At 38.9% G+C, this 288,358-nt stretch overlaps 1 protein-coding gene across 1 annotated transcript; it reads right to left on the bottom strand.

Annotated features, from left to right (window-relative positions):
- Window positions 1-113,076: 113,076 nt before the first annotated feature.
- On the bottom strand, window positions 113,077-231,556 carry LOC149229119 (single-stranded DNA-binding protein WHY1, chloroplastic-like). The gene is made up of 9 exons (XM_089378475.1): window positions 231,237-231,556; window positions 230,922-231,034; window positions 194,209-194,303; window positions 193,855-193,947; window positions 193,400-193,494; window positions 191,240-191,313; window positions 113,958-114,046; window positions 113,729-113,846; window positions 113,077-113,640 (listed from the first exon to the last, which is right to left on the bottom strand). The coding sequence occupies exons 1-9, from the start codon at window positions 231,323-231,325 to the stop codon at window positions 113,627-113,629; spliced, it is 780 nt and encodes a 259-aa protein (XP_089234601.1). The 5' UTR covers window positions 231,326-231,556; the 3' UTR covers window positions 113,077-113,626.
- Between the last annotated feature and the right edge of the window lie 56,802 nt (window positions 231,557-288,358).

Raw genomic sequence — 288,358 nt, 5'->3', positions numbered from 1 at the left:
TGACCTGCTTTATTGCAAATGAAACATCGTCACCCTTAAATCCAGCCTTTCTTTTCGATTTAGACCCAGAATTATTTCTTTTCTTAGCATGAGAAGAAAAAGCAGCAGGAGGACCTTTAGGCAAGGGCATTTCCTGCTCTTCTACCCTTGTTTGTTCTTGAATGCATCTAGCCATTAATTCCTCGAAACTAGGAATTACATTATTGTTTAGAAGAGTAGTCCTGAACACATACCATTCAGATGGTAATCCTCCGAGAGTTGTGAGTGTCATTTCTCTGTCAGTAATGGTTTCCCCAATAGATAGGAGATCGTTCTTGATCTCGGTGATTCTTAAGAAGTATGCTTGCATACTTTCATCTTTACCCTTCTTGATTTCCCTCAACTTATTTCTAAGAAACAAAACTTGATTTGCATCATTAACTTTAAATAAACTCACCAGTCTGTCATAGATTTCCTTGGAGGTGTCTAGATGAGAGATGTAGGCCACCAAGCGCTTGTCGATAGAGTCCCGGATGATCTTCTTTGTTTTGACTTCTCCATTTTTCCATTTGTTCCAGGAAACAGCAGATGCATTTGATGAAGGCTCAACAATATTGCCTCTTACATGGTCCATCACTCCTTGATCTTCAAGGGTTAGATCGATAGACATCTTCCATCCGTGATAGTCAGCTTTCTCACGGAGCTTGTCTTCGGCAGGAAAGAGTGTTAAGGACCCCATAGTTCTTTTAGGATAGCCTTGCCAATCTTCTCTTCAATGATTGCTCTTACTCTTGCTCGGGCTTAGTCTTCACCTCAGCTCTGATAACATGTTAAGTTATGGTATGTTCTATGCTTATAACAGTTTACTTCTTTTTCTTATTATATTCCACCAATTAGCAATCACATGTACATAAAGTAAAGTGCAGATAGAACATTAAACGATCGACAGAAAACAAGCCAAGACAAGAGACACAAGATGTGGCGGCTAGCCAGGGACAAACCCCACAATGTGAGTGGAAACCCTTTGATCAAATCTTCTTTTATCTTCAATAATTCAGCAGAGAGAAATAGTACAATAAATCTGATTCATATCAGCAGTAGCAAACCCTAGATCAGTAGCATCAGCATTAGCGGCTTCATTATCAAACTAGGGCAGACCATATCTCACAAACCGACATTCGGATTGACTTCATTCCACCACCAAAAGTTTCGGCTTCCAGAGGAGGTTCAAATGAACCTATAGGGCAGTTCAAATGAGGAGATCTTCTAGGCCACGCAAGTCAATCTTTACTTCTGCAGTTGCAGCTTCAGTTTCAGCAGTTTCCGGCTTCAAACTAGGGCAGTCGATATCTTGCAAACCGTTCGTCGGATTGACTTCATTCCACCACCAAAAGTTGTGGCTTTCAAAGGAGGTTCAGATGAACCTACAGTGTAGTTCCAAAGAGGAGATCTTCTAGGCCATGCAAGTCAATCTTTACTTCTGCAGTTGCAGCTTCAGTTTCAGCAGTTTTCGGCTTCAAACTAGGGCAGTCGATATCTTGCAAACTGTTCGTCGGATTGACTTCATTCCACCACAAAAAGTTGCGGCTTTCAAAGGAGGTTCAGATGAACCTACAACACAGTTCCAAAGAGGAGATATTCTAGGCCACGCAAGTCAATCTTTACTTCTGCAGTTGCAGCTTCAGTTTCAGCAGTTTCCGGCTTCAAACTAGGGCAGTCAATATCTTGCAAACGGTTCGTCGGATTGACTTCATTCCACCACCAAAAGTTGTGGCTTTCAAAGGAGGTTCAGATGAACCTACAACGCAGTTCCAAAGAGGAGATCTCCTAGGCCACGCAAGTCAATCTTTACTTCTGCAGTTGCAGCTTCAAATTCAACAACTTCCAGCTTCACATGTGTGAGAGAGAGAGACCCATTTCAGCGCAGTAGAGAAGAGACTCATATCTACGCAGTAGAGAGAGAGAGATGTGATGAGATGATTGAGTCCAAATGAAGAAAAGTCCTCTTATATTTATACACAACGTTGGTGGGTGAATAGATGTGACTGTTGGGCTTCTGAGCCTACATGAGTTGTAGGTCGGCTTGATAATAATTCCATAATCAAAATAAATTCATATCTCCATGAATACTTATCGGAATTGGATGATCTTTATATCAATCCTACACCTCTCGACGAGAGGAATCTAATAAAAATATTATTAGCCATGAATAAGATGACCCACATGAAGTTTTGCCGTGGTTTCCAATTTTAACATAAAGGATAACGCCACTTTAGTGCAGAATCGAATGAAACAACAAGCATATCAACATCGCAGTGAAAGAAGTTTTGATGTAGGCGATTGGTTATTTTTACGACTACATCTCAAGCAAGCTATTTATGAGAAGGAAATGTTGGCAATATTACATGCACTTAATAAATGGCGACATTACTGTTAGTGTCAGTCTTTCCAGCCTTCCTACAGTGATCAAATATGCTCTTACAAAGTGGTCTCAGAGTTTCCAAGTCAAATTTTGTCATTTCAGTGAGTCTTCAAGCAAAATTTGGTCACTAGGCATTAGGTCTAGGGTTTGCCCAAATGTCAGTCCATGTCATCATTCAGCTGAGTCTATCACCATTCATAGGGTTTCCATTATCATGTCAGTGTCGAATGAGTCATTTTACACCTTATTCATGCTTCAGTTGCGCCTAGGCAAGCTCATTTCCCTCTCCTAGGGTTTTGAAGCCAATTTCTCTTGGACGGTCAAATCATCGGCAAAAATTGTTTCCAGATGTTCATACACCTTCCCCTATCCTTCATGTACCTTATCAAACACTTCCCATCCCTTAGATCCGCCAAATTCCTCATTTTTGCACAAACCCTAGTTTCTAGCTACAACCTGGCAATTTTCTAGGTTTGGCCTGTGTTTTGCCCTTTTGGACCCCTTCCCCTCACTCAATCTCTGAGATTCCACTTTCTCCTACTTCCTAACATCCCTCCCTACTTCCAAATATTTCCCCAAGAATTTAGAAGCCCCCTATCCCCTTCATTTCGCTCCATTTCGACAAAATTCCTTGATTCACACATCAGGACAAGTCACACTCAAATGATGTTCCAGAGCAATAAAAGATGAATTTTGGAAAAATGAGAGAGGTTTCTGTCCAAAACATGCCAAAGAAGAAAAAACTCCTTCAATTTTTTCACAGGTGTTGTGGTTTGAGAGAAATGTCAAGAATTCTGTTGCCTCAGGAGAATCAAAGACACCTCTGAAGTGACCTTGGGAAAATCAAGTTTTCTCCTATCTTGGTTGGTCAAATGATTTTCTTGATGGGTAAAATGATAACTAGACACAAATATCTTTCCAATGAGCTATCATGAGCTCAATTTGGGGTTGAGGAAGGCATTCAAAAGTTGACTGCAACAACACTCTTCCTTGAGGCAGCCTTATTTGGCACATTTTGACCAGTCTTGGGAGATTTGATTTTTGACAGGTCAAATCAACTCCAAATTGAAAAATTAAAGTTGGGTTGGAAATTAAACTCAAATACCTTTCCAACGAGCTATCTTGCGCCCCATTACGACACTGGGAAGGCCTCCAAAAGCCTCCTGAAAAAGCGCGACCCGTTGGGAGGTGCGCGACCCGTTGAGAGCCCTCCTGCAGTGTAAAAAATCAACGTGCGCGACCCGTTGGGAGGGGCGCGACCCATTGAGGATTTCTCCACAACAACTTGCCAGTGAGCTGCCAAGTGACCACAGACTTGCTCAATCTTCCTCCAAATCATCAAATTTGTTTGAGGTAGGCCTTCTACACTTCAGTTAGTGGTTTGTCATGATTGATGGCTCTCGTGTGCAAAAGTTGAATTGGGCAAGTGGATGAAATTTTAAATGGCTCCTCAAACATGTCAGACACTGAAACATATGAGCAGAGTGATGACCATTCATCATCTTCAGAGGTTCAGGTACAGAGGAGGCCACATAGAGGTGGAAAAGGTGGCCATCACAGGAGAGAGGAGCCTACTTCTTTGGCAGATCTACAAGCTTGTCCTTTGGCAGTTTCTTGCTTTCAGTACATGTCCTGTTATGAGTTCTTTGTCTTGCACTTGCATGAAGGACATGTCAACCTTGTCGGGGTGGATTTCACTTTGACACCCGAGGTGATTGCATAGGCTACAGGGATTCCAAATGTTGGGGAGATATGAGAAAGTCCTTGATGAGCTATGGAGGATTCGAGGAGACCGAATCTTGAAAAGAAGGAGGCCCGGTGACCTATTGCCTGCTGACCGGGAGTCATTGCTCATTCAGGAGAATGCTCACTTGGAGAGACTTTTGGCTAAGGCCAACCAAGAGAAAAAGCTGCTAAGGAACATGAAGAATCACTATTGGGCGAGGATGCATGTTTGCAAGGCAAAAATGAAAATGTTCCAAAGGAGGTTGACCGAGGCACTAAAACGGAGAAAAAGGCCAAATCCACTCTGTATCTTGGCTGAGGCATCCCTCAAGGATCATGGCACTCATTAGCATCAGCTACAGCACAAATCCCAAAAAATTTTGAGAATTTTGGGTAATTTTGGTATTTTTGGGAAATTTACAGGTTTTGGCTTCTCAACGGGTCTCACCCCCGATGAGACCCTTTATCATCGTAGCTCCGTTTTGCAAAAACTCAACATTTTTGGATTTTTCATGCAAAGTTACACATGCCTATGGATGCACTTGAGTTTTTATGGAGTTTTGGGCCTCCAAAAGGTCAAAATACAGCCAAATTTTGACTTTCTGCCCCTTTTTTGAGCTGCAGAAGTAGTCTTGGGAGAATTGACTTTTGACTGGGCAAATGACCTCCAAATCCAAAAATTCCGGTTGATTTGGAAAGTAGATTCAGAGACCTTTCCAACGAGCTATCCTGCACCTCATTCTGACAATGGGAAGGCCTCCAAACAGGGCTCCAAAGTGCGCAACCCGTTGAGGAAGATGTGCGCGACCCGTTGAGGAAACTTTGCCAGATTTGACCAGTTCAGCGCAGAAAACGCAGTTTGGCTCCAGTTTGACTTTTTGAGGTGGATGGTGGTCCTCTTGGATGTAATTGTGACACTTTTTGGATACTTTTACTCTTGTTTAACTCTTCTAGAAGATTCTCTCATGTAAAGGGTAAAAATTGAATGTATGAACTGGTTTCCAAGTTTATAGAGGCAAGTTGTTTTGACTGCCTATTTTCTAGTGCTTAGTTTAGAAGTGGTTCAAACAGCTCCTAGGATAGTGATCTCGACCCATGGAGGCAGGGAAAGATGTTAGATCATGTATATTATGTACTTTCTTGCTCATTTTCATGGTTGGACTCTTGAGGGAGGAGCTATCATTGTATATTTCACTTGTATCTCTGCAATTTTTGGCTAAGGAAGACCAGGGTTTTGCAGTCATCTTTGGGATTCTTGTGGACTCATGTGTTGATGGTGTGTTTCTTCATGTCATTGTAAGCTTTTTTATGTGATTCATTTCCTTTCTATACTGCTGCATATTAAACGAATGAAGTGATAAAGTTAGAATTCATGCTAGCCATGCTCTGCTTTTAAATTTGTTTAATTTCTATGTTTTCTGCTGTCTAAAGAGAATTCAAATCCATTGTTTGCTCTCTTTAGCCCTCTCATCTTTCTTCTAAATCATCCCTTTCAGCTAAAGACATCAATACAGGTTCCTACCTTGCCCCAAAGACCCCCCTGCAGAAACTGTGTCCAATCCCCGCACCCTAAATTGCAGTTCCTCAATTTGCCACCAAAAACCCAAAAACCCCCAAATCAACCTTCAAATCAGTTTACTAGCCTAATATCAGTGTTACCGTGTTGGTCATCTCATCCCATTGAAGATCTACCGAGATTGACCGGAGAGAGCCTTCTCCTGCCCCGTAGGGCTAGCTACGAGGCTGAATGGTTTGATGTAGCTTTGAGGTTTGCCTTTTCAGCCTGAGGTGAAATTTCAAGTGCTAACACTTACCTAATGGGAAGACACTTCAAGGTAAAAATGAATCATGATAGTCTTAAATACTTTTTAGAACAAAGATTATCTTTAGAAGAACAGAACAAATGGGTCACAAATGTGTTGGGTTATGAATTTGAAATCATCTACAAAAAAGGGAAGAAAAATGTTGTTGCAGATGCACTCTCAAGAAAAGATGAGGATGTGGAAGCATTGTTTTGTGCTATTTCTATTATCCAACTAGATTGGATAAATGAAGCAAGGGATGAATGGAAGAAGGACGAATAAGTGTGGCCACTCATTCAAAAGTTGCAGAAGATCCCAGTTCAAACAATATTTCCAGAACTTGACGAGGAAGAAAAATCATATTGGAACCTAGAGCAGTCACAGAAACAAGAACCCGACAGCTACGAAATCGATTAATTTCCTAGTATCTCATCAAGTGGAAGAACTTACCTGCTAAAGATTCCACATGGGAGGACAAGAATTTTATACAAAAGCATCAAGAACTACTCAAGTGTTGAGTACAACACTTTTTGAAGGAGAGGGCATGTTAGGTCCCTATACTACTAGTGTAACCCCTTATTGTTATTAGTACAACCCCCTTATTATATTGTTGTGCCCATGTAGTCCCCATATTGTTATTATTGTGCCCCATAGAAGCCCACTATTGTTATTATTGTTATGTCGGCTCTGATTATATTATGACCCCTTAGACTCCTATATATAGAAAGGAGGTCTTGTCATTTGTATCATCTAAGAATTGTTCATTTGTGTAATGTAAAGGAGGTTGCCCCCACGAAGAGGCTTATTTCTAAGGCGTTGATCTATCTTTTCTATCTTTTTGTGAGCTGGTTTCATAATAGAAGACAAATAATCATTTGATAGGTGAATAATAATTAGTTAACTGCAACATTATTTTAAAATTTCGCTTGGTTTCAGAGTGGATTTGAAGGTAGAAGGAGGACCTATGCAATGCACAAGAGTGAAATTTTAAGGGTTTTTGAACCCAATTTATATTCTCCAGATTTATTTGGGCTTCACTATTTTTTTTTCCATATTTTCAAAGATGGTTGTAGTAGGTTTGAGAGATCATGACATATTGGATGAAGTCTCCAACTTTGGCATTTGGAAAGCCAAAATTTCTTTTCTATTGGGTGAATATGGATTTAAGGAGCATGCGAAGAATGTTATAACCGTATTGACAGATCCACATTAGTTGGACACCTGTAAAAGGGAGATTTTCAAAGCTAAGAGGATTATCCTTGATGGAGTCAAGGACCATATAGTCCCTCATATTATAGAGAAGGACACAAAAGAAGGATATGTGGAATGAAATTGTAAATCTATACCAAAATCATGCAGGAAATAGGAAACTGATTCTCATAGAGAAGTTGGGGATTATTTAGATGTAGAAGGGTGAAGGCATGGTTTCCTATCTTACTGGAGTTCGACTTGCCAGGGATGAGTTAGCTGCAGTAGGAGATAAGCCAAGTGATGGTGAGATGGTGCGAGTAGCCCTGGATGGGTTCTCTAGGAAGTGGTATGTCTTTGCCGAAGTTATTAATCGATGAAACCAATTGTTGAGTTAGGATCGCTTATGGAGTTATTTCAATCAGGAAGAGCTTAGAATCAACTTGGGAAGTGGTAGTAGTAGCAACAACAAAAAAAACTCTGAAGGTTGAGAAGGAATAGGAAAACGTAGCCCTAACAGGAAAAGGGAAGGAAAAGAAGGGATCTAGCAAGGGATCAAGTCCAAAAGGAGAGAAACTAAGAGGGACATTTTTGTTGAAGAATGTAACTAGGTTCAGTCCTCATAAATTGTATTTGAGTCAAAATATAATATATTTGTCAAAAGAAAAGAAAAAGATTTTTTATTATTATTGAATTGACTTGTTAATGCATGGGTTTCATGGTTGGTTCAAGCCTCCATTGTAGGCTTTAGGATTGTTTATTTCGGTCAAATTCAATTTTTTGATTAGTCAAATACTTCTCCATCAAGTCTCCTTCTGTCAGCTTCAAATAGATCATCATCAAGTCATCTACATTCAAGTGAAATCATCTCGGCCTTACCTTAAATGAACACACAATTGTTCATGAAGTCATTTCATCTTATTTCAAGAAGAAACCACTATAAATACAAGCCTAAGGTTTTCGCTCAAATAACAAGTTCAGATAAGGAATTTCAGAGAAAAAGTTTCAGTGTCATTACAGGAGCTCGGATAAGGTACAAAAATGATTTCGGTATTATGCCAACCAGAGTTCGGTGCTATTATAGATTCGGTGCTTCCACAGTTCAGTGCTACCACAATAACCAAAGTTCGATAATCACAGTTTGAAGCTACCACAGCGAGAAGGGTTTCAATATCTCACAGTTTCAGTGTCATTATAGTTTGATGGTACCACATTAAGAAGGGTTTGGTGCTTCACAGTTTCAATGCCATTACAATTTGGTGTTACCACAGTGAGAAAGTCTCTATACTACCACCATGAAAAAGGTCGTGGTGAAACTAAAATGATGAGGTCTCGTTATAATTACAGTGATAATATCTCAGTGTTATTATAATGATGAGATCTCAGTGCTATTATGAGGTCTCGGTGCATCACAGTGACAAGAATTCAATGCTAACGTAGTGACATGGATTTTGGAATGCAAACACAGTGAAAGGAAGAACAAACAAGGATGACTTGATGGAGGTAGTCTCAAGTCTAAGTTGTAAGGGTCTCAGTCACCTCATCTTGAATCTACTGAAGGAAGAATTTTGACTGGGTTTTCCCCTAGAGTGGGGTTATGCCTTGACATCTTGCCTACATCTTGTGCTCTGTTCTATTCATTGCTTGGCATTAGTCTTGATGATAAGAAAAGATAATTTGAAAGAAAAAATAATAATAATGAAAAAAATCACAAGATAATGTCATAATAAGATGAATCATTTAACTGCCACTCTTTGGATTTCTCAACATGGTATCAGAACTATGGTCATGGTAAAAGGCAATTTGAAAACCACTTATACATCTTTGAAGTATTCTCAGTGATGTCACAATAATGAATTTCGGTATACTTTGGTAAGATAAGGTTAGATCAGTTTCAGAAAGAAGAATTCGTGAAAATACATTGACAAGATCTCATAAGTGTGGTAAGGACACTACAGGTGTTAGTTCAGTATAAAAATCATAGTGAGACAGTTCAGAGAATGAGTGATCAAGTTTGGTGCAATACAAGTTTAGTGCATCCTCAGAAAACCAGTTTAGTAGAAAGGTCAATATAATTCAGAGAGGAGTTTTGGTAATATCAAGTGACAGACTACAAAGGAGTCAAATTCGGATCAACTTCAGTGATGACTATGTGTGATGTCAGTGCAAAATAGTGTAAATCACAGTCACAGTCATAAAGGAGAACTCGGTCTCTGTGATATATGGTCAAAGAACTAATATGTATAAAAGAAATGAAGCATTGCTATGTGTAAGATCAAAATAGTGAAAAAGAATACTTTATCTTCCACTAGTTAAAGAAATGGAATTTGGTACAGTTTCCTGTGGAGATCTATCAAGTACAAGAACAGGGTGCCAACTCAAGGAAATCAAGTAAGTATTTAACAAGTTGCAATTGCAACATATCTAATGAGCTATTAAATCAAAGGTATGTAAACACAAAGTACATTTATGAGATTTTAGATTTCTATTATCTCTAATGATCCTTGTTTATAACTAGTACTCTCTAGATAACATATGAGAACCTTAATCTTCTTAGTCTAGGATTTATAATTAATATAGGATTCCATGTAAAAGTCCATGATTGAAAGAAGGAATAAATTTTCATAGGATTCCATCCTCCATGGTTATGTATGAAATCTAAATTGAAAAATTAAAAGCACGTTCTTGGTATCACATGTTTTTCTTGTAAGTATGTATTATAGGTATAATATATCATGGATTAGTACAAAGAAGACACTTCAAGGAATCCTTCAAAGTTTTTTTAAGGAACATCTCCAAGTATGTCTTAAACTATACACCTTATAAATTCTCTTAAAAGTACATTCATCTTATTTTTGTAATTTGCATTACATTACTAACATTTTTATGTCTATTTGTTTCAAATCATAATGATTCTTGTTTTGGGTGATTCATCACTTGATAAATCTACCCTCCTCATATTCTTAATTGATTTTATAGAACCCTAGACAGGTTCTCTGGAAAACCCTAACCTAAGGGTATGATAACGATAATGTTTGAAACCCTAAAACTTCTTAGGGTTATTGGGAAATGTTATTTGAAGTTTTTGTTGATGATGTCATGTTTGGGGTTTTGGTATGATCATGAAAACCCTAACTTGTTAGGGTTGAAATGGTGTTGTCTGAAATCTCGAACCTTTGAAGTTTTGATATAGTAGGGTTTGCTTTGCTATGTTATGAAACCTTAGATCTTTAGGGTTTGGATGGGCCTAAAAGAAAAACCCTTTTTATGTATTTAAAGATCTTAGGAATGAAACCCTAAGTATATATTTATATATGTGTGTCCATTTGGTCGAAACCCTAGCTTGGTCTAGATCGACATATGTCTAATATGTTAATATTGCCTAACATATGTTATGTTAATGATTAAGGATGAATTCCTAGATATGTGTGTTGACCTAATTATTGATGGTCATAAGTCTTAGGGTATAATATAAGTCCTTATCTGAGTTTGATGATGTTGTTTGGGAAATCTATGGTTTTGCAACTAAACCCTAGTAGTAGTTAAATTCTCTAGTATGTGAATATCTAGAATCTATGAATTTATATAGTGATTGTTAATATTGTGTAAATGAAAAATCTTGAGTGTACATCAAACACTAGTAGAAGTTATTCATGTTGTTAAGTTGTGATTTATTTTTATTGTTATAGATCATGTATGAAATATAAGGTTTACATGAAATCCTTATGAGAAGTCTAACATATGAATTCTGAGAGTTTCTTTGTAGATCTATATTTTAATTGTTTTTAGGGCTTGCTATATGTTGTAGTAGGGTATGTCATACCTTTGAAAGAAACATTGAGAACCTAGATGTAATGAAAGTTGTTATGAAATAAGCCTTGATGAAGTACTCTAGGGTTTGTAACAAAGTCCCTAGCAAGATGTTGAAGAGTATGTGTCTCTTGTTTTGGTATCTAATATATATTAAGTTAAAATGCTTCTGTGATACTAATATGGCTAACTTCATGATTCTATATATTTGGTTGCACTTAGTATCTAAGTTGTGCAGGTACACAATCTTCAATATGGTGAAGATATTCGTAAAATAAAGTTGATGTGATAGCATGATGTGAATAATGATGGTAATGATAACTATGATGAGATATTTGGAAGCCATGAAAGATTATTCAATGTCAAAAAGAAGAAGCTGATCTCCCTGAGTTAAGAGGAAGCCTGGATAGAAGAAATCTCCATTAGTTAAGAGGGAGCCTGGATAGAGGAAATCTCCTTGGTTGAGAGGGAGAGCATAGTTTTGATTGGAGAATGAATTTTAAAGGATATGTTATTGCATGTGAAGTAGGAAAGGAAAGTGTATTATTAAGGAATCTTCTATCAAAGATTCGGTTGATAGTCCTATTGTGTTGAGAAGCAATATCTGTTGTCTAGAAAAACCCGCAGGTTTGTATTTAATTATGTACATGTGAATCTATATTATTGATTGGGGTTGTGTTTGTATAGGTAAATCTCTTGAATGTTTTGATAGCATGCTGGTTATTGACCAGTTTGATCGGGATAGATTTGTTGTCCTTGATCTGCTGGATCAAGGATTGTTGAGGCTTTGTGAGTGAAGTATTGCCTGGGAGGAGATTTGACCAGCATTATGTGTTGATGTCTAGTTCCCGAAGTTGGAAAGGTGGTGTTTTTCATAGATATCTGACCTCGGATACACACCTGGATCCCTAGGTTGATGGTTAGCCAGTAAGCCTGATGGTACCTAGGGAGGTTAAAAGCGTGAGTCCATATTAGTCCCACAGAGATAGATTGCATTGGCCAGGAATCTAGTCCATGGAATTGTGGTGCCTAAATTATTGAGAGACCAATGGATATATTACCCTGGTCAAGAATCTAGTCCATGGAATTGTGGTGCCTAAACTTCTTCATAGATTATGTGTTTTGATATCTTCCATGTACCTATTTGATTATATGTAAATATGAATACCTCCCTAGTTCAGAGGGAGTGTTGAAGAATGTAACTAGGTTCAGTCTTCATAAATTGTATTTGAGTCAAAATATAATGTATTTTTCAAAAGAAAAGAAAAAATATTTTTTACTATTATTGAATTGACTTGTTAAATCATGGATTTTAGGCTTGGGTCAATTTTTAAAGGTCAAGCCTCCGTTGTAGGCTTTAGGATTGTTTATTTGGGTCAAAATCAATTTGTTGATTGGTCAAAGACTCCTCCATCAAGTCTCCTTTCGTCAGCTTCAAATAGATCATCATCAAGTCGACTACATTCAAGTGAACTCATGTTAGCCTAACCTTAAATGAAGACACAACTGCCCATGAAGTCATGTCGGCCTATTTCAAGAAGAAACCACTAGAAATACAAACCTAAGGTTTTCGCCCAAACAATAAGTTCGGATAAGGCATTTCAAAGAAAAGGTTTTGGTGTCATTACAAGAGATTGGATAAGGTACAAAGATGATTTCAATGCTCTATGCCAACCACAATTTAGTGCTATTACATATTCGGTTCTCCCACAATTCGGTGCTACCATGGTAACCAAAGTTCTATAATCACAGTTCAAAGCTACCACACTAAGAAGGGTTTGAAGGTCTCACAGTTTTGGTGTCATTATAGTTTGATGCTACCATAGTAAGAAGGGTTTGGTGCCTCACAGTTTCGGTGCCATTACAGTTCAATGTTACCACAGTGAAAAAGTCTCTATACTACCATAGAGAAAAAGATCTCGGTGCAACTAAACTAATGAGGTATCGTTATAATTACAGTGATAAGATCTCAGTGTTATTACAATGATAAGATCTTGGTGCTATTACGAGGTCTCGGTGCATCATCGTGACAAGAAATCAATGCTAACATAGTGACATGGATTTTGGAATGCAAACGTAGTTAAAGGAAGAACAAACAAGGATGACTTGATGGAGGTAGTCTCGAGTGTAAGTTGTAAGGGTCTTGGTCGTCTAACCTTGAATCTACTAAAGGAAGCATTTTGATTGGGTTTTTCCCTAGAGTGGGGTTATGCCTTGACAACATGCCTACATCTTGTGTTCTCTTCTATTTGTTGCTTAGCATTAGCCTTGATGATAAGAAAAGACAATTCGAAAGAATAAATAATAAGAATGAAAAACATCACAAGATAATGTCATAATAAGAGAAATCGTTTAACTTCCACTCTTTGGATTTCTCAACACTTTCAAAGATAAAGTGTTGTGGATGTCATGAGTTTGACCACTATGTTAGTGATTGTCCACAAAGGAAGAAGAAGGGAAAGAAGCAAGAAACAACTTCAGCTAGTGTAGACGAGCTCTCTAGCATGATGGATCAGGAATTTGCATTGATCACTTTCCTATCTAGGTCAACTTCACAGGGTGTTTGGTATATAGAAAATGGAGCATCATTCCACATGATAGGAGTTAGAGAGTACTTCTCCAACTATAAGGAGGATATCAGATCCAGATGGGGAACAAATCCAAGTACAACCTAGTTGTAAGAGGGACTTTTCTATTTTAGAGTAAGAATGGCAAGCCAATTCCTATTCATGACGTGTTACATGTGTCAAGCTTGGGGATGAACTTGATATCCATATCTATACTTTAGGATAAAGGGTATGTTGTTATATTTAGAGGGACGGAGGTGATATTGAAGCACAAATATTGGAGGTCACCTATGGATTAGAGTTAGGAGCGACCGATTGTATAGGTTGCAGATGGACACTCCTAAGGCATTGGTTAGCAGTAGTAATACAAGGGATCAGGGGGAGAGATGGCATAGGAGAATGGGGCATATACATCATGGAACACTGAGATGTATTTGTGAGACAATGACAGTTGTTCCAGAGGTGAGCACAGAGCATGATGCCATTTGCATAAGGTGTGCGTTGGGGAAGTTTACAATAGAAACTTTTCAAGGAGTGACAAAAAATCACAGGGGATAATTGACTTAATGCATTGAGATATATGCGGATCCATGTCTATGAAATATCTGAGGTGATATGAGTGCTTTGCAACATTTATCGATGATTTCTCTAGGAAGACCTGAATCTACTTCTTCAATACCAAGGATGAAGTCTTCAGTCGCTTTTAGGAGTTTAAGGCTCTAGTGGAGAGTGTGACAAACAAAAGGATTTGGACTCTTCAGTTAAAAAATGGAGGTGAGTACACTAGAAAGGAATTCCAGGAGTTTTGTACCTAGGAAAGAATCACGAGAGAGTGTATGGTTCCTTACAACCTGCAGCGGAATGTGGTTACTGAGAGGAATAACTACTCTATTTCAAAGGTAGTGAGAGTGATGTTGTATGACTGGGACATCCAATGCTATTTATGGGTAGAGGCATCTAGTATGACACTTTATATACAAAAAAAGGTCCCACATAGAGCACTTGGTAAGATGACACCTAAGGAGGTATTCACAAGAAAGAAGCCATATGTCAGTCATTTTAGGGTATTTTGCAACCTAGCATATTGTCATCTTCCAGGAGACAGACATTCTAAGTTAGATTAGACTACTGAGCAAGGTTACCTCATTGGTTATAACTAAACCTCCAAGGCTTATTAGATATTTATTCTAGGGATGGGGCTGATAATTGTTAGGAGAGATGTCAAGTTCATAGAAGAAAAGGCATACAAGAGGTCTAGTAATTTTCTAGCGATTGATGATCCAAGTGAGCAACCAACAGAAGCTCCTAGAGTTGAGCAACAATATTAGGGGAAATAGAGCACACCCATGATCACTAATTGGAGGAAGATAGATGCATCTAGGGAGAAGGGTGTGGACCCCACTTTGTAAAGGCAATTGATAGGCCTCTCATTTATTTGGTCAACACTAGGCCAGAAATATCCTATGCAGTGAACTCTCTCAGTCAGTTCATGGTGGAGCCAAAGAGACTGCATTGGACAACAACTAAACATGTTTTGAGTTATTTGCGTGACACTATCGAGTATGGTATCATATATGCTCAAGGTGATGGTGTCAGGTTGGTTGGATATACTAATGCAAACTAGGAAGGTAATACAGTGGACCAAAAAAGCACTCCAGGATGCTACTTTTACATGGGATCAGGAGTTATTTCTTGGTACAATAGGAAGTAGAAGTTCGTGGCACTAAGTCTTGTAGAGGAAGAGTACTTAGTAACAAGCATGGCTACATGAAAGGCTATATGGATTTGAAAGTTGCTAGTAGCCATATTTGGTGAGGGATTGGGATGACAGTGATACACTGCAACAATCAAAGTTACATCAAGTTGTTAGAGAATCCAATGTTTTTGACAACATGTCCAAGCATATGGACATCAGATACCACAACATCAGGGATTGTGTGTAGTGCAAGATTGTTCAGCTACAATATATACCCACAGACGAGTAGGGATCATATATACTGATGAAGGATTTGGGGAAGGTGATATTCATCTTCTTTAGAGACAAGATGGGTGTTATGTAGAACACCTCCCTCACTAATAAGAATCATTAGTTATGTAGCTCAGACAAGTGTTCTAGTCTCAGATGGTATCTATGAGGCTAACAAACACATTTTATCCAATACCGAGAAATATTTCTAAGGAAAATGCCTTGATTAGAATTAATTAGCCAATTTATTAATTTTCGTAAGTCTAAATTAGGGAACGACTTAATTAATCATAGTTAATTGAGGTAAATCAATTTTCCTCGAATGACTTATAGAAAAGTCATTTGATGGGGTCAATATGATCTTATACATCGATTAAGATTAGATCATGGCCATTGATTCATAAACGAGAGATTATAAGAGGAAATCGATGGGCATTTGGAGAACACATGGAGACACATATTTATAGTGATAGCAAGGGCGCATATTAACGCAAGGGTATCAACAGATTGAGATAAATAACGTTTGGAGACAATAAATCTAGAGGATTTTATCACAATGATTTCTTGAGTTATTTAGAGATCAATTTTTTTATAGAGAGAGGTCGATTTTCCAGTGGCACAAGTTTCTCGAGATAGGAGTGAAGATTTCTCAAGAGAGGATGAATTGTTGAAGGAGGGGGGTAGATTTCTAGAATGATAGATTTGCATAGGAAATTCAAGACTGCCAACTGAAATCGAAATTTAGTGGAGGCGAAGTTCATTTCCTCAGCAATGCAAGTTTGCTAGAGAAGAGAATGAGCTAGGGCTACATGTGTGACTAGTTTAGGAGCCAGAGGGAGGTCAAATTGATAATAGGAGGCCAAAGTGCTTCTAGGAGGGTAGATAGACTTGCAAAAGTGACAAGATTAATTTTTCTATAGGTTTTATAATTTATGACAAACAATTGTAATTTGTCCGTCACAGAATTTGCTAAAGAATTAATAAAATTACTCATCTGCGGAACTGGATTTCTCCACACTGGGGTTTTTCGAGGGACATTTGTATAAAAATATTGGTGTTCATTATTTGTGTGTGTATGAAATAATTTTCTCAGTTCTTGTGGTTCATTTATTTTATGTGCAGTTGCAATAGTGTTTTCCACAATTAATTGTAGAAGACAAATAATTAATCGATAGGTGAATGATAACCAATTAACTGCAACAATATTTTAAAATTTCACACATCTAATCACAACCTTCTTACATATCTTGAGATTGTCTGCAAATTTCTCGACTATAGATCTATCTATGTAAGAGTTGATGGGTATCCGATTTGATTTAATGATTGCCTGGAATTTCTCATTCTTTAGCTAGGAAGAGTTGAACTTTAAGGAGCTATGCAATTTTTGACTTCCTCGTTTTAGTTCCATGAAAATTGGATAATGGTCTAATTCCTATCCATATCCAACCCATTGTTGAACAAGGCTTATATTTTCCAATAGCCCTTCTGCAATTAGGAAGCTATCAAGCCTTTTGGCTACTCTCTCTTCTCCACTTCTTTTGTTCCTCCATGTGGATTTTGGGCTCATCATGTCTATAACTCAAAATTTATAATCCATTAACTGATCAAAGAAGTAGTCCATTAGGGTATATCTTCTTGCATGGGGTGCCCAAACTTCTGTATGTCCCAATCAAAATTCAAGTCCCCTCCTAAGCCTACATTTTCCTTTGAGATAAACCATTTCTATAATAATGAGTCCTAGAAGACAATTATATCATTATATGAACCATAAATTTTCACCACCAGAATTGGAAATCCTAATTCTTCAAGAAAAAATTTCGCGCCTAGCTTAAAATCAACTATGCAGACAATCCTACTGATCTTTCGTTGACATATAGACCTATGAATTTCCACCCAATAAACATGACTTCAATAAATTTAGCAATTTTGTCCCCTCCCCCAAGCATTTATTGAAGAAGGAGTATGCCTAGATTGTTTAGCTCCACAATCCTTTAAAGAGTTGGTTTCTTTGAAGGTCTAGTCAAACCCCTGCAATTGAAAGATTGTATTTTCATGGGATTACCCCACCCAAGGCTCTCGCTTCTCTAAGTGCCCCATAAATGGTTGTTTTTCTTCATGTTTCAATAACCTTTGTTACTTTCTCTTTGATTTCCAGATGTGTGATTTTTCCCCCTTCCTTTGCCATCTTCCAAAGTCTTTTGAGCTCTCCCTAACCCTCCATTTATAATGTCTCCCCCTACTATAACAATTATTGACCTTAAGATATAAGCCACTTTGGAGTCTTCTAAGCCTATTGAAATTTCTCCTTTAGTAGAGACAATGGAGAGTGGGATGCTCAGATTACTCATGGGACATGGGCATTATGCCACAACAAGTTCTGAAAATTGTCGTGAAGCTAGGGGAGTCGATGCATATGAAACCATATCCTCATTGTCTAAAATAGAATTTGGTACTTTTGGCAAGGGAATTAAGAGATTAGGAGTAGAGAAGGTACTCTTTGTAGGGGATTTTGAATGCTCTCTTAGTTCCATATGATCCTCTTTGTTTTGATTCTGAAAGCATTCTTCTTCTTTTTGGTCATCCATCTTCTTTTTACCTTTCTCACTATCTGACTTATTGAGACTGTACCCCGTGGGATTGTCATAATTTTTGTCCTTCATTCCTCGAGCTCCTTGGTCCCAAGCATTTGATGAAGTAAAAAAGGAGGGAGGAATTCTAACATCTAGAATGGCCATTCTCTTTGGAGGAATATTTCTTTTATTTGTGAAGGCCATATGACAAATCTTCACAAGATTCCCATGCTGGTGGTAGGCTACGAAATCTGAATGACAGGCCTTCATAATCCAAAATTTTCTATGCTTCCAAATGAGTTTCCTTGCTATCATGGCCTTCACTATACCCTCATGGAGATCAATTTTCACCAGCACACATGCCATTGCTATGTTACCAAATTCTCATAATGATATATCGACTTTGAAAAATGTCCCAAGCATATTTCCCAACTCACGAAGCATTCCTTCCATCTATAATCTCATTGGAAGACCTGGCATATGAACCCAAACAGGGCACAAGTCTATCCTCTCCCTACTAGCATTGAAGAGAGGTTTCCATTTTTTACAGAGGACTGGGGAGGCATCAATGCTCCAATTTCTTTTCTGGACCTAGTTGGCATATTTTGTTGTGTCAAACCTGAAGACAAATCAACCTCGCACTAGTAAGATGGCCTAAGGAAGTGTGTCGATAGGCGAGGTTTCCAATTTTCCCCCACCTAAAACTTTAGGGTTTGAATTTTTAAATTCCTACCTCTATACCCATCTACCACTACTAGATTTTTTATTTGTATAACCTAATCCATTTCCACATCTTCTCCTAGCAACATTTTAGGGAGAACCCCATTGGATTTTACACAATTTTTCTTTTGTCTTTTTTTTCCTATGCTTCTTCCTGCTCCTGACACTTAATCCCTTCTAAACACCTCTTTTCTTTGAGACCCATTAGAGATGCCATCTTCTTTGTTTACATCTCATTGATTGTTCTGAATGTCTATAATCAATAGCGGGCCTATGAATATGATACTACAGGTTCCTTCTACTGGTAGTTTGACCTTCAAATCTATATTGTAACCTTCCAACTATACCCCACCTCCGTGTTTTTCTTCCATACTAGGGTTTTGACATATCACAACTAGTTCTGAGTTTATTGTGCCCCATATACCTTTCAACAATGATATTTAGTTTGTTGCATTTTCTCCTTTGAGGGATAAAGGGGGAGGAAAATGTTGATCCCTTTATGACACTCCTTTTAAAGACATTGACTCCCATGTCACCGAAAATATCCACCTTCTTCTACCTCCAACCATATATTATGACCTAGAGAAACAGAAAGGAATTCCATGCCAGATGGAGGCAAGACAATTGGAGAACCACCTCCAAGAGATGTTGATACCTTTTCCCTCCTTTGCTAAATAATCTAAATGGTTTCCAACCATATTTTCGCTTGTTGTCTCTACCCAAATATGTCTACCTTCATAGGGTCACTAGAATAATGCACCAGTTCTTCTTCTAAATCCACATAAACGCTCCTATAAAATCCATCAATTGGTTTTCAATTAGCCCAATTTTAGCCGAAATTAGACCTAATGCAAAGATACCCCTTTACATTGTGATGATATTTACAAAATAGTTTAATACAATTTGATAGCAATGCACTCACTTTCCCAAATATATGAGGCCCAAATTTATTTCCATCAACCCCATGATCAAGCTACAATCTCATGGATGGAATATTTTGAAATCCTTGTAATCATGAGTGAGGAATGGGGATTAAAATTTACACAATGACATTAAGCACTTTCCCTAAATTTGCAAGGAATACACAACTAGAATCACAACCATTTTTCGAGCCCCCAATTCCATATCTCGAGGGCTTAATGGTTTACATCCATATATCCTTATCCATGATTGAGGGCTAGAGGGGTTTTGGCTACCAGACCTCGGCGTGGCTTCTTTTCTTAGAGAAATAAACTCCTGATATGAAATCCTCGATATGACAAAAAAATTTCTTGCAAATGACTTTAATATTCCCATTTGCGGCAATAAACAAGTCCCAAAATTAGGGTCTCGTCACAAAGTAGCAATTTTGGCATAGAAGTACAAACTCGATGTGATATCAACATGTTGGAGTAGCCTCGAGATGATATCATGTATTGAAGTAGCCTCAATATGATATCAACTGATACATATCGAAACAATATAACAGTAACTATGGACCTCAATGGTATCTCGACTCGTTATGGTATTAGATTAGGGCAGTGTAAACTTGTTAAGAAATGAATCAACTAAGATGACACCGAGAAGCCGAGAGATGCTAAATTTTGACGAAAAAGTTGTTATCTATGCCCATGAGAACCCTTGGATTCTTTTAAGTTATGTTCTCAATGGATTTGTAGCAGGTAATCGACCATTATTATGATGGTATGCTCCACTGCTCTCCCATGCTTTTTATAAATCTTGCGAACAATCATTGGTTTCTCGAGGATAATCTAATGGTTTACTTTGGTTAAGACTAACTAATGATGATGTTCGCTCATGAAGTAGCCTAATATGCGATCATCATAAAAATTTCTTAGATCTGCAATAGTCTTACAAGGAAGGTGAAAAAACTCCATGCCATTACACTCCATGCACTCCTGGAAATCACTTTGAAAGTCTCTTTCAAAGTACCTTGGATCCATAACAATCTTATTTATCCCATACCATCTCCACCATTCCTGTAACCAAGTTGGTTGTAACAGTAACTATGTAATGAAAACAGGTTCAAATTTTAATAATGTATAATGTATTTCTGATCTTTCTTCTCTGCATAAGAGATCCCACAAGAGATCTTTATAGCCCTAGAAATTATAGACAGTGTCAGGAAATACAAGGCTCATATCCTTTTGTGGCCACATTATTCTTGCAAGATGTTTAGGATATTTTGTTCTATTGATAGTATAATATTTATGAAATGTTTTGGTTCTATTTCTTCCATCGTTCCATATTATACTAATATCATGAAAACTTTCCCTTAATGCTTTTTCTATAAGATCATAATACATCATTGAATTCTTATACACCATATCATGTATCTAATTGTTGGAGTTTGGGTAAATCTTTCTTTCTGGTACAAGGTGATGTAAGTCCTGATGAGGTTGTAGATTTGCATCCATAACATTGGTGTTTCTTAATTTCCAAGTGGGTTTCCATTTTTCAGCATAGATGGGCCATAAGGTGTTGTCTGGGATATTTTTGAGTTCTTTTTCTCGTGTTTTAGGGTCCCATTCAGTGACAATAACCATTAGATGATTTTATTTTTTCAGATACTCCCGACTCAAAAAATCTGGTAGACAGTTTCTTTCTCCCTTTATATGCTCGACATCAAAATCAAAATTTGCAAACAAAGCTTGCCATCTGGCAAACTTGGATTCTCCAGGATTTTTTATGTCTTTTGTTAACACTTTCTTTAAAGCAGAAGCATCAGTCCTGAGAAGAAACCTTTTATGTATGAGGTTGATGTCAAATTTGTCTATACAATTCCATGCAGCTTTTACCTCTTTTTCAATTGTAAAATAGTTTTGTTCTACTTGGTTCCATGTGCCTAAAGCAAACTGTATAACTTGTTCTTCTCCTTCTTTAGTTTTCTTGAGAATACCTCCCCATCCAATGTTGTTGGCATCACTTTCTACAATTTTTGGCAAATCCTCATCTGCAAGGTAGAGAATAGGTAAAGTTTTTACCTTAGATTTTATTTTTCTGATGGAATTGGTATGTTCTGAAGTCCAAGGCGTTGGATATTTTTTCAATCTTTGATTTGACAATTTTCTATCATGGGCACACCCTCCATAGAAATTGCTATCGTAGTTCAAACAACCTAGGAATCTCTGCAATTATTTTTATCTGTGATCATATCTGGAAATTTATTAGCAAATTCAAGTGCATGCTTTTGTAATTTGATTTGGCCATCCTCAATAGTATGTCCTAGGAATTTGATCTTTGTCTAAAACAATTCCATTTTCTTCTTGCTTAGTACGAGCCCACTTCTCTTGACTACCTGTGTAAAAATCTGTACATGTTTGAAATGTTCTTCTACATATTTAGAGAAGATTAACACATCATCAATATATACAATGAGCCAATCAAAGTATGGCTTGAAAACCTAGTCCATGACCTTTTGAAATTTGGATGGTGCATGTTTTAGGCCAAAGGGCATAACATTCCACTCATAATGACCAACAAGAATGCTAAAGGTAGTTTTGAATCTATCTTCTTCTTTTACCGCAACCTGCCAAAACCCAGATTTCATATCAAATTTGGAGAAAACTTTAGCTCCTGCTATTCGGCTTATTAGGCTTCCTTTGTGGGGAATAGGATATGTATCATCTGCTAGTACAAAATTTAGAGGTTTGTAATTTATGACTAATCTGGGAACACCTCTAATCTATTATGAGTGTTTATTTACATAGAACCTATAGCAGTTCCAGGGACTACTAGATTCTCTGATCAATCCTCTTTTTAAGAGATCTGAGATTTCTTTTTGGCACAAAGTTTTGTACTCACTGTTCATAGGTATGGCTCGGCTCTTGCATGATTTTCCATCATATTCTTGTTTGAACGACAATGAAACTCTATGTTGCTTTCTATGCTAGAAAGCATTTGGGTTTTCAGAACAACAATCCTTTTCTAATTGCTCTCTGAGCTCTGATATTTTTTGTTGTACCTTTGGGGACTGTAGCTATTCTTTTATTCTAAGAGAGGACTTGAAGTCTTTTAATTCTCCCAGTTTTCTTTCTGTTAGATTAAATTCCTGTATAGTCTGAACCATGGTGGATATTCTTAGTGTTTAAATAAAAGGCAATGTGATGGTTTGTAAGAAACCTTGTTATCAGGGACAAATATAAAATAACTAGTTTTTCCATCCTGTGATCTAGCCAATCCATGTGGTTCAACAGCAGCAAGAAAAATATTGCCTAAAATACAGTCAATTGGAATATTTCCAACTGTAAACTTCATTTCATACAATTTCTTGAAAAACAAAGATTTGCACTAGAGACTTCATATTGAAAATCCGGTGTACCTACCCCAGTGACTTGCCTATATGCAGGTGTCCAGTATTTGGCTGGGATCACTTTTTTTTTTAGAACATTTATGTCTACACCGGAATCTATTAATGTTCTGAGAGTGAAGTTTTCTCCTTGTATATTAACATTTAATAGTACATGGTGTTGTTGTTGCTGAATGGTCATGATCTTCATATTGCCAAACCCTATGCCACTATTTTGTATATCTTCAAAAATCTCGACATTAGGATTTTTTTTTGGTTCTTACCATTTTCCCTTTTCTATTTAAGATATTTTTTCTTTCAACTCAACTATTTCCTTTTTTAAATGATGAATGTCATGACTGACTTCTCCTAGAGTCAAAGACCTTGGTTTCGGATGATGTTGGTTTATTTGAAAATATTTTGTGTTTTTCTGATAAGAAGCGTCAACAAACAGTACTTTAGAAATATTACCTTTTGAGGTATTACCAAGATCTCTGTGTTTGATTTGTAAAAAAGTTTCTAGAATTTTTTCTTTCATTTCTCCTTCTACAAACATCTTGATGCCTGCCAGAAATTTTGATTCAACATCATCAATAGTGTAATCCATACACGCTTTCTCTTTGGCTAGTGCCTTTTCTATTTATGTTTCTGAGCTAAAGTTTGAGTCTATCTCGGAAGGGTTTCAGTTGCACTCATCAGTATCTGTGAAATTGCACTGTTGGGCATTCACCTATTCTTCACTATATTTAGACTCAAATAAACTCAAATCATATGATTGTGATGAACTGCAACAATTTTGCTTCATCAGGTGTACTTCTTCCTTGAAGTGGATTCTAGGTCTTCTAGAGGCATATTCTTGTGTCTTTTTTCCTCTATTTTCCCTTGACTCTCTTCCTTGAGGACATTTGTTTGCAGTATGTCCAGTCTATCCACATAACCAACAGGTAATCATATTTTTTCTTTGAGACTTAAGATGGATATCTTTGGGCTCATAATAGTGTGTTCTGGGCACTATTTTATATGATCCTTTCTTGTTCCTATTTGACTTATGAGGATGACTTTTAGTCGACTGTTTATGACCTTTCTTCCAGGATTTTCTATATTTTCTTCTTTGCGCAATTGGATCATCAATAATCAATCCATATTACTACATATGTATTTATTGTCAGGTAGTCTGGACATCTTTTGAAAGGACTTATTGACTTTCATGCTGGTGCAAATTCCTACCAAGGCTTTTGTTATGTTGCAATATATCTCTCCACATGTGTAGTTTTCAAAAGAAGTTTGGAACACTTCTTGTTGTTGGATGTATTCAACAAATTTGGAGGGTAATGCTGCTAAATATACTTGTTTCCATAGGTCATTCTAACTTTCTTTTACTTCGTAAATTCTTTGTGTCCAATCTTTGTGGAAATCTTCATATTGGGACATTTTCTTACATTTGAGATTCATCAAGATCATCTCATGTTTATTTGCAATTTCTATTGTTGCTCCATGCCAATGTTATAGGATAAAGGAGATTAATGCTCTAATCATATTATTTTGGGGGTCACCATTTTCATTGTGGATAACATCTCCAACTTCATCCTTAACAAATTCTGCTTCCATTTTTGCAAGTAATTTAGGGGAAGATTCTACTTCCCACCATCTCTGTAGGGTACCTGTAAAGCACTGGATGAGAGTTTTGCAGGATTCAATTTCAGATTTTCCTCTCATACACATAAGCTTATATTCAGTGTACATCTGGTCAATCATTTGCCTGATTTGACCAACACTCAAGCCATCAATATTCCATTCTTTATAAGATCTAGACTGAAAGGTATGAGTTTCTAGCATCTTTCCCTTGCCATTGAGGTCAGGAGCTGGATATCTAGTGAATTGGCTAGACAAAGGTTCATATATAGGAAAAAGATGTTGTCCTGAGGATCCTGGCTCTTCTTCTTTGGTCATGGTCCCTGTGAAAAGAGAATAGGATTCACTAAAAGATTCTTTGGTGCCAGTGTGTTGCTTTGGTTTTTCTTGAGGAAATAGGAATGGAAACCTTTCTACAGGTTTTGTGGCATGCTGAATGGGTACATGGTGGCTAAACAACATGGAGGTAGGGATATCCTTATCTTTGGGAGATATTACAAGTTGCTTAAATTTTTCAGATAGTTTACCCATAAGAGTCTGAGTTGATTCGAACTCATAATATACCTTTCTCTCCATGATTTCAATTTGTGTTGTTGATTCTCCGACAAAACCTTTTAATACAGAAACTAAAAAGTTGACATCATTCAAAGTTTTATTCACACTATGTACAATGATTGATAGTGAGTCAAAACATTCCTTTTGTTCAGAAGTTTCTACCATATTCATCTCTAGCCCATTAATTGTTGTATTTATCCAATTTATTTGTTCACTGGCCTTCTGGATCCTTCCATATATTCCTAGGGTTGAATCATGTTTTAATTCTAAAGGAATGGCCTTGGCTGAGTTTCTAGATTCTCCTAGCATGATTCCCTTGTATGGAGGGAATGTGGTATTTGTTTCTAACTTGCTTCCATCACAAGCCGTCGATATTTTTTTTGTGCAAATGAAGATTCTACGTCTGCCATATGTACTTCCGGTTGTTCCTTTAATTTCTTCCAGGCATAAAAAGAAATCCATGAGTTTGTTTCTTCCATGTACTTTTTCCATTCCAGAGAAAGAGCATATTTTTCATCAATATATGTGTTGAGACTAAATTCTTTAGATTCAGGATGTGTATAGAGATCCCAATTTAGCATGTTCTTCATCCAGTCTATATTAATATTTTGTTTGGGACACCCACCCATGAGGGAGAAGAATTTGTATATTTTTGGTATTGATGTCTTTTTGCAGTCTAATGGAATAGGATTTTGAAATCTTGAAGATGGAATGAGACTGTCTAGTCTTTCAAGATATCCCAAGCCATATTTTGGCATCCCATGTAGTCTCATCTTACTAAACATTTAAGTGAGACAAGGGTATTCATTCTCCAGAATGGGTAATTCATGAATCATTAGGACAATGTCATGAGGAAATGGAACGTCAGAGCATTTTGGATTTGGACATGAATTTGTAGTAAGAGTATAAGGGGCCTCTCCAGTCCTAGAATTATGATTTTTGTGGAGAACAAGATCTGCGAGAGATTGTAATCAAACTTCTGTTTGGCAGACATGACATTTTACTTCAAGAGTGGAAAAATGTAATAACTGAGCAAGTTCAAATAAATCAACATGTGAGCAGCTTATAGATGGAGTATTTACAGATGTGGAAGTAGATGGATGACATGAAATATGATCAAAGTTTATATGGTATTTTGTGGCTTGACAGGCTTCTTGTATTCTTTTGCAATCCAAAGTAGATCTTCTAGGGAAGACATAGTAGCTTTAGCTAGTCCTTCCTATATCTGAGCAATCGTGATACTTTGAACTTTGGGCGACTGAGGTAGATCTACTACCGAGTTTTCAGGAAAGTTGAGATCTTCCCATTTGATAGTCTGATGCTCAATTTTTTTATTGTAAGCATCAATGATTACCAAGGTGCTCGATTTTGACTCTTGGTTGTGTGTATGCAAAATGGTTGGATATAATGTGTTGGTGTGCCTAAAACATCCTCTAGTATGAATTACAATGTTTGTCCTTTTTCTTTTCATATCAAAACCACTAGTTTTGATTTGCAATTGGAGGATGTCCTTAATGTGTTCATCATACACATATACTGAGAAATTTGGGTGGCAATCAAACCATATAGGACCATTTGATAAAGGAGCCATGATACCACCAATTAATGAATCAATATATCTATTATGTGTGAGATCTCTGATAGTAGCCAACACATATGTATTAAGCCCTCTGTGGGTTAAAGAATTTATGCCCACCCAGATACAGCCAAGATGTAGATAAGAAGTACCATGTCTCTGAGCTTCTTTTTGAAGCTTTTTAGGATCTAGAAAGGAAATGGTTTGAATGGATTCAAAATTTTCTTGGATCTGAGAGACACATTCTTTAACAGTGACTCTAGTTATAGCTTTCAAATGAAACACAGATAAATCACCATAAACTTCTGATGGGCTTATGGAAGGGAGAGCCCATCGGCTGATGGCTGACTTTCTATTAACTCTATTTCTGCAGAGTTAATCATTGAAGATGATGCACTATGAAACATATTTTCCATATCAAAATTATTTTCTTGTGTTTCTTCTTTCTGAAGTTCTCTGAATGAAACAAATCTTCTTCATGGTTCCATGTTATCTTTTGAGAGAGTTTAAAAGATAAATACCTGTATGAACCAGACGTTACTGGCTCTGATACCAATTTGAAGTAGGGGGTTCCTCCAAAGGAGAAAATGAAGCTTGCAATACCTTTGGTCAATTTATATTTTACAAGGATTTCACATTCTAAATATTTAGCCCCATTGTGGTTTAAACCCTTTTCGGCTCCAAGAAATCTTGAACTTCAAATTTTACCTAATAACACATACTATCATTGTGCTCAGGGTTCCTAGGCTAAACTGAATTGTAATAGTTTTCACAGTCTTCTTTTTAACAAAACTCAAGATCTCTATATTTCCTCCTTCGATCTTGACTTGATTGCAACTATATTTTATTATTCAATAAAACTATCCTTTCCCTTCCTCTCCCTCATTTTCTCGCGTGTCTAGGATTTAGTAGGCACGTATAGGGTTATATGTCCTCATTTTGTCGTGGGTTAGGATTCTCTTTTCCCTACCATCTAGAAGGGAATGACCCTAGCTCCATGGATGACTCGTAGAAGGCCACCACTATGGCCACTAGATCAACTTTTATCATTTAGATTTGCGCATTGTTTCCTTCCACCACTTCACCATGGCTTGAAACTCGACTCCACTAGGAAAATAAACCTCAAGGAAATAGGCTCTTGGAAATTGTTTCCTACTATAATTTCCATCTCAACTTATATACATTTTTTTCTTCCACTTTTAACACCATGAGGTGGTCCTAACCGGCACACCCCCCCCCCCCCCCTTCCTCCACTAAAAGGGACATGTATGTAATGGAGTTTTCTAAATGCCAATTCAATGGCACTCAAAATGATGATTAAATGTGTGTGAATTTTGTTTTCTTGTAAACAATATTATGTATTACATAACTACTTTAAGTTCAACAACTTTGTAGTTTGGACTTGAAACCTTGATACGAAGACAATGTATACACAAATTAGTATGTGTCTATAAATATGGAAAGTTTATGCAAATAATGTGCAAAATTTAGAGATTTATGGTATTGTTGATTTAAGTTTCTTATAGAGGTGAAACTCACAAATATTTAAATGCCTTTGTACATATTCCATAGAAATGGAATTATGTGAAGGGTTTATTGTTGAGGAAAGGCATTCAAATTCCCTCCCCAAAATGAGAAAAAACTAAAATAGTAACAACTTTCACCAAAAAAAGTCTCTTTGCATTAACAATTTATATTTTCTAGTGATTCATGAAATCCCTAAACTTGAACCTAAGTTTGTATGTGGGGAATTTTTTATGGGAGAAATTTTTCGAGCTCACTATTTGTTTTTTGCCATTTTTTGAAAAAAATATTTGCCCATTTGGTTAAAAATTTGCCCTTTTATATACAAATATGACTACATTGATAATATTCGCCAAAAGTCAACTAGTTTTAGTAGTAAATTACATGATTTTTTTTAAATATCTACCTACATTCTATAGGTATGATTGTTCAAACTATAATAGTCGCCTAGAATACTATACATATGTAAATTATTTCAATCCTTAAAAATTACCCTACTTACATGGTGCCCTCAATTCCATTGTCATAAATGAGATATTAACAACAATTTCATTTCAAAAGTCACTCATAAAATACACTTTTGGATAAAGTTTTATTTAAACAAATATCTGTGTATCTTAACCTTGGATCAATTCCGATCACTCAAATAATCCATTTCTTTTACATTTCTATGATGTATTAGACAAAAAAAATTATACCCATAATAAACACATAATTTCATCCATTATAAAACATATGCAATGGAATTTACAATCCCGCCATAATTAAACAAATAATAAAAATTATTACAATTTTCAATCTTAAACATATATAAGAATTTCAATTTCAACTATAGAAATAGAATGTTGTATTTAATTGAATATGAACATGAAATTAATTGCACGGGGATGATTTTCTTTCAAGTCAAAGGAATCCTAACAAGATTGCCACCCTAAGACAAGGCCATGGGATGATACAAGTAGAAGGCCCTCTTTAAAATATCCCCTTTTAACCTCAATTGACATCCACATCTAAAAATATATATTAGGAAGAAAGGGAGAAGTGGATGATGATGAAGAATAGAAAAAAGGAACACATCTTCTGAAAGGAAAAAATATTTATTTAACTTAGTAATGTGACTCCATATAAAATCCTAAATTATTCATTTTGTAAATTCCTCATTTCTTCCTCCCCATTCCTTTCCACATGAATCTAATGCAAAATTATTTTCTAATTTTTTCCTTAATTCATATGTTACCTAAATGCATACCATCGTGCAAAATCTTATATTTCTAATTATGAAATTGATTTTTGTATCTTTCTTTCTATCACCCCATTTGTTCCCCTAGGTGCCTAATTCTTATTTATTACAATTTATTCATTTATAATCAAGCCTTTTATATATCTCCCTAACTCTTTGGATTATTTTGATTATTTTTCCAAGTTATATTACATTGAAGCTATGACACCAAACAATTTTACCAACATTTTTACATCTAGATTATGGGTTATGCAACCCAAGTTCTTAAGGCCAAATCATCTGAGATGTGCTCAATAATTGATAGGGAAATAAGAAAACATAGTGACAAATATTGAGAAAATAGTCAGGCACAAAGAAAATTCAAACTTTAAAACTTGCACAAAATTTTGTAGACTGGATGTCTAAAATTCTTACATTTTTTGAAACATAAACTTCTATTAAACACAAATTAGGAATTTTATCAAACTTATTATTCTTCAACCATACAAATTTGGTGAACAAAATGTACAATGAGCTACCAAAAGAAAATACATATTTATTTGATTTTTCTAGGCCATCCAACTAGGTAGGACTAAGGAATTTCCACCCATTGTTGGCATTATGATACATGTCTTGTCCTTGATGGCAACTCACTCAGATGAAAGTTCACAGTGCAGCAGGTCAACAGCAAAGGATTACAGATCATACTCCAAAGAATGAAGAAAGAGAGGTATACATTGGTTCACTTTTTCCAAGGCGCGTATACACGTGTTTAAAAGAACAAAAGTAGCGTATAACATATACATGCACTTTCACAGGAGGAAAAGTGTGTACATGTTGGAAAACCAAGTTTTTGGTCCAAGGTATTTGATCCAAGGTATTTTGGTCCAAGGTAATTGGTTTGAGGCATTTGGTCCAAGGTATTGACCCTAGGTATTGGGTCCAAGGTATTGGTCCTAAGTGGTTTTGGTCCAAGGTATTGAGAAAGGCCTAAGAGTATATAAAGAGGAGAATATCATTAGGCCAAAGTGTGCAAGTATTGAATATCTTCTGAAGTGCTAGATATATGCAGGTTATGAGCTTTTGATGCGTTGCTTGATATGATCTAAGGATGCACCCATGTGGTTGATGATGTTTGATGGATCGGGATCATAAAGTCTAAATGTATTATTATTATGTGGTTTGATCATGGATAGTCTAGATCTGAATACCGACACATGTTTTATTCTGTAAATGATATGATCTAGGTATGATTGAAGTCTGAAATATTTGTGAAGTTTTAAGTTAGCATTTGCAGATATGTATGTTGTTTCGCTTTGATAAAAGCGCGTATAAACTCTGGTTAGACACATCGAAGTAGCGTATACCTTATGAACTATGATGTTTAAATTTACAGTTGGTTCTGGTTATTGATGCAGAGTTCTGGGTTTTGCTTTATGTTCTAGTGACTGCATTCTAGTGACAATGTTCAGATTGATTGATTGTGATTTGCTTCAGCGATGATGGATGAGATCTGATGATGGATCAGGATCATAATGACTAATCATTATGTGATCTGATGGGCTATATCTGATTGCTAACACATGTTTTATCCTTTATATTTGATGATCTGGGTATGTCTGAAGTCGGGAAGTGCAGCGAAGTTATAAGTAAGTATTTGCAGATCTATACGCTGGTTCGCTTTGATGAAGTTGCGTATACACGCTGGTTCGACTGTTCCAAGTTGCGTATACACTCTGATGCATGATTTTTGAGGTTATAGCTGGTTCTAGATGATGATGCAGGGTTCTGGGTTCAGCACAGTGTTTTCGTGTCAGTGATCTGATTGTTCAGATTAACTGAATATTGGTTGATGCAGTTTAAGTTTAAAAGGCTTTGATGGGTCCAGTATGAAAATTTGATTAAACGTGGCCTTCAGCTTGTGGTGTTGTGATCCAGGAATATCCATTCTGAAAATTCATGAAACGTGGTCCCTGGTGGAAGAGTGGAGTTTTCTGTAGGCTAGCACCTACGTACTAGTAAACATATTGGCTAGTACAAGAGCTAGGGGGTTGTATCTCCCTTCCAGTAGAAGCTGGAAATGAGAGAAGGTTGTAATCTTCTGCAGGTAGAAGCCTGCATACTAGTATGAGTCTACACTAGTACAAGATTGTAAACAGATTTTTTTATTATTAAAATAAGACAGAGACGACAGCATCAGGTGGTTTTTAACCACATTGGGTTTCCACCTTAAATCTTGGTGTTTGTGTGTGTTGCTTATGTGTGATGCTTTATTCTGCTTTTACTGCATTGTCTAATAAATCTATGATATACTGGTTTAAGCTCAACACATGATAAACTGTTTAAATCACAAGTTCTCTGCATATACGCTGGTTCTTTAAGCACATTCACGTGTACATGCTAGTTCACTTCACTGAAGTAGCGTATATAAATCTATTTGGGAAATAAAATTATTGATCTGATAATATTGATTCACCCCCCTCTCAGTATTATTTCCAACACCCACCTATAGGTAAAATGATGTGGACACCACCAACAAGCTAGGCTACGATACTACCCAAGTGAAATAATAAAAAAAGCTCCCAATTCAAATTAAACAAGTCCAAACCAATCAAATTTCATTATTAAGTTTCTTAAGGATAGAGAATCTCTTAGGTACCCAAAATGCTTACCCCACACATCAGAAGGAGCACTTCCTCTTTACAACATAGTCCATCATAAGTCCCTCTCTCTAGTGCTTTTTAGTGTGCATAAAAAGTTGTACTATGATATCTCAAGAGTTCTGTTGAATTTACTTGGTTTCATGACTCTTTTACTAAGTCTAATAGTTCCTTTTCATGGCTAGTTTGTTCTATAATAGAATAACTATGCTTTTATGTAGTTCATCATCCCAAAAACTACTTTTTCATGTCTTCCTAATAGGTGTCTCCCTCACATTCAAATTTTTTCATGTGTGAATGATAGCAAGAGAATCCCAAAACAACTTCTTCCCAGCTCTAAGAATGTAGGGAAGGCAGATTGCAAATTTTTAGGAAGTGATAGCCTAAATCTAGGGTTTTATTTTCTACACTCCTATTAATCTATTTTAACTTGTAAACTAAGTTTTGAATAAGTGAAGATTCAAGGTAACATATGGTATGTTTTTTTAGGAATAAATCCCTCGAGACCCTCTCACCTTTCCCCTCATGTGGTACAATAGCCTCTTTAGGTGCTCTTGCTCCACTAGCCCTGGTGATTTTTTATTAATTGCATAAATAAAAATACTTATAATATTCAAGAGGTTCAAACCAGGATATTACATCCCATCCCTCTTGGAATAACACCATCCTCGATATTGTTACTACAACAATGTTTGTGTTTATTCTTCATTGTACCTATAATGTCATCCTCTTCATTTTCTTGGTACACATCATTCCAACATTTTCTCTATAACAATTATCAAAATAAACATGCATATCGCAGCCATTTCTATGCATAAAATATTTCATTAACATGAATTCCAAATTGTGAATTTCAATTCACAATTGAAACATGTATAACTCAATATAAAGTGTGTAATATAGTATAATACTTAGCTTTATTTCTCGGACACACCCAGTGCACTCATGATCCCAACTAACATGTAACATGAATCCCCCAAAACAAATTCATGCAAGTCTCATCTTCCTTGCAACAAAACACCCTCTAGGATCAAGCATCCCCTTCTCTACTACATAGTACCTCAAGTGATCCATCATTTGCAAAGACTTCCTTACATAATAAGCATACAAAGACTATAGTATTATAGCCAAGGTGGGTCTTTGGTTTGTTATAACATAGCATAACACATATTGATGGCAATCAAGGCATATCATAGGGTTTCAATGTCACTAGAATATCATCCTCTCCATGTTTTTTATCTTCAACAACCATCATTTGTCCTTCCTAGACATCTATCACCTCACATATATGATATACATCATAATAACTTCAATAAAAAAAAAAATTCAAACATGTTTCATACAAAAATTAGATTTCATGAGTATGAGTTTATTCTCATAATGTTTGGGTCTTACATGTGGTAGCACCTAGTGTTCATTATGTTCTTCCACTCATTTCCATATCCAAGACCATTCTACCTGCAATTTAAACTTTCAATCAACCAAAAAAATATGAGTATTCATGCATATGATCCTTTCATTATATATGAATTGTTCACTCAATTCACGCTTGTGTTGATTAAAATGTATCACAATTCTGTCTGAATCAAAAACTATAAGAGATGCCTCCCTAAAAGATTGCTCCATATTTTTTACCCAAAAAATTTGCACATGATTGCTCATAAGGGAAATAGTTAGAAAATTGTTTTAACACAAGAAGAGACTTGCTAAACCACACTATAAGAAAATACTTGTGATGTCAATTACTAGATATTGTGGGCACCCAAGAACCCAAGAATACAATATCTAGTGTTTCTTTAGTGTTGATCTAAGTTTTCAATATATGAACATGACAATTCAGTGTATGAGCATTAAAAAATAAATAAAACTCTAAAAAATCTTTTATTTGAAAATGAGTTCGTGCATAAATGCAAATATTTCATTGTTTTATAAAAGAGACACAAAGATGATTTTTTACAAACTTGAATGGTGAAGCTTTGAATGCATATAATAGATTTCCCAATATCTGACAACTTAGCAATGTAAACAATTTCCCACTATTTGGAAACTCTAAGGCTACTATGTGGGCATCATAACAATGCATATACTGCGCTAAACCTACATGAATAATTATTCCTACATAGGCATAATGCATTGATGTTTTTACTGAGTTTCAATTCAATATTCACTCATGATCATGACAATAACATGGGAATCCATTAACACTCTTATATTATAGCCTTATAAGAAACCAAGTTTCACTCAAGCACTCTATCAAACACTAGGTGTGAAACCTAATTAAATAAAAAATAAAAAAAAATTACAAGTATTATCTACCACTACAGGGTGCCAATTTCATTAGCTATTTTTGGAATGTATTACAACCTACCATATCACTTCTAGATTGTTGGAGAATCAAGTAGGGTAGCTAATTAAACAATTATCCTTTCCCTAATAATTTTTTGTGAACTTTAGTTAGCTTCTTATTGTTCCTTATTCTATTATTTTCATCAAACAATTGAAAAGAGCATAAACTATGAAGACCATAAAAGAATACAGACACAAAATATAGGCTCCAAGCCAGGGAAAAACCCCTCCAAAGGGGAAAACCCAAAAATAATCTCTTCTCTTCTCATAAAATGAGAAATCCAAGGCCCAAAGACCAAAGAAAAAACCTCCTCCAAGCACCAAGTCAACCCTTCAACAATTCCTTCTTGAAACAAGCTCAAGTAAACAAGGTCAACGAAAGTCAAACTTCAAAATTATGGTCAAAATAGAGTTTTGGCCCTCTATTTCAGACCTACAATTCTCAGCCTCCTAATAGCTACAAAAACCTTAGTTTAGCATGTGTGAGATAAGTCAAACCAAAAAAATCAGATCTTCCTTCTTATTTTTGACTTCCTCTTGTCTTCTTTCCCTTTGCTTTTCTTGCTTCCTTTTTCTTGCATGAGATTGAATTTCTGAAGTTCTTACAAATAATTTGAACTCTCTTTATTTATATACCCTTCTCATGAGGTCGAATAGGCCCCTCCTAGGCTAACTTTTCACTAGCAGGGCCAACTTGGCCCTGGGGGTCAAATTTGACTTTCTAGACACAAAAATAATGTGTTTTACATATTACAACTTGCCCAAATGGGTATTATACAAATGATAATGACTCTCTTGACTTGACAAACCCTAGAAGAATAAAATGTATGCTTGACCTAATTGACCAATTAAATGGAGCAAGAAAACCATGCTTGAAAATAATATTTTTCTTTCTTCTTTTGCTTATTACATAAGATATACATAATTTCATGAGTACAATGACAATTATGAAGACAAAATCTAGTTACATTTCCTAACACTCTCTTAACTAGGGAGGTATTCATAATTGTACAACAGGTACAAGGATTCTCTCAAACTGAAATATTCTCATAAGAAGAGTCAGATTGATAAGCCATTCTCAAGCATCAACATCATAAACAACATTGTCAACATAACAAGGCCTTTAACTAACAATCACTATCTATATCAAAGCATAATGTTGGGAGGCTTTATGTGAGATACAACGCTACCTCTTAAGGAACATACCCCATCCATATGTTCACTAGGTATGTCCTTTTAGTACTATTATTTTCTTGGATTTCCAATCCTCAAAGAATATTAGTCCTGTTCGACCATTATTTCCTTAGACACTTGTCCAATCCTCAAGAGTTTCGGTACACAATACTACGTCATATCTTGGATTTTCTATCTGCAAGGAGTATCAATATCAGATGCTTATCCAATCCTACATTCTCCTTCCTAGTGCCTTCACTAGACTTACAACTGTTAGTCCTAGTCTAGTGCATGACACATGGAGAATATGATGTCTAACATCACTCCCTCTTAATCAAATTTCCTTCTTGATTAGGGAATAAATAATTTATCCTTCATAAAAATTTAAGGAGACTTCTTAATCCCTCTCAAGCATAGAGGATATTCCTTACTTCCCTTCAATTGGGAAGTCATAACCATGTGTCTTTATCAATACATAAGCTACTATTTCTTCATAGATATCTTCAAGTAGTCGCAAGGCTCCTTCTTTTATTTTGTATCTCATCATATTGAGCTTTTATATTTCTAGATATAATGGAGCCAATCTGTGACAAGGTTCAAGCCATCAACCTTTTATATCACTTTCGTCTAGTAATCATCAACAAAGGCATTATATTGAGCCTATCAAAGTAGAGCTAGTCATAGCTCCCTCTAATCATGAAATTGATCTTCATTTTCATTGAAAAATAAACATCATGTTATCCTTTTGTATTGTTTCCTTTAAATCCCAAGATGATGTAGACATATTGACCATACAATCATCCAAAGATTACCAAATCCATCCACTCAATCCATGTACTCACTGAATTGAGTTCAAAACAAACATTTGTATATACACTTCCCTCAACTACCATTATGCATTTCTGCAACATTTTCCCAGGTAGAAAAACCATGTACCAACTAGATAACCAATACCAAAACATTAAGATTATGATTACCTCAACATAATGCCCTTTTTATTAATTGTTCTCTTCGATATCAACATACCTCCCTATCGTCTACTCTATATTGTACAAGGATCCTTCTCCATTCTTCCACTTTTAATAAAAGTGCCCATGGAAAGAACTAATCATCAAGCTACAATATCTTCTTCCTAGGAGTTGTCATCATCAACTCTCTTTCTTTCTTAAGGACACCATATTTGATGTTGATAAATCTAATCATGTCTAAGTCATACTATCTCGTGGAAGAGTCTTTATCCTTAGCCATTCCAAATCATACCAAAACTTCTTCTTACAAACATCAAGTAACCACATGGAAGACCTCTCATGCTCATGTTACTAAGCACATTCTTACAACCAACTCTTTTTGAAAAGTTCCTTTAGACATGAATTCTACCTTCTAGAGAAGAGTTACTAAAGACATGCATATCTTTAACCATCTAGACATCCTTCCTTTGAATGAGCTTGCTTATTTCCTTATCGAAGATAAGCTTCCCTTAAGAGGAGAAAGACTTCAATTCTACCTTTCAAATTGTAACTTGACCATCATCATCCCTTCATCCTTCAAGATAATGGTTTCCATACTTAAATGTCATAATTATTCTATCAAATATTAAATAACCTTACCTATATGATGTTTCTTATTGGAGGATCTTGATGATCCTTTTTGCAAGATCACTATCTCTAACATTATGTTAGAAAATAGTTGGATGAATTGTTATGCGCAAGATGCTCCAAATCTTCTCATTCTTGTCAGCTAAATGACTTATTACAAAGAAATTTGATCATGTAGACTCTAAAACTTCTACTATCATATGTTTCCTTCTATGATGCTATGCTTCCTTTCATGATGCCACAAAAATTATGTCTCTTCTAGAGAATGCAACAATGCATGCTACTCTAACTTCTACTTTTTAATAAAATAAATATAAAGTGCAAGTAAACCTGATAGATGTGGATCTCCCTCAATAGTATAGATCCTTGGTATCTTCAACTTTCTACTTCTTCTCAGTTTCTTCTTTTTCTTCAACTATGTGATCTCCACTCTTTTCCTTTCTTTTGTTGTTTTTCTTGTTTGGAAAATCCCTCTTAAAATTTGCATACTCATTGCTTCCAAAGCATTGTATCTTGGACATATCTAGTTTTCCTTTAGACTTTTTGAACTTTCCTTTCTTCTTCTTGGTTTTTACAACAAAAGCTTGAGACTTTTCATTTGATTCAGTGTCATCCTGTGCCTTTATCCTTGTTTCTTCCAAGATACATTGAGGCCATAGTTCATCAAAGGGACTAGTATCTTTTCTTGAGTCGACACTAGTTGCAAAATTGCTCCATTCAGGTGGCAAAGCATTTGGCACACATGTAGTCATCTTTGAATTGAAGATGAATTCACCAAGCCCTTGTAATCAATCCCTTAATTGTGAGATATTTATAAAATATGTGGACATATCTTCATTCTTTGACTTCCTTTTTTTATATAGTTGATTCCTCAAGGATATTTTCTGACTTGATGTACTTATACAATACAATTTCACCAACTTATCATAGATTGCTTTAGAGGTACTCAAATCAATAATAAAAGGAATGAGATGATCCTTTACAGATTCAATATGAATCCTTTGTGACCTCATTTCTCCTGTCTTGTATCTTGCTAATTCTTGAGTCTTCTCTTTGTCTGGTTGAGTAATTTCTCCAAGAACATATTCCATGACTTCATTTTCTATGAGCACCAAATTAATTCTCTTCTTCCACGCTAGGAAGTTTGTTGATCCAAGAAGTTTGTTTCTTTCCTTGCAAAACATAGTCATTTGATTTGTAGATTGAGACATGGAAGATATGGTACTTACTTGTCAAATGAGTTTCCTTTTAGATGAAGCCTTTAACTATTTTGAAGCCTTCAAGAACCTTCAAAATATTTCAAAGATGTCATTCAATAGAAAATAGCCTTCAAGAGAGATAAAAGTGTTGATTTTGTGTAGAATCGGATGTGATCTAGCTCCGAAATTTTGTGGAGGGGCTAGAACACATGAGATCTCCAAGACCCTGAAATAATTTGGTGAAATTCCACCAGGATTATATTTTATTAAAATAATTAATATTTTTAATGGGGTTCCTAAGTCTAAACTTAGGAAAATAAAAATATTAATGGGTATTAATGAAAATATGCGTGAGAAGCTTCTAGGAGATGAGGATCAAGTTTAATTTAATCTTATCCGTTGAGTAGAGACTTAATCTCAGCCATTGATTCATCAACAGGAAAAGCATAAATGGAGGCTTAGGATCAGTTGGAGAAGACACATAGGAGATTAAGGAAATCGATTTTCTGAGGTGAGAAGTTCTCAGGAGGGAAATCGATTGGGGAGATCTTGCAGCTGAGGGGCAATGATAGTTCGGGAATACAGATAAAGAGGTGGAGAGAGACTTGTGGAGGCAGCGCAATAGTCGGGAGAGCTGACACTGGGCCAGTCTAGGCCCACACAACCTTGACGCAGAGCCAAGAGAGTCAGTGTAGAGGAAGAGCTGCCTTCCACGCAGAAAGTCAGGGAGCTACCGAAAACTGACGGAACAACCGAGAAAGCTGACATAGTGGGAAGAATGGCTGACACAGAGCCTCAAAGAACCCCACGCAGTTACTATGAAGGGGCAGCGAAGTTGTAGCCGGGGCTAGCCAGTTTTTCTGCCAGATCAGCTGAATTTTGTCAGGTGAAGTGAGGTAAAACTCACTTAGGTTCTCCACCATTGTATTTCTTTGTCACTGGTTTTCCAGGAGGGCAACCAACATTTGTATTCAGAACTCCTGCTTAATAATAAAAAAACCTCAAAGCTATTGCACCAATTTTCTCACATTGGGTTTTTTTTCCAAGGACGTTTAGTCCAAAAATAAGTGTGTCCTTTGCATGATGTCTCATTTATTTTTTAGTTCTTGATCTATATATTGGTGTAGGCTGCAGTGTATTTGCATTTGTATTTTCTGAATATTTTCCGAAAATAACTTGTTAAATGAAGAAAACAAGTAGGTAATGTAAATCAGTTTACTGCAGTAGGATTTCTGGTTTATTACATTCAGAATTTTTCACATGGTATCAGAGCGATTACATATCAAGGAGGACTGAAGCCATCAATGAAAGGACAGAGGAGAATATGTGCTAAAGACAGTTGTCCCAAGAGACAACGTAGTTTTTAGCCGAGAGAGCAGAGGAGTGACGCAATCACCAAGGGAGGCTCACGTAGAGCCTACGTCAACCTGTTTATGTGACACTGTAGCTGCAAATGGAAACGCAGTGATTGTTGGGCCAATGTAAAGACTATTGAGTCTCATTTTTCTAGTTTTTGGGGCTAGAGGTGCAACACAAACATCATCTAGAGTTGCTGGTGGGTTTCTGATTTTGTTGGTGTAGAAAAATACCTAATGGGGCTGAAGCAAAGTAGGGGGAATCAATTCCTCAGAAGATTTCTTGCCAAGAAATCTAGATCCAGTGCTGAGCAGTAGCAAAGAGATATCAGAGAGGAGTGGTTCGACAGTTGTTGGCAGAAGGATTTCCGTGAAGGAAATCAAATTCAAGAGGGAGCTTGTTCCTTAGAGGATTTCTAGGGCCAAATAAATTCAAATCCGAGTTTTGTTGGGGCAAAAGCGAAAGAGGGACAACGAAACCAATTCGACATACATTTGGGAAGAGGTGGAAGTTAATGGACTAAGGGATCAGGATAGGTTGGATGGAGTATCCAACTTTGTCATCTGGAAGGTTGGGATCTTGGTAGTTTTGGACAAAAATCGCATCAAGGATTATGCCTTGAAGATGGTTGTTGCTCCGATTGATGTTGATCCTCTCAAGAAGTATGAGGAGGCTCAGGAAAAAGTTAAGTGCGTGACCTTGGATGGGGTCAAGGATCATGTGATCCCACATATTGTTGAGAAGGACACACCAAGGGAAATGTGGGAGGCCTTGACCACCTTGTACAATGGAACTTTTGTTCAACGGAATATGTTGCTTGAGAGTCAAGTGAGACAATATCAGATGAAAAAGGGAGAAGAAATCGAACCCTTCCTTCTTAGGTTGCAAGGGATCCGATACCAACTAACTTCCATAAGGTCTACATGAGATCTTGAATTCATGGTCAGGACTTCCCTGAATGCAGTCACTGAAGATTGGTAAACCTTGTCCAAAGCATCTTGGGTAGGGCTTCTCTCCCCAGTTGGGAGGAGATGTGGGCAACTCTTCAACAAGAAGAGTTCAAACAGTTGACCAAGGTGGGAAGCAGTGACAAAGGGATCAGGGCTAAGAAGGAGGAAGAGGAGGATGCAACTCTCACATCAACAGGACAACAAGCGCAGTAGAAGAGGAAAAAGAAAGATATATCCAAAGTCAAATGCTTCAGATGTTGTGAACTGGGTCATTTTGCCACTCAGTTCCCTTGGAAGAAGGGCAAGGAAGAAAAGTATGATTCAAATGCTTCTCCAACGCAAGCTGACAAAGAGGGAGATGATGATGATTGCACCATGAGTGCTCATGCACCTCTAGAGAAGAGATGGGGCGATATTGAGCTGTAGTCAGGAGGACTACACAAGGGGGAAGGATCCTTGAGGTGCCAAAACTCTTGGATCACATACGGCTACAGAAGCCCTTAATGATAGTAGTAGAATGACGGGATTCAGTTGGTGCGAAGGATGATGGAGCAACATTGGCAGAGCTAGAGTGATAAAGTCTGAAGCAACACATTAGAGTGTTGAAGCAGTGTAGGAAGCACTGATTTGAAAATGAGATCTTAGATTACTTTTTAAGGTATTACAAACTCATGTGCATGTATTTTCCTATATTACTTAGTGCAACAGATTGATAAGATTGTGAATCATATAGACAATTGAGTAGTTAGAGAAACATAATAGACAAACACACATAAACACAACAAGTTTAATATGGATTTCACCCAAAACTCTTGGATTATGTCTCCTGGTCCAGCCTTCAGTGGTGACCTATCTATTATGTCTTCAAGGGAAGAGTTTTACAAGATGTGAGCTCGAATTGAGTCTCAACACAATAGATACAAAACAGTAGGAGTTTTGCTTGAATCCCTCAAGCCTCTCTGAGTACACAGACTCTTTCTCTCACTCTCTATCTCTATCTTCTCTCTGTCTCAACACGGCTTGTCTCTGTCTCTGTCATTCTGTGGCTTTTAAGCCAATCGGCACTGTCTGTTTGTTTCCTCTTCTAGGTTCTCTGGATCCCGGCCTCTGTCCGCCCAAAACGCCCTCTGAGCGTTAGCAATCATTGCTAAACACCTTCAAGGATGGTGGCCACCTGTTCTGTAACAGAAGGGACCATCACGCCTTTGAAATCCCAAAAATGGTCGTTCTCTGTTTACACAAAGAAATACTCTAAAACACAGGAAAATCCGCCAATTTTCTGTTTATTGGACTTCAAAAATCATTAATTCCGCCCTATATTCCATCGGGTCCGCCTTTAATATGCTATCACAAGTCGCATAGGCACGGTTTCCTTTGTATTTTGGTTTATTGTTAAAAATCCCAAATACAAAGAAAATCCCGACAAAATGGCTCATATCGGACTTGAAATATTATCAACTCTGCCCTAGAACTCCATCGGGTCCGCCTTTATATCGCTATCGCATATCCACCATTGATCTTAGTGATCTTGATCCAACAATTGAGATTCATTTCAGGCAACTGAGGTGTACGGACCCGCCTGAAAAGGTGGTTTTCTCAAGCCACGTGTCGGTCAGTGGATGGGATCGGGCAGAGCCCATCCAATACCACTTACCACCTAAGGCCTGCCCGAAATCCCGCTCGTTAGGGAACTCAAATACGTTAAACTACATGTATAAACCTTTTGGGGTCCATTTTATTACTTTATTCACATTTCCTTTTTTTTCATTTATTTAACGAAAATGTGACTTTACATAGAAAGCCCCTTTTTCTGGAACCCAAAACATATTAAATTCCATTCATAACCCTATCGGGTCCGGCTATTGCAAGTATATTGGCCCTGCTCCTTTGTATTTCTATGATGTGAAAATGCGATGCGATATCTCGCAATCGCATATCGCATAGTCCTCGGGCCATTGGTAAGTGCTCCTTTGTATTCTGTCGATGCGATATTGCGAGTTAACCTGGGTCATCGATCTACGCGCTTGATCGACGGTCCTCGTTGACTTGCATTGATCGCTATCGCAACTATCATATGGCCGCCTCCGATAACCTCCGCTTGCCACCGCCGATTGCGATATGCCGATCGGATCTGGACCATTGATCGGCCAGATCCGACGGCTCCTATGCATCATTGTTCAAGCCCCCGATAACTCTGTTTTTGGCCATTTCTTCATGCTTTTCTCTCCCAATAGTGTTTTCTTCCTTTTGTAATGTTTTTCCTTATGCGATAGTTTCTTTTTATTTTGAAGAGTTAGAGGGTGTTTTGGATCCATTTTGGATCATGCCTTCCCACTGAAAAAGCTTTTGAACCACCAAAAGTTGGTTTTTAAGCATCGATCAAGTGAGGATATAGCTTCCCCACTTGTCCAATTTCTATCCATCGTGCACTGCTTGGTTTTGAACCTTTGAGTCCAATTCTGACGTACTCAAAATCCCCTCTGTGCTTAGTTCTCACCTTCCTGTCCAGAACTGTATCTTCCTGCAACTCATTGAGATATTCAGGCAACAGATCATCAATAGAAGGCAACTGACTTTGCTCTTCGGGATCTTCAATCAATGAAGGTTCATATAGTCTCAAGTTCTCTGCATTAATGACTGAATAGATATGCATATAAGCTGGAAAATCAAGGCGAAAAGCGTTTTCACCAATTTTCTCAAGTAACTTGAAAGGCCCATACCTTATTGTTTTCAGCGTCTTACCTTCACCTTGCATTCTATCTTTTTTGATGTACAGCCAGACTTGATCACCAACTTGGAAGCTATGCTCAATTCGATGCTTGTCATGCCTTGCCTTGTACTTGGCTTGGCTTCCTTCTAGTTGTTCCTGCACTGCCTGGTGAATTTCTTGGATCTGTTCAATGAACTTGGTTGCTTTGTCCACATCATTGTGTCCATCAACTGCTATGTCTTTTCGAAAGACAAAATCCAAGGGAGACTTTGGTGTAAAAACAAAACAAGTCTCAAAAGGAGATCTCTATGTAGAAGAGTGATTGGCACGTTGTAAGCATGTTACACATAACACAAATGTTCATCCCAAAGCTTGGGATGCTTGCTGCAATAGCCCCTGAGCAACTAGATCATTGTCCTATTGACTACCTCTGTTTGGCCATATGTTTGTGGATGAAAGGTTGTGCTCTTCTTCAATCTGGTGTCCATCAATTCCCACAAACTTGACCAAAACTTCCCAACAAATCGGGAATCTTGATCAGATACAATGGAAGTGGGTAACCCAAAATGAACCCATACATGCTGAAAGAACAACTTTGTTGTTTGTTCAGCTGTAATCTGCTTGTTACAAGGTATTAAAATACACATTTTGTTGAACCTGTCCACAATAACATATAAATAATCATGATCTTTTCTAGATTTTGGCAATCCCCCAACAAAGTCCATGGAAACACTTTCCCAAGAACGAGAAGGAACTGGTAGTGGAGTGTACAAGCCTAATTTTCTATTGTTGGGCTTGCTTTTAGCACACATGGTACACCCTTTAATATATCTAGACATTGTTTCATGCATTCTTGGCCAATAACAGAACCTTTATAGCTGTGCAACTGTTTTACTTACCCCAAAATGACTTGATATAAGAGAAGTATGTTCTTCTCGGATTATGTTAACTGTTTCAGTTTGTGGAATGCATAAATTTCCCAAATGATACAAGAGTTGGTCCTTAACATAATAATCCAATTCTTCTACTTGTTTGCCATGACTTAAAGTTGCATATACATCTTTAAAATCTATATCTTGAGCATATTGTTCAATGTAGCTTTCATGCGTTACTAAGTTATGCTTAAGTATAGTAGATGCATTTATGATTGGTCTGGATAACATATCTACAACCTTATTGTGTATGCCCTTCTTATATCTGATGACAAGATGAAACCGATGTAGAAAACCCATCCACCTATAGTGTCTTGATTACTGCAATTTAGTTTTTGAGTGCAAATACTGAAGTGGTTGATGATCTGTATGGATGATTGTTTCTTTGTCCATTAAGTAATGTTTCCACTTTTTCACACTCTGTACTAATGCATACAATTCTTTATCATATGTGGGATAATTAACTACTACAGAATTAAATGTCTCAGAATGATAGCATATGAGTTTACCGTGTTGCATCAACACTGCTCCCATGGCATAGTCACTGGCATCTGTTTCAATCTCAAATGGTCATTGAAGATTTGGCAGTGCTAACACTGGTGTTGTACTAATTTTTTCTTTTAAGGTGTTGAAGGCTTTCTGTTGTTTTCCTCCCCACTGAAACACTTTGTTCAATCATGTTAAATCATGTAAGGGAGCTGCAATCAAGGAAAAGTTAGCAATAAACTTTCTCCAATATTGTGTTTCTCCTAGGAAACTCCTAACTTCTGTAGCAGATTTGGGTTTAGGCCAGTTCACAATGGCTTCAACCTTAGAGGGATCTATCTTCAATTCACCAACCCCTACAATATGACCCAAATAATTCAAAGATGTTTTGCCAAATTCACATTTTGATAACTTAACATATAGATTTTCACTTTTCAAAACATCTAAAGTCTTCTTTACATGCTTCAAATGTTCTTCCCATGTTTTACTGAAAACAAGAATGTCATCTAAATATACAATTACAAAATCATCAATAAAGGTCTAAGTACATCATAACTCCCATGAAAGTGGCAGGAGCATTAGTTAAGCCAAAAGGCATAACCAGCCATTCATACAGCCCTTGCTTTGTTTTGAAAGTAGTCTTCCATGCATCTTGTTCTACTACTTTGACCTAATGATAGCCACTACGCAAGTCCAACTTGGAAAAGTAAACTACTTCTTTCAGCTGATCTAATAGATCATCAATGTGAGGAAGAGGATAACGATTCTTGATCGTTATTTTATTCAGTGCTATGTAATCAATGCACATCCTCCACGAACCATCTTTCTTTCTCACCAACAATATTGGAGATCGACATAATGATGTGCTTGGTCTTATGAACCCTTTATCGAGCAGCTCCTGTACCTGCTTCTTGATCTTTGCATTCTCTAAAGAGGATAACCTTTTATACTTGTGGCTGTGACTGTTGTTTCATCACCAAAGTCTAACCCCAAGTCGTTCTGAATAGCAGCGGCAGTCTTCTTCTTCTTACCACCGAACTTCTTAGGTTTCAGCTCTGGATGCAAAGACCAGCAATGTTCATCATCATGTCCATCCTTCTTGCAGTGAGTGCATGAAGGTTTTTCTTTCTGTACAGCATTTGTCTTCCTCTCCTTCCATATCTGCTTCTTCTTTTCCTTGTTCTTTCTTACAGAGGGCTTTGATGATCCCCCAATCTCTGGGTTCACATTCTTGCCTCTAGCCTCTAGATGTGTAGCCTGAACTGATACATCATCTAGGCAAGTGGGGTTAAACATGAGAATGGTGTGCCTCAAATAGCTATGTAGACCACCTATATACTTCAACAAAGTTTCAAGTGAGTCTAGAGATATGCCTAAGGTTAAAGCTCTTTTTCTAAATTCCTGGGTATAGCTTTGTACACTTTGGCCCTTTAATTGGTGAAGAGTTTGCAAACTCATCATCGTTTGTTGCATATAAGCTAGAGGATAGAACTATTTTTTAATGGCAGAAACAAATTCATTCCAAGTAGAAATAATTTTACCATGCTTCTTCAAATCAGCTTGTGTCCTGCCTTCCCACCACACTAGTGCAGTTCCTCCAAGGCGAAGGCTAGCCAGCTAAATTTTTCTCCTTTCTGAATCAATGTTCTACACCCTGGAATACACATCAATCTATCTAAGCCAGTTATCTAGGTTTTCTGCATTTAATTCTCCATCATAAATTGGCAAGTCAAACTTTACATCTAATTTAATCAAAGATGTTTTCTTATTTTTCTTTTCAAGGCTAGAAGGAGGTGTTAGTGGAGGAGATGATGGAGGAAGCTCTTCCCCTTTCCCTTTTCCCTCTAGATGGGCATCTAGAGAAGGTTCCTCTACTCCTTTGCCTTGTTTGGGTGTTGAGGTACTTTCACCTCGACCCTTCTTGAATTCTCGATACATCTCTTCCACCATGGCTCGCATGGCCATAAAGCTGTCCATGAACTGAGATTTTGATTCCAATGGGACTTCTCTGGCCATTCTCCTCTGAGAGTAGACTCTTCCAATCTCTGGATTAGCCTCAACAAGCTCTCCTTCTCCTAGTTTGAGCTTTGACCTAGTTAGCATTCAACAATCCAGCACAAGCTTGTCTAACCTTAGCAAACCTAAAGCTCTGATACCACTTGATCTGAAAATGAGATCTTAGATTACTTTTAAGGTATTACAGACTCATGTGCATGGATTTTCCTATATTACTTAGTGCAACAGATCAATAAGATTGCGAATAATATAGACAATTGAGCAGTTAGAGAAACATAATAGAAAAACACACATAAACACAACAAGTTTAATATGGAGTTCACCCAAAACTCTAGGGCTATGTCTCCTAGTCCAGCCTTCAGTGGTGACCTCTCTATTATGTCTTCAAGAGCATATTTTTACAAAATGTGAGCTCAAATTGAGTCTCAACACAACAAATAGAAAACAACAGGAGTTTTTCTTGAATCCCTCAAGCCTCTCTGAGTACACAAACTCTTTCTCTCACTCTCTGTCTTTGTCTTCTCTCTATCTCAGCACTTCTTGTCTCTGTCTCTGTCATTCTGTGGCTTTTAAGCCAATCGGCGTTGTCTGTTCGTTTCCTCTTTTGGGCTCTCTGGCTCCCGACCTTTGTCCGCTCAAATCCCCCTCTAAGCGTTAGCAACCATTGCTAAATGCCTTCAAGGACAGTGGCCACCTATTCTGTAATGAAAGGTACCATCGCGCCTTTGAAATTCCAAAAATGGTTGTTCTCTATTTACACAGAGAAATACTCTAAAACACAGGAAAATCCGCCAATCTGTCGTTTATCAGACTTCAAAAATCATTAATTCCACCCTATATTCCATCGGGTCCGCCTTTAAATTGCTATCGCAAGTCACATAGGTGCGGGTTCCTTTGTATTTGGGTTTATTGTTAAAAATCCCAAATACAAAGAAAATCCCGACAAAATGGCTCATATCAGACTTGAAATATTATCAATTCTACCCTAGAACTCCATTAGGTCCGCCTTTATATCGCTATCGCATATCCACCATTGATCTGAGTGATCTTGATCCAACGGTTGAGATTCATTTCGGGCAGCTGAGACGTACGGAGATTACCCGCCTGAAAATGAGGTTTTCTCAAGCCACATGTCGGCGAGTGGATGGGATCAGGCGAAGCCCATCCAATACCACTTACCGCCTAAGGCTCGCCCGAAATATCGCTCATTACGGAACTCAAATACGTTAAACTGCATGCATAAACTTTTTCGAGTCTGTTTTATTTCTTTATTTGCATTTCCTTTGTTTTTCGTTTATTTAACAAAAATGCGACTTTACATAGAAAAACCCTTTTTCCGAAACTCAAAACATATTAAATTCCATTCATAACCCCATCGAGTCTGGTTATCGCAAGTATATCGGCCCCACTCCTTTGTATTGCTCCAATGTGACATATCGCATAGTCCCCGAGCCATTGGTAAGTGCTCCTTTGTATTTTTCTGATGCGATATCGCGAGTTAACCTGGGCCATCAATCTGCGCACTTGATTGACGGTCCTTGTTGACTTGCACTAATCGTTATCACAATTGTCATGGCTGCCTCCGATAACCTCCACTTGCCACCGTCGATTGCGATATGCCGATCGGATCTAAACCATTGATTGGCCAGATCCAATGGCTCATGTGCATTGTTGTTCAAGCCCCCGATAACTCTGTTTTTGGCCATTTCTTCATGTTTTTCTCTCCTGATAGTGTTTTCCGCCTTTTGTAAGGTTTTTCCTTATGTGATAGTTTTTTTGTTTTTGAAGACTTGGAGGGTGTTTTGGATCCATTTTGGATCAGGCACAAAGCAAATACAACAGTAGCGTAGTAGCATCAAAGGGTCAGCACAGATTAGCAGCAGAGGTAGATTCAGCATCCAGGGACATCCCGACTAACCATCATGTCAGATTTTGGGTGGCTTTTTAGTTTCTTAATTCTCAACAACTGAGTTGCAATGCAGTAGTCAATAGTGGCAGTGATATGGGCAACATGACACAACATATTGAGAGGGAGATGCAGTACAGATGTAGCAGTGACAATGGAAGTGTCATGGGTAGCAGTACAAGTTGAAACAATGCAGTGGATGAGGGGAAGTAGGCCAAGCATCAGCAACGCAGAGGGCCGATGCAGTGGATTAGTGTGATACTTCTATTGGGAAATATTGCTAGAGCACATTCCTTGCTAAGATCGAGTGTTGATTTTGGGTAGCATCGGATGTGCTCTAGCTCCAAAATTTTGTGGAAGGGATAGAACACATGAGATATCCAAGACCCAAAAATCGTTCGGTGAAATTCCACCCGGATTGTATTTTATTAAAATAATTAATATTTTTAATGGGGTTCCTAAGTCTAAACTTAGGAAAATAAAAATATTAATGGGTATTAATGAAAATATGGGTGAGAAGCTTCTAAGATATGAGGATCAAGTCTAATTTAATCTTAGTTGTTAATTAGAGACTTAATCTCGGTCGTTGATTCATCAACAGGAGAAGTATAAATGGAGGCTTAGGGTCAGGTGCAAAAGACACACAAAGAGATGAGGAAATCAATTTTCTAAGGTAAGAAGTTCTCAGGAGGGAAATCGATTGGGGAGGTCTTGCAATTGAGGGGCAGTGATAGTTCGGGAATACAGATAGAGAGGTGAAGGGGGACTTGTGGAGACAGCACAGTAGCCAGGAGAGATGACGTCGGGCCAGTCTAGGCCCACACAGCCTTGATGCAGAGCCAGGAGGGCCAGTGCAGAGGAAGATATGCCTTCCAGGGAAAATTTTAAGAACCCCCTAAATTTATAAATATAATAAATGGGCGAATCTCCATGGTATATAGGAAAAATGGAAGGCGATTTTATCAATAATATAATATGTATATATAATTTTTTGGCGAATCTCTCACCAGGCATGGCAAATATTTTACTTAATTATAAAATCTTGTAAGATCTTGGTATTACCACGGGTTATCATAAACGTGGAGTTTAAAAATTACTATTAGTAATTTATAAAAATTAATAAAACTAATAGTTGATTTTTATTTTATTTTTTTATTTTAACCAAGCTAAAATGTTTAACATAAATTAAATTACAACATCCAATTTTACCCTTGATCCACTAGAGTGATCAAATATTTTTCACTCTATGCTAGTTTGCATATCACGATATTTGATACCTCTAGGGGGTTAGTAGATCCAAAGTAAAGATGGATATATGCTAGTTTAATTCCCCCATTTAAATAGGCTACATTCTAGGTGAATACCATGGGTCAATACCATGTGCGGCTACATTCCAGGTGAATACCATGGGTCAATACCATGTGCCATTTTGGTGAATACCATGGGTCAATACCATGTGCCATTTTTATTTTTATTAATATTAATATTAGGGTCAATAATGTTTTTTTCATGGTATTAATAACAATCTAGTCCATGGTATTTGGACCATAGTATTTTGCCCATAGGTTTCACCTAAATATAAAGCATTTTTTGAGTGTTCGTAAATATAATGTGACTTATGGAGTAAATATAAAAAAATGTTTTATTTGTTTACCATACCTGTCGTTTATTTATATTTTTATTAACTTACCATACCTCTTTTACAAATATGGTATTTGGCCCATGGGATTCACTTAAATAAAACCTCTTTGTTGAGCCTTCATAAATAGAAGGAGGGTTATGGACTAAATATAAAAATAGGTTTTATTTATTTACCATACGTCTAGTTTATTTATATTTTTATTTATTTACCATACCTTTTGAGTAAGTATAAAAAGACGTTTTATTTATTTACCATACCTCCACTTTACTTATATTTTTATTTTTTTACACCCTTGCATGTATATAAGGTGACTTATGGAGTAAATATAAAAAATGTTTTATTTATTTAACATACTTCTCATTTAATTATATTTTTATTAATTTATCATACCTATTTTATAAATATGGTATTTGGCCCATAGGATTCACTTAAATAAAACCTATTCTTGAAACTGGGCAAATGGATTCACTTAAATAAAACCTATTCTTGAAAATGGGCTAATGGAAGGTTGTAATTCCTAATTTCAAGGGCTAAATTTACCTTTTTTACCCTCTCCCTTAAAATAAGGTGGGCTATTTGAGGTGATTTGTAAAAATGTACTATGATACAAAATATTCGCCCACTAAAAATTTAAAACCCCTTAATTTCGCCAAAGGGCGAACATTCGCCCCTAAAATTTTCTATGATGCCTTCCACGCAAAAATTAAAAGAGCTGTCGGAACTACCAGGAAAGTAGACGCGGTGGGAAAAATGGCTAAAGTAGAGTTGGCGCAAAGCCTCAGAGAGCTCCACGAAGGCCCACGCAGCTACTGCGAAGGGGCAGCAAAGTTGTAGCCGAGGCTAGCCAGTTTTGCTGCCAAATCAACCAGATTCTATTCGATGAAGTGAGGTAAAACTCACTTAGGTTCTCTGCCATTGTATTTCTTTGTCACTAGTTTTCTGAGAGGCAAACCAACATTTGTATTCATAACTTCTTCTTAATAATAGAAAACCCTCAGAGCTGTTGCACCAATTTTCTCGCATTAGTTTTTTTCCGGGGACGTTTAGTCCAAAAATAAGTGTGTCCTTTGCATGATGTCTCATTTATTTTTTAGTTCTTGATCTGTATATTAGTGTAGGCTGCAGTGTATTTACATTTATATTTTCTGAATATTTTCCGAAAATAACTTGTTAAATGAAGAAAACAAGTAGGTAATGTAAATCAGTTTACTGCAGTCAGATTTTTGGTTTATTAGATTCAGAAAATTTCACAAAAAGTAGATATATTTTCTTAAGATGATGATGTTTTCAATGAGAGATTGATGTAGTAACCTTCCTTCTAGGTCAATATGTCTTCTTATGCCCTTCCTTGTTTCCTTAGAAATGATTCCCTTTGAAAAGAAACCTTCTCTTATTTCAATAAGATGATCTTCAAGTTTCCTTCTCTTCACCGTAGCTCTGATACCATGTTGGAGAATCAAGTAGGGAAAATAATTAAACAATTCTCCTTTCCTTGATAATTGCTTGTGAAATTTATTTATGTTCTTATTGTTATTTATTATATTCTTTTCATCAAACAAATATCAAGAGCATAAACCATGAAGATCATATGATCCATAAATTGTTGTGGATATTCCATTGGACAATTTCTCACAATAGATATGATAATATTATATTTAAAATCTGAGATTATACACTATTACAGTTTATTAAACTTTAAGATCTATGGATTTAACTATAATTAGTGCATGCATGCAAACATAAATTATGCAGAAAAGTAGAGAACCACAAAATAAGATCACACACATATAAGATGCAAGATATGATCTCTGGGAAACCCTTTCAGGAGAAAACTCAGTTGGAAGCTGAGGCCACTTTTCCCTCTTTCTTTGTTTGGAAATATAGATGCAGGTACAAAGAAGTAATGTCTATGGCCTGTGGGCTACTACAGTGTACAGATCCTCTCTGTGTGCTCTACCTCCTATCTCTTATGGCTATCTTTGCTCAACTATGGAACAAATTGCTCTCAAAAAGAATGGAATGTCTCTTCCTCCTAGTGGCCCAGTTATAACACAACCCAATAGCCTACTAGTGGTTAAGTTTGACTACATCAACTCTTAACTAGAGTTACAAAATAGAATCTTCTAGTCTTTTACATCACAAACATGTCGCTAGACCCTTTTCCATGAATAATGGGGGCTGACATGACATCCTCCTAAACTCTAGGTGTCAAAACAGGAAGGTCAACTTCTGAGTGGCATAACTTTTGCATACGGACTTCCATTGATGCACTTCTTTTGTTGTTGGAAAGGTCTCTATGTGTAGAATAACATGAAAAGGTTTTAGGCCCTGTTTCGCCAAACTGGGTCCCACTAGTAAAAAAGTCTCGTGAGATAATTCCGCCACTTTTTCCACTCCAAATGCATCAAAATGGATGACAAACAATATAAAGATCCAATTTGGATCATCATAAAAGACAATGGACACAAAATCTAGCCTCCAAGCCAGGAAAAAACCCCTCCAAAGGGGAAAACCTAGAAATAATCTCCTCTTCTTATAAAATGAGAAACCTAAGACCCAAAGACCAAAGCCAAGACCTCCTCCAAGCACCAAGTCAACACTTTATTGACGCAGGCATTGAGACACCTATGTCAACAAGGTCGAGACAACCCTGACCAAGGATCTTCACACAGGCCCAATTGTTTGGAGTAGTCATTATCGACGGGTTTAAAGGCTCTGTTGGCCTTTTGCTTCCTCCTCTTATCAAGGAGATACACCATGAAAGTATCCTAGAACTATGGTATAAATTATATTTTCCTAAGCTGAGTTAAATGATATCTAAATTTCTTGAGTTATGTTAATAGAATTCTAATGGAAAATATAAAAATGTTTAGTCAATACTATTCTACTACTAACTAAGTAAATTAGATTATGATATTTACAATACAATGATACAAAAAATAAGGCTAGAACTCAATGTAACTAGCGCAATGAAAAAATGTTATAATATAACAACTATTTTAAGAAGAGAAAAATCCAAAGAAAATTATTTCATCAACAAAGATAAAAATTAGTTCTCTTCTAAATGTAGTATGAAATATAATGAAAATTTGTAATCAAAACAAGTAGTTCACACTATTAACTAAACACAATGTAAAATAACTCTATTTGATTTTCAAATCATTAAGAAAAGACAAAAGTTAAATTAGTTATTCTACCTTACAATTACATCTTGGCCAAGACTTATAAGCGAGAGAGAAAATTAAACAATGAATGATACGTATTATAAATTCAGACTATCATTGGTGATAAACAAATCAAATCATATTATCATCAAATCAATACTTAACGGAATAGTATTCGTAACATTCACTGAAATATCTCTACTACAGACTTAAGAAAAACAATAGTAAAATTAACCATATACTATTCTAATTAATCCAACCATCAAAATCGAATTATTATTCTTATAGCACAAGTCACTGTAGACAAACAACTGAGAAATTAAGCAAATCTAAGTAGTAAAATTGAAATAACAGATAAATGAATAAAAACATTCGCTTGATAGTGCACAAAGTCAGCTTAACACATGGAAACACATTCCATAAACCACAAGGTATTTTGAAGTTTAAATTATGACTATGGAAGGAGTAAAACGCAACACATTGATGGAATCAAACCACATCAAAATGTTAGAACTATCATTCATTCCATAGTCAAGAAATAACACTTCTCTGTCAGAATAATGTCTCCTTCTCCTCCCTCGGGTTCCCCCTTTTCTTTTTACTTCAAAAATAATGGTTTATATAAGAGATTACAATATCAAAAATTCAAACTTTGAAATTGTATGATTACAAAAAATAATAAAATAATTTTCTGTTTGTTAGGCCAACTAGCCGATCTTACTAAAAATACTATTAAAGACAAATGAAAAGAGAACTTTCGGGGATATGTCTCGATTCAAACAGGTGTGTCCCACAGGTAGAGTGATAACAAATTTCATCAATGTTTTGTCTAGTGAAAATAATAACAAAACATTAAAAATAATATAAAGCAAATAAGGATGAATCCTTTTCCTTTCCTTTTTATTATTATATTTTCAAACTCTAATTTTACTTTATATAAGAAAAATTGAAATCAACAATAAAATATTACCTCAAGACCAATGTGAAAGAAATACCAACTTTAAAAAAATATATATATATTTAGTGCTTTTTGGTTCCTAAGAGACCATCAACATGAATTTGGTAGTCTTTACTATAATGTGAGTGTCTGGAACTTGAGAAATTTCAACAAACTATGTAGTTTTTAGCTTCTTAGCATTAATATGAGGATTACAAGCAACCCTCAACTTCTCATTTTCCTGGGTCAATTGTTCAATTTGACGAGTGAGTCGTGGAACTGCCACCAAGCACAGTTGGTGCCAATAAAGATCTAACAGCGACTGAGAAGCATCCTTCTGAGACTTATTCTTTGATTCTAGTGGATTTTTAGCATCATGGGGAGAACTTTGTTCCTAGTTAACTTCAGGTCAGAGGGGGTTTTTTCCTATTATGTAGTAGCATGATTTTTTTTTAATAATTTTTTCCTTCATATGATTATCGTTAACCCGACTTTTTGTGTATTGTGTTGTAGGGTCGGGATCGAAAGAGTTGACTTGAGGATTTTCCTTCTTAACTTCATGTTTACCCCATCGACTAGACACCTTTCGAACCATACCATCCTCCATAGTGGGATTAACATTCTAACTGCGACATAACCTTGGGGTTTCAGGTGCAGAAAAGTTATCTTCTTTTTTCCCCGAAGATACGGGTTGTGAAACTGACTCAAGGTCGCTAATATGGGTATCATCACCCTAGGGTTCATCAGGAATGTCATCAATTTCTACATTAGTGTCTGAAGACACCTAAGGGAAAGATTCCTCAGGTTGGGGTTTATCAAAAAAACCGTTCTTTGAAAGAAAAAAATGTCATTATAACCCTAGCTTACTAAGCTAAAACTTAACCAGAATTGCAATTAAACCATGATGAATCAGACAATGGTCATTTTTCCACTTCTGATATGTCGAAGTCATTTTAAATAGAAAAAAATACAAGAAATGTGGGAGATTCAGAGGGTAACCCATAAAAACCATTAACAATCTAACATGATACAAAAACACCAAACTATAGCAGCCTTCACACGTTATATACATTCTGATAAAAAGTAACATGTTTTTCCATTCAGTTTTCAAATGGGTAACTGAAATACCTTTATCATTGTAGGAGTATGTACTTTTAGCCAACAATTTCTTCCATGGAACCTTATTTATCCTCTTGGTCTTCGACCATTTCTCACCTTCGAGAGACAGACCGATGGCTTATGCAATGAATTCAAGGTCGACTGTGAACTGAATATCGCCAATTTTAAACCTACAACCATTGAAAGAAGCAGTGACAACCTTCGTTACTGCTTGGTTATGTCCTTGAAACAGTTTTAAAATTCAAACCAGCCAGTGGTCTGAAACAACTGTGTATAGTCATCATAGGCCTTTAACATGTAAATTTCCTAAGTCTCATATTGAACCACTCAAGACACAATGAAACAATACTAGGCATGCACATTCCAGGAGTACTGTAGGATTAATAAACTCTCAAGACACTCACTTTCTATCAAAAGAGACTACTAATATGACCAACGGAACATTCTTCGAAAATCCTAATCAGTTTAAGCAATGAATTGTGAGGTATAGTTGTGACAGGGTTTACAATCTAGATCGTCAAAAAATAACAAATGTACATGTCCATCTAAACCATGATCATGGCACTTCACATCACCTTGGTAATCCCATCCCCCATTCCTCATGATCAGGGCCTCATTCCAGAGGGTTTGAAATACATTTATATAGTTTAGGCTAAGGTTTTAACAATACATATTTCAAATAATAATCATGCAATAGGTGTTTAGTCATAGGTTTAAACAGTAACGATTAACACCATCAAAATGAGTTTGAAATAAGTAGGATAGGATTATGTAAATAGGTCCCAAAAGGGTATAAAAATAAATGTACGTGCAATTTGAACATAAAATAGGATAAAAGCCCAAAAAAAAAATTACAAATGATAAATAAATGGTTGTTACAAAAAAATTAAAATTATGTAATAGCTTCTAATACAATGTATCTTGTGTGAGTTCGAATGCACCAATGGTTATGACCTTGGGGTATGATTATCAATGTTAAGCAAGATAAAATCAAACAAAATCTAAGTTGAATATACAATGATAACTATTCTCAAGCGACCAGAAGGCATTAAAAATCAAAATCCTTATGAATCAAATCAAAAATTAAAAATAGCAAAGAGTGGGCATATATCATCACCAATGAATGACATGGGAGGGGTTGGCCTGCCAATAATTGACAGCTCAATGGGAAGGACCTTTTATCTCTACCTGCAATTAAAAAGAGAAGATCAGTTGATAATAATGTTAAGTGGTAGATATCGAGCAGGTATTCCTTTAGATGGGTCTGTAGACAAGAAAGAGCCAAAAATAGTTACAGGATCAATGAAACTAGTATATACATTTTCAGAGAGGAAGCTCAAAGTACAACAAATAATAAATAAGCAACTTTTAAAAAGAGACTAACTAAATATTTACTTCGATATCATCGGTATAGCCATTGCTTCCAACAGGCATCTATAGCCTCGTCAAGGTTACCATTTAACACGGATGCATCAATATCCCATATGTTTAGGGTTTTAGAGTGAGCAAGATTTCCATATACTTATTTATCATTATTGGTTTCCCTTTTATTTTTTTGAAATTACTAATTGAAACCTAATGTTTAGGCTTGGTGACATGTAATATAACACTTCCATTCACAAGACATAACAAATGTGAGCAGGTTGGCTCGTGATGAGACCCCCTGTCTTGTGATCAGATGACCACAAGCCACTATACTAGCTTGGTGACCATATACAACAATGTCACATCTGCTAAAATCCTATGATCATGGTCAACAAGCTCATGATGAGACTTCCTATCTTTCAATTAATAACTTTTAATATTTTTGAATTACACTCTGAAAAATTTTAAGATTTAATTTTTAGCAGGTGGAAAGAAACAAGCACTCCTTAAGAGCGGGATGGCATAAGAATTTTAAGTAACTAGTCTGATAAAAATATAACTACTGAAATAAATATGTTGGCTTTAAGACATTAACTTGCTGAGGAAAACAAAAAGAACAAGTTTCCTGTAACATATTTAAGCTACTTTGCTAATTAATAGATCGAAAAGGGACACTGAAGCAAATATTTCAATCAGTTAGCACAAATAATAATGTACAAATATTTTTTTTTTTTAAATTCATTTCAGACAGATTTAATGTGGAACGAAACATTCTGCAGCAATCAAGGCAAAACACTCAAACAAAAAGGAAGAAAATAAATCCAAAGGAAAATATATACAAGTATTGACAAGAGGGACTATGCAAAATACTTTTTCAAAAGAAAACCATTGACAAGAAGTGACTTACACTGTCCTTCCAAGTTTTATAGTCGAAATGTGCTGGGACCCAACTTTTTTGTAATAATTTAGGGTCCTAACCATAACTTCTGGAACTTTTTGTGCTCTCCTTTATCTTCGTGGGCTTTGTCCCGTTATAACACTATATCACCAACCTGAAAATCTCCCTTGGAGGAAGATTATTTATCAAACCAACGTTTTACGAGTTTTTGATGTTGGTCGAATTTAGTTTTGGCTTTAAGTCTATCTTCTTCCAACCCTAATAATTCGTTTATCCTATTTTCCATGTCTAAGGATTTTAGTTCCAGAACATTATGGGACAATTGCAGAGATGGAAAGAAAATATGAGGTGGCAAGATAACTTCTTTGCCTCAAACCAAAAAGAAAGGAGATTTTCCAATGGAAGATTTTGGAGTGACCCTATCAGCACACAATGCATAACATGTCAGATTCTCTGATTATTAGATACCGTATTTTTAAGGATTCAAAGCAATTTTTTATTAGATGACTTAGCTAAGCCATTACCTTTGGGATAGTAGTTTTCCAAGTACTTAATATTTATGCCTTTATCGACTGCATATGCATCCAAATCATGTGATGATGAATATGACGTGTTATCAAGGACTAGAGATTGAGGAATGCCAAAACGTGAAATGATATGAGTTTCAAGAAACTTTATCACCTGATTTTCATTTACCACATGAAGTGGCACTGCCTCTACTCACATTGTAAAGCAATTCATTGTTGTTATAATATACTTGTGTTGTTGTTAACATGGACTATGATATCTAAGCCCCATTGTTGAAAGGAAGTTTAAATGGAAACAAGTTGCAAAGGAAATAGAGGGTTACCCAATCTGCCAACATCTTTTTGGCATCCTTGACACTTTCTCTCTGAGGCATGGGAGTCCCTAAATAGGGTTGGCCAATAATAGCCCGCCCTTAATATTTTGTGAGTAGTAGTTTGACCACTAAACTGGCCATCTGCAAAACTTGAATGAATTTCATGAAGAACTTTAGATGCCTCTTTTTTCTCAAGGAAACGGAGCAACACTCCATCATAATTTTTCATAAAAAGAACATCACTGATAAACTGGTATGGAGCAAATTTTAGTCACAATGCACTTCTTTGGGCTGAATTTAAATGAGACGAGGTGGTGTTGGTTTTAAGATAAAATTCATGTCTGCATACCAAGGATTAGAATTATGATTAGTACATAAAACTTCATCCTGAATAAAAGAAACTTTATTGTCAAGAGGAGATTGATCATGAGTGATAAAATGACTATCAGTGGGAGGAACAGATTCAACAACCAACTTGCAAAGACCTTGACCTCTAACAATCTGTGCAGGTTTAATTTCAAGATCAAACTCTTGCAAGAATGTCATCCAATGTGCCCTTTTTCCCCAAGTTCCTTTTGGACAAATAGGTTCCTAACCACAAGGTAAGGTACAATTACTTTCTTCTTCAATTTTAATAGATAAAAACAAAAATATTTGACTGCTTTATAAACTGCGAAAGCTTGTTTTTCAACCGGTGCGTAATTTAATTCAGCTCCTTTAAATAAGAATCTCATAAATGCAACTGAGATTTCAACATTCTGGTTACCCTTCTGCATAAGAACAACAACATAAGTTGAATCTGGGGCAAAAGTGTATAAAAGAAACTCTTCAGAAAAATATGGGCTTATAAGAGCAGGGGCATCTACAATTGCTTGTTTTATAGTGTCAAAATATTACGTTTGAGGATCTCCCCACTTAAAGACAATAGTATTTTTTACCAGATCTTGAAGGGGTTTAACAATTTCTGAAAAAATTGGGATAAAATGTTTTACAAAGTTGATTTTACCCATAAAATATTGGGCTTCTTTCTTAAATTTGGAGGCAGTAAGGACTTAATTGTATGAATCCTTTCTGGGTCAATCATGATGTCGTCTTTAGACACTGTTATGAAACCAACTTACAAAAAGATAGAAAAGATAGATCAATGCCTTAGAATTCAGCCTCTTCGAGGGGGCAACCTCCTTTACATTACACAAATGAAAAATTATTGGATGATACAAATGAAAAAACATACTTTCTATATATAGGAGTCTAATGGGTCACAATATAACCAATCCGACCTAACAATAACAATATAAAGGCACAAAAATAAAAATAGTGGGATTCTATGGGGCATAATAATAACAATAAGGGATACAATGACAATAGTAATGGGAGAATCACTAGTATTATAGGGACCTAACATGCCCCTCTCCTTCAAAAAAGTGTTGTCCTCAACGCTTGATTAGTTCTGGATGCTTCTGTATGAAATTCTCATCTTCCCATGTGGAATCTTCAACGGGTAAGTTCTTCCACTTAATGAGATACTCTGAAATTGATCAATTTCGTAGTTTTCGAGTTCTTATTTCTTTGACTGCTTCAGGTTCCAATATGATTTTTCCTTCCTCATCAAGTTTTGGCAATATTGTTTGAACTGGAATCTTGTCACCTATAACCTTCTTTAAGCATGAAACATGGAAAACTGGGTGCACTCGGGAAGCTGCAGGAAGCTCCAACTTGTATGCCATAGTACCTATCTTTTATAACACCTTGTACGGACCATAATACTTTGGTGATAATTATTATCCTTCTTAGCTTGTTTGAGGGGAATTTGTTTATATGGTTGTAGCTGTAGGAATACCCAATCACCTATATCAAAACTTCTTTTGTTGCGATGTTGATCTACATGTTGTTTCATTCTATTCTGCACCAAGGTGAGGTTATCCTTTAAGAGTTGGAGAACTTGTTGTTGATGCTCGATGTGATCATCCACTGCTTGAACCTTAGAAATTTCTCTTAAATATGATGAGATGGATGGTGGATGATATCCATAAAGTGCCATAAATGGGGTCATTTTTGTTGCAGTATGGGGCAACCATTTGACCCATTGTGTCTATTTATTAGATACAAAGCAATGAAGATATCCTTCCAAACATTTGTTTATTATCTCAGTTTGCCCATCAAATTGAAGATGATAAGATGAGCTATGAGCTAACTGAGTACCAAGACAAGAAAATAATTATGTCCAAAAATTTCCAGCGAAAATGGGATCTCTGTCTCTTACAATAATCTTTGGGTTTCCATGTAGCTTTTGAATTGTTTCCATAAATGCAGTAGAAATTGTACTCGCTTTAAATGGATGAGATAATGCACAAAAGTGTGCATACTTGGTAATTTTGTCAACTACCACCATGATAACACTCTTTCCTTTGGACTTGGGTAAACCTGTGATAAAATCCATTGAAACCTCCTCCCAACGTTGGCTTGGAATCAATAAAGGTTGTAATAGTCCTCGGGTCTTAAGTGTTTCAACTTTATTTTGTTGGAAAACCAAACATTCCACCACAAACTTTTCAATATCTGATTTAAGGCCATCCCAAAAAAAAATCCTTCTTAACCCTGTGGTATGTTTTTAGAAATCCTGAGTGCCCTCCTAAGGGAGAGGTGTACAATTCCCTAAGAATCTTTTGTTTGAGTTGGTAATTCTTACATAGGTATAACCAATCCTTGTACCATAATGAATCATGTTTCCAGCTAAATGTATCAGATGTACTGGGATCTTGTCGTATCTTTTGAATGAGTTCCCACACTTCCTTGTCATTCTTCCATTCATCCCTTGCTTTGTTTACCCAATCTGGTTGCATAATAGAAATGGCGCAAAGAAATGCTTCCACATCCTCATCCTTTCTTGACAGTGCATCTGCCACAACATTTTGCTTCCCTTTTTTGTAGATGATTTCAAAGTCATATCCCAACATCTTTGTGACCCATTTTTGCTGCTCTTTTGAAGATAATCTTTGTTCTAAAAAGTATTTAAGACTATCATGATCTGTTTTTACCTTGAAGTGTCTTCCCATTAGGTAGGGTTGTCATTTCTTAAGTGCATGTAGTATTGCCAGCATTTCCTTCTCATAAATAGCTTTGTGTAAATACTTTCCTTTGATTGTACGACTTTCGAAAGCAATGGGTCTTTCATCTCGCATTAAAACAACACCAATTCCATTTCCTGAGGCATCACATTCCACAATAAAGGCTTTTGTGAAGTCCAGTGTAGCTAAGACTGGTGCTTGGCACATTGCCTCTTTAAGATGTTCAAAGGCCTTTGTTGCTTCCAGATTCCATGAGAATGCATCTTTCTTCAATAATGTTGTTAGAGGTGCTGCTATTCTCCCATAATTCTTAACAAACTTGCGATAATACCCTGTCAACCCGAGAAATCCTCATAGATGCTTTATGGATGTGGGGATTTTCCATTCCTTAATGGTTTTAATTTTGCTAGGGTCTACCTTAACACCTTCATGAGATACAATATGACCCAGTTATTCCACCTCTTGTACTCCAAAGAAACATTTGGAGCTTTTTGCATATAATTGTTCTCCTCCAATAGTTTGAGCACCATGTCAACATGTTGGACATGATCCTTCCAAGACTTGTTGTAGATTAGTATATCAAAAAAAATACTAACACAAATTTTCTAAGGAAGCGTTTGAAAATGGAATTCATCAAACCTTGAAATGTAGAAGGTGCATTAGTAAGGCCAAAAGGCATGACCAAAAATTCATAATGACCCTCATGAGTTCTAAATGTTGTTTTTGGAATGCCTTCAGTCTTCGTTCTGATTTCATGATATCTTGAACGAAGATCCAACTTAGTGAAGTAAATTGATCCATGCAATTCATCCAATAATTAATCAATGACAGGAATGGGAAATTTATCTTTAACAGTGAGCTTGTTGAGCTCCCTATAATCTGGACACATGCACCATGATCCATCCTTCTTGTGAACCAATACTACTAGAGCAAAGAAAGAACTTTGACTAGGTTGAATTATACCAGCCTCTAGCATTTCTGCAACGATACGTTCAATTTCACTCTTTTGGACATAGGGTTATATGTAAGGCCTAATGTTTGGAGGAACACTTCCTAGAATCAAATTGATGGCATGATCATGATCACGAATAAGTGGGAGGCCTTTGGGAGTCTCAAATACCTTGGAATGATTGTCCAGGGCTTTTTGGAGATCTGGATAAATGGATGATTTCGATGTGGGAACCTCTAGTGAACATAATTGTGCAATTGTGCCTCGTTTTTCTTTCTTTAGAAGCTTTGTCATTCTGTTAGAGTTGATTATCTTTCCTGGTTTCCCTGCAATACCCCTTAATTCAACTTCCTTTCCTTCTGTAGAGAATTTCATGAAAAGTTCTTGAAAATTAAAAGCTATTGTACCCAAGGATTGTAGCCATTGGACTCCTAGTACAACATCAGCACCACCCATTGGAATGGAAAGCTTTGGGCTATTCAATACATATTATCCCATGGATAGCTTTATATTATGGCACTTTCCTGAGCAATTTATGGTTCCTCCACTTGCAACCATCACTTGACACTCTGGTGCTGGATATAGGAAGAAATTCAATTCCTTGGCTATCTTATAATGAATAAAATTATGGGTACTTCCTGAATCAATCAACGCTATTACCTTTTTCTTCTTGATATGCCCTTCTATCTTGATAGTTTGAGGATTCATTTATTCTTTTTCTAGGGTTTGTTCCTGGTGTATATCCTCTTCTTTTGACGTTTCTTATTCATTTTCTTCCTCCTCTTCACAATCTATGTAAAATAATTTCTTCTCAGCACACTTATGACCTTTAGTGTATTTGTTATCACAACTGTAACAAAGCCCTTTAGCTCTTTTTTCTTGCAATTTTTGTGGTGTCAACCTTGTAGGTTGTGGATGGCTAGGGGTAGCAACACTTTCATCTTTATGATTGTGAGTGGTAGGCTTCCTTGTTGCCATAATTTTGCTTTCCATTTTTCTTTCCAACCTGAATGCCTTCTCCAATGAAATTGGTTCCCAAAGGCGAACCTCATGTTGGATGTTATCTTTTAAAGTCCCTATGAACACATCGGTCCTATGCTCCTCTGGAATATATTTTACCCTTATATTCAATTTTTGGAAGTCCTCAATGTGCTCCATCATTGAACCCTTTTGTTTGAGATTTATCAATTGGCTAAAAAAAGTGTTGCTTTTTGTATCCTCATAATGTGCTATCATTTCATCCATAAAAATATCCCAAGTGACAATTTGTTTATGAGAGCAAAGCCATCAATACCATACAAACTTATTTGGTTCCAAATATAAAGTTGCAACGTGTACCTTTTGTGTGTTTTTCACATTATGGAGATCAAAAAATTGCTCCATCTGTAGTATCCATGTTCCGGGATCCTTGCCATCAAACTTCCTCATATCAATCTTTGGAACATGGTGGTTCTTTGATCCAAAGTTACAGTCTATGAAATCATGATTAACATTTATTTTGTTCTCGACATGAGTTTCCTTTACTACCCTTTCGCCATTAGTAAGCATTTCTTGTAGAAACTTTGTCAAATCTGTCTTCAAATCTTCCATGCTTGTCTTCAAATCTGTCTTCAAATCGTCCATCTTAGCTTCCACGCTGTCCATCTTAGCTTCCACGCGCGGCAATCTTAGCTTCTTTGCCTTTCTTTAAACCATCCATCTTAGCTTCCACGCCTTTCTTTAAACCATCCATCTTAGCTTCCACGCCATACATCTTAGCTTCTACGTCTTTCTTTAAACCATCCATCTTAGATTTTGTTACTTTTTGTGCGAGTGACATTTGTTGCACTTGGTCTCGTAATTTTGATATATCATGTTGCATTTCTTCCTCTTCTTCATGAGTCATGCTAGAGCCTTCAGGTTGCTTACTAGGTGTTTCCATTTTCTTTCTTGGGGGCATAAATTACTGATAATAATTCTTCACTATGCCCTTTGAATTCCTTCAAACTAATTTTTCAAACCAAGATTATGCAAAAATAAAAATAAAAAAATTTAAAAAAAAAACTACACACCTTTTTTTTCACTTTGTAGGAGCTTGATATTGAATCTTATGTATTTCTGTAATTTTGGATCTCCAAGGTTTGAAATTTAGTCCTGCGGTAACCCTCTGATTAATATTTCTAAATCCACAAGTCTGATCAAGATTGGATTCTCCAATGAAGAGTTATGTCAAATCTCCCACAATGACCTGAGTATAGACTTGTTCAGTAGAGCGAATTTGTACGACGTGCCGCGGGTCATTGTTTCAACCTTAGGTTCTGAAAATGGTACCCAAAAAACTACAGTCTATCCTATTTCTGTAACTTCTTACGAAAATTCAATCTGATGCTCAGAGAGAAAGTTATGACGTTTTTGCCAAGGTGATCTGTTTGGAATGTAATTCGGGGGTCTGCAAAAACCCTAACTTCCTCATATTATATCTCCGAAAATATACCGATACAGGATCTGAAATTCGAAGCCAAGGTTTAGACTGATTTCTTCTCAAATGGGTTTTTTTTTAGCTCCTGAAACTTCATATAGAAAGCGTTATAGCGAACATTACACAATGACCTGTTTTAGATGAAGTTCTGGAGCTTGGAAAAACCCTAACTTACTCGGATCATATTGCTGAAAATATAGCGAGACAAGATATGAAATTTGGACCCGAGGTTTCAGCAAGATTTCATCTCAAATGGGTTTTTGTTTTCGCTTCTGAAACAGCAAAAAAAAAAAAAATTATAGCGAAAAAAAATTCCACGATGACCTGTTTGGAGTAGCAAAACCCTAGAATCCAAAGCTCTGATACCAAATGTTATGAGACCATCTCACAAAAAGATATAAAAGATAGATCAACGCCTTAGAATTCAGCCTCTTCGAGGGGGAAACCTCCTTTACATTACACAAATGAACAATTCTGGGATGACACAAATGACAGTTATGAACATTTTTGTTAAAAATATGAAATGTTATGAGGAATGGTGGAGGCTTCTTCTTTCCGGTTTGAGAATCATTAAGTGATTATTTCAGAATCCTAACATTTTCTATGATAGATTTATCATAAGCAGCAACATCCTTAAGAAGTGGAGTTTTTGAATGATTAATATGTTGTTGTACCTTTTTCTAAATAGTAGGGATTTTCCACAATTCGTACAAAGATATATTGGCTTTGATATTTTTAAGATCATCGATTAGGTCATATTCAATTTATGGGAGAGAAGTTTTTTAACATCGGAGACCTATTTTTCTGTGTATTTTGTCAATTGAGGTTGAGCCTGTTTTTCAACTTTGGATTTACTTCGTGTAAAGGAGAAGATAAAACTATAATCCTCGAAAATATTGAGCGAAAGGTCGAGAGGTTGAGGCTCATCCTGGTCTTCAGGATCAAATTCCTCCTCCTTTCCTTCATTTCTTTTAAGATTAGAATCATAATCAGATGTCAAGGCTTGAAGAATATTTTCCAACCCTTCAGTAGTTAAACCTTCATTTAAGGAAGGGGGCTTATTATTAGGTGGTCTCTTAAAAGTCTGTCTAAATTTTGACCTGTTGTTTGACCTTTCATGTTTTCCCTTTTTCATATCAATTACCTCATTTGACAATTTATTAATGACCTTTTGTAGACTTTCGAGATCTAGGGCAGATTGTTCTTTTTTTCTAGTACTCTGTTTGGAGCTCTATGCTTTCTTAATAGAAAAAGAAGTAGATTCATTTTATTTTTCCGAGGAAGGTTTGAGACTGATCATATCTTTTTCAACAGATAATGCGTCATCAAATGTGACCTGTAAAAAGGATTTTTGGGCCCTTTTAACCCACACAACAATATCATGGTGAAGAGCTTTGACATAATAGGAAATGATAATATTATGCAAGGATAGTGAATTTGTAGGAATTTTATTTTTCAAAGACAAAGATGTCACATTAAAATCCTTAACCTTTTCTTTAGGTTGCATTTTCATAGTAGAAAATTCATCCACTAGGACTTCGAGTGGTTTGTCATCTCCGAATTTCTCCATCAAACCAAGGAGTGGCCGAATCATTTTGGTCATTTTCATGATTTTCCCTATTGTCAGCCATTCTCGGAGAATCCTCAGATTCAAATGAGCTTACTTCACCAGAATCTCCAGATGATGAAGGTGAACTAGGAGGTGAAGGGGGGGAGTCAGATCCTCCTAGTAGGGTATGCTCACGATTTGGTATTTCAGATAAGTTTATGAATTTTCTAGTGAGGATGGCATGCAATCTATCATTTATTGATTCAATAGTTTGTGAATGAATAATAGGTGGTTGTATTACTGAAGTTTTTTCTACGTTGAAATCAAAAGGTGTGGCAAGACAAGGGGATAAGATCCTCTGTAAAGAAGTGTTTTGGTCAATTCTTTCCTACGTTCTGGAGATAACCTCACGAAACCTTTGCATGACCTGTTCAATATTAGTTTGGGAATATGAACTAGTTGGGGTATTTGATTCAGCGTTAGGTTCTTCAAATGTTGGCTGAGAATATTGAGAAGTCCCAGCATGGGGAGGGTTGGTGTGACTCCTAATGATGACTAGGGTTCTGACAATTTGACTGTTGCTACCTTTTTCCATATAGAGTTGATTTTTCCCTCCTTCTAGCGAGATTTTGTTCACAAGGGAATTGACACACCTATGTCAACAAGGGAGAGACAACCCAGACCAAGGCTCTTCACACAACCCTAGTTGTTTGGAGTAGTCATTCTCGACGGGTTTAACGAAAAGACAAAAGTTAAATTAGTAATTCTACCTTACAATTACAACTTGGTCAAGACTTATAAGCGAGAGAGAAAATTAAACAATGAATGATATGTATTAGAACATTCAAACTATCATTGTTGATAAACGAATCAAATCATATTATCATCAAATCAATATTGAATGAAATAATATTCATAACATTCACTAAAATATTTCTACTACAGATTCAAGAAAAACAACAGTAAAATTAAACAGATATTGTTCTAGCTAATCCAACCATAAAAGTCAAATTATTCTTCTCAGGGCATAAGCCACTGGAGACAGACAATTGATTAGTTAAGAAAATCTGAGTAATAAAATTGCAATAACAAATAAATGGATAAAAACATTCACTTGTTAGTGCATAAAGTCAGGGTAACAAATGATAATACATTCCATAAACCACAAGATATTATGAAGGTTAAATTATGACTATGGAAAGAGTAAAACACAACGCACTGATGGAATCAAACCACATCAAAATGTCAAAACTTTAATTCATTCCATAGTCAAGAATTAACACTTCTCTATCAGAATAATGTCTCCCTCTCTTCTCTTGGGTTCACCCTTTTATTTTTACTTCAAAAATAAGGGGTTTATATAGGAGATTACAATACCAAAAATTCAAACTTTGAAACAATATGATTAGAAAAAATAATAAAACAATTTTCTGTTTGTTAGGCCAGCTGGACGATCTTACTAAAGACACTATTAAATACAAATGACAAGAGAACATTTTGGGATATGTCCCGATTCAAACAGGTGCATCCCACAAGCAGAGTGATAGCATATTTCATTAATGATTTGACCTGTGATAATACATAACAAACCACTAAAAATAGTATAAAGAGAATAAGGCTATTACAAACTTATAAATTTTGCAAAATCCTTTTCCTTTCCTTTTTATTATTATCTATTCAAACTCTAATTTTACTTTATATAAGAAAAAATAAAATCAGCAATAAAATATTACCTCAAGACCAATATGAAAGAAATATCAACTTAAAAAAAAAAAAAAACTTTATTTAGTGCTTTTTGTTTCCTGAGAAGCAACAAACTTGAATTTGGAAGTCTTTACTATAATGTGAGTGTCTGGCCATTGAGAAATTTCAACAAACTGGGCAATTTCTGGCTTCTTAGCATTAATATAACAAATACAAGAAGCCCTCAACTACTCATTTTCCTAGGTCATGTTAGTCCCTTACAATTTCCTAGGTTGAGGAGGAGATCGAGAAGGGTAACCTCAAACCACTTCAGCTCAGTAGCTAGCCATACTGAGAAATAGAGGGATCTCTCAAAGTTTTTTATCAGTGAAATGACTTTAAAGAAATAATTTTTAGGCTAGTTATGTATGATTGTTTGTGCGTTGGTGAATTTTAGATTTTAGGGTTTGCTGGACTAGGGTTTGGAGCCAGTGATTAGGTTTAGACTTTACGAGTGCAGAAGCAAATATAGAAAGGAGCTAGGTATCAGAAGGCCATGGTGTACTTGAAATATTGTCAATGTAGTATAGAATTGAAATTTTAGAAGAGACTGATGAGCATAAGCAAGTATGAGTTCATTAGCTTTTAGAAGACATGAACACAACTATGAAAACCATATAAACAGAGCTTGAAATCAAGAATATTGTATATTTAACTACAAGGTATCCATAGAAAGAAGACAAAATATGTGGATAAAGATGATTTAACCATTAGAAAACAGATAGAAAGAAGAACAAACACCATGAACTCACTAGACTAGAGTTCCTTAAAAATAGCTGCAACTGTCTCTGTATTAGCTAAGAAGATCATTACATGCAAGCCTCCTCCACAAAAGTCCAACCCTTCTCTATGAAAGGGAAACGATACATATAGACTCACTTATACGACTTCCCCACCTTCAGGAGTCAAATTCATAGGTGGTGGAACTGACTCCAATATCCTCTCAACCAACAGGTGAGAGTGAGAAGGTGAAACTCAAACACTTCTTGGAGAGTTTGTTTAGGAGTTTGCTTCCTTAATGAGGCCTATTAAACATAAAAAAACAACCTATAATGTACATTTATTCATTCCTGCATCACCTAACCTTGAAACAAGTGCCATTACATAAATAGTTTTGACTTTGACTAAGTCAAACTGAAAACTAGAAATTTTACACTGTGAAATTTACAATTAAAACACATGAAATTGCAGAAGCACAGCTCCAATTTTGAGCTCACTTTCAAGTGCCTTACTGAGGTCCAAATGACGATCTGAGAGAATGGTCAACTATATTTTCAAGTCTATTTTCCATAACACTTTGAATTTTTTAAAATTACCCATGGGAAGGCCTTCAAAAATCCATTCTCCCAAGGTCTCTCTAGGAGTGCAGTACCTGTCAAAAAAGGGACCAGAAAGCTAGTTTTTGGCCACGTTTTTCCACTTTTCTCAAAATCTGAGCCTCCTCTGGAAGATTTGAGAAAATGGGATTTTAGAGGATGGAAAGAGATTTCCAAAAATGTAGATTTTTCCTGAAATGGATGCCTGAGGAAAAAGAACAGCGCCAAGGCACTGCGCTCCTGGAACTGCTGAATTTCTGAATTAGGCCTCAAAATTTGCAAAAACCAAAAATGCTCAAAATTGACCAAGAGCAGTAAAATGATGCATGTTAAGCCCTCATAGATGCTTCAGAAAGCATCTCCAAGTTTCCTTCATCTTTTTGGTCATTTTGGGCTTCTTTGAGCTTGTTCTCCAACTGCTTGACCTTGACATTACAAATCATGTTCTGAGCTTGGTAATGGTGTGCCATGTGCCTTAATAGGTGATTGTCTCTATTTTATTTCTCTAGAAGCTTCTCCAAGTGGTCATTGACCCTGTTTAGCCAGTACTCTTTGTCTTGACTGACCTCTAAAGCAATTATGTCCTCTAGGTCTAGCTCCTCATTCAGTAAGAGGTGTTTTTCTTCTTCTTGTAGTGCCTTCATAAGCCCTTTAGTTATTGGCCTTTTTCTCTTACCTTTTCTTTGTGTTCCTTAAGGCTCATTTGTCTCCATCACTACTTTTCCCTTTCCGGCTTGTTGCAATAGTTTGGTTTGCTCTTTCTCCATGATCAATTGTTTTGCCTTCAGTTGACTATTTTCCTGTTCTAGGAATGAGATGATGTATCTTGCTCTTTCCATGTTGACTGTGAGTTCCTTCATCTGATAATATTTGTCTTTGATCATATGTTGCATGCTAGAAGTCTCATCTTCTACCTCTAAGTCAACCAACTCAAACTCATGCTCAACCATGTCCTTATCTTGCACTGACGGTCCCTGTTTTGCTGATGTAGAAGGCTTGGCCCCTTTCTCACCATGAGAAGCAAACACAAGCCTCTTTACTCTTTTGTACATCATAGTCACCTCAAGTTTAGGTGCTTTAGGAACCTCCTTTTATTTTTTTGATAACCCTACTTCCATAGGCTATGTTGATGTGTCTTGGTGATGGCTTGATGAAGTAATCTCATTTCATTTTTGAAACCCTAGATGATAGGAAAGGGGAAAAACAGTGAGGGATGAGTGAAAAACGAAATGATGGGTAGGTGGTGGAAAAAATGGCAAGGGAAATTCTAGGAGGTGGATATGGATAGTGAGAAACTTATGAAAATGAAATGAGGTGAAATGAAGGAATGGAGTATTTGTAAAAAATGAAAAATGGAGTTTTTAGAAAAACTGTCCAAATTCTTTATGAATGAGCTAGGGTTCCACTTTTAGTGAAGTAACTTAATGTTTTGAGGTTGGTTCAGTGGTTCATATAGAATATTAAACATGTGTAGAGGTGTAGGAGGATATTTTACATGTTTAACATATGAAAACTAGACTAGCCATCATCAACCCTATCATCATTTCATGGAAAATTCACTAAAAACCCTAAATGAAGAAATCTTTGGCTTGAATTCATCTTGCAAAATAAAAATGTGAGTAAGATGGTGTACTTACTTGTGGATGAGCTTAGGATTGCAAGAAAATAGGTGAGAAAGCTTAAAAATTCAATTTGGGTGAGTTTCAGGCAAATTTGAGGTACTCTGGCCCAAGCGCAGCGCAGTGTTCCTGAGCGCAATGCCATCTTCCAAACCACTTTTGGAGGCCTTAAACAGCTCCAAATTGAGAACTTGATAACTCGTTGGAAAAATCTTGAAGTATGATATAAGATGGACTCATCAAGCATGTAATTTGGACACTCCATCAGGGAGAAAATTTGATTTTCCCAAGGTCACTCCAAAAACCCAAGGTGTCTTTGACAAAGAGTAGTGCCAATTTGCAGAGCACTTTTGGATGCCTTCCACTAATCCAAATAACAATATGAAGGTACCATTGGAAATATTAGGATGTCAGCTACACAATATAGTCCTTAAGAAATACCAAAACCTGCTCCAAACCTCTAAAAATTTGCCTTGAAGTCAAGTTGTCCAGAATTGCAGCAACTCTCTCGTAGCAAGTGTAGTTTGAGTGTTTCTTTCAAATCATAATACCTGTGCATAAACAGAAGGAGGTTTTTGTTCCTTGGCCTATCATTGACAAAATCTCTTTCACTTTTGTAAAATGCTTCTCCATTTGTTCATAAACATATTTTTAAGAAAAAATGTCCCTACGAGGAATGATGAGACGAGGTAGTGTACTAAAGCATTGTCTTATTTGAAATAAAACATTACCTTTACCTTTATTTTTCTTTCCCTAAGTTGCTAACTCCCTTTACCCGCTGAATTACATGATATACATGTTTTGTTTTGGAATATGGTTTCATGATGACACATGGAGCGAAACCCTATACCATGACCTAAATTGAGGAATTTAACCATTTCATGACCCAAGACACTTGAATGAAGATATGATACCTACAAGAAGACAATGAACATGATGAGTGATGAAGACCATGAGTAAGTGAAGGGAGCAACAGTGACCTAGACACAACAACCAGTGACCAAATTTTTATTTGAAGATCCACTGAAATGACAAAAAATTGACTTTAAACCCTAACAACACCTTGTAAGAGCATATTTGATCACTAATGACAAGCTGAACTGGCTGACAATAACAGGTCAATTGTTCAATTTGATGGTTGATTCTTGGAACTACAGCTAAGAACTGTTGGTGCTAATAAAGATCTAACAACGACTCATAAGCATATTTCTGAGACTTATTCTCTGATTCTGGTGGATTTTGAGCATCATGGGGAGAAATTTGTTCTTGTTTAACTTCAAGTTTAACCTTCTTCGGCTGAGTTTCTGCCAGCACTATAATATTTAGGTCAGAGGGGAGTTTTTTCCTGTTACGCAACAACTTGGAAATTTTTCTATTTAATAATTTGTCCTTCATATTATTATCATTATCTTGACTTTATGTGTATTGTGTTGTAAGGTCGAGATCAAAAGAGTCAACTTGAGGCTTTTCCTTCTTAACTGGAGGTTTACCCTATCGACCAGACACCTTTTGAACCATACCCTCCTTCACAGTGGGATGAACATTCTGACTGTGAGATAACCTTGGGGTTTTGGGTGCCAAAACCTTATCTTCATTTTTCCTTGAAGATACGGGTTGTGAAACTAACTGAGGTTCCTAATAGGGGTATCATCACCCAAAGGTCTGTCACGAACGTCATCAATTTCTACATCGGGGCCTGAAGAGATCTGGGGGTAGGATTCTCGAGGTTGGGGTTTATCAACAAAACCGTTATTTGAAAGAAAATACTCACATTGTAACCCTAGCTTACTTAGTTGAAACTTAACCAAAATTGAAATTAAACCATGATGAATGAGATAATGGTCGTTTTTCCGCTTCTGATATGTCGAAGCAATTTTAACCAGCGAAACATACAAGAAATGCGAGAGATTCAGAAGGTAACCCATAAAAACCATTAACAATCTAACATGATACAGAAACACCAAACTGTAGCAGCCTTCACATGTTATATACATTCTGATAAAAGTAACATGTTTTTCCATTTAGGTTTCAAATGGGTAACCAACATACCTTTAACGTTGTAGGAGTATGACCTTTTAGCCAATAATTTCTTCTAGGGAACCTTATTTATCCTCTTGGTCTTCAACCATTTCTCACTTTCGAGAGACAAACCAGTGGTTTCTGCAATGAAATCGAGGTCCACTGTAAACTGAACATCCCCAATTTTAACCCTATGGCCATTGAAAGTGTTGAAGAATCTAGGGCATCTAGGTTATGATGAGATTATTTTGATGATGATAACTCTTTGTGAGGTACTTTTTACTTTTTCTTATTAGCACAATCTTCTCTTATTATTATTAGTGTGTGTTCTCTTACTTCATCAAACAGATACCAAAAGAAAAGAGGCAAGAACACAAGATGTTGGCTCTCAACCAGGGAAAAACCTCTCTCTCCTAGAGAGGAAAACTCTTCTGCAAATTTATTTTATTGAAGCTTCAATTGACAAATTCCAAACCCTAGACCCTTGACAAGAAGATCCTCCAAGCACAAGTCAAGCATTTTTCCTTTGATCCAAGATCAATTCCTCTTGTTGTACCTTGACCTCTTCCTTCGTCCTTCTTCAACTGATAGCTTTACTGCAGAAACCCTAGTCATGCATAAACTAGGAGAGACATTCTTCCTTTCCTTCTTCACTTGAGGTGGAGCCTTCGTTGATTGGGGAGAAGCCCTTATTTCTAACTTATCTAAGCTCTTTTCCTTACTGCAATCACAGATCTGAGATGACAAAAGTATGATCTTCTTTCTTTCGCACGTGTGGGAGAATACCTTCATGGATTGATGATTTGCTTGCTCTTTTCCTTCGCTTTAGATGTCTCTTCCTTCTCTTGAGGAGGAGGCCTAATTAGTAGCCTTTTCCCACCCCAACCAAGCTTCTTCTTATGACTGTAGTAGTTGATCTAATATGGCAGCAGAATGAGCCCTTCCTCTTTGCACATGTGACAGAAATCTGTCTCAAGATCAGTCCTTCAACCATGGCTAGGATGCTCCTCCTTACTCACTGAAATAGAGACCCTTCTCTTGATTTTTCACACCTATTTCTAGCCCTCTTCTTCGTTGATTTCAGTGATCACTTTCTGCTTCTTTTGTGAGGTTGAGTTGTCCTATATATAGAAGTTGGTCCCTCCTATTTGGGTCGACTTGATCAAGTGACGTTGACTTAACCTTAAGATATCGAATTACTTCTTTTGTTGAGGCCGAAATAAGGAGGAGGCTTATGACTTTTCTTGGAGGTCATTCTTTGAATCTAATATATAGATTTACATGGGTGTGGAGCCTAATTATCTTCTTTATTCAAAGGTATCATTGCATTGGACCCCAGTTCATAATGGGGCGGCAAAGCCGCCTGTTATTTGTGTTGCAAGGGGGGTCCAAGGGGGAGACAATGATCTTTAGGAGCCCCCCCCACGAGGGATCGGGGGAAGCGCCCCTGAAGCTAAAAATAGATGTAAAATTGACTTGTAAAATGTTGTAATTTCGTAGTCAATCTGGGCCATTCATTAGGCGGAAATTTGATAGTAGACGTTATGTTTAATTTAGGGGTTTTTTTTCCCTTGAAGGCAACCCCTCACTATATATGAGGTAATTGTATTGCGGCTATGTAGATGTGTATTCTTAGTGAGAAAGAGAGAGGAGATTGTGTGAGAGCAAAGAGGGAATTACAATAGATCTTATGTAGGTTGTATCTCTTCATTATGCTAGATAATATAAAAGGAAGGACTGGATTTTTCTCCATGGACGTAGCCCAAATTGGGTGAAACACATGTATCTGTGTCTCTCTTGTATTATGTGTTTTCTGTGTTTATATTTCTGCAATATTTTATGTGTTCCATTGCTCTGCAATATATAATTTTCTAACAATCTTCAACTATTACATGGACTCTTTGATTATCATAGAAACACTTAAACATGTGCTTGACCTATCAAATGGACAAGAAATCCATTCTTGATAATTACAAAAACAATAATTCTTTTCTTTACAAGTACAAAGATCAAAATTACATTTATGAAGCCCGAACCTAGTTACACTTTCTTCAACACTCCCTCTTAACTGGGGAGGTATTCATAAATCATTACAAGGTGTTTGGAAATTTTCAAGCTGAAGAATTCACATAAGAGAAATGAGATTGGCAATCCATCTGTTATAGCATCATAGTAACCAACATTGTCTTCACAACAAGGCTTTGACTGACAACTCTATCTCTCATTATATCAGATCACAATGTTGGTGACTATAGACACCTTCATCATTGTCTCTCAAGGTACATACCCACCTGAGTGTTCACTGAGTATGAATTTCTAGGACTATTCTTGTCTTGGGTTCCCAACCTTCAAAGAATATCGGTCCTCTTGCCTACTCTTATCTTAGATGCCCAACACATCCTCAAAGAGCATCGAATTCTAGGTTATTACCCAATCCTCCATCCTTTCTTCCCAAGTGAAGACAAGAATGTTGTGTATATCTCTCCCTCTCAACTAGGGAAGATATGCCCATTCCTGTAAAGGAATGTACCCAAGTTCCCTCTGACCAGGGACTTGCCCAAAATCCCTCTTAATTAGGGACTCTTTTTTCATCAACAAATTCTTCTTCGCGTGTCCTTCAGTTGCTTGATCACTTTCTTTCCTTGATGTCATGAAATTCAGTCGAGCTTCTTATAGGGCATCAACCATCGATCACTTTCCTTCTTATTCTATCATGTCATTCTTTTCTTCATGGAAAGTGGCCTTCTTGATACAGATATGGAACCTTCATCATATGAATACTTCTTCATCATCATGTTTCTTTTAGGAATTTTCATCCACCACATGAATGCTAGTTGTACTTGCACTTACAACTCTTGTTCCAATAGCCTTGCATGAACCCATCCAGATATTATTCAAGAAAACTAAAGCATAACATTAAATAAAATAGTACCTTACAAGATGGATTTCCATAATGACATCTTGTTGGATTGAATTGTCATCATCCTGCATGTTCGCATCTCTAAGGCCTTTTCAGGTGTCAAGGGTCCTTTGATCTTTTTCTTCCTTTGTTATAATTCTCATGCCTTCTTTTAGGATGTCTCACCAAATTTGTTGGATGTTGATTCCTAGTGTCCATGGTGTCCTTTTATCCCTAATCTCTTTTTCTCATATTCTTCTTTATATGTTTCTTAGTCAACCACCTCATAGTCCATATGAGGTCATTTCTCATGTTGACCTTTATTAATGTGTGAACCATGCCTTCGTGCATATCTTCAATTAAAGAGATCTATCCTATTCTTGACCATGCTTTCAGAGAAATTCCTCATACTCATTAACACAAATGATGACATGAATTAATTGAAAAACATAGATGCATACCTCATCTTAGTTCTTTCCTTGATCATTTCAACTTCCTTTTGATAGTTTCCTTGATTGAGATTATCTCAATTCCTTTGCTCTGCTACATCTTTCTTTGCCTACATATCATCCTTTCTTGAATCCCCATAAGTGGAATTCCTATCGAGACATATGCTTCTCCTGAAAGTTATGAACCCTCTATTGAATATTTCACCAAAGGATCCTTGTAGTCTTCATCCTACAAATGTTCCTTCTTGTTGATGATAGTGGCCTTCTAAGATGATTCTTCCTCATTATGATCATTCCTTTATGCATTGATGAGGTCATTCAATGGCTACATCCTTCCTACATGAATATCTTTATCTGAGCTACCTTTGCATAATGCTCCTATATTCTTGAAGGTGTCATTCTTATAAATCATGCATTCTATCCTACTCCTACAAATTCCCATGATACCCAAAACTTTAAAGAGAACTTAGATGAAGAAGTTGATCTCAGCCATAGTAGATATCCAGAGGAGTTTCCTTCTTCTACTTCTTCTCTTCTTCTTTTACTTCTTGGGTAATGCGGGCTTCTTCTTGTTTCCTTTTATTATTGTCCTTCTTAAACTTAGGACAATCCCTTTTATAGTGTCCATATTCCTGGCAACCAAAGCATTGGACTTTTGACATATCTCTTTTACCCTTTCTCTGTGGACCAAACTTGCTATTTTTTCCTTTTCTCTTGGCCACAACAACAAATGCTTGCTCCTTTGATCCCAAATCATCTTTGGCTTTGAGTTGAGTTTCTTCAATTTTGCATAGAGAACAAAGTTCATTCAACGGGGTAGCTTCCTTCTTGGCATATATACTAGATGTGAAGTTGCCCCATTCCTTGGGTAATGCATTGAGCACTACTGTAGTCATTTCTCTGTCAGACATAACTTCTCCTAGTTCCTGTAGCTAGTCTCTCATCTCAAAGACCTTCATGAAGTAGGGAGATATTCCTTCTTCTTTGGATATCTTCATTTTATATAATTCATTATGTAGGAATTTATAGGGTAAGTTCCTCATATAGAACACCAAAGGACACCGCTCACAAATAGATCACAGATCAATACACCAATATTCTTAACGTGGTTAAAACCCTCAAAGAGGGAAATAGTCCACGACCTGAGCCAACGCGGCCACTTTAGGTAATTTATTAATAAAAGAATGAAAATTTACATAATCTTCTCCCATGAACGGTCACCTTAGAAATGACCCTCCATGCTCTTTAAATAGAGATCATGGACCAATTAGGTGTTAAGCCACGGATCAAGTGTTGGTAATACCGAGGAGAGAATGAATCGTCATATCAATTCATGTCTAGAACATATCATGACTGTCGGATTGTAAGTTACAAAAGTACATAGTAAAGAAACACACTTTACCTAACTCTATACTAGACCAAGTTATACTTAACTATTTCCTATGTGTCGGAATATACTAACATCCCCCCTTAAGAACAACTTGGGATAGGATTGAAGGATGTACAAATATGACACAATAGGAGAAGGAAGCAGGCATGAGAGCCCATCCCCCCTTCGTGACAACTTCCTGAAATCCAACCATAAATCGAAGTTTAGTAAACTTCGCCTCTGTGAGAGCCTTTGTAAATATGTTTGCAACTTGATCATCAGTTGAACAATATTGCACTTCAAGAACATGGTCATGAATGAGCTTTTTGATGAAGTGCATGTGTAGTTCAATGTGTTTTCTACGCTAATGTTGGACTATATATTTGCATATTTGAATGGAACTTTGATTATCAAACTAAAGTGTAGTCGAATGCTGCTACTGAAAGCCAAAATCTGACAGGATCTAACGAAGCCACAGGGATTCCTTACTAGCTTCTACGGCACCATGATACTCTGCTTTTGCTGAAGAAAGAGAAATGGCACATTGTTTCTTGCAAGCCCATGTAATAGGTCCAGAACCAAGAGTGAAGACATAACCTGCAGTAGACTTCCGATCATCAAGGTCACCAACCCAATCAAAATCAGTGAAACCAACCAATAGAGGAGATGCTTCTGCACTATAATGAATCCCAAACTGAACTGTACCTCGAACATAACGAAGTATTCTTTTAGCTTCTTTCCAATGACTTTCATGTGGTTTTTTCATAAACTGAGAAATAAGGCCAACAACAAAGGAAAGGTCAAGACGAGTGTGGGTCAGATACAAAATTTTTCCTACAAGCTGATGGTATAAGGTAGCATCAACTTTAGGGGAAGTACAAGTGACTGAAATTTTGGCTCCAGACTGAAAGGGAGAAGGGGCTGGCTTACAGTCTTCCATGTGAAAATGGCGTAGAAGATCACAGACATACTTGGACTGGGAAAGGGAAATACCTTCATTGGTTTGCAAGACTTGAAGACCAAGAAAATAATGCAAGTGTCCTAAGTCTATCATTTCAAACTTATTTTTAATGTTGGACTTCACATGGTTTATAAGGTTGGGATCACTACCAGTAAGGATAAGATCATCAACATAAAGAAAAAGAATGATAAGATACTTACCCACTTTCTTGGTGTAGACAGTATTGTGAGAATGACACCTAGAAAAGCAAGTATCTAAAAGAAAGCTATCCATTTTGGCATACCAAGCCCGAGGGGCTTGCTTGAGACCATAAAGGGGTTTCTTAAGCCGACATACAAGGCTGGAGTCTGTTTATATAAAGCCAGGAGGTTGTTCCATATAGATTTATTCATGCAAGTCCCCATGCAAGAAGGTGGGTTAATCCATCTGATGGACTTACCATTTGAAAGAGGCAGCAAGGGAAAGAACAAGGCAGATAGAATTCATTTAGGTTTCAGTATAGTCAATGCCTTCAACTTGTGAAAAACCTTAGCAACAAGACGATCTTTATGTTTATCAACTTTTCCATCTAGTCCAAACTTGGTTCTGTAAACCTATTTGCATCTAACAAGTCTTCGTCCCTTTGGAAGAGGAACAAGATCCCATGTATCATTTGCCAATAATGAATGATATTCTTCATTCATGTCCCAATCTGGATGGCATAAAGCTTTTGCAAAGGTGTCAAGATCACAATTCCCTGAAGCTTAAGCCAGTAAAGAAGAGGCTCTATCGAACTGAGAATGTGTATCTCATTGATCTGTAGGATCACCTGCAAGAGCACCTACTACATCTCGAGTAGCACGAACCCATTTTGAAAGCTAAGGAGCTGAAGGAGGATCCTAAGAAGGTGGGGGAGGATTGTCATCCTCGCTGTCATCATCTGAAGAAGAAATATTTTCATAAGGGATAGAGAGAGGTGGCACATCCACCGAACTAGGTTTGTAGGCCAATATATTTTCAGCAAACTTTACATCTCTTCTAATGATAACATTTTTGGACTTAGGTGAAAAAAGTCTATATCCTTTGACATCTTCAGAATATCCAACAAAAATACATTTTTCACTCTTAGGTTCTAAGGCTTTTTGTTTCTCATCGATAATATGGGCCCATGCTTCACTTCCAAAAACATGAAAGTGACTTACATCTGGATTAATTGAGCACCATGCTTCTTCTGGAGTGATATTCTTTAAAACCTTAGTAGGAGTGAGATTTTGTTAAAATTGGAAACTAGGGCCAAACTCCATATGGGTCAGCTTATTTATGGCAGCTGATATTTTTATTGGATTCCTCTCGTCGAGAGGTGTAGGATTGATCCAAATATCATCCGATTCTGATAAGTATTTATGGAGATATGAATTTATTTTGATTATGTAATTATTATCAAGCCAACCTACAACTTATGTAGGCTCAAGAAGCCCAAACATCATGTCTATTCAACCTATACGTTTTTTATATAAATAGAAGAGGATCTGATGTCATTTGCACACACATTCTTAAGTGATCTCCTCCTCTCCACGTCTTGGGTTTTTAGAGAAGGAGAGACACTATACCCTAGCTGCAGATGAAGCCCTAATTACAGTCAACGTGATGCCCTAGTTCGTGTCTCTGGAAACATCTATATGGAGACACAAGAGACCTTACACGTAGGTAATGGAGAGATATATACGTTGTTCATTGTTGATCATAGAGGATGTTATAAGCTGGTTATAGACACTTTAAACACAGCCAAGATACGCATATGAGAAGTGTAGATACGTTGTCAATGATATACACGTTGAAGTGGAGAGATATTCAACGCAGTTGTAGAGACACTTATACGTTGGCATAAGGGACACTTGGAAATATGTTTACGCAGTAAAGGAAGCCGCAGTCATAAGGACATGAGGCCACAGTCAAGCTGCAGGGTAAGCCACAGTGGGAGCCACAGTCAAATATAAGGGTGCCAGACATATACGCTGTCATCTTTGAGGGGCAGCAATGTTGATATAGCAGTCAATGGTATGACTGTAACAATCTTCAGTGGAATTGTGTCAGCATATTCAATGACATGGCATGGCATGGCATGAAAGACACTCTATGTAGAATATGGACAGCATCATGAGATATATGGGCAGCATGATGAATATGGACATCATGAGATATATGGGCAGCATGATGAATATGGACATCATGAGATATATGGGAAGCATGATGAACATGGACAGAATCATGAGATATATGGGCAGCATGATGAATATGGACATCATGAGATATATGGGCAGCATGATGAACATGGACAGCATCATGAGATATATGGGCAGCATGATGTATGAGATCATGTGCATGGGCAGCACAATGATACATGGAGCATGGACAACATCATGATGAATGTAATCATAAGCATGGGCGAGACCATGGAAGATGCAGCATGATGAGCAGCATGAAGATGAGAGCAGCTCAGTCATCTAGGTCCAGCACTGTGATGGGGCAGCATGGTGCTACACGGTAAGGTGCGGCAAATGGACGAGATGCAGCACTAAGATAGGTGAAGGAGTCACCTCAGAGAATCAGTTGAAGCATATGTCTTCAACTGATCTCATGCGATATCAAAAGTCAAAGTGTTGACTTCTATTGTAAATGTACTATCTCTCTCTCTCTCTTTCTTTGTTGAACTTTGAAGAACATAAAAGAAGAATTGATCAAGGGTTTCCCCACATTGGGGTTTGTCCCTGGCTAGCACCACATCTTGTGTCCTCTTGTCTTGACTTGTCTTCTGCGATTTATATTTATGTTCTATCTGCAGTTTACTTTATGCTGATGTGATTACTAATCTGGAAAAGAAATTTAAATAAATTGCTCTAGCATAGAACATACCTAAAATTAACATGGTATCAGAGCTGAGTGAGGGCAATGCCCAAGAAAGAGTGAAAGAGCAATCACCAAAGACAGTTGGGACAGGACAAAAGGATCAATGGGATTATTATCCCTCTTCTCATTCACTAAGGGTGAAGTGGAGGCAGAGAATATTATCATAATGGCGCAGCGGAACTTTTGATGGCCTACCTAAAGATCACTTCATTGGGAATTTCGAATCTAAGGGTGGAAGAAAAGGCAGATGTCTTGGTTATAAGTTTGGTCCTTATGCAAAGGAGTGTCTAAATGGCAGAGATGTAGGTCATCAAGGACATGGTCAACTCTTCAAGGAAGCAAGGAACCCCAGGAATGGAAGTCGAAGGTTTAAGGTGGCATTCATCGATGGAAAGGTACGTGTTTGAAAATAGAATTTTCAAAGATGCTTTTGAGTTCAGGGTTGTATTAAGTTACAGGAAGTCCACATGGGACCATGTCCATTGACACATAGCACCGAAGGTCTGTGAATCAGATGGTGACAGGGAAGCCTGAATTCAAAAAGAGCATGAAAGTACATGTATGAGATGTACCGAAGGAAAATCTTACAAGGGTCCTGCATGTTAATTACATTGAGCTCTAGGAGCTCTGGGAGCTTGCGGTTCTTACTGGAGCAACATACGACCACAGGGTGACTACCCTCCCCTGGTAGTGCGCACTAGGACAAGATGATTCACTCTCTTGTGGGACAGGATGATTCACTCTCCTTTGGACAGGATGATTCGCTCTCCCGTGAACAAGATGATTTGCTCTCTTGTGTTGACAAGATGATTCGCTCTCTTGGAGGACAGGATGATTCACTCTCTTTTGGATAGGATGATTCACTCTCCTGTGAACAAGATGATTTTCTCTATTATGGGACAAGATGATTCGCTCTCTTGTGTAGCAGGATGATTAGTTCTCCTGTGAGTTATGGATGATGTGTTCTCCATGAAAATTATGTAGCAGGATGTTTAGTTCTCCTGTGAGGCCTGGATGATGTTTTCTCCATGACAATTATGTAGCAGGATGTTTAGTTCTCCTGTGAGGTCTGGATGATGTGTTCTCCATGACAATTATGTAGCAGGATGATTAGTTATGTTTTGAGGTCTGGATGATGTGTTCTCCATGACGATTATGTAGCAGGATGATTAGCTCTCCTGTGAGGCCTGGATGATGTGTTCTCCATGGTGATTGTGTAGTAGGATGATTAGTTCTCATGTGAGGACAGGATTGATTAAGTTCTCTTGTCGAGGCATCCTACCCATGCAGTCTGGGACTCATGGGAACTACCTCTCATCTGATCAATGAGCAGGAAAATGAGGGTAGGGACCATAGTAGTACCGATGGGTGCATCATTGTATTTACTGTACTCCCTATGCTAGGATTACCTTCATTGATCTGGGACCAGTGGTATATACTCTGAGACTGACTTCGGGTCAGTGGAAGACTTGTCTGGGACCAGTGAGAGTGGTACATACTATGACGCTGACTTCAGGTCGGTTGACACTGGTTTGGGACCAGTGGTACACTTTCTGAGACTGATGATATTGTTCTGGGACCAGTAGTAGGAGTGGTACCCACTATGACGCTGACTTTGGGTTGGTTGAGACTGGTCTGGGACCAGTCGTACGCACTCTGAGACTAACTTCGGGTCAGTGGAGAATGGTATGAGACATTCTCAATCAATTCTTCTTCTTCATGGTTCAGCAGAACTAAGTCGAGCAAAGCAGAGCCAGCAGATTTGAACAGAGCAAAGCTGAGCTGAGCAGAGCAAGTCCAGCAGAGCTTAGCAGAGCAGAGCAGAGCCAGCAAAGTTGAACAAAGCCAGTAGAGCTAAGCAGAGCCAGCAGAGCTGAGCAGAGCTAGCAGAGCTGAGTAGAGCTGAGTGGAGCTTAGCATAACTAAGCAGAGCAGTGCAGGGCACTGATGGCAGAGATAGTACAATCGAACATATGGATCAACGTATGGAGTTCTCCCTAGTTGAGAGGGAGTGTTAAAATTGGAAACTATGGACAAACTCCATGTGGGTTAGATTATTTATGGCAGCTGATATTTTTATTGGATCCCTCTCGTCGAGAGGTGTAGGATTGATCCAAAGATCATCCGATTTCGATAAGTATTTATGGAGATATGAATTTATTTTGATTATGTAATTATTATCAAGTCGACCTGCAACTTATGTAGGCTCAAGAAGCCCAAACGTCATGTCTATTCAACCTATACGTTTTTGGTATAAATAGAAGAGGATTTGATGTCATTTGCACACACATTCTTAAGTGATCTCCTCCTCTCCACGTCTTGGGTTTTTGGAGAAGGAGAGACACTATGCCCTAGCTACAGATGAAGCCCTAATTACAGTCAACGTGATGCCCTAATTCGTGTCTCTGGAAACATCTATACGCAAACACAAGAGACCTTACACACAGGTAATGGAGAGATATATACATTGTTCATTGTTGATCATAGAGGATGTTATACACTGGTTATAGACACTTTAAACAAAGCCAAGATACACATATGAGAAGTGTAGATACGTTGTCAATGATATATATACATGTTGTCAATGATATACATGCTGAAGTGGAGAGATATTCAACGTAGTTGTAGAGACACTTATACACTAGCATAAGGGACACATGGAAATATGTTTACACAGTAAAGGAAGCCGCAGTCATAAGGACATGAGGCCACAGTCAAGCTGCAGGGTAAGCCACAGTGGGAGCCGTAGTCAAATATAAGGGTGCTAGACATATACATTTTCATCTAAGGGGCAGCAATGTTGATATAGTAGTCAATGGTATGACTGTAACAATCTTCAGTGAATTGTGTCAGCATATTCAATGACATGGCATGGCATGGCATGAAAGACACTCTATGTAGAATATGGAAAACACCATGAGATATATGGGCAGCATGATGAATATGGACATCATGAGATATATGGGCAGCATGATGAACATGGACAGCATCATGAGATATATGGGCAGCATGATGAATATTAACATCATGAGATATATGGGCAGCATGATGAATATGGACATCATGAGATATATGGGCAGCATGATGAACATGGACAGCATCATGAGATATATGCGCAACATGATGAATATGGACATCATGAGATATATGGGCAGCATGATGAACATGGACAGCATCATGAGATGTATGGGCAGCATGATGTATGAGATCATGTGCATGGGTAGCACAATGATACATGGAGCATGGACAGCATCATGATGAATGTAATCATAAGCATGGGCGAGACCATGGAAGATGCAGCATGAAGATGAGAGCAGCTCAGTCATCTAGGTCCAGCACTGTGATGGGGAAGCATGGTGCTACATGGTAAGGTGCAGCAAATGGACGAGATGCAGCACTAAGATAGGTGAAGGAGTCACCTCAGAGAATCAGTTGAATCATATGTCTTCAACTGATCTCATGCGATATCAAAAATCAAAGTGTTGACTTCTATTGTAAATGTACTATCTCTCTCTCTCTCTTTCTCTATTGAACTTTGAAGAACATAAAAGAAGAATTTATCAAGGGTTTCCCCACATTGGGGTTTGTCCTTGGCTAGTGCCACATCTTGTGTCCTCTTGTCTTGGCTCGTCTTCTGCGATTTATATTTATGTTCTATCTGTAGTTTACTTTATGCTAATGTGATTGCTAATCTGGAAAAGAAATTTAAATAAATTGCTCTAGCATAGAACATACCTAAAATTAACAGATTTACTATGTAAATTGCACAGTTAATTGTGTCTGCGCAAAAATTAAGACTAAGTCCTTTAGATTGAAGCATACAATTAGCCATTTCCTTTAAGGTGTGATTCTTCCTTTCAGATACACCATTTTGTTGTGGAGTATATGGAATAGTATGTTGCAATTGAATTCCATGCTCAGTGCAAAAGTTGATGAATTTGTTGTTAACATATCCTCTGCCATTATCAGATCTTAGCTTAAGAATTTGATGTCCAGATTATTTTTCAACGAAGGCCTTAAAGGCCAAGAACATGTTAAATACTTCACTCTTGAGTTTTAACAAGTATACCCAAGTGTGTGTGGAGAAATCATCAATGAAATTTAAGAAATACTTGTAGCCAGAAAATGAAACAACTAGAAGTGGACAAAATAAATCACTATCCACAAGCTGTAAAGGGGCTGAGGCGTGTCAAGAGGCACGTTTTTCAAAACTATGTCGATGATGTTTTCCGAGTACACATCCGGAAAAAACATCTATGTAAGATACCTTAGGAAGACTTGTCGCCATATTTTCTTTGCATAGATTTTGAAGAGAGCGATAGTTTAAGTGACCAAATCGTTCATGCCAAAGTTTGCTCACTTCATCATTATGAGAAACAAATGCCAAGGGAAGAGTTGATGACCCAAAGTTGTTAAACTTATACAACCTTGCAGAATCATCAGTAATTCCAATAGCTAAAATCTTTTTAGGATCTCTTAGGTCCTTAATTACAACATCGTGAGGTGAAAATTCAACAGTTTTACCTTCACTTGAATGAGTTATCTAATATATAGATAGAAGGTTGCAGGATAAGGTTGGAACACATAATACATCATAAATTGACCATTGTCTAGATGAACAGTTCCAGCCCCTACAACAGTAAGAGATCTATCATCACCAACATATATATTTTTGGTGTTACAATCATTTAAAGAAGAAAACATGGTTTTGTTTTTGGCCATGTGATAAGAAGCTCCAGAAACAATGAGCCACTCATGAGAATGAGAAGAGGAAGATACATTTAGTGCATAACCAGACCAAGATGCTTGACAACCACATGGAGAAAGTGATATTCCTAAAGATTAAGTTGAAGTTGAAGAGTGCTCCAAATGGATGTTATGCTTCTTCATTGCTGCTTCCAAGGCTTCCATATTCTTAAAGCATTTGGATTCTAAGTGGTCATCTCGATTACAAAAGTGGAAATTTCTATCAGTATTCTTCCCTTTGTTTTTATTTGCCTTATCATTTTGTTGAATTTATTTTTCATTTTGAGACTGAAATTGCTTAGGACCCTTGTTTTGTTTATGACTATTCTTTTTAGGATACCGCTTCTTAGGATTCTTTGAATTTGGTTGTTGTTGGGCGGTTAAGGCTTTCTTAGAAGAGTTTCCAAGATTAAGAAGACGAAGGTGTAAGAGTTTTTTTTGTTCTCTTATTAAAGAATCACAAAAGGCATCAAAAGAGGGGGACTTGTAGTCTTGTCCTTGAGAAATAAAGGCTTCTCTAATAGAATGGAAGGTGGAAACAAACATAGAGTAGGTTGGTCTCAACTTAGTAAGAATGGAATAGATAAGGCTACCATCTTCTTTTTTAACATTAGCACCTTCAAAAAGAAGTCTAAGGGTCTTAAACTTAGACAAAAAATCTTCAATGGAAGAAAAATTATTGGGGTCCAACATAAGCAACTCATTTTCGAGTTGATGGGCTCTAATTTTATTTTTAATTCCAAAAAATTTATTGAGTTGTTTCATTGCTTCATTAGGGGTATCAAGTTCTGTGATATGGAATCTAAGGTCTGGAGAAATAGACATCCCTATCAACCCACGTGCTTGATCTTGCTTATTTTCCCATTTGGTTGCCTTATCTTCATCTTTAGGTTTAGTTTCTTGGTCTGAGGCTATTTTGTAAAGACCTTTACTTCTATAAGTAGATCCACAAATTAAGACCACCATTGGAAGTAGTTGGTGTTGTCAAGAATAACTTGGCACGGAATTTCCATTTTAACAGAAAATGAAGTTGTAGATATTGAAACTAAGTGTTCCAATGGAAAGATCTCGAAAAAATAGGCTGATTGAAAAAAAAATGGCTCTGAAAACAGTTTATGGATGAAGAAGTTATGGCTTTTTTAAGAAACATTGTTGAAGATGCCGACGAAGTGTGTGAATGTGCAAAAGTGAATGATAATGTTGTATTTAAAAACAATCCCCCCTCCCCACCCTTTCCAAACTTAATCTAATTAGCTCACTTTTATAAAAAAAAATTATGTGACCAACTTTTCTAAATAAGTGAAAGTCACTTTTACAATGGTACTTTATGAGCTATTCACTAAATTGTAACTTAAATAAAAGATAAAGAGACTTTAGAATTATAAGTGACTCACTTATTATAATGGGTGATAACACTTTTACATAAAGTAACTTTAAAACGTAAAATACATGTGCCTTTTGAAAAACTAACTCATCAAAAAGAAATACTTGAACCCACTCTATTCTCATAAAGTAACTTTGGACCAAGTGGGTTAGTTTAAAAGGTTAGTAATTTTTGGAAAAGATGAAGGTTTTTTTTTCTTAGTTACTGAAGCTTTGGGGTGCGTGCTTACTTGAAAAAACACTTTTTTCCTATAAAACAAAAAAACAACACAACCCAACATGGACATGCAAAAAAAAACCAAACTTATGGCTTGAAGTTAGCTTTCGCCGGAAACTAAATATTTCTTCAATGTTTTTGATTTTCCAAGATCACACTAAGGCACGGTGGAAAATAGCATACACATGAGAAAAATCCTTCCTTTCTATTTTTTATTTGCCCAGATCGCACAAAGTCACGGGGCAAAGAGCATACGCAGAAATGAAAAGTATAGATCTGGTAATAAAAAAACAGAGAGCTAAATAGACCGAAATAAACAAAGAGATGAATAACTAAAACTGCAAATAAAGAATGTATACCTCCAAATCTTAAAATTGGCGTAGCTAGGGCTACCGGAAACCTTTTCACGTGAAACGAAAGGGGTTCCTCACTAGAACAGATGCTCCTAACACAATAGAGCAGTCCTCTCAGCCCGAAAGCAATCATAAATAGTAGATATAGGAAATGATATTCGAATGCAGTTGTATCGGCTTCGGATTTGGATCACCAACGGATGCGGCCCTCAAATAGCTCTAATACCATGTAGGAATTTACAGGGTAAGTTCCTCAAATATAACACCAAAGGACACCGCTCACAAACAGATCACAGATCAATACACCAGTATTCTTGACGTAGTTAAAACCCTCAAAGAGGGAAACAGTCCACGATCTGAGCCAACGCAACTACTTCAGGCAATTTATTAATAAAAGAATGAAAATTTACATAAGCTTCTTTCATGAACGGTCACCTTACAAATGACCCTCCATGCTCTATAAATAGAAATCATGGACCAATCGGGTGTTAAGCCACAAATCAAGTGTCGGTAATACCGAGGAGAGAATGAACCTTCAGATCACTTCATGTCTAGAACATATCGTGATTGTCGGATTGTAAGATACAAAAGTACATAGTAAAGAAACACACTTTACCTAACTCTATACTAGACCAAGTTATACTTAACTATTTCCTATGTGTCGGAATATCCTAACACATTACGCAACGATATCACTTCTCTAGTTGTACTAACTGAGAATAGCTCCACCAGCTTTTCATAGATTTATTTAGATGTTTCAAGTTTGGAAACATAAGGAATGAGAGGGTCCTTGATGGATTCTATCAGAATCCTTTGAGCCCTTTTTTCATCTTTATTATCCTTTGCTAGCACTTGAGTTTGTTCCTTTGCAGGAACAGTGAAATTCCCTTTGATGTTGTCCATAACTTCATTTTCTTTGAGAAGTAGATCAGTCATGTTTTTCCATGCAAGGAAGTTAGCAATCCCAACAAATTTGTTACTTTCCTTGCAAAAAGACATTTTGATATGTCCAGAAGAGGACATAAAATTACTTAGTTGAGAGAGTTGTTGTGAAGAGATCTTGTTGCTTCCTTGAAGATTTGATGATTTGACTTCTTAGACCTTGGAGTTCTTCAAGATGCTTTATTCAAGGCACCTTATGAGAGATTTTCTTGGTGATGAAAACTTTTCACTATGTAGATCTGGAGATCTTCAATAATGAGCCTAGATCTTGGGTGCCTTTCTTTGAAGATGAAGGATCTTTGATGGAGACTCTTCTTGGATGTACCTTATTGTAGATGCCTTTAGATGGAAGGCTTTCTTCCTTTTAATGAGAATTTTGTTCCCAGGATGGTAGTCCTTCTTGATGGATCTAGGAGTGGAGATAGTAATCCTTCTTGCCTTTGATGGATCTTGAACCCTTGCTTGTAGATCTGATGCTTCAACATTTTCTTTCCCTTGCTTCTTGACCTTGATGCTTCAATCTTCTGTGTGTTCTTGAGATTCCCTTCTTTGATGTGTCACCTTAGCTCTGATACCATGTTGAAGAATCTAGTTACACTTTCTTCAACAGAAAGAAACAACGAAAGCCTTCGTGGCTGCCTAGTTACATCCTTGAAACAATTTTAAAAATTTAAACCAACTAGCGGAACTGCATATAGTCATCATAGGCCTCTAACATGTAAATTCCCTTAGTCTCATATCGAACCACTTGAGACATGGCGGAAAAATACCAAGAATAAACATTCCAAGACTACTCTAGGATGAACAAACCCTCAAAACCATCACTTTACCGAGACGCCCAATGGAACGGGCTTCACAAATCCTAATTAGTTTAGACAATGAATTGTGAGGTACAGTCGTGATAGGATTTGCAATCTGGACCGTAAAAAAATAGCAAGTGTACAGATTGATCTAAATCGTAATCATGACACTTCACATCACCTTGATAATCCCATTTCCCAATCCTCGTGATTATGGCTTCATTCCAGAGGGTTCAAAATAAATTTGTAGAGTTTAGGCTAAGGTTTTAACAATACATATTTCAAATAATAATCATTCGATATGTGTTTAGCCATAGGTTTAAACAATAATGATTAGCACCATCGAAATGAGTTTGAAATAGGTAGGATAGGATTAGGTAAATAGGTCCATAAAGGTTATAAAAATAAATCTATGTGCAATTTGAACATAGCATAGGATAAAATCCCAAAAAAACAAAAATACATTACAAATGATAAATAAATGGTTGGTACAATTTTTTTTAAATTATGTAATAATTTCTAATACAATGTGTCTTGTGTGAGTTCAAATGCACCGACGATTATAACCTTAGGGTCTAATCATCAATGTTAAGCAAGATAAAATCAAATAAAATCAGAGTCTGAATATACAATGATAGATATTCTCAAGCGACCAGAAGGCATTAAAAACAAAAATCCTTAAGAATCAAATAAAAGAATCACGTATATATTTGTGATTGATCAATCATCATCACTTGGAAATTTTGGACCTATTAGAGGAACTCGTGTTTGCTTCTTAGTAGCTATTAGAGATTCTTGGAATGCATTTTGATGTGTGGAAGCTAAATTTGGATTGTCTTTGGAGCTATTTTCCGGCAAAGGGATGGATATATTGTATGTTATCTTGTAAGTGCTTTGATTGAATATTATTATTTTGAAATTGTCTAATGTATGGAATTGTTGCCTCAAAATTATGCTTATTTGTGTCTTGATTTGTTGAAAATAAATTTTAATGGCTATATAGGTGAAAATTTCATATTTTACTCATTGTATAACATGTAATGAGTGTTCCTAGTGGAGGAATTCTTATAACTCTATCAAATTCCATTTTCCTTAGAAGTGGGTAATTGCTTGAAATTGATACGTAGGGCATCAATTTTTTCCTCCTTGGAAATAAATTTAGCCCATCTAATCCATCCTTAACTCCATATGCCCAAAGGATAAGGCACTTGTCCAAGTCCTATGTGATCATTCTTACTTTTCATTCATAAATTCTTCTTTCGAAATTTCGACCCTTTTAAGGCTATGGCATCAAACTAGGGCTTAGAGCGAAATATTTAGGGAGAGGTTTAGTGGAGATTTGAAGGCCTAAACATCAAGTGTAGGGCCTTGACTACTTTACCTATAAATTCGGTGGACATCCACTTAAGTTTCCTCCATAAAATCTCTTTCCCTAGGTGTTGCCCTAAGTGGGAAACCCTAGTTTCTCTTTCTCAACTTGAGGACTTTCTTGAAATTTGTATGAGCTTAGCACTTGTTGAAGTATATCTTTAAGAAATTTTTTCTATCCATTACCTTAACCTTGGGAGCTCCTATACTTAAACAAAATCAACAAACTAGGCATTGTGCATTTTCTTCCTAGGTCTCTCATCAAAATCATATCGTTTCTTAAAGAAGCCTCATACCTAAAAGTTGAGTTTTTCTTATTCTAGCCTATCATCTTATACCTTAACCTTAGAATAAATTTCTTAGGTGATCATATCCTACCAAGACTCCTTCTGTCGATGAAAATCCATAAAGAGCAAGGGGCTTTAGTTGTGGTGACGGTGGACCATTAAACCATTGTTAGCACTTAGTCTAGCTTCTTGTCTTGTAGGGGTTCCCTCTCCAAGGCTTGCTAGATTTTGTGGTAACAATAACCAAGCACATTAGTGGGGTATGTTATAAAAATGTAACTAGTATCAGTGTTCATAATGGAAGAAAAAATATTATTGAATTTGTTTTTTATTCTATTCTTCATTAAGTAAGTTCATCATGCTTTAGAAGTCAAAAAGAGTCAAAGGCATTGGTAATTGAGACATGTCACATTTGACATTTTGTAAGAAAAATAAGAGAATTTTTTTTTTTTTGTCCAAATCAGTCAAAAGGTTCAGGTCGGCCCTCTCTCAGTCAAGTTGAATTGTGTGGCCATTTACACCTCATGGACAACTATATAAAGACACCAACTCGAGCTCATTTGAAAGACAAGCAAGTAAGAAAAAAAAAGGTGTGCTCTCTGTAACAAAGACAATACAAACAATTCGAGATTTCAAGTAGAAGAAGAATGAGTTTCTGCCTCTTCTCCTTCACACGGTCGAGTCTCCTGTAATCTGCAACAAGGTTGAGGATCTGAAATTTCCTGCAATTTGTGACAGAGCCAAAAATTTGAAGTTCTCTAAAGTTCGTAAATAGGGTTGAAATTTGACCTTTTATAGCTGGACTAAAACTTAAAGGGTGACTACATCTTGAAGAAGATTGACCATATCTTAAAGAAAGTCGACTACATCTTGATCAGTTTGAATGAGGTTGATTGTATTTGACTTTGACTTGGGAGGAGGTCTGACTTGAAATTGTTGAGGAAGTCTTTGGTCTTGGGTTGGATATCTTATTTTGACTTGATTCAATAAGAAAAGGATTGTTGGGTTTTCCCCCTTGTGGGGTTTGGCCTTGGCTTGAAAGTCTAAATTTTTGTGTCTCTTGCTTCTTTGTGATCTTGGAAGAATAGTATTGTGTAATTGCTTGATAAAAAGGCACACTAAATAACAAAGGAAGAAGATTAACTCTCACAAATAATTACCAAGTAAGAAAATCAATCATTTTCTGTGTTTCCCTTTAATTTTCTAATAAAGTAGACCAGCCAAGTTCTATAGGATTTTTATATACAAGCGAATCTCAATTTTACAAAACTCAAATCCATATTTTATCCACACAAATCCAGACAAGATGATGAGAACCAAGCATGTTAGTTCAGTTAGATACAGCCAAATTCTATTTTAAAATATTATTTTTAGGTGTCGATTAATGCATTTGTTATTTTTACTGACCACATTAATCCAAATTGTCCATAGAATTATATGGAACACCTTTCAATAAAATTCCCAATAAAATCATCAACGTGCCAATCTGAATGGCCCACTTTGTGTTTCTTGTGAAAAAGGTGTTAAGGAAGATGTGTAATGTAGAAAGAGAAGTTTGTATAATTGAATCTGAATTGGATAAAACATTAACAAAGGTTAAAATTCCAAAACTAACTGATAAATCTTTTAAGCCCACAAAAGATAGAAAAAACTATTATTGCAGAAATACTTTTGCCATTCAATAGATAAAACTAATCACTCTTATTTAAAATTAGATACTATATCTAAAGGTGAAAGCTCTATTATCCTGCTACGTGTCTTACTGAGATAACAAAAACCACAGACTTGACACAAACATAATGAAGTATTCAAACCAGATAGCTTCAAAAGTTGGACAAATTGTGGCACTCCTATCCTTCTCTTATATATTGTTGTGCACAAATTATTGCCTGGCAACATGCCAATCCTCTCTTTTATGTGCGAACAACAGTGTATGTTTCCAGGTTTATGGTGTGTTTAATACCAATCATGCAATTTTCATTTCCAACTCAAGGACCTTCAACTTCGTGTGCATAAACTCCATACCAGCAACCAAATATTTTCATTGGTCTCCAATGCGAGTTCTCCTTCTTTGCATCAAACTCCCTAAGCAACAAGCCAATAGCAAACTTATGGTTTCACTATAATTAATTGCTTAAAAGACCCTTCTAGTATGTGACAACTTTGAGATTTCTACAGTCAGTTCTCCCTCCATTAATGCTCTACCAATTTCATAAATACTTTGATATAACTTATGTCCATTAGCTCCATTGTGAAAACCTACTTAAGCAATACTCCCAACGTAGGAGTGAACGAACTGCACTTGGTTATTGTAGTTTCTTAAGACTCTGATTTAGCCTTAACATTTGAAGGACTATACTTGTTTTTAATTCTCTGTCTGAGGTGAATGATTTCTCAGAGCTTAAGTTAGATTTATTACTATTCTTATGTCCCCTCTTAGCTTTGCACACCAGTGTTATCAATGGAAACTAATTTAATATTTATATGGAAGAATTATGTACTTGTTTCTTGATTCTTTGTTTGATGTAAATAACTACTCAGGGTTTTAATTCGATTTGTTCCTTTCATTGTTCATTTTAATGGTGAACATGCATCATCTAACAATTGTGTTGTTTAACAATCGCTCAAGATATGTTATGCCATGGCACAAAGTTTTTGATTATGTAATTATGTTGTAGAGCTACGCACATTTTTACCGTCTTACTGAGATTTGTAATACATATCGAAATGATTCTATTGTTGTTCTATAGATATGTCCATCTATGACTACCGCGTAATCTTCAATTCGTTTTCCAATTTTGTAATTCTTTCAGTGTATACGCGATATGACTTATTGCTAATCTGAAAATGTTTAATGGAACACCAGTCCTCTGAAAATGTTTAATGGAACACCAGTCCTCAGTCCCTAATTTCATTCGTGCCAATCCAATTATAAAATTCTACGTTCTAGTAAAGGAATTGATGGTGAATTTAATACTCCCACTGCTCTGAATGAAAACCGCATTTACAGGGGCCTACACTCCTGGTAGATTGTTACAATTTAATCATTACTAGTTTAAACAATTTCATCCTATTTTCAAAAAGAGACATGCAGGATTCTGTTTCGGATTTTCCTACTAAATGCTTCTCCTGGAATTTTTATGCACGCTTTTTGCAAGTACATATCCCAAATGTGATGTTTGGGATTGACATATATTTTTTTTTCCTCAAAATGAGCTATTTCTAATTGTTGCTAATATCTCTATAACACCTTTTTAAATATTAATGTGAAAACTATTTTTCTTTCAAGTTTGTAATTGGTCTTGGTATTAAGTTTGTAATTGGTCTTGGCATTGCTTTAGAACTTTTGACTGTCATTTATGTGTTGTTAGCTGATTTATGTAGTGTTGTGAATGCAGTGGTAATAATCCATTTCCTTTATATTGTGTCTATTTTTTTATTCATTTCTTCTTGTCTAGAGCAAGATTTTTGCTATTATAAAATGGTGTCTTTGAAGTAAGGTTCGTTTTGATGGCACTCAAAGTGGATGACAATGAATTATGAATGGATTTTGATATAGTATTTAAGGAGTTATTGCAGTTTGATCCAGAGCTAATTTATGCATTGGTTTCTAGTCTAAAATGTGTTAAGACTAACACTTTCTTGGGCTTGATTTGGGATGGGAAATGTTCATTTACTTATTATATTGCCTTGTTGATGCATTATTTGGCTCAATTTAGTAGAATTTAGTTTGATATTAGAAGCAATGAGAGTATTTCCCAAGTCAATTATTGATATCTTCTTCAACCGTATGATGGCTTGATTGCCTATCTTAAATTTTCAAGAACAAATTACCCTAAGAAAAAACATATTTTTGCAAGTACAGATCCCGGAGGTGATGTTATGGATTGACATGTATTTTTTTCCTCAAAATGAGTTATTTCTAATTGTTGCTAATATCTCTGTAACACCTTTTTAAATATTAATGTGAAAACTATTTTGCTTTCAAGTTTGTAATTGGCCTTGGCGCTGCTTTAAAACTTTTCACTGCCATTTATGTGTTGTTAACTGAGTTATGTAGTGTTTGTGAATGCAGTGGTAATAATCCATTTCCTTTATATTGTGTCTGCTTTTTTTATTCATTTCTTCTTGTCTAGAGCAAGATTTCTATTGTTATAAAATGTTGTCTTTGAAGTAAGGTTCGTTTTGATGGCACTCAGAGTGGATGACAATGCATTCTGAATGGGTTTTGATTTGGGATTTAAGGGGTTATTGCAGTTTGATCCAGAGCTAATTTGTGCATTGGTTTTCCAGTCTATAATGTGTCAAGACTGACACTTTCTTGGGCTTGATTTGGGATGGGAAATGTTCATTTAATTATTCTCTTGCCTTGTTGATGCATTATTTGGCTCAGTTTAGTAGAATTTAGTTTGGTTTTCATCCTTAGTTTGACATTAGAAGCAATGAGAATATTTCCCAAGTCAACTATTGATATCTTCTTCAACAGTATGATGGCTTGATTGCCTATCTTAAATTTTCAAGTGCAAATTACCATAAGAAAAAACATATTTTTGCAAGTACAGATCCCAGATGTGATGTTCTGGATTGACATGTATTTTTTTTCCTCAAAATGAGCTATTTCTAATTATTGCTAATATCTTTGTAACACCTTTTTAAATATTAATGTGAAAACTATTTTGCTTTCAAGTTTGTAATCGATCTTGGAGCTGCTTTAAAACTTTTGACTGTCATTTATGTTTTGTTAGTTGAGTTATGTTGTGTTTGTGAATGTAGTGATAATAATCCATTTCCTTTATATTGCGTCTTCTTTTTTTAATACATTTCTTCTTGTCTAGGGAAAGATTTATGTTGTTATAAAATGTTGTCTTTGAAGTAAGGTTCAATTTGATGGCACTCAGAGTGGATGACAATGCATTTTGAATGGGTTTTGATTTGGGATTTAAGGGGTTATTGAAGTTTGATCCAAAGCTAATTTGTGCATTTGTTTTCCAGTCTAGTAAGTGTCAAGACTAACACTTTCTTAGGCTTGATTTGGGATGGGAAATGTTCATTTAATTATTCTCTTGCCTTGTTGATGCATTATTTGGCTCAGTTTAGTGGCAATAATCCATTTCCTTTATATTGTGTCCACCTTTTTTATTCATTTCTTCTTGTCTAGAGCAGGATTTTTGCTATTAGAAAATGTTGTCTTTGAAGTAAGGTTCATTTTGTAGCATAATAGAAGTTATAAATTTGTTTTTTAATCAATTGGTGTGTAGAAACATAATAGAAGCTATTATTTGCATTCTCATGTCACTGTGCCAGAATTCTCCATTATAGTAGACTATAGATGTTCCTTCTAAGATCGATTCTAGTTACAACGCCGCATACAGTATGAAATAAACAACCAAATTGTAAGCCAAAATCTTCATGTGACAAGAAAAAGAGACAGTCCATCCAAAATCCACATCATAATGTGGTTACAACCAAAAACATATGACACCCCTATTCTTTATGGCCTTGAGAATCTTCAGTGCCAAAACTCCCTGAGTTGCCTGCTTGAGCCAAGTAGGTTGGCCTACCTAAAAAGGGTTGATTAGGATGTGGTTGATTGTTGCCATATGATTGAGTCCAATTTTCCCCTTCCAACCATGGAGGAATTGAGTACCCATACCTCACATTTGTGCTACTAACCCCTGCATTAAGTGGAGGTGTGTGATGAGCATATATAGAATTGACACCTCCTCTAGTAGGAATAAGGAAAGTGGGTAAACCCCCATTTTGATAGTGAGGCACTTGAATGTTTATGAGGCCTTGGAATAATGGTGTATTATCTACAATATTGTCCAATGTGTTTCACATAATCCGGGTTTCATCAGTTGTGCTTGCATCATTGTCAACCATATCGGTCATCCCTTGTTCATTTTCAAGCATTTGTTTAGCCTTTCTTGCTTCCTTTTCCTATCTTGTCATTTGTTTTTGTTGGTCCTTCTCTTGTCTTACTCTCTCTCTTTCAATCCTTTCATTTGCTTGACGTTGTGTTGCAACAATCCTTGTTACCTTCTTCTCCTTGGCTAGATCCTTCTTTTTTTGTTTTAATTCCTGAATTTCAAATTTCTTTTTTCAAACTCAACTAATAGGTTTATATAGTCTTCTGAGGTGAATAACTGTGAACTTCGGCCCAAACAAATACTACCCGGTGTTCCTTGCTTTGTTTTCATTGACACTCTCTCTACTGGTAGCTTTAGGAAGTGACCAAGTAACTTCTCCACCCCTCCCACTTGCATGTCATTGCTTGGCACTTGCCTTTCAATATCCGAGACAACTAATTGAACTATATTGTTATCTTCATCTGATACCTCATTATGTGCTTCATCTTCTTCCATTGATCTATTGTCCACACAAAAAATGAACAATTTCATTGTTCAATTCTGTTGGTTGTGAAGGCATGTTCATGCTTTATTCATTGGTTCTTGAGACATTATGTTTGTTCAAATTAATCATGGCTTCTGCCAACCATGATGGTGGGGTTACTTGGCTTGGAAATGTCAATTGGTCACTGTTGCTTCCTAGTGCAATATCAACAATGTCATTTTCAAATATATCTTCATTGTCAACTGCATGTTCAACAATGTCATTAACAATATCAGCATCAAAATTTCCATGTGCTTGAGTTGGCAGAACGACCTCCATGTTACTGTCATCTAATCACGATTATATTGTGTTTCACAAACATGTTTGTCATCATCACCATATAAGTGTCCTTGAGAAAGAGAAATCATATTACCAGTTGCAACCACATCATCTTGTTCATTTACTTCTTCTTGCACTTCAACACCTGTTTGGACATGCCCTTCTTCCTGACCATTCACATGAAATGCTTGGCTACAACTAGTATCATGCATAAGAGCATCATAATTCAGTGGCCAGATTCCTGTCCTCCTAAAGCCAGCCTTGATATTTGATGGTGTCAGATCCCTTTTAAACACTTTACTTGCAAGCTCTGCTATCTCGAACCTTTTCACCTCAATCCCTATATTCTTTGCCATCCATGCAACATGCTCTAACCTGAAATAGTTCTTGAAAGGGCCAAACACACTAACATCAAGGGGTTGCAATCTGTGAGTGGTATGAGCAAGCAATGTTAACAGGTCGATGCCCAAATTGTTTGCTTCCTCAATTGTTTGTACAACAATGTGGCTTCCATGGCCATCTAATATCAATAGGTGTCTGTTATTATGTGAGACACCACTTGGTATAGATGAAGCAAAGTGACCAAGCCAATTTAAAAAAAAAAAAAAATCTTTAGTCATCCATGCATGGGGATGTGCAGCAATGCATGCACCTTTTGTATATATATTTTTTAGTCGATTTTTACCTTTGAATAGATAAAATCTTGGGATTGAAGCACCAATTGCATTGACACAACATAGAATAGTTATCCACTCCTTGCTCTTAGGAAAAATATTTGGCACGTTTCAGCTCCCTCTCTTGGAAATTACACGTATGCCACAATTCCTTCCTGTCTGTAAACATGTTTCATCACAGTTCCATATATGGTCTGCAACATAAGAATGTTTATCGTAAGCACGTGTCCTTGTCAAGGTCTGGATGCCTTTTTTTAAACCCAAACCACCATGATTTACCAGGAAACCCATCTTTGAATGGGCTTGGCCTCCCTTGAAATATTTGAGCAACTGTGGATTTGAATTGTATCAACTCTAGACCATGTCACAATTGGGCCATCTTTTTACACCACTCAACCACCTCGGCCTCCTCCTCTTCAGTCAAAATTGTAAGAGGTCCTCTGCTTTTTGTATGAGTGAGTCCATTTATCCAATAATGTATTGATGAGGGAGGAATACCATGTTTTTTCGCAGATGCTCGAACTGAAAATCCATTAAAATCTATGTCATCAATTGCAACTAACATTTCTTCTTTTTTCAAACCTCTTATAACACTGATCTTTTTAGTTGAACTTGCCCCTTGCATTGTGGTTGACGGTGGCTTTGTGGGTGATGGTGTGACAACATCAGCGTCAATTGCATGGTCATCCTCAACAACGTTGCTTGGAGTATTGTTGACATTCACATCACCTGCCTTGTCCTCATATGACAAAGGGCATCACAGTTGGGCACCCTTTGTCACTCTCATGTCTCTTCTCTTTGTACGAGCAACATAACTAACTCTTGCCATAGACGCAACTACCTGTAGAATTATTGTGTGCATTTAGTTAAGAATATTTGAAAATTATGTTTTCATATAAGCCAAAAATATTTCTGCTTTATTACAAGCAATTATCAACATGTATGTTAGTAGCAGCTTAAGAGATTTTCATACATATGCTTTTTTGACAGTATCGTTGAAAAATCAAATCTACAGAATGAATTTGTTGTATGTCTTCAAAATTATCAGTGATTGTTGTTTTGATAACTTGTTTTTACACTTAAAATACCATGATTGTATTTGTACTTAGAAAACTACTGTTGATGTGTTGCAATTGACCTGGAATTGGTTGTATGTATTCAATTATATCAATATATGTTTTGGATAAAAAAAATTATGCGTTATAGAAGAAATTTCAACTAAACAAAGTGTTTATGGTTAAGATGTTGATATGGTTTAGTTCTTTTTCATAAATTGTTATTTGAATTAAATTGTTTAGCCTCATGTTTGTCAATATTGTTTAGTTTCATTAGGTCTCTAAGTACCAAGATCTGAACAATATTTCTATTTTTTCTTTGAGACAAAAACTCTAGATCCGACAATGCAAGAGCATCCACAAAAATCCACCTTGCATAGATATATGAATTACATAATAAGATATATAGGAAAGCCTTTTTGACACTTTGATTCAAATGGGATCATGTTCATAACTTCTTTTTCTCCTCCATTACCTTCTTGCAGTTAGTTTATTTTTAGGTTGCATGACAAATGATTCATGTCTACCTCTACTCACATATTTGCATGCTTTTAGTATTGAATTTTCCCAAAAGATCGTTTGGGTTTCTACATTCTTATCATTTGAGCAAACCCATCTATTTATTGTTGACTGTAATGCTTCATAAACTTCTGCATTGTTTGTTTTCGCTGGGTTTCCACCTTCTGGTCCTCTAAGCAGGCCCCTCTACTTATTGTTGACTATAATGCTTCATAAACTTTTGCATTGCTTGTTTTCTTTGGCGCTATCCTTGAATTCTCATTTGGGTTCTTTGGCAACTTAGAGACTTAATGTCAACACTGTTGTTATTCCTATAGATAACACTCTTCAGACATGAAAGAAGCTCTAGGAGGAATTTCAACTATTAAAAGTGGAATTTGGTCCCTTTTCTAGTTAAGATGTTGATTTGGTAGTTACTGTTGTTTGAATTAATTTGTTTAGCCTCATGTTTGTCATTGTTGTTAGTCATAGTCACCACAGACATCCTAGGTTTGGATTGGGAAGACATGGTAATTTTGCAAGTTTTTTGGCTAATGAGGGTAGCCTTAGTTGTGTTCATGGACCTAGTTATAAAATGCATTGGCTCACTGTTGTTTCAACTAAAGTTAATCCTTAAATCTTGAAAATTGTAAAAGCTCTGACACTTTTGGAGACACTCACAGACATCTTAGGAATTTCACTAAACAAAGTGATCTTTTTGGTTAAGATGTTGATCTGGTTTAGTTCTTTTTTATAAACTGTTATTTGACTTAAATTGTTTAACCTCATGTGTGTCAATATTGTTTAGTTTCAACAGGTCTCTAAGTACCAAGATCTGAACAATATTTCTATTTTTTCTTCGAGTCAAGATCTCTAGATCCGACAATGGAAGAGTATCCACAAAAATGCCAACCTGCATAGATATATGAATTACATCATAAGATATATACGAAAGCCTTTTTCACACTTTGATTCAAATGGGATCCTATTCATAACTTCTATTTCCCCTCCATTACCTTCTTCTTTCCTTTAGTTTATTTTTAGGTTGCATGACAGATTATTCAATGTTGCACTATTTTCATTCTGTTCGATATCATTATCATGTCTGCCTCTACTCACATTTTGCATGCTTTTAGTATTGAATTTGCCCAAAAGATCATTTGGGTTTCTACATTCTTGTCCTCTGAGCAAGCCCATCTATTTACTGTTGACTGTAATGCTTCATAAACTTTTGCATTGCTTGTTTTCCCTGGGTTTCCACCTTCTTGTCCTATGAGCAAACCCCTCTACTTATTATTCACTGTAATGCTTCATAAAATTTTGCATTGCTTGTTTTCATTGGCGCTATCCTTGAATTCTCATTTGGGTTCTTTGGCAACTGATCCGGATTTAAACAGGAACGCAACAAATTACAGAGATAACCATATACACAAAGATGCAGTGGAAATAATACTTCATTTCATTAATGGAAAATACTGAAATATGCTTACAAACAGAAATGGCAATAAACTAGCTAGGGCGATGGTAGCTTATCTCTGAGAAGAGATGTGATGGCTACATGCCTCTGAACTGTTCTGAACTGTATTACAATGAGGCTCGAAGGCCTATTTATTGTTGAGAAACAATGGAAAACCCTTCACATACCGAAACCTAACCCTAGAAGATGAAACGCCAAATTGTGGGCCCCGTTTGGGTAAATTGGTACATCAATTTCCCGGGGTCGTAACTTTGGCATACGATCTCCGTTTGACGCGTACGATAGCTCGTTAGAAAGATCTATCCGAGTACTACCACTTTGGGGGGCAACAGAGAACTCGGTCGCCCCAGAATTCCAAAAAAACGTCGTTTAGGGCCTCAAAACGGCTCCGGAAGTTCAGGACCCGAAAAACTGCTAAAAATAGTAAACTGTGCTACAATTAAGGAAACTGAAAATGCTGAGAAAGACAATGGTGGGGGTCCAGGTGGACCTGGCAGGTGGCCACCAATATCCACCTGGATCATTCCTCCCCCCTTAGGAAGCAATGGTCCCCATTGCGTTGAGCTCCTCCATGAGATGAGGAAACCTCTGCTGAACTTGTTCCCTGGTGAGCCACTTGCCCTGCTGAAGGAGTTGGCCTGCTTTGACAACTCGATACAGTTGGATATGCTGTTGGCGAGTGTTCTTGATCTGTGTGTCCATGATCCGATCAGTTGCAGCTTGTTCCATGCAATCTGGATTTAATTCTGTGGGTTTGAGCTGTTCTGCAATGTCGGATGTGTCTAGCAATGGTGGAAAGTATGGCCGAAGGCGGTCCACATTGAACACTGGGTGCAGGCCAAGGAATGGGGGAATGCTGAGCTCAAATGCATTGTCTCCCATAGCCTTAGTAATGGTGTAAGGACCATATCGAAGTGGTCTCAATTTCCGATAAGCTCCAGTAAGGCGTTCCTTTTGCAAATGCAACCAGACTTTGTCGCCCACCTGAAACTTGTGTGGCACCCGGTGTTGATCATGTCGCTGCTTGTACTTGGCATTTGATTTCTCAAGAATGTCATGGACCTGCTGGCGAATATGTTGGATGCGCTCAATGAAGCTGGTGGCCTTATCTGTTTCGGACTGGACATGAGCTGAATTCATGTGAGTAGCTGCAAGTGGCATGGCCACATCAATGGGGCATAGTGGCTGGAATCCTAAACCCACCTGAAAAGGGCTATGGCCAGTGGAGCTGTGAAGAGCTCGGTTGTAGCTGTGCTGAACATAGGGGAGGCTCTCGTCCCATGTGCGTGGATGCTTTGAGTTATACATGCGCAGAATGTGCACAATCATTCTGTTGACAACCTCTGTCTGGCCATCAGTTTGAGGATGGAAGGCTGTGGACTTCGTGAGTTTGGTGTCCAGCATTGACCAGAGACTGGACCAAAATGTGCTGAGAAACCGACTGTCCCGATCTGAGATGATAGACTGTGGGATCCCAAAGTGCACCCACACTCGTTCAAAGAAGAGTTTAGCAGTGGCTTCTGCTGTGATATTCTTCTTACAGGCCATCATAATGGCCATCTTTGAGAACCTGTCGACGACCACAAAAACACAGTCATTTCCATGCTTAGTGGAAGGAAGGCCTGACATGTAATCCATGGAGATGGATTCCCAAGGTCGACTAGGGGTAGGCAACGGGGTATAGAGGCCTTGCTTCTTAATGGTCGGTTTGGCAATGGCACAGGCAGTACATGATCGGATGTACTTCCCAACATCCTGTCGAAGATTCGGCCAATAGAAATAGTTTTGCAGTACTGCCACTGTTTTCTCGACCCCGAAATGCCCAGCAGCCCGACTGTAGTGTGCTTCCCAAATCATCTTAGCACGCTCGCTTGAAGGAACACAGAGGTGACCGAGGTGGCATAATAGGGCATCCTGGAGGTGAAAATCTGCAACCTGCCGACCCTCCAAGAGTGTCTGGTATGTGTGGCCGAATTCTGGGTCGCTTTTGTAGAGAAGTGGCCAATTAGAAGTCTCGTGCCCGCAAGAGTTGAGCACGGTGGTTAGCGCCATGATCGGTGGTCGACTGAGGCAATCTGCAACATTATTGGTGCTGCCCTTTTTATACTTGATATTCAAGTGAAACTGTTGCAGGTATGTAGACCACTTCTGATGGCGATCATTCTGCAATTTCCCTTGGGTCTGTATGAACTGCAGAGGTCGGTGGTCTGTGTGGATGACCGTTTCCTTCCCCAAAATGTAATGCTTCCATTGTCGGCAGGCCTGTACAATGGAATACATCTCTTTATCATAAGTGGGGTACTTCCGGACTGTGTCTGAAAGTGTTTCACTGTGATATGCCACTGGATGTCCATGTTGAGTAAGGACTGCCCCAATAGCATAGTCAGAGGCATCTGTCTCGACCTCAAATGGTTGTTGTAAATCTGGTAACGCGAGCACTGGTGCCGTGCAGAGGCGATCCTTCAACTCCCTGAATGACTTCTGTTGAGATTCAGACCAAAAGAATTTTGCTTTCGCCCCGCCCTTGGTGACTTGACTCAAGGGCCAAGAAATATGAGAAAATCCCAACACAAACCTGCGGTAGAAGTTGGCAAGACCTAGAAAGCTGCGGAGCTCTGTTAGAGTGGTTGGAGAGGGCCAATCCCGAATGACTTGGACCTTGGCTGGATCGACATGCACCCCCTGTTCATCATATCCCAGATACTGAACCTCGGTCATGCCAAAAGTGCATTTCTCCAAATTGGCACATAGCTTGTGTTGCCGCAGTGTTTGGAGAACCTGTCGGATGTGGTGGAGGTGCTCTTCCCAACTCTGGCTGAAGATCAGAATGTCATCCAAGTATACTACTACAAAGGAGTTGGTGAATGGCCGCAAGATGTCATCCATTAGCCTCATAAAGGTTGCAGGAGCATTCGTCAATCCGAAAGGCATGACCAACCATTCGAAGAGGCCCTCCTTGGATTTGAAGGCAGTCTTCCACACATCTGAGGGTTCAATTGGTACCTGGTGGTATCCTGACTTCAGATCGATCTTGCTGAAATATTTCGCCCCCTTTAGTTGGTCTAGGAGGTCATCAATCCGCGGGATCGGGTACCTATTACGGACAGTGATCTTGTTCAGCGCCCGATAGTCAATACAGAGTCTCCACGTCCCATCCTTCTTCTGTACCAACACTATCGGGCTCCCACAGGGCGAAGAACTCGGACGGATGTGACCTTTCTGCAGGAGCTCCTGAATCTGTCTCTTGATTTCATTGTTCTCCAGAACGGAGCGCCGATAAATTGGTCCATTGGGTAGCGGCGCACCTGGGGTCAGATCGATGGAGTGCTTGACTTGACAGTGCAGAGGAACCCCTGCCGGGGAGGTGAAGATGTCTTCGTACTCCTCCACAATCTTGTCCATCTGTAGCTGCCGTGCAGAGGAACCCCGTTTGGAGGCCGCGGCCACTGTCTTCTTCTTCCCTTGAGGGCGTATCATCAGGAAAACAAATTTCCTGGTTTTGGAAATGATCTTACTGCATTGTTTTGCAGTAATCAAAGAGATGGCGGCAGGTGGTGCTACCTCTGGTATCCTGAACAACTTATTTCCCAATGTAATAATAACAGCACGGGGCCTTGATTCATACACAGCATGTCGCTTCCACAAGTATGGTTGTCCTAGTAATACATCACAAACTTCAAGGGGAGCAATGTCACACAATACCTCATCCGTGAAGGGCTTGATGTTGTATGGAAGGCGACACTGCTGGCTCACGCGAAGATCTCGCCTTGGTGAAGCCACCCAATGGTGTATGGTTGTGGATGTGCTGTGGTCGGTAAGCCCAACCGCTTCACGACCTCTGCCGAAATGAGGTTCTTTTGACTCCCGCTATCAACAATGAACTGTATCGGGGAGCCCTTTACCCACATCTGGGAGTGGAAGAGACGCTCCTCCTCCTCTGGATCTTCGGGTTCATTTTTCTGGATCTTTGCGGTAGCAACAGTGGCGCTGGGATCCGCATCAATGATCTGCTTCCCTTTTTCATACCCCTTATCGGGTTCTGACTCAGAGTCGGAACATGCATCTGATTCTGAAACCTTTAGCTCAGCCACCAGTGACTGCTTGGCCCGACACTCACTTGTGTTGTGAGTGGAGCTCTTATGGAACTCGCACCATTTTCCAGTGTCCTTTCTCGGCTTCGCGGCGTTGCTCTTTGCTTGCAGCTTCGGCTGGTTGTCTTGGGTTGTCCCGCCTTGGCTTTGTCCTTTGTTCTGTGGTTTAGGGGCACCTTTCCCCTGCTTTGGATTCGCAGATCCAAAGTCTCGCTTCTTTTGTTTAAACTTCTGCTCGACCTTGACAGCATACCGGTATGCTGCGCCGAGCGAGGGGATGTTTAAGAACTGTATTTCTTCCTGGATGTACTTGTGAAGGCAGCCACGGTATTTGAGTATCAAATGTTGCTCCGAATCCTTGATACCCAACTTTGTGCGAAGGGTATGGAAAAGATTGGTGAACTCCGGCACGTCTTGGTCCCTTCCCTGCCGCAGCGTGGTCCACTTTATGTATTCATCCTCATAGCTTCCGACAGGGTAGTACTGCTCCTTGATGGCATCCCGGAACGAATCCCAGGTGGGTGCGGCTGAAAATAGTGAGCCAGTACTTTCATCCTTCTGCTCGCAGTAGGTTTCCCACCAGTCCTTGACGTGGGGGGCTGCTTTGAGAAGAGCAAAAACAATCTTTTCCCGACTCGAAAATTCATGAACAGAAAAATAACCCTCTAGCAGATTTAACCATGTATCTACGGCATCGGCGTCTATCTGACCCTCGAATATGGGGATTTCAAAATTAACTTGTACCTTAAAGGGTGTGGCATTTCCAGAGGAGCTACTGGAAGCCGATGCGCCGCTTCTGGGTAGCCGCTGAAGGATCTGCGCAAAGCTGTCCATCATCGCGTTCCGTTGTCGCTCGAGCGCTTCTTCGAGCAAGATTTTGATGGGATCTCCTGCCCCCTCGTCTTTCTTCTCGTCCGCCATGGGAGGCCGTCGGGATTTGCGAGGCTGGTCTTGCAAAGGTTCAACCAGTTCAAGCCCTAACTCCTTATATCCCGACCTTGTTGGGGACATGCAAAGAAAAACAGAGAAAAAGCAGACCCCTCTGATACCACTGATCCGGATTTAAACAGGAACGCAACAAATTACAGAGATAACCATATACACAAAGATGCAGCGGAAATAATACTTCATTTCATTAATGGAAAATACTGAAATATGCTTACAAACAGAAATGGCAATAAACTAGCTAGGGCGATGGTAGCTTATCTCTGAGAAGAGATGTGATGGCTACATGCCTCTGAACTGTTCTGAACTGTATTACAATGAGGCTCGAAGGCCTATTTATTGTTGAGAAACAATGGAAAACCCTTCACATACCGAAACCTAACCCTAGAAGATGAAACGCCAAATTGTGGGCCCCGTTTGGGTAAATTGGTACATCAATTTCCCGGGGTCGTAACTTTGGCATACGATCTCCGTTTGACGCGTACGATAGCTCGTTAGAAAGATCTATCCGAGTACTACCACTTTGGGGGGCAACATAGGGCTCGGTCGCCCCAGAATTCCAAAAAAACGTCGTTTAGGGCCTCAAAACGGCTCCGGAAATTCAGGACCCGAAAAACTGCTAAAAATAGTAAACTGTGCTACAATTAAGGAAACTGAAAATGCTGAGAAAGACAATGGTGGGGGTCCAGGTGGACCTGGCAGGTGGCCACCAATATCCACCTGGATCAGCAACTTAGAGACCTAATGTCAATATTGTTGTTATTCCTAAATAAAAAAACTCTACAGACATGAAGGAAGCTCTAGGAGGAATTTCAACTATAAAAAGTGACACCTAGTTCCTTTTCTGGTTAAGATGTTGATCTAGTAGTTACTGTTGTTTGAATTAATTTTTTTAGCCTTATGTTTGTTATTATTGTTATTCATAGTCACCACTAACATCCTAGGTTTGGATTGGGAAGACATGGTAATTTTGCAAGTTTGTTTGGTTGTTGAGGGTAGTCTTAGCTATGTTCTTGGACCTAGTTATAAAGTGCATTTCCTTACTGTTGTTTCAATTAAATTTAATCCTTAAATCTTGAAAATTGTAAAGTCGCCATTTAAAGTCTAACACTTTTGGAGACACTCGCAGACATCCCAAGAATTTCAACTAAACAAAGTGATCTTTCTGGTTAAGATGTTGATCCGGTTTAGTTCTTTTTTATAAACTGTTATTTGACTTAAATTGTTTAGTCTCATGTTTGTCAATATTGTTTAGTTCCATTAAGTCTCTAAATACCAAGATCTAAACAATATTTCTATTTTTTCTTCGAGATAACTCTAGATCCGACAATGCAAGAGCATCCACAAAAATGCCAACCTGCATAGATATATGAATTACATCATAAGATATATATGAAAGCATTTTTGACACTTTGATTCAAATGGGATCCTGTTCATAACTTATTTTTCTCTTCCGTTGCCTTCTACTCGCAGTTAGTTTATTTTTAAGTTGCATGACAAATGATTCAATGCTGCACCGTTTTCATTCCTTTTGATATCATCATCATGTGCGCCTCTACTCACATATTTGCATGCTTTTAGTATTGAATTTGCCGAAAAGATCATTTGGTTTTCTACATTCTTGTCATTTGAGCATACCCATCTATTTATTGTTGACTGTAATGCTTCATAAATTTTTGCATTGCATGTTTTCCCTAGGTTTCCACCTTTTGGTCCTTCGAGCAAACCCCTATACTTATTGTTGATTGTAATGCTTCATAAACTTATGCATTTCTTGTTTTCTTTGGCGCTATCCTTGAATTCTCATTTTGGTTCTTTGGCAACTTAGAGACCTAATGTCAATACTATTGTTATTCCTATAGATAACACTCTTCAGACATGAAGGAAGCTCTGGGAGGAATTTCAACTATAAAAAGTGACATCTGGTTCCTTTTCTGGTTAAGATGTTGATTTGGTAGTTACTGTTGTTTGAATTAATTTGTTTAGCCACATGTTTGTCATTGTTGTTATTCATAGTCACCACAGATATCCTAGGTTTGGATTGGGAAGACATGGTAATTTGTCAAATTGTTTGGCTGATGAGGGTAGCCTTAGTTGTGTTCTTGGACCTAGTTATAAAGTGCATTGCCTTACTGTTGTTTCAATTAAATTTAATCCTTAAATCTTGAAAATTGTAAAGTCTCCATTTAAAGTCTGACACTTTTGGAGACACTCACAGACATCCTAGGAATTTCAACTAAACAAAGTGATCTTTCTGGTTAAGATGTTGATCTGGTTTAGTTCTTTTTTATAAACTGTTATTTGACTTAAATTGCTTAACCTCATGTTTGTCAATATTGTTTAGTTTCATTAGGTCCCCAAGTACCAAGATCTAGACAATATTTCTATTTTTTCTTCGAGTCAAAATCTCTAGATCCGACAATGCAAGAGCATCCACAAAAATGCCAACTTGCATAAATATATGAATTACATCATAAGATATATACGAAAGCCTTTTTGACACTTTGATTCAAATGGGATACTATTCATAACTTCTTTTTCTCCTCCATTACCTTCTTCTTGCCTTTAGTTTATTTTTAGGTTGCATGCCAGATGATTCAATGTTGCACTGTTTTCATTCCTTTTGATATCATTATCATGTCTTCCTCTACTCGCATATTTGCATGCTTTTAGTATTGAATTTGCCCAAAAGATCATTTGGGTTTCTACATTCTTGTCATCTGAACAAGCCCATCTATTTATTGTTGACTATAATGCTTCATAAACTTCTACATTGCTTGTTTTCCCTGGGTTTCCACCTTTTTGTCCTCTGAGCAAACAACTCTACTTATTGTTGACTGTAATGCTTCATAAAATTTTGCATTGCTTGTTTTCTTTGGCGCTATCCTTGAATTCTCATTTGGCTTCTTTGGCAACTTAGAGACCTAATGTCAATAATGTTGTTATTCCTAAATAAAACACTCTACAAACATGAAGGAAGCTCTAGGAGGAATTTCAACTATAAAAAGTGACACCTGGTTCCTTTTCTCGTTAAGATGTTGATCTGGTAGTCACTGTTGTTTGAACTAATTTGTTTAGCCTCATGTTTGTTATTATTGTTATTCATAGTCACCACGAACATTTTAGGTTTGGATTGGGAAGACATGGTAATTTTGCAAGTTTGTTTGCCTGTTGAGGGTAGCTTTAGTTGTGTTCTTGGACCTAGTTATAAAGTGCATTGCCTTACTTTTGTTTCAATTAAATTTTGATTCTTAAATCTTGAAACCTGTAAAGTCTCCATTTAAAGTGTGACACTTTTGGAGACACTCACGGACATCCTAGGAATTTCAACTAAACAAAGTGATCTTTCTAGTTAAGATGTTGATCTAGTTTAGTTATTTTTTATAAACTGTTATTTGACTTAAATTGTTTAACCTCATGTTTGTCAATATTGTTTAGTTTCATTAGGTCTCTAAGTACCAAGATCTGAACAATATTTATATTTTTTCTTCGAGACACGATCTCTAGATCCGACAATGCAAGAGCATCCACGAAAATGCTAACCTACATAGATATATGAATCACATCATAAGATATATATACGAAAGCCTTTTTGACACTTTGATTCAAATGGGATCATGTACATAACTTTTTTTCCTCGTCCATTACCTTTTCGCAGTTAGTTTATTTTTAGGTTGCATGACAAATGATTCAATGTTGCACCATTTTCATTCCTTTTGATATCATTATCATGTCTGCCTCTACTCACATATTTGCATGCTTTTAGTATTGAATTTTCCCAAAAGATCGTTTGGGTTTCTACATTTTTGTCATCCGAGCAAAAACCCATCTATTTATTGTTCATTGTAATGCTTCATAAACTTCTGTATTGCTTGTTTTCCCTGGGTTTCCACCTAGTCCTCTAAGCATACCCCTCTACGCATTGTTCACTGTAATGCTTCATAAAATTTTGCATTACTTGTTTTATTTGGGGCTATCTTTGAATTCTCATTTAGGATTTTTGGCAACGTAGAGACCTAATGTCAATATTGTTGTTATTCCTATAGATAACCCTCTTCAGACATTAAGGAAGCTCTAGGAGGAATTTCAACTATAAAAAGTGACCTGGTTCCTTTTTTGGTTTAGATGTTGCTCTGGATTGTGTGTCACACATTGATTTTTGGATGCCATGACACATATTTTCTCCTTGATAACTATGACATGTGGAAGTCTGGTCTCCACAAGTTCTGTGACTTATTTTTGTTCAAGAAAAAAGTTTAGTGAAATATTTATTTTCAATAAAAGAAAAAATGAATGCATGTGGTTTGAGAATTAGAATATGTAGTTGTCAGTTCAATTTAAAGTTTATCTCCATGAGTTTTGTTCTTTTTCATATGTAGCTAGCCATACTAGCCAATACTCTGCATTATGGTTGTCGTGTTTTCCAATCAACTTGAAAATGATTCACAATATAGAAAAAATAATAATAATAAATAAATAAATAAACATTCATGAAAATAACACTGAAATAAAAATTATGAGAAATGAAAATAAAATTGTAAAAAAAAATGTGTTGTAATTGAAATAACTAACCTGAGTATACTGTCAAATGTTTTGTGATGGTTTGTCTCCAAGGCTAGTGAATTTTTGAATGTTAAACATGCAACTTCAACAGTGGTTGAACTTCTTTTATAGTTTTTTGCACTTGAATTTAATTGCTGGCATGTATGGACATAGATTGCAATGGCTTCATTTTGAATGGGTGATATGGATTGATTTGGATGTGATCCAATGGTTGGGAATTTGTTTTTTGTTGATCCATGTGCTTTGATCTGTTTTAATGGGAAATAGAATGGGTTGGGTGTCAGTGATTGAACACATTGGGTTTAAATGTTGAATAACACAGTAGTTGTGGCTGAAATATATTCACTTTTATTATGTGCAGGTATGGATATGCACTTGGGATACATAGCTTTAGTTTTTATGAGTGAGAGTTGAAGTGATTGCTACTTTGTGCTTCTAAAATAAACCATTTTGGAAAAATTTATGGTTTTATGTTTGTTGGGTCAATATGATTTGTACTCTTTAAGTATTAAGACACTATTTGTGGACACTCGTGGGCCTAGTCAATGTTTTGGGAAATTTTGAATATAAATTAACAGATATTTGCACTTACTGTTATTTATTTGTGTTTAAATATTGGTTGCACATCTCTCAATTTCTAGTGGTTTGGTCCCTACACAACATTAGACATCTCCCCTATATATATATATGGCCTTCATGTCTCCAAAAAAAATGGCATAATAGAAGAGTTTGTTCAATAACCTCATCACATAAACAGGAATAAAAAAAACAAATTGTTTGTGGCATATACCAGTTTTAAAAAGCATAAAGCAATGATTTAGTGTACATTAGATGCATATGCAGCGAGGAATCAAATGGAATTATGCACAGTATAGTACAAGTTAAAGTAGTTACTAATCAGTTATACTTGCTGAATAGTTCCTAGTGTACAACTTTCCATTTTTAGTAATTCAAATCCTTTGACTAATGATGATCAAAGTGGGTCAATTGTCTATGTTAGAATAATAATTCCGAAATACTACCAGTTTTGACTTCCTGAATCGGCATAAAAAATTCATCCTCTCGTGTTCAAATGATTTACAATCTTAATTTTCATCCAGCCATAACCTTTGGAATATGAAGACATGAGTTCTACAAAATTTTCAGGAAAACCCTTAAATCTTCATCGTACATGGTAACGAGATATAAACTGTCATCAACGAAACCTCCATGAATCAGACAATTTACAATAGTTCTAAATAAAACTACAGGCGGATCATCAATGTTCAGTATGCCCCTAACACCATTGATCTAAAACATTTAATCCATTGGATGGACGAACTAGTGAAGATTGGAAGAGAATCCCTCTGCTCCAATATATCTAGCACTTGCAAATCAATCCCTTCCAAAATCAACACCTTTTCCCTCCAGTGAATTACGATCGTCTTAGCCATTAAAATGGCACATCTGGGTAAGCATTACAAACAGTTAATATACAGTTAAAGTACTTTAACCTGAGCTCTGCGTAATCTTCCTGCAAAATTAAACTACCTACCCCACTCTAAATCAGGCTTTTTTCCCATACTAGGGCTAGCAGACGTGAAGTGGCCAGATTCATTGGGTTTTTCGGAGTTCATATATGCATGCCAGCCCATGAGATATGGCAAGATAAACTGCAAAACAGAATCAACTCACCACGTCAAATATTTACTAGCCATTAAGCTCAATGTTTATAATGTTCCAAAAGAAAATTTCGGGGATAGCATGGATGATTTATACCATACATTGAAAGCTGACTGCATAACTGAGAATTCCCCTTTTGTTATAGGCATAAACAAGCTCTCGTCAATATTGAGAGTCCTGTCAGAAACACCTACGGATAGCAAAAATATTATTAAACTGAACATATATAAGAACATCTTTAAATACGCCAAGGCCCTCAACGGCAAGTATATCAAAACAAAAGTTGTATAATGACACCAAAAGGAAACGAAATATTTTCTTATTTAACATATCATAACCATAATAGTCGGTATTTCAAACAAGACCTAAATATGGCCAAGGAAAATAAGTTAGCAAATAAAGTTCACTAGGAGGATTCAAGTGAACATTAACTGAGTCTAGTAGATCATGAGCAGAGTGCTCTGTCAATATCTGCACTTGTAGAATATGCCACCATTTTCTTTTATGGATATTACTGCAATGGTTTCAGTCTCATCCTTATGGAGTCAACTCAGAAATCCTACAATTATGCCAACTTTGAAATTTTGGAAACATTTCCCTTCCAGAGAAGCAAGCAGACAACTGCACCAGTACAAAACTGTATAATCAAACATCAAAATCTAAAATGCTCCCATTTTGGCACACTCTTATTAAATGCAGTGGCCAAACACATGCTCAATTCAACAATTTATCACATCACTAATCATTGAAAAGCTTCATTATGAATTACAAAACAACTTATGTCAGTGTCCCCTTGTGCCAGTGGATATTTCCTACTGTCTTGTTACAGATCTTGATCTCTTGTGGGGTTGATACAGATTTGATCGGAGTATTGCTGCAGACCTCAGTTCCATCAATCCCTGTATTTCTCCAATTAAATACAGGCAACTGAATCCTATATTTTTCTGTTATCCATAAACTCACTATGAATCACTCTTCTAAACGTCATAAACAGAAGCAAGACCTGATCAACAATGAATAACTACTAGCTGAGACCAAAATAACCACAATAGAGAGAATAAAAATTAAGTGCACTCCAATAAACAGAGATTAACAAACTTCACCAGACAACGGAATGTCCTCCAATGCCCTCATGGGATCATTAAAAACGCACCAAAAATGTCGCTCTACCTAGTATTGAATTCTTAATACACTCGTCATTTAATATCCCCAGAGATGTCATTGTGGTCTATTGTTAAAAAAACTATCCTGCAACTTATTTTCAAGGGATAAGAGAGCTCCAATATTCTGTCCAACATAGAAGACTCCTGAGAGATATCTCGGATTAAGTGTTTAAGGTTTTAGAAGACTCCTGAGAGATATCTCGGATTAAGTGTTTAAGGTTTTAATCTTATGTTTTGATACAATTATAATTTGGAATATTTTCATTCATTACCATGGAGAGTTGTTTGTTTGATGTTAATGAATTCTTGATACACTTCTGATCCTTAAACCGTTGTGGATATTCCACTGGACAGTTCGTCACAACAGATCTAATAATATTATATTAAAATTTTGAAACATTCTACACTATTACAGTGTATTAAACTTTAAGCCCTGTGGATTTAACTGTAATTAGTGCATACATGCAAATGGAAATTATGCAGAAAAGTAGAAAACGACAAAATAAGCGCGCGCACACACACACACAAAACACAAGATATGCTCTTTGGGAAACCTTTTCAGGAGAAAACCCAGCGGGAAGGTGAGGTCGCTTTGCTTTCTTTCTCTGTCTAGAAATATGGCTGCAGGTACAAAGAAATAATACTTGTTGCCCATGCGCTGCTACAATGCACAAATCTTCTCTATGTGCTCTATCTCCTATCTCTCATGGCTATCTTTGCTCGGCTATGGAAAGAAATGCTCTCGAAAGAATGGAATGCCTTTTCCTCCTAGTGGCCTGGTTATAACATAGTCCGGTAGCCTACTAGTGGTTAATTTTGACTACATCAACTCTTAACTAGAGTTACAATATAGGCTCTTCTAGAGTCTTTTACACCGTAATCGTGTCGCTAGCCCATTTTCCATCAATAATGGGGGCTGACATGGCATCCTCCCGAACTATAGGTGTGAAAACAGGAAAGTCAACTTCTAAGTGGCATAACTTTTGCATACGAACTCCGATTGACACGCTTATTGTGTCGTTGGAAAGGTCTCTGTGTGTAGAATAGCATAAAGAGGTGATGTACTAAAGCGGCAAAATTTTACCCCCAAAAAAGTTGTTTGATGCCTCAAAACGCTCGCGAAAAGTTTCAGACCCCGTTTTGCCAAACTAGGTCCCAACGGTAAAAACAGTCCCGTGAGCTTATTCCTCCACTTTTTCCACTCCAAATGCATCGAGATGGATGACAAACAATATAATGATCCAATCTCAATCAACTTCAGTGATTTAATATCCTCGGAGATGTCAATGTAGTCTATTGTTAAAAAAAACTATCCTAAAACTTATTTCAAGGAATAAGAGAACTTCAATATTCTGTCGATCCTAGAAGAGGCATGAAAAATATCACAAATAAGTGTTTAAGGAGCATCATGCAAGTTTGTACATATTTTTCATGAACATGTACACAATTTCTAATGGAGATAGAAGCGAGAAACTATAAAAGATAATGAAAAGATCCAGACTCCAGTTAATTATTTCTTTAATTATTTATTTGCCACTATAACAAAACTAAGGGACAAGTTTAAATGCACATTGATCATTGAATCCCTTCTCATCTGAAGAAGTATCAGTTCCACAAAGCAAGAACATAATTGCAGAGAGAGAGGATAGTGTTGGAAATACTGAGAGGGGAGTGAATCATTATTTCTCTTCAATCAATATTTTTAACTTCACAGAGCATTAATTATCATTAACAATTCATAAATATAACTTAATATCACATGAACAGTAAACAACACCATTCAACAATGCACAACCATCAAGAGAGTAGACAATGGATTTTTCGGTGGAAACCCCTCCAGGACAAAAACCACCGAACGCTTCTTAATATTTGTCTTCAATAAAATGTACATCAATATTTTTAGCTTCAACTGAGGAAGGCTCCAACCCCCTGGTTTATAGGCTCCAACCTCTAGGATGCTCAAACGCCCTATTTACCAATTGCAACCAGAAGGATGCTCCAATGCCCTAGTTTACAAGTTGCAACCTAAAGGATTCTCCAATACCCTATTTACCAGTTGCAACCAGAAGGACGCTCCAATGCCCTATGCAAGCTCCAACCTACCCTAGCACCACCCTGCCGCTCTAAAGTATTCTTAGGCTCCAACCTAAAGGAGACTCCACTCTCTTGCCTTGCACCACTCTGCCACCCAGATCAGGTAGTTGAAGGCCACTGATGCACCTCATGGGAAGAAAATGTCAAATTTTGCTAAAGATGGATGTGAGGATGCCCCTATCATTTTGCAAAGTAGTGATATGTGTAGAGGTAACAATGACCATCAACCTTTTTTATTACATTGTTGGTTAATATGTTACTTTTGCATAATTGTATGTTTGATTTTGGGGCATCATCTTGTGCTATGACTAAGAAAGTCATGCATCAACTGAACTTGAGGATTTCTACACCTTACCACAACATTTGTGTTATGGATTGGAGGATTATTGAAGTTTGTGGTTTGATAAAAGATCTTCAAGTTCACTTGGCAGTACATCTTGATATTATGATCACCATGGATATTGTGGTGATTGACGTGCTTGATGCTTGGGGGATGTTATTGTCTAGAAAGTGGGGAGCTAATATAGGGGGTAGTTTGCAAATGGATTTAAGTTATGTTATGTTAAATTGACAACTAGGGTCAAACTCCATGTGGGTCATCTTATTAATGGCAGCTAATATTTTTCTTGGATCCCTCTCATCAAGAGGTGTAGGATTGATCTAAGGATCATCCAATTCCGATAAGTATTCATAGAGTTATGAATTTATTTGTGTTATAAGGCAATTTGTCAAGGTCAGACAGCAACCAAATAAACCCCACTTGTGCTCAATGTTTTAGTATAAAAAGGGTGGCTTGCAAGTCATTTGCACACACTCTTCTTGTGATCTCTTCCTCTCCACTTGTCTTTGGGTTTTGGTGGGAGGAGAGATCCTAAGAGTATACGCTGGCCTAAGTCTCATGATGCCCTAGCCGCAGTAAGGAGGATGCCCTAGCAGCAGTCTGGCCGCAGTCAAAGGAGGAACATCTAGACGCAGTCAAAGGGAATATGCCATGCCCTAATCCGCATTCTGAGAGAGACCTTAACGCTGTCATGGAGGAGAGAAGAAGTCTAAACACTGACCTAAAGGGAGATGCCCTAACTGCTGTTCTATACGAGATCAAGGCACAGTCAAAAGAGAAGGCTCTACGCAGTCAAGGAGGGAGCTCTAATCCGCAGTTAAGGGTGGCCCTAATTCACTGTTAAAGAGGCCCTTATACGTTGTCCTAAGGTGCCCTAATCCGCGGTCTGTTGAGCCCTTATTCACAGCTAAACAATGATCATATTCCGCAACAACTGGGCCCTAATACACAGCTAAGAGGAGGTTCTATACACAGCTAATATAGGCCCTCAATCAAGGCCCTAATCCGCAGTTAAGAAAGGTCATAATACACTGTCCAAGAGATACTTGTACGTAGTCCAGAAGGAGCCTTAATATGCTGTTAATGAAGGCCCTAATATGTTGCCTGAAGCAGCCCTTATCCACAGTCCTAAGGGAGCATTCATCCACTATTAATGAAGCAACAAAGGTAGCCCTATAACGCAACAAGGAAATTGCATGTTTGTTGTAGGTGACTGTGTGATAAAGGAAGCTGATATAGACATGCCTTCAGGACTGTTTGATAAGCCATAGTTATACAGTAAAGGAAAGCGTTGAAGTCTGCTCCTTAGTGTTGCTGCATTAATGATGTTTATGTAATTGTTTTGAGGACATCTACTTCAGAGTTGTTATGTGCTAGACCATAGGCCATAGCATCATAGCAAGGGTTTCTTAGTGATTGCGTGGAGGGTTGTTAAATGCTACAGCTAGACCGAATTTGAAGAAAGGAGGACACAGGTCTGTGTGGGCAGTTTTAAGGTAAGGGAAAAAGTTGTTTTGGTTGGCTGTAGGTGACAGTTAGTGCAGCAGCATGATCACAGTATGTACAGCAACATGTACAGTTAGTGGAGGCAGTATGTACAGCAGCATGTATGGGTACAACTGTGAGTGGTGCAGCGTAGTGCACCATGATGGGTACAACCATGACTGGTTGCATCTCAGTGACAAGAGCAACTCAGTGAATGGGTGCAACACAGTGATAGGTGCAGCATGATGATGAGGTGCAACATAGTGACGTGCAGTATGGTGGAGTCACCTTAGAGGATCTGTTGAAGCAATCTGCCTTCACCTAAGTTCAGATCAACTACCTCATGTGACATCTTCTTAGAGAAGATCTCTGCTCTTATTTTGATAAGTCAAAATGTTGACTTTTGATGTATATGTACTATCTCTCTCTCTATTGAACTATTGAAGATCATATAAGAAGAATTGACGAAGGGTTTCCCCACATTGGGGTTTGTCACTGGCTAGTGCCACATCTTGTGTCCTCTTGTCTTGGCTTGTCTTCTGCGATTTATATTTATGTTCTATCTGCAGTTTACTTTAATGTTGATGTGATTGCTAATCTGGAAAAGATATTAAGCTAACTGTTAAAATTGAAATAAATTGCTCTCGCATAGAACATACCTAAATTTAACATGGTATCAAAGTTGAGGTGCAGACAATGCCCAAGCAAGAGTGAAAGAGCAATCACCAAAAACAGTTGGGAAAGGACAAAAGGATCAATGGATTCCTCATCCCTCTTCAAATTCACCAAGGGTGAAATCAAAGCAGAGAACATTATCAGAATGTCGCCACGGAAGCTTATGATGGCCTACCTAAAGATCACTTCATTGGAAAGTCCAAATCTAAGGGTGGAAAGAAAGACAGATGACTTGTTCGGCCATTATGCTGCGGAGTGTCCGAATGGCAGGGACGCATCACTTGATGATGATAACAAACATTCCTTCAATGATTAAAGGAATGACAGGTAATGCAAGTCATTAAGAAAACAGCGGACTCTTCAGAGAAAGCAAGGAACCCCAAGTAAGAAGAATCAAATGTTGTTTCTGATAAAATAAATAAGTGTTATCTTGTATTGGCCCTTTCCTTCAAATTCTTTGGGAATCTGGCTTATTGATTGTAGTGCTCCAAGGCACTTCATCGAATAAAAGGGTGCTCTCTCTCTAATTTGGTAGAGATGGAAACATTCGTGGGATTATACTTGGAGCCGATGCTACCTATCCCAGAAAGGGTGTTACCCCTCAACTGAATGAGGGTAACTCGATTCATTCACAGAATCTCTTTTATGTACCTAAACGCAAGAAGAACTTGATGTCCATTTCGGCAATGGAAGTCAAAGGTTTTAGGGTGGCATTCATCGATGGAAAGGTACTTTTTTGAAAATAGAATTTTCAAAAGATGTTTTTTCTCATGGGTTCAGGGTTGGCAATTTGTATCAAGTTGCAGGATGGTCCATTAGGGATCATGTCAATTGACATATCTCATCTATAACACCGGAGGTGTACTTATGGAGTCGTACCCGATGTAAGTCAGATGGTGACAGGGTGCCTAAATTCAAGAAGAGCATGAAGGTACATGTCTGAGATGTACTGAAGGAAAATCCTACAAGGGGACCATTCCCCTCATGTAGCAGGTCCAAAGGTTTGGAACAACCCGAGGAGTTTGAGATTCATGATCGGGAATCTCATGTATATAGGTGGAAGAAAGCCCTCTGTGGCTTGAAGCAAAACACCCCAGGCATAGTATGAAAGGACTGATAGCTGTCAAATGAAGCTGAGATTCACTAAGAGTGAAGCCGATCCAAACCATTGTTTGAAGGTTCTGGATGATAGACCTCTCATACCGGCACCTTCTAAGAACGATCTATTTCTGATATGTGCTGACCCTCTCACTTGTAGAAGTAAGAGGGAGTTGGATTCCGGACATGGAATGGTAAACTGCAAGCCCGTGACTACCTCGAGGATCTTAACTTTCAGAAGTTATATGGTGATGATGCCGGACCAGATTTGGGAAATGCCTCTAAGTTTCATAAACTCATTCACATTGATGTTCTTGGTGAACTTCCGTCCAGACATATGTTTTGCAGTGAGCATGATGAGCTCATATATGGTTGAGCCCTGTTGGATTGGTGCCAAGAATCTTCTGAGATATCTCCGGGGCACAATCTCTCATGGATTGAGATATACTGTCGGAAATGTGAAGCTGCATGATTATTCGAATGTTGACTGGGCAGGGAATGTGGAGGATCGCAAGATCACTTCTGAGTGTTGATTCTCTTTGGATTCTGCTTCGATATCATGGATGATCTGGAAGCGAAAGTCAGTTGCTATAAGCACCGCCGAGACCGAATACATAGCTACGAGTATGATCTCGTGTGAAGCTGCCTAGTTGTGGAAGCTCTTTAGTGAGTTGTTTGTACACATGATGAATACCATTGCTTTGACAACCAGGGGGTGATTCGATTGTTGAGGAATCCATATTTGATGATTGCTCCAGCAGATAGACATCAAATAATACCTTATCTAGGATATGCTAAGTCGATGAGCGAGGAGGCTCCATCGCATTGAGACTGATGTACAGGTCACAGACATTTTGTCAAAACCCCAAGGAAAGGTCAAATCTGTGACTTTCCCGAACGACTTGGAGTCGTTGAGAGACCTTCTTATAAGGGTCCTGCATATTGCATGCATTGAGCTCTGAGAGCTCTGGGGGGCTTAGGGTACTTACTGGAGCAACACGCGACCATAGGGTGACTCACCCCCCCTTGTGGTGCGTTGTGTACAAAATGAATGGCTCAGCCTTCCTTATGACACCCCATGGCGACTATGGAACAGGATGATTAGTTCTCCTATGGGCCGAAATGATTAGTTCTCCCGTGCCGACTGTGGGACAGGATGATTCGTTCTCCTGCGGACAAGATGATTAGTTCTCTTGTCGAGGCATCCTACCCATGCAGTCAAGGACTCACAGGAAGTACCTCTCATCTTATCAATGAGCAGGGAAATAGGGTTAGGCACCATAGTAGTACTACCGATGGACGCATCATTGTATCTACTGTACTCCCTATGTTAGGATGACCTCCATTGATCTAGGATCAATGAAACTGATCTGGGATCAGTATGAGCGGTTTGAGACACTCTCTTGTGATATTGATCTGGGATCAATAAAACTAACTTCGGGTCAGTAAGAGTGGTATGACACACTCTTCTCATATGAAACTGACTTCGGGTCAGTAAAGAATGGTACGAGACATTCTCGATCAATTCTTCTTCTTCATGGTTCAGCAGAGCAGAACAAAGCAGTGCAAGGCACTGATGGCAGAGATAGTACAGTCAGACAGATGGATCAGCGGATGGAGTTCTCCCTAGTTGAGAGGGAGTGTTAAAATTGGCAACTAGGACCAAACTCCATGTCGGTCATCTTATTAATGGCAACTGATATTTTTCTTGGATCTCTCTCATCGAGAAGTGTAGGATTGATCTAAAGATCATCCAATTCCGATAAGTATTCATAGAGTTATGAATTTATTTGTGTTATAAGACAATTCGTCAAGGTCGGCCAGCAACCAAATAAACCCCACTTGTGCTCAACGTTTTAGTATAAAAAGGGGTGGCTTGCAAGTCATTTGCACACACTCTTCTTGTGATCTCTTCCTCTCCACTTGTCTTTGGGTTTTGGTGGGAGGAGAGATCCTAAGAGTATACGCTGGCCTAAGTCTCATGATGCCCTAGCCACAGTAAGGAGGATGCCCTAGCAGCAGTCTAGCTGCAGTGAAAGGGAATATGCCATGCCCTAATCCGCATTCTGAGAGAGACCTTAACGCTGTCATGGAGGAGAGAAGAAGTCTAAACACTGACCTAAAGGGAGATGCCCTAACTGCTGTTCTATACGAGATCAAGGCACAGTCAAAAGAGAAGGCTCTACGCAGTCAAGGAGGGAGCTCTAATCCGCAGTTAAGGGTGGCCCTAATTCACTGTTAAAGAGGCCCTTATACACTGTCCTAAGGTGCCCTAATCCGCAGTCTGTTGAGCCCTTATTCACAGCTAAACAGTGATCCTATTCCGCAGCAACTGGGCCCTAATACGCAGCTAAGAGGAGGTTCTATACACAGCTAATATAGGCCCTAAATCAAGGCCCTAATCCACAGTTAAGAAAGGTCCTAATACGCTGTCCAAGAGATACTTATACGCAGTCCAGAAGGAGCCTTAATATGCTGTTAATGAAGGCCCTAATACGCTGCCTGAAGCAGCCCTTATCCACAGTCCTAAGGGAGCATTCATCCACTGTCAATGAAGCAACAAAGGTAGCCCTATAACGCAGCAAGGAAATTGCATGTTTGCTGTAGGTGACTGTGTGATAAAGGAAGCTGATATAGACATGCCTTCAGGACTGTTTGATAAGCCATAGTTATACAGTAAAGGAAAGCGTTGAAGTCTGCTCCTTAGTGTTGTTGCGTTAATGATGTTTATGTAACTGTTTTGAGGACATTTACTTCAGAGTTGCTATGTGCTAGGCCATAGGCCATAGCATCATAGCAAGGGTTTCTTAGTGACTGCGTGGAGGGTTGTTAAATGCTACAACTAGGCTGAATTTGAAGAAAGGAGGACGCAGGTCTGTGTGGGCAGTTTTAAGGTAAGGGAAAAAGTTGTTTTGGTTGGTTGTAGGTGACAGTTAGTGCAGCAGCATGATGACAGTATGTACAGCAGCATGTATAGGTACAACTGTAATGATTGCAGCATAGTGGAGGCAGTATGTACAGCAGCATGTATAGGTACAACTGTAATGATTGCAGCATAGTGGAGGCAGTATGTACAGCAGCATGTATGGGTACAACTGTGAGTGGTGCAGCATAGTGCACCATGATGGGTACAACCATGACTGGTTGCATCTCAATGACAAGAGCAGCTCAGTGAATGGGTGCAGCATAGTGACGGGTGCAACATGATGATGAGGTGCAACACAGTGAGGTGATGTATGGTGATGGAGTCACCTTAGAGGATTTGTTGAAGCAAACTGCCTTGACCTATGTTCAGATCAGCTACCTCATGTGACATCTTCTTAGAAAGATCTCTGCTCTTATTTTGATAAGTCAAAATGTTGACTTATGATGTATATGTACTATCTCTCTCTCTCTGTTGAATTATTGAAGATTATATAAGAAGAATTGACGAAGGGTTTCCCCACATTAGGGTTTGTCCCTGGCTAGCGCCACATCTTGTGTCCTCTTGTCTTGGCTTGTCTTCTGCGATTTATATTTATGTTCTATCTGCAGTTTACTTTAATGTTGATGTGATTGCTAATCTGGAAAAGATATTAAGCTAACTGTGAAAATTGAAATAAATTGCTCTAACATACAACATACCTAAATTTAACATGTTACCATCCCTAATAGTGAGGGCATCATGGTTGGGTTGGATAGAGAAATGGAAAGAAAGTATCATGTGGAAAATCCCAAGAAGCCTTATAATGAAATTCTGTATGAATTTGATGACTTCGGAAATTATGCTATCTTGGCTAACTTTATTGTTCCTTTAGAGAAGGAGGTGGAAAGTATGAAAGATTGGATTTGGCATAGGAACTTTGATGGGGCCCATTCAAAGTTTGGTAAGGGTGTTGGAATTGTCCTTACTTCCCCCCTTGCTCATATATTCAAGTTTGCCTATAGATTAGAATTTGATGCAACTAACAATGTCGTAGAATATGAAGCTTTGTTGTTAGGTATAGAGTTGGCAAAAGATGTGAAATTAAAATGCTTAGTATCAAAGGGGTTCTGATTTAGTCATTCTTCAAGTAAAGAATCAATTTGCTTGTAAGAATGATAGATTGAAGGAGTATCACAATGATGTTTGGGATGATATGGGGATGATATAAAATATTTTGATGCAATGGATCTTCAAACAATTCCAAGAAAAGGAAATAAACAAGTTGATGAGCTAGTTGTTGCTACATCTACTTTACAGCTTGGGGAGGACTTGATGGGTGACAAGATTAAGATGGAAGTTATTTTTAGACCATCAGTTCCTGACAATATTGAGCATTGACAAATCTTTAATGATGAAAGCCAAGTGATTAGATTTTTGAATAATATGGAGGAATTTTCTGATTTTAAAGTTGGCTACAAAGAAGAGGGTTGCAACTATGTGGAGTGTAATGAAGTATCAAATCCCACTCCTAGGGATCGTGTAGCCATGGAGCAAATGTTTGATAGGCATGATGTTGTGAAGAGAAAAGAGGATAAGAAAATTGACCCAGGGGAATTCATTGAAGTAAACATTGGTACCCCTCATGATCCAAAGATGATTAAAATAGGGAAGGGTACCACTAAGGAGGAAAAGATAAAATTAGTAAATTTACTTCAAGAATATAGGGATGTCTTGGCCTTTCCATATGATGAGTTAAAAGGATATAGGGAAGATGTTATGGAACATATTATCCCTCTAAAGGATGAAATGCCAAGCCCTTTAAGCAAAAACTTCGGCAAATAAATCCTAAGTAAGCCCTCTTGGTGCAAAAGGAGTTGCAAAAGATGCTCCAAGTTGGAATCATAGCTCACACTAGGCATTCCACATGGTGTTCAAACTTGGTTATTGTGAGAAAGAAGAATGGGTCAATCAAGCTATATGTGGATTTTGTTGAGAAATCTAGGGCATTAGCATTAGGTGATTTCTCTTCTATTAGTGACTGCTTGTGAATGCTTTGTACTTCTTTAGATTAAGATCTTCTTCTTATTAGATTATTAGTGTTCTTCTTCATCAAACAATAACCAATGCATGAACATAAATAGACAAGAAACACAAAATGTAGGTGTCTCTTAAATAGGTAATAAGATTTCCTTTCGTTGTTTGGAGGCTGACTTCAAGAGGATGGCTAGTGCTCGACGTTGGAGGGATTTTAGACATTTTGTATACTCCTATACAATCTTCATAAATGACATTGACTCTATATGACAAATCCTAGAGCTCTCAATGGGAGCTTATCTAAAAATAAAACCTCTTGCTCATGAAACCCATGAAGTAAGGCATAATAATAATTTTATTTTTCTTCTTTACATCATTTGCAAAAATCACAATTACATGTCATTATGAAGACTAAACCTAGTTACACTTCTTCAACACTCCCTCTTAACCAGGGAGGTATTCATAATGGTACTTGGTCATTCTCAATCTGAAGAATTTCTCATAAGAAGAATCGGATTGGTAACCTATCTGTCTAGCATCATATCAACCAGCATTGTCACAGAGCAAGGCCTTGACTAGCAGCTCTATCCACATGATCAGAGCACAATGCTGGCAAGACCAATGATTCATAAACACCATAATCATTGTCTCTCAAGGTACATACTCCACTCGAGTGTTCACAGAGTATGACCTACTTTGGACTATTCTTATCTTGGATAGCCAGTCCTCAAAGAATATCGGTCCACAACTACTCTTATATTGGATGCCCTATCTCATACCTCGAAGAGTATCGGATGCCGGAAGATTACCCAATCCTCCATTCTGTCTTCCCAGGTGAAGACCATAATGTTGTGTCTATATCTCCCTCTCAATTAGGGAGGACATATTAATTCCAATAATGGAATGCACCCATTCCTACGAAAGGAATGTACCTAAGCTCCCTCTTGGCTTAGGAATTTCCAAGTTTCTTCCAAGTAAGAAACTTGTTTTCATTATACAGTGATATGGGGTTTAACGGTAAGTTTCGCTGGGTGAAACCCACGAGATGAGGGTTCAAATCTCATTGAGTATATATATGACCTGTTGTGTCTTGGCTAGAAGAGTAGGCGACACCATAGCAGACGTCTCGGCTCTTGCTGAGGCATAAGTTTCCTACTATTGTGTGGCTTGCAGGCTGTTGCACGTAGCCTAGGTTTATAGTGGCAGCCAGTTAGATTTGATCCTGGGTCTATTCAGGATAACTCTCACCAGTTACAGATTATCCTAGATTTAAAGAAACAATAAATAAATAAATAAATAAAAACTTGTTTTCAGGCTCCCTCTTAATTGGGGACCTACAACAGCTCCTCAACCAACTGCTTGAAGAGCTCCTTCCTTCAATGTCATGAATTTTTTTGTCAAGGAGTCTTCATCTTTTGTGGCTTCTTCATAGGGCACAGACTATCCATCACTTTCATCCATGGGTCAGTCATGTCAACATTAGAAAGTGATCCATTAATCTTCATCAGGCCTTGCTCCATGTCATGTTGCGTTCATCATGCCATATTTTCTTCGGAAGGATCTTACATCCTTCTACATGGTCCTTTTGGAAGACATCCACAGTTCTTCCCTTGGCAAACCTACGTAAACCCATCAAGATATTTGTTCAAAAATAAGAAATGAACACTTAAATCAAAATTACCTTTGTGATGGTCTTTCATCATGACATCTTCCACTGTGCATCAGCATCCTGCATACATGTTGACACATCTCCTCAATTGTAGTCAACCACTTCATACTTCATATGAAGACATGTTATGTTGATTTCATCTAGTGTGACCCATGCCTTCCGACATCTTTTCATAGGAGGAGATTCCTGACCTTTGATCATGCTTCCCATGATAGAGTCATGATCCATGTTACCTGCAACAATAAGACATGACTTTATAATAATTAATACAAGCATACATACCTCATTTACCTTTAGGTCATCTAGGCTTCTTTCAGCAACTTCCTTGATTGAAAGGATCTTCAACCCCTTAATCTACTTCATCTCTTATGTCATCATACCATCATCCCATGAATTCCACAAGTTGGAGTTCTTGATGAAACACTTGCTTCCACTCTAGATCGGTGAATCCTCCAATGAGGATTCCTTCAGAGAATCTTGAAGATCTTGCATATCCCTATCTAGCAAATGTTTCCTTTTGACTTGATGTATGATGAGACTTGTCCTGGATGACTTCTTCCCCTTAAGTTTCCAATGAGGTTCTAAAGAGTTATATCCTTCATAGTTAACTATCAAACATCTTTCATGTTTCATATGGTGATGTCACGAGCTCTTACTTCTAATGTTTTTCTTCCTCGTTGGATTTCCTTCTTTCAGCATCCTCCACTTCTTTGGTGAAATGGAATTCTTCTCTATTGTCCTTCTTAAGCTTAGGACAATCTTTCTTGTACAACATTGATTCTTAGCATAGTGCACCAAACTGTCTTCTTCTATCTTGCATAGAACCCACAAGTTGTTGAATGAGATAGCCTTCTTATCCTCATGGACATTTGTTACCTTGTTCATCAATTAGTGCATTTAGAACAATGATGATTATCTCCTTATCATCTCTCCCAAATCTTGTTGTTGAGATCTGATGAAGATATCCCTTCATCCTTTGATACCTTCAATTTTGTGTAGATGAGATCTAAGTGATATGACCTTTCTTTATCGCATCTTCAGAGAATAGTTCTACCAGTTTATCATATATCTCTTAGATGTCTCCAATCCTGCTACATAGGGACAAGGGATCTCTGATATATTTCATAAGAATCCCTTGAGCCCTGTGATCCCTTTCCATCCACCGCATCCACCTGGATCTATCCCCAACCCTACCAAGTTCTCTGTTGTTGGAGTCGCTCCCTTTGACCTAGAAGACTTCCCTGCTTTTTTCTGCAAAACCTTCTTTGTAGACTTGTTCTTTCCCACCATAATCTGTGAGCTCTACTCCTCCTCTTCATCATCATGCTGGTCAACCCAACTACCAACTAGCTTAACTGAAATTAAGATACCAGTAGAGGCTCCATCTTGAGAGCTTTATCTTGCTCATGCTCAACCATCACTTCTCTACTTTGCGCACTACCTGCTGCTCAAGGTTGCACCTGCAAATTGTAGAGACTCTTCACCCTCACACCTATCTGCTTCTTACATCCAAAAGCTTAGTGTTGGAGGTATGCCTTACCTCCGTTGAAGATGACATCATATCCCTTAGCCTCAAGGGTGGCTACTGAAACAAGATTTTGCCTCAATCCTGGAACATAAAGAACATCTCTGAGCTGAATGGAATTACCTGACTCCCTCTAAAAGCCGACAGTACCAACTCTTCTAGTTGCATACTGACCATCATCCTCTGGCTCAATCTAAACTTGCGTGTCCATCTCCTTAAGGTGGCTGAAGTTGTTCCTGTTCCCGATGATGTGGAAGGAAGCTCCTAAATCAATATACCACATACTGCTATCTGTTGAGCTTGCCATGAAAGCTATCAATAAGAAATCCTTCTCAAATTGGGCAAAAAAGTCATCTACCTCTGTTGATGTAGCAGCATGACCCTTCCCAACCCCCTTCTTCTTACTAGACACATAGAAGCATAGTGTCCAAACTCATGGCAATGGAAGCACTTAATCTTACTTGGATACTTCTTCTTGCCCTTCTCGTTGAACCCAACCTCTCCTTGGCCCTTCTTGCCCTTAGTCTTGCTACCCTTGCTTGTCAAGGCACAATTCTCTTCATCCTCTCTCATAATTGATCTCCCTTCTATGGTTCCTATTTGGATCTCTTCCTGTATGCAGACAATCCAAAACCTTTCCCACTTTGGGAAGTTCTCTCTCCCACTAACAGCATCTTGGAACCCTTTCCACGACTTGTGAGGTCCAAGTAAGGAAAAACTCACAAGATCATGATCAGATACAACTTCGCCCACCCCACCTAGTTCATCTCGTACCTGAGTGAACCATGGGTCCATGACAAATATGGGACAATGGGCTCATCCTTACTCATCCGCATACTCCTCAACTTCTCCTTAAGAGCAAGCTTCCTAGTATCACCGGTACTCTGATACAACTTTAGGATTGTATCATATATCTCAAACCTTGTCTTAATCTCATGGATATGAGACACTATATGATCTTTGACCCCTTCTAGAATGATCCTCTTTGCCTTGATATCATTCTTATTATGTTCAACAAATTTTTGGGCATCTTGTGGTGGTGGGATAGCCTACTTCACGAATTCTCCCACACCATTATCTTCCAACACTACCATAATCCTCCCTTTCCATGTTATGATGTTTGATGCTCCCTTTAGACAATGATTTGCTGTCAACCCTTGGTAAGCCATCCTGCTTCCCCTAAGAGCTCTCCAAAAAACTTGCCCACTAACAGTCTTGTAGTCCTTCACAAGAATTTGTACTTGGGGCTCAAATTAGTTTGCCTCTCCTATCAGTCTTGCAGTCCTTCACACAAACTGAACTTAGGACTTCTTCTGGCAGCCCTCTAATAGTCTTCCAACCTATACACGAGTTGCCCACTTCTATTCAAACAGGACCTCTACCAACCTAGCATCAACACCATACTTGAGAGGAATAACATAACACCATACTTGAAAGGAGGAATATCATAACTGAGGGATCAACTTCTTTCTCAATTCTTATAGACCTATGCTTGTACAAGTGTCAGCAACCTTCGATCTTGGTTAGGGTTGTTGTAGCAACTGCTATAGCCCTCCTCTCGACCTTTTATTACCTTCAACACCTACGTTAAGCCTTCTTCTAGCACCCTTTCTACCTACGTTGTGTCTGGAATCTACTGGACCCCGTAGCAGCTTCTTTTGAGGCCTTTCGGCCCTCCCAAATCTTTATTACAGGAGCTCGATCTATCTCCAAGAGACACAGAGCTATTGTGGCTTGTTCTAAGGAGAATATGCCCACTAATCCTGCACAATAAACCTTCCAGACTTCAACCTTGTCACACAGCCACCACCTACCCAATCTCGATTGCTGTCAAACACAAGAAGAAACATTATCTTGGCATCCTTTCACTTCAGACCAGTGTTTTTAAAACTGATTGGTCCTAACCAATAACCAGTCAAACCGGTCGCTCAGCAAGGCCACCAGTTGGAACCGGCTGAAAAACCCGATCAGGAAGGTGCTTTGGCCAATTTTTGGCCCTAGCCGGTCCTAACCGACTGGTTTAGGACGGAATCGGCCAGTTAATGACAGAACCAGTCGGTTTAGGACGAAACCGACCAATTTAGGATGAAACCGACCAGTTTAGGACGAAACCGGTCGGTTTGACTACAAACCGACCGGTTCTATCCTTAATCGGTCAGTTACTATATAATGTTTATGTGAATGTCAAGGTCAAATTGTCAGATAAAGGAGAGAGAGGGTCAAGGTCAAATGTGAAGCTCTGTTACCATCCATGGTCAAAGGAAATAATCTCACTATGGAAATCTAACTAAAAGGAACTAGATTCATCATTCAACCTAGAGGATATCTCTCTATCTAGAAGAGTTGACCCTCTACCAAAAGCCAGTGAAAGGTGGCCACCTATTGGTTATGTGTAAGTTGTCTCCAGATCACATACAACCACCCCTTCTAGGCCTCATTGCCAAGGGTTGTCCTTACCCCTAATGTTTGACAAATTTGAGCATCGAAATGGCATTGCACTCTATCCACCTCTTTGTGCCTCTATGCATTGGGAGCATCGAAAAGAAAGATGTTATCCTCTAAGTAGTGCCCAAAAAAAGTGTTGGGACAAAGGATATGAGATCTAAATCTAAGTGCCTCTACCAAATATAACACCGGGCAACTGTTGAGCTAGCAACAACTCCCCCAAGTTGTGCCTTTGGTACAAAAGGATAAGAAAAACTTGTATACCCTTCCTGAATTTTTTTAAGCTTCAAGATGTGCAGCTAGTAGAGGTTGTGACTCAAATGAAACAAGCTTGAGTTGGAATCAGCGTCCATTGCCACTTAAAGTCCACCTACATCTTGAAACAACTACATTTTACCTACAAGCTCCTTGTTTCACATTAGATCTTTAGCTTCTGTTGTTTAAAGCCTTTATGGCATTGAGCTTATGACTTGTGAAATTTGTGGAATGTTGCTAAGCCTTAATTTTCCATCTACTAGTCCCTCTTTTATCTTCACCTCAAGTCTTTTGTTGAAGTTTTCAAGCTTTAACACACCTCCTCAAAAGTTACTCTCATTGTGACACTTTTCATGTCACTTGAACTTAGAACTTGCTAGTCCCAGCAACATTCACTAATTTTTGGCAACCTTCCATCTTTGTAATATGGCATGCATCATCAAAGCTTTTTAACTTTTTAATACTTATTAATTTTAGTATGTTCTATGCAAGAGAAATTTATTTCAATTTTCACAGTGAGCTCAATATCTTTTCCAGATTAGCAATCACATCAGCATTAAAGTAAACTGCAGATAGAACATAAATATAAATCGCAAAAGACAAGCCAAGACAAGAGGACACAAGATGTGGCGCTAGCCAGGGACAAACCCCAATGTGGGGAAACCCTTTATCAATTCTTCTTATATGTTCTTCAATAGTTCAGCAGAGAGAGAGAGATAGTACGTTTACAAAGAAGTCAACACTTTGACTTATCTAGATAAGAGCATAGAGCATCTCTACAAAGATGATACATGAGATCAATTGAAGACATGCTGCTTCAACTGATTCTCCAAGGTGACTCCTTCACCTATCGTTGTGTTGCGTTTCGTCATCATGCTACACCTCACCGTGTTGCACCATGTTGCACCCATCATCACTATGCTGCATCTCATCATGCTTCGTTAATCAGTATTGTACCCATCATTGTACTGCATTATGTGCCATTGCTGCACCATGTTGCCATACTGACCTATGTGTTGGCTGCACCTTGCTTGCTTGTTGTCTCTAGCATGCTTGTTGTCCTTAGCATGCTTGTTGTCACTAGCATGCTTGTTGTCCTTAACATGCTTGTTGTTGCATGCTAGATGTCCCTTGCATGCTCGTTGTACCAATACATGCTTGTCCCTTGCATGCTGCTCTCCTTCGGAAACAGATGCTCCAGCTAAAACCCTGGACAAACACTCTGACAGTTCCCAGCAATTCTGGCTATTCCCGACAATTCCAGCTTCTGCCCTTTGTGTCAGCGCCTGCCCTCTGCGTTAGCTTTCCCGACAGTTCCGGTTGTTCCTGGCAATTTGGGTTGTTCCCGACAGTTCCAGCTTCTGCCCTCTGTGTCAGCTTTCCCGACTGTTCCGGCAGTTCCCAACAGTTCTGGCAATTCCAGCTTCTACCCTCTGTGTCAGCTTCTCGATTGTTCCGGCAGTTCCCGACAATTCCAGCTGTTCCCGGTAGTTCCGACTTTTGCCCTTTGCATCAGCATTCCCGGCAGTTCCAGCAATTCTGACTTTTGCCCTCTACATCAGCTTTCCCCGCTGTTCTGGCAGTTCCGGTTGTTCCCGACAGTTCTAGCTTCTGCCCTCTGCGTCAGCTTTCCCGACAGTTCCGGCTTCTGCCCTCTGCACAGCTTTCTCGGCTGTTCCGGCAATTCCGGGCAGTTTCGGCTTCTGCCCTCTGCATCAGCTTTCTCAGCTGTTCCGGCAATTCCCGACAGTTCCGCCTATTCCCGACAGTTCCGGCTGTTCCCGGCAGTTCCGACTTCTGCCCTCTGTGTCAGCTTTCCCAACTCTTTTGGCAGTTCTGGTTGTTCCCAACAGTTCCGGCTTCTGCCCTCTGCGTCAGCTTTCCCGGCAGTGCTGGCTTTTGCCCTTTGCGTCAACTTTCCATGCAGTTCCATTTTCTGCACTCTGCATCAGCTTTCCCGGTTGTTCCAGTAGTTCCAGCTTCTGCCCTCTGCGTCAGCTTTCCCGGTTGTTCCGACAGTTCCAACTGTTCTCGGCAGTTCCGGCTTCTGCCCTCTGCGTCAGCTTTCCCGGCAGTTCCGACTTCTGCCCTCTGCGTCAGCTTTCCCGGCAGTTCCGGCTTCTGCCCTCTAGATTAGGGCAGTGTTATCCCTTAGGATCTCTCCTACTACAACCCAAAGACAAGTAGAGAGGAAAAGATCCCAAGTGTGTTGAAATGACTTGAAGGCCACCTCTATTTATACTAAAACGTTGAGCACAAGTTGGGTTTATTTGGTTGCTGGCCGACCTTGATGAATTGTCCCATAACACAAATAAATTCATATCTCCATGAATACTTATCGGAATCGGATGATCTTTAGATCAATCCTACACCTCTCGATGAGAGGGTTCCAAGAAAGGTATCAGCTTCCATTAATAACATGACCCACATGGAGTTTGGCCCTAGTTGCCAATTTTAACAATCATCGAAGCTTTTAACTTTTTAATACTTATGACAAGGTGAAAATCTCCTAGACTTTGAACCTTTTAAGCCTATGTCATTTGATCAACCGCCTCTAGCTTTTGATTTTTTGTATCAACCTATGGCACAGAATTTGCAAGTTTTGAAGTTCAAAGTTACCACAACATGTTGCACAATGATGTACCTTTGGGTATCAATAAAGGTGGAATAAGACCATAAGAGCCACAAATCAAAAGAAACAAGTTTGGAACTTTCAATAATGTGCATCAGATCACATGTAAATGAAAGATTGAAAACTCCAATCCTTATGATAGGGAGCAAAAGGAAAAGAATTTGCAAATGTTGCATTTTGGAAGCTACTTAAACTTTCAAAAAATCTCAACCTCACCAGAAAGTAAAACTTCAATATCAAGTAAATTGCAACAAGGAAAAGGTCTTATCATGGTAAGTTGTAAATAAAGGCGACATGTTGCAAACATCATAATGACTAAAAGATTCAACTCACGCAGCAAGACACATAAGAATGACTGAAAGATTCAACTCACACAACAACACACATAAGACGGATCAATAGCGATGCACCACATCACTAGTTGCAGATTAGGCTGAGGCATCCTCAGACTCTGAACCAGATGATGTCTATGTAGCTCCTGATGATGATCATGTGTCTAGTAGTGGTGATGAACTTGATGATTGATCACGTGTGCACTATATACTTGTAGTAGGCCAATGGACTCATAGCTTGCAGCATTGTTTTTGGACTTTATAGGCCATTTAGAGCCTCATTGCTTATGTATTTTACTATTTTGTCGATGATATGTATTGCACTCGGTGCCATTTTGATATATTCACCTTTACATGGTATAAAAATGAGCAAACTTTGCATATTTTGTCTCTATTGGCTTGGAATCATGGTTTTAAATCTTAAAAATAGTTTTGTTTCATTAAAAATTAATTATTTAATGTATTTCTCTAGAATCGGTTCGTTTAGACCTAACCAGTCCCGGTTCGACCAGTTCCGGTCGGCAAACCAATTCATTAGGTGGACCGGTCCAGTCACCGGTTCCGGTTTTAAAAACATTGCTTCAGACCAACACCTAAGGGACTCTGCTGCCACAGACCTCCTTTTCCTTGTGTGATGCACTTGTGATGATCTTAAATATGTTCCAAGAGATCTGATACCATGTAGAAAATCCACAAAATTTTGATTTGTTGATAAGAACAATCTAAAAAACACTTTCTTTTCTTACAAACACAGAATTTCTCTACTCAATTTGCAGCGGAATTAGGAATAGAAATAGAGCACAGACAGACAATTCAAGGCACAAATTTTTTTAGTAGGGAACCCAACTGGGAAAACCCTCTACTTGATGAGAATTTTATTGATGACAAAAATTGAGCAATTGATCTCTTACAAAATCCAATTGTTTCAATCTGAAAGGCAACTATCTTTCTTGCTTGATCTAAGCTTGAAACCCTTGCAACATTGTTGATCTTTGTTGCCCACTAACAACCTGTGCACAAGCTTCTCTTGCACACTCTTCCTCTCACAAGCTCCACGCACAAACTTGTGCTTCCTATTGCTTGGTCTTCCACGCACACTCTTCCTATTGCTTGGTCTTCCACGTACACTCTTCTCTTGCACACTCTTCCTCGCACAAGCTCCACCACTAACAAGCTCCACGCACACTCTTCCTCACCAACAATTGCTCACCAAAACAATGATTAAGCTCGTGCCTCCATTCCTTCTTTTAAACGCAATTCAAATGGTTAAAATTAGTGAGTTTTCTAATTAAGGAATTGAACTGGAGTGTTTCTAGTTAACAAAAGTCAATAGAACTAGTTAACTGGATCCTCCTAAAATTTAGGAGGCTAACCCACTTAAGCCTTCAGTTCCCAATTTAACTGACACTAGAAGATCAAAACTTGACCTTCAACTTCATGCACTCCTAACTTTTAGGGATACTCCTAAATTTTAGGAACTCAACCATACACAAAAAAATGAACTTGCCTTTGACTCCTTGAATTAAGGCACAAATCAAGGAAATACAAATAATAATGAACATATAGAACATGCTTGAATAGAATCATAATTTGACTTGAGCACGAAAGCCATGCTTGAAAAATAAATAAATCTTAGCATGAAAAAGAGCATGCTAGTAAAAATAATTAATTTAGTAATCATGACAATTTTCATTATGAAGACCGACACTAGTTACATTTTCAACACTCTTTTCGTCCTATCACTAAAACAGTTCGGGTCTATTCAAATCAAAACCCACGCACTCCTTCAGAATATCATTTTGTCATGTTACGGGGCTCACACTTAATTTCCAGACTTTGGATCTATGGAGTAACACAAGAGTAGCAAATAATTGCAGTGTTCCACAGGGATGCGTCCCCTAGGGTGGGGGGTGCACCCTAGCACTCCCCCACGCTCTAGGGACGGGGAAACTCCTAGGAAAACGTTTCCCCCACGTCCCCTTTTTGGGGAAACTCGGGGAAACTCCTAGGGAAACATTTCTCTGTTCATGAAACGCGACTCCTTTGCAGGGGGCAGGTGAACGCGGGGGGGACACATGTTTTGTCGAATAATTTTTATAAACATTAAAAATCTAAAAAAATACAAATTTAAATATATGAAAATTTAAAAAAAAACAAAAACAAAAACAAAAACAAAAAAATGAAACTATATTAAAACTTAAAACTTGTTAAAACTTAGAAAAAAGTATATTAGAACTTAGTATCTATTAATATTATCTAGTACTTTTTGAGAAATTTACTAGTATTTCATTGCTCAGTGCTTTCTATGTTTACTTTTAGTTTAGTATTATATGGTTATTTTAGACTTCAACATAATGTCAATGTCATTGTCATATGATGAATTTACTTTTTATCGGTTTTTAAAATTTGATGTGGATTGCAATAATTTCAATTGTGTCAAATGATGAATTTACTAATTTTATTTAGATGTACCTTGCAACATGCCAAATGATGAATTTAAAAAGAACATTGCATAATGTCAAATGATAGATTCAATTTAGTAATTTACTTTTAGATTTACAATGCAGAAATGTCAAATGATAATACTCTAATATGTAATGATGGTCATATTTAGTCTATAGCAGTTTTTTAAAAACCGGCCGGTTTGAACTAATAACCGGTCAAACCGAGCGGTGCACTAGTCGACCAGGTCAAACCGGCAGAAAATTCAGGTTTGACCCCTCCCTTCACCCAGAAAACAAAAAAAAATGGTGCTAATCAACTAGTTTAGGGCGGAACCAGCTGGTTTATGGTCAAACTAGCTAGTTTCATCCTAAACCGGTTGGTTAGCTACCAAGGCTGCGGAGGACCCATGCAGCGCAGTTTACAAAGCTTCTAGGGTGTTTCAGAGGGTGTTACGAAGCCTTTAAAAGGAGTTTGTCCCTCTCATTTGTCTCACACATACTCATTTGGAGTTTTTGTGAGTTTGATTGGGAGCTTGGAGAGTGCTGATTTTTTGCTGGAGTAGTTATCTTGGAGGCTTGGAGTTGGAGTTGGAGCTATTTTGGAGATAGTTTGGAGCTGTTAGTGGAGTTGGCATCTTCAAGAGAAGGCTAAGGAAGCTAGTTTGCATTTCCACGTAAGGATTTTCACTTGAAAAATTCTTCATTTCACTGTTGTCCATGTATTAAATTTTTGTATGTGTTCTATTATCTATGCTATCAAATCTCTAATTCTATGCTATCAAATTTTTAGGCTACATGTGCATTTTTTTCCTAAATTTAGCTTTGGTTTTCCATGTTTCTTAGCTGCAATTTTTTTTACATGGCAAACTTCTTTGCAAATTTTAATTATGTCAAGCCAACATGGCTCCAAAAGCCATGGACAGTGCATGAACTCATTGTGAAATGACTGATCGAAAAATGATATGCAAATTATGCAATAAACCTATTGGAGGTGGGGGTATTCTCAGATAAGAGGCCAAGTAAAGACATGTGAAGCACCAAATGAAGTGTTAGGTCTTATTAGGGCAAAATACCTTTCCAAGTTTGAAAAGTTTCAAGAGGATAAGGATAGGGAGAAGGCCATCCAAGATGACATTGCAAGGAAGAGAGAATTATTAGAAGCCATGAAAGAGAGTCAACAACCCACTTCCTCCCAGCCAAGTCGTCAACCCACTTGGGATCAACATTGGAAAAAAAATGCAAAGAAACTTCTTATCAATACATTGTTAGATGGTGGTATGATGCAGATATCCCATTTCATGTTGCTCGCTCACCTTATTACCAAGCTATGTGGGACTCTGTTATCGTTGCGGGAAAGGGCTTCAAAGGCACTAGTATGCATAACTTGAGGGGATCTCTTCTGCAAAAAGATATTTCTTCCATTGATGAGTATTTAGCTGAGTATAGAGATTCATGGCTCAAAACAAGTTGTTTCATCATGTCAGATGGATGGACCGATGGAAAGAACTGCACTATCATTAATTTCTTTATTTCTTGCCCTCAAGGAACCATGTTTTTGAGATCAGTTGATGCATCTGATAAGGTGAAAGATGCAACCCTTTTATTTGAGCTTTTGGATGACATTATTCATGTTAAAATTGACAACTAGGGCCAAATTCCACTTTGGACAGCTCCTATGGGGAGGAGTATTGCAGCATTGAATTCCTCTCTTCAAGAGGACCAAAATCAATATAAAGATTGTCTCATTTGGACAAGCGGAAGTGGATTTTTGAATTTATGTTTTCAAAAATAAATTTATAAGGTCGACCTCATCCTTATGTCAGCTCATAAGCCCAAAAGTCACGTCTCTTCCATTCCAATGACTAGTATATATATATATATATATATATATATATATATATATAGTTCTTTCAACCTCATTTCATATTATCGAAGAAAGTCAAATCGTATCTGAGGCAGTCGAGCTGAGAAGGAGGACGCACGAGTATTTTGTTTTGGGTTTTCTCTTCCATCACAGGGCCAAGAATCTTTTGTTGGGAAGGTCGCAGGTTGTTAGGGCATGTCTGGGCTAGTTTCATGTGGTAAACTCTTCCCCACTTCAGGCTGAGTATCTCAGGCAGAAGACTGAGGCTTTTGGTGGCATCTCTGAACTAGATTGATAGATGTTCATCACAGTTCTTAACCGGATTCATCTTACCTTGTTGGCCACAGACCCTCCTTGGAGTATAGCAGGTTCAGACCCCATTGTATGGTAGAAAAGAGGCTAAGGTATTAGCCTGTCCTAAGCCGCTTTCACAGCTAAGAAGATCGAATGTTTTGAGATTAATATCATGTGTTTGTTGTTGTAGGTTAGGGCAAATGTATGCTCTAGAGGAGATGCCCTAGCTCCTTAACGATGTCCTAATGAAGCTCTAACGTTGCCCTAATGAAGAATCCTCTACGCTGCCCTAACAGTAATGAAGAAGCCTCCAAATGCAGTCAATAAAGAAGACCTAATGAAGAAGACTCATAACGTTGTCATGGAGGCACAAGGAGGAGGAGACCACTTATGTTTTAGGGCCACAGGTTAGGGCTGATTCCAGCGAAGGAGAAGAGGCTACGTTTGGGTCCCTTTGTGACTGTTTGGATGCCAAGTAAAACCTTGCAGGAAGGCCGAGTTTCCTAGGGTATTTTCTGAGCAAGCTAGGATCCATTTTGGGGCAACAAATACAAGGAAAGAGTTCAGACTTCTCTGCCTAGCCGCAGCAAGCCAAGAAGAGAACGGCAAAGAGTTAGGAGGCTATTTCAGGAGGCCGATGACCTGTTGAAGAGGGTCACAGCCCATATCTTGGAGGCTGAAAGGCAGGGTGATTGTTTTAGGGTGGTTGGATGAAGGAATAGCCCTTAGAAGGGCTTCCGTAGTTAAGGGAAAACTTGTTGTAGCAAGCCGCAGTGGATAAGAGGAGGTCGAAGGGTGGAATGGGGTTGGAACAGCCCAGCATTGCAGCCAAGGCTTTCCTCCCCTCTTAGAAAGGCAGCCACAGTTAAGGAGGGCTATACTGGCCACATTTTGGAGGTTGTCAAGACTGTTGTTAGAGTGCCCTAACCAGTCCAGCAATGCAGCAAACAGAGAGCCCTAAAACAGTGAACTGATATTTGCTTTTTGGAGCAGCATTTGATGTTTGTTGGGTCTATGTTCAGTGACCTTGTTGGAGCTCCATCATTGTTAGAAACCAAATTGATGAGCTGATCATATATGAAGGTGCAGGCTTCCTTATGAGCAACAGAGTATAAGCTGCTAAAGGAAAACTGTGTGTTAGGCCGCAAGCCATAACACCACAGTCAATATTTCGTATGGGTATTTTAAGGGTTCAGATCATGGAGCTGTCATACTACTGACCAGTAGAAGGCTGTATGATGCTGCGTCAATATGATATGGACAGAAGTATTGTTATGGATTGGTATCATTGCATTGAGGATTAGTCAGCTAGCAAGGTGCAGCATAGTGTAATGAAAGTGCAGCATGAATGGTGCAGTATAGTGTAGCATGGTGCAGCACAGTGATGGGTACAGCATGGTGATGGAATCACCTGTGTTTAGATCTACTACCTCATGTGTCATCTTCCTAGAGAAGATCTCTGCTCTTATTTTGACAAGTCAAAATGTTGACTTCTGATGTATACGTATTATCTCTCTCTCTGCTGAACTATTGAAAAACATATGAAGAATTGATCAAGGGTTTCCCCACATTGGGGTTTGTCCCTGGCTGGCGCCACATCTTGTGTCCTCTTGTCTTGGCTTGTCTTCTGCGATTTATGTTTATGTTCTATCTGCATTTTTCTATCATGCTAAATGTGATTGCTAATCTGGAATTGATATTACGCTGATATGGAAGATTCAGCATAGAACATACCTAAAATTAACATGGTATCGGAGTTGAGGTGAAGACAAAGCCCAAGCAAGAGTGAAAGAGCAATCACCGAAGACAGTTGGACAAGGTCAAAAGACTCAATGGGTTCCTCATCCCACTTCAAATTCACCAAGGGTGAAGTCGAAGCAAACAAGATTATCAGAGTGGCGCAACAGAAGCATCTGCTGGCATACCTAAAGGTCACTTCAATGGGAAGTTCGGATCTAAGGGTGGAAGGAAAGGCAGATGCCTTGCTTGCAATGAGTTTGGCCATTATGCGAAGGGATGTCCAAATAGAAGGGGCACATCACTTGATGATGATAACAATCATTCCAGGGGCATCTTCAATGATCGAAGGAATGACAAGTACAATGGCAAAGGAAAAAGGAATGCAGGTCATCAAGGAAATGGTCGACTCTTCAAAGAAAGCAAGGAACTCCATACTCTTTGGGAATCTGGCTTATTGATAGTAGTGCTTCAATACACTTCATAGAAGGAAGCTCTCTCTAATTTGATAGAGAAGGAAACAATCGTGGAGATTATACTTGGAGTCAATGCCACCTATCCCGAAAAGGGTGTAGGGAATGTTACCCCTCAATTGAATGAGGGTAACACGATTCATTTACAAGGAGTTATTTATGTACCTAATCTCAAGAAGAACTTGGTGTCCATTTCAACAATGGAAGTCAAAGGTTTCAAGGTGGTATTCATCAATAGAAAGGTACGTGTTTGGAAAAAGAATTTTAAAAGATGCTTTTGAGTTCAGGGTTGGCAATTTGAATCAAGTTGCAAGAAGTCCATTGGGGACCATGTCAGTTGACACATCTCTTCTATAGCACCGGAGGTCTACTCATTATGGGGCCCTAACTAATGTGAATCAGATGGTGACAGTGATGCCTGAATTCAATAAGAGCATGGAGGTACATGTCCGAGATGTACCGAAGGAAAATCTTACAAGGGGGACCATTCCCCTCCTATAGCAAGTCCATAGATTTGGAACAACCCAAGGGGTTTGAGATTCATGATCGAGAATCTCATGTATGCAGGTGGAAGAAAGCCCTCTATGGCTTGAAGCAAGCACCCCGAGCTTGGTATGAGAGGATTGACAGCTATCTGATGAAGCTGAGAATCGAGATTCACTAGGAGTGACGCTGATCCAAACCATTGCTTTAACGTTGTGGATGATAGACCTCTCATCCTGGTACCTTATGTGGACGACCTTTTTCTAGGAGGTACAGACCCTCTCATTTACAACAGTAAAAGGGAGTTGGATTCCGGATTTGGAATGGTGAACTGCAAGCCTGTGACTACCTCGATGAAGCCTAACTTTAAGAAGTTATGCAGTAGTGATGCCAGACCTCATTTGGGAAATGCCTCTGAGTTTCATAGATTCATACTAGCATTGATGTTCTTGGTGAACTCCCGTCCCGATATATGTTTTGCAATTAGCATGTTGAGCTCATATATGGTTGAGCATCACTTAATTGGTGCCAACAATCATTTGAGATATCTTCAGGGCACAATCTCTCATGGATTGAGATACACTGCCGGAAATGTGAAGCTGCATGAATATTTTGACGTTGATTAGGCAGACAGTGTGGAGTATCGCAAGAGCACTTATGGGTGTTGGTTCTCTTTGGATTTTGCTTCAATATCCTGGATGAGTAGGCAGCAGAAGTTGGTTTCTTTGAGCACCGCTGAGTCCGAATACATAGCTGCGAGTATGACCTCGTGTGAAGTTGTCTGGTTGTGGAAGCTCTTCAGTGAGCTATTTGGACACGTGTTGGATATCACTGTGATCTTCTGTGACAGCCAGAGGGGGATTCGATTGTTGAGGAATCCTGTGTTCTATGATTGCTCCAAGCATATAGACATCACGTACCATATTATCTGGGATATGGTACAACAAGGGGTAGGAAGGCTCCATCACTCTGGGACTAATGAGCAAGTCGTCATTATTCTAATGAAGCCCTTGGGAAAGGTCAAATTCGTGACTTTCTGAGAATGACTAGGAGTTGTGGAGAGATTCTCTCGTGAAGGTCCTGTATGATATGAACATTGAGCTCTAGGAGCTCCGAGGGGCTTGGGGGTACTTCATGGAGCAATGAGCAACTATAGGGTGAGTGGTTCAACCTTCCCCTAGCGGTTTTCTATGTAGGCAGGATGAGTGGTTCATCCTTCTCCTTCGGAGACACAATCATAGGGTGAGTGGTTCAACCTTCCCCTGGTGATTTATTGTGTACAGGGTGAGTGTTCAGCCTTCCCCTAGTGATTTATTGTGTACCGGGTGAGTGGTTCAACCTTCCCCTAGGATACCCCATGGTGACATGTAGGCAAGATGAGTGGTTCATCCTTCTCCTGCCGAGACATCCTCCCCATGTAGTCTGGGACTCATGGGAAGTACCTCTCATCTGGCCAATGAGTAGGGAAATGAGGATAAGGACAATAGTAGTACCGATGGACGCATCATGTATCTACCGTACTCCCTATGCTAGAATGACATTGATTTAGGATCAATTGGAACTGACTTCGGGTCAGTAAGAGTGGTATGATACACTCTCTTGGAAGTGATTTCGAGTCAGTAAGAGTGCTATAACTCACTCTCTTTTGGAACTGATTTTGGATCAGTAAGAGTGGTATCACACACTCTCTTCATTGGGACTGACTTCGGGTCAGTAAGAGTGCTATTAAACATTCTCTTTTATCTGGGACTAACTTCGGATCAATACAAGATGGTATGATACATTCTCGATCACTTCTTCTTCTTCATAGTTTAGCAAAGCAGAGAAGAGCAGTGCAAGGCACTGATGGCAGAGATAGTACCCACTGGCAAATGGATTAGCAGATGGAGTTCTCCCTAATTGAGAGGGAGTGTTAAAATTGGCAACTAGGCCAAACTCCATGTGGGTCTACTTATTCACAGCAGTTGATATTTTTTTTGGATTCCTCTCGTTGAGAGGTGTAGGATTGATCTAAAGATCATCCGATTCCGACATGTATTCATGGAGATATGAATTTAATTGTGTTATGTGACAATTCATCAAGGTCAATCAGCAACCAAATTACCCCCACTTATCCTCATCGTTGCACTATAAATAGAAGAGGTTTGCAAGTCATTTGAGATACACACACACTCTTGCGATCTCTTCCTCTCCACTCGATTGGGTTTTGGTGAATGAGAAGTCACCAAGAGTATACGCTGCCCTAGAGGAGATGCCCTAGCTCCTTAACGCTGTCCTAATGAAGCTCTAACGTTGCCCTAATGAAGAATGCTCTACACTGCCCTAACAGTAATGAAGAAGCCTCCAAATGCAGTCAATAAAGAAGCCCTTATGAAGAAGACTCCTAATGATGTCATGGAGGCACAAGGAGGAGGAGACTACTTATGTTTTAGGGCCGCAGGTTAGGGCTGATTCCAGCGAAGGAGAAGAGGCTGTGTTTGGGTCTCTTTGTGACTGTTTGGATGCCAAGTAAACCTTGCAGGAAGGCCGAGTTTCTTAGGGTATTTTCTGAGCAAGTTAGGATCCATTTTGGGGCAACAAATACAAGGAAAGAGTTCAGACTTCTCTGCCTAGCCACAGCAAGCCAAGAAGAGAACAGCGAAGAGTTAGGAGGCTATTTCAGGAGGCCGAGGAGCTGTTGAAGAGGGCCGCAGCCCATATCTTGGAGGCTGAGAGGCAGGGGGATTGTTTTAGGGTGGTTGGGTGAAGGAATAGCCCTTAGAAGGGCTGCCGCAGTTAAGGGACAGCTTGCTGTAGCAAGCCGCAGTGGATAAGAGGAGGCTGAAGGGTGGAATGGGGTTGGAACAGCCCAACATTGCAGCCAAGGCTTTCCTCCCCTCTTAGAAAGGCAGCCGCAGTTGAGGAAGGCTATTCTGGCCACATTTTGAAGGCTGTCAGGACTACTGTTAGAGTGCCCTAACCAGTCCAGCAATGCAGCAAACAGAGAGCCCTAAAACAGTGAACTGATATATGCTTTTTGGAGCAGCATTTGATGTTTGTTGGGTCTATGTTCAGTGACCTTGCTGGAGCTCCATCATTGTTAGAAACCAGATTGATGAGCTGATCATGTATGAAGGTGCAGGCTTCCTTGTGAGCAACAGAGTATAAGCTGCTACAGGAAAACTGTGTGTTAGGCCGCAGGCCATAACACCACAGTCAATATTTCATATGGATATTTTGAAGGTTCAGATCATTTTGCTGTCATACTACTGACCAGTAGAAGGCTGTATGATGCTGCTGCAATATGATATGGACAGAACTATTGTCATGGATTGGTATTATTGCATTGAGCATTAGTCAGCTAGCCAGGTGCAGCATAGTGTAATGAAAGTGCAGCATGAATGGTGCAGTATAGTGTAGCATGGTGCAGCACAGTGATGAGTGCAGCACAGTGATGGGTACAGCATGGTGATGGAATCACCTGTGTTTAGATCTGCTACCTCATGTGTCATCTTCTTGGAGAAGATCTCTGCTCTTATTTTGACAAGTCAAAATGTTGACTTCTGATGTATATGTACTATCATCCCTCTCTCTGCTGAATTATTGAAGAACATAAGAAGAATTGATCAAGGGTTTCCCCACATTGGGGTTTGTCCCTGGCTGGTGCCAAATCTTGTGTCCTTTTGTCTTGGCTTGTCTTATGCGATTTATGTTTATGTTCTATCTGCATTTTACTATCATGTTAAATGTGACTGCTAATCTGGAATTGATATTAAGCTAATATGGAAGATTGAAGTAAATTTGCTCTCAGCATAGAACATACCTAAAATTAACACAATCGAATTTTTCCTAATCTCTCAAGGTATGATGTATGGGCACAATTTGCAGTCACCTATGGTATGGTTTACAATATGGTTGCTCCAGCAATCTATGCATGGCATCACAAAATTATATGGCATGATTTAGCCACAGTTCAGCATTATGTATGGTCTTTCACAGCACAGTATTATTTATGCTCATGACCTCACACAGTACAATGTACGAGCAGTATTGATCTCGACACTATAACAGTATTAGTTTCATGGTTGTATGACGTCATTACAGTCCTAAAGCAGTAATGGTATTTGTATGTTGCAGCTCTAATAGCAAGCATTGATGATAGTATTGATGATGAAACTTGTTCACAAACAAAGTTGTGAACAAGCTTTTGATAGCCGTATCTTATACTTTGCATCTCAGCTGAACAATTGATCTGAATAAAGAAGAAGGATTTTGGGATTAAGAAGTCCACGTCATAGAAAACTCAGAAACATCAGACTCCCTATCAAAGTAGGGCTTGGACCCTTCTTGTTCATTATTGAGAAATTCACTCTATTTGATCCACTAATCCTGGTCCATGTTTATTTTTGAAGCAGGCATCACAAGGTACGTGTTTTGAAGTCTGTGAATTTTCAGTCCTGAGACTTTCGTGATCACATCAAGGTTGTGTCACAATAAGCCCAAAGCTGGAGTCACCTTTGAATCCCGAGCTAACTTCATTGTGTTATAATGTGATTAAAGCTTCATGGCATGGCCCTCATAGAAGAATCAAATCTGAAATCAACTTTGCATAGAATCTGGAAGTTTGGTTCAAAGACTTTCCTCCAGCATAGTTTGTAGCAGCCTATCAGTAAATATATATGCATCTCTTCATTATTCTTAAGTACAGAAGAGATCAAATTTGTATTATTGACCTGTTGTGATCTCAGTTGAAGAAAATCTCCAGCTTGTCATCTCAAGTCAAGGCATTTCCTAAGTAATAGTATACATGACCTGGAAGATATTGTTGAAAGTAACCCTGCTTGTAACAATTACATGGCATGCCCTCATCATCTCCATGATTCAATCCATCAGCTATCGAAGAGAGGATAATTGACACCTGTATACTTTGTTCTTATATGAACCAGCTAATGCAGTACCTTCAACCTTCGCATCTTGGATGAGGGGAGAAGTACCTTAGGAGTCTTCTTTCTTGAAGAACAAGAACTTGGCATCCGATTACGGGCCTGTGACCATGAAGTACAGAAGCAGCAAGATTTCCAGTCATAAATGGGGATGTGCACTTTACTCGATCCTTGATAAACCCTTAACATCTGGTGGGTGAATCTATATCTGAATCTCTGAAGGAATTCAAAGAAGAAAAAAAAAGTTGGGTCAATTAAGAAATATTTTTCAGTCGATATTGTTCAAGCCATCTCCATTACTTTTACAGGCTTGACCAAGAAAAAATGATTGTAGTAATCTTGTTCTTTCTTTATAATTAAATCGGACCAGTAGTTGATGACAATCTTTCTTTTTTTTTACTTCATCGAAATCTGTTTCAAAGAGGAATAGGAGTATTTCAAAAGGTCTGGGATAAGTTATGTGACAGCTCCTCTTCATGCTGAAATGGTCAAATGGATTATATAGCTCCTCTTACCCAATGATTATGCAGATGACTTGTTGGGCTAGATCTCAATTCAAATATTCAGAACTAGCTACAACTCAGAGGGAGTTGATTTCTTCCTTAGCTATAAGGTCGGATGTAATGGAGAAGTTGTTAACATTGCTGAAAGCACAGTATGGTGAACAGTAGGATGTTATAATTCACCTTATTTCATGAATGAAAGACTGAAGTCTGGTAGATTTGTTGAGGCTGAATGTATAAAACAGTAAGCATGGCTTACAATGAAGCCATTTGAGTTAACTCTTCAGTGTGCCATTTGAGCACACCTTCATTGTATATTATAGAATAGGTTTTATGGGATGATGAGCAGGTTACCTGTGTGAAAATTCGAGAATCCCACCTGAATCTACTACTACAGCAACAGATTAAACTTTTCCTATTTGTTAATTATTTAAATTTACTGCTTCCTACAGCAAATATCGAAGCTAATACAACTGCAGCCTTCACTTAATTAATTAATTTGCCCAAAACAAGAATAGAACAATAGAGAAAGATACACACAAAAGTGACACAGTATTTTTTGGACAAATGTCCCCGTAAAAACTCAATGCGGGAAAACCGGTGCAGCAGATCTGAGAGTTTTATTATTATACAGAAGTATGTTGAATACAACTCTGGATGCCCTCCCGGCAATCTAGTTACAGAGAGAATCACTTGGCAAGAAAGACTGGTGAAATTACCTCACTCAACACTATTGATCCCGGCTGATCTGGCAGCTGAACTGCGAGTTCCCCGGCTACTTTTGCGCTGCCCCTGCGTCAGCCTCTAAGTCACTGCATCAACCCAACTGAGAATTGATCTGCCTTCAGGAGCCTTTTCTAGCCCTCCCGGCTTAGAAACGCCAGCTCCTTCAGCAAATTTGGATCTCTGCGCTGGAAGTTGTTGCGCAGCTCTGCGTGGGGCCTGCGTGAGCCCTTCCTAGCTTTGTGTCACCCTCTCTGCGCTCTGCGTTGCCTCCTCTTTTTGCCTCTCTACAGAGTATTCTTGGCTCCGGAGAAGATCCTCCAGCCAAAACTCTCTCTGCCCCTCTCTGCAACAACTCACTATCGAAATTCTCCCGACAATTGCTCTACTTCAAAAAATCGAACTTCTGAACTCTTTGTGTGTCTTTCCAAATGACCCTCAAGCCTCCTTAAATAATCACCTCGTTGACATTCAACGGGCCAGATTAGAAGCTAATCAATGGCTAAGATCATTTATGCTTGATCCTCGTCTTCTAGTAGAAGTTACACACACAGTTTAAATTAATACCCATTAATTATTTTAATTTCCAAAGTTTAGACTTAGGGTCCCATTAAAAATAATCAATTATTTTAATAGAACTGTTTTTGGGTGGAATTTCCCAAAACGCTTTCTGGGTTCTTTGGAATACATGTGCCTAAGCCTCCCTGCAAAATTTGAGCCTTAGAGCACATCTGATGCTACCAGAAATCAACAACATGATGGACACTGTGCACTCTGGAAAGACAAGTTTAGGCTTGTGGTCTCCCCGAGTAAGAGGGAGTAAGATAAGTTAAATGTTTTCTTCATCAAGATATGCAAGAAGCAAAGGATCGTAAGTGCTGCCAAGATCTCTATTGTAAATCAATATGTTTGCTATATATACATCTATATGTTGTTGAATGAAGCTATGAGGCTCCCATTGATCTAATCTTGATTTTCAAAAAGCAGCTTGGTACTATTCCTTATATGAAGGGATTCTTGTTAAAGATTGATCTCTGGGAGCTCCTAGGGGCTTGGGTTACTTATTGAGCTATAAGCGACCACAGGGTGAGTGGTCCACCTTCCCCTAGTAGTGCGTTGTGTACAAGGTGAGTGGTTCACCTTCCCCTACGATACTCCATAGTGGCTGACACGTGTGTAGGTGAGTGGTTCACCTTCCCCTACTGTTGATGACATATGCATAGGATGAGTGGTTCACCTTTTCCTATGGCATATGAACAGGATGAGTGGTTCACCTTCTCCTGCGAGTACCCGAGCGAGAGATGCATATAGGCATCTGTTGACATGTCGATGGGACGCGGTTCATCCCTTCCGCACATGTAGGATGCTCATTCCCTATGATTGATGCTTGACATGTCGGTGGGATGTGGTTCATCCTTTCCCCACGTGTAGGATCCTTCCTACTATTGTTGGTTTGCATGCATGTAGGATGTGGTTCATCCTTTCCCTACTCTTGGTGTTTTGCATGTGTGTAGGATGTGGTTCATCCTTTCCCTACATGTGGTTATGATGAGTGATTGTAGGATGTGATTCGTCCTTTCCCTACATGTGATTGTGATGTGTGATTGTAGGATGTGGTTCGTCCTTTCTTTACGTATGGTTGTGAGCAGGATGTGATATATTCTTTCCCTGCTATTGATTCAGTGTCATCCTACCCATGTAGTCTGGGACATATGGGAAGCACCTCTCATCTAGCCAATGAGTTGGGAAAAGTGGTTAGGGACCATTCTTTCCCTGCTATTGATTCAATATCATCCTACCCATGTAGTCTGGGACATATGGGAAGTACCTCTCATCTAGCCAATGAGTTGGGAAAAGTGGTTAGGGACCATAGCACTACCAATGGACACATCGAATTGTCGTACTCCCTATGACTAGGATGCATTGTTTTTCTCTATTTGATTTGGGATCAAGTCTGAATGAGGTTTTACCTCTAGACTAACTTTTGTCAGTGGAGAGTGATAAGGTTTTGTGACTCACTCTCGATCAATTCTTCTTCATTATTACATCAGTGTTCAACAGAGTAGAGTAGAGCAAAGCAAAGCAAAGATGAGATAGAGAGATGGTTCATATCATCCGAATGGCATGTTGATAGATGGACTGGCAGGTGGAATTCTCCCTAGTTGAGAGGGAGTGTTCAAATTGGCAACTAGGCCCAAATTCCACTTTGGACAGCGCCTATGGGGAAGAGTATTGCAGCATTGAATTTCTCTCTTTGAGAGGACCAAAATCGACATAAAGATTGTCTCATTTGGACAAGAAGAAGTGGATTTTTGAATTTGTATTTTCACAAATAAATTTATAAGGTTGGCCTCATCCTTATGTTGGCTCATAAGCCCAAAAGTCACGTCTCTTCCACTCCAACGACTAGTATATATATAAGTGCTTTCAACCTCATTCCATATCATCGAAAAAGGTCAAATCATATCTGAGACAGTCGAGCTGAGAAGGAGGATGCACGAGTATTTTGTTTTGGGTTTTCTCTTCCATCACATGGTCGAGAATCTTCTATTGGGAAGGTCACAGGATGTTAGGGCATGTCTGGCCTAGTTTAATGTGGTAAACTCTTCCCCACTCAAGCTGAGTATCTCAAGCAAAAGACCGAGGCTATTGGTGGCATCTCTGAACTAGATCGATGGATGTTCATGACAGTTCTGAACCGAATTCATCTTACCTTGTTGGCCGCAAACTCTCCTTGGAGTATAGCAGGTTCAAGCCCAATTGTATGGTAGAAAAGAGGCTAAGGTATTAGCCTGTTAAGCTGCTTTCACAGCTAAGAAGATCAAATTTTTTGAGGTTAATATCATGTGTTCGTTGTTGTAGGTTAGGGGAGATGTATGCCCTAGCCAGATCTTCATTCAGTTAAGATTAATCTACTTTGGGTTACTCATCTTCAGCTAAGAAGGTTGTATATATGTATCCAAGATCTAGCTACTTTTGAAGTTGGTTGTGTGGCTGCATTATCTATTATGAACCACTGATGATATCAAGCAATGCAGACTTGACAGGGTCATTTCTTTGACATCTGGACTGTGGTATTGCTCACATGTTAGCAAGACAATTTGACTTTAAGTGTACTCTCTTTCTCTTTCTCTATTGAACATTTGATAACAATAATAAGAAGAATTAATTAAGGGTTTTCTCCTTCTTGGAGTTTTTCCCTGGCTTGAGCCAACTTTTGTGTTCTCTTGTCTTGGCTTGTCTTCTGCATGTATGGTTTATGTTCTTTATTCAATTATAATATTACAAAAGGAAAAGAAATGGATTGGTGCTTGGGCTCATGTTGATATAACTGTCCTAAGCAAAAAACATGTTAAAATTAACAATTCAGGAAGTGGGGGAGCAGAATTTTGTGTAGGTCATCACTGATAATGCCTCAAACTATGTTCTTGCTGGAAAGATGCTTGAGTCCAAATATAGGACCATATTTTGGACTCCATGTGTTGCACATTGCATAGACATCATGCTTGAGGATATAGGCAAAGTGGAGTGGGTAAAAAACATTGTAGAGCATGCCAAGTGCATTACAAAATACATTTACAACCACTCATGGGTATTGAGCCTAATGAGGAAAAACACTGGGGGCAAAGAGCTTGTTAGGCCTGCAATTACGAGATTTGCAACTCACTTCCTCATGTTGCAATTTCTCAATGCTTAATATAAAAACCTGCAGAAAATGTTTTTTTTTTTTTTTTTTTTTTTTTTTTTTTTTATAATTGGACTGAATCTCAGTGGGCTCATAGACAAGATGGCAAAGACACCAAAATGCAAGTGTTTGACAATTATTTTGGAAAAGGTCTGCAGAGCTTGTGAAAATTACCGAGCCCCTGCTTAAGGTGCTAAGGATGGTGGATGGCGAAAATTTGGCCATGGGCTACATTTATGAGGCTATGGATCAGGGAAAGGAGCAGATAAGGGCAGATTGCAAGGACAAGTTAGCTAAATATGGACGTATATGGAAGATCATTGTTAACAAATGGAACAATCAACTCCATCGTCCTATACATGCAGCTGGGTATTTTTTGAACCCAAAGTATCATTATAAAGCTCGGCTAGGAGACAATCTTTATGTCTCCTTTGGCAAAAACTTGACAAAAAATTGCCAAAGGTATCCTGTGTTTGATGTTGATTTTGATATTGGCATGGCATTAGCAGGGGATGAAGCAGATTTGGTGGTGCCATTAGAACCAGGATCAGTAGCCGCGTCAAGGAAAGGCAAACAACCAATGGAAGGCACTAGTAAGACAACTCAACCAACTCGTGCTTCCATTAGATCCACTTCTATTGTTATTGGTGGCAGTGCCACTGAGGTTGCAGAGGACGCTGAGGCATCCTCAGACTCTGAACCAAATGATGTCTAAGTAGCTCATGTTGATGATGATGATCATGTGTCTAGTAGTGGTGATGAATTTGACGATTGATCATGTGTAGACTCTAGAGTCTAGAGTCTAGACTTGTAGTCTTGTAGTAGACCAATGACCTCATAGCTTGTAGCATGGTTTTTGGACTTTATAGGCCATTTAGAGCCTCATTGATTATGTATTATGTCGATGATATGTATTGCACTCGGTGCCATTTTGATATATTCACCATTACATGATATATAAATGAGAAAAATTTGCATATTTTGTCTCTATTGGCTTGGAATCATGGTTTTAAATCTTAATAATAGTTTTTTTCATTAGAAAATAAGTATTTAATGTATTTTTTTATAATACCAGTTCATTTAGACCTGACCATTAGTCCCGGTTTGACCTGTTCTGGTTTGAAACCCTGTTTATTAGATGGACCGGTCTCGTCACCAGTTCCGGTTTTTAAAACTATGGTCTTTAGATATACATTTCATAGTTATTAAGATTTCCTATTTAGTTATTGACATATTTTTGGGATTTTATTTTTTTGTTTTTATATATTAAATTTTTAATAATTTATAATTTTATCATTTTTATGACTATGACGTCCCCCTGCTTCCTCAAAAATTCCCTAAATTTTGGGGTTGTTTATATACGTCCACCTTGTGCGTATCCCCGCTCCCACGTTTCCCCATCTCGGAAACTCAGCGGAACATTGAATAATTGTAATTCTTCTGGATAATCAATCAGCTAACAACTCCCAAAGGCCTCACTCTGCTTCAAAATGAGCTTGAATCACAGCTTCAATAACTTGTACCCTACAGATATATAAACTTTCGGTGCCTCAAATTCAAGTGAGCTTGACTCCTACAAGAGGGTTTCGGCCTTCTAAGAAAAGTTTGGTTTTCGCAAGGATTCAACCTCAAGAATTAGCATTGTCCGGCAATAAAATTGGTCCACAGTAACTCTGTCTTGCTCGGGGCTCTTTGCTCTTCTCAAACTTAGAAATTTCGGCCAACTTCAAATGAATTTTCCACAGAGATTAGGCAACCAATAATATGAGTTGTCCAGGGATTATCTTCTAAGGAATTCGTCCAACTTTCAAATTTCCCCTTGAGATGTCTTCTCGTTCTTGGATGATGAATTTTCCCTATCCCAAAACAAATAGAAGAGAAAAATAAACTAACTACGGTGGAATCTTTCACCACCAAAATTAGTAGAAAAGAAGGGGTCTTAAAACCCTCGGAGCTCCTGCTCTCAAGAAATCAGATGATTTCATCCACCATTGATGCTTAATCCATTTCATCTCAAGCCTCTTCTATTTGTAGATTTTCGATGACCTCCAACAATGTGAGGGGATGTGTGTGCAACCCCTAATTTAGCCCCAACCAACCCAATTTTTGCCCAATGTTGCCCCAACATAGGAAAAATTGGCTTATTTACCCCGTTAACAAGATTATAGCCTACAGGGTTGAATAGGCTATTTCGTCCTCCATAAGCAATCAATTTGGAAAGGACATTACAACTAGCATGATGAACTTATGTAACAAACATACGAGATCTGGTACCTAATCAGTTTTTTCACTTGACTAATTATTTTCACTCTTCGACAATAAAGAACTAGTCCAGTTTTTCACTCATATACCTCCATAGCTAGAGTGTGGCTTAATAATTGGGCCTTGGGTTGGTCTTAATGTCTAGGGTCAATGTATATTACCAAGTTAGGTCATATCTAAGTCTTACGAAATTTGACTAGGTTTTTCTAGGATTTTTAAGTTAATTAAAATTTCCCATGGGATGGGATTTTTAATTAATTTCCTATGTAATGTTGTAAATAATGTTGAAAACTTGATGTTCTATGCTGAAACAATTACTTAAAATAAAACTTCTTCCAACTGCAAATCCAGTTAAGCAATTGAAGATATAGAACATAAACCATATGAAAAATAAAAGATAGCCAGGAACACAAAGAGACACAAAAATTTAGGTCCTATGACCAAGGCAAAACCCACAAGGGGTAAACCCAACCATATTCTTCTATTAGAAATCATTTATTTAGCAAAGAAATAGAATACAATGAGAGAATGAAGTTCACCCAAATCTGAAGAAGATCACTTATAGTTGCAGTTGATGCAAACACTAAATCACTTTGGCTCACCAAGTTCTGCTCTTACTTTGCAAGTCTCTTTCTCACTCTCTCAATCCTTCGCTAGTCTCTCCAACTCTCTCTTTCACAAATTCAAAGTCTCCTTTCACAATGCACAAGTGAGTAAGAGTGAAGATGTGAGGCACATATATATAGGAGGAGCAAGGAGTTCGAGCCATAAAGGAGAGGAGTAACTTGCATGGCTTGCGAGGGAGTTACATATGCCATTTAGGGAAGTACGCATGCCTTGAAGGAGAGAGTGTAACTTATGCATTGAAGAGAGTGTAAGAGGAACCTTTTATGACAAGACAGTAATGCGTGTAAGAGGAGTGTTATGACTAGATTTTAATGCGCATAAGAGAGTGTAAGAGGAGTGCAACGAATCCATTAAGTGAGAGAGAGAGGGGTACGAGTGCCTTCAAGGAGAGAGAGAGAGGTACGAAGAGAGAAGACAAGTAGAAGAGGACATGTATTTCCATTTTAATAATAATAATAATATAGATGATTAATTAAAAATTGAACAATTGAGATTGATTAAGGATAAGTTAAGTGATTTTCCATCATCTATACTTGATTACCAATTGAAGCAAGATGATTTATTATTTTTTGGAAAGTCGTGCTTGAAGTGATAGACGTGACTTTCTATTTTTAGAAAGTCACTCTAAAATAGTCAAAAATGAGATTTTATTCCAGGAAATTCATCCCTTAGCTTCCAATTTTCAACAAATAAGTGGCTCTAGGAGATGTTGGTGGCATGTGAGAGCTTGAAATTCATGCTCAAAACACCAATATTACCTTAAGACCCACTTTCAAGGTCAAAAAAATAATTATCTGCCCTTGAAAATCCACCTCCTCTAATAAAAGTGGATAAAAAGACAAAAAAAATGCCAAAAATTAATTATTGGAGACACATTAATTATATTTTCCAAGTCAAATGGGACAAAGAAAATGACATGGAAATTTTGTCAAATTCAAAAATGAGTTGGAGGCCACCTTGGTAGGTCGAATTTCCTCTTAAGTGAACATTGGGTTAGTGGGCTAGCAAGGTCGAGTTCACTGGTTATCTAGAGGGGCCCGAGTTCAGTCATCAAGGGATACGAGTTAGCAATTTGACGGAGGAGTTTAGGTGGTAGTTTATCACAAGTTTGAAGAGTGGTTAACTCCCCCATCTCCTCCACTTATCACAAGGAGTTAACATTTGTCCACACAGCAATCTAGAAGAAGGCCAACGCAGTTGTCCAAGGGAGTCCACAAAGGTCAGATCTTTGAGCTCCACGCAACAAAGAGATGACAGATGTTATGCGGTTGAGTTCACATGCGTTATTTGGGGGACTTGTTTCCCTTTACCTCCAATTCTTCCACACATGGCAGTAGTCAAGGGATACGAACAGCTTGAGGAAAATCTACACTGCCAACACTCAGCCTATTCACTCGTGTGCAGGCTCTTTTTGGGTGCCACCTACAACATGCTACATCCAATCATAATGCCACTTAACAGTTTGAATTCTCCTTGGGATTCTCACCCTATTTGCCACTTGTTGATTCAATTTTCATTGCGATTCACTCCCAAAATTGTATCAATAAACCTCTTAGGCTCTCATTCTTCCATGGTTGGAAGTTTGGAGCTTGGGTATGCTATGCTAAAATTTGTATTCATTCATTAATAATAAAGTAGGACTTTAGAGGTCTACCAATATTGTGTTATGTCGTTCTTCCTCAATACTAGAGGTAACATTGTAAGTTTATTCCAATGATTATTTTTACTTGCTTACAATTATTTTGTGGTCTTAGTCTAACGGGGCATTGTTGTCTAAGGGAGAAAAGCTACAATTATTTGTAGATTTTCTTGGATTTGCTCATATCCTACGCTTGGTTGGGACTTGTATGTTCTCAATTAAACATGTCCAATCTTTCCATCATATGAGCAAGCTCCCTTTGATGCTAATCTTTGTATTACAAGGTTGTGGGTATTGTGATGTAGGTTACCAAGGGTCTTGGAGTTAGAAACGTTTTTGGCTAAACTAGCCACCTCCAAGCTAGTCAAGGAACACATAGCTCAATCTTACTAGGGACCATCCCAAGGATTCTAAAAGAAAGATCAAAAGGGCTCCCAAAGGCCTTGAATTTATTCTTCCTCCCATCACTCAAATCAGAAATTCATTTGGTGATTCTATTCATTCTCAAATGAATATCTAAGCATTTAGGCTTCTTGACTTGACTGTTGTTATAACAACAATCCCATTTTCTCAAGAGAAACCAAGTTTCCCTTTAGCAAACTAGAGTGGGTTTTCTTTACTTTCAATTGGCTTCCCTAAATCTAACATATGCTAGGAGATTTTCTTGGTTTTCAAGCTTCTTGGGCAGATTCTACTTGTCTCAGTTTGTGGATTTTTTACCGTTCTACGCTAACATAAGGAGGAGGGTTGATCGTTGTGCTCATCCTTGGAGTTTGAAGAGCAAACAAGAAACCTCTTTGGGACAACCAACCTTAAACTACCAATTGCCTCCTTGCACCCATCTTTTTGGGGCCTTATCCATTCAAGAAATCCTTCAAGTAAGACATCAAAATTTTATTTGTAAAGGAGTTTCCTTTGGGTTTGCCAAAGGGAAATTGTGAATTTTGCAGTTGTCTCCAATTTCTAAAAGTTTTGTAAAAATTAGTTGGTAATTTTAGATAACAATGGTATTTTCTGTGCTTGCAACAATTACTTCAATGTTCGTTTATTAGCCCAGTGATAATTTCCACTTTAATTTCCAATAGCAATCACATTAACCATTAATCACATTGATAGTCACTGTAGATAGAACATACACAATAAATGCAAAAGACAAGCCAAGACAAGAGAGCACAAGAATTTGGCTCAAGACGGGGAAAAACCCCAAGATGGGGAAAACCCTTGAACAATCCTTCTTATTATAAATATCAAATGTTCAGCAGAGAGAGTACAATAATACAAAGTCAAAGTCATAATTGACTTGCCAATTTGAAGATCCAATACCACTGTAAAAACAGCCTAGTCAAATCCACAATTTTTCCCTCAGTTAATAGCAGTCAAATTATGCCTAACCAAAAAGTCAACAGTAGTCAAAGTCTTGTCAAAACTCTTCCAAAACAGTGCAATGAAAGGAGAGAGGAACTCGGCCTCTCTTGCTAATCAAAGTAAACCCATAATAGTGAGCAGATCAGCAATAAAACTCGATCAACCTGAACTCAACCCTATAGTTAATGCAAGTCAAACAGCCCATAATTCCTTGGTTCCTGTGCCAGTCAATGTGGCATGGTCAAACAAAGTCAAACCCTCCAAAATCATAGTCAAATTTGGTCAAGATCACCTCAGTCAACGCTGGTCAAACTTCAACTAAAACAGAAAAGTCAATGCCCTGTCACAGATGCCTCCTAAAATCTGCACGTGTGAGAAAAATACGCTAGCTGCAACTTGTACGACCTAATCATATGAGGAGAGAGAAGATCTGATAAGTTGTGATGAATGTGCCAAATGAAGATGGAGGACTCTTCTATTTATATGCATTGTAGGGGGGATCAGTTTGTCCAACTTGACCCCAAGCCGACCTTAACAAATTACACGTGTGGGCTTGGCTTCAAAAACATATTTCTCCTTGTCCAAATTTAGTGATCTTTAGCTCAATTTTGGTCCTCTTGAAAAAACAAATTCAATCCAATAATCATCTTCCTCAAATGAGTTGCCCAAAGTGGAATTTAGCCCTAGTTGCACATTTTAACACTCCCTCTCAACTAGGAAGAATTCCACCTGCCAATATCCATCATCATGTACAATCTTTGCATCTCGTCTCATCTCTACTAAAGACAACTAGGGAGAATTCCACCTACCAATATCCATCATCATGTACAATCTCTGCATCTCGTCTCATCTCTATTGAAGATTGATATAGATAATAAGAAGAATCGATCGAAACTGAGTCAAAAGACCTTACCACTCTCCATTTACAAAAGGCAGTCCAAATAACCAGGGTTAGAACCCCAATCAGACTTGATCCTGAGCGATCAAGTTCTTGAACATCATGCATCCTAGATATAGGGAGTGTGGCAGTACATGATGCATCCATCTATAGTGTTATGGTCTCTATCCTCTTTTCCCAGCTCATTGGCCAAATGAGAGATACTTCCCAAGAGTCACAGACTGTAAGGGTAGGATATATGTTGGGGCATTTGCAGGAAAAGGTGAACCACTCATCCTTCCCATTATCCATAGGAGAAGGTGAACCATTCATCCTATGCATATAACATCAGCCATAGGGGAAGGTGAACCACTCACCCTGTACACAACATACCTACAAGAGAAGGTGAACCACACACCCTATGATCGCACATAGCTCCAAGAAATACCTGAGGCCCCCGAGAGCTCTGTGAACTCGATGTCCAACTCATTCGGGACCCTCATGGGAGGGTCCTTCCACGACTCCAAGTAGCTCTCGGAAGGTTAAAAACTTGACCTTCCCCAAGGGCTTCATGATGATGTCTGCAACCTGTTCATCAGTCCTTATGTGTTGGAGACTTATGCTCCTTGTTGTACCATAACCCGAATAAAGTGGTACCTGATATCAATATGCTTGGCGTGGAATTAGAAGACGAGATTCTTTGAAAGGTGAATCCCACTTTGATTGTCGCAATAGATAACAATGGCATCTAGCACATGCTCAAATAGCTCACTAAAGAGCTTCCTCAACCAAACAGCTTCACAACAAGCCATACTAGCTGCAATATATTCGGCCTCGACAGTACTTAGAGCAACCAATTTATGCTTCCTGCTCATCCAAGAAATTGAAGCAGATCCCAAAGAGAAGCAACATCCTGACGTGCTCTTTCTATCCACCACACTGCCAACCCAATCAGCATCAAAATATCCATGTAGCCTCAAATTCCCAACAGTGTATCTCAGTCCATAGTTGATAGTGCCACAGAGATATCTTAAAAGATTCTTAACAACAACCCAATGTATGTCGAGAGTTTACCAAGAACATCAAGGCCCCCACAAGTTGTCTATATTCAGAAGGATTTGCCAATTCGGTCCCAACAGCAATTTCACATAGCTTCTTGAAGTTTAGTTCCATCGTAGTGATCAGAAACTTGCATTTCACCATCCCACATCTTTCTAACAGCTTCACAATGTATTTTCCTTGAGAAAGCAAAATTTTGCCTAACTTTTTCTAGACATCCAGGCCTAGGAAGTAATGCATCCATCCTAGGTCCTTCATCTTGAATTCAGAAGTCAACTCCCTCTTGCATTGATAAATGAGAGGGTCTACACCAGTTAGAAAGAGATCATCAACATAAAGCACCAACATAAGTGGCATGGCCTTTTCAACCTTCAAGTATAGGTTTGGATCAACATAGCTTCTAGTAAATCCCAGCTTCACGAGATTGTGAAAATTTCACCACTGAAATCCTATTGCAGCAACTAGTATTATTTCTTCTAATTGTTAATTAAATTAGTAGTTTATTGCTACGGCAACAACGTAATAAACACATTGTAATCTTCACAAAAATACTATGGAAAGTAATAGCACTGGAAACTGAGAAATATTCTAGCACACACATAAAAATTGACACAATTATTTTTGGACAAATGTCCTCGGAAAAACCCAGCTTCGGAAAACTGGTCTAGTAGTTGAGGATTTTACATTAATAAGCAGCAGTGAAATTCTGAGTAAAATTTGGATGCCAAAAACTGACAATCCACAGCAAGAAAATCTGGGTGAAATTATCTAAGGGAATTTCGCTTCCTCCACAAGTAACCCCGGCACAACTCGGCTTCAAAAACTCATCCACCTAGACCCCTTTCACAAGCCTCTACGCAATGCTTGCGTAGACCCTTTCACATCTAGCCCAGAACTGCCTCTGATCAAGACGTTATGCCTGCCTCTACTACCGAAAACGATTCTCCGACCTTCTGGAAAACTTTCCAAGCCTCTGGAAGCTTAATCGATTTTTCCCACAACCAAATAGAATTGCCCTCTGAAGTTGCCTGTGCAGTCCTCTATGCTGCCTCACTACGGATCTAGAAACCTTCCTCCGGATCACTGTCCCTGCCACTCTTTGTCTTTGCTTCCTTCTCTAGCTCGAACTCTTCCAGCAACTATTGTTGCTCTCTAGAAAATCAAACACTCCAAGGAAATCGATCTCTATGTGTGTGTGTTCTCCACCTACCCATCGACTTCTTGTTATAATCTTTTGTTGGACCTCCAACAGCCAAGATTAAAACCTAATCAAGGGCTAAGATTATTCCCCAGTCGATCTGTGTGAGTTTCTAGATAATTCACACCTTTCTCAATTAATTCTGATTAATTAACCCCTTTTCCTAAGTTTAGACTTAGGAAATATTTTAAAATAGACTAATAATCTAATTGTAACACTTCTAGGTGGAATTTCCATAAACGATTTCTGGGTTATGGAGAACTCCTATGTTTTAGCCTCTTCACAAAGTTTCGAGACTAGGACACCTACGATGCTACAAAAAACTAACACTCCCTCTTAGCGAGGAAGGTGTTCTAGTGCTGCATCATTGTCACAACACCCTGTCTGTGCATCATCCTCTGTCACATTGTTGATGTCTAGCCACTGTGACTGACTTCCAATGCCCACCAACCATTGTGCAACTCTGATGTTGCATCCGTGCTACCCCTGACACTGTTCTACTGCTGCCAGCTCTGCATCTGCACTGCAACTCCCTCTCATATGTTGTTGTTGCAACTGCAACTACTACAACTAAGAAGCATCCTAAACACTGAATCGATTGTGTTTGTTGCATCTGCCTCCTAAGTCCTAACTGCTACTAAACACTGCACCGTCCATTGAAGAATTTGCGTTGTTGTTGACTCTGCATTGTGCCACTCTACAACCTACGAAATCAAAATTGTGCTCCTGAGCACCTGATTGCTGCTAGTTTGCAATTGCCACTCAAGAATCTAACTACGACAACTGACACTGATCCATCCTGCTATTGAATACTGTGGGCCGCCATAGCCAAGTAATGGTCCATGAGGACACCTCAATGGACCCTGCCCATCTTTTGCAACGCTCTAGGACTATAGCTCCAAATCACCCCACCTCTCTCGTGGAGGTATAGTTGCAAACATAGCAAAGTATTCTTCCAGCTTGGAGGACAATTTATCTCTCTACAGACATTGTCGCCTGATCTTGCTTCTCCTGCTTGTCCTTCTTCCTTAGAGCACATTGGGTACTATAGTGGCCAAGCTCACCACACCTAAAGCACTTGACCTTAGATAGGTAATATTTCTTTTTCTTCTTCCCTTGTCCCTGGCTAGGACCCTTCAATGCTAGGGCCACATTCTCCTCTTCACCCTTCGTGCCCTTGTTGTTGCTCCCGCTGATGGTACTCTTCAATAGAGCACGCCTCAACTCCTCGTGTTGTAAGTCGAACCACATCCTATCCCATCTAGGCAATGTGTCTCTACCCAAGATACTTTGAACAAACACCTGCCACTCCTCTAAGACACAGTTCAATGCCAACCATATAAGCTTTGTTGGTTGAGGTACATCCCCAACAGCTGCAAGTTGATCTCAGACCTCCTGAATCTTGCTAAGGAAGGAGTCTATGCATTTGCCCTACATCATCCTGATGCTCCTCAACTTCTCCTACGGGAACATCTTTCGCTGCTCGAAAGTGTTTAGATACCGTTGGACTAGAGCATCCCACATTTCCTTGGTCGTTCCTTTTTCTGCCATATGTGAGAGTACATGCTCCCGGACTCCATCCAGGACCAATCTCTTTGCCTTTGCCATCTACTTCCTATACTCTTTGAGCTAATCGACATCTTGGGGTACTGCTACCACATTGTCCACATAGGCTTTCAAGCCATGTTCATCCAATAGGAAGGTCATCCTTGCCTTCCAAATGACAAAGCTGGAGGCTCCCTCCAACCTATCTTGATCTCTAAGCCTAGTTATGGCCATCTTTCCCTCTGCTCGGTTGTTGGATCGGCTATTCGTACTCCCTTCTGGGGTGAGAAAATCTGCCCACAGCTCCTGTCAATCTACAATAAGAAAAATCAGATTTCTAGAACTCGAAATCCCTTGAGAGAAATTTTCCCTTTGTGTGTGCCTTTCTCTTCAACCCGTCATTGATTATGCTGTTGCAAAACCCTTTTGCTCCAAAGCAAGGAATTTGATGAGCGAAAATATGATCTGCTTCACCAAAACTGCTTTCTTGCTTTGCTACTATCTATTGGAACTACTCCTAGGCTCTACAAATTTTTCATGACACATACACTAGGAAAAATCGAACACTCTACGCAACAATTTGATCTGCTAGGACAGATGTGCAAATATAGAAATCGTGTTGCCAGACTCCCACTAAATCTAGACGATTTCTACTTTTCACTTCTGAGGTTCCTGCCTGATCAAAATCACTTTGATACCATGTGAAAATTTCACAACTGAAATCCTATTGCAGCAACTGGTATTATTTCTTCTAACTGTTAATTAAATTAATAGTTTATTGTTATGGCAACAACGAAATAAACACATTGTAATCTTCACAAAAATACTGCAGAAAATAATTGCACTGGAAACTAAGAAATATTCTAGTGCACACATAAAAATTGACACAATTATTTTTGGACAAATGTCCCCAGAAAAACCTAGCTTCGAAAAACCATTGCAGCAACTGAGGATTTTATATTATTAAGCAATAGTGAAATTCTTATTACAATCTGGATGCCAAACTGACAATCCACAGCAAGAAAATTTGTCCGAAATTATCGTAGGGAACTTCCCTTCCTCCACAAGCAACCCCAGCACAACTAAACTTCAAAAACTCGTCCCCATGGACCCCTTTGTGTAGTGCTTGCATACACCCTTTCTCGTCTAGCCCGAAACTGCCTCTGATCAAGTCGTTATGCATGTCTCTGTTGTTGGAAATAATTCTCCGACCTTCTGGAAGACTTTCCAAGCCTCTAGAGGTTGAATCGATTTTTCCCACAGCCAAATCAAATTGCCCTCTAAAGTTGCATGTGTAGTCCTCAGTATTGCCTCATTGGGAGTAACTTGGCCTCTTGCTGCTACCTCTCCATATCTAGAAATCTTCTTCCAGATCATTGTCCCTGCCTCTCTCTGTATTTGCTTCCTTCTCAAGCTCGAACTCTTCCGACAACTGCTACTACTCTCCGGAAAATTGAACTCTCCAAGGAAATCGATCTCTATGTGTGTGTGTTCTCCATCTACCCATCAACTTCTTAGAATCTTTTGTTGGACCTCCAACGGCCGAGATTAAAACTTAATCAAGGGGATAATTCACACCTTTCTCAATTACTTCTAATTAATTAACCCCTTTTCCTAAGTTTAGACTTAGGAAATATTTAAAAATAGGCTAATAACCTAATTGAGACACTTCTAGGTGGAATTTCCAAAAACAATTTTTGGGTTATGGAGAACTCTTATGTTTGAGACTCTCCACAAAGTTTCCAGACTATAACACCTTCGATGCTACAAAAAACTAACAAAGATCATTGTGAATCCTTTCATACCAAGCCCTAGGGGCTTGCTTCAACTCATAGAGATATATCTTCAGCCGACAAACATGTGTCCTTCTATCTTGAACTTCAAACCCCTGAAGTTGTTCCAAGTAGACTTCCCCCTTAAGTGAGCCATGCAAGAAAGCAGTGTTTGTTGAAGAATCTAGGGAAATTAGGTTTAGTATGATTCTTCTTGACTTGATAACAATTTGTGAAGTTTTTTTACAATTTGTCTTGTTAGCCTAATCTTCTTCTTCTTCTAATTAATGCATGTGTGTGTGCTTCATCAAACTGCTACCAAAACATAAGAACAAGAACACAAGATGTTGGCTCTCTGCCAAGGCCAAAACCTCTCTTCTCTTGAGAGGAAAACCCTTCGGTAAGTTTTCTCTTATTGAAGCTTCTTATTGATCAATGCCAAACCCTAGACCCTTGACTAGAATATCCTCCAAGCACAAGTCAAGTCCTTCCTCCTCTCTGCACTTGGTTTCCCTGGCACTTTGTCTTCCTCCTTCTAGCACTTCATTCCCCGGCACTTCGTCCTCCTTCCGACACTTTGTTCTTCCTTCAACTGTTGATGTACCTTGTTGCACTTGCTCTAGAAGAGACACTTGTGATGAGTCCCTTCCCTTGTGATGATCCCTACCTCCTCCTTGACCAAATGAGCTCTTCCTTGAGGTGTAGATGCAGACTTGGTAGGATTGTTCTGCAGCCCTAATTCTTGCACGTGTGGGAGGTTTGCTTGATGTAATATGGTTCCTCTCTCCTTCGCTTGAGGACCCTCCTTTGCTTGGATAGGAGGACTTGTAGGCCTAGATTCAAGCCCAAACAATGAGATATGCTTGACTGTAAGTTGTTGTTGTCATAACCACAGGCAGCCCTCTTTTTCCTTTGCATGTGTGACTAGTATTGGCCCTAGAACAGTCCCAAAACCTTCGTTGTCCCTTCTATCTTCTTCACTGCACTTGGAGGCTCCTTCTTCGTCCTTCGCTCACCTTTTCTCGACTCCTTTACTTCGTTGATTTCAGAGGTAGATGAATGGGACGTTGGAGGAGTGGACAACCTCTATATATAGAGGATTGTCCCTCTTTTAAGTCGACTTGTAGGCCGATTTGTCTTCTTTGCTTCAATTTGCTTCATTTAATGGTGCCATTACTAGGAGGAGGCTTGACTTTGCTTGGAGGTGTATTCTTTGACTCTCATACATAAATATACATGGTGTAACATCCCCTTAAGGTCTTCAACATAATTCTTTTGACTCTTTGGCTCACCTATAGCACTTTAACATGTGGTAGACCTATTTCAATGAGCAAGAAAATCATTGACATATATTATAAAAATAATGTCTTTTCTTGAATAAATACAAATATCAAAAGTACATTTATGAAGACCGAACCTAGTTACATTTCTTTCAACACTCCCTCTTAACTAGGGAGGTATTCATACAACATTACAAGGTGTTTGGCTATTATCAATCTTGAAGAATTCACATAAGGGAAACTAGATTGGCAATCCATCTGTTATAGCATCATAGTAACCAACATTGTATCCACAGCAAGGCCTAGACTAGCAGCGCTATCTCAATAAATCAGAGCATAATGTTGGCGAGACTAATGACTTATAGACACCGTAGTCATTGTCTCTCACAGTACATACCAACCCGGGTGTTCACTGAGTATGACCTTCTAGGACTATTCTTATCTTGGGTTCCCAACCCGCAAAGAATATCGTTCCTCTTGCCTACTCTTATCTTAGATGCCCTACACATCCGCAAAGAGTATCAGATGTCAGATGATTACCCAATCCACCCATTCTTTCTTCACAAGTGAAGACAAGAATGTTGTGTCTATCCCTTCCTCTAGAATAAGGAAGACATGCCCAAGTTTCCTTCGACAAGTAACTTTCCCAAGCTCCTTTAGGAACTTGTCAGAACTCCCTCTTAGCTAGGGACTTGTTCATTCATCAGCAACTTTTTCTTCGTGGCTCCTTCAGTTGCTTGATCTTATTCTTTCCTTCGATGTCATAAAGTCTTGGTTCGAACTTCCTTTTGGTAGGGCACCATCCATCGATCACTTTCCTTCCTGGTTTGTCATGTCATTGCTTCCTTTGTGGAAAGTGATCTTCTTATCATATATCAAGATCTCTTGTCATCTAGCTACTCCTTTGTCATCTTGTCCATGCTTCGGAATACTCTTCTCATGGATGCTTTGTTGAACTTGCTTGTTCCCATGCTTCGGTCGAGTAGCCCTTCATGACTTCATCTTGTTATTGCTTCAACATTAAGTTTTGTTGGATGGATTCTTCATCATGACATCTTTGTAGAGTAGAATCAGTTATCTACAACTTTTGTATCTCCAGGGCCTTCATAGGTGTCAAGGGTCTTTCCTTCCTTTGTCAGAGTTGTCATGCCTTCTTTCGAGAGATATTTTCAATGGATCTTTGTCAGATAGTGATTCTTGTGACCATGGTGTTCTTCACATGCTTGATCTCTTTCTTCATTTGCTTCTTCTTGGATAGATTGGTCAACTACCTTCTACTTCTTGAGGGAGCACTTCTTCATTGCTAGTTTCTAGGACTAGTCAACATTCCTTCTTGCTTCCTAGTCAGCAATCTTATACTCCTTATGTGAGTATTTCCTTTTGTTGACTTTCATTGCATTGTAGTACATGCCTTCGAGCATGTTATTGGTGAAAGAGATTCTTTCATACTTGATCATGTCATATAACTATTCCCATGACTCAATAATGTACATATGATAACATGACTAAACTTTGATGCATACATACCTCATCTTGATTCTCCTTTGATCATCTTAGCTTCATTTGATTGTCTATGGTTTGGCCCTTCTTGCTTCATCTTAGCTTTGCCTGCATATCATTCTTTTCTTGAATCCCATGAATGGGACTCCTAATGAGACATCTGCTTCTTATTCATGAATCTTCTTTTGAAGATTCCATCAGAGGATCTTGGAGACCCTTACCCTGCAAATGTTTCTTCCTTTTGATGATGGAGGCCTTCTAAGATTCTTGCTCATGATCAATTTTTCTTTCATAGTGGATGAGGTCCTATACTAGGTATGCTTCTTCTACATGAATATCTTGAGCTATATCTACCATGCTCCTATATTCTAGAAGATATATTTTTAACCATGCATCTTATTCTATTTCTACATGCTCCTATACTACTCAAACCTTTGAAAGAAGACCTAAGTAAAGAGTTTGACTTAGTCATAGTAGAGATCCAGAGGATCTTCCTTCTTTTGCTTCTTGTCTTCTTCTTTAATTTCTTGAGTCACGTGAGCTTCTTCCCTTTTTCTTTTGTTGTTGTTGTCCTTCTAAGTTTAGGACAATTCCTTTTGTAGCGTCCATATTCTTAGCATCCAAAGCATTGGACTTTGGACATATCTTTGTTGTTTGTTCTTCGTGGACCAAATTTGCCATTTTTCTTTTGTTGTTGTTGTCCTTCTAAGTTTAGGACAATTCCTTTTGTAGTGTCCATATTCTTAGCATCCAAAGCATTGGACTTTGGACATATCTTTGTTGTTTGTTCTTCATGGACCAAATTTGCCAAATTTACCCTTTCTTTTGGCCATGGTAGCAAATGCTTGCTCCTTTAATCCCACATCTTCCTTGGCTTTGAGTCTGGCTTCCTTTGTCTTACATAGATACCACATTTCACTTAGAGTGGTAGCTTCCTTTTTAGCATATATGCTTGATGTGAAGTAGCCCCAATCCTCAAGTAGAGCATTGAGTACTATAGTTGTCATTTCTTTGTCGAACATGATTTCCCCTACCTCTTGAAGTTATCCCTCATCTCAGAGATCTTCATGAAGTAGGGAGTTATTCCTTCCTTTGATATCTTCATTTGTACAATTCATTTCTTAGAGATATCACTTCTCCAGTTGTGGTTACCAAGAATAGCTCTACTAGTTTATCATATAGATTTCTTTTGATGTTTCAAATTTGGAGAAATAAGGAATGAGAGAGTCCTTGATAGATTCTATTAAAATCCTTTGAGCTCTTGTCTCATCCTTATTGTACTTGGCTAAGGCTTGGGTTTGTTCCTTAGCAGAGATAGTGATATTCCCTTTGATATGTTCTAGAAATTCATTCTCCTTGAGAAGTAAATCATTCCTCTCCTTCCATGCAAGAAAGTTATTGGTACCTACCAATTTGTTGCTTTCCTTGCAAAAAGACATTGATGTATATTCAGAAGGGGACATATACTTACTAGATAGATTTTAGATGTAGTGGATTTGCTTTCTCCTTGAAGACTTGATGGCTTGCCTTCCCAGGATCTTGATGTTTTTCAAGTTGCCTTCTCCAAGTGGACTTGCTTCATGATGAGATTTGCTTGATGACTTGTAGATGATGTAGGTCCCTCTTTGATCTGCTCTTCTTTGTAAGTGCCTTTATGTAAGGCTCTTCTTCTTGCTGTGTAGTCTTCCTTGATGAATGATAGATGGTAGGCCTTCTTTTCCTTGAAGTGATTGTGACTTCTTGGCTTTCAATTTTGTAGATGTCCTTCCTTGATGAGTCACCTTATGAGTGTTCTTGAGATGCCCTTTCCTTGATGTGTCACCTTAGCTCCGATATCATGTTGAAGAATCTAGGGCAATTAGGTTTAGTATGATTCTTCTTGACTTGATAACAATTTGTGAAGTCTTTTTACAATTTGTCTTGTTAGCTTAATCTTCTTGTTCTTCTTATTAATGCATGTGTGTGTGCTTCATCGAATTGCCACCAAAACATAAGAACAATAACGCAAGATGTTGGCTTTCTATTAGGGCCAAACCTCTCTTCTCTTGAGAGGAAAACCCTTCAATAAGTTTTCTCTTATTGAAGCTTCTTATTGATCAATGCCAAACCCTAGACCCTTGACAAGAATATCCTCCAAGCACAAGTCAAGTCCTTCCTCCTCTCTGCACTTGCTTTCCCTGGCACTTTGTCTTCCTCCTTCTGACACTCTGTCCTCCTTCCACCACTTTGTTCTTCCTTCAATTCTTGATGTACCTTGTTGTACTTGCTCTAGAAGAGACACTTGTGATGAGACCCTTCCCTTGTGAAGATCCCTACCTCCTCCTTGACCAAATGAGCTCTTCCTTGAGGTGTAGATGCAGACTTGATAGGACTATTCTGCAGCCCTAATTCTTGCACATGTGGGAGGTTTGTTTGATGTAATATGGTTCCTCTCTCCTTCGCTTGAGGACCCTCCTTCGTGTAATTTTTGGTAGCATCAAATGTGCTCTAGCCATGAAAATTGGTGGAGACGCTAAGGCACGTGAGTTCTAAAGAACCCAAAAACCGTTTGGTGAAATTCCACCCGGATTATATTTTATTAAAATAATTAATATTTTTAATGGGGTTCCTAAGTCTAAACTTAGGAAAATTAAAGTATTAATGGGTATTACTTAAAATCATTGTTTTAAAAAACGGCCAAGTCGACACCAACTCGATCGAATCAGACCGAGCCAATGCCTGGCTGGATCAGCTTAGTGGCCGAAACAGAACGGTTGGCCAGGTTGTTACCGAGCCAGTCATTGACTTGATCAACTCGGTAACAACTCAGTCGACTCGATAATGACTCGCCCAACTCGGTAATAACTCGTCCAGCTCGGCTCTTTGACAAAAATCCTGAAGCACATTTGTCAAAAGTTATTCTGCCTCCTACATATCAATGGTTGGGTTGTTGTTTATTGCATATTTATAGCCCTAAAGTAATCTATCACTATGAGAAAGTTTTGAAAATTACAAGGCCGAAGTATGGTTATCCTAGTGGCATGAATTAGAAAATTGAAACAATGCATTGAGCCATACAATGCTTTTAAAAAGGCAAACGTTCTAGCAATGGACTAATAAATACATATTTACCTCTAATTGTTCTGGAGCTTGACCAAAATTAAATCATGGGCTTTGAGAATTCATTAGGGGCAGAGAATTGGTATTATTGTTGTTGTAGTCTAGTGATTGTCCTTAGGCTGAGGCAAAAAAGAATCCTGGCATTAGTTGCTGAGTATGAACTTTGTATTGGACAGTGCACTGAGTGCCATTTTGATATAATGGATATATTCATGAGCCTACTTTGATCATATGTTGTCTTCTCTCTATATTCTAAAGCTTTGTGTTTGGAAACATGAATTAAAATCTTTAAAATTATGTTTTTTATAAAAAAAAAATATTTAATGTATTTTTTACAACGACCGAGTCATTGAAATCAAACCGGCCGAGTCGATACCGAGTCGGAGTCGGAGTAGACTCTCGACCGTTTCCGAGTCCGAGTTGGAGTTTTAAAACATTGATTAAAATATGGGAGAGAATGTTCTAGAAAGTGGATCAAGTCAAGATTTAATCTTAGCCATTGATTAAAGACTTAATCTCGATCGTTGAAGTCTCAACAAGAAAAGTATAAGGAGGCTTGGGGTTCATTTGAAAATACAGAGAGTTGATCAGTCAGTTTGATATTCTTAGGGCAGGCTTTGCTAAGGAATTCGAACAAGTGATCAAGCAATGAGGATCAGAGGCAGTACTGGAAGGAAGTGATTGCTAGTTCCAATGAATATACTTCAGAGAAGACAATAGAGGATCAAAGAGCCAGCGCAATGCCAAGGAGGGGTAGTGCAGCAACTAGAGGAGGTTGACGCAGAATTATTGGGGGATAGCAGAGATCAGTGCCAGGAATCATTGTGGCTGATTGGCGAGAGAAATCTCGATTTCTCAGCAGTAGAAATAGCAGCAACTAGGGTGATGCAGTCAAAGGGAGTCTCCACGCAGAAGCTACGCAAGGACTACGTAAGCTAACGCAGAGACTACACAGTGGGTCATCCAGGAGCTGGGGCCAGTGCAAAATCTCTAGATTCAGTATGAGAAAATTCTCACTATTTTTTCTATCAGTCATCTTCTCTAAGTGGATTGCCATTTTCTCTGGGGCATCTAGATTGTATTTAGAAATTTACTACCAATAAAAGAAACCCTCAGATCCGCTGCACCGGCTTTCCCGCATTGGGTTTTTTCAGGGACAATTGTCCAAAAACAAGTGTGTCAATGTGATTGTTCATATGTTGGTGTTTCTCTTGCCTTTTAATTTTTAGTTCTTAGTTTGTGAAGTTTGCAGCTGAATTTATTTTGATATTTACTTAAGCATTGGTAAATAACTTATTATTGTAAATAAGTAGGAGAAAGAAATTAATCACTGCAGCAAAATTTTCACATGGTATCAGAGCAAGGTTTAGGCAAGATGGTAGTAGAGAAAAAGAGCATGGAGAACAATAGGGATCAGAATATTTCTGAATTAGCTTCCAGGTTGGAAGAAGAATTTGTTTGCTTATCGATTTTTGCATCAGTCGAGGATTGGTACATTGATAGCAGGGCTTCAACTCATATGACTAGAGAATGAGAATATTTCTCGAGCTATCAGGAGGAACAGATGAACTTCCAAATCACAATGGGTAACCAAGACGAAATGCACCCCAATAGGAAAGGGAACAATTACATTCCAAACATTAGCAGGAGATAGCCTTCGGGCCACTAATGTACTGCATGTGCCAAGTATGGGGATGAATTTGATTTATGTATCTCAATTACAAGATAAAGGATATGATGTGTACTTCATCGATAACAGAGTATATGTCAAGCATCCTAAGTGGAAAAATACAGCCCAAATTGGAACTCGAAGCAACAGGTTATACAAGTTGCAGCTCAAGTCTCCTATGGCACTGATAAGCAATTAATGTCAGTGGAGAAAAAGACTTAAATGAACTGTGGCATAGATTGATGGGACACCTACATCATGGGGCGTTAAGGATTCTCAAGGAAACTGTTATAGGGGTTCTAGTGCTTACTACTACACATGATGACACGTGCAGAGGTTGTGTACTAGGCAAGTATGCCAAAGCAGCTTATTCCAAAAGCAACAATAGAGCTAAGAGTGTATTGGGATTAATACACTCAGACATCTACAGTCCAATGTCTACAAGAGCTATCAGTGGTGTTGAGTATTTTGTCACTTTCATAGATGACCATTCCAGGAAAACTTGGATTTATTTCTTCAGAACCAAGGATGAGGTCTTTGATCAGTTTAATGAGTTTAAGGCTATAGTGGAAAACTTGACAGGAAGGAAGATCAAAATATTGCACTCAGACAATGGTTTAGAATACACAGATAAAAACTTCACAAATTTCTGCGCAAGAGAAGGGATCAGAAAAGAATGGACAGCACCTTATAATCTAGATCAGAATGGAGTCGCAGAAAGGAAGAACAGAACTATTGTTGGAGCAGCAAAGGCGATGTTATATGATCAGAATCTATCGAAATTTTTATGGGCAGAAGTATGCAGCACGGTTGTATACATTCAGAATAGGACTCCTCACAGGGCTTTAAGAAAGAAGACGTCGGAGGGTGTTTTCACGGAAAAGAAGCCAGAAGTGAGTCACTTCAAGATATTCGGAAGTGTGGCTTATTGTCATATTCCAGAAGAGAAGCGGAGCAAGTTAGAGCAGACTGTCGAAGTTGGATATCTTGTGGGTTACAACGAGACTTCAAAGGCCTACCGAATCTACATTCCGAGCAGTAGGAAGATTGTAGTAAGGCAGGATGTAAAGGTCATGGAAGATAGAGCTTTCAAGAAATCTCGAGAGATGCCTTTGGAAGAATAGGCTGAGGATGTTCCTCCGGTCGAACAACAAGGATCAAATCTAGTAGGAAGACAAGTATCTAGTTCGAGCATTGTAACCAGTACTAGCATCTCCTCAAGAGAAGACATGCCAAGAGTGTCACAACAGGTACAACAACAGGAAGAGGAACAAATGGAACCTCCCACCACCAGTGGAAGGACTAGCCGAGAGGTACAACAGACTCTGAAGGATGCAGAGGATTTCGTTGGAGCTCCTAGAACCGAGAAAAGGCAGCGTAGACAACATGACAGGTACCAAGCATTGGTAGCTCAAGTCGAAGAACCTTCTAGTTTTCGTGAAGTCGTACAACACCAGGTATGGGTGGATGCCATGGTAGAAGAGTACAATTCCATTATGACAAATGATGTCTGGGAAATTGTACCAAGACAAGAGAACAGATCAGTTGTGGGTTCGAGATGGATCTACAAGATCAAGTATGTTGCAGATGGCAGCGTAAACAAGTATAAGGCTAGGTTTGTCGCAAAAGGATATGCTCAAAAGGAAGGAATAGACTATGAAGAGACCTTTGCCCCAGTAGCTCGGTATACCTCTATCAGATCCATTATAAGTTATAACCCTTGCAGCACAGATGGGATGTCACCAAATGGATGTCAAGACAACATTCTTGAATGGGGTGATAGAAGAAGAGGTATATATCGAATAGCCAGAAGGTTTTGAAACACATGAAAAGAGAACTCATGTGTGTAGATTGAAAAAAGGCTTGTATGGGCTAAAACAAGCACCCAAAGCTTGGTATGGTCGAATTGATAGCTACTTGCAGCAGTTGGGATTCATCAAGAGTGATGTTGATCCCAATCTTTATTATCTGTTGGTAGAAGATGAGCCGTTAATTCTAGTATTATATGTCGATGATCTATTTTTGCAAGAAGAACCTGGAAACAAAATTTGACATGAAGGATTTGGGGCTAATGCACTACTTTCTAGGATTGGAAGTTTGGCAGAAGGATGGTGAGATCTTCCCTGGCCAAGGTAGATATGCGTCAGAAATTCTAAAGAGATTCAGAATGCAAGATTGTCGACCCATGGCTATGCCTATGATTACCAATTAGCAGAAAATAGATGCTTCCGGAGACAAGGAAGTGGACCCCACCTTATACAGACAGCTCATCGAGTCTATGTATCTGGTCAACACCAGGCCAGACATATGTTATGTCGTCAACACCCTTAGTCAGTTCATTGTGGAACCAAAAAGGGCGCACCGGGCAGCAGCAAAGCACATTCTCAGGTATGTGCGGAGAACGGTCAATTTTGGATTAAGATACACCAAGGGCAATGATATCGAATTGAGTGGATTCAATGATGCAGATTGGGCAAGAAGTTCAATACACAGAAAAATTACCACTGGGTATTGCTTCGGTATTGGATCTGGGATGACCTTATGGTGCAGTAAGAAGCAGAAGTCTGTAGCGCTGAGCTCGGTTGAAGCTGAGTATATGGCAACTAGCAAAGCTGGTAAATCTATTCAAAAAAAGGATGGAAGCAACAAAAATCTTTTGTGATAATCAGAGTTGTATCAAGCTCTCAGAAAATCCAGTGTTTCATTATTGCTCCAAACACATTGATATTTAGTGTCACTTTATCAGGGACTGTGTTCATCTTGGGGCGGTACAGTTAGAGTATACTCCCACAGGAAATCAAGTAGTAGATGTACTCACCAAGGCTCTAGGAAGAACAAAGTTTGCTCAATTTCGGGAACAGATGGGTATGTTGGAAAATCCTTTTCAATAGCATGATGCAACATTTGAAAGGGAGTTGTAGTACAGATGCAACAGTGGCAGTGGCAGTGTCATGGGCAGCAGTACAATAATAGCAGCAACACAGTGTTGGTGACAGCAACAGTGCGGAAAGGAGATGCTTCAGGGACAGAGTAGCATGCAATTAGACATTGATGCTAGAGCACTTTCCTCGCTAAGAGGGAGTGTTAGTTTTTGGTAGATTGGATGTGCTCTAGCCATGAAAAGTGGTGGAGAGGTCAAGGCACGTGAGATCTAAAGAACCTATAAACCGTTTGGTGAAATTCCACATGGATTGTATCTTATTAAAATAATTAATATTTTTAATGGGGTTCCTAAGTCTAAACTTAGGAAAATTAAAGTATTAATGAGTATTAATTAAAATATGGGTGAGAATGTTCTAGAAAGCGGACCAAGTCAAGATTTCATCTGAGCCGTTGATTAAAGACTTAATCTCGGTCGTTGAAGTCTCAACGAGAAAAGTATAAGTAGGCTTGGGGTTCATTTGAAAATACAAAGAGTTGATCAGTCAGTTCAGTATTCCTAAGGCAGGGTTTGCTAAGGAATTAGAACAAGTGATCAAGCAATGACAATTAAAGGCCGTACTGGAAGGAAGTGATTTCCAGTTCCAGTGAATGTACTTCAGAAAAGACAGTGGAGGATCAAAGAGTCAGCGCTAGGCTGACGCAGTCAGAGGGAGTCTCCACACAGAAGCTACGCAGGGACTACGTAAGCTCATGTAGAGACTGCGCAATTGGTCATCCAAGCACTAGGGCCAGTGCAAAATCTCTAGATTTAGTGTGAGAAAATTCTCACTATTTTTTCTATCAATTATCTTCTCTGAGTGGATTGCCATTTTCTCTAGGACATCTAGATTGTATTCAAAAAATTTACTGCCAATAAAAGAAACCCTCATATCTGTTGCACCGGTTTTCCCGCATTGGGTTTTTCCGGGGACAATTGTCCAAAAACAAGTGTGTCAATGTGGTTGTTCATATGCTGGTGTTTCTCTTGCATTTTAATTTTCAGTGCTTAATTTGTGAAGTTTGCAGCTAAATTTATTTTGATATTTACTAAAGCATTGGTAAATAACTTATTATTGTAAGTAAGTAAGAGAAATAAATCAATCACTGCAGCAAAATTTTCACACTTCACTTGGATAGGAGGCCTTGTAGGCCTAGATTCAAGCCCAAACAATGAGATATGTTTGATTGTAAGTTGTTGCTGTCATAACCGCAAGCAGCCCTCTTTTTCCTTCACACGTGTGACTAGTATTGGCCCTAGAATAGTCCCAAAACCTTCGTTGTCCCTTCTATCTTCTTCGTTGCACTTGGAGGCTCCTTCTTTGTCCTTCGCTCACCTTTTCTCGACTCCTTTACTTCGCTGATTTCAGAGGTAGATGAATGGGATGTTGGAGGAGTGGACAACCTCTATATATAGAGGATTGTCCCTCCTTTAGGCCAACTTGTAGGCCGACTTGAAGATTGTTGGCCGACTTGTCTTCTTTGCTTCAATTTGCTTCATTTAATGGTGCCATTACTAGGAGGAGGCTTGACTTTGCTTGGAGGTGTATTCTTTGACTCTCATACATAAATATACATGGTGTAACATTCCCTTAAGGTCTTCAACATAATTCTTTTGACTCTTTGACTCACCTATAGCACTTTAACATGTGGTAGAGCCTAGACTTACTTCAAAGAGCAAGAAACTCATTGACAGATATTATAAAGATAATATTTCTTTTCTTGATAAATACAAATATCAAAAGTACATTTATGAAGACCGAACCTAGTTACATTTCTTTCAACAATCTTGATGTCCATTTGATGTAGGCTCCATCCTTGATTTGCAGCGAGAGCAAAAATATATACGATAGTGTATATCGAGCAACTAGTGCAAATATTTCATCATAGTCCACTCCTTCCTTCCAAGATAAGCCACGAGCTACGAACATGGCCTTACATTTTTCAACACTTCCATCAGCTCCATGTTTAATTTTGTAAAACCATTTTGAGGTAACCATAAACTTGTCCTTGGGTCTAGGCATCTTGTCCCAAACATCATTCTTCATGATCGACTCATATTCCTCATTCATTGCATCTTTCCATACTTGGTGCTTTACAACTTCTTCGAATGTGCAAGGTTCAGCTTGAACAATAGTACTCATGGCAGCCAAGTACCCTTGATACCTGTTAGGCTTCTTACTTTCGCAAAATGTCCCTCTTGGAGCAATATGTCTTTCAGCATCTTCGAGAGTGTCTTTGAGCCATAGTGGTCGTTTCCTCGAGGTAGAGGGATCACCTAGTGGTGGATCAATAGGATCCATCGGGCCATCAACATTGGGCATAGGGTCTTCCATCGGAGGTTCATCTTGTTTTTCCAAAGCATCATCATAGTCCTTCCCTGAGATGGGGAGATCTCTTGCTTTCCCAAGGGCAGTGTCTTCATCAAAGGTGACATCACAACTTAGTCCTTCCTTGAGATGGGGAGATCTCTGACTTTCCCAAGGGCAATGTCTTCATCAAAGGTGACATCACGGCTTACTTCCACGTCTATTTGACCAGGTACATAGATTCTATATGCTTTTGAATTTTCATTGTAGTCGATGAATATACTTTTATTCGCAGAAGCTTCGAACTTATTCATTTTCTCTTTAGCCACATGAAAGTATACCAGACAACCAAAGATTCTAAAATGAGCTTGATGCGGGCTCCTATTTTGAACATATACAGCAGTGTTGGAAAATTCTCCCCACAAGAATTTCGGTAGACCTTGATCATAGATCATGGCACAAGTGGCTTCCATGATAGTTTGATTCTTCCTTTCAATAAGACCATTCTGCTCAGGAGTGTATGGAACAGTTGTCTCCCTCTATAAGCCAACCTCTCTGCAAAAGTCATTGAATTCATTTGATTCATATTCATTTTCATTGTCGGTTGTCAACGTCTTGATCTTCTTCCCTGTTTGATTCTCCACCAACGCTTTGAAAGAATTGAACCATTTGAACATTTCATCCTTCCACTTTAAGAAATACATCCATGTTTTGCGTGAGAAGTCATCCACAAAGATTGCATAATATATGTATCCTCCCAATGAAGTTATGGGGAAGGCACCAGATAGGTCAGAATGGACCAATTGAAGAATATTAGTTGATATACTTTCACTAGAAGGGAATGGTCCCTTTGCATGTTTCCCAGCTACACATCTTTGACAACTCCTTCATGGTTCATGTGAAAGTCATACATCGCTGTGACCATCTTCCTTACCCCAGATAAGGCTTTGTAATGTAAGTGGGCAAATCTTCGGTGACATAGCTCACATTGAAGAGATGTATTACTTGCCAAAGTCCCAAAGGACTTCCACCAACACCAACTTGATAAGGACCATCAACCCTAAATCCAAGAGTAAATGCATCTTTAGGGTTTCTATGCCAAACATATACCTTTCCATCAATGAATGATACCTTGAAGCCTTGATCTTCCATCCCATAAATAGACACCAAGTTCTTCAAATTGGGCATATACAACACTTCCTATAGATGTATGGATTGACCATAATTCAAGTGAAGAGTGACAATTCCTATCCCTTTCACAGGGTAGGTGGCATTATCTCCAAGTATAATCTTTAGATTAGTTTTCTTCTCAACCTTATTTGAGAGGGCCTCCTTGTATCCAATGAGGTGCCTTGAGGCAATCAATCAACTAACGATTCAAAGCATATGGAGGAGAGGCAGTAGATAGAGAAAAAATAAGATAAAACTCATCTTGTTTTTCTACAACATTACTTTCATCATACCTGGCATTTCTTGTCCTTTTGGGACTTCGACTTTTCCATCTCGAGCAGCGAGAGCATTTCTCCTTCCTCTGTTGTTATACCTGTTGTTCATTTGATTGTAATTTCTTTTGTAATTGTTGTTGTTGTTGTTATCATGCCTTTGAGGTTTCTTTTTGTGAAGACACTCTTCGGCATAGTGGTCAAACTTGTTGCAATTTTAACATCTTCCTTTGCCTCTTCCTTTGAATCCCTTATTAGATCCTTGACCTTGTCTGCTTGGACCAACATCATTCTTCTTCTTTGCATGGGCAGAGAAAGTAGTAGGTTCATGAATCATTTCCATTTTTGGATTTATCTCTCTCCATCATCTGTGTCTTCTCTTGAGTGCATCTAGCCAATAACTCATCAAAATCATTGTCATTGTTGAGAATGGTGGTGACAAATACATCCCATGGTCTTGAAAGACCTCCAAGACCAATGAGAGTGAGCTCCCTATCAGAAGTAACTTCTCCAATAGATAGCAAGTCATTCTTGATTTGAATTATTCTCATGAAATAGGATTGGATAGACTCCCCTTTATTCACCTTGATATCCTTCAACTTGTTTTTGAGAAAGAAGATTTGATTTGCATTGGTCACTTTGAACATCCCAACCAGCTTATCAAACATTTCTTTAGAAGTTCCCAAATCATAAATATAGGCAACCAAATGTTTTTTAATGGAGTAAATTATAATTTTCTTATCTTTGAGCCTTCGACCTCACCTTTTCTATACTTTGTTCTACCAGCAGCAGGGGAATTTGAAGGAGGCTCCACCATTTTTCCTTGCACATAGTCCAATACTTCATGCCCCTCCAAAGTCAGGGCCAAAGTCATCTTCCATGCATGATAGTCATATTTGTCATTGAGCGTGTCCTCAGTCTTGAAGTAAGATGTAGATGCCATAGAGACTTGTCAAATATTCTTTGTCCGACAAATATATTGGTGAATGATTTTCTCCCTCTTGCTTGGGCTTGTCCTCACCTAGGCTTTGATACCATTTTAATTTTAGATAACAATGGTATGTTCTATGCTTGCAACAATTACTTCAATGTTCATTTATTAGCCCAATGATAATTTCCACTTTAATTTCTAATAGCAATCACATTGACAGTAATTGTAGATACAACATAAATAATAAATGCAGAAGACAAGCCAAGACAAGAGAACACAAGAATTTGGCTCAAGCCAAGGAAAAACCCCAAGATGGGGAAAACCCTTGATCAATCCTTCTTATTATAAATATCAAATGTTCAACAAAGAGAGAGAGCACAATCATTCAAACTCAGTCAAAATTGACTTGCCAATTTAATGATCCAATACCACTATCCAAAACAGCCCAGTCAAATCTGCAATTTTGCGCTCAGTCAACAACGGTAAAATTCTGCCTTAACTAGAAAACCAACAACAGTTAAAGTCTGGGCAAACTCTTCCAAAACAACTCGGTCAAAGGATAGAGGAACTCGGCCTCTCTTGTTGGTCAAGTCAGCCCAAAACAGTCAACAAATCAGCAGGCAAACTTAGTCAACATGAAGTCAACCTACAATCAAACAGGGCTACAGTCAACACAGGTTGAATAGCCTAGAATTCCTCGATTCTTGTGCCAATCAATGTAGCCTAGTTAAACAAAGTCAAACCCTCCAAAATCACAGTCAATATCACCTCAGTCAATGCTAGTCAAACTTCAGCTAAAACAAAAAAGTCAACGCCCACTCAAAGATGCCTCCTAAAATTCACACGTGTGAGAGAAATAGGCTACCTACAACTTGTATGACCCAATCAAATAAGGAGAGAAGATTTGATGAGTTGTGATGAATATGCTAAATGAGGATGGAGGTCTCTTCTATTTATATGTGTTGGAGGGGGGTCAATTTGTCCAACTTGACCCCAAGCCGACCTTGACAAATGATACGTGTGGGATTGGCTTCAAAAACATATTTCTCCTTGTCCAAATTTAGTGATCTTTAGGTCAATTTTGGTCCTCTCAAAAAGAGGAATTCAATCCAATAATCATCTTCTTCAAATTAGCTTCCCAAAGTGGAATTTGGCCCTAGTTGCACATTTTAACAGTAGTGTTTTCCTCTTTTCTTAAAATAGGACTTTCTTGTAACTCTTTCTCTCTAGACTCTTCAATCCCTTTCCAAAAGGGACTCATTTGTAACTTTTCTTTTCTAACTTAAAATTATTTGGAAGAAGGCATTTTTTATCCCTTTAAGGGACTTTGATGTAAGCATTTTCCTCCAAACTTCCCTTCAAATGCCTTCTCTAAAAGGGAACCATTTGTAACATTGGAAGGAGTACTTTATCCCTTCGAGGGATTTCATTGTAAACTCCTTTCAAACTCACTCTTCATCCTTCATTCTATAATGAGGGGCTGGATAAAAGTGTTTTTTTCTTGGGAGTTAGGGGATTCTTCCCCTAAGCATCCCCCCCTTCCCCATTTGGTGAAGTCTTTCATGTGATGCTTGTTGATTTGGGGTAGCATCGAATGTGCTCTAGCCACGAAATTTGGTGGAGAGGTTGGGGCACATAAGATCTCCAATACCCAGAAAAGGTTTGGGCAAATTATAAACACATCAAGAGATATTAAAATAATTAATATTTTTAATGGAGGTAAAATATTAATGTGTATTAATATGAATCTGTGTTAGAATGGTCCAAAAGACATGCATCAAGCGAGATCTAATCTTAGCCATTGATTAGGGACTTAATCTCGACCGTTGAGATGTCAACAGAAAAAGTATAAGAGGAGGCTTGAGGGGCACTTGGAGAACACACTGAGGGAGACCAGTCAGTTCAATTTCTGGAGCGGGGTTTGCTAAGAAACTGAACCGGTGGTCTGGAGAGTAGTCAGGAGGCAACAAGAGAGCAATCAGGAGGCAACAAGTACGAAACAGAGAGACGACAAATCAGCACAAAAGAAGCAAACGCAGAGCTAGAGGAAGCCACACAGAGGCAGCAGAGACTGCACAGAGAGCCAAAAGGGCATGCGTCATCCATGCAGAGGATGCATGAGTGACGCAGAAGCTCAGAGAAGCTGCGCAGAGCCTCAGTAGGCTGACGCAAAGGGTTTCAAGCTGACACAGAGGGTTTCAGGCAGTAGCAGAGGTCAGTAGGGCCTACGTTGGGTTTAGAAAATTGTTGGTAGTTTGTCTATTTGTGGGTAAGCCAATTTGGCACCCTGTTGTACAAGAAAATTGTTGAATAATAAAATCCTCCCTTGCTGCACCGGTTTTCCCACATTGGTTTTTTTCGGGGACATTAGTCCAAAATAACTGTGTCAATGTGTGCATATGTTTGTTTCAGTATTACGTTGTGATATCTGCAGCAGTATTTATTTTAATGTTTGTTGAAGTAATTTCATGAATAAATTATGATATAAGTAGGAAAAGTAAATCAGTTGCTGCAGTGATAGAATTTTGACATGGTATCAGAGCAAGTAATCAGAGACAAAAAGGGAAATCAATTATGGGTCGAGACCACGATGCAGAGGCATCCACCTCAGGGGACTCACGCGGATTTTCAGAAGATTGCACAAGAGAGAGAGATTTCGATTTCTCTATGTTGGCTTCCAGGTTGGAAGAAGAAGTGGCGTACATGACTAGTGTTGCATCATCAGAAGTATGGTATATAGATAGTGGAGCCTTGTGGCATATGACGGGAATCAGGGAGTGTTTCTCAGAATATCGAGAAGAGAAGATGAACTTTCAGATCACCATGGGGAACAAGGCAAAGTGTTACTCCAGTAGGAAAGGGTACCATAGCTTTTTAGACAGAATCGGTTGAGCAATTCCATGCCACAAATGTGCTGCATGTGCCAGGAATGGGGATGAAATTACTTTCCGTGTCACAACTACAAGGCAAGGGCTATGATGTCAATTTCATCAAAGAAAAAAGTATATGTCAAACACCCGAGCTGGAAAAAGAAAGAGCAGATTGGGATCAAGAGTAATCGATTGTACAGATTACAACTAGAATCTCTGATGGCACTAATAGGCAGTGATGGGGACAAAGACTTGAACGAACTATGGCACAGAAGGATGAGTCACTTGCACCATGGAGCTCTGAGAATTCTCAAGAGCAATGTAATAGGAGTTCCGGATCTGAGTACGGAACGAGATGATGTATGCAGGGGATGCGCTCTCGGAAAGTATGCCAAGGCGACATTTCCCAGGAGCAACCATAAGGCCAAGAGTGTACCAGGATTGATACACTCAAATATCTGCGGACCTATGTCTGTCAAGGCTCTCAGCGCTGCCGAGTTTTTCCTTACCTTCATTGATGACCACTCGAGGAAAACTTGGATCTATTTTCTGAAAACCAAGGATGAGGTTTTCTGTCGATTCAAGGAGTTCAAGGCTCTAGTGGAGAATCTGACAGGCAAGAAAATAAAAGTCTTGCGCTCAGATAATGGTGGAGAATATGTCGATAAGGACTTCACTAATTATTGCACTAAGGAGGGCATCACAGGAGAGTGGACAGCTCCCTACAATGCGGAGCAGAATGGGGTGGCAGAATGGAAAAACAGGACTATTGTAGAAGCAGCTAGGGCCATGTTGTATGATCAAGTTATAACAAAATCCCTGTGGGCAGAAGCATGCAACACAGTTGTCTACGTTCAGAACAGGACTCCTCATTGGGCATTGGGCAAGATTACTCCAGAGAAAGTCTTCACTGGTAAGACACCTGAAGTCAATCATTTCAGGATATTTGGGAGTTTGGCATATTGTTGCATACCTGAAAAAAAGAGGAAGAAGCTAGATGAGACTGCAAAAAAGGGGTATCTGGCAGGATATAGCGAGAACGCTAAGGCATGCAGAATTTATCTTTCAGGGAGCAGGAAGGTAGTAGTACAACGAGATGTAAAGTTCATGGAGGACGAAGCTTTCAAAAGATCTCGCGAAATGCCTTCCAAGGAGCAGTCGAAAGAGGATCCGTTGGTCATGCCTCTTCAACCAACGGAAGTGAAGAATCCTTCCTCAAATCAGGATGAGGAAGAGGAGCGAACAAAAGCACCTGTTGACAGAGGAAGAACCGGCTGAGAACTTCGTCAAATTCTGCGTGATGCAAAAAACTTCATTGGAGAGCCAAGTAATAGTAAAAAGGGAGCAAAAACAGCCAGACAAGTATCAGGCGTTAGTAGCTCAGGATGGAGAACCTGCCAGCTTCAAGGAGGCAGCTCAGCATCAAGTCTAGCTAGATGTGATGGTGGAGTATAACTTCATAATGGTAAACAATGTCTAGGAGGTGGTGTCAAGGCCTCAAGACAGATATGTGTAGGTTCAAGATGGATCCACAAGATCAAATATGTTGTGGACGGCAATATTGAAAAATACAAGGTCGGGTTTGTGGCTAAGGAGTATGCTCAAAAAGAAGGGATTGTCTATGAGGAAACCTTCGCCTCGGTAACCAGGTATACATCTATTAGGACCTTGATATCTCTTGCAGCCCAGATGAGATGGGAGATCCATCAAATGGATGTCAAAACAGCATTCCTGAACGGGGTAATAGAAGAAGAAGTATACATTGAACAACCAGAGGGCTTTGAAACTCATGAGAAGAAGTCTCATGTATGTAGACTGAAGAAATCCGTGTATGGGTTGAAGCAGGCACCAAGAGCGTGGTATGGTCGAATAGATGGCTACTTGCAAAAGATGGGGTTTGTCAAGAGTGACGCGGATCTGAATCTCTACTATCTGGTCGTAGAGGGTGAGCCACTTATCTTAGTATTATATGTGGATGATCTCTTCCTGACAGGAGCATCCAGACTCATTGAAGACTGTAAGAAGAATCTAGCCACAGAGTTCGATATGAAGGATCTGGGACAAATGCACTATTTCCTAGGGTTGGAAGTTTGGCAGCAGAAAGGAGAAATCTTCCTTGGGCATTAAGGTATGCTACAGAAATCCTAAAAAGGTTTGGGATGGGAGACTGTAGACCTATGGCTACGCCAATGATCACCAACTGGAAGAAGATTGATGCATCAAAAGACAAGGATGTCGATCCCACCCTATACCGACAGCTCATAGGGTCCCTGATGTATCTAGTAAATACCAAGCCAGATATTTGCTACGTTGTCAACACCCTCAATCAGTGCATGGTGGAACCAAAGAGGGCTCACTGAGCAACAGCCAAGCACGTTCTCAGGTATTTACAGGGAACAGTTGATTATGGACTCTTGTAAAACAAGGGGAAGGAATCAAGTTGAGTGGATTTACTTATGCAGATTGGGCAGGTAGTTCAGTGGATCGGAAAAGTACCTCTCGGTACTGTTTCAACATTGGATTAGGAATAACCTCTTGGTGCAGTAGGAAACAAATGTCTGTGGCTCTAAGCTCGTTTGAAGCAGAATATATGGCAGCAAGCACAGCTTCATGTGAGCCCATATGGCTCAGAAAACTGTTGGTAAACCTATTCAGAAGAAATATGGAGGCGACCAAGATCATGTGTGATAATCAGAGTTGCATCAAACTCTTTGAGAATCCAGTATTTCATGACAGGTCAAAGCATATTGATAACCAGTGTCACTTTGTTAGAGATTGTGTCCAACGTGGAGCTGTACAGTTGAGCTACACTCCTACAGGGGAACAAGTGGCAAATATCCTCACCAAGGCCCTTAGAAAGTCAAAATTTGACTACTTCAGGGAAAAGATGGGGATGGTAAAGAACCCCTTTCAAAAGTAGTGTGTTAGCAACACGAATGAAGAGGGAGTTGCAGTGCAGACGCAGTGTTGGGAGAAAGGACCTACAGCAACACAGATGCAGACGGAGTTGCAATGCAGATGCAGTGTTGGGAGAAAGGACCGACAGCAGCATAGATGCAGAGAGAGTTGTCGTACAGATGCAGCAGTGGCAATAGCAGAATCATGGGCAGCAGTACAGGAGGCAGCAGTGCAGAGGATGTTGGGCAGGAAGGCCTAGCATCATCACAGGTACCGATGTCGAATGATCAAAGTAATACTCAAGGAGGAGTATTGATAAAGCACAGTCCTCGCTAACAGGGGGTGTTGATTTGGGATAGCATCGGATGTGCTCTAGCCACGAAATTTGGTGGAGAGGTTGGGGCACATAAGATCTCCAATACCCAGAAAGGGTTTGGGCAGATTCTAAACAAATCAGGAGAAATTAAAATAATTAATATTTTTAATGTAGTCCCTAAGTATAAACTTAGGGAAAATAAAATATTAATGTGTATTAATATGAATCTGTGTTAGAATGGTCCAAAAGACATGGATCAAGCCATATCTAATCTTAGTCGTTGATTAAGGACTTAATCTCGGTCGTTGAGATGTCAATAGAAAAAGTATAAGAGGAGGCTTGAGGGGCACTTGGAGAACACACTGAGGGAGACCAGTCAGTTCAATTTATGGAGAGGGGTTTGCTGAGAAATTGAACCAGTGGTCTGCAACGCAGTGAGAAGGCAGCAAGTACGGAACAAAGAGACGGCAAATCAGCGCAGAAGAAGCAGACGCAGAGCCAGAGGAAGCCACGTAGAGGCAACAGAGACTGCGCAGAGATCCAGAAGGGCCTGCGTCATCCACGCAAAGGCTACAGGAGTGACGCAGAAGCCCAGAGAGGCTGCGCAGAGCCTCAATAGGCTAACGCAGAGGGTTTCAGGCAATAGCAGAGGTCAGTAGGGCCTTCGTTGGGTTTAGAAAATTGCTGGTAATTTGTCTATCTGTGGGTAAGCCAGTTTAGCACCTTGTTGTACAAGAAAATCGTTGAATAACAAAATCCTCCCTTGCTACACCGGTTTTCCCACAGTGGATTTTTCCGGGGACATTAGTCCAAAATAACTGTGTCAATGTGTGCATATGTTTGTTTCGATATTACGGTGTGATATCTGCAGCAGTATTTATTTTAATGTTTGTTGAAGTAATTTCATGAATAACTTGTGATATAAGTAGGAAAAGTAAATCAGTTGTTGCAGTGATAGAATTTTGACAATGCTTGAGTGGCTCTCTTGGTTAACTAAACTAATCTTGTGCAATTCCCTTACTTGTGCAATCCAATCTTCCCACTTTGTTGTACAATCTAATTAGTTTAGTCTATCTATTTACCAACTCTACTTTGCATCCAAGTTTCTTTTATGCAATTTCCACTTTCATGCAATTTGGTTAACATGTAAATTTACTCGCTTTTTCCAACTCACTCGTTCATTTCTTAATTGCATTAAATTAGTTAATCTCTCTCATTGATATCTAGTTTAGTAATTTTGTTTTGCTTTACTTTGCAAACAACACTCTTTAGACTAGAAAGCAATCTTTCAATAATTGGTTTTTCAATTTTTTGCAATAATTAATGCACCTTTAAATTTGGGTGGTTGAAGTAACAACTTAGGGACCCTCCATTCCCTATTGACTCATTATTCTGAGATCGGGGCCCCTGCGAAGTTAAGGGTTGGGCAAGAAGTTTAATTGGAACTTGTTTTGACAATTTTGCAATTAACTTAACCTCAAGTGACAACTAAATTTTAATCCAAAATCAGCCAAGAGCATTCCATTACATATATCTTGCAATCTTAGTGCTTAAGCTTTATTTCATTTGCCTTCCTTGTTTTGCCAAGTTTATCTATCTATTGGAAACAAATCGTGCTTTATTCAAATACATGCAATTTATTTATTTCGAAGCATTCACATTATAAGCATTTGAGGATTTACTTTCCAAGTTTTGCTTGCTTTACTTTCAAAGTTATTTTATCTCACTTGGATTATTTTGCTTGCAAGCATCACACATATTGGCACTAGTCTATTTTGCTTTATCTTGAAATATCTTGGATGGTCATTATTACCATGTTCATGAAGTTTATGCTTTAAATCTATTTGTTGCATTTTATATTGTGGATATATCTCGGTCTTACATTGTAACTCTTAGAACTTAGCTCATCTAATATAGATTTATTAAGCATTAGTTATCTTCATAAGGTCCACCCCCCTTGGTTTCGCTAGGAGTTACCCTAGACAGAAGAGTTGAGAATTGAGTGACAATCTCAACTCGAGACTTGCCCCACGGCCACACCATGTGAAGTTAGAGATTTTCTCCACGATAATCTGAAGTGTGGATTAAGGTGGCAACACATTGCATACCTATCTCTTATAGATAAAATCATTCAACAATTCACACAACAATGACAGATTTTTAAAATTGTGGCAATGCATCAAAGGCTTTAGTAAACATTGATCTTTCTCTTCCCAACCATCTAACCATCAAACATCACCATGCATCCAATGACCTCAATGATTCCCTTATGTCCTCCAATCTAGTATTAATTGTCCTTTTCCCCTTGAAAATTTTCCCCTTGTCGTTCATAGGTAGGGGCTTTATAAATAGGCCAACAACAACAGTAACATCAAACATTGACTAGTAAAATCATAAAATGGATTTGTCTTTGTAATGCTCAAACGTATCTCACTCCAAAAAATACACCAACCCACAACCCTATCTACTTCTTGCTTCTCTTTTCTTTTAGTTATTGACTGGATAGAAGGTTGTACACGAAGTCCAGTTCTTAGAAAAGTGAAAGGTGAGGGCCTCAAGGAAGGTTAACCTATGGAATCCCTCACTATCCCAACCCCAAATATCCTTGTGGTTCTCAAACATCAGCAAAAATATTCATGTTTGAGAGCCATTGTGTCTTGCTTCTTTTCACCCTTTCCATAAATAGCTTGACAGACAACTCAAGTAGATTTTGGGGATGAACTAGCACAAATTGTAACCTATGCTATAGGATTCTAGCAAAGCGGTATTTAAACCAGCTAACCTCTCCAACCACAGACAACCCACACAATGTACAACTCAATTTATGTCACTTTGTCCCATCTTTTGCACAGTGAAAATGGATGCAAAACCTTCAGCATATTGACAAGGCAATACTCAACTTCAAACTTCAAACCTAATGCCAAAAAAAAACAAAAATAATGAACTTCAACGAATGCTCATATAAAACTATTAAAGAGTGCAACTAGGGGCTAATTCCCCTTCCTAGAAGCCTGTTATGAATAAAATATATATAAAAATAATATAAATAACTATAAATAATAACAATCATAAATAATGAATAATTAACTAATAATTAGTGTTGAAAAGTCATGTCTCCAAGGACATGACCATTCGTGAATGGGTACCTACCTAGGTATATAATTGGGACCCTCAGTTGTAATCAAATCATATCATATCTTCTTGTACGTATTGTTGATGTTCTATCTACAATTATTGTCAATGATGATAAGACATTGAAGTAATTGTTGCAAGCATAGAACATACCATAAAAATTTAACATGGTACAAAGCTTTGGTGGAGAAAGGCCTCAACAGAGTGCTAAATTATTGGGGTTGTTACAATCTTTAGGTAAAACATAATTAATTTTTACTCTTGCTGAAATATAAAGAATGCAAAGAATTCCATAAATTATGGTGGGCAGTAATTCTTGGAAAATATGTCTAATTACCGAAATATAAAGAATGCAAAGAATTCCATAAATTATGGTGGGCAGTAATTCCTGGTAAATATGTCTAATTACTGAAATATAAAGAATGCAAAGAATTCCATAAATTATGGTGCGCAGTAAAAACTGGTAAATATGTCTAATTACCGAAATATAAAGTAATTTTTGTTTGAATGTTCTTGAAGACAATATTTGTCAATATGGAATAAGGCATAATTGAAAGTCCATGATTCAAGCATATATCTTTTGAAGTCAGTTTGCTCAAATAAGATTAGTTAAGACCCTCTTTCATAAACCTTAAGTGGCATTGGCATTAAAGAGGTAATAAGATTGAAGGGCTTTCAACTTGAAGTCTTGACATATTACTTGGTTCCTAGCTTGATAAAGGTTTCCATGTATAACATACTATAATGTGGGAACTAAGTTTAAAGATCGATGACTTCTTGAATCATTGGAATGAGAGTTATGCATCATCAGTACAATCTTGTTTGAAGTACCGTTTGTAGTACAACATGCACCTTAAACCAAAGAGAGTATGATCATATGAAATAAAATTGTGCAAAACAAGCTCCTGTGGCACCTTCACGAATTAGACAAGCTTAAGCGTGTGGTCTCCCTGAGTGAGAGGGAGTAAGGTTAGTTATATATTTTCTTTAACACGATTTTGATTTGGTATCTTGTATGTATAGGAAATAAAGGATTGTTAAAAACATTGTTGCTAGAATGGTTGGTTGTAAGACAGTGTATTTTGAAGAAGCTCTTTAGTAAGTTGTGGCCATCATACATCTATATGCTGCTGGGAGGAGCATTGAGGCTACCATGGACGGATGGTTAGCTTGTTGATATCCTCACAAAGCCTTAGGGAAGGAAAAGTTCTTAGCCTTCAGAGAGCAGCATTCCCTATATGAAGGGATCTTGATTGAGTTGAACATTGAGCTCTAGGAGTTCCTGGGGGTTGGGGAGCTGGGGTACTTCTTGGCGCTATATGAGCACAGGATGAGTGGTTCACCTTCCCTATGGAGTACATACCCCAGCATGTGAGCATAGGGTGAGTGGTTCACCTTCTTCTATGGAGTACACTATATAAAAACAGAGTGAGTGGTTCACCTTCCCCTGTGGAAACCCCAACATACATCCTACCCTTGTAGTCTGGGACTCTTGGGAAGTACCTCTCATTTGGCCAATGAGTTGGGAAAAGTGATTAAGGTTAATTAGTACTACCTACAAACAAATCAAGAACTACTATATTCCCTATGACTAGGATGCATGATGTTCAATAGCTTGATCACTAAGGATCAAGCTTGGTAGGGGTTCTATCACTGGACATGAGGACTTGCCTCTGTCATTTTGGCAAGAGTGGCAAGGTCTTGTGACCCACCCTCTTTCAATCCTTTCTTATTGGACTATGATATCAATCTTCAGCAGAGACAAGACAAGTTGCAGAGATGGCACATGATGGACATGATAGCATAGCAATGGATGAATGTTGACAGGTGGAATTCCTCCCTAGTTGAGAGGGAGTGTTAAAGAGTGCAACTAGGGGCTAATTCCCCTTCCTAGAAGCCTTTTATGAATAAAATATATGATATAAATAACTATAAATAATAACAATCATAAATAATAAATAATTAACTAATAATTAGTGTTGAAGGGTCATGTCTCCAAGGACATGACCATTCGTGAATGGGTACCTACCTAGGTATATAATTGAGACCCTCAGTTGTAATCAAAACATATCATACCTTCTTGTGCACATTGTTGATGTTCTATCTACAATTACTGTCAATGATGTTAAGGCATTGAAGTAATTTTTGCAAGCATAAAACATACCATAAAATTTAACAAAAACCCAGACCTGTAAATCATTCTACGACCCACAAAAGAAAATAATAATAGAAGGCAAGAAATATGCATCTTGGAAACCCTCACATAAATATTTAAAATCAATCTAATTAAAGGGTGAAATTTTAGGAAACATCTAAGAATATCAAAACCATCAATAGAAATCAATCCTTTCCAAGAAAAAAAATATATATGATACTGATGAGAACAATTGTTTGGCCCTCCTAAGATTGATGGTTGATATTGATAAGCTCCTTCCCTCTCAATCCCCCACCGCTGCAAAGGCAAGTAACCCTTAAAAAATCCCAAATAAACTATTTCACCATTTAGCAATTTATTGAGGCCATGACATACTTTTTACGCAATTTTCAGTTTTCAGTAGACAACTTTTTGTTTAGCAGTTGACATCGCGATTTTTCACAATGTTGCAGATTTTTCAGCAATGTTTTCATCTATGTTTCAAACTATCCATTAGCAATTACTATCTTCATGAATTATTTTAAATTCTGAAATTTCAACTGTGCAGCACACCTCCCTGATTATAGAATTTTGATATTTGATTTATAAAATTGTATCGTGTTATGAGCCTGTTGGAATGCAACCTCATTCCTAACAATAGATTCCACCAAATGCAGCATCCCTCTGTGTAGTTGCCAAACAATAGCATGCGAAATGTCCAATAAGAGACAATGTCAAGCTAAACAACTAGAAAACTTACGAAGGTTGAAGAAGTATCCTCCTGCATCTTGCAACATGCCAACCTTCAAAATTTTCTGTATTTTACCTGCTTCACTGCAAAAAATCAAAAAAAGGAATCAGGTATTTGTTAACTCAAAATTATATGTGAAGCATAACATTGCATTTCCACCAGTAAGTTGACAAGCTTTTGTCAGCACATGGTCAGAAGCTTACAATCTACTAGAATACCGCAAAGAAAGTAGCATCACCATCCTAGAAATACCCAAGGGGTCAAAACATTTAACAAAAACGCCACATATGAACAGCAATCCTAAGTAATATCAGTAATTGTAAGCCAGTTTTCATCCTTATGCATTTTTGTTAATGACACCTTATCCTACTGGAAAGGAAACATTCTGCAAATCATTGTAGGAACAACCCAATGTTATGAGAAAAGAATGGTCTCTATGCAGGAAAATCCCTGACCTCTTCACGAGAAAAATGCAATAAATTGGCACTTGTCCTCTCCATTTGTCATTTGAACTCTGCAGCAGATTCTTCTTCCTCATCACCCTCTACCACCTCATTCTAGTTGGTCATTTGCATCATTTCCTCTTTCTTCTTCTTTGATGTAATATTTAATTCATGTATTTCTTGTATGTCCTTTTTTTATCTTGATTTACACTTCCAGGGTAGCCTCAAGCACCCTGACAAACTGGCATCACTAATTGTATTTTCTAATCTTATTGAACCATCTTTCTTTTGGTCATTTGTTAGACATTAATAAAATTATCTTATCTAATTGCTCTCTATCATACCATCTTGCACAAATTTCAGACCAGATTGTTTGAGCAGTAACATTCAGTAAGGTGTTGTTAGGAAATGATTAAATAAGATGTTGTTAGAAATCCACATGTTAAGAGGGCCATAATTAATTTATGACCATATTACCTATTAATTAGAGGGTTAGTTAGATAACTTACTACATGGTGCATAGCAGACGGCCTTGTTGATTGTTATGGAGGAAATGCCTTGAAAATGATAAAAAGTCAATGAAAACAATCTACGTCAAGGGGAAACCTCCCTTTACAATGCATACAGTGTACAAGACAAGGTGATATGATCCTAAAACTAGGCCTCTTTATAGAATGTTATAATGAATATTTTGGCTGACCTACTAATAATACACTAAAAACATAACAACTCAATATCCAGGGCTTCATAAGGGGTTTTATGCTAAAGATGCCCCTTCCTTTCAAACAACTGTTATCCTCAACAATTGATTTAGGGTGTTCCGCATCAATAATTATCTTCCAATGTCACCTCTTCCACAAGTAGGTTCTTCCATTTCATGAGGTACTCAATAATTGCTCGATTTCACAGTTGCCAAATCATACTAGTAGGTTCTTCCAATTGATGAGGTACTCAAAAATTGCTCAATTTCACAGCTGCTTAATCTGCTACTCAATAATTGCTCAATTTTGTAGCTGCTACTTAATCTAGTACTCAGTAATTGCTTGATTTCGCAGCTACTTAATCTGGTACTCAGTAATTGTTCAATTTTGCAGTTCCTTAATCCTAAGGATTAAGCAGCTGGGAAATCAAACAAATATTGACTACCTCATCAAATGGGAAAACCTACCAGTGGAAGAGGCAACATGGGAAGATGAGTTACTCATGCAGAAATGCTCACAGTTATCAAGTGTTGAAGACAACATTTGTTTGAAGGGAAGGGGCATGTTAAACATAAAATCCATTATGAAGCCCTAGATATTGACTTATCACATTTCTAGTGTTATATTAGTAGGTCAGCCAAAACCTTTCAGTGTACCCTTTCATTATAATTGTACCCTTTGTATCCTACACACACACACACACACACCAAGAGGACCTAGTTTTAGGATCATCGCATCTTCTCTTCTACATTGTATCCATTGTAAAAGGATGTTTCCCCCTCAGAGTGGATTGTATTCATTGAATTTTTTAATCATATTCCAGTCATTTGCTCCATAACGTTAATGTACTCAATGACTCCCTCGTCAAGAAAACACATTCTCCTTATATCTCTCTAGAGTCTTATGTGATGATCATAGATCTAGATCACAAATAATTTCTAATCCATCTTATTCATACCGAATTTGTATAATGCCTTAAAGTCAAACATGATAATTCTCAATAGCAACACAACATCGATTCTTACCTTTTTCCCATAAAAGGATCATGGAAGAATTCACATGGCTCTTTTGGATCAAAGCTTAACAGGGTTCCAAGTTCAAGAACAGATAAAGCAAATATCTGCATGAAACAATAAGCCCTGAAAATCGATTAATTGAAAATCCAAAGATAATGGAAACAAGTTTCAAATTAATAATATTGTACTATAAACAAACCTTGTCACCCAGAGAAATTTATTGAAGGAAACATGATTGAATCAGTATTGTCAATTACCTTTAGCTCTAGTAAATTATGCTATAAAATACCATATCCGATGAATTAAAAAATGCTGTTTCCTATCATTGATGTACCTAAATCATTTAGACCTTAACTTCACATATAAAATGAATTATGGCTCTTAAAAAATGGTGAGAAGAGAATGATGGAGCATTCAAGCATAAGAAAGAATAGTTGCATATACTATCAGTAGGGTGAAGATACCTGCTTCTTACTCCAATCATACTGGCGAGTACCAACAGCAGGAGCAAACTCAAGGAACACACAACCTTCTTTTGAAAGCCTGATTCCTCCCGACTTAAGTGACAAAAAAAAATTAAGAAGGAAATTTATCCCTGCTATTGTTAGAATATTGAAAACTTGCATTAACAGAATTACAACTCACAAAGAATATGAAATAGAAGAATATTACCAGAGCAACTATAGAAGAGGACTGTCAAGTCAATGTTTACATGTAACAAATGCAGAATACCCAACAAACATAAACAAAAAATACAAATTGCAGCCTACAAAATACTTGAGTAAAATTACAGGAGTAACTGAAATAGAAATACTTACATCCAGTGTAGTATACTCGGGTGCTTTGGGTTGAATCCCAAGTGCTGCTTTACCTTTGTATAATGTATACTTAACATATATTTTGCTGGGTTGACCTGAGAAATGAATGTCAAATCGTGTAAGTCTCAACTTCCAAGTTGTTAATGATACAATTTTGCCCCTCCCATCTCTGCTCCCTGTGTGTGCGAGAGACAGTATAATCTTCTTGTCCATCTACCCTTATAAAAATGCCCTTCACTACTTGCATATGTGTGCGAACATTTAAATGCATTCTTTATAGCATTATGCTATACAGAATTAATATATGCCACATTTAATGTCATGAATAAGTTAATATATAAAGGGCCATACCAAGGCAATTTTTAGCCAGACAACTGTGCACACATATATCATGCCCACCAATCAAACCATATGGGCACCCCCTAGCTTGAATGATTGCCTGTGTATGGCCTTGCATGAACCTTCTATAGTATCACAATATAATGCAACTGGCATGTACAACAATGATTGTCGTGATCAACCTATTAAATACATAAATTTGTGGCAGCAAAAATTACCCAGGGCATGTATCTATCTATCCATGATTGTATATACAATTTAGACAGGCACGTGTATCTATACATAGAGAGAGAATGGGAGAGATGACTGTCCATGGCAAATAGATCACAACACATTATTTATAATACCTCTCAAGAAACTATCGGGGGGGAGAGATATGTGTCCATGGAAAATAATGAACACAACCCTTTACTAATAATACCTCTCAAGAAAACATCAAAGGAGAGATTCAAATTCAATGTATTAATCAAAAATTTAATTAATAATACCTCTCAAAAACACCAAAAGATAGATTCAAATTCATGGTACTATCTAATTATGTCAATTTTTGTTAATGAAGAAATCAACTGATATGGAAGGAGGCTGATGCCAAAGGCCAGCTAATGATTATATATTCAGTACCAAGAAATCAAAACTAGAAGATGATATACTTCTGGAAGTCCCTGGATCTCCCAATGGAATCTGTGGAAAACCACTAATCTGGAGGAGTGTTGAAAAGGAGCGAAGGAATGGATTCCTTGATTTGTGCCTTAATTCAACAAATCGATTTAGTGATCTTAATCTTGCACGAGTTCCACTGATGTGGACAAGTTCAAGAAGCAGTTTGACTAGTGCGAGTTTGTGGGGGACCAAGTTATCTATCCTCTAGTGTGAGTTAAATTGGGAATTGAATGCTCAAATGGAGTTAGCCTCCAAAATTTTAGGAGGATCCAATTAACTATGTGTGTTGACTTTAGTTAAACTAGAAAAGCTCCACATCAACTCCTATTTAGAAACTCACTAACAATAGCCAAATCGAATTGTTTGTTTGTAAGGAGATCAAAAGCACGCTCGTTATTCATTATTCTTGAGCACGAGTTTATGAGCAAGTGAGCTTGTGGGAGGAACGAGTCGAGAAGTTTTCTCTTGTGCAAGTTGGAGAAGGAAGGCAGCCTTGAGAAGTGCGCTGAAAAATAGGAGGAAATTCCTATTTTTTAGGAGCTGGGAATGCGCTAAGAAATAGGGGCATATATCCTAAGAAATGTGCATAGATTTAAGAGCTCAGGTTTGCAGTGTTCAGGGAGCAGATCAGTATTCTGGCAGGTGTTTCAAGCCTAGTTTAAGGCAAACAGAATATTGTATTTTTCTGATTGAGACAAGCTGGCTGTAAGAGATCTGTAGCTTATTCTTCTTCAATAAAATTCTGAAGCAAGCGAGGGCTTTCCCTGTTGGGTTCCCTAGAAAAATTGTGTTGTTTTCTGTGTGAATTTGTGCAATTATTTCTGTCATATTCCACTGATATTTGGTAGAGAAATTTTGTGTCTACGTGAAAAGAAAATTTGTTTTCAGATTGTTCATACTAGCAGATCAGAATTTCGTGGATATTCTACATGGTATCAGAGGTTTGAACAGGAATCTATCAGCACATAGTCTTCAAGTTTGAAAGATGACAACTCACACAGGATTAGGATTCAGAGAACGGGATAGACTGTATGGCTCCTCAAATTTTGGTGTTTGAAAGGTCCACATATTGTTCTTGTTGGACGAGTTTAGGCTGAAGGAATTCGCTGAGAAAGGTGTTGCAGAACCTTCAGATCTAGATGAGTTTAGGCTCTTCCAAAGGCAGATGGCCAAGGCCAAGAGGATGATCTTGGATGGACTTCAGCATCATGTAGTCCCTCATGTTGTAGGTAAAAATACAGCTAAGGAAATGTGGGATGCCTTAGTCCATCTCTACTAAAATTATTCCGCAAACCGGAAGATGGTCCTCAAAGAGAAGTTGAGGACTATTAAGATGCAGAAAGGTGAGAATGTAACTGCCTATCTCACCAGAATTCAAGAAGTCCATGAAGAGCTAGCAGCTATTGGAGAAAAGAACATGGACACAGAGCTAGTGTGTGTGGCTCTGAATGGGTTCACCAAGGATTGGCATACTTTTGTTCAAAGTATTAGTGGACAAGATAAGTTGTTGGATTGGGAACGCCAATGGAGTGACTTTATCCAAGAGGAGCTAAAGCTCAGGCTAGTTGAGACTTCAAGCGGCAGTGGCAAGGGTTCCAAGGTTGAGAAGGAGGAGGAGAATATTGCTCTTGCATGTAAAGTCAAAGGCAAGAAAGGCAAAGGGAAAAGCGAAAACAGTGAAAAGGGTGCCAAGATGAAGACAGATCTGAGTAAGATCAAATGCTTCCATTGCCATACTTTTGGCCACTATGCTTCCAAGTGTCCTAACTGGAAGAATAAGGGGTCGAATAAGGAGCATGTAGTTGCATCAGCTGAGGTAGATGAGTTTGCCTCTCAATTTGAGAAGGATTTCTCATTGATAGCTTGCATGGCAAGCTCAGTAGGGAGCAAACTGCAGTACATGGTATATTGATTCAGGAGCCTCTTTCCATATGACTGGAAATCAAGAGTATTTCAGCTAGTTGGATGACAAGGATATGTGAGTGAATATCGAGCTTGGTGATAATGGCAAGTATGCTACCAAGGGAGTTGGTACTGTCAGCTTTGAGAGGGAGTCGGGTAATCCTCTTCATCTCATAGATGTTCTCCATGTTCCAGGGCTGAAGAAGAACCTGGTTTTAGTAGTTGTCCTTGAGGACAAAGGGTATGATGTCATCTTCAGCAGAGGTAAGATTTACCACAAGCATCTAGCTTCAGGAGCAGTGAAGTAGATAGGTGTGAAAGTGAAAAATCTCCACAAGTTGCAAGTCCAGACAGATGTAGCCTTGAGCAACAAGGCAGGTTGTCCAAATGTAGGTGAACTTTGGCATAGGCACATGGGACACTTGCATCATCGGGCACTAAAGATTCTTCAGCATATTACCATAGGAGGCCTTGACAAGAGTAGAGTGTGCAAGGGATGCACGCTTGGCAGGTATGCCAAATCTCTCTTCCTTGGTCAAGATAATAGAGCCAAAGGGATTTTGGAGTTGGTGCATTCAGATGTGTGTGGGCCCTTCTTCTCCATCATTGATGAGACACAAGACACAATTACACAAGTATTATGTTACTTTCATTGATGATTTCTCTCAGAAAACTTGGATTTATTTTATGAAAAAGAAAGATGAGGTCTTAGACAGGTTCATGGAGTTTAAGGCCTTGGTAAAGAAGCAATCCGAGAAGAAAATCAAGACAGTGAGAAGTGACAATGGTGGAGAATATATCTCCAATGCCCTCAAGGAATTTTGTGCAAAGGAAGGTATTAGGAGGGAGTTGATAGCACCTCATAACCCTCACCAGAATGGGGTGGCTGGGAGGAAGAACAGGAGTATCGTTCGAGCAGCTAGGGCTATGTTGCATGATCAAGATATACCTAGGTTCTTGTGGACAAAAGCATGCGACACTGTCATAGTTATGCAAAACAGGAGTCCACACAAGATGCTTGGACGAGTCACACCAGAGGAGGCTTTCACATGCAAGAAGCCTCATGTTTCACACTTCCAGATATTTGGGACAAAGGTCTATCGTCATGTGTCCAAAGATAACTGGAAGAAGTTGGATGCCACAATAGAGAAGGGTATCATTGTGGGGTATAGTGAGACATCTCAGGCATACATGGTGTATCTTCTAGGACTTAGGAAGACAGTTCTCAAGGGAGATGTGAGATTCCAGGAGGATTAGGCACTAAGAGTTTCCTTAGATTGTGAGCAGACTGCAATCCCTGAGGAGGAGCTACTTGCTCCCAAACAGGAGTCACGACTCACAACAAACACCTTAGATTCAGCCACAGTCTAGTGGAAAGAGGGTAGCACAACAAGATTCCAAGCAAGATGAGGGGGAGAAACCATGCTGAGAGTAGACAAATCAGCCAAAGCCATCCACCACAAGGAGGAAGAAGGCCAAGTGGGCCGAGAGATTGATCCAAGAGGCTCCAAAGCAAGTCGAGGCTCCTACTGTTAGTTTTTGGTAGCATCGGATGTGCTCTAGCCATGAAAATTGGTGGAGAAGCTAAGGCACATGAGTTCTAAAGAACCCAAAAACTATTTGATGAAATTCCACCCAGATTGTATTTTATTAAAATAATTAATATTTTTAATGGGGATCCTAAGTCTAAACTTAAGAAAATTAAAGTATTAATGGTAGCATCAGATGTGCTCTAGCCATGAAAATTGGTGGAGAAGCTAAGGCACATGAGTTCTAAAGAACCCAAAAACTATTTGATGAAATTCCACCCAGATTGTATTTTATTAAAATAATTAATATTTTTAATGGGGATCATAAGTCTAAACTTGGGAAAATTAAAGTATTAATGGGTATTAATCAAAATATGGGTGAGAATGTTCTAGAAAGCAGATCAAGTCAAGTTTTTAATCTTAGCCATTAATTAAAGATTTAATCTCGGTCGTTTAATTCTCAATGAGAAAAGTATAAGGAGGCTTGGGGTTCATTTAGAAGACACACAAAGAGAACGAATTGATCTAGAGTTCAATTTATGAGGCTAGGAAACATAGAAATTCGAATTAAGTGATCATTCTACGGCAGAGGGGCAAAATGGTTCAGGAATTATGGGCAGAGAGGCAGAGAACCACTAGTGGAGGCAACGCAGCATCTAGAGGGACTGACACCAGGCCAGTCTGGGCCCACGAAGGCCTGACGCAGAGCCAGAAGGGCCAGCGAAGAGGAGAAGCTACCCTCACGCAGAAATTTGAAATTGTTGGGGAGCTGCCGGAATAGCCAGGAGTGGTTGACGTAGAAGCTCCAAGAGGCAAAAGAGACAGCGTAGAGCTGACGCATAGCCTGTAAGGCTGACGAAGGGCCAGCGCAGAGATAACCAAGGTTAGCTAGTTCTGCTGTCGGATCAGCCGGACTCTGCCAAGTAAAGTGAGGTAATCTCACTCAATTTTCCGCCATTATATTTTTCACTGTAACTGGATTGTCAGGAGGGCATCCAACATTGTATTCAGAACTGCTACTTAATAATATAAAACCCTCAGAGTTGTTGCACCGATTTTCCCGCACTGGGTTTTTCCGGGGACTATTTTGTCCAAAAATAATGATCTCCTATGTATTTTGTTCTTTGCTCAGTTTCTTGTTTCATGTAATCAAATTAAATTGGTGTAGGTTGCAGAAGTAATTTACTTTAGTATTTTTCAAAAAATAACTTGATAATGTATATTAAAATCAAGTAGGAGAAGTAAATTCAGTTTTGCTACAGTAGCAGTTCCTTGAGTGTAGGAATTTTCACATGGTATCAGAGCATTGATTTTGAAACAAGAAGAGTAGATCCAACGCTAAGCAGAGAGGCCAATAGCTGCATTTGGCAGCGATTCGAATCCTTTTCAAGGGATTGCACAGTCCTTGTCCGGAAAGCAGAGATTCTGAGGAAATCTCCCTCTGAGAGAGTCGACAGAGAGGTACGATTTCCAGATCGTGGGCTTGCAGAGGCAAAGGGAGCGACGCAGAGCCTCAGCGCAATGCTTGAAGGTCACAATTTATGTCGGGGCAAAAATCCATTGGAAAAGAGCGAAGACACAAAAGGGGAATTTTCTCCTCAGATGACTTTTCTCACCAAAAGTCCAAATTTTTCACTTGTTGAGCAGCAAACCAGTGTTGCACAGTGACTAGACGAGTCAATTCGATAGTTTGGGTGAGATGGCATCACATGGGCTCAGAGATCAGGATAGGTTGGAAGGAGCTTCCAACTAGGTCATATGGAAAACCAGAATCTTAGTTGTTCTTGAGGAGTACGATCTCGAAGCTTACGTCAAGAGTGTTGTGGTTGTTCTCGTGGACAATGATCAAAAGAAGAAGTACAAGGTCAAGGAGGGGAAGGCGAAGAGGCTCATTCTCGATGGAGTTCGAGATCATGTGGTCTCACACTTGTAGGGCAAGGATACAGCCCGAGAGATGTGGGAAGCTTTGTCTTCTCTGTATGAAGGCTCTTCCGAACAACGGAAGATGTACCTAGAACAATAGTTGCAGCAGACATTGATGCAGAAGGGAGAAGTATTCAACTCCTATATTCAACGTCTTCAGGACACCAGAGACCAGCTTGCTGCAGTGGGGTCTACTCCTCAGTCTACCGCGATGGTAAGGACGGCCCTAAATGGAGTCTCGGATGAATGGCAAGTCTTCGTCCAAAGTATACTGGGTAGGGAAAGACTACCTTCATGGGAGGAGATGTGGGCAGCTCTTCAAGAGAAAGAATTAAGGAGAGATCTGGTTAAGGTCAACCTCAATGGCAGCAATGGGAGTGTCACGAAGACCAAGGAGGAGGAGAATGCAGCTCTAGCATGAAAGGGACAGTAGAAGCAAAAGCGAAAGAAAGACATTTCAAAGGTGAAATGTTTCAGATGTGGCGAGATGGGTAACTTTGCATCCCAGTGTCCTTTGAAGCAAAAGGATAAGGATGAGAAACATGATCCTAAGGTTTTTCCAGCAAAAATTGACGAAGATGAGTTTTCCATGAGTGCCCACGCATCTCCAGGAGGGAAATGGGGCGATATAGAACTGTAGTCGAGAGGACTACATGTGGGCAGGATCCTTGAGGAACCCACCTCTTGGATCAATTCCTTGCTACAAGAGCCCGAGATTAAACAACAGCGAGACAGACTTAGTGTCAGATGATGCAGTGGGTTGGTTGGAGAGACAGATGCAATAGCCTGAGACTAGAGACTGATCAGCGCAAAGCAAGGTTGGCAGCAGTGCAGATGGCACAGTGCAAAAGTCAGCAGCAGCACAGAAGATTCAGAGGGTCAGAGACTAGTAGCAGTCAGATTCCAACATTCACATGGTATTATGTTGAACACAGTTAGTTCAGAAATTTGGGATGCTTTTCCGTTGCTGAGCAGCAGCAATTGGAAAATGACGCAGTGCAAAGTTAGCATTGGCAGTGTTAGCAGCAGATGCAGAGGGAGCTATAGTACAGATGCAGCAGTGGCAATGGCAGTGTCATGGGCAGCAGCACAATGTTGATGGTTGCAACAATGTGGAAAAGAGATGCTTCAGAGACGGAGCAGCTTGCAGTTGGACATTGTTGCTAGAGCACATTCCTCGCTAAGATGGAGTGTTAGTTTTTGGCAGCATCGGATGTGCTCTAGCCATGAAAATTGGTGGAGAGGCTAAGGCACATGAGTTCTAAAGAACCCAGAAACTGTTTGGTGAGATTCCACGAGGATTGTATTTTATTAAAATAATTAATATTTTTAATGGGGTTCCTAAGTCTAAACATAGGAAAATTAAAGTATTAATGGGTATTAATCAAAATATGGGTGAGAATGTTCTAGAAAGCGGATCAAGTCAAATTTTTAATCTTAACCATTAATTAGAGACTTAATCTCGGTCGTTGAAGTCTCAACGAGAAAAGTATAAGGAGGCTTGGGGTTCATTTAGAAGACACGCGGAGAGAACGAATTGATCTAGAGTTTGATTTTTGGGGCTAGGAAGCTAATAAATTCGAACTAAGTGATCATTTTGTAGTAGAGGGGCAGGGATAGTTCGAGAATATTGGGCAGAGAAGCGGAGATACACTAGTGGAGGCAACGCAACATCTAGAGGTACTGACGTTGGGCCAGTCTGGGCCCACGCAAACCTGACGCAGAGCCAGAAGGGCCAGCGCAGAGGAGAAGTTGCCCTCACACAAATTTGAAACTGTCGGGGAGCTGCCGGAACAGCCGGGAGAGGTTGACGCAGAAGCTCCAGGAGGCAGAAGAGACAGCACAGAGCTGACGCAGGGCCAGCCAAGAGATAGTCGAGGTTAGCTAGTTCTGTTGTCAAATCAATCAAAATCTGCCAAGTAAAGTGAGGTAATCTCACTCAATTTTCTGCCATTATATTTTTCTCTATAACTGGATTGTCGAGTGGGCATCCAGCATTGTATTCAGAACTACTACTTAATAATATAAAACCCTCAGAGTTGTTGCACCGGTTTTCCCGCAATGGGTTTTTGTGGGGACTATTTTGTCCAAAAATAACGATGTCCTATGTATTTTGTTCTTTGCTCAGTTTCATGTAATCAAATTAAATTGGTGTAGGGTGCAGAAGTAATTTACTTCAGTATTTTTCAAAAAATAACTTGATAACGTATATTAAAATCAAGTAGGAGAAGTAAATTCAATTTTGTTGCAGTAGGGGTTCCTTGAGTGTAGGAATTTTCATACCTACCACCATGTTTAAGCAGAGTAAATTGCCATAGAGGCACACAGGTTATATGGCACTGATGATAGAGGTGGTGGACATTGAGCCTTCTTCTTATAAGGAGGCAGCTTCTCAACAAGTTTGGAAAGATGCCATGGTGGAGTATTCCTCTATCATGACGAATGATGTCTGGGAGGTTTCCAATGGTTCTTAGCTCAAGTGGTTGGGATTGTGGCTTGCCAGCCCACCCACCCAAGTTCAAGTCTCTGGGGGCATGTTGTACTCTGTATTGATTAGGCTCAAGGAGTAGGTGGCCCTAGGGAGTGTTCACTCTGTCTGTGGTCAACACGGGACGTCTTGGCTCTTGCTTAATCATTGGGTCTTCTCTGTTAAAAGAAAAAAAAATGATGTATGGGAGGTTATTCCACGACCTAAGGGGAAATTAGTAGTTGGATCCAAGTGGTTGTAGAAGTTGAAGCATGGAGCAGATGGGAGTGTGGAGAAGTTCAAGGCCAGGTTTATGGCCAAGGGCTTCTCACATATTGAGGGCATAGACTATGAGGAGACTTTTGCCACATTAGCACAGTATTCAACCATCAAGACTATTTTGGCACTCGCAGCATAGATGGGGTGGAAGATCCACCGGATGGACGTGAAGACAACCTTCCTCAACGAAGTTGTTGAGGAGGAGATCTATATAGAGCATCCAGAGGGGTTTGAGCAGTTCAGCAGAGAAAACATGTGTGCAATCTCAAGAGAGCTCTTTACAGGCTCAAGCAGGCTCCGACAGAATGGTACACTCAGATTGACAACTACCTTCAAGGACTAGGCTTCACTAAGAGTGAGGTGGATGCAAACCTGTACTACATCATGGTTGGATGGCTTCCGCTCATTCTAGCTCTCTATGTCGATGACCTTATACTGACTAGAGTAGGAGAGCTTGATCCAGGATTGCATGGAGGACCTTGCAAGCGAGTTTGAGATGAAGGATATGTGGTTGATGAACTATTTCCTTGGCTTGGAGGTTTAGCAAGGTGATGGTGAGATATTCGTGGGACAGGGCAAGTCTTATACTGACTAGAGTAGGAGAGCTTGATCCAGGATTGCATGGAGGACCTTGCAAGCGAGTTTGAGATGAAGGATATGTGGTTGATGAACTATTTCCTTGGCTTGGAGGTTTAGCAAGGTGATGGTGAGATATTCGTGGGACAGGGCAAGTACACAGCAAAGATTCTCCGAAGATTTCATATGCCAGATTGCAGGCCTATGGCCATATCTCTAGTCACAAACTGGAGGAACATGGATGCTAGCAGAGGAGAGTGAGTGGATCCTATAGTATCAAGGTAGATCATTCAGTCATTGATGTACTTGGTCAACACACGACCTGATATTTGTTTTGCAGTCAACCAACTAAGTCAATTCTTGGTGGAACCGACCAAAGTGCATTGGGTTGCTGCAAAGCATGTGTTGAGATACCTCAAAGGCACAGCGGACTATGGATTATGGTACAAACAGGTTGATGGAGTGAGGCTTGAGGGCTTCATAGATGCAGATTGGACAGGAAGCTCCACAAACAAGAAGAGTACTTCAGGTGGCATCTTCAGCATTGGGTCAGCAACAATTTCTTGGTATAGTAGGAAACAGAGATCAGTTGCACTCAGTTCAACAGAGGCCGAGTACATGGTTGCTAGTCAAGAAGCTTGTGAGGCTATTTGGATGAGGAAGACTTGTGGGAATTTTCAGACAGAAAATGGAGCCTACCATGATACAATGTGATAATAAGATTTGCATTAAGCTCTCTAAGAACCGAGTGTTTCATGATCGCTCAAAGCATATCGAGATCTGGTATCACCATCTTAGAGATTGTGTGTAGAAGGGGTTGGTGAAGCTATCGTACATTCCAACAAGGTAGCAGACAGCGAACATCTTAACCAAGGCATTGGCAAGAAGCAGTTTTGTTCATCAAAGAGATAAGTTGGGAGTTGTACAAAATCCCTTCCTTGCTAAGAGGGAGTGTTGAAAACTAGCGAACGAATGGATTCCTTGATTTGTGCCTTAATTCAAGGAATCGATTTAGTGATCTTAATCATGCATGGGTTCCAATGATGTGGACAAGTTCAAGAAACAATTTGACTAGTGCTTGGAGGTAAGTGAATTAATGCAACACTGCTCCTAGAATGCTAGCAGTGCTTTAACAACGTAATGTACCGATGTTTTTCAATTTATAAACCACTTGGCAACTTAGGGAATAATGATATGCTTGATGTTAAGAGAACAATAACAACTAACGAGGGCAGCAAGCTTATCTCATGCAACAATTGCCAATTAGCCCTTAGAGCACTTATCTTCTTGTTAAGAGAATTAAGTTACACTTTGCCAATTATGTGAGATTGCAAACAGTGAGACACTTATGAATGCAAGAGATGCAAGAATGAAATGAGATGCAAATATGAGGCAGCCAAGAAAGTGATCAAAGCAGTGAGAGAAACAACCCAATTGACACCCAAACAATTACCAAAGATGCAAGGTGTGAATGCCCAATGAAATGAGATGACAATCAACTCCCTCCACACCACTGTCAAGCTTATGATCAGACTTTATGATGAATATATCAAAATTCTAATTATCATAACAGTCCTCCAAAAATTGCAAGAGATGCTAAGTAATAAGCAAACACAACAATGCAAGTGTTTTTCTAATGCTATGAGATGATTATGGATTATCCCTTATGTCGCTGTTAGGTGTATTATACCACTGCAAAATTGTGTTTAGAGGCTGCAAATGAAACAATGATGAGAAATAAGGGCTGAAGAGACAAAACACTAGGCCCAATGGCCTTGATTGATGACTAATGAGGCTTCTAGGAGTCCTCCAATTGGTCTATCAACCTGCAACCACAATGTTAGCTCCACAATTGCCTTGATACACCTACAAAACAAATTGTCAAGCAAAAAGACTAATGGAAACCAAGAGATGACAGTGACATGGGAAGGAAAGAAAGGCAAGGGCTAAAGGAAGGCAACGATAGGGCTAGAAAGGCTAACGTTAGGGCTAGAAGAGCTAGATAGGATCACGGTTAGGGCTTCAATGCCTAAAGAGGCCACGAATCGAAGGAAGAAGGCCTGCGGTAGGGAAAATAGAAGCCCAATAAGGGTTGTAGTAAGGGATCAGAGGCCCTAAGGGCCACCGTTCAAGGGTTAAGGCCCTTCTAGGGCTGGGGCACCCTTAAAGGAGAAGGTAAGTGCTCGGAAAAGGGCCTAATGGCCTGCAGCTCAACCAAATGAGGCAACTAGGGTTGCAACAGGAGTAAAGGAGGTCACGGCTAAGAGAAAAGGAGCTCGGCTAGGCCTTAGAGGCCTAAAAATTATTTGGACCCTTGCAAACATCAAGGAAATTATCAAAAAACACAATTTATCACAAATACCTAAAAAAATTACCTTGTTGGGCCAACGGCTCTCTTCCTTGTTTGAACATTGAGGTTGGAGGAAGCGTAGAGGGGCTAGATCTTGCCTTCCTAGGCCTAGATCTACCTGAAAACCCTAACGATTTTGCTCAAGAAGACTAGACGTCTCACTTGGATGAGAGAACCCTTCAAACCCTAGCCTTAGGCTAGTTCCTCCACAAAATAATTCGATCCTTTGAGGGCTTGAAGATTCACCTACATAAATGAATAGAAAGAGTTTCCCAAAACCCCAAAATATACAAAAAATACCAAACCCCAAATACTATATAAATTTTAGAATTTAAATACAAGGGTTAGAAAAATTATTTTACAAATATCTACAATATTTACAAAATTTGAATTTACAAGCTCTAATTAGCGGATAAATTCTTTATAACACAAGAGAGAGATTACAATTTTTTTAGATTTTTTAGAGTGGATAATATAGAAGAATAACTTCAAAAATTTACTGGCCAAAAATACTCCTGCAAAATAAATCGTCACAACGAAAGCCCAGAGCTCAAACAAGGTTAGTCCTTCCCCACAGTTTGTGAACTTGGATCCCAAGGGCTAGAGTACCTGTAGATCTCTATTCAATCTTAAAAGATAATTGTTAAATCATATGGTGAATCAAATCACCTAAGGTAACTCGTATCAATAGAATGTTCTTATCACCGATAAATGAAATAACAACTGCAATATTTGGAACAATATAGAGTATAGACGAATAAAACTAGCACATACCACATATCAAGGGATAGAAGAACACCATGAATTGAAACCCCAAAGTCTTTCTACTATGAGAAAAATAATTCCAACAGAGCAAGGCTCAGCAGAAGCGTTACAAAATTACCTCATCCAAAGATACCAAATAGGAGCTCCATAGCTTGCTTATATAGAGAAAACCCCTCCAAGTGGAAAATAACAGCTAGTTGGCTTGATCATCATCAAAATAATCTCGTCCGTCGAAAATAACTTGATCTTCTTGTAATCTCTACCAATTTCCTCAAAAAATTGACTTTAACTTAACCACCAAGGTCCAAGGGCTCAATTTTTCTTAAAAAATATATTTTTCCCTTGGTGGAGGACTTCCAAATATTAATTTATTTTTTACCCACAAAGTTCTGAATATTTTCCACTTGGAGAGAATTTAATTTCTCTATAATTATTTTGACTCTAAATTAATTAATTTTCTAACTTAGGATTTTTATATTATTTTGTCAAAAAAATTAATTAATTGACTCTAGAGGGGATTAATTATTTTTCCACCCTCAAATATCTTGGCCATGGTGTCTAACTATGAGGGACCATGCACTAAAATATTTTTTACATCAAATTATTACAATATCAACCCTTAGAAGGGGAAATCCACATTTAGACCAGACCCTCAAGACACTACCCAATTTTGCGATACAATATGATCTAGTATGAAACCAAGTGTGCTTAAAATAAAATAATTTAGCCATGGTGTTCTAATTATGACGAACCATGCACTAAAATTATTTTTAAACACACTTTTACAATAGACTCTATAAACACTAGGACTTATTGAAAAATCTAGGGCATTAGCATTAGGTGATTTCTCTTCGATTAGTGACTGATTTGCTTTTTACTAGTTTAGATTAGGATCTTCTTCATGTTAGATTATTAGTGTTCTTCTTCATCAAACAATAACCAATGCATGAACCTAAATAGACAAGAGACACAGCATGTAGACTATGAGCCAGGGCCAAAACCTCCCACTCTTTGAGAGGAGAACATGCACAAATTCTTTCTATAGAGATTCCAATTGACAAATACCAAGACCAAGACCCTTAACCTAGTAGCCTCTCCAATACCAAGACACACATCCTTTTTCCATCTTCGCTTCCACTTCAACCTTCTTCATAGCATAAACTGAGATCATCTCTTCTCATGACAACGAACTGTCATGTCATCAAAAATACCTTACTACACTTGATATAACACCGAGACAGAGGTACTGTAAGGTAACATCTATACTGTGATTGTATCCACTTCATAGATTATTGTCACTATGATCCGAGCTTTGTTGCCTCTTTAGAGGGATCCGATTTCCCTTCAACACTTTGTCATTCCAAACTGTTATCTCATGTGTCACTGCCCATCCGAAATACAAAGAGAGAGATTTGAATTCTGTTGACTGAGATCAGCTCCTCACTTCTTCGTTGTTGTACCTTCCTCGAACTTTCTTTTGCACTATCATCCAAACTATATATTGTGACTGCCCATCCGAATGCAGAGGATAATCCGAACTTCTGTTCTTGCGAATTCTCAGAGATATGCAAAGTCTAAACTTTTGTTGCCACCGAAAACTTCAGAGAGATATGACCGAAATTTTGTCTCTGTGGACTAGGCCGAGGTTGCTATTTATAGTTGTTGGTGCATATTAATAAGCCGACATGATACTTCGAATAGGTGTGTCTTCTTGAGTGAGCCGACATGAGCCATAATTTCATCTTGCAGGCCGACATAGGAAGAGGATTGTGTGCTTGTCGTTGGAGGGCTACATAGACTTCTATTTATTTGACATATGCTCAAGAAGAGCTCTTCATACATAACATTGACTCTTTGACTTAAATGACAAATCCTAAGGCTCTCAATGGGAGACATCTAAAATAAAATCACTTGCTCATGAAACCCATGAAGCAAGGCTTACAATAATAAATTTATTTTCTTGATTACAACATTTACAAAAGTCACAATTACATGTCATTATGAAGACCGAACCTAGTTACACTTTTCAACACTCGCTCTTAACTAGGGAGGTATTCATAATGGTACTTGGTCATTCTCAATATGAAGAATTTCTCATAAGAAGAATCGGATTGGTAACCCATCTGTCTAGCATCATATCAACCAGCATTGTCACATAGCAAGGCCTTGACTAACATCTCTATCCACGTGATCAAAGCACAATGTTGGCGAGACCAATGATTCATAGACACCATAATCATTGTCTCTCAAGGTACATACTCCACCCGGGTGTTCACAGAGTATGACCTTCTTTGGACTATTCTTATCTTGGATAGCCAATCCTCAAAGAATATTAGTCCATGACTACTCTTATCTTGGATGCCTTATCTCATCCTCAAAGAGTATCGGATGCTAGATGATTACCCAATCCTCCATTCTATCTTCCCAGGTGAAGAACAGAATGATGTGTCAATCTCTCCCTCTCAATTAGGGAGGACATATCAATTCCAATAATAGATTGTACTCATTCCTAGGGAAGGAATGTACCTAAGCTCCCTCTTGGCTTAGGAATTTCCAAGTTTCTTCCAAGTAAGAAACTTGCTTTCATGCTCCCTCTTAATTAGGGACCTATAGCAGCTCCTCAACTAGCTACTTGAAGAGCTCCTTCCTTCGATGTGATGAATTTCTTTGTCCAAGAGTCTTCACCTTTTGTGGCTTCTACATAGGGCATAGACCATCCATCACTTTCATCCACGATTCAATCATGTCATCATTCGTTTCATCAGAAAATGATCCATCAATCTTCATCTGGCCTTGCTTCATGTCATGTTGCTTTCTTTATGCCATATTTTCAGAAGGATCTTACATCCTTCTATATGGTCCTCTTGGAAGTCATCCACAGTTCTTTCTTTTGGCAATCCCGCATAAGCCCATCCAGATATTTGTTCAAAAATAAGAAATGAACACTTAAATCAAAATTACCTTTGTGATGGTCTTTTATCATGACATCTTTCAGTGTGCATCAGCATCCTGCATGTTGACACATCTCCCAAATATATCCATTGTCAAGGGTCTCCATCTTTTTCAAACTTCCATCAGAGTCTTCATATCTTTATGAGAGATTTCCTAGTCAAATCTTTCTTGGTCTTTTGGATGTTGATTGCTTTTACTATGGTTGCATATCTCATGATTTCTTCCTTCCTTTCTTCACACATTTCATTCCCAGTAGCTTCCAATCAAAGTTCCTTAATTGTAGTCAACCACCTCATACTTCATATGAGGACATATTGTGTTGATTTCATCTAGTGTAACCTATGCCTTCCTGCATCTTTTCAAGAGGAGATCTTTTTCCTGCGATCATACTTCCCAAGATAGAAGTAGTTATCCATGTTATCTGCAACCATACAAGATGGAATTATAATATTAAATACAAGCATACATACCTCATTTACCTTTAGGTCATCTAGGCTTCTTTCAACAGCATCCTTGATTGAAAAGATCTTCAACCCCTTTATCTCCTACATCTCTTATGTCATCATACCATCATCCCATGAACTCCAGAAGTTGGAGTTCCTGATGAAACACTTGCTTCCTTTCTCGATCGATGAACCCTCCGATGAGGATTCCATCAAAGATTCTTGAGGATCTTGTATATACCTATCCGGCAGATGTTTCCTTTTTGACTTGATGTATGATGAGCCTTATCCTGGATGACTTCTTCCTTTCCATAAGTTTGCAATGAGATTCCCAAGAGCTATATCCTTCATATTTGACTGTCATGGATTTTGTTCTGTTTGTCCTTCATGATTCCCTATGGTGATGTCACGAGCTCTTGTTTCTAATGCTTCCATGATGCCACGATGTATCTTATTATTTATTATAACCATATCCTATAACAAAAGATTTAGGAGCTATGACAAGACCTTTTGTGAAGGAGACCATCTCAACATAGTAGAGATCTCTTACTTCCTCTTTTCTTGGACTTCTCTTCGACTCCGCTTCTTCAGTGATATGGGCTTCTTCTCTTCCTCTTTTGATATTGTCTCTTTAGGACAATCTTTCCTGTAATGTCCATAATTTTTACATCCATAGCATTGAATCTCAGCTATGCTCTTTTTTCTTTTCTGAGGAACAAATTTTCCAAACTTCCCCTTATCTTCTTGCAAATGTTTGAGTCCTTTAACCTTCAACACTTTTGCCCTCAATTTGTCTTCTTCTATCTTGCCTAGAAACCACAAGTTATCGGATTAGGCAACTTTCTTATCCCCATGGATATTTGCTACCTTCTTCATCAGTTAATGCATTTAGAACAATGATGATTATCTTCTTATCATCTCTCCCGGATCTCGCAGTTGAGATCTTATGAAAATATCCCTTCATTCTTTGATACCTTCAATTTTGTGTAGATCAGATCTAAGTCATGTGACCTTCTTTATCACATCTTCAAAGAATAGTCTTACAAGCTTATCATATACATCCCTTTGATGTCTCCAATATTGCTATATGAGGGGAACTTTCATAAGTATCCCTTTCCATGTATTCAGAGGAGACCTTTTCATTGATGTGTTCAATGACTTCACTTTCTTTGAGGACTATGTTTATCCTCCTTTTTCATGCAAGGTATTTCGATGACCCAACCAGTTCATAGATCTCCTTGCAAGCACGAAGTCATTTTACCAAATTTGATTAAAGAATGAAGGATACTTACTTGACAAGTGAAGATGAAATCTTTAACTTGATCACTTTGATGATGATTGAAGAAGATGTATTAGTGCTCCCTTTTGGATGATCTTCCTCCAAATGAAAAAGCCTTTCTTCAATAAAGAAGATTGCTCCTGAGGTCTTTTGATCTAGCTCCTTTTGATGATTCTAAATAATGAGGATGTTTTCCTACTTCCTCGGATGATCTTCTTCAAGCCCATGGAGAGGATCCTTGCTTCATTGAGAGGGAAATTGCCTTATAGCTTTGAAGATGATGATACTGCATTCTCGCTTTCAAGATACTTTGATTGCTTTGGTAGTGAATGAGTGCATATTAGAATTGCTTCTAGGGTTTCGAATTTCTTCAAGATGATGTGATCTTCATCTTTAAAGTCCTTGTGGTCTTTTGATAATGACTAGAGGATCCAAAACTTTTGTTGTTGTAGACTACTTCTTCGATCTAGGATTTTATTCTTCAATGTACATCTTGATATTTTCCTTTGATAACCTCCGACTTGCTTGGATGCCTTTCTTGAAACTCGATCCTTGAGTGTCTCCTTAATTAGATGCCCTTCCTTTGACTTTAGCACCTTAGCTCTGATACCATGTTGAGAAATCTAGGGCATTAGCATTAGGTGATTTCTCTACAATTAGTGACAATTTGTGAATGCTTTTTACTAGTTTAGATTAGGGTTTTCTTCAAGCATCGAGAGGGGTCAAATCTCTCGAGGTGCAAATCTCATTTCTTAGTGCAAAACTTGAGGAAAGGTTTACACCTCGAGACATTTGATCCCTCTCGGCGCTTGATAAATCCGGGGTTAAGATGGATCTAGGTTGGTTTCAATCATGTGTGATCATACAAATTTTAAATATGTTACATATGTCTAAGATTAATTTGGTCAATTTAATTTTAAATTTGCTTAGTTACCTCAGTTTGTTGAGATACAAAAGAATGTTAGTAACTTGAATGATGAAATACAGATTTTTAGTGCAAATTGACAATGTAACAATGTTGAATGATAGAAAATGTGAATAATAAGAATATAGTCAATTACAAACAATCTTCATTGAGATCAATCTGAAACTATTTTCTTATATTATTCTTATTGTCACACCTATTAGTTTTGCCATTTTCTCATATTGATCGTATGAAAAGGGCAGTTGAAATCATAGACCATTAAAATATTGAACTCAAGCTAGTGTAGTAAACATCATACCTTGCCTTTGTTGCTCTCCAATAGTAATAGTAGTTTTCTCCAAAGTCAATCATTGTGGCTTATGGAGTGTTAAACCCCAAATAATTTTCAATGGTAGTTTTCAATTGTTGACAGAAAAGTAGTTTAGGTTGTTGTAATAATTTTCAATGGTAGTTTTCAATCGTTGACAGAAAAGTAGTTTAGGTTGTTGTATCAGCTTAGGGATTGGAGTTGTTTCTTGGTTCAATGGGAAACGTAAGTCAATTGCACTAAGTTTTGTTGAGGCTAAGTACATGGCAGGCGAATTGGCAGCAAGTCGAGCATATTAATCTTAGACATATGATGAAAAAAAATTTTGAGTGCAAAGTGACTCCGCAAATATCTTAGGACATGTTTCATTGCCACCCAGTGCACTCGCTTTGGCTCAACCATAAATTGACGGAGTGTATTGATAGCAAAACATATATATGATCTAGTGTTGAGCAAATACATAAGAGAGTCAATTAGCTTCCTTTATAAAGTAGAGTATGCTACCTCTAACTTGGAAGCATCAATTTTCTTCCAATTGGTCACCACTGAAGTAGCCATAGGTCTGCAATCCTACATACCGAATCTCTTCAGGCTCTCCACAAAGTATTTCCCTTGTCTAAGGAAGATTTGCCCATCTATCTGCCACACTTCCAACCCCAGAAAGTAGTGCATCAATCCCATATGTTTCATCTTGAACACCAAAGCAAGATCCCTCTTGCAATTTGCAATAAGTTTCTCTGAACCTGTAAGGAACAAGTCATCTACATACAACAAGAATGAGTGGCTCTCCCCTGACAAATATGTAGTACAAGTTTGGGTTAGCATCACTCATGGTGAAGCCCAAGCCCAACAGATAATTGTCTATCCTGGAATACCATGTACATGGTGCCTACTTGAGTCCATACAACTCTCTCTTCAATTTGCACACATGAAAATCCCTCCCATGCACTTCAAAACCCTTTGGTTGCTCTATATAGACCTCTTCCTCAATCACACACTTAAGAAATGTCTTCTTGACGTCCATCTGATGGATCTTTCAAACCATCTCTATAATAATGGAAATCACAGTCCTAATGGAGTAATACCTAGCTATAGGGGCAAATGTCTCATAATAGTCAATTCCCTCTATTTGAGAGAACCCCTTAGTCACGAACCGAGCTTTGAACTTCTTAATACCGCCATCAGCAACGTGTTCAATTTTATAGATCCTACCACTAATTTCCCTTCAAACCATGGCACAACCTCCCATACATCATTCTTCATGATGCAAGAGTACTCTTCCACCAAGACATCCCATCACACCTACTTCTCATATGCCTTTTGAAAACCAAAAGACTCGACCTCTATCAACTCACTCACAAAGCTATGTAACTAGAAAATCTTTGAGGAGCTCTGATTTCCTTGACTGAAGTCCTAGGCGCATCCACCTGCTCCTGAGCTTCCTTTAAGGCACACTTCGCCCATATCAACCTCTTCATCTTAGAAGTCTCGGCCTGGGTAAATGGAGCATCCTCCAAAGTAGAAGAATGAAAAATCAAAGAAATGGGAAAATAGTGAGACACCCATAAAACTCCATGGCAAACAACTATACATGTCACCTCAAACAACCTTTACTAGTCGAGCTAAAAGCCTCAAACTATTATTCAATGCTGACATCACCAAAGACAATGGATTGGAGAAAACAAATCATTAATGGTGAACCCGATGTTACTATTGCCACCAATAAGATCCAACTAGAGGAACCACAAGAGAGAGAGAGAGAGAAGGAGGTTAGTGCATCGTCCACACATACATGTGGGTGAAGGAGACAGCAATATGTTTCATTATTAACATAAGCGACTAGATAAGATAAGATAATTTTATTAGTGTCCAATACATCACCACAAAAGTAGGTCAATGGGATTGAATAATAGAACCAATATTAATACAATGTGGGAGTGCAAGCATAGTTCCTAGATAAGGACAAAAATAGCATAAAGAAAGAAATTTGCAATGGTAGAACCTTAAAAACATGTATATAACCGTGACAAGGTACGATGATACAAAATACCAAGTGGGTTTGTTCAAGACTAACAAAATGCCAACTCATTAGCATGTCGAGAGAGAGAGAGAGAGAGAGAGATATGATGATGAAGCTAATGATGTCAAGGTCTCCTGGGCGTGATGGTTGAGTGCAAGGGAGGCTAACTAGGCGTTGGCACGATATTAAAGTCCTTTGGAACCATTAAGGAGTCTAATTGTATGGTCCTCAAAGGGATGTAAGAGTGGGGGATACTCCAACATCCAATGTCAAAATAAAGAAACTCTAGATAGATTTCTAACTATTACTTTGTATCTAGAAGGCAATCGAACAAAGAGGAGGCACCCTACATTAGATCCATCTAGAGTTGATACTAGCACTCGAAGGATGTATGTAGTGATGGGCAATTTGGCACTTCCAAATAGGTCTCGATGATATCAATCAATCTCCCTAAGGGGGAGGTTAGGGAGAGATTGGAGGTCTCACCAATCTACTGTCTAGTGCACTCTTGGACTTTGCTTGTCACTTGTTGCTCCGATCTAATCAATCAACATGAAAGTATGATACAATCATCCTGGTCACCCCAAGGTGGGGCATCACGTGTGGGAACTTTGTGGTTGAAGATCTCCCTAATGAAGAGGGCTATACATATTTGGTCCTAGTACCAAAAGAAAGTAGGGAGGGAGGACCCCGAGTCCCTATAGAGGAAGTTAGTGTTCTCTAATCTCATAGGGGGCACCTAAAATTGAAGTGCATCTTTGTCTCTAACTCCCATAAGTGGCGCATTTGTAAAATCCTATCAAACTTTAGTATATGGTTGTCCACCTTAATCTGAAGTCGATGAGAACTAACTAGACAATGTCTGAAAGGCATCTTGAGCAAGTGCATCTAATGCATATGCACATAAGGCGAGCGAACATTGATGCCATCTCATAGCTCCAAAAGGAGCTCTAAGTAGGAGATCTTCAAGCCTAGACTTGTTGAAGGTGAAGTCTAAGTGACCTGAAAGTACAATCCATAGATGTCCTCTCTAATAGGTTGATTTAGTACTTATTTATTCGAAAAGAGAGGGCTTGGCGCATCAAGGAGAATCTAAACAAGGGAAGGCGCTCTAAGGAGATATTTATTAACTTAGAGGAAACTAATCTAAAAAGAGGCCATCAAGAAGATCAAGCTGCCAATGACAATGCACCCCCAACCATACACCATCCATTAGTTGAGCTAGGGATGACACATCCATGTTAATCAACAATGTTGCCTCTAATACAACATCAAGCCCTTAGAAAGACAATGTATTGCATGACATTACCTTGCTTGAAGTTTGTGTTGTTCTATTCAAGCATCCATATATGTGGAAGCATCATGTTGTTTACCATGCAAGCATATATGTGGAAGCATCAAATTGTTCACCACTCTCGACCCCGTGGTATCATTGTTACCCTGTGAGGTCAAGTCTACAAGATACTAGAGGTAGCATCAACTACTATATTTTCTCTAATCACTATTAAGCAAAGCAAGAAGATAATCTCTCAAACTAGGGGATTTTTCCTTGTTATAGTTCAATCTGTTGAAAATTGGTCACTGAGGGAGCAATTTCCCCATTTGGGAAGCCCAGCGAACCCTAAGAAGACCCCTCTTGCACTTGGAAAAATCAAATTTGCACTTGGGAAAATATTATTTTTTATTGTTGGTCCAAGTCAACTCAAATTTGTCAAGTCAGCCTAGAGGAGAAATTCAACCTCCTTAACCACATATAAATTGACCAAGGTTGACATCACTTGGAGACATAACATCACACATCAATCATCTTCATTTGGTTTGATCTCATTTGAAAAATGCAGGGCTTAGTTCACGTGTGCGAGAGGAAAAGAGAGAAAATTTGTTGACTGCATTGACTTATGTTTTTGAGACTATGTTAACCTAAATTGACTTCATTTGACTTGGGCTAATTGGACGGAATTTTAAACTGTTCTTGGAGGCCGAATTCAAGGAGACCATTGACCAAAATTATGGGCATGCATTGAACATCTTTGACTACAAATCCGAAGCTAGGGTTTCAGTTTCCGCAAGTTCATTGTTGACTTTGATTGATTTGTGGACAAAATTCTTGAATTGTTTTGATTAGGTTTGACCAAGCAAGGAAGGTTGAATTTCTTGTTGCTTTGACCAAAATTTTATGTATTTTGGACCGTTGGCTTTGATTGGTTAGGGTTACGTTAACTGTTGCTGACTAAACTTTGACAAGGCTAAAAATTTCAATATTGGTACTTTGACCAAATTCGACTTTTATGCACATCTTTGATTGGTTATTGGATTGTTGAATTGGATAGTCAAGGCTTTAACCTTTGACTTGTTGTTGGATGTGCTTGGACTATGTATCTCTACTAAACATTTGATGAACATCTAATAGAAGAAGAATCTGCTTGGGTTTTCCCCCTTGCGGGGTTTTCCCCTAGACTTTGACCTAAATCTTTGTCTCATTGATCTTGGTTGTCTTCTATTGTGCATATTGTTTACTACTCTATCTACAATTGCTAAATGTTATTGGGTGATTGAAAATAAATTGGAAAAGTGATTGCTACTGAAAGAAGAAATTGTTAGAGTGATTGTTACAACATAGAACATTGCAAAATTAGCATGGTATCAAAGTTGAGGTGAAGACAAGCCCAAGGAGACAAGAAGATATCTTATCCACTGTTGAATGCCATTTGACTAAGTCAAGATGTCTACCTCATACATCAATATTGGGGATAAGTTGAATGACTCATCCAACTTTGCTCCATGGAGGGCTAGGCTAGATCTGACTTTGGAAGAGAATGATGTTATGGAATATGTTGAAGGCAAGGTACTTGAGCCTCCGGAGAGTGCAACTGTTGCTACCAAGTCCAAGTACAAGAAAGGTGAGATCAAAGCTAAGAAAATCATTATTGATTCTTTGAGAGATCATTTGATCACTTATGTTTCAAAATTGAAGAAGTCCAAGGAAATGCATGATAAGTTGATTGGGATGTATGAAGTCAACAACTTGAGCCAAATTCTTGCTTTAAAGAATCAACTCAAGGACATCAAGATGAACAAGGGTGAGACCATTCAAGCATACTTCATGAGGATATCTCAACGTACGGATCAGCTTTTGATTGTTGGTGAGATTGTATCTAATAGAGAGTTGGTGTTGATTTCCCTTGGAGGTCTTCCTATGATTTGAGAGACATTTATCACAACCATTAGCAACAATGACAGGTTTCCCTCATTTGATGAGCTCTTAGGCAAGTGCACTCAAGAAGAGACCAGGATGATCTCTAGAGGAAGAATTCAAAAGCATGAAGAAGGAGAACCTACTGCATTTGCTGCTCAAGCCAAGAAGAAGAAAGAGAAAGGAAGGCCCTCGAATTGGAAGTCAAGGAAGCAAGGTCAAGGATCCAAGAACAACAATCAAGGATTCAAGAAGGACATGTCCAACATCCAATGCTACAATTGTCACAAGCATGGTCACTATGACCAAGATTGTCTGAAAGAAAGAAGTGCTCCTAGGAAAAACTACAATCTAAGGAGAGAGAACGACCCCCTTCTCAAGAAGAAACTCGTCAACCTCCCAAGAGATCAAGGAAACCAAGGTATGATAATAATGTCGTTGAAGCTCAATCTGAATACTTTCTTGTTTCTGCTCTTTCTAGTTCCTCTCCTCCGAATTCATTTGATAGTTGGTTGGTAGATAGTGGGGCTTCTAGACATTTCACAAGTTATGGAGGAGTCCTCTCAAACTTGGTTGAGAGGGAGTCTGATTTGAAGATAATACTTAGAGACAATTCTACCTATCCTGTGAAGGGGTTTGGATCTATTTCTTTTCATTTGAACTATGGTCAAATCATACATCTACATGATGTCCTATATGAAGAAGAACCTTGTCTCAATTTCTGCCATGGAAGACAAGGGTTTCAAAGTTGCATTCAATAATGGAAATGTCCTAGCTTGGCCAAGGGGAACTAGCATGAGAGATGCCTTCACACTTGGGACCAAAAATGAAGGCCTATATAAAGTTTGTGGGAGCCCTATACGAGCCTTGGTTCATGATACTTCTCATCAATGTGCATTGTGGCACCAAAGATTCGCTCACCTTCACTATGAAGCCTTGCTAAGGTGAGAAAGATGGTTTTTGGAATACCCAAGATTCGAGTAGATCATAATGGGGTTTGTCAGGGATGTGCAAGTGGAAAGCATGTGAAGGGACCATTCCCTTCAAGTAGAAGCAGGACCAATGGAATACTTCAACTTATACATTAAGATCTATGTGGACCATTGCCAATGACTTCTCTAGGTGGCTACCTATACTATATAATCTTTGTGGATGACTTCACCTGATGACCTCTATGTTCCTATTCCGCTGCAAACTTAGTAGAGAAATTATGTGTCTATATGAAAAGAAATTAGTTTCAGATTGTTCGTATTAACAGTTGTAGAATTTCGTGGATTTTCTACATGGTATCACTGGAGCAGTGAATAGAATTGAGACCAGCACAAGTTGAGGCAAGCATCATAAGAAAAGAACTTTTGAAGCAGTCACAGCCTTTAGGAGCCAATTTTATTGTGTCTTTCTATGATTTGGTACAGGTCAAGTTTGAGGGCAATTTGTGGCTAAGCTTGAGGGAAATTTTGTGTTTTTGTGTGTGCAATTCCCTGTATACCAATCTGAGATTTTTTGTGTCCCTTAAAAGGAGAGTTGAGCCCCTAAAGTCTTAGCATTAAAGGGCTAGAAGGCCTAACAAGTGATTGGAACATTCCTTTAGGACAGTGTATGGAGGCAGCTTGTAAAGGGAGGGTTACACAGTTTTTTGTGGAGGTTTAGAGGCCTAGTTATGGAGGACTTGTGCACTATGTTCAGGTGTGTTGAAGAATGTAACTAGGTCTAGTCTTCATAATTGTATAATGTAATTTATTTGTCAAAAGAAATTTTATAATGACTTATTAAAGCATGGGTTTCATGCTTTGGTCATCATGTTTATAGGTCAAAGCCTCCATTGTAGGCTTCTAGGTTTTATGTTGAGTCAATAGAGTCATTGTAAATTTTATTAGACCCTTCTTGGGCTTTTGTATCATGTAAAAAGAATTATTTTTTAGTCAAATAGGTCATTTGACACCTCCACACCAAGTCGGCCCTATGATGATGAAGTCGACCTACATTAGGGCAATTTGACCCCCAGAAGAGGCTATATATAGATAGGCAGTTTGATCCATTTGCTCACTCACTCAACAAGTTTGATACACAAGAAAGAGAGGTACAAAAAGGTGTGAAATTTCAAGAAAAGGAAGAAGATTGAAGGAGAAGACAAAGTCGCAGTTTTGGGCAACCTTTCTCTCACACGTGCGAAGTTAATGGGTTATTGCTGGGGCCAAAATTCTAAATCCTACTGCAGGTCAAAGTTCTGCTGTCGGGGTCGAAGTTCTGTTGCTAGGGTCGAAGTTCTGCTGCTGGGGAGGCCAAAATTCTATTATTGCCAGGTCAAAGTTGCTACTAGGAGAACATCACTTGAAGAAGAAGGAAGGGTTGACTTCGTGATTGCAAGAAGTCTGTGTCTAGGTCAAAAGAGCCTTGGACTATCTCATCTTGTATTTGAATCTACTGAAGGAAGAGTTCTGACTGGGTTTTCCCCTTATATGGGTTTTGCCCTGGCTGTCTGCCTACATCTTGTGTCTCTTGTTCTTGTGATCTTTATATACACATAAATTGGTAATTGCTTGATGAAACATAATATAATAAAGAAGTAAAAGAAGCCAACATAATTCACAAGTAATTATCAAAGAAGAGGAATCAAACCCTAACTACTACTAGCATTGATTTCTCAACAAGGTGCACAAACCAGAGGCCGAGGAATCTCAAAGGAATAGCCCAGAACCGTGACCTAAGAAGAGCAAAAGAATTTTGCTTGTTGAGGTATGTTTTGTGTTCTTCAGTGATTGATGCATGGCTAGGTTGTGTAGAGTTGTTCTATAGTCTATTTGAGCAACATTTGGTGTCAGCTTAAGAGCAGATTTGTGGGCTGCTATAAGGTGTCTATTCAGCCCAAGTTCAGTCCTTGTGAAGGACTACAAGACTGATAAGAGAGGCAAAATCTTACTTGGGTAGCTACCCTTGAGGACAAGGGATATGATATCATCCTTAGCAGAGGTAAGGCTTACCTCTAGAACTTAGTTTCTAGATGTAAGAAGCAGATAGATGTGAGGGTGAAGAATCTCTGCAAGTTGCAAGTGCAGCAATTAAAGGAGAGCTCAGAGTAGAGAAGTGGTGGTTGAGCGAGAGTAGGATAGAGCTCTCAAGATCGAGCCTCAGCCAGTATCTCAGTTTGAGTCTAAGCTAGTTGACAATTGGTCTAACGAGCAAGATGATGAGGAGCATAGCCCAGGGCGAGTGGAGGCAGCCACTCAGTCAGAGACTTCTAGTATAGGTAGAGTTTGAGCAAGTGGGCAGAGGATTTGGTTAAGGAAGATCAGAAGAAAGTTGAATCTTCCAATATCACTTCCACCCAGAGGAAGCAGCCACAAAGGTACACATGGTACATGGCACTTATGACTGAAGTGATTGACTCGCAGAACATCGTGGGAAAGAACAAGTCTTCAGATCAAGTTCCACAAAAGAATGCAAGGAAGTCTTCTAGTTTAAAGGGAGCAGCTACAGCAACAGAGAACATGGTAATATTGTAGACAAATCCAAATGGACGAGGTTCTTCCAAAAGCGCCTTCTTTGCTAAGAGGGAGTGTTGAAAATGATAGTAAGAAAGGGTTCCTTGATTTGTGCCTTGATCAAAGGTACCTCAACGAGTTCTTCATTAGCATGCTCAAATTGCTATAAGTTAGGAAGAAATTCCTATAAGACAGGAATCAATTGCTATAAGTTAGGAGCTAATTCCTATAAGTTAGGGCAAATTCCTAAGATTTAGGATAAGTCCCTAAAAATTAGAACAAGTGCCTATAATTTAGGATGAGCTCCTAAAAGTTAGGACGAGTTATGACGCAATTAACTAATGTGCAAAAGTGGAAGTCTGAGTTCATTGTCTTTTAGTGCGAGTTAACTTGGAAAATGACGAGTGACAAGTCTATAATTCTAGATCGGGACTTAGGACGAGTTGCATGAGCCACTTCAACTCATTTAACAACTCAATCACCAATATGATTCCTAAAATATTGAGTTGTCAGACTTAGCCATTTGAATTACTTATAAGGAAGAGCAAAGGCACAATTGTAATCATAATTATTGAGCACGAATTTATGAGCTTTTGAAGGAAAGAACATGCAAGAGGAGCTTGTGCGAGTATTGAAGAAGGAAGAATTTCCTTGGGAATGTGTTATGAAATAAAGACTTATTTCCTAGGATTTGCGCAAGGATTTCAGAGCTCATCCAGGCAAGGGAAGAAGGCACAAGGATCAAGGGTCTTACAAGGGTTTCAAGCTTAATTCAAGCAAGAAGATCATGGTATTCTTTATTGAAACAATAATGTAATATAAGATATCTATTGCTCATTCTTCTTCAATAAGAGTCTCAATCAAGCAAAGGGTTTTCCCAGTTGGGTTCCCTAGAAAAATTTTGTTGTTGAATTGTGTGATTGTGTATTTATTTCTTTTCCTATTCCTTTGCAAAATTAGTAGAGAAATTATGTGTCTATATGAAAAGAAATTAGTTTCAAATTGTTCATATTAGTAGTTGCAAAATTTCGTGGATTTTCTACATCCAGCTACAAAGAGGAGGACATTAGGTTGCAAATTCATATGGGGAACAAGTCCAAATGCAACCCAGTTGCAAGAGGAACTATTCTATTTCGAAAGGAGAATGGCAAGTAGATACCTATCCATGATGTGTTACATGTGACAGGCTTGGGAATGAATGTGATCTCTACATCAGTCCTTCAAGACAAAGGATATGATATTATCTATAGAGGGGCAAAAGTGTTGTTGAAGCACAAGGATTGGAGGCCACCTATAGCAGTTGGAGTGAGGAGTGGCAGGTTGTCCAAACTGCAAATGGACACTCTAAAGGCACTAGTTAGTAGCAGCAATCTGAGGGACCAAGGGGGGCTATGGCATAGGAGGATGGGCCATATTCATCATGGAGCACTTAGACTACTTCGTGAGACAATGACAAGTGTTCCAAAGGTGAGCACAGAGCATGACGATGTTTGCAAAGGATGTGTTTTGGGGAAGTTTACCAAAGCAACTTTTCCAAGGAGTGACAACAGATCGCAAGTTATACTTGACCATGTGCATTCACATATATGTGGGATGATATCGACGAAATCTCTTAGGGGGCATGAGTACTTCACTACTTTTATCAACGATTTCTACAGGAAGACATAGATCTATTTCTTGAAGACCAAGGATGAGGCCTTCAGTCACTTTCAAGAGTTTAAGGCTCTAGAGGAGAATGTGACAAGCAAAAAGATCTAGACTCTTCAATCAGACAATGGAGGTGAGTACACCAGCAAAGAGTTCCAAGAGTTTTGTAGCAAGGGCAAGAATCAAGAGAGAGTGGACGATTCCTTACAGCACATAGCAAAATGGGGTAGATGGGAGGAAGAACCGGTTTATTTCAGAGGTAGCAAGAGCGATGTTGTATGAGTAAGATCTTCCGCACTATTTATGGGCAGAGGCATGCAGTGTTGCAATCTATATACAGAACAGGGTCCCACATAGGGCACTTGCCAAGATGACACTCGAGGAGGCATTTACCGAGAAGAAGCCAGATGTCAGTCATTTTAGCATATTTGGTTGCCTAGCGTATTGTCACATTCTAGGGGAGACACATTTGAAGTTGGATCAGACTATAGAGCAAGGTTACTTCATTGGCTACAATGAAACCTCGAAGGCATACAAGATCTTCATCTCAAGGGCCAGGAGGATTATAGTCCAGCGGGATGTCAAGTTCATGGAGGACTAGGCATATAGGAGGTCCATAGAATTGCCAACAGCTAAAGATCAGAGTGAGCAGCCAGCAGAAGCTCCTAGGGTTGAGCAACAAAATTAGGGACAGCAGCAAAGCACGAGTATAGTGACCATTACAAGCAAGAGTTCAAGTGAGAGTAAACTTGAAGCTTCACAAAACATGGAGCGATAGATGCAATAGATCAAGGAGATGCATCAAGAAGACATGGAGGTGGATATTCCTAACTCCACTGTTGGCAGGACGAACCAGGAGGTTTAGCAAACACTCAGAGATGCTCGGGAGTTTGTGGGAACTCCTAGGATGGGCAAGAGAGAGCAGAGACAACTAGAATGGTATATTGGCTACATGGCATTGGTCAGTCAATTGGTAGATAGCAAGCCTTCTAGCTATCAGGAAGTTGCACAGCAGCAGGTGTGGCGGGATGCAATGGTTGAGGAGTATTCCTCAATTACGCAGAACAATGTGTGGGAGATAGTACCCATATTGACTGACAAGGCAACAGTTGGATCATGTTAGATCTATAAAAGATCAAACATGGTGCAGATGGCATCATTGAGAAATACAAAGCTAGGTTTGTGGCCAAGGGGTTCTCTCAGAAGGAGGGAATAGATTATGAAGAGACATTTGCTCTTGTGGCCAAGTACACTTCTATGAGTCGTGATAACATTAGCAACACAAATGGGATGGCAAATGCATCAAATGGATGTCAAGACGGCATGTGAACTAGAGGAGGAGGTGTACATTGAACAATCGGAGGGTTTTGTGGCACACAGCAGAGAGACACAAGTTGCAAGTTGAAGAGAGCTTTGTGTTAGAAAATCAAAAAAGCAGAAAGATTTTCTTATTCTTGATAATTACTTGTGATGTTCTTGATTTGTTATTACAATTCTTTGTATCTTCTTTCTTTTAGTTCATCAAGCAATTACCAAAACAATAGCACATAAAACAATGGACACCAAATGTAGGCACTATGCCATGGAAAAACCCCCCTCAAGGGGAAAACCCAATCAAGAAAATTCTTCCTTTCAATAGTATTTTTTGAGACTCTTCACCCTAGACAAAGACCAGACCTTCCCTCCACACCAAGTCAACCTCCCAAATCTTCGACCTCTTTCCAGCAACTTCGTCCAAGCAACAACTTCCGGCATCAGTGAAACTTGAAAGACTTCGATCTCCCAATCTAGGGCACGAAACAAAGAGAGAGAGACACAATTTTGATTTTCTTCTTCTCCTTAGACTCGACCCAACTCACACTTCCTTTGGCTTCCCGGCTTTAGACTTCGCACTTCCCAGCTTCCTTAGAGATATCAAACTTGCTTGAGATGAAGTGCTCCAAATGAATTTGACTTACTTCTATTTATAGGCTTCAAGGGAGGTCGAATTGATGTCCTTAGGCCGACTTGACCTAAAACATGGTGACCAAAGCATGAAATCCATGCTTTAATAAGTCACAATAATAATAATAAATGTTTTCTTTATTCTTCTGACAAGTACATTACAAGATGACTCAAATAAATTAAATGAAGACTGAACCTAGTAACATTTTCCAACACTTTACATAGGCTCAAGTAGGCTCTCAAGGCATGGTATGAGCGCATCGACAGATACTTGCAAGGTATGCACTTTATAAAGAGTGAGACGGATTCAAACCTCGACTACTTGGAGGTTGGGGGAGATGTTCTCATTCTTGTCCTATATGTGGACAACTTGTTCTTGACAGGTTCACAAGGGCTCATCGACGAATGCAAGAGGGATCTTACAACTGAGTTCGAGATGAAGAATTTGGGGTTCATGCACTACTTTCTAGGCATAGAAGTATCGCAAATAGTTGGCTAGATTTTACTTAGACAAGGGAAATACTATATCGAGGTCCTAAGGAGATTTAGGAAGGAGAAATGTAGAGCCATGTCTATTCCCATGATCACCAAATGGGAGAAAATAGATACATCCAAAGAGAAGGATGTGGACCCCAACTTGTACAAGCAGTTGATAGGCTCTCTCATGTATCTCGTCAACACCAAGCTAGATATATCCTATGCAGTGAACTCTCTCAGTCATTTCATGGGGGAGCCAAAGAGAGTGCATTGGACAGCAGAAAAATATGTGTTAGGTATTTGCGTGGCACTATCGAGTATGGGATCAAGTATGCTCGAGGTGATGGTGTCGAGTTGGTTCGTTATACTGATGCGGACTGGGCAAGTAACATATTGGATTGAAAAAGCACTTCAAGGTGTTGCTTCAACATTAGATCAGAGTTGTCTCTTGGTACAGCAAGAAACCCAAGTCCATGGCACTAAGTTCTGCAAAGGTTGAGTACATAGCAACAAGCATGGCTACATGCGAGGCTATATGGCTTCGTAAGTCACTAGTAGCCTTGTTTGATCAAAGGATAGAGACGACGGTGATTCATTGGGACAATTAGAGTTGCATCAAGTTGTCAGAGAATTCGGTGTTTCAGAACAAGTCTAAGCATATAGACATTAGATACCACTTAATCAGAAATTGTGTGCAGCACAAGATTGTCCAACTACCGTATATACCTATAGATGAGCAAGTAGAAAATATATTGACGAAGGTTTTAAGGAAGGCGAGATTCATCTTCTTCAGAGACAAGTTGGGTGTTATGCAGAACACCTTCCTCGCTAAGAGGGAGTGTTAGTTTGTGTAGCTCGAACAAGTGTTCTAGTCTCAAATTGTGTCTATGAGGCTAGGGAACACATTTTCTCCAATACCCAGAAAAGGTTTCGCAAGAAAAAGCCTTGATTAGATTTAATTAAGCAGTTATTTAATTTTCCTAAGTCTAACTTAGGGAAATAGCTTAATTAATCATTATTAATTGGGGTAAACCGATTTTCCTCTAGAGAATTCCAGAAAAGTCATTTGATGGGATCAAGATGAGCTTAGCCATCAATTGTGATTAGATCGTGGTTGTTGATTCATTAACGAGAGATTATAATAGGAAACCGATGGGCACTTGGAGAATCCATCGAGACATAGATTTGTAGTGATAGCAAGGGCACATAGGCAGCGTGGGGGCATTAGCAGGGAGAGATTAGAAGTGGTTGGAGACGAGATTACCAGAGAGATCCCTCACCGTGACAATGAAATCGATTTTTCTGCAGAGGGGCCAATTTTCCAGCAGTGCAAGTTGCTTTGGGCAGGGGTGCAAATTACCCTAGCAGGCAGTGTGAATTGCTTAGAGAGAACGATGTACTGGAGCAAAGAGAAACTTGCAAGGGGGATTGATTTGCACGAAGAGATTAATTCGCCAATTGAAGTTAGAATTTCCAGTGGAGGTCATGTTAATTTCTCAGTTAGTGCGAGTTACCAAAAGGATCGAGTTCATCTACCAGGTCGCACGTGTGAGCCAAATCAAATAGCCAGAGGGAGGCCAAATTTGATCTGAGGGGTCAAGTTGCTTTCAGGGGGTCAGATTGACTTGCAAAAGTGATCAAAACATTTTTCCAGAGGTTTGTTATTTTAGAGTAAACGATTTTGTAATTTTCTCCATCACAGATTTGTTGAAGAATGATAAAATAACTCATCTGCAAAACTGGTTTTCCCCACACTGGGGTTTTTCCAGGGACATTTGTCCAAAAGTATTGACTTCCATTATTTGTGTGTGCTATTGTGTTTTATTCAATATTTGCCACAAATAATTTGCAGAAGACAAATAATCTAAATTGATAGGAGAATAATAACTAGTAATTGCAACAATCTTAAAATTTCACAAATAGAAGGGGTATCAAAAAATGAAACATTCCTCCATCTCAAGCTCCTGTATGTGGCAGAGTCAACAACCCTATTGTCCCATGGAATATGGTGCTCAGCTTCCTCTCAAAGTTTATGAGATTCAACCTAAAACTAAAGAAGAGAGATCTTAAGGGCATGTATCCAGTGGAAAAATGTATAGGTTGGTCTAGCAACGAAGCAACCTCTCATCTCCATGAAATGTTCTATATAATAATAAAAGGTCATATTGGGTCTGAGGCCATAGGGTGGATCCACTAAGATGACTTAAGTGTATTGTGTGTAAATGTCCTCCCTATTGATCATGCCTGCTTCCTAATTGTTTGGCAAGAGATGACTCAAGGCATCCAAGGAGTATCTAAAAGGGGGAAGTTCGTCCATCAAGATGCCCACTCACTACTGTAGATGCATAACCTTAACAAAACAACAATGTATTTGTGGAGAGGAATCAATCAATGCAATTGCAATGGCCTTCAAGGAGTGGTAGACAAGGTAAGAATATCAATCTCAATCAACAACCAAATTACTGAAGTTTCAAATATGATGAAGTAGTGAGACTGGTCCAAAAATGGTCTCAAATCGAAAAGGATGAACCTCATACTTGACCTAGATAAGATGATGGGAGATAGTCCTCTTGGATCAAATGATTCAATGAAGCAAGAGAACTTGAACCATCTCCATCCTTGAATAATCATTGAAGCATAAAACAACAAAATAAAACACAAGTGAGAAACAATGGATGGTTTATTCCATGTCTCAAAGGGAGCTCTCCCAATTAACAATCTAATAAGTGCATTGATGTCATCAAGACAAGATCTATGCATAGGAGGAAAAGCAACTTTGGTAAAAACTCAATTAATTGTTTGCCCTTTTCTAACTTCCAAGTTGGAAGTAGAGTATATACATAAATTATTACAAAAAGTTATGATTCTACAAAGCAAGGCTAATGTTAATTACTTTACCAATGAACTAGGGGTGACAAGCCAATACTTGGGAACCCTAACTTTAGGAATGGTGTGTTGCTTACCTCCATACTTTGTCTTGAGGTGAACATGTTCAAAATTTTAAAACATTTTTATTTCAAAATGTAGGAAGGTGTTTTTGTGATGAATATTTTTAAAGGCATGTCAATACAATTTTAATATTGATCCCTTTCACAAGGACATAACAATAACGTGCATGTAAAGGCACTTTTATGAACAGATTATCATAACTAGCTTTTCAAGAAATAGTTTAGATCCATCCAAGTTGTCCACCCCCACAACTTCCCTTACAACTATTGGACCCCACTCAACCTTTAGGTCCTTTCCACTAATATCTACTTACATAATGTGAATAATAAAGTTATGCTATTTGTCCATTTCGCATGAAGATGAAGGTGAAATCAACAAAAGGAGGCAAGGCAAGCCTCTACCTTCATCCTTCGACACTAAATGTAGCAACTTTGTTTCTCCACATTTCACCCCAAAACTATGGATTAATCACTGAAACAAGGTTATGCTTCTCCAAATGGCCTTGAACTCCAAAACTCATGTTTTCTATGTCAAAAGTGGTCCTAAAGACCCATGAAAGCATGCAAAAACATGGTGAAAAAAATGGTATTAAAACGGTTGCATCATGGACCCTTTTGGGGCCCCATCACCAATGCAAGCCTATGAGGCTCAAAGATTCTTGCAATGATATACAAAACACGCCAATATATGACTCACTTATATCACATGTAATGACATGGCACAAAACCATAGTAGTATCATAGACTTCAAAACTGGTTGCTTTGAATCGTAAACTAGTCAAACCAGTCGGTTCATTAGCCCCAGCCTTCAAACCAGTAGAAAAATTGGGTCATCCATTGTTGGAAGGTGGTTTTTGGGTCTGATTGACCATAAACCAACCGGTTTATGAAGGAACCGGTTGGGTTTCACATAAACCGGTAGGTTTATTGCCAAGTCGGCCACCAACCCCACAAATGGTGGTTTCTTGGGTTTTGAAGTGGTTTTGAGGGAAACTAAGGGTTGTTTCCATTTAAAACAACCCCTACAAGCCTTTAAAATGATGTCTCCCCTCTCATTTGCCTGACACATCTCATTTTGATTTTTTGTGAGCTTAATTGGGAGCTTGAAGAGTGCTGAGTTTTTGTTGGAGTAGTGGAATAGCAAAGAGTTTGGGCTGAGTAGTAGCCACCATGCCTCCAAAGGCCAAGGATACTACATGGGCTCATTGTGATTTGATTAATGGCAAAATGATCTGCAAATATTGCCAAAAATCTATTGAAGGAGGGGATATTTACAAGTTCAAACAACACTTGGTTGGAATAGGAGACCATGTAAAGCCATGTAGAGCACCAAATGAAGTAATAGGGCATATTACGGTAGAATACCTTCATAAGTTTGAGACTCAACATTCAACCAGCTGAGAAGTTTGACTCAAGGAGTTGAAAAGTTTGAGAGTCGAGACTCAACCGAGTTTGATCATGATGAGAAGTGATCATGTTGATCAATAATATTTAGACTTGTAGTAGGTCAATGGCCCCATAGCTTGTAGCATTGTTTTTGGACTCTAGAGGCCATTTAGAGTCTCGTTGATTATGTATTTTGTTGCTGATATATATTGCACTCAATGTCATTTTGATATATTTACCTTTACATGGTATATAGATGAGCAAACTTTTCATATTTTGTATCGATTGGTTTGGAATCACGGTTTTAAATCTTAAAAGTAGTTATTTTCATCAAAAAATAATTATTTCATGTTTTTTTAAAGATCGGTTCATTGAGATCTGACGAGTCTCAATTTGACCGGTTCCGGTTTGATAGCTGGACCGGTCCAGTCACTGGTTCTGGTTTTGAATACTATGAGTAGTGTACGAGTGTTTGTGTTTATAATCCACAGCATTTCCAAATACTCAGCTTCAGCATAATATTCGCAAATTGCTACTTATCTTCGACGTAACAATCTCAAACGAACAACATATGTTTACCCTTTATTGCATTGATGCATCTTCAAATCCTATGTCTTCGAGAAACATTATTCGGATCTTTTGCAATGTTGGGGTGGCTAGTAATAGAGTTTCTAATCCTTCATAATGGCTACTTTGAACAAAAGTTCTACACAAGTTTCATTTACAGACAAATCTACATGGAAATAACAATATAACATATTTTTCAAGACACGTGTACAAAGATTTATTGTATTTTGGGTGGACCAATGGGTAATATCATTTAATAAAATTCTAAATTCCTAAACAAGTACTTACTGAGACACAAAGATGGAAGCATCCTACATTTATTACCAGAATAATACAAAGGATTATGCACTTACCACGCAAAAAGCCCGGCTGAGTAACAGCAGAATGGTCGGGACTCGAAGAAAAGCTGTGGGACTGAGACGAGTCATCATTAAAACTAGCTTTCACAACCTTGGGAAACGAACGACTGCAAATGCCCAACAAAAGCATACAAATAATGAATACAAATACGGGAAAATTTACAAGATCAACTCTCCTTTTACTTCAATCCACTGACTAGGTCCAGCGAAGGCAAAGCCCCCATTTTTTCCAGCAGGGGATTTAAATAAGCTGTTGGGTTTCGACCTCGCGACCTGCAGTTCTGTTGAAAATTTGGAATGGAGAGATACCTGGAAATGGAGGCCATGCGGAGGGGTTGGATAGGCCTGGCACAAGCCGCACCCAGGAAATGGGTTCCCAAAACATGGAACCTCAGCATTCTTCTCCTCCTGTCGCTGCTGCTAATGCTGGCCTCAGTGGGGGTGGGGTATTCAACTCTGCTTGGGCGCCAAACTTGGACCGAGATAGGGGGGCAGCAGCGAGTAGAATCCTTATAAAGAGAAAATGTGGAACAAAACCCAAATCAAATTAGATTCACTGTAACGTTGGTAAGGGCCATGTTACATTTTTCGGCATATTCTTGGCGCTGGAGATTTTTCTTTGGTATTCAAAATTTTGTTAAAATACGAAGTGAAAAAATTTATCGATCTAAAATATTAATTGAATTTTGAAAAAAAAAATTGAATAGATTTAAATATGTACGAGGACATCATTCCAATGTGGATGGGCTTGAGGATTTATTGAAATTTTGGACTTCCCTTTTGGTAAACTTTGTTTGAATGATTAGTTTTGTAGTGTAAAATAATAAGATGGCGAAAGCATGAACTTTGGTTTATTAGAATAGTAAAATTATATGACCGTAAGAACTTTGGTTTAAAAGTGGCAGGGAACGGTAAACTAATGCTAAGTCCGCGCCTAAGGATTACTATAGTCCCTGCCGGATGCCACATGGCAGGGACTAATAAAGATCATTTTGTTAAGAATAATTTCCTATTATAGTTTTATTTCAAAAATATTTAATATAACTTTTTTATTTCAAAATTGACTAGGATGATGGTAAGTAAATATTTAATATAACTTTTTTGGATGATGGTAAGGTGTTTATTTAAGAGGGTAACATGTAGAAGATGTTGTATTGTAGGTAAATAAGTTCCTTACATAGGATAGGTTATGGATTCTCATGTTGTAGTGTAGGTAAATAAGTTCCTTAGATATGGTAGGTTATGGATTCTTTTAAATTAAATTAGGTGAAGAAGTATTTGGATTTTATTTTATTTTGAGTCATGGAAATTAGTAATTGGTTAAAGGGATATGGGTTAGTTTTGAGTTTAAATAGACTAGTTATCGATATAATTCAAGTGTATATCTAGTAATATTCGAGCCAAATATATTAATAATTGATGACTTAGTAAGGATCAAGATGTTTAATCACGAGGACCTCTATCCAAGGAGGCATCTATACGTTTAGCTGTATCACAATGAGCTAGTGCCTCAACAGGGATTTTAACCCAAGTGGGGAGAATGTTAGACTCACTTCCTCATCTTCAAGATGTGGACCTCTCGACAAGCGTATGGATTTTATTTTTTTTATTTTTATCACGGTGAATCGTAACTCGTTGGAGTGATCTAAGTGAGGCCCAAGATCAAACATAGTGGTCATCATTATAACACCAGGAGTATCCAACAACCTGTAAGCTGGATATACTAGTAATTTATGGCTTAGCAAGGGTCAAGACTACACAAGAGTGGGGGAGCTTACTCCTTGAGCCTTATCACAGCAAGCCAAAGATGTCCTCTCATGGGATTTGAAACCGAGTGGAGGGGATGACATCCCATTGTTACAAGCATGTGGATTTTTTTAAGAGAAAGGTCATTTGATCTTATGCAATATGTTGTGTTTGGTGTATAAGAATCCCTTGCAAGGACACTTCCACCTTATCTCTTTGGATTTCAACTTCCTAGCATAACCTAAGAGGCAATCGTAGTTTGTTAGTCCACCTCCACATCTAAGATGATTTCTGAGAGCATGGATTTTCCATGGGTGGGATATATGATGTCAAATTGATGGAGATGAAGCTTATGTATCCAAACAAAACAAAACAAAAACTCATGATTGGGCCCACTCACCTAATTGGGATGAGGAGACAAAATCAATGTGTATGTGATATATGTTGACATATCTATCATGAAAGACAACTTGGCGTTGATATATGTAAGAGGAAAGAAATTTGTAACTAAATATGATAGTTAGATCAAAGTTGTAATTATATAGGCTATGGAAGCGCAATGAGGTAACCATTTAATTTTGAATATATTTGATGGCTAGGAACTTGTTGTCAATGGTTATTTATCGAACATAGTATCATAAGATTATAGGTTAGAAAAGTGATAGGTAAATTGCTCGGTATTGGTAAAAGTTAAACGATTGACATTTTGGAGATGTTCAAGGACTTGGAGACAAGGTTTTAGTCACTCAACATTCTCAAACTTCAAAACATTAAGTACAAGGCAGTGGTAATAAACCCTTCCAAGACTTTAAGTTTAACACTTTAAAGTTGCTGGCTATATGGTTATGGATGAGGTGACAAACAATCTTAATTATCTTGCCACTATGTTGCCTCATTTCTCCTTCCACAAATGCTTGCTTAGAAATTGTTACAACTTTGGGGTTAGAATGCTCGTTGTGGGTGGAAGTGCAATACACAACAATAAGCATAACTTTGAACAACTCATTGTTGGGAACATAATAGATTGCTTCAAAAAACTAAGAATCAATATTCTTGCAATAGTATAGGCATCCAAAATAGCAACAAAAGTAAAAAACAAGCACCCATCCATCCATAATGCAAATAAGAACAAGGCATGAGCTAAGCAATCATTCATGGAGAAGCAAAAGATAATGGAATAGGAATATTTTATTTAACAACATGAGAGTACACTCCCATGCTTCTATGCAAATGCTGACAAGGAATCACTCAAAACAAAAGTAACAATTACTCTCACCCAACCTTGAAATGATATGAAATGGAACACTATATGGAACATCATCCATTATTGATTGAGTACCATCGTCCACATGCCTTAGTAGATATGCCTTTGCTTATACAATATCCTTCAAGCATTTCTCAATGTAGCAATCAATTGAATTGCATTACATGGTGTGCAAGGAGCACCATTGTCCACGTGCCTTGGTAGATATGACTTTGATTATATAGGATCATTCAAACATTTGTAAATGTAGTGATGAGTTGAATTGCATTACATGGTCGTGACTTGGTTGATTGATACCTTATTTTCTTTGGTGCTTCACCTTTTATTAGTGCCCCAAACAATTGTTCCAACTTTCATAACATTTTTAAAGACTATATTATCTTCAATAAATCTCAATGGCTTGGAGGGGGAGGGGTTATATTTAATCCCGAAGGAAAACTAGTTATTAAGTAATCTTGGGTGCAAGGAAGGAAGACCAATAATGAAGTTGAAATATATGGCCACTTGCTTGGATTAATGTTGGCCAATGATATGGGAATATTTGAGATTGTAATCTTGGCATACTATCTTCACTATTCAACACTTGCACAAGGCTCATCTCCTAAAGAGAACTACTTCAAACTCCTTATTCAAAGAACTGCATGTGTAATGTTTGAGCGCTATTAGTTGATATCTTAAGCTAGAGTATTTTGTTATTTATAGGGCCGATTGATCTTCCAATATGCTAGTTTCAACAACTCCCATTGTTTACATTCCTTTTTCCATATGCTTAGGTCAAAACATAGAATTAGATAGATAGGCTAGTCTGGTATGCCTTATAAAAGTGAGTTAGATGGAGATAAATGACTCCTTTGGATGGATAAATATACCTTAGGTTCAATGAAATTGCAATGGTCTACTATGTTAAGGTCGCTTCACTATAGTTATGGTAGAAACATGAGCATATACTTTATAATCCAACAGAGGGGCATATCAAAATGTGTGTCATGGCTCCAAGAGCAAGTGCAACCCATGCACGGGAATTCTTCCCAATAACCCCACACAATCTAACAATCAAGACTAGATGGCACAACTGACCTTGATCTGACCCTACACCTAGTTTAGTGATGGAATCAAGAAGGTTGGCCATAATGAAAATTAATGGTGATAGGATTGACATTATTTGTGGGATATTTGGCTTTTGAATAAAATCCATGGCTTGTGCCTGGATTTTACACCATAGTTCCCAATTGCATATACAATGGTAGTTATTTCTCAATTTGTCCCAATGGTGTCTCGTACATGCTAATTTTGGACCGGCTACATTTTCCAAATTTCTTGGTGATATTTGGTTTTGTGACTTACTCTTGTGAATTAGTGGCAAAGGGCTAAGCCTGCATAGTGTAAATTGGAGCAAATTAGATACCTTAGACATCTTTGGGACTCGTGGGGTCTCACAGCTTGCTTGGAGAAGCTTCTTCTATTGGTTTGTGTTTGCTCACATGGCTAGGATGTCCAAGCTTGTGGGTGTTTCCTATGGTAGGTTTCCTTACTCAACTGGGCCCTTTAATTTTCAGGTGTCTCTTGTTCCCATATGAGAATTTCCCTGTTGTTTTTGTCATTAATCACTCTTGGTTGTCTTTCTCCTTTGTTTGGAATACCCCCCTACTCTTGGTATGATTTGAACTGCATGCTCTTGGTCTTGTGAATTTACAAAGAATCCTTTACCCCCCCTTATGAGAAGAAATTGGTCTCCCATGGTGGTGCTCCAACTCTCTATCTAAATTTTTCCTACTCTAATATCGTTGATGACCTCTGTGCTTTTCTTGACAGCCTTAGTATCAACCCTCTGACCCCTCTGAGCCTTGTCTTCTTTGATACCTAACCCCTTTTCCCTAGCAATCCAACTATGTTAACCAAGAAAAGGAGTTTAGTTGATGTCGGGGACAACAACATTTGCAAATTATGCTCATAACAAATTGAAGCCCAAGAGATGGAGAATATGGACATTAATTAGAAACTTCACCAACAAATGACATCTTTCGTCTCTCTCGTGGATGAGATTCAGTACCTGAAAGGCAAGATAACTCGTCAAGATGATGAAATTGACACACTTTAGCAGTAGATTAAGGGCCCGAAGCAACAAATCAAAGAAAATGAAAACCAAAATATAACTAGCACTGCATCTAGCTAACCCACGGGCAAACTACAGTTAGACCTCGATAAGCCTCCAGATAAAACTTTCTCTCCTCTTTATTGATGTTTTCTTACTGTAAATGTGCCCTTCTGCTTGGTCAATTCTACAAATAATATGTACGCCAGTCTATTGTAGCAGTTTATTTTCAAAATAGTCATTTTGTTAGACCAGTCAGTACCTCCTTGGAGGACCCTTTGAAAGAAGAAGCCATGTACTTGATTTCTCATGTATTTATTGTGTTCAGACACAAATTTTAATAGAATATTTACTCATTTTTGTCAAGAAAAATCTCAATGGCTTGAATTCATTACATTGAATTTGATCCGAATCTTGGGAGGAGGCCCCCAAGATCTAAAAGATTGAAATGGATCTTGGGAGGAGAGACCCCCAAGATCTGAAAACTTGCATTGCCAGAAGAAAAATAGGAGAATGCCCAATAAACAAAACCACAAAGAAACTTTTTTATTAAAACCGATAATAACTGTAAAGGCTACATTGTGGCGGACAATCTGTCCTTTTACAAAATGTGACTTGTTACTTATAGTATTTTTCAGTTACAATACCACGGGTCAATTCCATGGGTGAATGAATACCATGGGTGGATTTTACAATACCACGGGCAGATGCCATTTACAATACCATGGGTGGATTTTACAATACCACGGGCGGATGCCATTTACAATACCATGGGTAAATTCCATGGGTCGATGAATAATATGGGTGGATGAGTACCATGGGTTGATGCCATTTTCCATTCGGATCATTCCTCCCTCCTTAAGAAGCAATGGTCCCCATTGCGTAAAGTTCCCTCCTGCAAAGCCTTTGTTGAATATGAAGATCCACTGAAGATAAGGTTTTACGTGGTTAACCCAAAACCTTGATAAATGAAGATCCGAGGATAGAGATACCCTGTAATGCTTGTGACCAACTGTGATTCTGACAGTGTGTGGCCTAGCAAATGGACTTCGATGAACTGTGGGTTTGTGGATGACCCATAACCATGAAGAACGAAGATCCGAGGATAGAGATACCCTGTAATGCTTGTGACCAACTGTGATACTAACAGTGTACGGCCTAGCAAATGGACTTCGATGAAGTGTGGGTTTGTGGATGACCCACAACCGTGATGTTGGTTGCTGATGAAGTAGCAGGTGCCTACATAGCCTGGGGTGGGAGGGCACATCTCCAAATAACCCAAGCCGATTGTTGCTATGTTGAAACTGATGAATGTGAAGCAAGTGCCTACTAAAGTGGGGTGGGAGGGCACGTCTCCAATGGAAACCCACTCCGAATGCTACTCCAGAATTAAAATGGACATAACTCGGCCAATATAACTCAGAATATTTATTATAACCTGTTTTTGGAAGCAGAATGACCATTTTGCATCTTCCCAAGTGATGGAAATCCTTATCTGGGCACTCTGAGATCTCAGATTTGTGCTGCAACAGTTCCGTCGTCACAAAATTTTTGATAAAATAGCTGATTTTAAATCAGCGATATCTCCCACATCCAGACTCCGATTTGACCCATTTTTTTTTTGAAATTGGGTGATTTTTCGAGAGGAATCCAGATCTGGTATTTGATTTTGTAAATTTTGTACCAAATGTTTTAGATCTGATCTGCAAAGTCGCCACCCAAAAAAAATCCTGCAAAAAAATGAGAAAAGAAAAATTCTTCCTGCTTGACCCAAGAAAGTGCTCTGTGGAGGTTGTAGCACATGCCTGAAGTTTGTTGAATATTGCTGCAAAATTTGAAATTGAAACATGCATCAAACCCTCGTTCCCATGGAATCATAACCTGCTCTGATACCACTGATCCGGATCTTGGGAGGAGGCCCCCAAGATCTAAAAGATTGAAATGGATCTTGGGAGGAGAGACCCCCAAGATCTGAAAACTTGCATTGCCAGAAGAAAAATAGGAGAATGCCCAATAAACAAAACCACAAAGAAACTTTTTTATTAAAACCGATAATAACTGTAAAGGCTACATTGTGGCGGACAATCTGTCCTTTTACAAAATGTGACTTGTTACTTATAGTATTTTTCAGTTACAATACCACGGGTCAATTCCATGGGTGAATGAATACCATGGGTGGATTTTACAATACCACGGGCAGATGCCATTTACAATACCATGGGTAAATTCCATGGGTGAATGAATACCATGGGTGGATTTTACAATACCACGGGCGGATGCCATTTACAATACCATGGGTAAATTCCATGGGTCGATGAATAATATGGGTGGATGAGTACCATGGGTTGATGCCATTTTCCATTCGGATCATTCCTCCCTCCTTAAGAAGCAATGGTCCCCATTGCGTAAAGTTCCCTCCTGCAAAGCCTTTGTTGAATATGAAGATCCACTGAAGATAAGGTTTTACGTGGTTAACCCAAAACCTTGATAAATGAAGATCTGAGGATAGAGATACCCTGTAATGCTTGTGACCAACTGTGATTCTGACAGTGTGTGGCCTAGCAAATGGACTTCGATGAACTGTGGGTTTGTGGATGACCCATAACCATGAAGAACGAAGATCCGAGGATAGAGATACCCTGTAATGCTTGTGACCAACTGTGATACTAACAGTGTACGGCCTAGCAAATGGACTTCGATGAAGTGTGGGTTTGTGGATGACCCACAACCGTGATGTTGGTTGCTGATGAAGTAGCAGGTGCCTACATAGCCTGGGGTGGGAGGACACATCTCCAAATAACCCAAGCCGATTGTTGCTATGTTGAAACTGATGAATGTGAAGCAAGTGCCTACTAAAGTGGGGTGGGAGGGCACGTCTCCAATGGAAACCCACTCCGAATGCTACTCCAGAATTAAAATGGACATAACTCGGCCAATATAACTCAGAATATTTATTATAACCTGTTTTTGGAAGCAGAATGACCATTTTGCATCTTCCCAAGTGATGGAAATCCTTATCTGGGCACTCTGAGATCTCAGATTTGTGCTGCAACAGTTCCGCCGTCACAAAATTTTTGATAAAATAGCTGATTTTAAATCAGCGATATCTCCCACATCCAGACTCCGATTTGACCCATTTTTTTTTTGAAATTGGGTGATTTTTCGAGAGGAATCCAGATCTGGTATTTGATTTTGTAAATTTTGTACCAAATGTTTCAGATCTGATCTGCAAAGTCGCCACCCAAAAAAAATCCTGCAAAAAAATGAGAAAAGAAAAATTCTTCCTGCTTGACCCAAGAAAGTGCTCTGTGGAGGTTGTAGCACATGCCTGAAGTTTGTTGAATATTGCTGCAAAATTTGAAATTGAAACATGCATCAAACCCTCGTTCCCATGGAATCATAACCTGCTCTGATACCACTGATCCGGATCTTGGGAGGAGGCCCCCAAGATCTAAAAGATTGAAATGGATCTTGGGAGGAGAGACCCCCAAGATCTGAAAACTTGCATTGCCAGAAGAAAAATAGGAGAATGCCCAATAAACAAAACCACAAAGAAACTTTTTTATTAAAACCGATAATAACTGTAAAGGCTACATTGTGGCGGACAATCTGTCCTTTTACAAAATGTGACTTGTTACTTATAGTATTTTTCAGTTACAATACCACGGGTCAATTCCATGGGTGAATGAATACCATGGGTGGATTTTACAATACCACGGGCAGATGCCATTTACAATACCATGGGTAAATTCCATGGGTGAATGAATACCATGGGTGGATTTTACAATACCACGGGCGGATGCCATTTACAATACCATGGGTAAATTCCATGGGTCGATGAATAATATGGGTGGATGAGTACCATGGGTTGATGCCATTTTCCATTCGGATCAAAATTTAACACGAGACCTATCTTCTTGGATGCAAAGTTGTGATACTTGTGAAAAAATGGAGACCCAAATTCCCTACTGCAACAATCTGATGTTATTTCTCCTACTTGATAATTCTCTTACAAGTTATTTACAACATTACACAGTAAACATCAAAATAAATACAACTGCAGCCTTCACAACATAAATAACATGTGAAAACAAGAACTGAGCAAGAAGAAATAGCACACACACACAAGTGACACCATTGTTTTTGGATAAATGTCCCCAGAAAAACCCAATGAAAGAAAATTGGTGCAACAGTAGTTTTTAAATACAATTTTTGGATGGCTTACTGGTTATCCGATACAAAGAATTTGACTGGCAGAGAAATTAGTGAGAAATACCTCACACTATCAATGGAGATCCGACATTGATCCATCCACTGAATGGCAAGCCCCACACTACCTTTGTGTTAGCCTACGCAATCCAACATCACGGCTACTTGGCTCTGCATCACCCTTCTTACTAGTCGATTTGCCTCTAGAAATTTGACTCTCTACCCTTCCGATCTTAGACCCTGACTTTTGGCTCTAGAACTCGACTCTCCAACAAATTTCGGATCTCCTCTCAGGCTCTACGCTGCCTCTTCTGGATCTCTCTCTGCCTAGTCTGCAATGTATCACCGAATCAAGAAACTCTCCAACCGGAAAACTATCTATGCCCCTCACTGCAAGAAATCTCCTTGATGACCTCTCCGACAATTGTTGCGCTGCTCTCTTGAGAAAATCGATCTCTGATCTCTCATTCGATGTATCTTCCAAATGCCCATCAAGCCTCTTTTTATAATCCTCTTGTTGATCAATCAACGACCCATATTAGATTCTAATCAATGGCTCATATCATTTTGAGTTGATCCTCGTCTTCTTCTAGAAGTTTCACCCCAATTTAATTAATACCCTTTAATTATTTTAATTTCCTGAGTTTAGACTTAGGCATCCATTAAAAATAATTAATTATTTTAATAAAATTGCCTTCGAGTGGAATTTCCCAAAACCATTTCTAGGTATTTTGGAATACATGTGTCCCAACCCCCCTACAATTTTTTAGACTTAGTGCACATCCGATGCTACCAGAAATCAACACTCCCTCTTAGCGAGGAATGTGCTCTAGTAATGCAACATGTTGAACCATCACTCTAACCCTATAACATCTCCCTCTGCGTTGTTGATGTTTGACATCACTTCCCACCAACTACTGCGTAAATTTTTCATCTATGCTACTGTTGACTCTGCATGTTGTTGCCAATTGTATATGCACTGCAACTCTGATCCAATTGTTGTTGTTGCCTTCTGCAACAACTACAACGGAAAAACATCCAAAATATTAAACCAACTGCGTTCAGTATGATGCATATGTTGTCTTAGTTCTGACTGCTACTAGCCTCTGAGTTGTCACTGAAGTCTCTACGTTGTTGCTGACTCTGCTCTATGCCAACTGCACTACTGCCAACACTAGCTCTGCACTGCTCAGTATCTGACTTCTACTAGCCACTACATCTGTCACTTTGGCACCTGACTGCATCACATGACACTAGTCCATCTTGCTATTATTGACTATCGGCTCCCGTATCAAGGTCTTGATCCAAGAGGTGGACTCCTCAAGGATCCTAACCATTTGTGGTTCTTTCGAGCTACAGTACTAGATCACCCCACCTCTCCCCTAGAGGTATCTCGACGGTCATGGCAAACTCCTCCTCCTCAATCTTTGCAGTTACAGCCCGCGAATCATGTTCCTCGTCCTTTTCTTTCTTCTTGAGAGAACATTGTGTAGTGTAATGACCCAATTCACCACACCGGAAACATTTGATCTTTGAGACGTCCTTCTTCCGCCTCCATTGCTCCTGTTGCCCCTTTGATGCAAGGGTTGCATTCTCCTCCTCCTCCTTGGGCTTCGTCCCACTGCTATTGCTGCCATTAAGTTTGCACTTGACTAAGTCTCGCCTCATCTCTTCCTGTTGAAGAGCGGCCCACATCCCTTCCTAATTCGACAATTTCTCTCTGCCCAAGATACTCTGGACAAATACTTTCCATTATTCTGAGACTGAATTCAGGGCCAACCTCACCATCTTTGTAGGTTGAGATGATGACCCTACAACTTCCAACTGATCTCGGACTTCCTGAAGCTTCAATAGGAACAAATCAATGCGTACCCCCTTCTGCATCCTCGAAAATCTCATTTTCTCTTCCAAGTACATATTTTGTTGCTCGGAAGCTCCTTGATACAACGTAGCCAAGGCATCCCACATCTCTTTAGCAGTCCCTTTGCCAGCAATGTGACATACAACGCAATCCCTCACTCCGTTGAGGACCATACGCTTGGCCTTCATCATCTTAGCCTTATACTTCTTGAGTGGATCTGCATCGGCAGGTTCAACTACCACACAATCGACATAGGTTTTGAGTACATGCTCATCTAGAAGGCAGGAGATCCTAGCCTTTTAGATCACATAGTTGGATGCTCCATATAATTGATCTTGATCTCTCAACCCATTAGCTACCATCTCTGCCAACAAAAAGTTTAACTGCTTCCTCTCTCCTCTGCGCAACTGCTAGGTTGGCCTATGCACTCCCTGCTGGAGTTAGTATATCTTCTCCTCGCTATTGCTGCTCATAAACTAAGAAATGTAATTCATTGGCTCGGAATTCACTAGGGAAGAAATTCCCTCAAAAGGTGTCTTATTCCTTCTTTTGATGTTTTCTGCCCCAGTACTACTGCAGGAAACTGCGTCTCACCTGAAGACTACTCAGCGCTGGATCTACTACAGTGTTGCTCCATCCGCCACTGAAAAATCACGAATTGGAAATCTTACCTCTCTGTCAACTCACTCAGAGAGAGATTTTCCTCGAGAATCTTTCCCTCCTAGCTTGGACTACGCAATCACTCTAGTGATTTGATCTACTGCCTATGCAACACTTCGATCTCCATCCTTCTCTTCAACATTGGGCTCTTCCGGTCTGCTCTCTTGCTTCACCTATGCTCCGATACCATACGAAAATTTGGAGACCCAAATTCCCTACTGCAATAATCTGATGTGATTTCTCCTACTTGCTAATTCTCTTGCAAGTTATTTAAAGTATTACATAGTAAACATCGAAATAAATACAATTGCAACCTTCACAACATAAATAATATGCGAAAACAAGAACTGAGCAAGAAGAAATAACACACACACAAGTGACACGGTTGTTTTTAGACAAATGTCCCCAAAAAAACCCAATGCGGGAAAACCAGTGTAACAACTAAGGGTTTGTATTATTATGCAGTAGTTTATGAATATAATCTTTGGATGCCTTACCAGCTATTCGATACAGAGAATCTGACTGGAAAATAAATTAGTAATAAATACCTCACACTATCACTCGAGATCCGACACTGATCCAACCATTGAATGGCAAGCCCCACACTGCCTCTACGTCAGCCTATGCAGTCTAGCGACACAGCTACTAGGCTCTGCCGCTAGTCTTGCTGGTCGATTTGCCTCTGGAACTTTGACTCTCTGCCCTTCTAGTCTCACACCCCGAATTCTGGCTCTAAAACTCGACTCTCCAACAAATTCTGAATCTCCTCTCAGGTTCTACGCTGCCCAACGTCACTTTGCGCTACCTCTTCTAGAGCTCTCTCTGCCTCCTTTGTATTGTATCCCTGGATTAGGAAAATATCCAACCGGAAAAAATCTTTGCCCCTCACTACAAGAAATCTCCTCGATGACCTCTCTAGCAACTGCTACACTGCTCTCTTGAGCAAATCAATCTTTGATGAAGCCTCTTCTTATAATCCTCTTGTTGATCAATCAACGACCAAGATTAGACTATAATCAATGGATCATATCATTTTGCCTTGATCCTCGTCTTCTTCTAGAAGTTTCACCCCCAATTTAATTAATAATCTTTAATTATTTTAATTTCCTAAGTTTAGACTTAGGCATCCATTAAAAATAATTAATTATTTTAATAAAACTATATCTGGGTGTAATTCCCCAAAACAATTCCGGGGTATTCTTGAATGTGTGTGTCCTAGCCTCCCTGCAAATTTTGAGGCTTAGAGCACATTCCATGCTACCAGAAATCAACAATACTTTCATTTTTTAGCCTTGAAATATAACATGTCAAACATATATCATTGTATGATGTGATTTATGTGATGAGAACCAAGCCATATGGGTTGAATTAAATGACCTTGTGTGTAAATAATAAAAATGTGCAAGATTGGATTCCCAATGCAAGTTAAAGGCAAAAACCTAGATATTGAATGCTTAGAGCACATCCGATGCTACTAGAAATTAAAAATACTCCCATTTTTTAGCCTTGAAATATAACATGTCAAACATATATTATTGTATGATGTGATTTATGTGATGAGAACCAAGCCATATGGGTCGAGTTAAATGACCTTGTGTGTAAATAATGCAAATGTGCAAGATTGGATTCACAATGCAGGTTAAAGGCAAAAACCTGGATATTAAATGCTTAGAGCACATTAGATGTGACGAGAAATCAACAATACTATGAGTTTTTAACCTTGAAATATAACATGTCAAACATATATTATTGTATGATGTGATTTATGTGATGAGAACCAAGCATATGGGTTGAGTTAAATGACCTTGTGTGTAAATAATGCAAATGTGCAAGAATGGATTCCTAATGTAAGTTAAAGGCAAAAACCTAGATATTGTAACACCCTCCTCCAACATCTACCCAAGCAATCGGCTAGCAGGGGTAAACATGTGACAAGAGGCCACTATGATATGATTTGGCCTCCTAAGTCACATTAAGGAAGTGGAACTGATGGAAACACACCATACACACATTAATCATTAGCTATAAGATCCTCAGGGACCAATCCAATACTTTAAACAACTTGCCTTGGGGTCCCACTGAGCTTTTGGACATTTTAAGGCTTAGTCACTCCCATGCTATAGGCACGACTACGACCAACAACCCAAAGTCACTCTCACAGGCTTGCCTACCAGCAACCAGAGACCAAAACTGTCAGTGTTATGCCAGCAACTCCGGGATTTGAGCCACTTTTTCAGGCCCAAAGCCCAGGTCACTACCCAAAATTTAACCATCTCTTCTAATCAATAAAATAACATGGAAATGACAGTACTAAAGCAAATACTTGTTTAAGACCTTGACTAGACCCCTACTAGCCATGATTGACATTTCATCAAACATACTGCAAATGTGTAATTAACAGTTTTGAGCATAGAGGTTTCATACTTATCTGAGATTCACTATGAAACATTGTCTCCTTATCACATTAGTTGCCATTTCATCCATTAGGTCATAGATACATTGATAATTCAATAACAAGTAAGAACATGATGAGAGCCACTCATGGTTGTTGTCATAAAACATGTAAATAACCAGCATAATAGAAATACCAATGAAATCACAGCCATACAAACCACATATAATCCATCATAATGCTCATAGAGATATAAGGAGGAATAACCTTTCATTAATAATACAAAATCCAAATGCGGGATAGGACTTCCACATTCCACCCGACGTAGAATGGCTGAGCCAAATCTCTCTTCAGCCATTCACCCCTGTGCCATATTCGAAGAATGAATGTGGGATATCATAGAACACATCAATAAAAGAAACCATCCAGGGCTTCCACAGGCCATCCGCCTCAACCCATCAAACAGTGATTCCACCTCACGGTCGGACATCACAAAACCATCATCATATCGGTCTTTATCCAAGCCTTCTAGGGCTCTAGAGCGTTTGTCCAACCAAGGCTCCAGGACTAGTAACTCAACCTAAGATGTTTCAGGGCTCCAAACCATTTTTCCAACCAAGGCTCCAAGACTAGTAACTCAACCCAAGCTAAGGAAACACGAGAACCAACCAAAAACACAACAATGAAAATAAACCCACAATCACCATGGCTATTCAGGAAATGGCAAGGCTAGGAAATCCATTATCAATCCCGGCCATCCGTTATTCCAATGACAGATCACAACCAAAAATCCACATGCATATGCCATGCATGCCAAAACTAGTGAAGGAAACATACATGCAACTTGATACCTACAAGCAAATTTGATGTAATTGTTGATCCCAATGCTTTCTTGTGCTTTCTTGATCTTCCTTTGCCTCCTTGCTCCAAAACTCCAAGTATGCCACACCCTCCAAGACTGCTCCAAGAAACTCTAAGCATCCAAGGGTATGAGAGAGAGAGAATAATGAGAGAGCTCCAAAACTGAACTGATCAAGTCTTTCCCACTGATCCTCAAAATCATTTTCATGAATGAGGCCTCTATTTTCGTCATTTTCCAATATTTTCCTTCATTTTCCTCTTCACATGCAACCTATGACCTTTCACCTCCCTTTTTTCCTAATTTCCATTATTTTCATAAATAAATTCCAATTAATGCCTTGTGCCTTTCCAAAACCTTAGCCATTGCCTTTGCCAATTCCCTTAGCCATAATAAATCGAATCAACACCCACTATTATGGTTCTCCCACCATTTAGCTTGGAATACGTGTCCCATCACTATGACCTTATGTTTTATATTTACATGGATTTTTAACCAAGGTTGTTACAGAACCCTCCCCCTTGGGGGAACACCGTCCTCGATGTTCAATTACACCTATAACCAATAAGACTGTTGAAAACAAAGCATGCTACCCATGGAGCTTTATAACATATCTCATTGCAGTATTTATAATAACCACTGTTGAAACATGACAAACATATCATTTACTGGAGCTTTATAACACAACTCATTATGGTATTTACAATAACCACATATGCATATACACATTTGCTTCAACCACAAATAACCATACTGTCTATGGAGCTTTATAAATCTAGCTCGATACAATATTTACAATAATATACGCATATACACATTTGCTCAACCAACAAATAAAAAGATACGATGCCTGCATCTGCAACAAGGGAATCCATAGGCTCACATCTCCACCCTCAAGTAATACCAGGATTCACCTCCTTTCTAGGAAGTCTAGAATCCACTGCCATAGTTAAACTGCATCTAATGTCTAGCTCTATAATCTTGCGCCACTTGTCCTCTCAATAAACAGTTACCGGCTCATTGTTCCAGGGCGCACTCCCAATGTGCATCTAATTCCATATGGCAATGCTAATGATGAAAAAAAAAATCCCCAGCCTTCCCTTCTCTGCTACACAGTCCCTCAGGCAATCCGGTCACCCCTTCCATGCAGTCACTCACCTTCCAAGTTTCGTTGGCACCCCCATCTCAGACAATCCATCTCTTGCCAAGGCTTCCTCACATCGGAAGATACAAAAACAAGGCATATCACTGCCTCAAAACCATCATATCGGTCATAGCATGCTCATGGCAATCAATGGACATTATTGGTTACCAGTGTCCCACAATGGCCCTGTCCTTGAATGTTTTACTAGCATATTGTTGTATTTTCCAATTCCTTTTATTGTTACCAATTCTTGCAGTCGATTTCAATCACCCAACCAGGCATTTCATGCATTCCTGTACCAAGCACATAACTTCCATTAGATTTAAAATAAATTGAAATAAATTCACATCATACATCATTGGTAGCTCATCAATAAGGTAAATTTGCAATCTTGTTCGCTTCCTGTCACAACAAGTCAAACTAGCTTATTTGACCAAATCAACATGTATAAAAATACCTCATCAAGTTAGCTCAAAACATAACCATCATAGATCAAAATCATAAATCACATGTAACCATCATAAACCAGAATCATAATTCACATGTAATCATCATAAATCACATGCATAATAAAACTGAAATAATATACCGCTACTTATCCTTTAATCGATCCTTACTTGTGCCTTTGTTCTTATTTCGTACGCACACCGGATCAATTTCCACACCCAACAAACACACAATACCTTATCCTCAACTAGGTGCACATATACATATTGTGCACCCACATACGACCACACACAACATAAAACTCCATGAAATACATGCACCTACACCTCACATACAACACATACACCTACACCCAGTGTATATAATACAATACATATGCCTACATCCAGTGCATAACATAACATGTACACCTACACCTGGCGTACAACATAACATAATACATCTATACTCGATGTACAACACCACAAAATACATGTAGCTACACAATGCACATACCTAGTACCACATGCCCTCAACACAACATGTATGACATGCACACAATACCACACGTGCACCAGTACCATATGTATAGAGTACCACCTGTACACTGCACAATGTGTGCACAACATTACAGGTACATAGCACCACCTGCACAATCGTGTATAGAACGCCATATGTACACTACACCACTTGTACAACGTGTACACAATACTACATGTACATAGTACCACATGCACGACATGTATGCGATACCACATGTACACAACGCCATATGCACACAACACCACTCGTACAACATGTACACAATACCACATGCACACAACACCACTTGTACAATCATGCACACCACACCATATGTACATAACACCACATGTACAATATGCATGCAACACCGTATGTACATAGCGTTGCACATCCAACATGTACATAGCATCATTTGTACACAACACCGCATATCCAACACGTGCAAAGCACCATATGCATACAACACCGCATATCCATCATGAACACAATACAATATGTACACAACACTGTACATCCAACATATACATAGCACCATATATACCCATCACTGAATATGCAACATTCAGACAACACTATTTGTACTAACACCCTGTACATAATATTGCATAAACAACTTGTACGCACACTACATATGCACAATAATGCATACGCACAATCATCACAGATGCAACATGTACAACATATACAACATATGCACAATAATACCACACATCCAAAACCACATTGTTCTTACCAAGAAACCTTGCTTCCAGTGTCTTATTCATGCTTATCCTAGCATGTCGCAGACCACACTGCTTTCATTTCGCTGATGTATCCCTTGGTATAACATGTCCATAACATAGACATAATATAATCACATAATATCAACTCATAACCACATGATATTGAACTTGTATATTTGTCATGATTACTCTTCCCAATTGATTCCTCATAAGACCAAGAACATCTTCAGGTCATTTGCCTGCATAAGCAATCATTTCTCCACAAGAACGATTCTTGATGACCCTGTCAAACAATGACATAGATACATGGGCACATACATACATATACATAAACATTAACATAAAATAATCATGATCCATAATGACCCTGTCAGATAACAACGTACATACATACATATAATCATTAGCATAAAGCAATCATGATCACAACATAGTTACATAAGGTCAAGGTTAAGAGAACTTCCTTACGTGTGCATAGCATGCACAACATTTAGAACAATAGTTCCCAACATAGCCAAGGCATCTGACACCTCAGATCCATTTACCTTACCTTTTCTAGTTACCTTTCACATGTTTGTACTGCCACCGTCCATTTACCACTATGGACCAACTAGTCCAACCGACTGTCATAGTCTTACCTTCCGTTGCGCTTACTCATGCACAAAGCTTCATATGAGTCTTACATTACCTGTTGGGTACCACACAACTCTCCCCGAGCTCCATTAACTTTCCTATTTGCCAACCAATTCCCAATACTCAAAACAATAAAAGCAGGAACAAAAACAACAACAAGAAAACTAAAAACAATACAACACCACAACAAAGTGCCATAGCTATGCACCAGACACAACCAAAATTGTAAATCAAGCGCAACAAAGAAGACCAAAAGCACAAGACTGACAATAGACACCATGACTCAATCTCGATGGTTCCCAATGATTCCAAAGGACAAGTCAACCTGAGCCTTCTTCAAGATTTCATGGTAGTCTCTTTGCCATGCAATCCCCTGCATCATACTGCCATAAACACATAACTGTCAGTGCATAAATAAACATAACAATACATCAGATACCTTATCTTGTTGTGCCAAGCATGTTGCCTTGCGACTGAGCACATCCACGCCATCTCTCAAGGGACTCTAATCCTTTAACAGATCCACCTATAACTAAAGAGTAGCTAATATACCTGTCAAGTACATGTTCATGAATATAGCATGTATCCACATTATGTCAGACAAAATCAAGGTTAAGAAGGCTTCCTGTATGCAAAGGACTCGTTCGTTTGGAATTAGGGTTTCCAAACATAAGCAAAGTAATGCTCAATTCCTTCCTTTTACCTTTTTACCTTGTTGCAATCGAGGCTTACTATGCATTGTCACATCACCTAATTGTTAGTTATGTAAACACATCAACTATTACCTTTTCATGCTAATACCTAACATGTTACCTTGCAACTGCTCACACATGTCAACCACGTGTTCCAAATATCAAGACAATCATATCTGTCAATTTAAAATCCAGCTTTACCAAGACTAACAATCATGTCATAATTCATAATCAACTCATAATCCTTAGACACAATGCTATAACTGTCACCTACTATACTCAAGTACATATCAATTGTCTCAACACATATGTGTTAGTACAATCCTCTTAAAATAAGATCATTTCAGCAAGAAACCTTATAAACACATAATCATATTATGCAATTCATCAAACATTCAACTAACTTGCAAACATACCATGTTAAATAAATCAACTGGACGACATAATAGACACCAAACACTCAAACACCAAATATACGACATAATCAAACATTCAAACACTAAATAGACGACATAAGAAATCTCATACCTTAATGTATCTCAGGGGAGGCTATATTGTTTGCTTAATCAATCTAGTTAGCAAGATATAACTTTACAACATGTAAACTCAAACGTAAATAAGATCATGATATCCATAACGCTAACTAGCTAACATGTTCACATCATAAACTCATAAGCATTTATCATTTATGCATAGCAATCACATATGTATGATTGGTCTAGATTAATAACACACAATGCAACACAATAAGTTGACTCATACCTGAATGTCGTAACCCTAACCATCTACATAGGTCAATCCAATTTAGCATGATATATATGACATCAAGATCTTATTGAAATAACCGTAATCATCAAGTTAGTAACATACAACAACCATAAGCTATATATCATGCTCATTGACAACATATAACCTAATCGTTAAGCTAACTGTCATATAACAACAACAAGTTAACCTATAACATACTCATCAACAACATATAACATAATCATTGGGTTATCTAATACAAAACAACAATAGCAATGCATAGAACTACATGTTACTATCATTCTTGACTATCTAACACATGTGCATATAACTACACTAATCAACTAACATCTACCATGAATGTAACCATAACATCAAAAGACATTTACATAAACCTAATGTATATAAAACTAATGCATATTACAATCCTTAACATACATGCCTGCATGCCAAACATACAATACCTGTATGACAATTTTCTCTTACCCCAAAGTCCAATGTTGCAACCTCGTTATGATGATCTGCATCTCCTCCTCTATCTCAGCCAACACATTAGCATCATAACAACCAATAGCATCATGATGACCTAAATTGCATACCATGACTTCACAAGGCATGTTTGACCTACTATTCATGAATAATTATAACCAAGACCATACATGCATGACAATTGCATAATCAACCATTCACACATGAAGACATACTACGACAACACCTTCAACCTTCACATGGCGACATCACTACAACCATGATCAAAACCAGGCAAATGCAACAAGCACATGGACTACATGCATAAGGAACACATATGCAACCAATCTGAGAACATGATCAACACACAACCCAAGGAGAGCACAACCACGCTCAGGTACCACTCTGTAACACCCTCCTCCCACATCAACCCAAGCAACCGGCGAGCCGGGGTAAACATGCAATGAGAGGCCACTATGATATGATTCGACCTCCTAAGTCATGTTAAGGAAGTGGAACCGACGAAAACACACCATACACACATTAAGCATCAGCTATAGGATCCTCACGAACCAATCCAATACTTTAGACAACTTGCCTTGGGGTCCCACTGAGCTTTTGGACAATTTAAGGCTCATTCGCTCCCATGTTATAGGCGTGACTGCGACCAACAACCAAAAGTCACTCTCACAGGCTTGCTTGCCAGCGACCAGAGACCAAAATTGTCAGTGTAATGCCAGTGACTCTGGGATTTGATCCACTTTTTTCAGGCCCAAAGCCCAGGTTACTACCCAAAATTTAACCATCTCTTCTAATCAGTAAAATAACATGGAAATGACATTACTAAAGCAAATACTTGTGTAAGACCTTGACTCGACCCCTACTAGCCATGACGAACATTTTGTCAAACATATTGCAAATGTGTAATCTCCATGTGTAATTAACAGTTCTAAGCATAAGGGTCTCATACTTATCTGAGATTCGCTATGAAGCATTGTCTCCTTATCACATTAGCTGCCATTTCATCCATTAGGTCATAAACACATTGATAATTCAATAACAAGTAAGAACATGATGAGAGCCACTCATGGTTGTCGTCGTAAAACATGTAAATAACTAGCATAATACATACAAAAATACCAATGAAATCACAACCACATAAACCACATTAATCCATCATAATGTTCATAGAGATACAAGGATAAATAACCTTTCATTAATAATACAAAATCCAAACCTGGGATGGGACTTCCACGTTCCACCTGAACATAGAATGGCCGAGCCAAATCTCTCTTCAGGCATTCACCCCCGTGCCATATTCCAAGCATGAATGTGGGATCTCATATAAAACATCGAAATAAAAAACCATCCAGGGCTTCCAGAAGCCATCCACCTCAACCCATCAAACAGTGATTCCACCTCACGGTCAGACGTCACACAACCATCATCATATCGGTCTCTATCCAAGCCTTCCATGGCTCCAGAGTGTTTGTCCAACCAAGGCTCCAGGACTAGTAACTCAACCCAAGCTAAGGAAACATTAGAACCAACCAAAAACACAACAATGAAAATAAACCCACAATCACCATGGCTATCTAGGAAATGGCAAGGTTAGGAAATCCACTGTCAATCCAAACCATCCTCCATGCTAATGACATATCACAACCAAAAATCCACATGCATATGCTATGCATGCAAAAATTAGTGAAGGAAACATACATGTAACTCTGTACCTGCAAGAAAATCTGATGCAGCTTCTGATACCAATGCCTTATTACACTTTCATGCTCTTGCTTTGCCTCCTTGCTCCAAAACTCCAATTATGCCACACCCTCCAAGAGTGCTCCAAGAAACTCTAAGTATCTAAGGGTATGAGAGAGAGAATAATGAGAGAGCTCCAAAACTGAACTAATAAAGTCTTGCCCACTGATCATTAAAAGCCTTTTTATGAATGAGGCCTATATTTTCTTCATTTTCCTCCTCACATGCGACATGTGACCTTTCATCTCCTTTTTCTCATAGTTTCCATTATTTTCATAAATAAATGCCAATTAATGCCTCACGCCTTTCTAAAACCTTAGCCATTTCCTTTGCCAATTCCCTTAGCCATAATAAACCGAATCAACACCCACTAAGATGTTTCTCCACCATTCAACTTGGAATATGTGTCCCATCACCGTGGCCTTATATTTTATATTTACATGGATTTTTAACGAGGGTTGTTACTTTTTTTAGCCTTGAAATATAACATGTCAAACATATATTATTGTATGATGTGATTTATGTGATGAGAACCAAGCCATATGGGTTGAGTTAAATGACCTTGTGTGTAAATAATGCAAATGTGCAAGAATGGATTCCCAATGGAAGTTAAAGGCAAAAACCTAGATATTGAATGCTTATGGGACTAATAGTGGGACACAATTACTAGGTGGTTCTTATATTTGCCTTGGTATGCTTAGGTTTATGTAAAAACATATATAAAGAAGATATATGCTATAATATCATATCCACTAAAAAGATGGCTCCAAGAAGCAACAAAGAGACTATGATACCACAAAAATGGGGGAGGAAAGGGGGTGCGTAGTTGTTTTAACATAACACTTGTCCTTTAGGAGATACTACCTTTTAGCTCGTGATTTCTTGCAAATATTTCTTGTCTACCTTTGACTTGAGTTGTACTTTTTAATATTTCCCCATGCCTCTTGAGGTGTACTACTTGAGTAAGGAAGGTATTTGTTGTGCAAAATTTTAAGGAAAATGCATTCATTCATGATTGCTGATGGATCACTCTTCCATTTTTTGTGGTCCAATTTCGTATAAGTATTAGTGAATGGATGATTTTAGAATATTGTGATTCCATATAGGACAAGAAATAATGGAAGTCCAAGTACAAGGAGTCCAAGGAACCATCTAATAAATACCATATGCTCCATCTCTCCTACCTTCTACACATGTTTTTGAAGACATGGATCATTTTGTATGAGTAGATTATAGCTAACTGATTCTTCGATATATTTGGGAATCTTCTATAACCACTTGAATTGCTTATATATACAAGGATAATAATGAACATGAGTTAGTTGTTAGTTGGGAATAGAGAGACGTTTGGATTTATGTTATGGGATAAATTTGTGATTGGCTTGTGATGTGATACTTAATCTACCAATACCATGGAGGAATGTTATATTCATGTATATGTGTTTTTAAAGTATATCAATGGTTTATAAGTCATTGTTTGTATTATACATGCATTAAGTTTTGCTAGTTTGAATATGTGATTAAAGGTCAGCTGATGTAATGCATGCCCTTGCTAAATCCTCAACACAACACACATTAATCAATAAACTATCATATATGCCTCATTTAATACATCCTTCATTTGGAGGGTTGAGTATGTCGGCATACTAGACCATTGTGTGCCTTTATTGCACACCTTTTATGGGCCTCAAATCTATCATAAAGCCAACAACATGGCTCTATTGTTAGATCCTTAACTCATGTATAACTACAAAGTTGCAATGGAGGACAATGAAGGTTGAAAGTTTGTTTGTTAAGAAAGTGCCTATGTAGGAGAAGATGTTGCAATATTTGAAGATAAATCCATGCGTAAGTGTAATCAATGTTATTGGTTAGGGAGTATGCTACACAATGATTAAAAAATCCATAATGATAATGTTTACATGATATGTGCAAAGAGCACCATCACCCACATGCCTTGGTAGATATAACTTTGCTTATACAAGATCCTCCAAGCATCTGTCAATGCATTGAACAATTAAACCACATTACATGGTTTTGACTTGGTTGACTGATACATTATTTTCTTTGGTGCTTCACCTTTTCTTAGGGCCCTGAGCAATTGTTCCAAATTTCATAAAAAAATTAAATATGATATTATCTCCAATAAATCTCAATGGCTTGAATTTCATTACATTTAATTTAAGACAAGATCTAATCTTCTTGGATGCACAATTATGATACTCTAATTTTCTAGCCTTGAAATATAATATGTTAAACATGTATTACTATATGATGTGGTTTATGTCATGAGGGCCAAACCACATGGTTTGAGTTAAATGACATGGTGTGTAATTAATGCAAATGTTCAAGTATGGATTCCCAATGCAAGTTGAAGACCAAGACCCAAATGTTGAATGCTTATGAGACCCAAGTGGGATAGGATTACTATGTGGTTCTTATATTTACCTTGGTGTGCCGATGATTATGTAACAACATGAAGCGAACAAAGTTCCTTGTACGGATTAATTACTCCAAAAGACTTGGAATATAAAGATATCCATGAGGATACAAATATTATATATTAAATGTGAATAAGAATTATAATGATTTACAATGAGAACGAGAGGCTTGCTTATATATCAGGCAAGTGTCTCTCCATGGAGAGTCATGTCCTATTAGACATGCCTCTTCAAGCTAACTACTAATTATTATTAACTAATCATTATTACAATTATCCTTGTTACTTATATTAATATTATTTATATATATTTTATTTGTAACATTGTCTCCTTCCTCAAAAAGGTTTGTCCCCAAAGCTTGTCGATGAAAAAGGCTTGATCTCTTTTTTGGCTTCAAATCTTTCTTTCTCGGGACAATCATATTCGTTGATACAAGCTGATATGATCGTCTAAGTGACAAACAAAATTGTCGCACTGAAAAGGGATCAGACCATCCTAGATTAATCTTCTGTGTAATATTCTGATCATTGGAATTTTGTAACGACTTGTCAACATAAGATCGAATTCATGTTAGATCACTATTATCTGGAACATCAGTTTGTTGTTTCTGGTCTAAATGGTCCCGATACGTAGCCTGGTTGATTCGACTATTCTCATGATTCGGATGTCGATATGGGACTTTACTTTCCCTTATTGGGCATGTGGCAATTTTTAGATTTCTTCTAGCGAAGATGTTTTTTGTTTGTTTGTTTTATTTTGTTTTGTTTTTTAACGAAACGGTTATACTTTGTATTAAAAGAAAGTCAAAGGCTGTTGGCTGGTTACATTCAGGGAGCCCAAGAACCGGCAATCCTCAACATATAGATAAACTAACACCGTAACCCTAATGTTTTGGATCTTCTTAACTCTGTTAGACGAGTCGATTTCCCGAATTTCCCCATTCTTGTGAATACAGACAAACTGCTGAAGTAAAAGACAATAAAACATGAGAAACAAAATTAAGGGATTGGATCCCAATCTTCAACCACGTCTCTTATCCAAATGCCAACAGGAAGGAGGACAGCTTTGTTAGCTTCCGCATCCGCTTCCTTATTATTCTGCCAAAGAACGTGGAAAAAATTCACCTGAAGAAAGGAGCCAACTAGCTTCCTTATTCTGGCAACCACTCTTGCTAGCCGAAAGTCCCTAGGGGACGTGTTATCCACTAGAATTCGAATCAAGGATTGGGAGTCACCAAGAATAATGGCTTTCTCAATACCAAGATCCTGTAAATGCTTAAGGCCCTGCAACAAGGCCATGGCCTCTGCTTGCATGTTGGTACTATGACCCAAACCCCAGGCATACCTGTTCTCTATGCTACCATCTGCATTCCTGATGACACCTCCAGCCCCAACAATTCCCGGATTGCCTTTGGCAGCCCCATCAAAAAACAAGGAGGAACTATCACGCTTATGGAGCCACATGTGGAATTCGCCCTCAGCAAGCCTGATCTGCCAGTCTTTCATAATTTTGTACTATCTCTCATCATCAGAATACTGGAGGCCAAGCTTGCTCCCCCACGCCAATTCTTGAGGACTTAAATTTTTATTTTCCAGCTTCTCAAATTTCTCACCGAGAAATTCCTTGAGCAGGCCGTTGGCTTTTGACAAAACAAGGTTACCCTTCTATGCTTTCTCTTGAAAAATTCTGTGATTGCGCTCAATCCAGATTTGCCAGAAGATGAATTTCGGATAGGCCAGCCAGGCTACCTTGAACCAATTGTTTTTGGGGAACTTTCTGGGATAGAGGTGAGCCCAATCGGCAAAGAAACCAGTAATCGAGTTGGGCAGACTAACAGTGGATCCCCATGGGGAAAACGCATCTGCCCAAATACTCTTGGTGAACCTGCATTCAATCAATAAATGAGAGGCATTTTCCTCATTTTCTAGGCAAAGGGTACATCTGGAAGGGCCCAGGAAGCCTTTCTTCTTAAGCCTGTCCTTTGTTAAAATGCTATTGTGACACAATAGCGAGTTGAAGAAATCAATTTTTGGCACATATTTCTGCCTCCAAAGACCTCTCCTAGTCGCAGGGCAGCAAGGAACATCAGGAATTTTTTTGAGCTATGCATAACCTTGTGCAACTGTATAAGAACCAGTTTGAGAGCCCCAACCTCTCTTATCTTGTTTTCTGATGCTAATTGGGCTCATTCCTTTCAGCTTAGTCAGTAGAAATGACCATGCCTGTTCTAGAGCAATTGGCATTTGGGGTTTCTTCCAGCCTGCCCATGCATTATCCTTCCAACTAGAGATATCCCACAAAGTTTTGATGCCGCTGTTCAATGTCCAGATTTGAAGCTCAACGAGCTCTTGGACTTCACCTAAAGGTTCTTCGTTCATAATTTTATCGGTCCAGATATTAATAAGCTTTCCATTACCCGGGATCCAAAAGGAATGCTTTTGTATCAATGGTAAGGCCTGCATGCAAAGCCTGTGAATTTGAGAACCATTAGTGGTGGGGGTGAGGTCATCCAAGCTTCATAACCTCTGACCCCTAAAATATTTCTTTCATAGCGCCTTTTGAGCCCAGCCTAGTTTCGGGGCTATTTGTCTCTACAGAATCTTAGCCCCCATAGCGATCTTTTGTGTCCTCGGGTCCCTGAAGTTCAGACCTCCTTCTAGCAGAGGCTTAGCAACTTTGTCCCAATTGACAAGGGGGATCTTCCTGTCATTTTGCTTGCCGCCCTTCCAAAAGAACCTTCGAATCCACTCCTCCATCTTCTTGAGCATGCTGGTGGGAGCCAACATGGCCGAGAATTGGAAGATAGGCAGGCTGGTAAGAACCTACTAAATAAGCATTGTCTTCCTAGCAAGATTCAGCCACGAGAAACCCTAGGATTGAATTTTCCTCTTGAATTTCTCAATCATTGGGAGCCAATCTTTACTAGAGTGCCTCTTTTGGAAGATAGGAAGGCCCAAATAGATGAAAGAGTTCCAAGAAGTAGAGCCAATAAAGCCCAAACATCTAGATATTGAGGAAAGGTCGCTGTTAGAGATATTCTAGCCATAAAAATGGCATTTCCCTTCATTTAGTTTATTGCCCGAAGTGCCACAGAAGTCGTCCAACACTTTCCTGAATCTGGAGGCAACACCCAGCAGCAGAGAATCATCAACGAACAATGCATGGTTAATATCCTTGACACCTATAGCAATCCTAAGGCCCATAAACTCTTGATCCACCTGACACTTTTCTAAATAAAAACTCAGAACTAAAGCTTGCAAAACAAAAAGAAGAGGAGAAAGAGGGCAACCCTGGCGCAACCCTCTAGAGGCTTTAAAGAACTCTGTTGCTCTTCCATTCACTGGAGGGGCAATCTAGGGCTTAGAGATGCAAGCCCGGACCCATCTAATAAACTCCTGCCCAAACCCAAACTTGCGCATCACATCAAAGAGGAAATTGTGACGAACTCGGTCAAACACATTAGCTAGGTCTAGCTTGACCACCATACCTTTTTCGCTGCAAACTAGAATGAATAGCTTCTTGCACAAGGATTATGTTGTCCATGATCTGCCTATCCTGAATGAACCCCCCTTGATTTTCAGGTGTAATGGAGGGCAAGAGGACCTTCAATATGTTGGCAATCACCTTTGTTATGAACTTGTAACCAATGTTGCATAGCGAAATCGGACGAAACCTGTTAAAAGTGCTAGCTCCCTTCTCCTTTGGGATGAGGGCGAGAAAGGCAGAATTCGTGCTGCCTCCAATTTTCTGGAAGTTTTGAGATTTTGAAACCATTCTATGCAGGTCCTTCTTCACTATTTGCCAACAAACTTGGATGAATCTGGCTGTGAAGCCATCCGGACCCGGGGCTTTGTCCGACTCCATTTCATAGAGCGTAGCCTTTATTTCTTTTCTGGTAACTTTAGCTTCCAGGTGATGATTCATATTTGAAGAGATCTTGGAGGGGATAACATCCAAGAACATAGTTTCTTGACTCATTACCTCGGCTTCACCATACAGTTTCTAAAAGTGGGAGAAGGCAGCCCCTTTGATACTTATGAAATCCTTGTGGGTAACAAGATCTTCTTTTATTTCAGAAATTGTGTTGAAGGACCTTCTAGCTTGGGCTTGCTTGTGGAAGAAGGAGGTATTCCTGTCTCCCACTTTCAACCACAGACTACGGGATTTTTGTCTCCAGTATTCTTCCTCTTGCAAACAAGCTTTGTGGAATTTTTGCTGCAGATTTCCTTCTATGACTATAGATTCCTCCGAGGGGTCCTCCTCTTCCATCTGCAGTTGGTGCTTCTCAAGGGAGGCATGGGCCATCTTCCTTTTATCAGCTAGATTCAGTAGAGTTTTAGCCTAGCTCTTCAGAACAACCTTTACTCTTCTTAATTTTTCTTCCCATACAAAGAAAGGAGACCCTGTGACGGGCCGATTCTAGCTTTCTTTAACCTTATCCATAAAGTCTGGGTGCCTAATCCATAAAGGATTGAGTCAAAAAGGAATGGGCCCAAAATTTCTGTGTGCTGAGACCTCTAGCCGTATGGGTTTATGATCCGAAATGCTGCATGGCATAATGAGCATCCTAGCTTCTAAACCAAGGAGAAGATAGGAACTTTGAACAAGAAATCTATCTAATCGCGCAACAATATGGCCAGGACCCATTCTTTTACTTGACCAAGTATACTTACCTTTCAAGGGCTTGATGTCTAGCAGATCCCAATCTTGCATGATGTCCTCCACCCATTCCCTCGTTGGATCCCTTACTATGCTGCCACCTCTCTTCTTGGAAGAGCTTAAAGTTACATTCAGATCCCCTGTGATGATAATATTTACCAGAGTTTCTTCCTCAGCCATGAATTTGATTGAGTCCCAACACTGCTTCTTTTCCCCTGCATTTACCAGCACATAAACATTAAAGAGACTGAAGGTCTCCCTTGTTTCTCGCCTTATGAATTGAATAAGATGCTAGTGCGTATTCTGATTTCCATTGACCAATTCCAACTTGGATTCATTCCAGAGAGCTCCCAACCCTCTCGATGCACCTTGGGCTGACACAGCCTGCCCTCCACATCTTCAGCCTTAGGGGAGGACGACAGATAGATGGGAGGAGCCTAGGACGAGCCCAACTCATCCATGGCAAAGGGGGCGCACTCCTAGCGCGGCCAACCAGCTCGTGAGAGCACTCAGCAAATTGCAGAGCTCGGGGACGCCTCAGGAACAAAAAAAAATAAAAAATAGAAAATGTTGACTATGGTTCCTTCTAGCGAAGATGTTGTTGAGTTGGTTATGAAACGTTCATTGGGGATGTTCATTGTCTGAACTGCAGCATCTAAGTTTGTATTTTCTTCAACTGACTTGTCTTCTTGAGTTGTCATATTCACTGGATCGGTATTTGTTCCCTTATTTTCAACTTGAACTATTGTAACTGGAGATTTCGATACTTCTTTTTTGAGTGAATTGTTCCAACTTGTCTTTTAATGCTTTCTTATCATATTTAAGTTTCTTAATTTGAGTGAGTAGACTTTTATTATGGCTTTTCAATAGTAAAAATTTCTGATTTCTGATTTATCAACTATATTTTCAGTGTTTTGAAATTTAAAATTTTCATCTTTTAGATCTCTAATTTGTTCTAATAAATTTGTATTAAGGTTCTTTAAACGCAAGGTTTCCTCTTCTTGTTTTGATAAATGCTTCTCGAGTTCTTTTTTTGTGACCTTAGTGGTAGGCTCCAGTGTTGTAGCAATAATGCTACAACTCCTGGAGCTTCCTTCTCTAATTTTATCAACCCGGTAGTTCGTAACAAACTTGGAAGCGACGTGCTGTATGCACAAGTACTAGCTCTTGTCGCAGCTGTCACTTGGTCAGCTGGCACAAGTCCGCTAGGGCTCAAGCCAACTTCTATGAGTTCTCAAAAGAAGATTTTTAACCGATGAACGAAAGCTATCTCAAAGGAAATTAACCTACTGTAGGAAGGAACTGAAAGCCAACAAGAAATGAAAACCCTAGCAAACCCTAATTCTACCAGCTAGTCCTACTGATGCAAAGGTGGGAATGCAAACTACTGAAAGAGGTGCCATTACTTCTAGGAAGGTGAGATGCATGTGTCTAGACTACTTTGATCTAAAGAAAGCATATTTTTGTATTTTTGTTCAAGTTGTTGGAATTATTATGTGTGTGCTTCTAACTAGGTCTTGACTGTGCAGGGATAGATCAAGGAGGGAAATGCTTGGAGAAGGTTAGGAAGGCTCAGAGAGGGTCTAAGGAATCCCTAACATCCTTTCAGAGAAGTTCACAAAGTTTAGATGCCTGGCAACCGTGTTTACAAGCTTCTACAGGAAGTCTGCAGGGGTTCTACAGGATGTTCAGAATTTCTACAGGAAGTTCAGTAATTCCTACAGGATGTTCTGCAATAGGATTTTTGGGTGATGGATGAGTGGAAGAGGCTATATGGATGGACAGGGAGGTAGGAGGGGAGCTTGTGATGGCTTATGGACAGAGAGATGAGATGAAGAGGGGGTGTGCAAAGCTGGTTGGTCTAGAGGAGGTTAGAGGAAATGGAAGGCCGAAAAGGTAGAGTCACGTGGGTGATAGAAGAGTTAGGAGGCAAGTGGTCTAACTGAGAGATGAGTGGATGGCCTAGGCACGACTTAGAAGGATAAGGGAGTGAGGGAGTAGTAATGCACAGTGTAAATGAAACAAATCATCCATGTCTTGCACATAACCGAAATTTCATCAACCTATTCTAACTGTTTTTATGAAACCACAGAACAACAACGTGATTCTGTAAGGAAACTCTTGCATGGTACTGAAGCAAAGATTCATTCCACAAGATCTGAACGCATGGACGCTGCTACAACCGAGAACATTGCATCAAAGCTTGCATGAACATGTAAAACAGTGTTTTTGGTGGGTGGCACGGTCTGTAGTTCCAGTCCCTAAACAGAGGTGGAAGTGAGTGTGCAGTCAACCCTTTTTGGAACTCTGATTAACTCCAATATCCTTACTCTAATCTAAACTACTGAAAACAACTTTGTTCATAAAACTAACCTACTTAACCACACCAAGAAATTCAACTCAGCAAACTGTGTTTCCAAATGCATGTAAAGGAAAAGAAATAAAATGCTGAAAGAAAGGTAACAATACAAAGGAAGGAGGCCTATTGCTCTCAGGTTGGGCCCAACCCCGAGAGCTATGGCTCCTCTAAGAACTCAGAACTGAACTCAAACCTGCCTGCTTTTCATTAAAAAATAATAGTCATAAGTCAAATAACATGCCAAAAATGGCTTTACAAAGAGCAAAACAGAGCTATCAGCTCGTAGTTCAGAATATGCAACAAGGTTTCCAAAAAGTCCCCATCGAAGGCTACAGCCTCAACATTTATACATTACGAGGGCCAAGCTGGCCTCCTAAGTTAGTGGGGTTTGGCTGACCAAACTAAGAGTAATCTGCTGCTTCCTCAAAATCCGTTTGGCTGCCTTCTAGCTCGGTGGTGGTGGCTGTTGGAGCTCGGAGTTGGGGGTGAAGATCACGAGGAAGGCCATTCAATGCTGTGGACAACCTTCCTACAAAATCTCGATCCCATCTTGGCTATCTCCTAGCCCTCATCTGCGTGGTTTTGCTCCATTAAATGTCAAAAAAACCTGAAATAAACATGTGTTAGCCACCTAGGAATAGTGACCGCCCTCATTCGTACAAATGACATAAATATACTAAAAAATGATGCATAAGTTATGAAAAATGAAGGGTTGAGCAAGGGTAGTTAGGCAAAATGAGCCCAAAATGTTACCAAATTTGGGGCTCATCATCACACCCCAGCTAAAATGATTGCTCATCCTTGAGCAACTAATCCAGCTCCTCATCCTTCATTGCCTTTACTGCCACCCTCACATCCCAAGCTTTTGCAGTAGTGTCCTCCTTACTGACATGGAACCCAACCTTTCTTTCCACCTCTTCCCACTGTTCATGCTCATCTTTCTCTGTGCTGCCTTCCATCAATCCTAACAGCAGAGGTGGGCTTAGCTTGAGGCCAATCTAGCTGCCCTAGAGGTTTTGCATGGATTTCTTATAAAGGGGCACTCGTACTAGAGCTTCCCTCATTCGAGTTGGAGTATGATATTCTCTGATTTTTAGACTGTGGGCCAATGTATTCCATCGGCGGGTGCAAGCTTGAACAAATTTGTCCCCTAACAGTCTCTCCATATCCTCGAAATGCGCTATGGCCTGGGGCTGCTGATCCATATATTTCAATGAAGCTTGAGGGTCGGTGGATAAGTGTTGGTGTGCTGATATTAATGCAGTTGGATCCCCTGGTTCTGCTCTAATTAGTAATGGCTCATTCAGCTCTCGGTTCATGACCGCTTTGGCTTCTGCTGCTCTTTTGTCTTCATGGTTCAACCATGAGGCAAATGCCATTAACTGCATATCCCCTAAGACCGTGTTGGGATCCCATGAATTCACATTAGGAAGGGCCAAATTATGGAGGTAGAACTCCGATAGTTTGGCCTTATCCTCTGATGAACTGGTATTGCATAATTCAGTGAACTGCTGCAGGTTTTGGAGCTGAGAGATACCCCTTTGCGCCAAGGTATTGATTTGAAATTGTAGCCATTGGTCTCTCAGGTACAGGCCATAGGATTTGGCCGGCTGTCTGCATTGTATAGCGTCCAGGCCAATTGTGCCTCTTTCTGCTGCAGCTGTTGTTTGAGAGCTTGCACCTCAATTTGTGCTTGCAGTTCTGTTTCCTGTAGATGCGTGGTTGGCTCCCCAAGACCGATTTGCAGTTCCTTTCTGCCTTGCTGTTCTGCTGTGATGTCCCCTGAGGATGTGCCTGTTCCTCTCCTCAGCTCCTGTAGCTACAGTCTAAGTTTTTCGTTTTGTTCCTGTAGGAACACCCGCTGGCAATTTGCCACGTGTTTAGCCATAGCTAATTCCCTTATTGCCTCCTTGAGTTGCTCCTCCAAGGGGCCTATGTCCGCCACACCTTTTGATTTGGCTATTTTCATCCACGTGTGTGTTCGTACTCTCTCTTCCTCCAATGCAAAGAACAGTGGCACAGTGAATTTCTGTGGTATAATTTTGCCAGCTTCTAAGAAGTTATAATATGAGCTCAGACTTGGCTGAGGGCTAGGCTCCGGAATATGCTCTTTCTCTTCCTCTCTTGGTGGCTCTACTTCGTCCTCCCTCGATGGTGATGAGGGTGCTTCTCCTTCCATCCTCTCTGTTTCCTTAAGTCGGGCTAAGGTTTCCTGTAGAGCAGCCTCAGCATCCTGTAGCCGGGCTTTTGAAGCCAATTGGTCTAACCTTTCTTTCCAAGTAGTTGTTTTCGGGCTCCCCCTCTCATAGGTGACTGATATCTTTGAGGGGGACCTCTCCCTGGGCGAAGTAGGGGCATCCTCTATAGTGATTGGGCTGCTGGATGGAGGCTGTGGCTTGCCCGTTTTTATTCTCACACTTCTCTGAGCTTTAAAATATAGAGGGGCCTCCCTCTTTCTCTTTTTCTTTGGCTTAGGAGGTGTACTGAGGGCGGCCAGCACGGCTGCTGCCTCCCTTGCAAGAATGTTGGCTTTCTTTTCCTTGGGTTTTCCTTTCTCAGGGCTTCCTGTAGAAGGCCCTTTTTCAGCTAATTTCTGGCTTCCTGTAGAAGCTGGTTTTGTTTTTCCTGTAGAAACAGGTGGCAACGCTTTAGTTTGCTTTGCTGAGGGTGTTTTGCTTTTTGACTTGGTCGAGGCTGCTGTCGAGGTGCCTTTGCTGACGTGGACCTGCTCAGTCTTGTCCACCCTGCTTTGTAATCTTTTCTCTCTGGGCATTAATATGGGTGTGTCCTCCTTCTCTTTGGCACCCTTTTTCTCTTGTTTCTCCTTTTGCTCTGTCTTCGGTGCTTTGGCCGTGGGTCTCTGGCCTTTTTCTTTCTTCCCTGCGGGTACTGACTCCTTCTCCTCGTTGCTGGAGGAACCAAGTTCTTCAGTCAACATTTTTATATCGCCATCCTAAGTCAAATTTCGGAAGGCTTTCCATGAGAGAGGGACTTTGTATGTGTGGAGTGCATCCTCCACGAGGAGCTTAATGAGCCCACGATGAGCTACCTGGTCTGGTGTGCCTTCTCTCAACTTGGTGGCACATTCAGTCATAGACTGCAGTAGAAAGTAGGGAATACTTAATTTGTTCTCTGCAGGTAGGTCCATCTAATGCCTTAATTCTGTGAGTAGCCGAAAATGGTACCCATACACAATGCTAAACCGACCTTCGCAGGTGATGTATTTCATAATTTGGAGGCTGACTTCGCTCCAAAGTGGCAGTAAGCTAGTTCTGCGAACCCCGTTCTTATCTTCTGAGAACTGCTCCTCTGGTGGAAAGAATTCCTTCTTAGCCTTTTGGCGTAATTTCCTCTCTTCTTTGTCCCATGGTACCCCCATTGGGAGCTCGGTAACTCGGCTGATGAACTGTGGGATGAGTCTGAGACTCAAACCCCTGAAATTGACGGTGGCTAATGTCTTTGATTTTGGCTTCAGAGCCCGCAAGAACTCCTCTGCCACCTCATCATCATACCCTTGCAATTTGTTGCAGAACGACATCCATTGCGCGCTAGTGAACAGCTCTACCACCCCAGGGTTCTCTCTTAGTTTCTTTGAGTCGGTTGGTTCCTTTCTGATGAACCCACCCGGCATGGTGAAAAACTGCTACGTTAGCTGGAGGTGGCGGATGCGAAAAAACTAGCCTTTTGGGACAGAGCGTAGAATTACGCCTCTGCCACGCATACAATTTACGAAGACTATCTCCAGATGAGCCTTAACAGGGCTTAATTACAAATCATATCCTGTAGGAAACCTTACATACACTTTGACGACAATTCATGCAAACGACAAACAACACTTGCAATTCTTTTATGAGCAGACTGTAGAACGTCGACTTCGCCACCCTCAAAACCAATTGCATGGGAGGCAAGGTTCAGGCTTACCTTTTTAATTCGCCACCTTTGACGTGAAGAGCCCAATTTTCCTCGTGGCAGTGAGCTTCCTGTAGCGGAGCTTTCCTGTAGAAGCAGCGCACGGGTTCTGGAGACACTACAGTGGTTCTGCGCCCTCCGTGCTGCTATCAGACGTTCGAACAGCCGAAGACTTGGAGTGTCGAGCTCCAGAGGAATTCGGATGCTCACTCGACTTCGAAACGGCTAATGATAAATGCGTGGGGTGGCGATCTAGCCGATAGATTTGAATCCGGCGGAATCCGTGGCGCGGGGGTGAGCTGTCCCTGCCGGACCGTTGGACGACGTCACTTAATCATTCTACTGCAAGTTCCCTGACTGCCGCATCATTCTCCGCAGATCCGCCACCGTCATTTCTGTTAAAACGCGCTTCTCCCCGACTAGATGGTTCTCACGTGTCCACTACCTGTTCTTCTTGCCACGACCACCTTTTACACATCCGACTAGACCATCTGACTGGTCGACGTGGCCAGTCGAATGGCCATACGACCGCTCATCCCATTCATTTCATACTTACAAACATTTCAAAGTAGTATTCATGTAATTCGACGAAAGAAAGGGCGAGGCACTTACTTGTGTGGCCGCGACATGATTTTCCAGGCTTCAGGACTACGATGACTAGATTTGCTTGCTGCTGCTATTTGCACAGGCCCGGAGGTTCCTCTTCGCAAGCTGCTGATGATGAAGCTTGTGACTCGGCTGCATGTGCCCGCTTTATTATTGCATGTTGCAGGCGATTGAATGGTGTACACTCTAGTTGGCTTAACCGCTACGGGATTCCTGTAGGATGTCCTGTAGCAGTTTTTCCTCCTCGGGTGCATGCTGAATGGTGAAGACAGTGGCATCACGATCACGCTCGTAGGGCCCTTGGATAGCTGTGATGAGTATTGCATGGCATCTCGGCATCTTTTGTCATTTAGTAATCGCTTCCTCTTGATAATCCAATGATCTGTTTTGATTGTGCAGGTACTTTTATTGCATGTCAACTGGGGTGGTAGAAGGAGGTGACAGCAGTGTGTGATGGAGAAAATAGTAGTTTGCATGCCTCCATGTTGAACCTTGGTCGTTATATCTCCCCACACAATTAGTTCTGGGCCGTCCAAAACTTCTACAGGAAGTTTCCTGTAGAAATACAGAACTTCCTGTAGAAAGTCTGCAGCTTCCTGTAGAAGACTAAGCTGTGATGAAATCGTGCCCATACCTTGGAGAAGATGAGTGTTTTCGGAGGAGGTGCTGGTGAGGTCAGCTGGTAGCATGATAAGGACCCTTGACTTTGAGTTGAGAGACCTCCTCTCCTTCATAGAATACCTGCAACCTGCATGCATTACCACATTGTGAACTTGCTGTCCCTGTTTTTTTATTGTTTTTTTCTCTTTTTCCTCCTCTTTTTTTTTTTTTTTTTTTTTTAAAGACAGCAGGGGTGCCTCAATGAGGTTTTCACCCTTGCCATCTGCCTTAAGTGCCTCAGAGAGGTTTTCACTCAAGGGTCTTTTTCAAATCTCTTTTTTTTTTTTTGAAAGACAACAGGGGTGCCTCAATGAGGTTTTCACCCCTACCATCTGCCTTGGGAGCCTCAGAAAGGTTTTCACCCAAGGATCTTTATTTTTTCCTTTTTTTCCTTTTTTTTTTTTTTAAGATCTTTCAGGGTATGCCCAAAACAGAGGCAGAACCCTTCTCTATGACCAACACTGATTTCTCCAAAGTTTTGATGAACTCTTGTCTTGAGAGAGGTTTCCTGTAGATCTTCAGTCGATGCCCATTGACAAGCATGGGGATGGCCTCCTCATCAATGGTCCGAATAAGAACATATCCATTTTCATGACATTTTTCCACTGCATATGGTCCCAACCATCTGGTTCTCATCTTCCCCTTGAAATCTTTATGCCTGGAATCATACAACAGCGCCCAATCTCCTGGCTGAAATTGCTTGTCATTGAGGTGTTGGTCATGCCACACCTTTCTCTGAAGTTGAACCACTTCTGAGTGAAGGAGGGCCTGCATTCAGTGCTCGTCCAATCCATTCAGCTGCAATAACCTTTCTTGTTGGGCATGGCTGAGATCTAGGTCTAGCTGAGCTGCCATCCTCAAAGTGTTGTATTCAAATTCAATTGACAGCAAAGCTCTCTTTCCATAGACCAGCTCATAAGGTGTGAAGCCGGTTGTGGTCTTCAAAGTGGTGTTGTAAGCCCATGTGGCCTCAACCAGGCGATCTGCCCAATCTTTCCTACTGCTGCTCACCACCTTAGTCAAAATCCCTTCCAATGCTCTATTGGTGACTTCCACTTGCCCATTTTCCTGAGGATGATAGGGGGTGGAAGTCCTATGCTTGATTTTGTGATGAGCTAGTAGGTCTTCAATTAAGTTGGATGTGAACTGGCTTCCTTGACCGGTGACTAGCTCTCTTGGGTAGCCAAATTTGTAGAAGATGTTTTCTCTTAAGAACTCAGCCACCTTTTCTTCTGTTGCTGCTTTGATTGCCTTAGTTTCTGCCCACTTTGTCAGGTAGTCTGTGCACACAATGATGTAAGACCTTTGCCTCGAAGGAGGGTTGATTGGACCCACAAAATCCATACCCCACTTCTCAAATGGCTCAAGAGTCACTTGAGGTTGGAGAGGCATCTCATCCCTTTGAGTCGGTTTCCCCATCCTTTGGCATCGGTCACATTGGCTGATATACCTCCTGACATCCTGATGAAGTGTGGGCCAATAGTAGCCTGCCTGCAGGATTTTGAAGGCAGTCCTCTTTGCTGCAAAGTGTCCTCCACAAGGCCCATCATGACAGGTGAGGAGGATATCAAAGACTTCCTCCTCCCTTACACAACGCCTTAAGATCTGATCAGGGCCAAGCTTGAACTGGTTGCCCCCAATCCAAGTGAATGAGGCACTTTTTCTGATGATTCTGCTCTTCTCTCTTGAGGATAGGTGCGGAGGGAACTGTGCTGAAACAAGGTAGTTCGCTATATCAGCAAACCATGGAGAGAGTACTGAAATAGCAAACAGATGTTCATCGGGCATCTGGTCATCCACTGTTCCATCCTCATCTGCAGATAAATCCAATCTAGACAAAAAGTCAGCAACAACATTTTCTTTACCTGGTTTGTCAATGATAGTCAAATCAAACTGCTGCAGCAAAAGTAACCATCTAATAATACGAGCATTCACATCTGGTTTATTCATTAAATATCTAATTGCAGCATGATCAGTATGTACAAATGTTTGATAGCCAGTGATATAATGTCGGAACTTGTTCAGTGCATGGACCACAACCAAGAATTCTTTCTCAGTTACAGTGTAATTCAGTTCTGCTTTGGATAAGTTTTTGCTAACAAAGTAAATGGCATACGGAAGTTTTTGTTCAACTTGTCCTAAGGCTACCCCTATGGCTTTGTTCGAGGCATCAGTGTGGATGTGGAAAGGTAGGGCCCAGTTTGGACCTCTCAAGATTGGGGCAGACACCAACTTGTCCTTTAATTCATTTAGAGCCCTCTGACAATCGTCAGTCCATTTAAACTCCACATCTTTTGCCAAGAGGCCAAACAATGGCGAGGCTAGCTTGCCGAAGTCTTTAATGAATCTCCTGTAATACCCTGCTAATCCTAAGAAACTCCGAACATCCCTTACCTTTTGAGGAGGTGGAACCTTCTTGATGAGAGCAATTTTGTTAGGATCCACCTGTAACCCTTGGCAAGAAATGGTATGGCCTAGCACGGTCCCTTCAGTCATCAAGAATTCACATTTTTCAAGACTAAGGGACAGGTTCATCTCAATGCATTTGGTTAGGACTTTTCCCAGATTGGACAATGCTTCCTGGAAGTTGGACCCATAAGGAGTGAAGTCATCCATGTAGATTTCCACCGCATCATGGACCAGCTCAGAAAAGATGCTCAAGACGGCTCTCTGGAAGGTGGCAGGAGCATTGCATAGTCCAAAGGGAAGAACTCGGTAGGCAAAGGTACCCCAAGTACAAGTGAAGGTGGTATTATCTTGGTCTTCCGGGCTGATTTGGATTTGGTTGTACCCGCTAAACCCATCTAGGAAAGAGAAAAACTTCTTTCCTGCCAGTCCATCCAACACTTGATCTATGAAAGGTAGAGGAAAATGGTCTTTCTTGGTAGCTTTGTTCAGTTCTCGGTAGTCCACACAGATTCTCCACTTCCCATTTTTCTTGGGAACCAACACTAGAGGGGACACCCATTCGCTATCTGAGATGGGGTAAATGAATCCGGCATCCAACAGTTTTTGCAATTCTTCCTTGACGATGTCCTTAAGGGCTGGATTGATTCTCCTCTGGGGTTGCCTAACCGGTTTACAATCCTCTTTGATGTAGATGTGATGGGTACAGACCGAAGGATGGACTCCTTTCATCTCCTTATAGCTCCAAGCAAAAGCATCTAGATGACTGGCCAACAGACTACACAGCTCCTTTTCCTGGGAAGGAGATAGGGAGGAGCTGATCTTCAACGTTCTCTCAGGGCCGAACTCCACATTTTTGACTCTGGGAGTGACAGGGTTGGTCGCACAAAGGTCCACTAAGGTGCTGGCTTGGGCATCCTCCACCAATTCCTCTAAGGACAGTGCACTCGGAGGTGGATTCTGGATCAAGGTCTCAATCAAATCATCCTCGGTTGGGGGGTCTCCCCTAGTGGTGTCTAGGGTGCACAAAGGTGCTGAGTACACCTCATCCTCTTCTCCTTCCTCCAACCAAAGTGGTAAGTCATGCTCTAATGAGGGTTGGGCAGGAGGGTATAAGACTAGCTGCTTGGACATAGGACCATTTTTGATGGTCATGTTTCCCGCACGGCAGCTTATGTAAGCATCTGCAGTGGCTAACCAAGGCCTTCCCAAAATAAGAGGATATCCAGTAAGCTTTGCCTTTGGTTGCAGAACCAAGAAATCTGCGGGGTATTCCCAAGAGTCAACAGAGACCAAGACATCCTCCACAATCCCTTCCGGAGTCACGGTGGAGCGATCTGCTAGTTGTAGGACTGTCGAGGTCTTCCTCAAGGAACCCTGAAGGTTGAGTTTGAGCATGGTATCTCTGGTCATCACATTAATGGCAGCCCCCAGATCAATCAAGGTGTGAGGTATGATGGTGCCATTGATGTGGACATCTACTACAGGACTCCCAGGATCTAGATACTTTGGGCAGATGACTTGTCCCAACATAAGGTCAGACAGTTGTCCTATGACATTGATGGTTGAAGCATCTCTCTTCCGCCTGCTTGGGTGTCTGAAGCACCTTTCCTTAACCAGTTTGTTGTATATTGGTACATCTTTGATGGCTTGGAGAAGTGGTATTTTCACACACAACTGTTTGAGCTCTCCCAGAAGCTCATCCTCCTCTGGGTTGGGTTGTGTGGTGGCCGTTAGTCTCTCAGGAAAGGGTGGAATAGCCTTTGGTTCACTTTCCTGTTTGTCTTCCTCGTCCTCTGGGGGAGGAGGTTGGCGATCCGGAAGAGTCTTTCCAGACCGCAGATTGATCTCCTGGATCTCCACAGCATAGGTAGGGCATGATGTTTCCCCAGTATATACCTGCTGGGCCTGTCTGTTGTTGGGGTTCGGGTTCGGTTGAGCAGGCATTTGAGGTTGCCTTGGAGGAGCAGGAGGTAATGGTTGTGGTTGAACTGGTGGTGGAGGCAAAATGGCGGGAGGAGTGTTGTACTGGGGCCTCCACCCCGATTGAGGTGCATTCCACTGAGGCTGTGGCTGGGCATGTGAGTGATACGAATGAGTAGTGGGTTGAGTATGGTACTGAGGTGGGTAAGACCATGGAGGAGGCATATACCAGGAAGGATGAGCAGGGGGACCCCAGGAAGGCATATGAGTAGATTGGTTGGGGCTGTAATAAGCTTGGGGTGCCCCTTACATTCCCTGCTGGTAAGGTCTAGGTCCTTGTGGCCTCCTTTGGTTTAGGAAATAGAGAGGTTCGGTGGGGGCTTCTGTCCCTTGATACATGGCTTTAAGCCCAGGTAAGGTTGGACATTGGTTTGTGGGGTGGTCCTCCTCACAAACAAAACATACTTCAACCGAATGTAATGGGCATTCGTTCTTAGGGTGTTTCCTTGTACACCTAGGGCAGAAGATAGCCAAGGCCCTCTCAGCTTCTTCCTTCTTCTGCTGGATCCTGAACGTATCAAGTTGCATGTCAATGGTCTGTCTCACCTCACTCTTGAGATCCTCTAATTGATTTGCAAACTCATGTTTGGAGAAAGGAATACCAACTGAGAGGAGGTTTCCTCTACCTCGTTTCCAGGTTGCCCTAGAGTGGTTTCTAAACACAGTCTTTATGTCCTCATAAGGCAGTTGGTAAACATCTCCTCCGGCTAACATGTGAAGGGTATCTAAGAGGTCTTCAGGGACTCCTCGGAGCAGGACCAACTTGAGGGATTCAGGGTCAAGTGTGCACCTGGCCCTTTTATAGCTAAGTTGGAACCTTTCCTCGTAATCCTCTAAGGACTCATCATTTCCCATGGTCATCCGAAAGATTTCTCCCTTGGTTTCCTTGGACCTACAGTAGTCCCGGTACTTGGTATTGAAAGCTTGCTGCATCTGAGCCCAAGTGGTGATACTGTTCCCAAGTAAGCCCATGAACCAGCGTAATGCTGCATCCTTAAGGGTTGAGGGGAAGAGTTTCAGCTTCTGCTCATCTTCAGTATAGTCATAGGTTCAACAAAGGACAACAAACTCAAACAGGAAGGTATCAGGATCTTCAGTAGTCAGTCCATGGAAGTGAGGTAAAGCAGAAGGGCTTATGTTCTTCATTTTCATGTCTCCATTGGTCTCTCGGATGGGGAAGGCACCTTCTATTCTCTCATCTTCTCCCCTATTGTCAGCCATAGCTTCAGATGGAATGGTCTCTAACTCTTCTTCTGCTATAGGATCTTCGTATATCTCAGGAGGTTCACCTATAGGTTCTTCTGGATCACTGTCACCAAAGAAGAGAGAGAAGGGTGACTCAGTGATGTGGTGGGGGTGTTGGGTAAGAATTTTCCTGTTTTATCTCGATTCCTACGAGGCATGAAATGGAAAGACTTTTGATTGCTTTTGTTTTGTTTTGGTTTTTTTTTTTTTTTTTTTTTGGTACCTGCAAAAACTGAAACAGATTGATCTACAACTAACTATCTTGCTGAAATGAAAATGCAGAATTGAAATGAAAGCAGGAAAGAACTAATCTACTTTGCTCAAATGAAATTGCAGGAATGGAAATGCTAGTCTACGCTTGCAGAATTGAAATGCTAATCTACGCTTGCAAAAATGAAATTGCGGAATTGAAATGTTAATCTATGAAAGCAGGAAATGTCTATGCTACTTTTGCAGAATGGAAATGAAATAAACTACTTGGCAGAAGGCGAGAGTAGGAAAATAGAAGAAAAGCAACAATTACTAATACTCTGACGCTTCCCCGGCAACGACGCCAAAAAGGATGGTAGGCTCCAGTATTGTAGCAATAATGCTACAACTCCTGGAGCTTCCTTCTCTAATTTTATTAACCCGGTAGTTCGTAACAAACTTGGAAGCGACGGTGTTGTATGCACAAGTACTAGCTCTTGTCGCAGCTGTCACTTGGTTAGCTGGCACAAGTCCGCTAGGGCTCAAGCCAACTTCTATGAGTTTTCAGAAGAAGCTTTTTAACCGATGAACGAAAGCTATCTCAAAGGAAATTAACCTACTGTAGGAAGGAACTGAAAGCCAACAAGAAATGAAAACCCTAGCAAACCCTAATTCTACCAGCTAGTCCTACTGATGCAAAGGTGGGAATGCAAACTACTGAAAGAGGTGCCATTACTTCTAGGAAGGTGAGATGCATGTGTCTAGACTACTTTGATCTAAAGAAAGCATATTTTTGTATTTTTGTTCAAGTTGTTGGAATTATTATGTGTGTGCTTCTAACTGGGTCTTGACTGTGCAGGGATAGATCAAGGAGGGAAATGCTTGGAGAAGGTCAGGAAGGCTCAGAGAGGGTCTAAGGAATCCCTAACATCCTTTCAGAGAAGTTCACAAAGTTTAGATGCCTGGCAACCGTGTTTACAAGCTTCTACAGGAAGTTTGCAGGGGTTCTACAGGATGTTCAGAATTTCTACAGGAAGTTCAGTAATTCCTACAGGATGTTCTGCAATAGGATTTTTGGGTGATGGATGAGTGGAAGAGGCTATATGGATGGACAAGGAGGTAGGAGGGGAGCTTGTGATGGCTTATGGACAGAGAGATGAGATGAAGAGGGGGTGTGCAAAGCTGGTTGGTCTAGAGGAGGTTAGAGGAAATGGAAGGTCGAAAAGGTAGAGTCACGTGGGTGATAGAAGAGTTAGGAGGCAAGTGGTCTAACTGAGAGATGAGTGGATGGCCTAGGCACGGCTTAGAAGGATAAGGGAGTGAGGGAGTAGTACTGCACAGTGTAAATGAAACAAATCATCCATGTCTTGCACATAACCGAAATTTCATCAACCTATTCTAACTGTTTTTATGAAACCACAGAACAGCAACGTGATTCTGTAAGGAAACTCTTGCATGGTACTGAAGCAAAGATTCATTCCACAAGATCTGAACGCATGGACGTTGCTACAACCGAGAACATTGCATCAAAGCTTGCATGAACATGTAAAACAATGTTTTTGGTGGGTGGCACGGTCTGCAATTCCAGTCCCTAAATAGAGGTGGAAGTGAGTGTGCAGTCAACCCTTTTTGGAACTCTGATTAACTCCAATCTCCTTACTCTAATCTAAACTACTGAAAGCAACTTTGTTCATAAAACTAACCTACTTAACCACACCAAGAAATTCAACTCAGCAAACTGTGTTTCCAAATGCATGTAAAGGAAAAGAAATAAAATGCTGAAAGAAAGGTAACAATACAAAGGAAGGAGGCCTATTGCTCTCAGGTTGGGCCCAACCCCGAGAGCTATGGCTCCTCTAAGAACTCAGAACTGAACTCAAATCTGCCTGCTTTTCATTAAAAGATAATAGTCATAAGTCAAATAACATGCCAAAAATGGCTTTACAAAGAGCAAAACAGAGCTATCAGCTCCTAGTTCAGAATATGCAACAAGGTTTCCAAAAAGTCCCCATCGAAGGCTACAGCCTCATCATTTATACATTACGAGGGCCAAGCTGGCCTCCTAAATTAGTGGGGTTTGGCTGACCAAACTAAGAGTAATCTGCTACTTCCTCAAAATCCGTTTGGCTGCCTTTTAGCTCGGTGGTGGTGGCTGTTGGAGCTCGGAGTTGGGGGTGAAGATCACGAGGAAGGCCATTCAATGCTGTGGACAACCTTCCTACAAAATCTCGATCCCATCTTGGCTGTCTCCTAGCCCTCATCTGCGTGGTTTTGCTCCATTAAATGTCAAAAAAACCTGAAATAAACATGTGTTAGCCACCTAGGAATAGTGACCGCCCTCATTCGTACAAATGACATAAATATACTAAAAAATGATGCATAAGTTATGAAAAATGAAGGGTTGAGCAAGGGTAGTTAGGCCAAATGAGCCCAAAATGTTACCAAATTTGGGGCTCATCACTTAGTCTTCTTCACTTGTGCAAGTAATTTTTCGACGTGGTCCTTGAGACGAGAAATTTCTTCGTCCTTTTCCCTTATTTCTTTGTAATGCATATCCATAAGATTTTCATGTTCTAACGCCTTCTTGTTTTGCTGAACTTTGGCTATTTTTCCATTCTCCTGATCATTTAGCTACACTTTCTCAGTACACTGGATTACATCATTCTGCGGGAGTGATGGTGGACATTCAACTTGGAATAGGGATTCCATTCTCTGTCTCCTCAGCACGTTGTCGCTCAAGTATTGTGATTAAGTGTTTTATATCTCTTTTTTGTTCCTTACTTAGAGGTTTCATATTTTATTTTTTTTACTTCTTTTATCTCCCCCCTTTTTTTCAACAATTTATTTATTTATTTATTATATAATAATATTTTTTTAATATATCATTATAAAATATATAATTTTAATTTTTATATATTATAAAATTATAATTATATAAAATTATATATACTCTGTTTTTTTTTTTTATATTAATATATTAATATATATCTATATATATATATATATATATAACTATATAATATAATTGTGTATATATATATATATATATATATAATCACATACATTAATTTATGAAATCGTACGACCCACACACAACTGTTACACACGACTGTTGACAAAGTCGTGAGTCGACTTGTAAATGGAGTTGACGAGGGTTGATGTCGGAAAACAGGGGACGTGACAAGGTGAACAGTGGGGGAGCTGCGGGGACAGAGGATGGAGGACGTTTGTGCAGAAAGTCATATGGTTATGGCGTGGTCGGACTTGCAGGTGGAAGAAGGGAGCGATGGACTAGAGGAACAAGCGGCCACGTTAGATGCAATGGGTCATTGTGGCAACGTGTTGTGTAGTGACAATTGACTATGGCTATGGACGCGGTGACAAACAAGGCGTTATGTAGTGGTGGTTGTTGTCACAGTGGCGTCGCGGCCTAGGTGATGTCAGATGATTGTGAGAAATCTGACAGTGCCAATCGACTAATGATAGTTGTATGACGTGCGGGGGTCGACAAAAATTTTGCTCTATGTTCGCGATGGCTGGCTATGACTACGAACTTTCGGGCGGCTGGAAATGGTGGCCTCGATGACTGTTAGTGGTCTGTCAAATGTCGGGGATCAACAATGTACGTCTGCTTTTTTTTTAATTTAATTTTTAATTTTGATTTTTTTGATATATATATATATATATATATATATTTTAAATGTAATTTTTTTTTATTTTTTTATGAATATATATATATATATATATATTTTTTTTTTTTTTTTAAAATTCATATTGACTCTTTTTTCTTTCCTTTTTTTGTTTGTTAATTTGTTTTTGTTTTTTAATTTTTTTTATTCTCATATATATATATATATGTGGCCAAAAGCCTAATGGCAAGATGGAGAAACTCCAATTGTAGCGAAACGCTTGAATTATGACAACAACAAAGTTGATGACGATTGATGGCCAAGGGCCGGTGACAGGAGAACGAGCTTTGTGCAGCAGTGAAGCGGCCAGAGGATCACCTACTCTGATACCAAATGAAGTGAACAAAGTTCCTTCTACGGTTTAATTACTCCAAAAGACTTGGAATATAAAGATATCCATGAGGATACAAATATTATATATTAAATGTGAATAAGAATTAGAATGATTTACAATGAGAATGAGAGGCTTGCTTATATATCAGGCAGGTGTCTCTTCATGGAGAGTCATGTCCTATTAGACATGCCTCTTCAAGCTAACTACTAATTATTATTAACTAATCATTATTACAATTATCCTCGTTACTTATATTAATATTTTTATATATTTTATTTGTAACACGACATTTATAAAGACGATATATATTATAATATCATATCCATAAAAAAGGTAGCTCCAAGAAGCAAGAAAGAGATTATGATACCACAAAAGGAGCAGAGGAAAGGGGGTGCATGCGTGTTTTGACGTAACAATTGTCCTTTGGGAGCTACTGCATTTTAGCTCATGCTTTCTTATAAATATTTATTGCCTATATTTGACTCAAGTTTTCCTTTTTAACATATCCCCATGCACCTTTAGGTGTACTCCTTGGGTGAGGAAGGGATGGTTGTGCGAATTTTTAAGGAAAAGGCATTCATTTGTGATTGTTGATGGATTACTCTTCAATTTGTTGTGGCCCATTTTTAGCTAAATATTGGTGCATCGATTATTTTAGAAGAGGATGATTCCACAAAAGACCAAAAATAATAGAGGTCTAAGTACAAGGAATATAGGGAACCATCCTATAAATACTTTATGCTCCATCTCTCCCACCCTCTGCACGTGCTTTTAAGACACTGAGCCTTTTGTATGATCTTTTATTGTTCTGAAGTTCTCCGATATATTTTGGAATCTTCTATAACCACTCAAATTGCCTATATATATGAGAATAGAAATGAACCTAAGTTACTTGTTAGTTGGAAATAGAGAAATGTTTGGATTTGTGTTATGAGATAAATTTTGTGCACAGCTTGCGATGTGATATTTAATATATCAATACAATGGAGGGATGTTCTACTCGTGCATATGTGTTTATAAGGTATATTAGTGATTTATAAGTTATTGTCTTTATTCTACATGCATTTAGTTCCACTAGTTTGAATGAATGTGATTAAAAGTCAACTTATGTAATATATGTCCCCACTAAATCTTTGACACTATAAACATTAATCAATAAACTATCATACATGCCTCATGTAAGATTGACTTCATCTAGAAGGTTGAATATATTGACATATTAAACTATTGTGTGCCTGTGTTGGACACCTTCCATGGACCTCAAAATTTTTCATAAACCCAACAAAATGGTTCTATTGTCAAGGCCTTAACTAATGTAAAGTAACAAAGGTACAATGGAGGATGGTGAAGGTTGAAATTCAACACTGGTTGGAAGAAAGATTCATGAGCTTGTTTATCAATAAAGTGCCTACATAGGAGAAGATGTTGCAAAATTTAAAGGTAAATGCATGTATAAGTGTCTACATGAAAGTTTATGGAAAAAATTCTTAGTAAACTTGCACGAATGGCTAGAAATTCCCATGGAGAAACATCGATGTTTGCTTCCATGGTTAAGAGTTGAGTAGACAATAAAAAACTTACTAAAAGTCCAATGGTATGACTACATGTTCACCTAAGTGGTTGAATTTTGGTATAAATGTGTTGTTGAAGATTGTGCTTTCAAATTCACAGTAGAATGAAATTAATGGCTAACCAAGGCACTATAATTCTTTAAGAAGGGATTATGTAGACCATTCATTGAAGAAATGTGTGTGTGGATAAATATTGATGGTGTCGAACAAGGTATGCTACCAAGCCCCATTAATATGGAAGCATAATCCCTGCATGGGGAGTGGAATGGTAGAAGGACCCAATGGTGGAGTCAGTGTCATAAGATACTTCAATGATTAATGATGGTAAAGGGGTGTGTGTGTGTGTTTGTGATAAAAACAACAATAAAGGCATGCAATGATAGCAAAGAATTAGTGGCAAGAAGAAATGGAAAATATCTACACTAAGCAAGGGATGTTGAGGAAAGGATATGGCCTTGAGATGCATCTCAAGTGTGGGAGGATGTAAAGGATGATAGAAGCATGAGAAGGAGCTTTGGTTGGGAACGGTTTTTTGAATTTCAAATCCATTCACTTTAATTTCATGTAAAATGAAACTTACCATACTCAATGCATCTACCACTTTATTGCACTACCCACTTGTATGCTTAATAATTGAAGTAAAGTTTTGTAAAAACTCTACCCACTTGAAATGTCTTTCCTTTAACCTTGTTTGAATTTTAATAATCCACAAAGCATGGTTATTGATATGGAAAAGAAACTCTTTTGGAATTAAATAATGCCTTGCGTGAATAATAGCATAAAACTCTATCACATGAAGAACATTTTTAATTGGCCTCATTGAAATTTTCAATAAATTAAGCAACATGCTTTCTTTCTTGGCTTGGAACTACACCTATTGTCCCACTCAAATCACATTCAACTTGAAAGAGTTTATTAAAGTCTAGCCGCACTAAAGTTGGTTGCTTTGTAAACTTACACTTTAATAATATAACACCCTTATCTATTCATTCAGTCCACTAAAATTGTTGTTTTCTTACTTTGATTGTCCCCACCATTGGAGTACAAATTCTATTAAAATTCCCAATGAAATTCCTGTAAAAACTAGCCAAAGTATGAAAGTCTCTCACCTCAAGAATGTTATATGAAGCAGCCCACTCTATGACAAACCTGACCTTTTCTTGGTCCATCTTCAAGCCATCTCTAGATATCACAAATTCTGGATATACCATCTCTTCTTTCATATAGTTGCATTTTTAAAAATTTACAAACAACTTCTCTTTTTGTAGTTTATCCAATATTGTTCTAAGATGTCTAATATGTTCCTCTTATGACTGGCTATAAATCAAGATATCATTTAGGTAAACTATCACAAATTGTAAATTCTTTAAGCACTTTATTCACTAATATCACAGAAGTTCTTGGAGCATTTCTTAAACCAAATGGAATCACTAACCATTCATAAAATCCATTTTTTGTTTTAATGCATTCTTCCACTCATCTCCTTCTCTTATTCTTACCTAATGAAATCCACTCTTTAAATTTATCTTAGAAAAATATCTGGCTCGCATAGACAATCCATCAAATCATCCATGCATGGAAAATAAAAACTATACGAGATAATGATTTTGTTTATAGCTTTGGAATCAATGCACTTTCTCCATTCTCCATCTTTTTTTAGGCTTAGTACTGTAGGAACAACATGTAGGTTCAAGCTCTCTCTGATCATTCCTTTACTCAACAAATCTTGAATCTAATTTCCAATCTCTTCATTTTCCTGCTAGAGTCATTCTATATGCCACTCTAGTAGGTAAGTTAGCCCTTGGAATCAAATCTATGTGATTAAAAATAACTCTTACAAGAGGTAGCTCACCAGTCAACTCATCTTCGACAATATCAACAAAATCATCTAATAATTCATGAATTTATTCAAAAAAGTCAACTAAATATGTATGGGTAAGAAGTACCTTTGATTTATTGTTGTGTTCATTTATGAAAAAATTATTGGGAGCTCTGTGACCCCATTGCCTAAGAAACCATTACGATCTGCACTACTTTCACACTATGTTTGCCACCTCTCTCGAGGGAGATGGACCGCCCTCTGACCTAGATCTTGACCTAGGCACATTTCAAGTCTTGATGGCTACTATGGTTAAGACATCAAAGCAAACTCCAACTCGCTTTGTCAAACATACCGATGAGATTCTTATCATTTCTCTGCCTTCAAAATCATATCAAATAGCTCTAACAGTTGTAAGTAAGGGTATAACTAAGAAATTTACTAGACTGTGACACTCTCCAAAAACCATGGCAATCTGGGTCCAAAAGCACTAGGAGCCCCATATGCAAGGAAAAATCTCATTCTAGCTCTACAAACAAGGATGCTTCACCTTCCTATTACAACTCAAGGAGGATTGGGATTTGATCTTTCAAAGTGGGCCTTATTTTCATGGCACCCAAGGTATGCATATGAACCATTTAACCCCTGATTTTAATCACGAAAATGATGTGCCTTCCGTAGTTCCCATCCATATTCATTTACCTCATCTATCGCTCCACTGCTAGAATGAACAAGCCCTAAAATTTATAAGGAACATCTTAGGCAAGTATATTGATTACACTATCCCCAAGGACCAAACATTCTCTTATGCCCATATCTTCGTTGAAGTGGATATTAAGAATGGCCTTCTCAAAGAAGTTCAATTAATCCTAAGAGGCTTAAAAAATTAAGGAAACTTGACTACGATCAACTTCCCTTTAAATGTAGATAGTTCACAAAATCCTGCTCCAAGCTCATTTCCTTAGAAAAAGAAACCCCTCAAAATCTAGAACAATAACAAACAACTAAATGAAGAAAAGGAATTGTCAGGCAAGTAGGTGCAGTGCATGGCCTAAGATCACAAGAGAAAAACTCCTCTACAAATGCAACTTCCTCCAATTCGCCAATATCAACCTAGAAAGAGAGGCCCCCCTCCTCTCCAAGAATTGGAATTTGTGATCCATCTAGCAATCCCACCCCTCCCATCCAAGTCACCTCTCGGGATCTCAAATCTCCCTTATGCCTTCCATTTCCCATTCCATTAATAGCTTCATTTCTCTCTAGAACTTAGATGATCCCATTCCTCCCTCTCACCCTCGTTTCATCCCTCCCATCACCCACATCATTCCTTGTTTAGAGGTCAAACACAAAAACCCTTATTCATATGGAGATGTGGTCTCTCAGCTCCCATTCCCCCCCCCCTCCAAAATAAAAATAAAAATCAGTTGCCCTTATACATCACAAAGAAGCATATTCGAACAAACAAGGATCCTCCTTAGAATTTACGATCAACTCCTCCACGACCAAGAGAAAATTTCATCCCTCTTATAAAGTGATCAAAGAGAAATAAAAAAAACAAGAGAAATGTTTAGGTAAATAGAACACATCGAACACTTATGGATATGAGACCAGATAAAAAATTTAAACAAGTGGGACCTCCTCTCAAGGAGTACCTTGATCCAAACAAAAGAGCTAATGAAGATAATCTCTTGGAATGGGCGAGGACTAAGATCATAATAAAAAAGGATCTTGAAAAACCTCATTTGGATGGAAAACCCCTACATCCTACTCATTTAAGAGGCCTAATTATATGTTGAGGATGCCCTTGACATTGGCACCGATGTTTGGAGGAGTCGCTCATGAATGGTTATTGCTTCACGGGGTGCATCATGTGGCCTTTGCACTCTATGGAATGCAACTCTCTACTTATTGGAGTAGGAATTCAATTGTTAACACTTGTTCATGACAACCCTGAAACATCTCCAGTTAAGTGAAATCTTTGACCTTATAATATTTACTTTTCGGATATCCCCGAATAAAAGTGGATGTGTTGGAGTTCCTTAAACTCTTTATTTTAGCGCTTCATAGTAGAAAGAAAAATCATTAGAGGTGATTTCAACATGACAACAAACTAGTCAAAAAGATGAGGGGGCTCTAGAGTTCAAGATCCCTACAAAGAACAAATGGAAGTCTCCATCAATCAATGGGATATGTCAGATGTTAAGCCACATGTTAGGAAGTTTACAAGGTCCAACAAATGCCTTGGTTTGAGCCATATAGAAACCAAGCTAGATCAGTTTCACTTTTTTGAGTCGTTCATCACCTCTTCTTGCATCATTCCTCGGTTTCCTCTAATAATCACCCAATCATCGTATACCTTGCCCAACCTCAATCAAGGTCCGATCTCCTATAGACTCAATCCCCTTTGGCTCCAAAACCAAGACACCTAGAAATTCATAAACCAATATTGGTCAACTTGGATCAAAAGATCCCCCACCTTTATATGGGTGCAAAAAAATCACACTGACCAAATAAGCTCTCAAAACCTAGGAAAAAAAATGTCACCCACCAATTGAGAAGGCATTATTATCATGCAAGGACTCTCTAAAAGGAATTTAGAAGCATATTGAATCTGACAAAGTCATCCCACAACTTCTCCACTAGGAAAGAGAGGCACACTTTGGATATAAAAAAGTAATCCACAACCAAGAACTAGAATGGGGACACAAGTCTTGATGTTTATGGCTCTTAGCTAGAGATAAAAATACAACTTTTTCCCACAACCAAGCCAAAATCCAACAATAGAAAAACTCTATAGCACCATTAAATTTGGAGAAGGTTAATCTTTATCATCCACAAAAGATTTCAAAGCAGGGGCAATTCAACATTTTGATGACCTTTACATGGCCACTTCAGAGCCTTCCTTGGGTGATATAGCTCAAATGTTGTAGCACATTCCCTCAATAATATTACTAGATGACAATGACACACTCACAACATAAATCAAGGAGGAAGAAGTGTAGGCTGCAATTTGGTCCCTAGATCCTAATAAATACCCAGGTCCAGATGGTTTTACAATAAACTTTTATAGAGCATGTTGAAAATTGATCAAATTCGTCCTGACCAATTACATCTAAAAATCTTCAAGAAAGGGAGGGCTCAATCAATGCTACATTCTTAGATCTTGTCCCTAAAGACCCTAGTCCTTCTTCCTTTGCTCACTTTCATTCCATCTCGTTATGCAATGCATCGTACAAGTTCCTTACTAAGTCTTGGCCAATCAATTAAAGCCTTTGCTCTCATAGTTCATATTTGAAAATCAAGGGGGTTTCCTATCCCATCCAAATTCTAAATAACATTATCATTATGTAAGAAGCCATTCACTCAAGTAAGTTAAGGGGTGACAAAGGCATTCCATCAAATTGGGCTTGGCCAATGCTTTCGACAAGGTAAACCAATCCTTCCTATTCCAAGTTCTTGGCAAAGATTAGTTCAAACAATCATTCATAAACCTTATCTCTACATGTAATGGAACTCCAAGAATATGTCCTCTAGTTAATAGAGAGCTCACCTCTTCTTTTACAGTTGGAAGACACCTTAAACAAGGTTTCCCCCTCTCCCCACTATTATATATTATAATGGCATATCCTCTAAGCAAGAAGTATGAAAATGAACGAATGGTAGGCCAAATCCCTAGAATCAAGATAGTGCATGGAGCCAAGAGAGCTAATCACTACCATTTTTCCGATGATATTATCCTTCTAGGTGGATGTTCGATAAGCATGGCCTATAGATTCAAAACTATCCTAAAAGTTTTCTTAAGTGTTTCAAACAAGAAGATCAACAATAAAATACTCAAGTTTACAATTGGAATTTAAGCAGTAATACCCTTTATGCCATTGATAAAAATTTATCCATCCCATCCTTTGGTGAGTGGGAATATTCCACTTGTTTTAGCATCCCCATTATCTTTTTTTCCCTCTCCTCCACTCATTGGCTAAAACTGATTTCCAAAACCAAAATAAAAATTAATGCCTAGGGTCCTCATGGTAAAATCTTGTCAGTCACCTAGTTTCCTTAAAATATGTTCTCTCTATCATTCCCATATATCATTTCATCTCCCTCCTTTCTTCTTCAAGTGTAAGGCTTCAACTCTCGCAAGATATTTGAATGTTTTGTGGGAAGGAGGGAAAACTTATATAGAAAAATTACATTTTGTCAACTATGACACAATCAAAGCGCTCTAGCTTCCCCTATCTAGAAAACCTTACAAACAACCCTTTCCATGATTAAATCTAAGTTATCATGGATTCAGGGTAGCAGGAAGCATGCTAATATATGGACATACAACATCAAAGGACACCCTCCACTATATCAGAACCAACTCTTATTTCCTCTTAAGCAATGGTTGGAAAACATTGACAAGAGACTCTCAAAGATAATTCCCTTTGGGACTCAAACAAATCATGGATAGGAAGGAATGTGACCCAATTCCCAAGCCAACTTTCTCATTTTATCCCCTTCCCAAAGTCTTCTCTTTTAAAATCACTCCCAAGGCCACTTACAAATAGGATATGCGGTGATGGGGGTCTCGATATTTCACCATTAAAGAAGGATATTCTTGGAAGCTAGAACAACATAACATTACACCGAAAGATATGATGTGGAAAAAAAATGGGCCAACAATGCTCGTTGAAAGATAAATTTCTTTTGTTGGATAATAGCACAAAGGAAAGTCTTAAAAGCAGACAAACTAGCTAGAAGAGGAACCCTTGGGCCCTCGAGATGCAAACTTTGTCTTTCCTTTAAGGAAACAACAAAGCATTTCTTTCTTGATTGTCCATAAGCTAAATAAGTTTGGTCCTTTTTCTTCAAAGAGCTACAACCCTATATCATCCCTCCAGGCACATGGCATAGTCTATTTTCAAATTAGCATAAATAGTATAGTGGTTCCTTTTATTCTAAAACCAAAATTCAAGTTGGTATAGATGGTCATTACAAAACGTTTGCTATGGAAATTATGGCTTGCTCGTATGTAACACCCTCCTCCCACATCTACCCAAGTAACCGAACAACCAAGGTAAACATGTGATGAGAAGTTACTATGATATGATTTGACTCCCTACATGTCAGTTAAGGAAGTGGAACTAGCGGAACACATCACACAGACCTTCCACATCAACAATAGAACTCTTAGGAGACATCCCAACCACTTTGGTAACCAACCCCTGAGACCAATTAAAGTTTTAGTACATCAAACCCCTGGATGCTCCCTTGGTATGGGAAAGGGTGCACCTAGGAGGCTCCACACGCTCCCACAACAAGGGAAAGGGAGCGTCTGGGAACCTTTTTTCCCCAGTGTTGTGCCTACGTCTCTAGGATTTGTGCCACTTTTTCAGGCCCAGATCCCAAGTCACTGCCCAGAACTCAATGACACCTTCAGAAATGAAATTTCACAGTGAAACAAAGATACATTTGCAAAAACATCAACAAGGACTAGATTGGACCCCTACTAGCCATGACAGGCATTTCGTCAAACATGTCACAAACATGAAAGCTACAGGTCTTAACAACAAGACTAAACCTAAGGGTCTCATACTTATCTGAGAATCATTAAGAAGCATTGATGCGTCAACACATTAGCTGCGATTTCATCTATTAGGCCATATACACATTGTTCATTCCTTTACAACTAAAAACATGATGAGAACCATACACATCCACTATCATAATACATGTTCATAACCAACATATTAACAACAAAAATACCAAGGGAAGAACAACCATAAAATCCACATATAAACCAATATAATACTAATGAATTAACAAGTAGAAATAACCTCATATTAATGATGCAAAGGCCAACCAGGTTTGGGACTTCCACGAACCACCCGACCATAGACTAGGTTGAACCAAATCTTTCTTTCATCCAGTCACCCCCGTGCCATATTCCAAGCATGAATTTGGGATCTCATAAAACACATCAATCAAAACCATCCAGGGCTTCCAGAGACCAAACCACCTCAACCCTCAACCAGTGATTCCACCTCACGGTCGGACATCACTAACTATCACCAGATTGGTCTCTACCCAAGTTGTCTAGGGCCTTTTTTGTTTGTTCCAACCAAGGCTCCAGTACTAGTAACTTAATCCACAGCTGTCACCGGGCTCCAGAACATTTGTCAAACCAGGGCTCGAGGACTAGTAACTCAACCCACCAAGGGCTCCAAAGCCTTTGCCCAACCAAGGCTCTAGGACTAGTAACTCAACTCAATCTCTTATAGGGATCTAGAGCGTTTTTCCAACAAAGGCTCCAGGACTAGTAACTCAACCCAAGCTGTTACAGGGCTCCGGATCGTTTGTCTAACCAAGGCTCCAGGAAATAGTAACTCAACCCACAGCTAAAGGAACGCATGAGAACCAACCATAAAACAAAAGGAAAATGAACCCACAACACCATGACTATCCAGGAAATGACAAGGCTAGTCAAATACACTATCGATCTAGGCAATCCTCCATGCCAATGATAGTTCATAACCAAGAAACCACATGCATAAGCCGTGCATGCCAAAACTAGTAAGGAAAACATACATGCAACTCGATACCTGCAAGAAAAACCCATTGTAGTTGTTGATCCTGATGTCCTCTTGCGCTTTCCTTCTCTTCCTTTGCCTTCTTGCTTAAAAAATCCAAGTATGCCACACTCCTCCAAGAGTACTCCAAGAAAATTCTAAGTGTCCAAGAGTATAAGAGAGAGATAATAAAGAGAGAGCTCCAAAACTGAATTGACAAAAGTCTGTGAACTAATCCTTAGAATCATTTTTATTAATGAGCCTTCTATTTTCTCCATTTTCCATTATTTTCCTTCATTTTCCTCCTCACATGCAACCAGTGACCTTTCACCTCCCTTTTCTACTAATTTCCATTATTTTCATAAATAAATGTGCCAAAATGCCACTTTGCCTTTCCAAAGCCTTTGCCATTTCCATTGCTAATTTCCTTAGCCATTAATCAATCACCATTGATCCCCATCACCATGCTTTTTCCCAACATTCAACTTATAATACATGTCCCACGACCATGGTTATTATTTTTCCTTTATTAAATTTTACATTGATTTTTAACCAGGGCCATTATAGAACCCTCCCCCTTGGGGGAACATCGTCCTTGGTGTTCAATGACACCTACAATCAACAAGACTATTGTAAGAAAAACATACTACCCATTAACTTAGCTCGTTGCAGTATTTACAATGATGATCCTGCTAAGAAGCAAACCAACATGACAACATAACAAGTATAACATCATAATGACATGACACCCATACCGCTTATTGGAGCCTTATAACATAGCTCATGGCAGTATTTACATCCATATACAT

This window comes from Pinus tabuliformis, chromosome J (genome assembly GCF_031772625.1).
Source record: "Pinus tabuliformis cultivar Carrire ecotype Pingquan chromosome J, CPIR1, whole genome shotgun sequence".
NCBI classification, from domain to species: Eukaryota; Viridiplantae; Streptophyta; class Pinopsida; order Pinales; family Pinaceae; genus Pinus; species Pinus tabuliformis.
The sequence above is the reverse complement of the archived record's forward strand: the minus strand, read 5'-3'. Positions and strand labels throughout refer to the sequence as shown.

What these genes read in the sequence shown, in the direction of transcription:
- LOC149229119 (XM_089378475.1), bottom strand. Translation starts at nt 231,325, where the DNA reads ATGCTGAGGTTCCATGTTTTGGGAACCCATTTCCTGGGTGCGGCTTGT. An exon ending in CGCATGGCCTCCATTTCCAG is followed by an intron (nt 231,035 to 231,236) that starts GTATCTCTCCAT and finishes GGGCATTTGCAG; the next exon opens with TCGTTCGTTTCCCAAGGTTG. An exon ending in ATGATTGGAGTAAGAAGCAG is followed by an intron (nt 193,495 to 193,854) that starts GTATCTTCACCC and finishes TGTTTCATGCAG; the next exon opens with ATATTTGCTTTATCTGTTCT.